The sequence below is a fragment of the Canis lupus genome, chromosome 16, assembly GCF_048164855.1.
Source record: "Canis lupus baileyi chromosome 16, mCanLup2.hap1, whole genome shotgun sequence".
NCBI lineage: Eukaryota > Metazoa > Chordata > Mammalia > Carnivora > Canidae > Canis > Canis lupus.
The window spans coordinates 47,857,520-48,145,877 of record NC_132853.1 but is presented as its reverse complement, the minus strand read 5'-3'; the positions used below and the strand labels follow the sequence as shown (position 1 = coordinate 48,145,877).

Sequence of the window (288,358 nt, the reverse complement as noted above, 5' to 3'; positions counted from 1 at the left end):
CCAATACAGTAAGATCATAAAAATGATGAACAGGGGATGCCTTGGTGGCTCAGCGGTTGAGCATCTGCCTTTGGCTCAGAGTGTGATCCTGGGTCTGGGGATCGAGTCCCATATCAGGCTCTCTGCATGGAGCCTGCTCCTCCCTCTGCCTGTGTCTCTGCCTCTGTGTATGTGTGTGTGTGTGTGTGTGTGTGTGTCTCATGAATAAATAAATAAAATATTTTTTTTAAATGATGAACAGTAGGAGTATAAAATGGCACAGTCATTCTAGAAAACAATTTGGCAGTTTCTTTTACACTTAGCCATACACTTACTACAAGACCTAGCAATCTCACTCCTCGGTATTGATCCCAGAAAAATGAAAAACTTGCAGTTATACAAAATCCTGTACAACAATATTTACTGCTTTATTTATGATAGTCATATATTAGTCATTAGTCTCCAGAAAAACAGAACCAATAGGATATATATAGATATGTATTGATTATAAAGAATTGACTCACATGATTATGGAGGCTGACAAGTCCCCAAATCTATAGTCCATAGGCTGGAGACTAAAGAGAACCAAAATTGTAATTCCAGTCTGAGTCCAAAATCCTGAAATCCAGAAAAAGGCAATGTTTCAGTTTCAATCTAAAGGAAGGAAAAGGGATCCCTGGGTGGCGCAGCAGCTTGGCGCCTGCCTTTGGCCCAGGGCGCGATCCCGGAGACCCGGGATCGAATCCCACATCAGGCTCCCGGTGCATGGAGCCTGGTTCTCCCTCCGCCTGTGTCTCTGCCTCTCTCTCTCTCTCTGTGACTATCATAAATAAATAAAAATTAAACAAAAAAATAACGGAAGGAAAAGACTAACATCCCACCTCAAGGCAATCAAGAGAAACGTGCCCTGTACAGGAATCGTCTCCTGATAAACCTGGGTGACTACCCTGCCTGCGGGGACCATTTCACATGATAGTCAAGGCCAAGAAAAGTTAAGTAACTTTAAAGTCAGTTATAGTAAAATCGGGACTTAACCACAGACCTCTTGTGTGTCATCCAGAGGCTCCCCTACCCAACCAGCTGCACCTGATTCCTACCTGAAAAGGGCACATCCCAAATGGCAGTGGGGCCCCAGCCCAGCCATAGTGAGCGCCAGCCACCCTGAGCCACAGTAGCTTGGACAAAGGTGCCCAGCTCCCGGTAGGACACATGCTGGGCCTGCAGCTTTGTCCGCACCAGCTCCAAGGGGCTGATCACAGTCATGGTGCCCAAGCGGGCTAGGGCACCAGCCACCATGGGTGAGTAGAGGTCAGAAGTCAGGGCTCAACCACAAAGGAAGGTCCTGTGTTGGTCATATGCGGTGAAGTAGATAGCAGTGGCCGGCACAGTCATCACCAGGGTGTCTGGGAGGCCACTCCACAGGGTCCTGGTGCCCTCGTGCCTCACGATCTTCACAAAATCGTCCATGGTGCCAGTGAAGTGGGTAGGGTCCTGAAACCAAGTGGCACAGCGGGCACCCTTTGGACACAAGTACAGGGGTTCCAGAACACCACTGCAGTACAGGAGGCACTTCCCTGTGGATGGGAGGATGGAGGGCAGTTTGGTGTAGGAGAGGCTCCAGAGTCTGGAGGGAGGCATCAGGCCACTGGCCACCGAGGGGCCCTGAGACTGCAGGCCCACTTTCACCATCCAGGGGTGTCATGAAGAGGCATGCAGATTTCACAGGGTACACATGTATCAAATCATCAGGGCTGTAGGCCTTAATATTTACAACCTTTTTTTTTCTTTTTTTAAGATTTTATTTATTTATTTGAGAGACAGAGAACACAAAGAGGGGGAAGGGCAGAGGGAGAGAGAAAAGCAGACTTCCTGCTGAGCAGGGAGCCCAACACAGGGCTGGAACCCAGGTCCCCGAGATCACAACCTGAGCTGCAGGCAGACACTTAACCGACCGAGTCACCCAGGTGCCCCTACAATTTTTATTTGTTTTTGTTTTAAAGATCTTATTTATTTATTCATGAGAGACACAGAGAGACAGAGACACAGGCCCAGGGAGAAGCAAGCTCCGTCTGGGCAGCCTGATGTGGGACTCGATCTCAGGGCCCCAGGATCACGACCCCAGCCAAAGACAGATGCTCAACCACTGAGCCACTCCAGTGCCCCCACAATTTTTTTTTAAGATTTTATTTATTTATTCATGACAGACACAGAGAGAGAGAGGCAGAGACACAGGCAGAGGGACAAGCAGGCTCCATGCAGGGAGCCCAATGGGGGACTCGATCCTGGTACTCCAGGATCACACCCTGGGCTGAAGGCGGTGCCAAACCACTGGACCATCAGGGCTGCACCCCCACAATTTTTATATGTTAATCATACTTCTATAGAGCTGGGGGTGGAAAAAAAGAAAAAATATTAGACCCTACCTCTAAAGCTGGTTTTGCTCCTTTTTGCTTGGTTGGTATAGGTACACATTTTTAAAATAGCTCTGTTTTTCTTTCAAGATACTACTAATAATATATGTTGATTGCAAAAGAAAAACTGTTACATGCTATTTGACTTTTGGAATGACTGAATTATAGTGTCGGACAATAGATCAGTGGTTGCCAGGGGTTAGGGTTGGGAGAGGGTGTGGCCATGAATGGGTAACACAAAGGAGTTTCTCAGTAGTGATGGAGCAGTTCTGTGTCGGATTGTGGTGATAATCACTTGAATCTGCACGCATCATAAAATTTCATAGAACTATACACCAAAAAAACAACCAAAAAAAAAAGTGTTAAAAAAATTTAAAAAAACAACGGTATCTGTTGGCTAAGTAACATGTTCCAAACCAAAGTCTTGGAATTTTATGTACGTTGCACAAGATATTGACAGCAACCTTGTGAATAAAAACTATTGCTCTCAGGATCCCTGGGTGGCTCAGCAGTTAAGCGTCTGCCTTTGGCCCAGGGCGTGATCCTAGGGTCCCGGGATCAAGTCCCACATCGGGCTCCCTGCATGGAGCCTGCTTCTCCCTCTGCCTGTGTCTCTGCCTCTCTCTGTGTGTGTGTTTATTCTCATGAATAAATAAATAAAATCTTTAAAAAAAATAAATAAAAACTATTGCCCTCATTTGAAAAAGGAGCCAACAGACACTCGGACAGACACTCAGAGAGTATAATCAACTAGACACAATCAGGTACCGGGTAAGTGGCAAAACCAGGACTTAACCACATCTGACTCCAAGGCTTGTGCCCCATCCCTGCCTCACGAAACCTCTTGAAACCTAAATAAACTCCAAAGCACTGAGCCTCGGTCACTCACAGCATAGGCCATCCTGGCCATGATGTCATCTTACGCCACAGCTGGGTGTCTTGCACTTGTCCCTCTCACACTCTCTGGACCTCTTTACAGCTGCACGAGGTCCTGAATAAACACAGAAAAGGAGAAGTTGCTGGAGAAAGGCTGTAAAAATTAGCAGAGAGATGAAGCCATTCATAGGCAACTACAGGAAAAATCCAGACAGGCAGATGGCTCAGCCTGGGGTCAGGGGTCTCAGAGTAAAGGAAGCTATAAACCTTGCTTGAATTTGGTCAGTGACTGGCTTTTCAGGGATGTGTGTCTCCTGCAGGATGCCTCCCCCTGACTCTCTCCAGGCTGAGCTAGGGGACCCCCCCCTTCGATGCACCCACATCAACAGGATTTATCTTATCAGGGGCTTTCCATTCAGTTCTAGAATCCCCAGTGTCTATGCTGTTGATCTTGGAGCCCTGCACAGAACCTGGCCTGGGTAGGGGCTCCATAAATGTAGAGTGAATGAATGAACTGCAAGAATCTAACACAGGATCGTGGACTCAAACGTCTTGCGAGGCCGGGCAGACCATACACATGGATGGGGTCGGGGATGGAAATGTAGGGAATAGCAAGGAAGAGAGTGAATGGGAGCATGTGTACCACATCTGAAAGGAGCAGCCACTACCCAGTCCTGGTCATTTGCTGCCAGGTGGGAACGTGGACCATCTATTGCCACATCTGATTTTTCAAAAGAGGCCAAAATCCAGGCTTTTATGATGAGCTCCTGAATTTTTCATGTTGTGAACTAATTTTAAACTTTTTTAATTGAGTGAGAGCCAAACAAAACACATACGCTGGTTGACCACTGCCCAGAGGACATGTTTGGAACGTCCACTCTAAAACTTCAGGATGTTTCAGAGTTTCTGATGCAGTGATTTTGTTGATGAGTGCTAGGCAAAGAGCTCAAGAGCAGGCAAAGGAAAGCCAGCGTCACTAACATACAGAAGACATTCCCTTTGACGGCCTCTTCTATAAGCAAACTACCAGGAGAGACCCAAAGACCAGGCAGGAACTCCTTAGGGGGGGTTGAGGGGGCAGATGACCACATGACTGCTAGCTGGTTTGGTTATAGGATTCTTGTATAACTTGAACCCCCATGAAAAATGCATCTTTTTTGAATTATCAGACTATTTTCATCCCAGCGCTAGAGGCACAATGACCAGACAATCTCCTCTAATGGACAAAAGATGGTCTTGCCAGATCTATGTAAAGAGGGGCCCTCATTGCCACTTGCACAAGACAGAGGGAATTTAAGACAAGACTGGACAGGGTCCTGGGGGAGAGGCCATGGGTGGTGAATTAGCCCTGGCCCGAGGACCTAATATGGATGTGAAGTCTCCCCTCCTCCCATCCTTCACTGGAACGCCAAGGGCCTCTTGTCATCCTCTTCACTGGCCAGTCCTTACTCTCAAACTCAGGAAATCGGCACAATGCTCAGAGACTGGCCTAGCTTCTGACCTTCCTTGACCGTCTGCTGGTTGTGTGACTTCAGGCAAGTGACAGCTTTGGAAACCTGGTTTCTCCGCCTTTAGAATGTAACCGACACACATTGGCATCATGCACCCCTTCATACGATATAATGGTTTCCCTTTGGTATTCCTCCCCGAAATCTATATCCCCAGTCTAAACACGAGAAAACACCAGACAAGCTCAAATTGGGGAGCATTATACAAAATACCTGAATGTATTCTTCAAAGGTATCAAGACAAAGAAACACAAGGATAGACTCAGAAACTGTCACAGGTTGGAGGAGATTGGCCAACTGAATTGTAGCATGGTATCCTGGATTGGTTCCCGGGATGGAAAAAGGCCAGTGGTACCAACAACTGGTGAGAACCGAGTAAAATCTGTGTAATTTAGTTTTAAAAATCATGGGACTGGGCACTGGGGTGGCTCAGTCGGTTGAAAGTTCAACTCTTGATTTCGGTTCTGGTCTTGATCTCAAGGTCATGAGAATGAGTCCCGCGTTGGGCTCCACACTGGGTAGGGAGCCTGCCTGGGATTCTCTCTCCTCCCTCTGCCCCTCCTGTCTGCATGTGCTCTTCCTCTCTCTCTCAGATAAATGAATCTTTAAAATCATGACACTGATAGCTCTTCTTCATATCCTTTTCCCCTTCTTTTCCTTTCTAGAATAATTCAATCCTAAAAGTTAGGTGAGACAGAGCAAGATAGATGTCCACAGTGGGAGGGGGTGGGGAGCCATGGTGACACAGAGTGTGGGTGGCCCGACATAAGGATTCAGAGCCTGAGAAGGGTAGGAAGGCTGTCCATGCAGGAGACGGCCTGGGGTGGGGAGTCAGAGCCCACATGGGGAGGGGAAAGCATCTCTGCTAGAGAACAGAGTTATAAATATGCAAAGGGAGAAGGTTGGGACAAAGTCCGTGGCGTTGGACAGGAATCAGACACATTGGTGTGAACTCATACTGGTGTGAACTCTTTCAGTATATTGAGATACAAAAATAATTATAGAGATGAGTATTTAATAGATAGAGTTTTGGTTTTGCAAGATGAGTTCTGTGAATGGATGGTGGTGAGGGCTGTACAAGTGAGTGTTCTTCATGTCAGTGAAATGTACACCTGAAAATATTTAAGATGGTAAATGTTATGTTCTGGGCATCTTACCACAATTTTTTAAAATAATAAGTAGACGTAGATGTAACTGGTTGTGTCTGTATGTATGTCATCCTGTGGGTGTTCTGCTGTGGATGTGTATACACACACACCTACATTCCCTTGTTTTCTCCCCTGAGAGCGACGGGGAAGCCTCACCCTGGTAGCAATGAGCACACCCAGCACCAAGATCTTGACTTCTAAACACCATTTGCACTAAAATGAACCAGGATCCTTGGAGAAATGACTGATTTCGCAGGGCTGGGACAGGGAAAGTGTGAGATGAGCCTAGAACATCTTGTGCTAGAGAGCTCAAAGAATGACAGGCTTGGCACAGGACATAGCAATTAGCCACTGGGCTCCCACTGGCCAAACTCGGACTAATTATCAAAATAACTAATGAGAGTAACAGATTACAACCCACCGAATCCGTGAGTGCATGCAGACATTACATTTCTTGCCAAGATCAAGGGAAGGGAAGGTAGCACCGGGGAAAGAAGGACGCTCACTCTTATTTTCCTTTTTCCTATTTTTTTACAAAAATGCTGAGTGGAAAGGACATGACACATAGAGCAAACTAGAAGCCCAGAAAATTCCTAGAGAGACTGTCCAAGACATATGGACTTTTGAGATCTGTCCAGTGTCATTTCCTGTTGGTGGGGAGGGAAGATGCAGGGGGTGCCGTGAGGAATGGAGTGTGGGGGTGAGGGGAGCAGGAGAGAGGAAAGGAGGCTAGGCCACCGACTGCTGCTTCCAGGGAGCCCCCCCCATGCTGTGGGAGTGGGGGTGGCAAGGGGCCCCCAAGAGCAGCCTCTGCCCTGCAGAGTGGAGGTGCCCCACATCTGGTTCACATTGAAGGGTAAAAGCAAATGGGTTTCTGCACTGGAAGGAACCCAGAAGCCTCGGCCAAGCCATGCTGCTTGGACACCAGGGCACAGCATCACCTCTTCCACAGGTCACCGGGCCTGGCCAGCTCCCAAGGGCCTGCAGAGAGGACGTGGTTGGAAGGAGGCCATCTTCTCTGCTTAGAACCACATTATCCGGGCCCAGCTCTGCCTAATGGATAAAACAGCCATAGGTCCAGAGGGGCTGGTTCTGTGACGTGCAGATGACTCATGTCAGGCCTGGAATGAGGCTGGAGCTGCACATACACCAAATGTAACCACCTCCACCCACACGAGTTGTTTGTTCTTCTCACGATACCTCCCTCGCTAGGAAGGGACAACTGCTTGCTGGGGAATCTTCAGCAACTTTCTTAACTTCTCTGAGACCCAGCCTCCCCAACTGTAAAATGGGAACAGTGACTCCTTCCTCAGAGGGCCATCGTTAGCCAGTTAGAGTCACTGAAATGAAACGGAGAGTCAGCCTCAGAAAGTTCTCGATCAATGTCTGCCATTCCCATTGGTCATTTGGATATCATTCTTATCTCTTCTATTGGATAGTAAAAATCTAGGAGGAAAGGACTTTTTCTTGCAGGCTTTTACCCCAGCAATCAGTACTGTCCCTGGCAGTACCAGGCAAGGGACCAACAGATGAAAGTCCACTCTCCAGTTTGGCTATCTCGTGGCTTGTGTGACCCTAGGCAGCTTCCTAAACCTCTCTGAGACTCTATTTCCCTCTTTATAGAGGTGGAATCCTTGCCCTCACCATCAGGGCACTTGTAGGAACTGAGAGAGGTCATGCTTGTCAGGGGATGGTTTGTGGTATATACTATTTTCCTTCCCACACTCGCTTAAGAGTTTCAAAAAACAGTGTTGGGTCGAAGGGAAGCATCTTTAAAACCGTCCAGCTCTGGCCCTTTCTCTGCCCAGCATTAGATCTTTCCTCTTCGAATATCACCAGCAGCTGGGAGCGTGCGGATTCATCGTGGGGTGAGCTCTGACCCAGCGTCCCGGGTGGTACCCCCCAGCTTCCCATCCTGGCCGCCCTGTTGTCGCCCTCAGATTTAAGAAAACACACTGATTCTTCACCAGATGCAACCAGCTTGCTCTTCCCTGGCGCGCTCCTGGCTGCTCACTGGGAGCCGCACAGCGTCGGTGGCCGTCCTTGTCCATCGAGGAGCCCAGACCAGGAGCCGGGTCTGCAGAGCCAAAGAGCCTGGCCTCTGGGACACCACCTCCCTTGGTTCTTTGGAGGAGATGAAGCCAGAGAAGCTGGCCGCACCTTGGCAAAGCACTTGACCTCCTGTGCCTTCGTTTTCTCATCTGTAGAAATGGACACTACCCACCTCAGAGAGTGTGATGAGGCTTTCCCGAGAAGTTCAAGTACCTGAGGGGTGTACTTAGTGCAGTACCTGGCACGGAAGAACTGCTTAGCGAATGTTCACTATTGCAAATCCTACCTCTCATTTGGAATCTCTCCAGCCCTAAATAATTCCTCCTAAGCAGCTCAGAAGTTGGCAGGATTCAAACTCAACTCTGATCTACCCAGGCTACTGGGGGAGAGAGATAATCTCTCCCTTGGTTTCTCTCGCTTCCTTTCACAAGTGAGGGATCTGGTGGTCCTGCAACATCTAATCCACTCCTATAACCCAGCCACCCTGTCCATGGAACCATGATCCAATCGGATAATCAAGTCTTAATTCCTCTCATCTGGTCACCCAGATACCAACACACCTAATTAACTCTCACCTTCTCCCCAAATCAGTCACCCACTTGATTACCAGCCACCATCTAACTCCCATGCCTGCCCCCGCCCCCACTTGGGCACTGCTTAATGTAATCAGCAAGCAAAATGAAACCTTTTACTTTAAGCTTTTTTTCTGAAAGCTTGAACAAAAAAAAGAGTAGAAAAAGTAGCCTTCTCCACCTCTGTGAAATCCTAAGTAAAAAAAAATGTGATTTGTAATTATAATGTGTTATGTAGTATATAATACAATAACTGTATTATATATAACAAGATAATCATATAAATTATTTCTGTGTGTGTGTGTGTGTGTGTGTGTGTACATGCAACCAGGGCTATGAGAATGCTTATTATCACACTCAAGAGTGAAATGGAACTGGAACTGGAAGATATTATGCTAAGTGAAATAGGTCAATCAGAGAAAGCTAATTATCATACGATCTCACTCATGTGGAGTTTAAGAAACAAAACAGGATCATAGGGGAAGGGAAGGAAAAACAAAACAAGACAAAATCAGAGGGAGACAAACCATCAGGCACTCTTTCTTTTTTTTTTTTTTAATTCATTCTTGAGAGACAGAGACAGGAGCAGGATCCATGTAGGGAGCCAACGTGGGACTTGATCCTAGGTCTCCAGGATCATGTCCTGGGCCGAAGGCAGGCGCTGAACCACTGAGCCACCCAGGCTGCCCCCATCAGATACTCTTAATCGTAGGAAACAAGCAGTCGCTGGAGGGGAGGCAGGTGGGAGGATGGGGTAAGCTGGTGATGGGCGTTAAGGAGGCACGTAGTGTGAGGAGCACTGGGTGTTACACAAGACTGTTGAGTCACTGAGCTCTACCTCTGAAACCAATAATACATTATATGTTAATTGAGCTTAAAATTTTTAAAAAGAGTGAAATGGGACAAATTATACATCCTTTGCATGACAAGAAAGCTAGAAGAATAACTGTGGAAGGTCATGACTTTTCTGAAGTAGCTCTTGAAAAGTGCTTCAGGACCAGGAAGGGATGTATGTGATTGGAGGTGAGGACTGGAGACAGGCTCTTTGAGTAGCTATTCAGAGATTTGAAGGTTGAAGCACCTTGCACGGTCTTAAAAATATTGCAAAAACAATACAAAAACAAAACAAAACAAGCAAAAAAAAAAAAAAAAACCAAAAACCCTCTATATATCCATCTATCTATCTGAATTTTTTTTGCCCCTGCCTTAAACTCCCGCTTTTTAAACTGAGAGCTTACTTGTTGAGCTGTTTAGCTCATTCACCCTTAAAAAACATCCTTAGGAGTTGGATAGTAGGTTCATCCCTTTCTGCTGAGTTAGAAAGTGAGGCACAGAGCAGTTAAGTAACTTTCGGGAGGTCACAGAGCTATTAAGTACTGGAATCAGATTTCAAACTCAAATCCATTGGATTTCGGAGCCCACACTTTTAACCACTAAACTCTACTGCCTCCCTGTGGTGGTTTTTCCAGTTGGGAGGAAGCCAACAGCTTTACACAAACACCTCCCCTCCCGGTAACACACAGAACTCAGTATCTCCCGTGCTGTTTTACATAGCAAACCCCACACCCTGTATTCACATTTTTAAACATGCAAAATATGAACCCACCATAAGAAGAAAAATACATTTTTTTCAACCAAGAACTTGTACTTTCTCTTATTTTAGATCATTATCAGGAAAGCATTTTTCAAAAAAAAAAAAAAAAGGAAAGCATTTTTCTCCTCACTTCCTAGGTAAAACCAAAGGAATTCATTTTCAACTCATAGTGCATTTTGGAGGCCATTTAGAAGGCCCTGGGGGGGTTGAGTCCACGTAGAGGAATGTGGTGATACGTGGCCCAGTGAGGGGATCTGGAACCCTGGGGTAGGTGACACGTCCAGAGCTTCAGAAACATCTTTGTTCTTCGAATTGGGGTTTAGATACCTCAAGGGGCCAGGAGGTGGGTTTATTTTTTCCTGTTAAAACTTTCAGAGCTCAGAGCTCAAAGTTTTGGCCTCAGTGGCTAGTTTCGGTGTGTGGCAGGTGAGGGGTGGGGTGGCAGGTCTTGGGGGGTGCAGGGGGAGGTTCAAGCCCTCTGCCCAGAGGAGGAACAAATGTGGCTTTATTAATTCTAGAATGAGGGGATCCCTGGGTGGCTCAACGGTTTAGTGCCTGCCTTCAGCCCAGGGTGTGATACTGGAGACCTGGGATCGAGTCCCATGTTGGGCTCCCTGCATGGAGCCTGCTTCTCCCTCTGCCTGTGTCTCTGCCTCTCTGTGTGTGTGTGTCTCTCATGAATAAATAAATAAAATCTTTAAAAAAAGAAAATTCTTTTTCTTTTTTCTGAGCCCATGGGGTCAGCCTGAGCCAGATGGATTGAATTGAGGCCTGATTGGTTCCTCACTATTTACCAAGTGGTGTGGGGGGTGGATGGTGGCAGAAAGAAGGCCAAGAAGAGGATAAAGGAGAGGGTGGTGAAGACAACCACTGCCAGGACCCAGAGTAAAGGTTAGAACAAGGGCTGGTGGCCTTGCAAATAAGGAAAATAAAATGTTTAAAAGGACAGAAACACCTGTTTACTTTGTCTTTTGCAAACATGTCTGCCTCAGAATCCAGGCTTTCGGGTGTGAGCTTTGCTGAGAACGTGTGTGGGGCCCACAGGCAAAGACAGCCCCCCAAGCCTGTGACAACGGCCTAGCCTGAGGGCGCGCTCGTTGGGCACCCCGACGGCTCCCATCCTCTCACCCAGAGGAATAAGTCATCTGACCCTCACAGCAGCCCCGGAGGTGGGGACCTGCTGGCTGTGCTAACAGGTGAGCACTGTGAATTCCAAAGAGGGTGAGTAACCTACCCGAGATCATGGCAAGTAGGTGGCCCAGCAGGGCCCCAGGCTGTCACTTCCAGCCTCTACACCAGAGGCCAGGCACCCTCCCGGCTGCCAGTGCTGGGAATTTGTCCCTTGCAGGATGGATTCCAAGACAAATGTGTGCCTTCTCTTCATTACTCCCAAAATGATTGACAAAAATGGCTCTGAGTTTTCATTGGCAGCATCATGTGTGTATGTACGTATCTATGTGTGTGTTTAGTATGTGAAGGATTGTTCTGTGTACATCATGTGCCTGGTGACACTGTTGTAGGTACTGGGGTGAGTGCAAAGTAAAACGCTGTGCATGCATATATCTGTGTCCTCTTCTTCTTCCTTGGACACACCACTCAACTACACTTTCCAGGCTCCTGGGAAGTGAGATGAGACCATGTCATGGAGTTCTGGCCAGTGAAATGTGGGCCAAAGTGATGAATGGTCCATAAAAGCCTATCGGTGGTCACTCATGCTCTTTCTCTTCCTTGTTTGCTTCATCAATGCAGAAATCTCTAGAAAATGGTGGCGCTAATGAATGGAAGAAGCCTAATTCCCTCAACGAGAATGTGGAATAGAACTCCCCTACAAACACACACACACACACACACACACACACACACACACTCCAAAGTGCATCAGAATGTGATATGAACAAGAACTAATCTTTTTTGAGGTAGGCCACTAAGATTTTTAAGTTTGGCCTATAAACAAAGCTTTTCCAATAAGAGAAGGAGTAAACAGTATTGCAAAATGAAACAAAATAAAGGAATAGAGATGAGGGAAATGGGTGATGTCATGGAAGACCTTTGGAGGAGGTAATATTTGAGGCAAGACCTAATGATGAGAAGAAACAAGCCATATGAAGATATGGGCAGAGACTCCTTGCAGGAATAGGAAAAAGCACGAGCAGAGGCCCCATGGCAGCAACAAGGTTGAATAGTTTGAGGACTAGAAGCAAGGCCAGTATAGCTGGAGCTCAGTGAGCTTGGGACAGTGTGGGAGAAGAGGTCTTAGACACGGGTGCCCAATAGGAGCCACTTCATGGACGGTCTTACAGGCTGTAGTGAGTTTTATTCTAAGTGTGACAGGAAGCCATCAGAAAGTATTAAGCAGAGGATATGGTGTGATTTGTGCTTTAAAAAGAGCCCTCTGGGGCAGCCCAGGTGGCTCAGCGGTTTAGCAACGCCTTCAGCCCAGGGCGTGATCCTGGAGACCCAGGATCCAGTCCCATGTCGGGCTCCCTGCATGGGCCCTGCTTCTCCCTCTGCCTGTGTCTCTGCCTCTCTCTCTCTCTGTCTCTGTGTCTCTCATGAATAAATAAATAAAATCTTTTTTTTAAAAAAAAAAAAAGAGCCCTCTGGGGGCACCGGGGTGGCTTAAGAGGTGGTAGATTAAGAGTCTGACTCTTGATTTCAGCTCTGGTCATGAACTCGGTGTCATGAGATCCAGTCCCACATCTGGGCTCAGCGTGGAGCCCTCTTAGGATTCTCTCTCTCTCCCTCTGCCCTTCCCCCCTCAGCTCATGCTCTATCTCTCACTCTCATAAATAGATAAATAAAATCTTAAAAATTGAAAGCTCCCTCTGTGTTTGAAGTCAGATTAGTGGTTATGAACCACCTAGGAGTAGGGGTGGTTGATAGGGGAAGAGGGAGGAGGGGTGGGAAAAAGATGAGCCTGGAGAGGAGCCTGAAGGAACCATCTGGGGTCTGGAAATGTCCGTATCTTGATCTGGATGGCAGTTATGTGAGGGTGTCTGTCTATAGGTAGAAACGTGTTGAGCTGCACACTTCAGATTGGAGCCCTTTACACACATTATTGTATGTATTATATTTCAAATAAAATAGACCTCAAAATAAAATACGAAGACAAATGAAAAGGAGGAATCTAGGAGATGTTAAAGGTGCACAAAGTTAGCCAAAAACAAGCCCCTCTGGCTGTCGTGTGGACAGGAGGTAGGGGCCGAGAGCAGAAGCAGGAAGGCCCAAGTTGGAAGCTATTGCTGTGCTGTCCAGATTGTATCCTCTATCGGGCAGAGAGGGAGGAGAAAGAGGACGTGCCCTCCTCATTGGCACTAGCTTCACTTTACCTTTTGAAGGTAAATTGGTTTTACATTCTTCTTTCTCGAGATCCATCTAGAGAGACCGCCTCTACTTCCTGCATCCCAGTCCATGTCTGCCCCATCCCCGACGCTGCTGCCCTGCCTCCATGCTGCATCCTGGCCAGGCCGGGACAGGGGAACAGAGGGACCCAGATCAACCTCAGACTGGCGCCCCTGCCCAGACTTTGCCAGGAAGGCTAAGTCCCAGAGGCATCTCTGCAGGTCAGGGTGGGTGGGATGGGGAGGGGTGCGCGAGGGGCCACACCGGCTTTTGTAGCTTTTGGAGGTCTTTCCCTTGGATAAACCATGTGTGACACTTGGCTCGTCCCAAAGCTACTTTGCAAATATATGCTCTTGCATTCACCAGTGTGTCCACCCACCAAAAGTGGCCCCCGATGATTTCCCAGACCCTCTTAGCTCAGATTGCAGAGCGAATGAAGCCCCCAGGGGCTACCCCGAGAACCACCATCTCTGAGAATGACCCAAGGATTTAAGGCATTCAGCTAATCTCCCCACTGCCCTTAGGAAACCCCAAAGGCCAGTGCAGGTCACTGTCACCTAGAGATGAGCACAGGAACACCCACCCTGAGAATGCCTGTAATGCCCCAGCATGGGAAGCTGGTCCTGACTGGTCTGGAGCCCAGGCTGTGGGTGGCAACCATTCTCCCAAGGCACACCCCTGGGCCTTCCTGCAAGCCTGCACTGGGCAGAGCACCTGTCTGTGCTCTGGGCACAGACATTGGGCATTCCATCAATGCCTTACAACAAAATTGGAAAACTAGGGAACCAAGAAGTCTTCATTTTTCAGAAGCTAAAGTATGAGCTTCCTGGTTGAGAATTAATAATATTCTCCTCCTAAAATTCTACCTGCAGAGAGCAAGGAATAAACTGGAAAGAAGAAAGGACCTACCTGCTATAAAGAATGTCAACCACACAAGTATTGGTTTGGGTTTTGATGTTTTTTTTTTTTCAATTTTTTGTTTTGTTTTGTTTTTTTAATTCAATTAATTAACATATAATGCATTATTAATTTCAGATTTTTTTCAATTTTTAATCTTGCATTAATTCTAAACTTAGAATAATACAAAGACTTTTGCCACATTGGTGCGAGTTCTCCATATATGTGCATATAATTTTATATACTATATATAACATATATAGTATATATGCACTATATATGAATATATAATTTATCATGTGGAGAACAAAGGCAAAAGAAATATAGAAAAAATTAAATTTGTTTTGCAGCCCATTGACAAGTCCTTGAACAGTGAACTTCCTCAAAGAGCTCAGCTGCCTCAGTGTGAATACTTTGTTGGCCCCACAATGTCCTGGAAACCTTGCTTCCACATTCCTTAGAGACTTACGCCCTCCCCACTCTCCTGCCAACTTGAAAATCCCTAATGGGCCACTCCTCATGACCCCAATGCAGCTCTTTCTGCCCACAGGTCCTGTTCCCGTGCTTTAATAAAAATCACCCTTTTTGCATAGGAGATGTCTCAAGAATTCTTTCTTGACTGTTTACTCCCAAACCCCAACATTTCACATCAATTTATATATTTATGCCGATAATTTTTCAAAGATTAAAAAATTTTGTTTGGGGCACTTGGGTGGCTCAGTCGGTTGGGTGTCTGCCTTTGGCTCAGGCCATGGTCCCAGGGTCCTGGGATTGGGTCCTGCCTCGGGCCCTTTGCTCAGTGGAGAGCCTGCTTCTCCCCTCTCTACTGCTCCCCCTGCTTGTGTGCTCTCTCTCTCCCTCTCTGACAAGTAAATGAATAGAATCTTTTAAAAAATTAAAAAATTAAATAAAAATTTTTTAAAAATTTGTTTAAGTAATGTCTACACCCAATATGAGGCTGGAACTCACAACCCCGAGATCAAGAGCCGAGGTTCAGCTACTGACTGAGCTGGCCAGGCACCCCTATACATATTTATAATTTTAACACTTTATCTCTGAATTATTTTAGGGTGTGAGATGCAGACTCCTTTATGCCTAAACACTTCCATGTTGTCTCCTAAGGGCAAGAAGACTTTTCTATACAACCACAGTATAATTTCCAAACAAGAGATTTAATGCTGATATAATGATATTATCTAACATAGAGTTTGTATTCAAATTTTGCTAATTGTCTCAATAATCTCTTTAATGCCATTTTTTTTTTCTCAGTCAAGGATCCAATTCCAGATCATGGACTGCATTTAGCTGTTGCTATAGGGTTGAATTGTTCCTCTTCCAAAAGTCATGTTGAAGTCCTAACCCCTAGGACCCTCTGCATGTGACTTCATTTGGAGATGAGGTCTTGCGGAAGTAATCAAGTTAAAATTGATTGATAGAGTGGGCACTAATCCAATATGACCGATGTCCTTAGAAAGGGACAACTGGGGCAGCCTGGGTGGCTCAGAGGTTTAGCGCTAACTTCAGTCTAGGGTGTGATCCTGGAGACCCGGGATCGAGTCCCACGTCGGGCTCCCTGCTTAGAGCCTACTTCTTTCTCCCTCTGCCTGTGTCTCTGCCTCTCTCTATGTCTCTCTTTCTGTGTCTCTCATGAATAAATAAATAAAATCTTAAAAAAAAAAAAGGACAACTGGGCACAGAGAATGCACAAGAGGGCAGACAACAACGTGAAGAGACACAGGTAGAGGGCGGCTGTCTAGAAGCCAGAGGGAGAGGCTTGGGACAGATCCTCCCCTGCCAGCCTCAGAAGGAACCCGCCTACCCCTTGATCTCAGATCTGGAGCCTCCAGACCTGAGACCATAAATGACTGTTGCTGCAGCCATTGGTCTGTGGCACTTCATTACGGCAGCCCCAGGAAAAGAATACACCTGCCAGGTCATGATTAGGAGCCCTTTTGACTTGATTAATAAATAGCAGGTGACCCACCAGGACAGCCGCCCGGGGAAAGAGCTCCTTCTTCAGGGAACCACAGGCTGCCTGACTTTTGGAGCAAGTTTTCAGGGATCCACAGCCCTGATTAGATGAGATCTGGGTGGACTTTCTTGTTTTAAATGTCTACCAGGGGTGCAGGGTGGGCCAGTGCCTGGGGCTGGACCCCAGGTTCACCCAGGGGCCACGAAGACTCGGAGGACCCAAGGCGGAGGAGGGTGGCAGAGGGGAAGGAGAGGCTGCAGGGGGGTGTCTGGGGGGGCTTCCTGGGTGAGAGGAAAGTTTCCTAGGGTTTTGTTTTTTGTTTTCTCTCTCTCTCTCTCTCTTTTTTCCCAGAAAAGACAGTTTTTAAGTTTGCAGAAGGAAAGGTTGAAATGAAGTTCCCTGGTATCTTTCTATTGGCTGAATCCCGCTGTGGCTGCCTGCTGCTGATGGCTGGACAAACGGCCGTGGCCTGGGGTCTCCCTGGCAGTCGGGCCTCGAGGAGAGAGGAAATGAACAGCTGCTCACCGAGTCAGCCCTGCCGGAGACAAGGAACACCTCACTCTTCACGGAAGGGAAAATGGGACCTCAGAGCTCTGGGGCCCAACTGGGAACTATGCGAACAGTGGTTCCTCTTTCGGGGGATGCATGACGCATCCGATGCCCAGGGAGCTATGGGGTGGTGACAGGCGTCTCTCCCACACCCCAGGCTTAGGAGAATGTCATCACCTGCAGGCGCATCCACAGCGGGGCTGGGCCAGGAACCCGCAGTGCTCCCAGGAACTTGGATCCTAATTTGAATGGACTAAAAGGTCACCAACATAAGATTCAGGGCCGAGAGAGAGAACACAAACCAACAGGGAACCACTTTGATACTTTAGACCAGAGGTTTTCAATCTCAGCACTATTGACATTTTGCACCAGGTAATCCTTTATGGTGGGGGTCTATTCTGTCCATTACAGGACGTTTAGCAGTATTCCTGCTCCCTACCCACTTAGATGCTGGTAGCAGCCTCTCCCCAAGATGTGACAACCAGGAACGTCTCCACTGTCAATGTCCCCTTGAGGGCCAAAACTGCTCTTGACTGAGAACTATTACTTTAGATTTAAAAAAAAAAAATTATATATGTATATATATGTGTGTGTGTATCTAAGATTTATATTTATTTGAGAAAGAGAGCATGAGCAGAGGCAGGGGCAGAGAGAGAGAGATTGAATCCTCAAGCAGACTCCCTACTGAGTGCAGAGCTCAATGTGGGGCTCGATCTCACCACCCTGAGATCATGACCTGAGGCGAAACCAAGAGTCAGATGCTTAACCGACTGCACTACCTAGGCACCCCTAGATAAGGATTAATCTTAGACTTGCTTTTTTTTTTTTTTGCTATTACCTGAAATTTTGCTCAAAAGTCTAAATGACCCAGGGCACCCGCGTGGCTCAGCAGTTGAGCATCTGCCTTTGGCTCAGGTCATGATCTCAGGGTCCTGGGGTCGAGTCCCACATCGGGCTCCCCACGGGGAGCCTGCTTCTCCCTCTGCTTGTGTCTCTACCTCTTTCTCTGTGTCTCTCATGATATTAAAAAAAAAAATCTTAATAAATAAAAGCCTAGATAACTCAATTGAAATGCCAGGATCTGAACCCCACTGGAAGTGGCAAAAAGGCAAATGAAAGGGGGGTTCATTACGTGGTGTCTAAGTTGCTTTCTCCTTGCAGTTTCAGTTACGCGAGGCGCTCGCTGCCCGGCTCTCCTGCCTGCGCTGCGGCTGGGCTTGCTGGGCCGGGCAGAGACGGGGCTGGTCCACCTCAGAGCTGGCTGCGTTTCAGTGCCGGCTGGGAGCGCTCTCCAGGGGCTTTCCAAGCTTCATTAGCTCTTCTTTGTGAAGTTCCTTATGAAGCTCAGGCCAGGATGCTATGGGAAGTCCGAGTTATTAGGATTCTCGCCACGCTCTTAAAAAGAACCTTCCCGCATGAAAGGGCTGCGTGAGCCAGAACAGAGCTTATAGGAAGGAGCGTGTGTGCGAGTAGTGAACGGGGCCTTGTGAAGTGCATTTGAGACCATAAAGAAAGAGAGTAATACTTTCCAACTTTCTGGGCCTCCTCCTATTCTCTAGAGCAGGAAATTATGTAAAGTGTTTCCTGAACAGCTGAAGTATGTTAGAAACCTGCTAGCGTTCTCTACTTTATCTCCAGGAAATAGACGCTGAAGAATTTCTTTGCAACAAGAAACTGTTTGAGCTCTGCTGCCCGTTTTCACCTGGATGGGATGGATACTCGCTCTGGGAAGGAAAGACTATAACCTTCTTAGCTTATTTGGATGTCATATCCAGCGACCTAAAGAACATACCCTGGAAGAGAACTCTTCTGGTGTGTGTGTGTGTGTGTGTGTGTGTGTGTGTGTGTGTGTGTGTGTGGAGAGAGAGAGACAGAGAGAATATGAAGAACTTCCTTTGCCAGGTAATTTAGCAATGTCAGGAATAGCTTGCTAGTTATCTACTTATCCTCACTCAATCCTCGGGTGGGGTAAAGATGAGGTCAACCTCTTCTGTTTTAGGCATCATTCTAGAACTCACAACGAAAGGAAACTGATCAGCCCCATCCCACCTCTAGAGACTTGCCCTCTCCAAGGCCGGGGCCCATAAATCTCCCAGGGTGGGGGTCCACGGGCCTCCCGGCCCAGCAGGCCAAGTTTAAGCCTCCCCAGCACATCCACTTTGGGATGCTGGTGGGGTCACGGTACAAGAGCCATCTGGGAGCCAGCTGTGACTTTGGCGAGCAAATTCCCCTGGTCTCCTATGAGAAGGGCAGACGTGATTACCACAGCAGAAATACCAGCAGAAAATGACAGTTGTTACCTCCAGAGCAAGGAACAAGGCCTAGAAAGGAAGCCAACTCCTGAAGAGAATGACAGATCTGATTATGCTGTGAAAGGCCAGGCAAGTTCCCTGCTTCCTAATAGCAGTTAGGAACCATTCCCCCCAGCGGCAGCGCAGCCTGGGATCCAACTTGGGAAGTGTGTGATTTGCCTTTCAGAGACCTGGCTGTCAGCAGGAGGATGAGGAGCCAAACACGTCCTGTTGACACCGCCCACCCTCTGGGGCCTGCAGGGAAGCTGGACGTGAGGCCAAAGGGAGAAATCCAAAGCCCTGCCTGCCATCTTCTCTCTCCGGGAACAGAGGCACCACATTCTTAGTGCCCTTCATCATGCTTTTGGAATGAACGTCAACCAAATGCCATCTTTTCAGGACAGCACTTACCACTCCCGTTCCACCAGAGTCCTGTAGTCAAATCACAGCTAACATCGTTGGTCTGAAGTCTTAAAACTACTGTATGGATCGGGGCACCCGGCTGCCTCAGTCCTTAGAGCACTCTTGATCTCAAGGTCAGGAGTTTGAGCCCCACTTTGGATGTAAATATTAAGGGAAAAAAAAAACAAGAATAAAAACTATGGCATGAAGCGAACTCAGATGGTGACATTAAAAAGTGGGGAGGGGGCTCCTGGGTGGCTCAGTATTAAGCGTCTGCCTTCGATTCAGGTCATGTCCCAGGGTCCTGGGATCAGGCCTCACATCCGGCTCCCTGTTCAGTGGGGAGTCTGCTTCTCCCTCTCTGTGCTCTCTCAAGTAAATAAATCAAATCTTAAAAAAAAAAAAAATCACAGTGTGTAGAAAGTAAATTGGAAAAATCTATACCTCAAGTCTGTAGTATTTTGAAGGTGGTTGCACCTCTTAGAACCTAATTTTCATCAGACTGTGAGCTCCTTTTCCCCAAAAAGCTCACGAGCATGTATTACATACAATTTTTGGGGTTCATGGGTCCCATTAAGGCCTATCCTGCATCTCAGGTTGATTCCTATCTATGAAAAAATGTACAAATAAATGGTGAGATTTTAGGCTATTATTTTAATCTTTCTGGTATTCTGTAGTTCTAAATTTTCTAAAATTAGTTCTTACTTTTGTAACCAGGAAACATTATTTTACAAAGTTACCAAAAAGAAAGAAAAGGAAAAACGCTTCATATTCACTAAATTAATGTTTCCCCTAAGTGACAGAGACAGTTGGTTGAGAGGATGGGCAGCAAGGATGCCGGGACAGTCACTAGTCACCTAAAACTTCGGTCTAAATCAAAGTTTAATTCTACATGTTTTCTGGTTGTTATGTTTTGTTTTACGATTTTATTTGTTTATTCATGAGAGACACAGAGAGAGGCAGAGACACAGTCAGAGGGAGAAGCAGGCTCCCTAGGGGGAGCCCGATGAGGGTCTCAATCCCAGGACTCTGGGATCACACCCTGAGCCAAAGGCAAACGCTCAACCGCTGAGCCACCCAGGTGGCCCTGTTTTCTAGTTTCTACGTTTTCCCACAGTTCTCCCATATTCCAACAGTTGTGCACCCAAAATGGTATGTGGGGTTTTTGTAGCTACAATCAGGAACTACCATCTACATATCAGACCTTGACTTACTCATTTTGAGTTAATTCAGTTTTCTTATTCATCCAGTCCTTCCTCGTCTTCCCTTGTTTTTATGGGTAAGCTTCCAATATTTCTGCCTGAACCTGTTCATTCTAAACATCAAGACTTGTTCAGAGAAGAAAATACAGTTTTGTTTTGCTGCCTTAGTACATTCAAGGAGCTTCACATCACCAGGAAAGAAGGCCCATCTGTTGTTTGCAGTGACAAGCTGCCAAGCAAACCATCGCCAAGTTGGACTCGGGTGGCTCAGGTGGCTGTTCTCACGGCCAGCGAGAAGTTAAATGAGGAGGTGCTCCAAACACTCTGTCCACCAGAATTAAGAGAAAGGGAAAGAGTGGGTGCAGAGAGAACACAGAGCTCTCCCTGAGGAGGCTACAAGGGCTCCCCTTGGGTGAGAAGCACCGTTCACAAAGCTAAGGCCAGGCTTTGAAAGGCCGAAAGGCTCCTGAAACATCCAATTTTTGTATTGAATCCTATCATTGAGTACAGACAATCCAACAGGGGGCTCCTGTTATCGTACAGTTGTGAATGATTTGAAGAACAAAAGAAAAAGGCACTCCATGGGCTCGGTCTGTAGAGCATGTAATCTTGATCTCGGGGTTTTAAGTTTGAGCCCCAGGCTGGATATAGAGATTACTTAAAAATAAAATATTAAAAAAAATAGTAAACTTAGCCTGAAAGGTAAAATCTGTTCTGTGGCTAGAATACTACCTGAGATAGCAATATTAATATAGTATTTATTACCTTTAGAGAACTTATTTTATACCAGGGATTGTGCTATTTTGATGGTCCAAGGGTCAACTAACATATGGAAGAGGCAGCATTTGAACTCAGGCAGGTCTGACTCCTTATTACTTGTCCTTTCCACTGCACTACCCAGAACTAGGATGGGGAAGGACATTCTTGGTGAAGAGCCTGGGAGGAATGCATGAACTGATCAATAGGAGAAAGTTTGGCACATCCAACTCCTACACAGCGTTAGGAGATGGTCCCAAATATTTAGGAGGAACTGGGCGTTTGCAAGACACCAGAATAATGCTTTCAAATTATGCCAGCAGCATGCCATTTAACATACAAATGCTCAAAATTAAATTGCTCTTCTGCCCTCAAAAAAAACCCCTACTTGATAGCTTGAGTGTTTTTTATCATCTTTATTAGCTGGGGTTATGAGACTTAACTCAGTGATGTTGCTAAACACTTTTCACTACATGTTCCCCTGGGGGAGAGGGGCGCTGCAGGATTTGGCCAGGTTTTGTTAATCACAAATTAGGTCAACAGCCTGATCTCAAAAGAAAGCACCATTAATGACATGTTTCAAGGGCTTTCCAAAATCAGTCAGCTGGGTTTTGGCAAGCGTCAGCAGGGTGGAGGGGAGGCAAGGAGTAGCCAGCTTCGCTTTCCTTAATGGCTTTCTGAATTTGGGGTATTGTTATCTCATAAGGGTTCTGACGGCCCAACAAGTTGAAGATTTTGCTCCTAGAATTATTGGTAGGATAAAAAGGAACATACCATGATGAATACCATTTTGGTTTTAATTGACCTGGTTCTTGGAAGCTCAAAAAAAAAAGGCAATTTGAGGCCAAATACGGAAGCAAACTTTAACACTGAAGATCTACTATATAACAAATTATCCAGTTTAAAAAAAAATATTTTATTTATTTATTAATGAGAGACACACATACACAGAGAGGCAGAGGGAGAAGCAGGCTCCATGCAGGGAGCCCGATGCGGTACTCGATCCCGAGTCTCCAGGATCAGGCCCTGGGCGGAAGGCAGGCACTAAACTGCGGAGCCACCCAGGGATCCCAATTATCCAGTTTTTATCTTTCCGGTGATGATGCAGCCACAGAAAGCTTAAGGGTGAGGGAATAATAAACAACCTTAAGAAATGGAATATTTCGGGGATCCCTGGGTGGCTCAGCGGTTCAGCGCCTGCCTTTGGCCCAGGGCGCGGTCCTGGAGTCCCGGAATCGAGTCCCGCGTCGGGCTCCCTGCATGGAGCCTGCTTCTCCCTCTGCCTGTGTCTCTGCCTCTCTCTCTCATGAATAAATAAATCTTAAAAAAAAAAAAAAAAGAAATGGAATATTTCCTACTTTTCCAAAAATAGTAGCTTGATAAGGATTTAAAGCAATGCTTGGTGTAATGTTTAACAGTGATGTTCAACCTCTAACCACAGTGTAACCCTAAGGATTTTTACAAGGAGCACAGTGTTAGTTTTTCCCTTGATATTTGCCTTGTGAAAATTAAGTGTTACTTCCTACCTCTACTTACCTTACTGCAAATTTACACAAACTGAAAATCATGGGCAAAGAGAATTTATTAAAGTCTTGAATGGGATTTAAAAATCAAAGGAGGGCAGCCCCGGTGGCGCAGCGGTTTAGCGCCGCCTGCAGCCTAGGGCGTGATCCTGGAGACCGGGGAACGAGTCCCACGTCAGGCTCCCTGCATGGAGTCTGCTTCTCCCTCTGCCTGTGTCTCTGCCTCTCTCTCTCTGTGTGTGTCTCTATGAATAAATAAATAAATAATCTTAAAAAGAAATAAAAGTCAAAGGAGGGCAGCCCCAGTGGCTCAGCGGTTTAGCGCTGCCTTCAGCCCGGGGCCTGATCCCATAGAGCCAGGATGGAGTCCCATATCAGGCTCCCTGCATGGAGCCTGCTTCTCCGTCTGCCTGTGTCTCTGCCTCTCTCTCTGGGTCTTCAAGGAATAAATAAATAAAATCTTAAAAAAAAAAAAAAAAAGAGCATAGGCATTACTTTAAAAAAAAGTCAAAGGAGCTACAAACTTTAGTAGTGCATTAAAAGAAGCTAGACAACACTGTGAAAAAGGAAAATGTTGGTAGCTATATAAAATTTTATCACTTTCAAAAATCAAGCTGAATATGAAAACTCCTTCTTAGAAAATCTTATCAAGTTCAAAAAAACATAGAAATGGATTTGAACTCTAAGGAAACCAGCATGCTTGCTAAAAATGTTATCTATGGATTTTAACTCTAAGGAGCTAGCGTGCTAAAAATGCTATCTAAAATATGAAAATGTATTTCTGGCAATCAGCTGTCTCCTGTCCATTACTTCACTATTGGGTCATGTTTTCCCTCTAAAAACAACAGACCTTATGCTTCTTACCAGTGTGTATTCCACTGGTCCCTCTGAGCCCACTCAGCCTCAGCTCTCTTAAAACAAAAACCTATGGTGTCCAGCTTTACTTCCAAGATTTTTCTCACATTCAAGACTTTTGAGTCCAGGATCTTAGGGACTTACCTTTTGAGCAAGGGTAGGAAAAAAAGGGCAGTGGAGCAAGTAGGTGGGAGCAGGAAGGCAGTCTGTGTAGTTTCGTGACTTCTCTTCTGCCTCTCCTCTATGGAAGCCTTTGCATATAAAAAGCCGAGAAAATGACCAGGGCTCCCAACAGGACGCCCTAAGCTCAGGAGGACGGGATGTAACATGCCTCGGTGTTCCAAATCAAAAACTTGGCTGCAGGAGGTACTTTAAAGAAGTATTAGCTGAAGTATTTGCTATTTCTATACGTAAATAAGCATTAAATATTATTTCATAGCAGGAACTTTAAGCCTATTCTCTGCAAAAGGCAAAACGTTACGTATGTATAGGTTAATGAACTGAAGGGTTAAGAATATCATGTTCAGGGATCCCTGGGTGGCGCAGCGGTTTGGCGCCTGCCTTTGGCCCAGGGCGCAATCCTGGAGACCCGGGATTGAATCCCATGTCAGGCTCCTGGGGCATGGAGCCTGCTTCTCCCTCTGCCTGTGTCTCTGCCTCTCTCTCTCTCTCTCTCTGTGTGACTATCATAAATAAATAAAAATTAAAAAAAAAAAAAAAAAGAATATCATGTTCATTCATATCCACTGAGAAAGTAAATGGAAATCTGTTGCATTATACGGATTTGCAAAACTAGCATATTTTAAAAACTGAATATAGTAGCCCTTTGTGGTCCTATCACACTTTGAGTCTTCAACCCAAATGCCCACCCCCATCACGTCAGCTCTAGATCGTCTATGGCAAAACAACCAGGCAAAGCTGTCCAATATCAGCAGTGGAGGCTTGGCTCATTACTTTTCCATGAATCAAAGGAAAAAGACAGTAGTGCTTTTAAGGTGCATTTCATTTGTCCTTAGGACTAGTGGGGCTCCTTATTAACCCTCCCTTCTCCTTCCCCCAAGCCCATTTCCTATGCTGCTAATAGTAACTATTCCTTAGATTAGTGCCTTCCAACCTGGACTGTACAGGAAGAATGTATGGGGATTAAAATTAAAATATCAGATACTGGGACCCCACCCCTTACCAATTAAACAGAATTTGTGGGTAAACTTTCCAGGTGATGCCAACAGCTTTGAAACCATGTTCAGCCTTGAAGTTTGGGAGGAATGAATTCTACTTGTAGCTTGAGACTTCTAATTTTATATATATAAATAAATAAATATATATATACACATGTGTATATATATTAAATTTTATGTACATGTATATATTACACACGCGTATATATAAACATCCTAATTATGATTAATATGCATACATATACACACATACATATATGTGTATAATATGTGTATGTATATATGTATATATATATATATTTTTTTATTTTATTTATTCATGAGAGACACAGGCAGAGGGAGAAGCAGGCTCCATGCAAGGAGCCTCACTCCCTGGCCTCACTCTCACTCCCTGGCCAGTGAGATTTAAAGGAGATATTGGCTGAAGCCTTCTGGGAAATTCTGTTCATTTTCTTATGCAAACTTCTGAAAAATTCTATTCTGGCTGGAGTATAGTGGATATGAAGCTGCAAGTGCCAACAGCCATTACTGACAAAGAATCGAAGCAGCCTAGAGCAAACCCAGAGCTCAGAAGTGGGTAGAAGAGTTATGACTCCTGTATCTTTGAGGACATCACAAACCTGATATCAAATGTCATCTGCCACCAGAATTACACCTCTGGTTGGTCACATTGGTTTGGTTCTGTCACCCTTCATCTGCAATCTTAAGAACTCCAAATTAGAAAGTAATGCATAGGAACGGTGAGGTAGAGAAAAGGGTGGAATTTAATCTTTATTTACAGGACACTGTAAGATAGAAGATTCCACATAGAAATAAGCAACCCACTGAGAGGAGGAGCTTCATACAGTTTGTACAGTTCAGAACTGGTCAAGTATAGTTTCGTTGTAAAAAGTGCTACAATAACAAAACACATTTAAAAAAGAGTTCTTAGTAGAGAAACAGTAAGACAAACTTCTACCAAACAGTACACAACAAACAACTTTCTGTCTCAGCTGTACAATCTAAAAGTTAAAGGTCCCAGGAGTGCCATCCTGAACTTGGAATGTATAGCCTTCAGAGGTAGTTTCGGGCACAACATTCTGATCTTCCTCTTCCTGGAAGTATTAAAAAACAAAACCAAACAATATAATTTCACACACATAGCACATTTCTAGGAAGTAGCCTGCCTAGAAGTCTCTATTTACTCTTAAGGTCTTCATCTGCATATTATACTAATCAATGCCATACCATATTTCAGTATTTGAAATAGTGGAGGGAAAGCTGCTGAAAACTTGCCAATTCAGGAGCGCCTGGGAGATGGAAGATTCCGAATGGACTAAGGAATGCTACCACAGCAGACTTTCTTCCCCACCTGTCACTTTTCCATAGGAAATGGGAAGATGGGGATCCCTGGGTGGCGCAGCGGTTTGGCGCCTGCCTTTAGCCCAGGGCGCGATCCTGGAGACCCGGGATCGAATCCCACGTCAGGCTCCCGGTGCATGGAGCCTGCTTCTCCCTCTGCCTGTGTCTCTGCCTCATTCTCTCTCTCTCTCTGTGACTATCACAAATAAATTAAAAAAAAATTAAAAAAAAAAAAAAAAAAGGAAATGGGAAGATGGCCTATTAGCCCCAGAAGATGGCAGTGGGGTTGGCCCACTTTTCCATCATCTCCTATACAAACTTACTCTCAAGATACTCTAAAGTCCTTAAGACTGTTCATTCTAAAGAAAGAGGGGTAATTTTTAAAAAAATTTTTTTAATTTCTAAAGATTATATGATCATCAAGCCAAATATTTAAGAAGCAAAATATATATATACATTATGTCCTACTCACACTGATATTTTGCCATATTTAACAAGGTCACAGGGCTCATTTAAAAAGTATAAGGAAGAAAAAAATCTTATGGGCTTGACTTTGTGTATTTTCCAAATTCTTGTTAACTTTACCATGTTACTCACCTCTACAGAGAAATACTTCTCAATCAAGTTTAATGAAGCTTTGTACACAGACTCGTTTTCATGGTTTTGTAGAGCTTCAATTTTGTCCAAACCCCCACATTCTTCAATCATTATACTAAGTTTCTCAGTTTCACCTAGTTTCTCAGCAGCCTAAAAAAAATATCCAAGTTTAGTGGAATTTACTGAATGTTCTATTTTAATGAAAACCGTGAAAAAAAAAAAAAAAAAAAGGAAAACCGTGTTTATGTTTGGGTATTGATGGATCTCAGACAACCACTTTAAAGTTCCTTCAACAACCCTATGAGATGGTTTTATTTCCAGTTTACATTTTCAAAAAATTCAAGGTGATCAGATCTATACTTGTTCTTAACAACTACTTCTGTAGCTCTCAGCTAGATCTTACAGTAGGTCTCAAATCATTTCTATGAATCAAAATCACCTGGGCAACTTTAAAAATGTTATCATAACCAGGCAGCCCCGGTGGTGCAGCGGTTTAGCGCCGCCTGCAGCCTGGGGTGTGATCCTGGAAATCCGGGATAGAGACCCACATCAGGTTCCCTGCATGGAGCCTGCTTCTCCCTCTGCCTGTGTCCCAGCCATTCTCTCTCTCTCTCTCAATAAATAAATAAATTAAATTAATAAAAAATTAAAAAAAAAGAAAGTTTAAAAAAAAACAAAAATAAAAAAAAATAAAAATGTTACCATAACCAAGTTTGGTCTTTGATGGGAACAGAATATTACTGTTTTATAAAAGCACCTCAGGGGTGCCTGGGTAGCTCAAGCCAGTTAAGCATCTGACTCTTGGTTTCAGCTCAGGTCATGGTCTCAGGGGTTGTGGGACTGAGCTCCATTTTGGGCTCCACTCTCAGCATGGAGTCTGCTGAGATTCTCTCTCCCTCCCCCTTTGCCCCTGCCACACATGCTCAGGTTCATAAATGAATGAATAAATGAATGAATGAATGAATGAATGAATGAATGAATGAAAGAAAAAATCTTTTTTAAAAAGCACCTCTGATAACATCAAAGTGTAGTCAAGGTAGAGAACCATCGTCTAAGGACAAAGATGGCCTAAGGTGTATAAAAATAAACATCCCTGATTGGATTACTTACTGATAATCAAGAATTTATTAGGTATAAAAATGACATTGTGGTTTTAAAGTCTTCAAATTTTAGGATACATAAATCTTTACAGATTAAATAATTTATTTGCTTCAAAATAATTTAGAGGGTTTAGGTAAGAAGGAGTAGAAAAATAGGCCAAATGTTGACAATTTATTTATGCTGGGTGACAGATACACCAAGCATCATTATTCTAGACTCTTCTAGGTAGAATTTCCATAATCAGAAGTTTAAAGTCATTAGGTAGGACCTACCTATCCCCAACCACTGTGACAAAGTGTCATATGCTAGCATGCTCGGGTCAATTAGGAAGGGAATCAGAAAAAAAATAAAATGGATAACTAAGTCATCAAAATTTAATTTCACCATAATTCAGTAGGACATTGAAGAATTAAAGATTTCTGACAAAATAGATAGGAATGAATTGTGTCCACATATGGACTTGATTTAAATTCAGGTCATCCCCTTGTCATCTCCTTTAAATCTCTTATAATCCCTTGTCACGTCTTACCAAGAGTGTGGCCCACATAAGCAGCCTTTCTAATTCTGTGGCCTACTGAGCAAACTTAGCTGCCCTCCCGTGGGTTAAAATACCATCCATTACCATCAAGCCCAAGTTCAAATGCTACCTTATAACTTACCTGAAAGATGTTTGAAATGGCATCTAGAATAACCAGAATAATTTTGGTATCTTTTGCAGTTAAGAGGTTCATCAATGGTTCTATTATGCCACAATGAACGAGGTATACAATCTGTTCAACTGTTCCACCACTTGTATAGTTGGTCACAGCCCATACAGCTTCCTTTTGTGTCTTAAAGTCTGCCTAATAAGCATAAGGAAACAAGTTTAATTCAGAACAATTGTAAAAATAGGATCCCAAAAGTATGGTTATAGAAAAACAACTCTAACTACCAACAGATTCCATCTAATCTTAAGTGAAGGAGGTTACTGGCCACTATTTAGCAAAAGGACTCTAGGTAGAATCCAATATTGGCACATTAAGAATCTTATCAAGCACAGCTCTACCAAATGTCCATCCATAAATACTAACATTCTTTGACTAAATACTAAGACTTCATTACCTTAGAGAGAACACCAACGAGGAATGGGACTAATCCATGATTCACAACTTGCTGTATCTGGTCCTGGCGACCAGCTGTGATGTTTGACATCGTCCATGTAGCTTCCTTCTGAATATTAGTTTTGGGGTTCGTTAGCAGGCTAGGAAAGACAGCAAGTGCTCCTGCATCTATTACAACCTGAGTCTGTTCATCTGTCCCAGTGACAATATTTCCTATGGCTCTTAGTGCAGGAGTCTGAAAAGAAAAAGAAAAGAAAAAAAAGTTGATGCCAGTGGTTATCTTTTATTTTTTCCAGCACTGCTCAAAAACTCTATAAAGGTTCTGACAAATCAGAGGCCCATCATGGCCTAAAATAGGCAATGTCAATTGTTAGTATCAACTGACCATGCTTAAGGTTTAATATTTTTAGCTAAAAGTTAAAAACTTACCACAATGGGTAATTCAGTAGCTCCTAAAAGCTTCACAAGTTGGGGCACAACTCCTGTTTTCACAACCATTTCAATCCGTTCATTTGGACCATCAGTAAGGTAGGAAATGGCCCAGCAGGTATCTGCTAATACTTCTGGATCATCATGATGCAGGAGACGAACTAAGGTAGGAAGAATCTGCTCAACAGCATCTAACGGGGGTGCTGGATTCTTGTTGCGACAAAGGTTTGAGAGTGTCCAAGTAAGGTTACGTAAGTAACCACACTGAGGGGAAAGAAAAATGCAGTGAGAACTCCTGTGTATTTTCAGGGGGTGGGAAAAAATAAGAATCAAGAAGTAAACTAACTTATTAGTAACTTACTGCTAAAGATGACATATCAGGAACTGCAAGGAGAGCCAACAGTGGGTCAACTGCACCATACTTGATAACCAAGTCTCGAAAAACTGAACCATCACCTAAAAAAAGGCAAGGTTAATTATAACCTACTTGTCTAGCACCATCAATATTCAATGACTGAGTTCACCAGTGTCCTAACGCAAACACAATACTCTCGGAAATTCCCTAACTTACTTATATGCCATTAGCAGCCCTGATAAGCACTGGAAGCAAACAAGTTTAAATCTTAACACACAGGTCACTCTTACTTATGGACAAGGCACTTCTCCCAACCTCAGTATGATCAGAGATAGTCCAAAGAATTTTATTTATTTTTTTAAAAAGACTTTACTTATTTATTCATGAGAGACAGAAAGAGAGAGAGGCAGAGACATAGGCAGATGGAGAAGCAGGCTCAAGGCAGGGAGCCTAATGTGGGAATCGATCCTGGGAATCCAGGATCACTCCCTGGGCCAAAGGCAGGTGCTAAACCACTCAGCCACCCAGGGATCCCAGTCCAAAGAATTTTAAATCCAAGTACCTGCAATGTTTCCTAGAGCCCATACAGCTTGTTCACTGATGTGGGCATGGGAAGATGCCAACAGAGAAATGAATGCTGGGATAGCACCTCCATCGACCACAGCCTTGGTCTGTTCTGATGTCCCAGAAGCAATGTTAGTGAGGGCCCAAGCAGATTCAAACTGAATAGGACTACAATCAGTTCTGCCCAAGAAGGACACAAATTTTGGAATCAAACCAGCCCGGATTATGTTGTCTATGGGGGGCTGTTTTTCCCTAGAAAGCAGTTTCCTAAGGGTAAACAAAAAAAGAAACAAAGTTGAAAATGATTAACAAAAGTAGTTTGTGTAAAAATCAATTTAAAATGCAACTTAAGAGTTTAGAGCTAATGCACTATATGTTGACATATCCCGGAACTTAAGGGAGATGAACAGACTGGTTGCATAGTATGACCACATATGGTGTCTTTAACTACCTTTTTTCCCCCAAAATAAAATATTACCAATAATGGAAATTTGCTATTCCCCCAGAAAACTACTTTAGATCTTTTTACTTTAAAACTGACAGAATTACACTGCCATTCTTAATTTGTGTTTCCTTATCTACTAGTGAGGTTAAACATCTTTTCCTTCGTTATTTGTCACTTGGATTGTTTTTTAGTACACTGTCAAAATACAGAAATTACTCATTCTTTCTGTTAATGGATGTCACAAATATTTGTATTTGATAAAAGTTAAGAGTAAGCACACCCATGTGTTTGGGCCCATGGATGTGCCAATCCCATTTACTAAGTAATTCCTCCTTTCTCTATACCAACCTTGGTTGGTGCCACCTTGACAAAAACTGTTAATTTACTCAAAAAGTACACCAAAAGGTTAATAGCAATTATCACTGCGGGGGTGAGTAGGACTTCAGGCAATTATAGAAAAATCATACTTTCTTTCACCTAAGGGAAGATTCTAATGCAAACAGCCTTATGACCAACTTAACCTTCATTTTACTGTGCCATCTGTCTCTTTCCCATCAAAAAATCCTAAAGGGCTGATATCTTAGGTTACCCATGCTATAGCAGAAAAGACTTACCTAGCAGCTTGAGTAGCCTGGAGCTGGCTTTCCAAATTGTTGCTATTTATGCCTTTGACAATGTCATCAACAGACCAATTTACAGTGCCCTGCAAGGAGAGTGTGACTAATTTCAAATGATCTCTTTTAAGATTAAATATAAGCAATAAAATCCTTACTTGCCATTGTGAAGACATTTTTAGATTTATAATCAGGTACTAAAAGTTTAGCCTTACATTTAATTTTGGCTATCAATCAATTATTCATGGTTTTGTATGCAGAATAGTGCCAAAACTTGGTATATGACTCACTGGAATCTCCAGTTGTGGAGTATCATCCCAGCATCTCATCAGTAAAAGGAGACTGCAAACAATTTAATAAATGAAATTCAAGCAGTCTGAAGACTGGTCCTACAGTCTCAATCACTTGCATTTAGATATGCTGTTAGGGAGAAAGGGATGGAGTTATATAGGCAGTGTGCTGGAGATTTTCATATGTAAGCTTATAATCTATGCATTTCCATAGTACAGGGCTACAAAAATGTTTCATGTTGTGATCATAGTAGAATGGTTTGAGAACCAGTGCTATAGTTAGCTCAAAAAGACAACACCCCTGTTCCCACAGGTGCTTACAGCTTAAGAAGGAAAATGTGAAAAACAGACAACCATAAAACAAATGGTGAATATTTATGTTGTGTTAGCATTTACTCTCCATTTTTAGTGCACATCTGGGATGCTATGGGAATTCTGAAAAGGAGACATTTTTCCTGCTAGGCTGACCAAGGAGTGCTGTAAGAAGATGGGATTTGAATATAGTACTCTAGAAATAACACATAGGTATTAACTATTCAGTGAAAAACAATTTTTTGAACTACTAAAGGTTCTCAGTATCTTTGAAAGATACAAAAAGATAAATCTGAAAACCTAAGATTGATCTAATTAAAAAAAAAAAAACTTCAAAGAATATGGATTTAAAACTACCAAAATTTTTAACAGAGAAAGAACAGGTCTAAAGCAGTATTTTTAAGACTATGTTTAGGTAAATAGTATGTGGCACAGAATGAAGGGAAAGATAAATTAGAAGACCATCTAAAATAGTTCAGGAGGGAAAAGATCTGAACAAAGCTGGTGACAAATACAAAAAATAGGGAACATCCAAAGAAGCCAGAAAGTGACTGGTTCTAGACACACGAACTTTCTGTTAACACAGGAATGGCCAGTCAAGGTCCTGAACTGGTGGCTAGAAATGCAGGGAAATTTGAAGGGAGTTCAGAGCTAAAGGAGACTTCAGAATCTGTTTCAGTACATTACGGAGACCAGGAAAGAAGACAACCCAACAGAATTACTGACTGGGAGAAAAAAAAAAAAAAAAAGATCATTAACAGAGTTGACAATTAAAACCATTAGGCTAGGAACATTATTTAAGTTTCTTCCTTTCTTTCTTTAAGTAGGCTCCGTGCCCAGTGTGGAGCCCAATGTGGGGCTCAATCTCACAATGCTGAGATCAAGACCTGAGGTGAAATATGAAATAAAGAGTCAGATGCCTAAGCGACTGAGCCACCCAGGGACTCCTTGCTTAAATTTCTAAGAAAAGCACCATATTGATTTTGTGGGTTTGCCAGAATTCACAATCTAAAATATATATTTACCTGGTTGTTGCGGTTTTCCTGCAGTGGAGAGGTAGCGTCATCAGGAAATGAGCTTACATTTCTCCTTTTCAGCATCTGGTCATCCTTCTTCGCTTTCCTCAGCTCCACATTAACTTCTATTCGGCGCCGCCTCATTTCCTTGGAAGAAGATAAACCACTTCACCCACTATATCAATTTTTGTGGCTAAGTGAGAATATTTATTTCAAATTTCCTCAAAGTTCTGATCACTTCCCAAATATCTTTCCATTTAAAAAATAGCATAGGAAAGCAACAGAAGATACTCACCGTACTGTCTTTCCCCTTGTTCTTGAATCTGTTAAGGCGGGCAGCTGGTGAATTAGCATTCTCGTTGGTGGACATGGTTATGAGACAAAGGAAGAAAGCTGTAAGATGGAGGAAGAGAAAGAAATTTCCCATTTATCATTTTGCTTTGTCAATAAGAAGAGCATTAATAGAATTACCAAGCATATACTGGACCCACACTTGTATAGTAGAGGACTAACTTCCTTTTTCAGCACTATGAAATACTGAACTGGCCCAACAGTATTAGTCCCCTCCTCTCCGAAAGGCTGAGACTTCCTGGAACAGTGCTGTCCATCAGAAAGAGAAAGCAAGCTGCATAAATTGAAAATTCCTGGTAACTACATTTTTTCAAAAACGCAAAAAGAAACGGGAGAAATGAATTTCAAATCTATTCCCTCCGGCCCAACACGTCCGCTATACTCTCCTTTCCACATGTTCTCCTATTTCGAGCTAGATAGATTTTACACTTTTCATACTAATACTCGGAGATCATGTGCGTACTTGGGGCTTACAGCACAGCTCAATCCGGGCTAGCCACATCGGTTTGAGGACTCACACACCACACTGGACAGTGCAGCTGGGACCAACTGAACACAGGGTGGGGCAAACTGAGCTCACAGTTAAAACCGACGTCCTAACGGGCCACAAATCCATATTCCGGAGGCTCTCCCAATGGCCAAAACAGGTCCATTCTCCACACTTGAAAATTAAAGGAGTATGTGGCACATCATCGCGTTACGGAGGCTTCCATAACCCTGCGTGTCAACACCGAGACCTCGAGACCCAATTCTGCATCCTCAGCACCCGGCAAACATTTTCATTCCCAAGAAACGCTCTCAGTTAGGCGGCTACTAACCCCGCTTCCTTCAAACAGAGCTCTTTCAGAGCGATCGCCAAGGGAGGACAAAAGTACAAGTCCTCCTGGCAATGTGCGGTCTTCCATTCCGTGATGTTCCCTGCCGACGCTGTGTCACAGCCGGGCCTGGGCCTACGTGTTAAGAGACGGTTCTTCCAACTGCCACCGCCCCCCCGCCCCGTCTCCAAGCCCTTCCCCTGCCCCCCACCCGGGAAGATGCAGCGGGGAACGGGCGGAGGCGGGGCCAGAGGGGACAGCGCCGCCCGGGCCTCGGCGATCTTCTGGGCCGCGACGCGCCGCAGCTCCCGCCGCGGTCCGCAGAGCCTCAGCGGCCCCCAAACCCAAGCAATCGCACCGCGACACGGCCGCCTCCTCAACGAACGACGCCCCCAGGCCTCGTCAACGACGGAGGCCACAGCCAGGTCGGGCGTGGAATCCGGGCCTCCCCTCCCGCCACCACAAGCGGGGCGCGGCCTGCCAGCCTGCCGCTGCCGCTCGGGCCGGGCCCTGGCCTCAGTCGTACCTCCACGGCCGGCTCAGGCTTCCACGGGAGGCGGTGCGGGGCGCGCAGGCCGCGGGTCAGCTGCCCTCAAAACGTCCACCGCGGATCAGCCCAGAGACGGTGTGGCTCGTGCTGCCGGCCGGCGCGATTTAAATTTCCCGGTGTCCCCGCATTCCGATTGGCTGGTTCGAGCCTACGCTGCGCTCCCATTGGCGGATTTGAAAAACACGTTGATTTGGGGGGGTCATGGGGCTAAGAAGGAGAGAAGAGAGCATCGCGAGATATGGGAGAGGCCAGGCAATCCCAGAGCGCTTTGCAGGTGGATGAAGAAAGACTCCAGATCCCGGCGTGCAGCGGGCCAGTGCGCTGGACTTTGGCCTCAATCTAGGGGCTCTGCGGGGGGTTCATGCTAGTGAGGTTGCTCCCAGGTCGTTTGCCTGGGCAGCTGCTTTAACCCAAACACCACAACTGATTTCCAAAATAATGCTCTTTAAAATTCTTGAAAGAGAGGAGGTGGGTAAAAAAAGAAAAAAAATTTGATATAGAAACATATTGCTATGAGGTTTTTCCTTGATGGGACACAGTAGGAACTTGGCAGGGGTTTCTGGCCACTATGGAAGGAAAGGATAAGGCAGGTTTGGGCTGCATTTTTTAGTTTTTATTTTTTTAACGTGAGTTAGAAAAGACTGCATAGAAGCCACAAACATGGAAACAGAAGGTTTCTTAAGCCTATTTCTCCAGTCTTTTACTTTTAAATAATTTAAAATACAATAAATAAATAAATAAATAAATAAATAAATAAATTCAAATACAGAAGAATTGCAAATCCATACCCAGATTGGCCAAATATTAACATTTTGCCACATTTGCTATTTCTCTATGTACACATGCACACACACACATATGTGAGTAAAAGTAATATGTAAAAGCCACGTATACATTTCTGAGCCAATTGTAAGCATTTCAGAAATTATGTCCCTTAACCACTAAATACTTCATTTTGTATCTTCTAGTAACATTCTTTTATATGACTACACCACAGTTATCAAATTCAGGACAAATGAACTTTTTTTGGTTTTGTTTTAGGATTTTTTTTTTTAAGTAATCTCTACACCCATCATGAGGCTCAAACTCATGACCCAAGATCAAGAGTGGCATGCTCTACCAACTGAGCCAGTGAGGGATCCCAACACAACTGAATTTTGATGCTATCATGTATTATGTAGTATGTTCAAGTTCTGACAATTGTTCCAATATGTTCTATGCTGTATTTTACACTTCTCTGAATAAAATATTTGCATTTTCTTGCATCACAAATGGTTACAGAGCATCAGAATTAAAGACCTTTTTGTTTGTGCAATTTTTCTGCATTCTAAAAAGGGCATTTTTAGAAATGTTGTATTGGCTTATTTGTTTTACTATAAAGAAATTCAAACATTGAACTTTATCCATTCTTGCAGGCATTTTTGCCAGCCTCATTCATTGTGTAGCAGCCATGCGCTTCATTAGCAGTTGATTCTACGCCTCCCAATTCAATCAGTATGATCCCATCCCCCTAAGTGCAAAATGTGGAAGGAATTCACCCCTAAACCAGTCACTGCAAGGGATTCTCTTGGCTACTGTGAATGGTTCAGACGCAGGCATATGACCTAAATTCATTCAGTCGGGAAGCCTATGCCTTTTGTTTAATGACTGGTGATAGGAAAGCAGGCTCTGTTCTTCTGAACTGGGGGATGTGAGTCCTAGAAATTTGAATAGGACAATTGTAGAGAAACCATGAAAGCTCTGATCAACAGCTTGCCCTACCTCAGAAGGTTGCAATTACATAACTTTGCAATTATGTCACCTGACACACTTCCTTTGTTGTTTAAGCCAGTTATATTGGGTTTTCTTTTGCTTGAAAATATGGAGTACTATGTGCCCAGAAGTGTTCTAAGTGTTTTACATATATTAATACATCTAATCTTCACAACTCTGCGTTGTAGTATGATTATTATTACCTTGACCATTTCACAGAAGACTGAATTAAGAGTGGTTAAGTAGCTTGTCCAGGTTCACAAAGCTGGTAAATGGCCAACAGATTCAGACCCAGATGGCCTTGCTCTCAACCACTGTTCTGTACCCTCACCTGAAAACAGTCTGAATCAGAAATATGATGTCAAAAGTTGCCTTTGAAAGGTATAAAGTTGCCCTGGGGGTACCATACACCCTCTACTCTTAGCTATTATAGTTTGGATGGAGGTTCAGGAGAGGGCCTTGTCTGGCCTAGGCCAACCAGTACATTCCATCCCCAGACAGGGGATTGGTTTGATGATGAAGATAACACAATGCAATAAAATGTTTATTGAGGCCTTTGGGCATAAGACAGCCTCTCTCTTTCACAGGACTGGGTGTGCTAGTGTGAGCCTGAAACTCTGCTGCTTTCAGAGAAGCAAATCCAATTGTACCTAAGGCTAAATAATTGTAGTTTGTCTGTCAGTCATTGTTTCAAGTAAAAACCATTTTCCACTGAAAAAAGCAGTTAGTTTAGCTTGCAACTGAAACATCAAACATTTTTTTTTCCCTCAAAAGACAACCACTGAGGGGTGACTCGCTGGCTCAGTCCCCTGAACTTGCGACTCTTGATCTCAGGGTTCTGAGTTCCATCCCCACGTTTGGGGTAGAGATTACCTAAAAATGAAATGTTTTTAAAAAGTGGGGAAAAAAAAAAAGACAACCATTGTATTTTGGTATGTGCTAGAAGTGGTTGTCTTTTTTTGTACCGTGAATAAGTGAATTATCATTTACTAATAATGTCCTAGTTTTCATCAAAAGCATTTCCTTAATGACTCAGGGTCCACAGGGAATAAAACAGTGACATATGACACACAGACACGTAAGATTTCAAAGATACACACCGAGGTGTTAATCGTGGTAAGCTCCACATGGTAGAATTTTGGTCAATTTCCATTTTCATTGTTTGGTTCACCCATACTTCATACAATTCTACAATGAACAGGCGTTAGGTGTCTAAGGAGACAAACGAAATTATCTATTTTTAAAAACCACGAAAGCGGCATCTTCACGTGCAACAAGCATAGACATACTGCGCGTGGCACCAAAAAGTCTCTGAATCTTATCCAAGACCTAGGATAGGATAAAAAATAATAATAATAATAAATAAAAAAGCAAATCCATATTATATTAATGGACCTTGTTATATCCATTTCTCCTTTAATTCGGAAGGAAAGCAGAGAAAGGGGAGAAAAATGGATTTAATCGAGGAAGAAAATGCATATTTGTAAAAAAAAAAAAAAAACTTTTTTTAAACTTTTAAAAAGGCTGTTCCTGCTGTAATCCCCCAAGAGTCCCCAGGACATCCCAGTTTATGATACAGCTACAGGCTGACCGCGGGCAAGAGAAAAGGAGGGGCAGGACGGGACGCGAAGGTTGCGGGGCGTGCAGGTGCGGGCCGGGGCGTGCAGGTGCGGGCCGGGGCGTGCAGGTGCGGGCCGGGCGCCAGCTCCGCGGGAGGCGGCACCGGCGCGGGCCCAGGAACTTTGTAAAATGCAGACGCGCGGGCTCATCCAGCTACACACAATTAGCACGGAGGGAGGACAGGCACTGGAACTTCGTCTAAGTTTCCCCCAGCGCGCGTGACGCGCCGCCAGGACGGAGAACCTTCCGAGGAGCCCCGCCTGCGGGCAGCCGCTCTCAGCCGCCCGCGTGCCGGCCACGCAGCCGCCGGGCCCCGGGAGCCGGGAGGGCTACGCGCAGGCGCACGGGGGCGGGAGGAGGGCGCAGGGGGCGCAGGCGCGCGCTGTCGCTGCTGGGGGCGGCGCCCGGCGCGGGGCCGCGGAGCGCGGGGCGGGGCGCGATGATGGCATCGCGTAAGGAGACGGTGTGAGAACCCGGATCCTGTGGTGACCCAGTGGCCTAATGGATAAGGCATCAGCCTCCGGAGCTGGGGATTGTGGGTTCGAGTCCCATCTGGGTCGCACGGAGATTAGTTTTGGTGGAGAGGGAGGCGGTCGTGGGGGCTGACGGCGGGGAAGTAGATTTTGATCTGTGATCCTTCCGCGTCTCTGACGGCGGCCTAGAGAACAGCTGTACCTACAGATTAGGCACTGCGCGTCCGCGCGTTAAAGACCCTGCCGCTGAGACTGCAGCTGAAGGCTGAGACTTGGCACAGAACGGGGGCACTTGCATTGAGTTGTTTTTTTTTTTTTAAGAAAAAAATCCTTAGGGAGCACGACCTGCCGACTAGACAGATGGCATCACCCCCCTTTGGTCCACCTTCTCTAGCATAGCTTCACGGTGGGCAGCCACACGTGCAGAGCTCCCCCCGCCCCCCCACCGTCAGGGGTGTGGGAGCCCTCCCGGCGCGCTGGCTCCGAACAGATTCCCTTGCAGCACTAAGGACGGTTTATAGGGAAGCCACGGTGCTGTTGCAACGGACATGTTGATAGTAAACGCATTTTGTGGTTTCTATTCTCAAGCATTATGAACAACCGACTGTAGTCAGAATGGATGGATGTGTGGTTTGGGGGTATGTGTCGGTGTATGTTTCATTTGCAAATTCATGTAATGAAAGAAATACAGACTTTCAGCTTTTCAGACCAGTTCAGTTGGCCGTCTTGAAAAGTTTAAACTTCTTGCAACACTCGTACAAGAGGAGTACCAGCGGGTTACTTCTACTCTTTAGAAACAACTAAATACAAAATGCAATATGCTACCCTGGATTTGAACCTCAAACAGAAAAAGGACGTTAGGGAGAAAGGGAGAAACAGTCTGGAGCTTAGTTAGATATGCCAACACGCAGTGCTTCTTACGTCAAATGTACATGGTGACGTTAACATCAGTGCAAACTGGCTGACGGGTGTAGGAGCCCTCTGTTCTGTCTTTGCAACTTCTCTGTAAATCTGACATTATTCCAAAATTAAAACTTTAATTTATTTTTTTAATTAAGAAAAACGTATTTATTTATTTGAGAGAGAGAGGGAGAGAGAGAGAGAGAGAGAGAAAGCATGGGAGTACAAGCAGGAGGGGCAGAGAGAGAGGGAGAGAGAATCTCAAGCAGACTCGCTGCCCAGCGTGGAGCCCGATTAAGGGCTCCATTTCATGACCCTGGGATCATGACTTGAGCTGAAACCAAGAGTTGAGTGCTTAACGGACTGTGCCAGCCAGGTGCTCCCCAAATTAAAATTTTATTAAAAACCAAAGAACCAGTGGAGAAACAGGACTGATATCCTTACCCACTTTTTTAAGATTAGGAATGTAGTGCTGTATTTTTTTTAAATATTTAATTTATTAATGATAGAGAGAGAGAGAGAGAGGCAGAGACACAGGCAGAGGGAGAAGCAGGCTCCATGCAGGGAGCCCAAAGAGGGACTTGGTCCCAGGTCTCCAGGATCAGGCCCTGGGCTGAAGGCCATGCTAAACTGCTGAGCCACCGGGCTGCCTTGTATTTTTTTTTTTTAATAGATTTGATTTATTCATTTGAGAGACAGGACAAGCAGAGGGAGGGACATAGGGAGAGTGAGAAGAGAAGCAAACTCCCCACTGGACCTGATCCTACGACCCCAGAATCATGTCCCCACTGAAGTCATAGGCTTAACCTGACTGAGCCACCCAGGTACCTCTCGAATGGCAAATTTAAGACACACCTTTCCAGTCCTTATCTTGCTTAACATTACTCTGAAGATTGAAGCTCCTGACCAGTCCTTCCTTTAATTTTTTTATTTTTTAAAAATTTTATAATTTATTTGAGAGAGAGAGCATAAGAGAACACAAGCAGGGGGAAGGGGTAGAGGCAGAGGGAGAAGCGGACTCCCCCACCACGCAGAGAGCCCCAGCTGTGACTCAATCCCAGGACATATCCCAGGATCATGATCTGAGGCAAAGGCAGATGCTTAACTGACTCAACTACCCAGGTGCCCCACCTCAACCTTTTTGAGAATACGAGTTTTTTTTTTTTTAAAGTAAGCTATTTGCATAATGTGGGGCTTGAACTCACGGCCTTGGCATGCTCTACTGACTGAGACGGCCAGGTGCCCCACCAGGCCTTCCTTCTTGAAAGACTCTTTTCCCAGGCTTCCGGAAAAGCCCATTTCCTCAGTTCTCCAAACAACTTCTTTTCAATCTCCTTTGCTAGTTCTCTCTAGGTGCCAACAATGGAAACAAACCAGCTCAACCTAAGCAAAGCAAATAATAATTCGTTGGAAAGACATGGGGGAAGGGGAGCACTCATTAAATAGCAGGGCAATCAGGCTCAGGAACCGGCAAGAAATCAAGGACAACCAATGCCCCCCCCCCCCCCCCCAAAATCAAGAAGCTGAAAGCACAGTGACTCTCATAGCCAGAAATGCCTGGTTGGGAGGCCGCCACTGCTGTCATCACTGGCACTCGTCACGCAGCTAGAGCTGCAGTAAGTGCTTCTGACAGTTCTCTTCATCCTCGGGCCACTTGCTCTGGAATCAAGTTTTCAACGAAATGCTTAGAATTGCCCAGCTTGGATCAAGGACCTTTCTCCTGTTAATCCATGGGGCCAAAGAGCAATTACCCTCCCACCAATTCTTCCCTTGAGGTGGAGAGGTAATTCCTTTAAAGTAAAAAGAGGCATGCATGCTAGCTAGCCATTGACACACAAACACCTTTCCTCAGCACGAATTTGGTACATTTTGTTCTAAATAATCCATATTCATTGGTCTACTGCTACTGTTGATTTCAGGGGATGTAGACCAGGATTTTTTTTTTTTCTCATTGAACCGTTTAAATGAGTCTCAAAATTTTGTGGCAGATTTTTGGTCAAGATATTTCCATTAAGAATTATTGACTTTCTTGCTGCCTGAGTGGCTCAGCGGGTGAAGCATTTGACTCTGGATTTCAGCTCAGATCATGATCTCAGGGTCACAAGATTGAGCCCTGCATTGGTAAAAAAAAAAAAAAAATTACAGATTTTAAAAACTAATAACTTGGGATCCCTGGGTGGCGCAGCGGTTTAGCGCCTGCCTTTGGCCCAGGGCGCGATCCTGGAGACCCGGAATCGAATCCCACGTCGGGCTCCCGGTGCATGGAGCCTGCTTCTCCCTCTGCCTGTGTCTCTGCCTCTCTCTCTCTGTGACTATCATAAATTTAAAAAAAAACAAACAAAACTAATAACTTAAAACTAATACAAATTGTCCTTTCCTTCTGAAGGTTTTATGATGCTTAACTATCATTAACTAGTTATTATTAACTAGTCTTTTAATTTTAAACTGAAATGGGCAATTGAGACATTGAGTTCTGAGACCATTCTTCCGCCACTGATTAAGACTAGGGTGGTAGGTGTTGGGGATAATATCCATTTAGCCTTCTGGGCCCCTAGGCAGACTTGTGACCTTCCCAGGTCCAGCCTTCCTGTCTACTGCTTTGATGACACAGCAACCACCTGTCTTATGTTATGAACAGCAAAACGGCCTGGGCAAGTATAGTCAGAGAGGTTCTTTTTTTTTTTTTAATATTTCATTTATTTATTCATGAGAGACACACACAGAGAGAGACAGAGACATAGGTAGATGGAGAGGCAGGGTCCCCACGGGGAGCCTGATGTGGAACTCAATCTCAGGACCGTGGCATCATGACCTGAGCCAAAGGCAGATGCTCAACCACTGAGCTACCCAGGGCCCCCTGGTCAGAGAAGTTCTTAATACACATGGCCTTGCCAGGGACTGTATCAGTGATGGCAGCATCACCTCATTTCAAGAATTTGGGGCCACCTTCCAGTTTTCCGAAGAAAGACAACCTCCTTCAGCTCTGCAAGCATGTGAACAATGCGAGCCATATGGCTACCCAGCACTAATTAGGCCTGGATGGTTCAGGAGAATCACCTGAGCCATGAAACCAGCTGCTTCCATTGGTGGGTCATTTTTGCTGTCACCAGCCACATTGCCACAATGAACATCTTTAACAGATACCTTCTTTTTTTTTTTAGAAAGAGATGGAGAGAATGCAAGCAGGTGAGCGGGGTGGAGGGGAGGGGCAGAGGAGAGGGAGAGAGAATCAGAAGCAGGCTCCATGCTCAGCACAGAGACTAACACCGGGCTTGATCTCATGACCTTGAGATCATGATGTGAGCTGAAATCAAAAATTGGATGCTCAACTGACTGCGCCACCCAGGTGCTCCTGACAGACACTTTCTTGACTTTGAAGCCCACGTTGTCCCCAGAAAGAGATCCACCCAAAACATAAAGTTGCATCTCAACTGTTTCATTTCACTTATACTCACATCTCTTGTAGCATTGACTGGAGCAAAGGAGGAACATGCCAGGTCTGAAAACACCAATATCCATATAGCCCACAGGGACAGTACCAATACCACCAATTTGTAGATGTCCTGAGGGCTTGTCATTTGGACAAGTTGATGACAGGATGCAATCTGGAGCTTCAAGCAGCATGGTTCCACAGGCATTGCCTTATTTATGGGTGACTTTCCATCCCTTGAACCAAAGCATGTTGGCACTTGGCTCCAGCAGGCTGTCACTATTCCAACTAGAACTTGGCACAAATGCCACTGTGTTAGGGTTAGAACCAATTTTCTTAATGTAGGTGCAGATTTCCTTAATGTTTTCCTCATACTTCTTCTGGCTGTAGGGAGGCTCCAAGAGAATTCAGTTTTTAACACCAGCAATTAGTTGTTTTGTACCCCATGTGTAATCCAGAAGAGCATGTGCATGGGTCTGCTCATTCTTGGAAATACCTGGTTCAAATTCACCAACCCCAGCAGCAGCAATCAGGGCAGCAGAGTCAGCCCATGAGATAATGGGCTGTGGTGGTGTTTTAATTAAGTCTCTGTGTCCTGGGGCATTAGCGATGGTAATGCCTGCTGTTCTCGAATTTCCACAGGCAGATACCTCAAAGGCGATACCACACTCACATCAGCTTCCAGTTTATCGACAACCCAGGCACAACTGAAGGACTCCATTCCCATCTCAGCAGTCTTTGTCTCAAATTTTTTCAGTGGCTCTTTTGTGTATCCTACTGCATTTGAAGATCAGATAGCCGGTAGTAGTACACCTGCCCAAATCTCCATGTCCAATGATGGTGATGGTGATGTCTTTTCCTTTCTCATTGTGGCCTAGATTTAGCGGTGGATTTCAGGACCTCCATTTCCTGGCAGCAGACCTGTTGCAAAAAAAAAACCCCAAAACAAAAACTAGATTGTGAGTTTTTAAGGGTCACAGACTCTCACATTTCAGTACATAAAATGTGTGTCCTTGACATTATACAAAAAATAATCTGGCCCCAAATGTCAATATTGCCCAAATCTAAGAACTCCCTTAGAGACTTGACATAGAGATGGTCTGAATATATTATTGATGAGCCTCAAGAAAAACATTTCAGGGCCTTATCAATTGTCCCTGTTTCTATCATTTTTCCTTTGTCCCCCAAGCAGCCTCAGGGACACACTGAGGAGTAGGTCAAAGGGTACCACCAAATGGACACTTAGGGGGTGCCCGCGTGGCTCAGTTGGTTAAGTGTCTAACTGATCTCAGCTCAGGTCTTGATCGCATGGTCCTGAGTTCAAGCCCTGCATTCTACGCTGGGAACCTACTTAAAACAAACAAACAACAACAACAAAAACCACCACAAATATACATCATCTAGGGATGCTCACGGTAAGCTGGGTGTAAAGCTGCCCTCACTGAGGCCTTTGCTGAGTCAAGTGCCTGATTCTGGAGACCTAAGCTCACCACAAGAGCCAGGCTGACATGTGAGGAGACAATGGCAAGAACCCCCGACGCTGGAATTCGTAGTACAGTGTATAAGCTGGGGTATTTGTTCCCACTAGCATTGTATTACCATGGACCTAGTTATTTGGAGAAAACCATTTTCCCCACAGGAAAGATATATTATACCTATGATCAAAGATAGCATCCTAGGGGAGGCGGGTGGGGGGAAGGGGAAGCTGGGTGATGGGCATTAAGGAGGGCATACGATGAGATGAGCCCTGGGTGTTATACTATATGTTGGCAAATTGAATTAAACTTTTAAAAAGTATAGCATCCTTAATAAATGGAAGGATATGACAAAATTCAGATATTTGAACTTTTTGCATAAAATTCTCCCTTTCCGGGATCCCTGGGTGGCGCAGCGGTTTGGCGCCTGCCTTTGGCCCGGGGTGCGATCCTGGAGACCCGGGATCGAGTCCCACGTCAGACCATCCGGTGCATGGAGCCTGCTTCTCCTTCTGCCTGTGTCTCTGCCTCTCTCTCTCTCTCTCTCTGTGTGTGTGTGTGTGTGTGTGACTATCATCGATAAATAAAAATTAAAAAAAAAATTCTCCCTTTCCTTTTAATTGAGCTATATAAATATCAGGCTTTTTCCACGATCATGATTTTTTTTTTCGATCATGATTTTTTAAAAGTAATTTCTACACTCAGTGTGGGGCTTAAACCCACAACCCCAAGATCAAGAGCCATATGGTCCACCAACTGAGCCAGCCAGGCACCCCTGATTGATTTTTAATTGTAGGCTATTCTACTTTGGGGTTAAAAAATAATTATTATTGGGATCCCTGGGTGGCTCAGGAGTTTAGTGCCTGCCTTCGGCCCAGGGCGTGATCCTGGGGTCCCGGGATCGAGTCCCACATCAGGCTCCCTGCATGGAACCTGCTTCTCCCTCTGCCTGTGTCTCTGCCTCTCTCTCTCTCTCTCTCTCTCTGTCTCTCATGAATAAATAAATAAAATCTTAAAAAAATAATTATTATAAACATGTAACATACATACAGAAAAATCAGGTATCATAAGCATACAGTTCAATTATGTTCACAAACTGAAGAGACTTGTTTAACCAGCACACAGATCAAGAAAGGGGATCTTACTCACTGCAGAAGTCCCCTCCTCTGACCGTCGTTCCCTTCCAATCACTACCTCCACCCGGGTGATCAGTACCCTTCTTTCTTTTTTTATTTTTTAAAGAATTAATTAATTAATTAATTTGACAGAAAGAGAGTGCACAAGAAGGGGAGTGGAAAAGGGAGAAGTAGGCTCCACACCAAGCAGGGAACTTGAGGCAGGGCTCAATCCCAGGCCCCAAGGACCCAGGAACCCAGGGACCCAGGGACCACAACCTGACCTAAAGGCAGATGCTCAACCAACTGAGCCACTCAGGCACCCCAATACCCTTATTTCTAACAGTGTTGGTTAGCTGTGCCTCTTTTTATACTGGATCACTTTGGAATTTTGATTTTCAAAGGTTTGACTAAATACAGATGTTTATTAGTATTATATCAGTCCAAATTTTCAAAATCCATTTAAGAATGTCAGAATAAGTGCCAGAATTAATATTAACATGCAATCCAAAAATATTAACATTCAGAATTATCATACTTTGCAATTTGCCAGATTCCAGGATTAAACCTACAGTAAAGTTGACATTTTTCTCTACTCCTCTTGGAAGCCCTACAAAAGCAACAAGAAGAATGAGAAGCAGAACCACAAACAACATCATCAATGACACTAGGAGGAGACATCTGAAACTCTTCAAATGAAAAGAGGAAGGGCTACCGAACGCAGAGAAACCAACCCGCAGGGGATCCGAGGATGCTCAGGCCGCAGATATTAGGAAGGACCAGCAGAGGGCGCGTCTCCAAGGGAAGGGTCCAAACTCCAGAGGCAAAACAATAATCCCTTGTTCACAATGACAAGACTGGGGTGTGTGGACAGCGCCTTGTCCTCACAGGGACAGATCCGTGTTCTGGGTATGGAGTTGCCTTCCTCGCCTGCAGGGCTTCCACGAGCACCACCGTTTCTGGACGTAGACATTGCCAGGAGTCACTGGTCCAGAAACCAAGGAGAGATGGGAGTGGTCCCTCCCACTATGACCCCTAAAAACTCACTGGAAGAATTTTTTGCTCTCCTTGCTAGTGATCTGGGACTCAGTGGGTCCAAAGGCCTTGTGCCCAAGGGAGAAATGTCTAGACCGGGAAACAGCATCATGGGTCCATTCATTTGAAAGCTGAGACTGCCCCTTGGCCATTTGGGATTCCTCCTGCTGCTGAAAACAAAGGAGTCACTGTTATAGGCTGAATGTTTCTGTCACCCCAAAATCTATATAGTGATGTCCTGACCCACAATGTTATGGCTTTAGGAGGGGGGCCTTTGGGAAGCAATTAGGTTTAGATGGGGTCATGAGGGTGGAGTCTCTCTCTTCCTCTCTCTCTCTCTGTCTCACGGATACAGCAGGAGGGTTCTGCAAACCAGGAAGAAAGCTTTCATCAGAACCCCAACCATTCTGGCACCCTGATCTCAGACATTCAGCCTCAGAACTGCAGAACCATGAAAAATAAATGTCTCGTGTTTCAGCCATCTCTGCTAGACAATGTCTAGAACCCAAGGATTTAGCAGGGGCAAATCTTAATATGCCCTTCTCCCAAAAACCTGGTTAATGGAAAGTACAGCAACCTGATAAAGACAAGACTGCCAAGAACTCAGGTCCTACAGGAAGAAAGTTTTGGGTCCCCCAAGGGTGCCTGGGTGGCTCAGTTGGTTAAGTGTCTGCCTTCAGCTCAGGTCATGATCCCAGGGCTCTGGGATCAAGTCCCATAACAGGGACTCAGTGGAGAGCCTTCTCCTCACTCTCCTTTGCCCCTTCCGTGGCTGGTGCTCTCTTTCACACTCTCTCAAATAACTAAATAAAATCTTTTAAAAAAAACAGTTACTTAAAAAAGAAAAAAGTTTTGGGTCCCCCTACCAGGCATAGGGCTCTGCTCAATTGTGAGTAAGGGGTATATGAATAAGTAATAGAAGAAGGCAACTATTATGGCCACTTGTAGAGGAGACTTCAGACAGTATGCTTTATGTTCATTTGCTCTTTTTCCTTCTTTTTTCTTTCTGCCTTATATAAAGAGCACCAGTAGTAGCTAATGATTTTGGTATCACTTGATTACTAGCTGTATAACCTTGAGCAAGCTGCTTAGCCTTTACATGCCTTAGTTATTCATCTGTAAAACTAGGGTAATAAAAGTAAGAGCTCCTAGGTTGGTGTAAAGATGTAATGCTTAGACCAGTGCTCAACAGGTGCCAGCTATTATTGTAATCATCATTATTATTAACAACAGATATTCTTTTTCGTTTCATTGTAACATTAGACAAGGAAGTTCCCAAATTAAGAATGGAAAAATTTCCCAATTTTATTATTATTAATTTAAAAGATTATTTATTGGGGTACCTGGGTGGCTCAGTGGTTGAGTGTCTGCCTTTGGCTTAAGTCATGATCCTGGGGTCCTGGGATCAAATCCTGCATCAGGCTCCCCAGAGGGAGCCTGCTTCTCCCTCTGCCTATGGCTCTGCCTCTATCTGTGTCTCTTATGAATAAATAAATCTTTAAAAAAAGTAAAAGATTATTTATTGAATTACAAGTACATATTTATATCGGATGTTCCAAAACTTGGAATTAGAATTTTTTTAAACCTTCCAAATTAATTCATAAGCTTTTTTTTGACAATAATAGTTGCTATAGTCATAATATGAGAAAACATCCAAGAGAATGGTAGAAACTCCAAGTTCAGCATAATGATTATTTCTAGGAAGGAAAGGAAATTGTACCTGGGAGGGCATAAGGGGCTTCAACTGGGTAGTAGTTGTCCGTTGCTGCAAAACAAATTACCCCTAAATTTAGCAGCTTAACATAATGAGCTTTACTTTTTAAAAAAAGATTTTATTTATTTATTCATGAAAGACACAGAGAGAGAGGCAGAGACATAGGCAGAGAGAGAAGGAGCCTCCATGCCTGGAGCCTGATGGGACTCGATCCCGGGACTCCAGGATCACGCCCTGAGCCAAAGGCATATGCCTAACTGCTGAGCCACCCAAGTGTCCCCATAATAAGCATTATTAATCACACTTTTTGTGGCCCAGAAATCTGGCAGTGGTTTAGCTGGGTGATTCTGCTTGGGTCTCTTAAAAGTTTCAGTCAAATTGGGGTTGGAGCTGCAGTCTCATTTGAAGACTCAAGTGGGAAGGGTCTGCTTTCAAGCTCACTTCTTTGGCTCTTGGCAAGCCGCAGTTTCTTACTGGCTATTGGTGAAGCCAATATTGGAACTGGCTATCAGTTCCTTGTCACATGAGCCTCTCATAGCTTGCCTGAGTGTCCTCCCAACTTAGCAGCTGGCTTTCCCCAGAGTAAATGATCTAGAAGAAAGAGAGAATGCATACTTGAGATAAGAGTTCAGACGTTTTGTAACCTACTCTTGAAAGTGCGTATTATCACTTCTTCCACATGCTATGGGTGACTCAGACCAGTCCTGCTACAATGTGAGAGGGGACCACACAGGGTGTGAATACCAGGAAGTGGGGATCATTAGGGGCCAGCCATTGTGGACACCAACTATATTTATAATTATTTAAAAATTAAATGTTAAAAAAATTAAATGTTTAAGGGCATCTGAGTGGCTCAATTTGTTAAACACCTGCCTTTAGCTCAGGTTATGATATCAAGGTCCTGGGATTGAGCCCCACATCAGGCTTCTTGCTCAGCTGGGAGTCTCTCCTCCCTCTGCCCCTCACCCAGCTCATGCTCTCTCTCTTTCAAATAAATAAATTTTTAGAAATCTAAAAAAAAAAGGCTGAGGAAGAGGACACCTCAAATAATGATGACAGAGACTTCTGAAGACAATTTCAAGAAACAGGTAGGCATTCTCAGAAAAATACAAGAAGCCATGATCCTTATAATCAGGAAATTATAAAAAGAGTAGACTGAGATGAAAGAACAATAGGATGAACCAAAAAAGCTAACTAATAAGAATTCCTTAGCTTTAAAATCCTGTTGGAAGGAGCCAAGAGCAGAGTACATAGTACTGAACATGAAATCAGTGACATGATGTGCAGAGTCAAGAAAGCCTCCTAGAATGAAAAGGAAAAAGGGACACTTGGCTGGGTCAGTCAGAGGAGTGTGTGACTCTAGGTTTCAGCCCACATTGGGTATAGAGATTACTTTAGAAAAAAACCTAATAAACTAAAAATAATTTGTTTTTTAAAAAAGGAAAGAGAGATTGAAATGATGATGAAGGGGCATCTGGGTGGCTAGTTATTAAACATCTGCTTTTGCTCAGGTCATGATCCCAGGTCCTGGGATCGAGCCCCACATCAACCTCCCATACTCAGTGGAGAGACTGCTTCTCCTTCTCCTCCTTCTCCCTCTGCCCCTCCCCCTGCTTGTGCTTTCTCTCTCTGAAATAAATAAAATCTTAAAAAAGAAAAAGTATGGGATGCCTGGGTGGCTCAGTGGTTGAGCGCCTGCCTTGGGCCAAGGGCGTGATCTTGGAGTCCCAGAATTGAGTCTCACATCGGGCTCCCTGTATGGAGTCTGCTTCTATCTGTGTGTGTGTGTGTGTGTGTGTGTGTGTGTGTGTGTGTGTGTCTCATGAATAAATAAATAAAATCTTTAAAAAAAGTAAAATGATGATGGAGAAGATAAAATATATAGAAGACATAATCAGAAGATCATGATTAAGGGGTGCCTGCCTGGCTGGCTCAGTGGCAAAGCATATGACTCTTGATCTTAATGTTGTGAGTTCCAGCCCCACCTTGGGTGTAGCTCTTACAAAGAAGACCAATATTAAGGAAGACACAAAAGAATAGGAGTATCTGAAAGATTCTTAAGGTGAAAATGGTGTAGGTGCACAGATAAAAACAGCTGAATGCGCTTGAAGCAAAATCGAGTGTTTAGCCTCTTAAAAGTGAAACATTTGGCCTGCCTGGGTGGCTCAGTCGGTTGAGCAACAGCTTTCAGCTCAGGTTGTGATCCTAGCACTCTGGGATTAAGCCGTGCTTCTCCCTCCCCTTGCTCTTGTGCTCTCTCTCTCAAATAAATAAATAAAATCTTTAAAAAAGAAAGTTAAATATTTGAGGTATTCTCTATACATGAGGAAATATCAACAAAACAAACGTGATGACTGTGATTATTCAACAAAGTTTGGAAGGTTCTCATCAATGCAATAAAAAAGTTAAAGATTTGAGAAGAGGAGGCAAAATATTTTTTTAGATTACATGGTTTCCATTGGGAAAACCCAAGGAAATCAATTGAAAATAGTCTGAGGATTGCCTGGCGGGCTCAGTTGGAAGAGCATGTGGCTCTTATTCTCAGGGCATGAGTTCAAGCACCATGGTGGGTGTAGAGATTACTTAAAATAAGTGAATAAATAAAATAAAAGAAAGAAAGAAAGAAAGAAAGAAAGAAAGAAAGAAAGAAAATAGTTTGGAATATCTTTGGATCTATGCAAATTGGGGTATACAAAATGTACAGATATACAAATTAGTAGCTTTTCTTTACGTCTACCAAAAGCAGAAAATATATAAAAGACAAAAAGATCTTTTCCGCATTACATCAAAAATACAAAATATCCAGGAAGTAAATTTAACATAAAGATGTGTTTAGAGCTTAGATGATGAAAATGATAATGGGGGAAAGAAGACTCAAAGAAATATAGAGATATGCCATTTTCATGGGCAGAAAGACAATATTGGACAACTGTCAATTCCTTTACAAATGAATCTATCCACTTAATGCAAATTCAAAAAGTCCAACAGAATTTTTAAAATTTAGCAGAGTACACTTGGGAAAACAAAACACTGTGTTAGACAATTTTTGAAAAGAAAAATGTGTTATAGGGGGCACCTGGGTGGCTCAGTGGTTGAGTGTCTGCCTTTGGCTCAGGTCATGATCCCAGGGTCCTGGGATCAAGGGCCGCATCGGGGTCTCCACAAGGAGCCTGCTTTTCCCTCTGTCTATGTCTCTGCCTCTTTCTGTGTGTCTCTCATGAATAAATAAATTAAATCTTTAAAAAATATGTTATAATATCACTATAATTATAACAATGTCCCAATATGGGCATATAAGCATGGGAGTAGACAGCGGGAGTAACGGAAAATCTAGAAATAGACCTAAATTTATTAGAAGTTAATATTCTCTATGTTAAAGGTGACATCTCAAATTTAGAAAAGGATGGATTTATTTGTCAATTGGGTTAGACAACTTTCTAGTTATTTTAGAAAAAAATAAAATTAGATTCTTACCTCATACTACATATCCAAATAAATTCCAGATGGAATCAAAATTTAACTACAAGCACTAGAAAAACAAAGGCTGATATATGTGTAATTTTGAGTTGGAGAATGTCTAAGCATGACACAAAAGACACCAGGGACATTGTTAAACAAAAGACTGATAGATTTTTCTGTACAAAATTTAAAAATTTGATTACCAATAAATCACTAACAGGTTAAAAAATCAACAAAATTTTGTGGGGAAATATTCTCAATATATATAGTGGACAAAGAGTTAAAATTCTTTGGCTAGAAATAGCTCTCAAAATCATAAAAGAAAATGAAGATTCTAATAATTAGACAAAGAACAGGTGCTTAGCCAAAGAAGAAATCTAAATGGCCAATAAATCCATGAGAAAATCTACAATATTACCAGCAAACAAACAAACAAAACCAAATTAAAACAAAGAGAAATCTTTTTCTTTATTTTTTAAAGATTTTATTTTTCAAGTAATCTTGACGCCCAGTGCGGGTGGGGCTCGAACACAACCCAGATATCAAGCATGGTATACTTTGACTGAGCCAGCCAGGCATTCCAGAAACCCTCTATTTATTTATTTATTTGACAGAGAAAGAGAGAGAGTGAGAGAGAGAGAGCACACAAGCAGGGGGAGCAACAGGCAAAAGGAGAGGGAGCAGCAGGCTCCCTACTGAGCAGGGAAAACCCTGGGATCATGACCTGAGTTGGCTTAACTGATTGAGCCACCCAGGTGCCCCTTATTAACATTTTAAAAGTCATGCTATAAAGTATCTACATGCCATGATTCCACTTTTATGTGAAGAAATTATATAACATTTACATGCACATATATGTGTAGAAAAAAGTCTGGAAATCGATAAATCAAAATACCTATAGTAATTATTTCTAGGAAATAAGATTGTCATTGATTTTTTCTTTTGTATTATATATTCTGCAAAGAATATGTATTACTTATATACATTTTAAAGGCTTTTATGAAGGGATGGAGGATATCACAAAAAGACAGCTAACAGATTTGACTATATAAACTAGTAACATGTCTTATGTAATATCAAAAATTATTAGGTCCATCAATAGATTCAACACCTCAGAAACAACCACCCCATCCCTGTCGTTGTCTTTCCAGAACCTGCTCCCAAGAATACCCTGACTTTTTGAACCTTGTATTAGTTTTGTCTATTTATGAACCTTACAGAAATGAAATTACATAGTATATAGTGCTTTGTGTCAGACTGATTTTCCTTGAGATTATGTTTATTTACGAGATTGATCTATATTTTGCTTTTGTGATTGTGGCTCATTTATTTTCATTGTTTTTTTTTTTAAAGATTTTATTTATTTATTTGACAGAGAGAGAGTATAAGCAGGGGCAACAGTAGAGGGTGAGGGAGAAGCAGGCTCCTTACCAAGAAGGGAGCCAGATGTGGGGCTTGATTCCAGGACCCTGGGATCATGACCTGAGCTGAAGGCAGCTGCTTAACCCACGGAGCCACTCAGGCGCCCCTGTTTTCATTGGTTTATAGCAACAAATGTGGTTCACAATGTTGTCCCCAGGAGCCATTTGGCATTGTCTGGAGACAGTTTAGATTGTCATAACTGGAGGTGGGGGGCACTACTGGTATCCAGGGGATCAGGCCAGGGAGACTGGTCAAAATCCTGCAGTGCAGTGTAAAGAATTATCTTGGCCTAAATGTTAATCATGCTGAGGTTAAGAAACCCTGCTCTAGGGGCGTCTGGCTGGCTCAGTTGGTCTCAGTTATATAAAAAATTTAAAAACAACAAAAACCACAACCCTGCTCTATCGTATTCCAGTATGTCACAAGATATCCATTCCTCTAATGGTGGGGACACAGAAAGTTTTACAGTAGTAAAAATTGTAAACAGCCTGAAATATTTTTTTAACATTTTGTTTTTTTAAATATATATATATATATTTTTTTAAGACTTTATTTATTTATTCATAGAGATGCAGAGAGAGAGAGAGAGAGGCAGAGGCACAGGCAGAGGGAGAAGCAGGCTCCATGCAGGGAGCCTGACGTGGGACTCAATCCCACGACTCCAGGATCATGCCCTGAGCTGCAGGCGGTGCTAAATGGTTGCGCCACCGGGGCTGCCCAACAGCCTGAAATATTCACAAATTATGGTTGGTCCAAATGAGAACATATTATGTAGGTATGAGATTTCACAAACGTGAAATAAATAAATAAAGAGTTTATGGGGACACCCAGGTGACTCAGCGGTTGAGCTTCTGCCTTCGACCCAGTGCGTGATCCTGGGGTTCCAGGATCGAGTCCCACATCAGGCTCCCTGCATGGAGCCTGCTTCGCCCTCTGCCTGTGTCTCTGCCTCTGTCTCTCTCTGTCTCTCTCTCTGGGTCTCTCATGAATAAATAAATGAAATCTTTAAAAATAAATAAATAAATCCAACTTAAAAAAAATAGTTCGTAATAGTATTTTGAACAATTTTAATTGGATAAAAGCTGGATTCTAAATTGTACCCACAAAACAGGGAAGCATTTCTGTCATGGTGTCATGAGAACAACACAGAATCCAAAATAGTGTAGACACTCTGCCCACCCCTGTGTAAAAGTGATATCCAAGGCGTGCCTGGGTGGCTTAGTGGGTTAGGCGTCTGCCTTTGGCTCAGGTCATGATCCCAGGGTCCTGGGATGGAGTCCAGAGTCCCTCCCTGCCCGGCGGGGAAGCTGCTTCTTTCTCTCCCTCTTCCTTTCCCCCTGTTTGTGCTCTCTCACTCTCTCAAATAAATAAATAAATAAATAAATAAATAAATAAATAAAATCTTAAAAAAAAAAAAAAAAAAAGATGATATCCAAGAAGGAGGCTGGAAAGAAACACCTGGAGATGTTGCAAGGATTGTGGGGTGTAGTGGTAGTGAAGCGAGGCCTACATTTTGCAGTTCTTTTGGCTACTCGGTTTTTATTTTCCAAATTTTCTTTTTTAATAATGTAGAGGGATAGGAAAATACAACAGAGTTTAAAAAAAAAAAACCCAGCTACTCCCAGCTTCTCCCACCAGCGTCCGTGGGAGAGTTTGTCCGCGGGGTATTGAGGTCTCCAGCACCTTCTCCCATTGAGGGTCGTCCCCTGGTGCACCCCCATGCTCCCGGGCCGGGGGGGGGGGGGCGGTAAACCCGTCATTTTTCTTTTTTTTTTTTCACCCCAGTCATTTTTCAAACCAGAGTTTACGTGGCATCTCCAGCCACCTTTACTTGGCCTCCACATTCTGTTAACCATTCTTTTCTCTCTAACAGGTACAGCTTTTCAGTATGGCACTTGACGCTCAAGTGGAATAGGTTATTTTTCACAGTGGTCTGTGAGCCAGGTGAGGGGAGGATTTAGGTCTGAATATCCCAGGATCTTTCTGGACACCTGTGGGAATAAAGCTAGGGGTTGTCCTTGAAAGTCTGAAGAATTTGGGGGAGACCCTGGACTGAAATCAAAGAACTAGAACGTGACCATAATTTACCTGATGGAAACCAAAGCAAATATTATACTCTTTTTTTTTTTTTTGTGCTCTTTTTGAAGAATAATTATGACTGATATTTCTGGTTTTCTACAACAGTGCCTGGAACATAGTATTTTGATACTGAGGAGTGGCCTATAATTCAATGCTGGCTGCACTGATCACCCAGAGTTAGTGCAGACCCCACTGTCTAAAGGGCATGGTCCACAGGCACCTGGGTGGCTCAGTGGTGGAGCATCTGCCTTTGGCTCAGGTCATGATCCCAGGGTCCTGGGATCCAGCCCTATGTTGGGCTCCCTGCTCAGTGGGGGGAGCCTGCTTCTCCCTCTGCCTCCTGCTCTCCCTGCTTGTGCTCTCTGGCTCTATCTATCTCTCTGTCAAATAAATAAAATATTCCTTTAAAAACAGAAAATAAAGGGCATGGTCCACAACAACACTGCTCCTATTTCAGACCAACTGGCTGGATCTGGGGCTTCTCACGATCCCCCTCAGGTGTGATAACTTTCTGTTACAACTCGCAGAACTCAGGAAAGCACTATACTTCTGATTGCGATTTTATTCTACAGGATACAAATCAGGACCAGCTACACAAATAGACACATAGGGTGAGATCTGGAAGGGCCCCAAATGCATAGCTTCGGTTCTCTTTCCACGGATTAGGGAGCACCACTCTCCTAGCACAGCACCAACCAGGAAGCTCCCCTGAGTTTTCTTTTTAGAGATTTTACCCACTTTTTTGAGAGGAGGGGGGCACGCACAAACCCTCTGCCACAGGGGAGGGGCAGGCAGAGGGAGCAGGAGAAGCAGGCTCCCCACTGAGCAAGAGCCCAACTTGGTTGAGGGGGGCTCGATCCTGGGAGCCCGGGGATCATGACCTGAGCCAAAGGCAGCCACTCAACTGACTGAGCCACCGAGGTGCCCCTCCACTGAGTTTTCTATGGGGTTTCATTACATAGGCCGATGGATTAAATCCTTGGCCATCCAACTGAACCCAATCTGCAGCCTCTCTCCGCTCCCGGGAAGTCAGGCAGGCTCAAGGTTCTGACCCTCTAATCCTATTGTTGGTCTTCCTGGTGACCAGCTCCCATCCTGAAGCTATCGGGGAGCCCTCCAAGAGTCACCTCATTAGCACAATCTCAGGTGGGATCCAGGAAGCTCACGAATAATTACGACACTTCTATCACCAGGGAAATTCCAAGGGTTTTAGAAGCCCCATGCCAGGAACCTGGCACAAATTCTTTATTATACAACACATAGTAGACACTCAATAAATATTTGCTAAGCGGAAAGATACACTAAAAATACCAGAAATTGGCAGGGGAGAGAAAGGCACTTAGGCTCTTAGATTTTTCCACCTGACAAGTGTATATACTTATTATGAAGACAGACACATTAGGCTACAAAAAACCAATACCGTTAAACATTCCAATCCTATGACAAGCTCCCCCTTGCTCTGGTTTATATTACCAAGCACCCTGATGATAATTTGACTTCCCATGTGACTTGTTTATAGAAAGACAACGCTAGCCAGGCTGACATGAGCATGCACGTCTGCCTGAGTCAACTTCTCGTTGTAAATTAGTTAAGTGGCATTCTGGCTTACATGGAGCAGTCTCTTTGAGCTCTTTCTGCCTTCCACACTCCACTAGGGTAGTTTCCGAACCACGTGCAGCCCAAGACGCAACCCTGGACTCTGGCAAGTCCTTCCAGGCTGTTGCCACCCCGGAAGCCTCTAAGAGCCCGTGGGAGCCATCCAGCCGGCTCTCTGCCTCTACATTTCAGGGTGTGGGCTTCAGGGCATTCACAACATTCCTGCAACAGAAGAGTTTCGGGAACACCCCAAATTGGATCTGGGTGACTTGAATATAATCTCAAGCAAGCAGGTATGTCTGAGATGTGGTTGTAAAGGAGAAAGCTTAAGCCTAATTAATTTTATTCCACTTGACTTAAAGAAAGAGCATGTGAAAGAAGGGGATCTGAGGACATCTGTGACCTGGGCCTCAAGAACACAAGCCTTGGGGATCCCTGGGTGGCGCAGCGGTTTAGCGCCTGCCTTTGGCCCAGGGCGCGATCCTGGAGACCCGGGATCGAATCCCACGTCGGGCTCCCGGTGCATGGAGCCTGCTTCTCCCTCTGCCTGTGTCTCTGCCCCTCTCTCTCTCTCTGTGTGTGACTATCATAAATAAACTTAAAAAGTTAAAAAAAAAAAAGAGAACACAAGCCTCCAGAGCTGGAGACACTGACTCTGGTGCACACAGGCCTTGCAGTGACTGGAGAGATTTACTCTTTTGGAGGAGAGAGAGAAGTCAGTCTTCTAAAACCGGAATGAGGAAGATGAACCCACCACGAGCTACAATTCAATCTGGTACTCAACAAGCAAACTTCTGGTTAATAATTAGATTGGTGAATCATCTTCACTATATCCTCTCCATTAAAAATTAATAAATGATGTTCTGGTTTATACATCTTCCTCTTATAAGTTTGTTTACTTTGAGTCAGTCCCACAAAGCTGATGCATTGAGTTTCAAACTAAGGGAAGTTGAGGATCAGACTACAGAAGATAAGAAGATAGCAACCCCTTCCAACATATTGTCAGCCTGTGGCCAGCCAGCCAGCTCCTCTCTAGATGAACATATATACTTCAATGTATCCCTCAAATCACAGCACATCTAATTTGGGAAGCTGTTCTACAGTACCTTTTTTTTTTTTTTTTTTTTTTTTTTAGTTTATTTATTTTTAGTAATCTCTACACTCAAGATGGGGCTCAAATTCATACCCGGAGGTCAAAAGTTGCGTGCTCTTCTGAGTGAGTCAACCAGGTGCTCCCACTCTGGAGTATCCTTGAATGGTATTCTCTTTGGATACCCCCTATGGCTCCACTGTCATAACCCTTCAAAGCAGTCTGCTTTCTTGGAGATCTTAGTTGTTAGAATATCTTTTCTTAAATTGGAAATTGAATATGTCACCTTATAACTTCTACCTACTGGTTCTTTGACAAAATAATACAAATGTTTTTAGGTGCCTAGGCTGCATAGCCTCAGTTCCTGTGAAGGAACTTGCTGATGGAACCAAGTCTTCTTATTCCCCTATTGTTCTCCTAGTTTCCCAGTGTCTTTCTTTAAAACATGATTCCCCACTCCACCCCACCCCCGCCGAATCTAGTCAGTCCACTAGCATTATTATTTTTGAGACATAAGATATTGGTGCAGCAAAAGTTTGTTATTTCTTTTAGCAGCTGCATCTCACTGTTGGCTCATATGCTTCAGATAAAATGCCTTCACCTCAGTGCATTTCCCCTTCCCTTCGGATTTGAAGCTGTTGAAATGAGATACACATTAGTAAGGCTGTGGGTTTACTGTGGTGAGCTTGACCACCCCCCCCCCCCTTGGTGAATGCTATTTCTGTTCAATCTGAGGAAGAGGGCCCTTAGCTCAGGACTCATATACAGAATTCAGACCTAAGCAGTGAATGAGTTTTTCTTAGAAAGAAAGAGAGAAAGAGAAAAAGAAGATCTACCTTTCTGTAGGAGAGAAGCCATCACTAGAGAGCTGGGAAGGTGTTTTTCTCATTTTTATCTCCTAGCACCTGGCTGGGTAAAAGGCACTCAGCATGGGCTTGATGAATCTAGTGAAGGAGATACTAATTTCAATTGGGAGAGAAGAAAGCAAAAGAAAGAAAGAGAAAGAAAAAGAAAGAAAGAAAAAAAAGAAAAGAAAGAGAGAGAGAAAGAAGAAAGAAAGAAAGAAAGAAAGAAAGAAAGAAAGAAAGAAAGAAAGAAAGAAAGAAAGAAAGAAAAGAAAGGAAGGAAGGAAGAAAGAAAGAGGAAGGAAGGAAAGAAGGAAGGGAGGGAGAAGACAGAGCCTATTTGCTCAAGGCTGTTTTCCTTCTGGTTCTAGAACATAAAAATGGCACATACAGTAAAATAGTTTACCCAAACCTAGGCTTGGCTTCTCTCAGAACCCCTGACACACTCCCCGGCGGATTTTTCCTGTCATCTTGAATCCCTTCCACAAGCCCAAGTCGTCTTGAGCACTAATCTGCCTGTTGTTGACTTAATCTGGAAAACACTTCCTATCACTCCTTGGCCCCCACCCTGTCCCTCAGCCCCTCAACACCCTTCTTCTGCCACTCGCCCCACCCTCCCCTCCCCTCCCCTCCCCTCCCCCTCCCCGGGTCCGGAAACCCACATGGGGGTTCAGGTTTGGGGATCTGATGCTGTCACTGCCCACCGACGCTCGCAGGGACAACTTTGAGAGGCCATGTGCTTGTCCCCCTGAGGAAGTGGGAGAAATCCCTGCAGCTCGGTTTTGTTCCAATGGTCTGCTCAGTGAGTGATTCCCGTTTCCCCAAAGGCTGCCCCTCATTAGCATGAACGGGGGTGGGGGTGTGGAGAAGGGGTGGGGGGAGAGAAAGAGCAAAAGCCCAGGCTCAGTTTTAGAGCCTGGGAACCGTGTCTACGAAAATGACAGCTAGAGCTTTCTGGCTCCTCTGTTTGATCGTTGGATCATCTCCCGAAGCCCCAGTGGCGGACAGAAAAGGTAAGATGGGTGAAATGCGGAGTCCCCGCGGAGGAGCAGGGGTGGGGTGGGCGGGGGGGGGTCGTGGTGGTGGTGCTGGGGGTGGGGGGCAGAGGGCCGGGGAGAGGGCGCGCTGAAGGGCGGGACGAGGAGGGGGTCGGAGTTTGCAGGAGAGGGGACTCCGGGTCCGTGGTCGTGTTCGAAAGGAGCAAACCGTGTCCCCAAGATTTTGTGTGTCCTGGCAGCCTTTTCGGAAAGAAGCCAGTTCAGCTGCTGAAATGATCTCGAGCGAGCCGGGCAGGCTGGAGAAAACTTTGCATGTTAAGTAGTTGCTCCATCACGGCGGAGGGAAAGTGTCACAAGGGGTCGCGGCCGTGCCTTTCGGGCGCCGCGCGGGCCGGGCTCGCAGGACGCGGCGGGCGGCGGGCGCCCGGGGGAGCGCGGGGTGCGCCCTGCGCCCCGGGCCCGGGTCCCGCGGGCGATCCGAGGCGCTGGGGGCGCCCCGCGCGGCTGAGGGCCACGGGGAGCCCCAGCGGACACCGGCCCCGGGGCGGGGGCGGGGGTGGGGGCGGGTGGCGCTGGCGGGGGCGGAGGAGGATACCTGCGTCTCTAACACACACAATTTCATGCATGAGCTGAAAAGAAGTTACTGGGGGGAAATGAAATAAGGGATTCTCAGCGGGGAGACGTTTTTGTTTTGCTTTTATTTGGATGTTCTGTTCGATTCACTATCTCTGGGAAAAACGGCTTCCGCACCTCGCAGGGCAATTGACTTTGGGTTATTTTTCCACATGGAAATTGAATGACTTCAGTGGCATTTAACCCAAATATCAGACAATCTTTCCCATGACAACAGATGGTGATATCAATGGGGAAGCAGTTGTGAGGTCAACAGTCGACAGTCAGGAATTGGATATCCACCAGGACTTTATTCAGCTGTGTATGGGACGACGTTGGACATAATGAGTCAGAATCAACCTCTCTGCAAAAACATGAACCATAACCGGCTATTAGGGCTGGGTGAACGCTGATTTTTAAAGGAGATTGTCGATTGGGCGAGATAAGGCACTTTTAATGCAGTGTTGCGAGAGCTGCGAAGGGGGCACACCAGGCTCTTCGAGGCAAGAGGAGAGAAATGCGGAAAACGAGCCCTTGAGACAACAGAAAAAGAAAAATAAAGACAGATTCTTGTGCCGCTTTGGAGGGCACTGGGACCCAGGCAAACGGGGAGGTGATATTGTGTAACTGGGCATGGAAAGTTGCCCAGCTTCCAAGCTGGCTGAAGTTTGCTCACTAACCTGTCTGCAGAGCTGGGGGGGGGGGGGGCGGAGGGGATCATTCATAATTTAAAAAAAAAATTGTTTTCACGCCATATCATTTAAGAGATTTTTCTCCTCCAGGGAAAGGGGGAATGCAAGTGGGCTGTGTGTGTGCTTTTATACTCAACCAAGGGGCCTCGGCCTCCCAGCCGTGCTTTAAAGATCTTTCTTAGCTGTGGTTTACTGGTAAGTGGTGTCCAAGAAGCCGGATAAAAATCCACTCAGAGACCAAGATGACAGTGTAAACACGGATGGGAAAACCAAATAGTTCTGTTGTCAGGGGCGCTTAAACAATTAGGAGAACCTGTAATATGAGACCTTTCCCCCTGGGGTTTGCTCTTGGTACTTTCTCAACAAACTGTACATAGCAAAAAGGCGGATGTTTATACATATATTAAAGAAACGGCAGGAAAAAAAAGGGGGGGGTTGTTATTTAAACCACAGTTGACAGTTGTGTTTAGTCCTAGAACAAATAGGTTGTTGCAATTTTTGAATGCTATAGGTTTGAGAAGGTTCCTTAAGGAAATGAAACGTTCCCATGCGGGGAGAACATTTTTCCTGGTTGGCCTGGTTCTCCCGGGCAAGACCCTCCCGTCGGTCTCCCCCGGGGCGCCCTCCTCTGCCCTCGCGCTCCCTAACCTGCACCTCCAGCGCCCCCACGCCCGCTCCTCTCGCAGGTGCCTGCCGAGTTTGCATCGCCCCCGGCGCGTCTGCCCTCCCGCGCGCCCCCGCCGGCCCCTCCGACCTCCGCTCCTCCCCTGCCCTCTCCACGGGGGCGCCCTCCTGACGGCCTCCCCGGCCTCTCCTCTTCTTTCCCCTACAGCCTCGCCGCCCCACGGCAGGAAGCCCGACCCCGGCGGCGGCCCGAGCGCGGAGGAGACGCCGGGGCCCCGAGCGCAGCCGGTCCCCGAGGCCCCGCGGCGGCCACGCGCGGCCGAGGCCGCCCCCCGCGCCTGGCCCGACCCGCGACGCCGGAAGCCCCCGCCGCCCGCCGAGAACCGGGCCGGCTTCCGGGAGGCCGCGCGCGCGCCCGCCGGCCCGCCGAGCCCGCGCCTCGCGCAGGCGGAGAACCGCGCCTCGCCCCGCCGCGCGCCCGCGCTGGAGGACGCCCCGCGGCGAGCCCGCGCCCGGGCCCTGCGCTTCCCGGCCGTGCGGCCGCCCGCGCGCGCCGCCGAGGCCCCCGCCGGCCCCGCCCACCCCAACCGGCCGCGCGCCGCCGCGCCGCCCCCGGAGCCCGCGCCCGCGCCCGCGCCCGCGCCCCCGCCGCCGCCGCGCCCCGGCCCGCCGCAGAGGGACGCGGAGCCCGGCGCCCAGCCCTGCGCGCGCGCCTGCAGGGTGGACCTGGACGAGCGCGAGTCCTACTGCGCGAGCGAGTTCGGTGAGCCCCGCCCAGGCGAGCCTGCCCGAGCCTGCCCGAGCCTCCCCGAGGGCGCGCCCGGGGGGACCCACCCGCTGCACCCTGCGGCCCCCTCGCCCGTGCGGACCGGTCCGTGATGTGCAGACTCAAGTGGGGAGAGAGGGGACGTGAGCGCTGTGCGTTTCTCCAAACTCTTTGTTTTTTTGAAGAGCAGCAGTGAACGGGATCGTCCACGACGTGGACGTGCTCGGCACCGGGATCCGGCTGGTGACCCTGCTGGTGGACCGGGACGGCTTGTACAAGATGAGCCGCCTGTACATCACTCCGGACGGGTTTTTCTTCCGAGTCCACATACTGGCCCTGGACGACTCCAGCTGCAATAAGCCGTGTCCAGAATTTAAACCTGGTATTGACACTGACCCCACCACTTAATACACGGACTTTATGCCACCGCTTGTAACTCGGATGCCACGGCCAGGGATTTTTTTTTTTTTTTTTTTTGCGGGGGGGAGTATTCTAAAAATGAATAGAATTTAGACGACAGGTATTATTTCTGTCACTCTGATTTACGCGCCATCAGCCTCCCCGCGCCTCTGGTGAAAGGTGGGGAAAGCATGGGCTGGCACAAAGCAGGCCCTCAGATACGTGTTGACATACGGAGTGACGAAGCAGCGTAGCCAGAGAGCCACAGAACAGGCTTTTAGAAAAAAGTTTAGAGCGGTCATTTTTTGGAGGGGGGAGGGGGGAACCCACTCCCACATCTTTCTAGAGGTGTGCTCTGGAAAATCCTCCTGATACCTCGTGATTAGGACCTTTGTAACGTTGGCTGGTTACACAGGCTGATTATGTGGTTGTCTTCTAAAGGTCACTAGACTGTTTCCACCGCTTGTTGGAGGGTGAAATGTCTGAGTTTCAACATGTGCAGCAGTAGTTGCAAGCTGACGCATTCCTTGACGGCTTCGCAATCTCTTACTGCTTCTTGGCATTTAAAAGACACTATGAATGTACTTTCTGGTTACTTTTTTTTTTTTTTTCCCTCCCCAGGCAGCAGGTATATCGTGATGGGCCACATCTACCATAAGAGACGCCAGCTCCCTACGGCTCTGCTCCAGGTCCTGAGAGGACGGCTCCGACCCGGAGATGGACTGCTCAGGAGCAGCAGCAGCTATGTGAAGAGATTTAATCGAAAAAGGGACGGGCAAGTGCAAGATGCAGTTCACACCCAGTGCATCTGAATCGTCCTATCCTTGGGCTTTTGGGAGAGACTTGGCATTCAGCAACAAGATGGGGAAGGGCCTGTCTCCACGTAATGGGGTCTTCCTGTGGAGTAGGGCCCATAGCTCCTTCTGGAACTGACTGTGTCATTCCAACTCTAATCTTCAAGTTGCCACTTATTTACAAGATGCCTCTTCGATGGTACGCTTCAGAGCTCCCTGGCAAAGCTATTCAGCTCTCGTGGCAGTTATTCACGCGGCTCAGATAACTGACCTGTCCAGTTAACACATCACCGCTTCATGTTGTTTATTTTTAATTATTTTAATTTAAATACATTCTTCAGTAGAAATAGTTCACAAAAAACATTTCCTTGATTTTAAATATACAACTTTGAATAGGTTCTATCACGTATCAAACCCAAGTTTCATACTAAAACCATCACATTTTAAATTCTGTACAGACAGTGCACTAGTCAAAAGACATGTATTGAAATGTCATTTAGATCAAACACTAGGGTCAGAACTCAAGACAAGTATTAAAGTTTTACACTTAGAGTACTAACAGGCTTAATTCAAGCAAAATATTCAAACAAGTGTTCCTGATGTACCAAAATGTGATAAATGGTTTATTTTCATGCCTCCCTGCTCCTAAAAACGCATGTTTTGTGCCAGACTGGCAACTATCCCAATGCTAAACATATTCTGGGTGTATCTGATGTCATTTTTCTATTAAGACCAAGTATCGTGTTTGTGTTTGTAAAGTAGTAAATCTTGCCTTGAAATCAGATCTTGGATGCACCTGGTTTTTTTAGCCTCACTGAGCTCTAAAGGTTTGGGAAAAAAGCCTTCCTCAAACATACTCCAAAAACTCTGGAACCAATATGCAATGACAGCTAACAAGTATGGGAATTTTAAACATTTTCCAGTTGGTTTGGAAAAGGTTTAATCACTAGCTGAATTTAATATTGATTTTATACTTGAGTCCCCAAAGACATTAACAGGTTTTTTTTTTTTTTTTTTTCCCAGAAGACTTAAGCTGTAGATCAGTTAAGCTGAAACACGTGAATAGAGACACGGATAATCCATGATTGGAAATCACTGCCTATGGAAAGATAAACAGGAACTGCACCAAAGAAGAAAAAAACCCAGCCTATTCTGGTCTCAGAGATGTGCTCAGGGAGCTCAAGATGTGTTCTTTAGAACATTAGTCTTTAATGGCCACACAGAAGTACTGTATACCTAAGGGATGTTTAGGACAGGACCATAGAGCATCCACAAGGAAGCAGTAGCCTAAGACAGAACATCCAAGTGTGATGGGAGATACTGTCACCTTATTTGTCCCAAATGGGGCAAAAACATTAAAAAAAAAAATTTGACAGTTTTTTTTTTTTTTTTTAACATTTGAGAGATTCTGATTATTCTGTGGTAAAGGATTACTGAGGGAGTTTTAGAGAATTTTCCAAAAATGAGTGTTGCCCACACTTAATAAAAGTCATGCTACAATTGTTTCTCAGCAATGAATCGACTGCATTAATTATAATGTGAACTATCTGGCAGGAGATAAGCAGAGATTGAAGAGCTTCTGGCTTAGCTTTCTTTAGGATAAACATGAACTAAGACATACGTAGCACCAGTCACAAAAACCAAAGCCAAATCTTTAAATGTGAAAAGACTAAGTGGTGATCTTGAATAACACGGTGAGGAAAACTGCAAAATGGCCAAATAGACAAATTATTGGTTGGATGGTTGCAAGTTAAAACATTAAGAGTTATATAAATAGCTTTGGTTGAAAAAGGAGGGGGCAAAATCACTTTTACTCAAAGCCCGAGGGTTATGGTTTGTTTAGACCAACCTGACAATACTGCTTCTGAGTTTTGGAAGTACAAAATTGTGTGATCTGTGTGATAGCTGGAGGTCAAACAGCGTGTACACACCGGCAGGCCAGCTTTTTAGAAACTGCCCCATCAGAGTTATGGCCATCGTTCAAGAATCAGATTGCGGTGAGAGGCGAGGCTCCAATGAGGTAGAAGAGTGGTGGGTGAGGGGCACATGTGCATAGGGAGTAGGGGGCAAACTGATATTCCCAGGTTAGGCAGAAAAGGTTAAGAATCTCATTTTCAATATTCAGCCAGTACCTTGGATGCAATCTGTATTTTATGGAAATTTTTAAGTAGCAAATTCATTGTAGTTCCTAATCCTTTTCTCCTACTGATAGATTTTTTTCTTAGCCTGTGGATTTGTGCTCCAAAGACTAATCTGTGCACATGTAATAGCCCCTCATCTGTAAAATACTCCATTGCCTTCCAGAACTCAAGTAGCACCCCTCCTTTGAATTAAGCTGTTAGAACTCAAGAAAATAAGAGTACCTGTCTTGCTTTTAGGTCCATAAAAATATATATACCTTTATTTGGTACTAACTTTATCCCTTGGCACTGTTTGTTTATATTTCCCTTCAATCATTTTTAAGGTTGATCAAACACACATATATGCAAACACCTCAAACCGGACCCAGCAACTGTGACCTAATTTCAGGTTCAGAACTTTTCATTTAAAGCTTTTCTTTAGTTGAATTTGGTCCAAATTGGATCAAATGGGGTGTGATCTTATAAGAAATGTCTTTTTCAGTAGCTTGAAGTACCCAGGAGTACCCCCAGGATATTTCAGGTGATTAAAAATACCTCTCAGCTGGCTCTTTCCCCTCAAACACGAGACGCTCTGCCCATGAGATAGCACCATTCTCTCTTTCAGGACGAGAAACTGGAGGCTTCCAGGGAACAGCCTCAATCACCTTGCAGAGCGGGAGCTGCAATAACCCTGGAGCTCTATCTAGCTCAGCCCGACTGTGCACGTTTAAAAGGTCACCACCAGGCTGACTCTTTAATATCAAAAAAAAAAAAAAAATACAGATGAATACAAATAGGGAAAGAACCTCAATTTACAGATTCTGGGAAGGTAGATTAGAAACAGCAAATGTCAGGGTCTCTAAATAACACTCCAGGCCATTTGAAATATAAAGACAGTTGTTTTACTTTAGAAAAGATCTCTGAAAGTTCACAATTTTTTTTTTTTAACCTATTGCGGGACATTAACTAAAATACAAATCCTCCAGACTCTGGAGACTGGGAGAAAAAAGCCTTCCCAGTATTATGAAAATAGTTATTATGAAAAGTTTTCAAGGATTGTGAACTTGGCAGATGGAACATAACAAGCACCGATAATACTTTTAGTCAAGGAAATCTACTGATGCAAATTACATGTATTTACAAGCCCAAAGTCTGGGTAGAAAAATCCTAACTGCATATCACAAATGTGCATTCTACTACTTGGATTATTCAAAGGAAAATTGCTGTCAATATGTATATCTTAGTGAATAGCAGGAGGTTGTCAAAGAATACTCCTAGAAAAGCAGCTTTGAAACTCATTATGTGTTATAAGAATGTATGTTTTTCAAAAATTACTTCTGAAAGATTAAATCTCTGTAGTTGATAAAACTATAAAATGTCTATTTGGTGTTAGAAATTGCAAAAGGCTTTATACTATTAAATATACATATGAAATTAATATTTTCCTAGTCTGAGGATTCCCATAAAATTTACCTTTTTGGTACAATTCGGCAATGCCAACGGCTACAGAAAATATATTAACCAACCAAAACACTGTTTCATTAGAAACTGCACCAGATCCAATGTCAAAAACATTACTTTATTTTTCTAGGATGAAATGTCCTATTACGTACAAAAAGAATTGCTGTTTAGAATTTGCCACAATCTTTTAAAAACATAGCAATCTATTGCCTACAGGTAGGAAAGTTCTTGCCGCAACAAGTTGTAAATGATTAAGCCCATATATATCTATATCTCTCTCTATATATATGAATAAATAGTACAGAAATACTGTGATGTGACGAGATGCAGAATGATTTTAAATTCATTAAAATGTAGGATTCTTGCATCAGCACAGTGCATACAATAGGTAACATTTTTTAAAAGTAAAAGGACAAAATAACCTGCATTTGACTACTTCCATGTTAGTATTTTAAGCAAAAACTTTGTCTTCATGTTCTCATATTGAGCAGTTAGTCTCTTTAAGTTTGTAAGCAGAGGTTTATAAGTGACATTTTATGTACAAAAAGTAATGGGCTTCATGAGATAAAATTAACCCAGAATAACCTGCACACCTGAGTCTGTGATAAGGAAGAACTGGGAATTGGAGCAACATCTTTCTTTCAAGAAACTAAGGTCTGGGGAAGGTTTTGCATAGCAGGGTGATACTAAACAGAAGGAAACTTTAAAAAAAAACCATGATTTGACAAACTCCAGAAATTGGTAGGACAAAGCTAATATGAATTAGTGCAAAATCTAGTAAAACTTTTGCAAAGCTGCATAAACCAACTATGGCAGATCTTACAGAAGCTATTATTACAATGCAGTCATACAATGTGTAAGGTTAGAACACCTAAAGGAAAAACATGCAAAATACACCTGCCTCTGTTGTTTCCATTTTTCTCCTACTGCTCACGCCATTTTTTCTCATGTGGGGGGAAAAAAAAACCCAAATAATTTAACCAACCAACAAAAAAATACAAAATGGATGAAGTAACTTAAAAAATGCCCTTCATGAAATATAAGTAGCTGTCTGTAACTGATAATTTGCCTGGTATAATGGACAGATGAAGGCAATGTGTATTTTGCCACATTACTGTTTTTATTAGTACGATCAATTGATGCAACAGGATTAGCACCCCTGAAGAGTCTTCTCTGATGTGATGACAGTGGGCTGGGAATTGTAAAGTGAAGGGCCCTTACTGTCCTGGAGAAACCCAGGTGAAACCCAGGTATGGTTAGATTCTTCAGCCTTTTCTTTACCTTACAGCCCTCCCCTGTCCCCTCAGAGGCTTACAGATATCATTAGCGCACATTCAAAGACACCATCTGTGGGAGAAAAATGATCTCCATTTATTTTGTTTCATATACATCCATAGTTGAATTTTAATACAAAAAGAAAAAAATTAGAATCTGACAAATGTTTACAAACAAGATACCTTCAAATAGATTTTTACTCAGTTTAGCCTGGTGCAGAGTAAATGACAAATTGTACTGTTATATTCAAGGCAACAGAGTCTGTAGTCCGGGACCACTTAGCCCAACCTTTATGCAAGCTTAATTTTTATCTACCATGAACAATAAACTCATTGTTGATTCCCAGTTGTGTGTGTGTATGTGTGTGTGTGCACATGTGTACATAGCAGCTCCTTTCATAGAAAGAAAAGACATCTAGAGGTCGTCTTGTACTTTTACCTACAGGAATCATGATAAGATACAGAATGGATTACGTGTAACCGGGGCTGGATTTTATAAGAAAAAATAATTAGCTGACAAATGAGGGCAGCAATAAAAAAGCGTCTTTTTTGCAACAATAAATAAATACAGTCAAAAGTTTTCTGTGAGACTCTAAACCAGCTTCTTCACTGAAGAGCAGACGTGGCATTTCCATGGAGTTACACTTGACCCCATATTATCTTTTTTTCTTGCTTTCTTTTTTCTTTTTTTTTTCAATAAACAAAGTTTTCCCGCTTCTGCCACAATAGTAAAACCATTTGATCTTGACAAGATAATGGTGTCGTTGACTTTGCTTTTCCCTTGTCCGTTGGACAAAATTGGCCAAGAATATAATTGGACTGTTATGACCAATAAAAACGAAGTTTAGGTCAAGTCTTGTCAGGATAACCTGACTAAAAACATCTGGCTCCTTAATTTAAAATAGTTCAGACAACCAGATTCTTGCCGTGTTTTATGTTAGGTTAACACGCTGAACTTTAAGAAGCTGTAGACTGCAGTTTGTTGTTATGAGACCTACAGAATACAGAAAAAAGGGAACAATTAAGCACCCTTCATTTTTGAAAACAATGATGCTTTATGCGGATGCCAAGGTCGGTCTGTCTGGGGGAAGCAGCCATGTTCTTTCATTCACCCTTGGCAAGCAAATATATGAGAGCAAGTAAGAAAATTTTAAACTAAAATAGAAATTTTCACTGTACACTGAAACATGATAGTTCACTGGAAAAGGCCATTATTAAAATATATATATATATATATATTTTTTTCATCTAATAAAGATTACACACTTTTAGCCAGAGGGACAGATAGAAACATTTACAGAAGCATTACCATTGTGGTAAAGGTGTGTGCGCACGCGTGTGTGTGTATGTGTGTGTGCATGCTTACATTGATTTGGGGAATATGAAGAAAAAATTATATTAAAAAAAGAAATAGCAGTATTAAAATCACATTTTTCTATTAAAGTCCAGAAAGTCTCCTTTCTAGTTTCACAGTTTTATTCACAACTTTCGTTAGTAAAACCAAATTACTGTACAGTTACCAGAACTATGTCAAAGTATGGTCTATTGCAATAGTGTATATAAATACAGTATTCCAAGAGTTTACAATTCTTAAATACATTGTTCAACATGGCTGCTAGAATAAACGGTTTACTACTATACATATATTTTCAACATTAAAAAAATTATATTACTACTATGAACTTTTGGGGGGCAATTTTGAATTAGGTAATCACGTGGTGCAATAAAAGAAAGAGTGACCCCAACATCCAGTTCTGATTCCAGTTAAAAATTCAGACTAAAGATATCAGAATCTGTAAGAAAAGAAAGAACATGGATGGTATAAATGATGAATTATAACAAAGTACAGTAATGAAAATAATGTGTAAACAATGCTGGAGACCATAAATTAAAAATGGGGAAAATATGGCAATGGAAATATTGGAAACCCATAAATCAATCAAATTTCAATGAATGGCTGCTTAAGGTTTCATCCTGCCTTAAACCTGGAAATCAACAAAACTTCCCTAAAATCTCCTCACATTTTATTTCATATCATAGAATTGAGCAAACTTTTCAATTTGCTCACATGTTTCTTAATGAAAATTATGTAAATTAAAAAAAAAATAAAAAACTACAAAAACTAACTAGGTGACAGGCTCTCCTCAGCGGCCCCTGTACTGTGCAGACCCTGCCCCTGGGCCTCCTCTCCTCTCCTTGGGCAGCTGCTCTCATCCCCACTGTGGGTTCTGCCTGCAAGCCTGGTAGCAGGGTGGGATTCAAGCCCCCCCGCCTTCCACCAAAGACTAAAGCCTTTCCAATTTAAAAAACCCATTTCAGAAATTTAATTGGAGGAAGAATTGCCTGAGGTATAAACAGAAAACAGGGAGAGATTTAAAGTAAGTTGTGGTCCTCTGTCTGAAAACTTTACTAACCTGAAGTCCAGGCTCCCTAGGATCAATTACTTTGAACTTCAGTTCTTGGGTAGGTAGATTTCTTATACTATTTCTTGTTTTATCAACTTTATATTGCTTAAATCTTGTTACGGCAAATGAGAACAAAGCTCACATAACCATTTTCCTGCTTCTCTTCTTGAATCTAAGTTTTACTTCTAATTTTAAATTAAATCTTTTTGTGCTTTGTCTATAGGTTGATTCTAAAAGTTGAAAATCAATGTATTGTTTACATTATGAGGACTGTGTAAATATCTTTTCCCCTTGTGGCACCTGCTCCTTTGCTGAGAGGGCATTCTTAGCATTCCTATACAATTTTATGTTTTTGATGGAATCTTGAATTGCCTTTCATTTTTTCCTCACTAACATCCTTTTTTATTTTTATTTTTATTTTTTTCTAACATTCTTAAGCTAATTATCTAATGTAAGAATCATTTCTCCCCTCAGACACCTTCCTACTGGGAGTGTTCCATTCTCCTGCTCCTGTTTGGACTGCTTGCTGCACTGGCCTGCTTTGCAATTGTCATCCTGGGTCACAGTAATTCATACTGTTTTCTTGAACCTCTTGTTTCTTGGACCCAAGATCTTTTGTTTTCTTATTTGCTTCTTTATTTTGCTAGTGCACATCTTAAAATAACTTGCTATGAAAGGCTGCATGGGAAGGAGCCCCTTTATGAGTCCTTCCATGACTGAAGATGTATTTTTCTACTCCTGCATTTGATTGTTTGGTTGGACACAGAATTTTAGGCTGAAATTCTTGCCTCAAACTTTTATTTAAAGATTTTGGGATCCCTGGGTGGCGCAGCGGTTTGGCGCCTGCCTTTGGCCCGGGGCGCGATCCTGGAGACCCGGGATCGAATCCCATATCAGGCTCCTGGTGCATGGAGCCTGCTTCTCCCTCTGCCTGTGTCTCTGCCTCTCTCTCTCTGTGACTATCATAAGTAAATAAATAAAAATTAAAAAAAAAAAGATTTTATTGATTTATTCATGAGAGACACAGAGAGGCAGAGACACAGGCAGAGGGAGAAGCAGGCTCCATGTAGGGAGCCCGATGCAGGACTTGATCCTGGGACTACAGGATCATGCCCTGGACTGAAGGCAGACACTTAACCGCTGAGCCACCCAAGGATCCCACCTCAACCTTTTAGATTCATTCTTCCAAAGCCCTTCAGCATTCCATATTGTTAGAGAAAAGTCTGATACCAGTCTAATTCTTGTTACTTTAAAAGTTGTTGCACATTTCTTTAGAAATTCTGAGAAGAACTTCTTTTATCCTTGGCATCTGGGGTTTTTACAGTGATGTATATGCAGAATGGACTTTTTTTTTCCATTTGTCCAGCTGACTTATTATGTTTATAAACTGTCCTCATCATTTCATACCCCACTCCATCTCCTTATTCCATAAGAATGTAAGCTCCACAAGGATTCAATATATAAGACATACAGCAGGGTCTCAATTTGCTGAATGAATGAATTTGTTTTCCCTGGATTTCAAGTCTTCTGCCTCTCACCAGCTCAGGGAGATTTTCTCACATTAGTCTTTTGATAATTTCCTCTCCTCAGTTTTCTCTATTCTTCCTTTCTGGAATTTCCATTAAGTGAATACTGGATATGCTGTAGTACATTTTTTCCTCTCATATTTTTTTATCTACTTGTCTTCTTGTCCTTTACACTGAGAAAGTCCTCGATTTTAACTTTCACTGCTTATAGTAAGTTTAGATTTTTTTTTCTAGCCACTCTTCCTGGTTTTGTTGTTGTTGTTGAAAGATTTTATTTACTTAGGAGAGAGTGAGCACAAGTGGGCAGACGGGGAAAGGAGAAACAGACTCTCTGCTCAGCAGGGAGCCTGATGTGGGGCTTGTGAGCTAAAAGCAGACGCTTAACCACCTGAGTGAGCCACCCAGGCGCCCCTTCCTGATCATGATCATTCTTTTCCAGTTCACCATTTTGTAGATTCAAGATTTTTTTTAAGTAAACTCTACCCTCAATGTGGGCCTCAACCCCAAGACCAAGAATTGCACGCTCTACCAATGGAGCCAGCCAGGCACCCCTAGATTCAATTATCTTCTAAAATTTCTCTTGAGACATGATTTAGATGCAGTTTTTTGGAAAACCTTTTTTTCCCTTCTTGCCCTGGGGTCTCAGCAGCATGGGAGGCATACAGGCCCTTTATGGGGAAAAAAAATAACCCCCATCAACTTGGCACAAGCAGGGCCCTAAAGAGAGAGATGGCCAGGAGAGGGAGCCCTGTGGCCTCTGGTAGGATGCCACCCACATCCGAGGCTTGCTTTGCTTTTTTTCAAGTTCTCTTTTGTTTTCTCTGGAATTTATTCTTCTGCTATACCTTGACTTTTCTCTTTTACACTGCAAGCTTTTCTTTTCTTTTTTTTTTTTTTTTTAAAGATTTTATTTATTTATTCATAGAGACACAGAGAGAGAGGCAGAGACACAGGCAGAGGGAGAAGCAGGCTCCATGCAGAGAGCCTGATGTGGGACTCGATCCAGGGTCTCCAGGATCACGCCCTGGGCTGCAGGTGGCGCTAAACCGCTGCGCCACTGGGGCTGCCCACACTGCAAGCTTTTCTTACACATCTGGCTATCCCTGGTTGTCTGTTCAAACTTAAGAAGAGTTAAGTTAAAGGACTTGACAGGTGCCCCGCAGAGACCAATGTATGTGTGTAGGGCTGACTGGCCAGTGTTGCCTTAGATCAGGGTTCCTCAATCTCAATACTATTGACATTTTGGGGCCGGATAATTCTTTGTTGATGGGGGGGGGGGGGCGCGGAGGCTGTCTTGTGCATTGAGGATGTTTAGCAGCATCTCTGACTCTAACTCTTAGATGCCAGCACTACTTGCTACACCTCTTAAAGTATGACAGCCAAGTGTCTCCAGGCATTGCTAAATAGCCCGTGGCAGGGTGTATGTGCAAATTATCCCCATGGAGAGCCACAACTTAAAGGTGACAGGGCTGTGGATGCAACCAACTCTTAGAAACCAGGGGTCTTTATTCTGGGTCCAATTCTCTTTTGTCTACTCTAGTTCTCTATAGACAGTTTATTCCATTTCTTAAGGGAAGAACCTCCTAGACCAGACCTCTCAGTTCTATGGGCTTTCGCACAGGTCTGTACTCGGGTTAGGAAGGGTTACTAGCCCATATACAGATCTTCAGTTAACTCCTCTCTCGCCTTCTATTATATGTTGGAGGCTCTCAGTGGTTCTACTGCTCAGCAACCTGTTACCTCTTCTAAAGGGCACTGTAGGAGGTGTCTGGGCAGTGGTGTCCCTGCTCTGTCAGCCAATCTTCTTTTATCTGAATTCTATATTCTAGAATCTATAAAATTTCATCAGCTAACTTTCACCGTATTCTTTTCATATTCTGAGTTTATTTCTTTTTATCCCTTTATTATTATTTTACTAAGAACTTCATCATACTGAGTAAATCTTTTTTCATTTTAGGTTTTACAGCTAATGGGTTAACAGAAAGGAGATGATACAAATGGGACAGTTTCAGAGATTCTGTAAACTCTCTCATTCTTGGTCTAGAGCTTGCCTACCCACCTGGTTTCCTTTCTTCCTTGCCTATACTTTTTGATTCCTGGGCTTGACCCTCACCATTAGTTTATGTAAAGTGATTCTAAAACGTAGTTCTTGATCTACCTTGTTGCAGGACAAGGAGAGAGACAACACCCCATGGACTGTCCTCAGAGGAAAATAAACAGAGCACTGATTCTTACGTTTTAATAAGCAGAGTTCACTAGATAATAGAGGTGCCCAGATCCTGAACCAGCCAAGACCAACCCAATCTGAATATCTAGAGAGGATCAAGCATGCAAGTTGGTGAATGGGGGGGATGGTGAGTAGTGAATCTCAGAGGTACAAAGTGGTGGCAGTTGGAAAGGAGAACAGGCTTCTGTTGGAAGGAAGAAAGTCATGGGCTTGAGAAGTGGGGACTGAAGTACAGACACAAAGGCAGAAGGTGCTACATCGGAATATCATGGCAAGTTGCTCAATGCTTCTATGTTACTGGAGGTTCAACAGAAAGGTCTGTGGATTTAAAGCCTAGTTCTGCCCACAGGAAAAATATGCAGAAAAATAAAACATTTTATGATTTCAAAGATATAGCAAACAAATTAAGGAAAGGTACTTAAATCTCTCCTCCTGGTCTTCCTCTAACTCTACCCTATCAAACAGTCATTTTTTTTCTTGCTTTTGTAAACTCAACAGGCAAGAGTTCGGTCTTACTACTACTTTTGTATGTGTCCCATGGCACATACATTTAAAAAATATATATATATATATTTTATATACATATATACATATTTCATATTACTTATATATACATTTTAAAGAAAAAAATATGTATATATAATAATATATATTTATAAAATAAAAAATATAAATAATATAAAAATATGTATTTATGTATTATATATGTGTGTGTGTGTGTGTATATATATATATATATATATATATATTTTTTTTTTTTTTTTTTTTTTTTAAGATTAAGTAAACTCTATTCCCAACGTGGGGCTGAAACTCATGACCCTGAGATCAAGAGTCGACTGAGCCAGCCAGGCACCCTGGCCATGGCATTTAAGATAGCATCTTACCTTCTGTAAGCATCTGGTAAGTGCTTTCTTATTTTAAAAAATAACTTTAATTTTAAGCAGACCACAAACTCAATTTTTCATTACTGAGTCTGTCTTCTTGCCCTTGGTGGAATATCATAATGCTAGAGTCTTGATTTTTTTTTTTTAAAGATTCTTGATTCCAAGGATCAAACTGGCCATAAACAGCACTGGTTGATTCCCTAGATAAAACAGTATAAAGAGTTTGAGGAGCTAGATTAATTTAGAACACTGAACACATTTTTGCTCACCTGCTAGCCTTGAATCCTTTCAATTTCTGTACAAAGAAGGACTCAAGAACTTCTGCACACTGGTAAAAAGGCGAGTCACTCGGATTGTAGTAACGACAGTTATCAAAAATTTTGGTCATATCTGCCACAAATTCCGTCAGCTTTTCATAATATCGTCTTTGTACTCTTTCTTCCATGGTGGCAAGGTCTTAAAAACACAAAATGTAAAACATTTTCAAAGTTTTAAGGCAGCTCCAATGTGAATATTGATCACAGTCCTGATTAACAAGAAAATATATTTCCTGCTCAAACAGTCCTTAAACCAAGCTGATTGACCACTGGAAACTATTTATAAAGCAATTCATGAAGAAAATGGGAGCACTTCTCCAATTCTGGTTTTGATTGGAGGAGTCTAAAATATAAATCTTGGCTAGTGTTATGAAGGCACTTTTATTTTCAGTTAACTACAGAGAATAGCTCTTTATTCAGCTGGGTTGAAATAAAAGAAGCTACATCAACACCATCAATATACATCTAAGTACAATACATTTTTACATGCAAACAATTATGGATTTATATTACATGTACAAAGAAGAAGAGAGAATCCAAAATTATGAACAAAAAAATCTTTGCGGTTTTGTGATACCTGTATTAGACTTTAATAACATCATTTTGTTTCCTTTATTAATTTTTATTGTTACCTTATATTGGACACAAGTAATACTGACTTAAAACTTATGGTGGCAAGGACATAAAGTGTCTACTTAAAGGGACAATATTGGCTGATACGAATAAAAATATTGGTATGTTAATAGTACAGGCAGTATGCAGAAATGACCAATAATTCAGGTGGTAAATAGGTAAGTGCTTTGGAATACACTGAGCTAAATCGACCTGAAATAACAGTAAGTCCTCGGAGTAAGCTGCGTTTAAAGGAAAATTCATATACAATTTCACATAAAAACCTGGGAGAGTAAAAAGCTGGTGATGTAGGATTGACAGACTGATAGCACAATTCCAAACAAAATCTCAATGGTTATTTTAGAATTTGAGAAAATTATTTTTTAAAAAGATTTATTTACTTATTTTAGAGAGAGAGAGAGAGAGAGTATTCAAGTGGGGGGAGAGGCAGAAGGAGAGAGAATCCTCAAGCAGACGCCCCACTGAGAGTGGAGCTCGACACAGGGCTTGATCCCAGGACCTTGATATCATGACCTGAGCCGAATCAAGAGTTGGCCACTTTAACTGACTGAGCCACCCAGGCACCCTGAGAAAATAACTTTCAAGTCCAAGAATATCTTAAGCAGCATTTATATTTTTTTCCTTATTTTATCTATTTATTTGGTAGAAAGAGAGCTCAAGTAGGGGGAGCAGGAGGCAGAGGAAGAGGGAGAAGCAGGAAGAGCAACGTGGGGCTTGATCCCAGGACCCTGGGATCATGACCTGAGCCAAAGGCAGATGCTTCACCAACTGAGCCACCCAGGGGCCCCTCTAAGAAACAATTAAAAATAGAAATAATAGGAGAGAGTTTAATCTATCAGACATTAAATATTATAAAGCTGTGATAATGGAAAAGTATGGCACTGTGCAGGATGACACAAACCGTAACAGAACTATACTCAAAATAGGAACAGACTTAACTGTGTTCAGTATAAGAATTTTATATAAGTTGAAGATGTCTTTTCTAATAAGCAGAAGAAAAAGTTCATTAATAAATTGGGTTGAAGCAATTGCCCACATATCTGAAGAAAAAAATTCTACCTCACACTAATGCCAAACAAATTCTGGGTAAATTAAAACTTAAGGACAGCAATGAAAACCATAAAAAGTACTAAAAGATATAACATTGTGAGTGTAATTAAACACTGAATCATGGATATTAAATAATATATATATATATTTATATTAAAGATTTACTTATTTATTTGAGAGAAGGAAAAAAGAGTGAGAGAGTGCCAGCAGGGGGAGGAGCAAGAAGCAGGAGGAATAAGCAGAGAAATGCTGAGCATGGAGCCTGACATGGGGCTCCATCTTACAACTCTGAGATCATGACCTGAGCTGAAATCAAGAATCAGATGATAAACCAACTGAGCCACCCAGGCACCCATGTTATATATATCTTGACACAAGTACACATGCATTTTTGATGGTTCCAGTTTATGTAAATAACGGGAAAAACTTTAGCCAACATGCTTGATGAAACTTCAAGCAAGACTTGGGCACATCTGCTGTGTGTAGTAGGTCCAGTGAGCTATACAGGAAAGAGTAAACACTTAACACAGCACATCGTTTTTGCACTTAAGTTCTGGGTACTTACTGCCTAGATAATTTTAATAATGTACACGAACATTTTGTGATTCCTTTTTTTTTTTTTTTTAAAGATTTTATTTACTCATGAGAGGCACAGTGAGAGAGAGAGAGAGAGAGAGAGAGAGAGAGAGAGGCAGAGACGCAGGCAGAGGGAGAAGCAAGCTCCACGCAGGGAGCCTGACGTGGGACTCGGTCCCGGGACTCCAGGATCACGCCCTGGGCAGCGGGTAGGCACTAAACCGCTGAGCTACCCAGGGATCCCATATTTTGTGATTCCAACTTAATTAGATATCCCTTAGAAAGAAAGTACTAGGGAGGCACCTGAATGGCACAGTTGTGATCTCAGGATTGCAGGGCAGAGCCCCACATCAGGCTCAGCACTCAGGGTGGAGTCTGCTTGAGATGCCCTCTCCCTCTCCCTGTATCTCCTGCTTGTGTACTTGTTCTCTTTCTTTTTCAAATAAACAATTTTCTTTAAACCCCTAGGAGAACGTATAAGTGAATATTTATAAATCTGGGGAAGGACAAAGGACTGAAATATGATTCCACAAGCAGAATTCATAATGATGAACAGATTTAAATCCAAAAACATTTAAAAAGATCTTATGCCAGGGAGCCTGGATGGTTCAGTAGGTTGTGTCTGACTCTCGATTTCAGCTCAGGTCATGATTTCAGGGTTGTGGAATTGAACCCTGCATTAGGCTCTGCACTCAGCAGAGTCTGCTTGTCCCCTTCCCTCTGCTCATCCCCCTGCTTGCACACTCTTTCTCCCTCTCTAAAATTAAAAACAAAAAATCATATGCCCCCCCCCCCCCAAATCAGTATAAAACTTTGTTTTATTTTTAAGTAGGCTCCATGCCCAGTGTGGAGCCCAATTCAAGGCCTAAATTTATGACCCTGAGATTAAGACCTGAGCTGAAATAGAGTCAGATGTCCAACCCACTGAGTCACCCAGGTACTTGGTATATAAAGAGACCTTAAGGAACACTGACAACAATATGAATATCACAAGAGAAAAATGGGTAAAATACATAAATAGGAAACTCACATAAAATTCAAACAATAAGCATATATCACTAGTTACTGAAGTCATGCAAAGCCAAAGAACCACTTTCTTCATACAAATTAGCAAAAATTAAAAATAACACATCAGCCTATTTTCAGTGATTACCTCTAAGACAGAGTATGAGTGGTAGTACATTTTATACTCACACTCTACACCTCTGTAAAATCTGTACACCATAATATTTTGAAATAAAAAGTATGATAACAGTGTTTTCAAGAGTAGAGAGGGAAGGATACATATATATACACTATTATTGGAAACTGGTTCAATGTGCAGAAGTGCAATTTGGAAATATTTATCAAAAGGCTAAAAAGAAAAAAAAAAACCCAAAAGGCTAAAAAGTATATATCCTTTGACCCAGAAATTTTTTTTTTTTAAAGATTTTATTTATTTATTTATGAAAAAGAGAGAGAGAGAGAGAGACAGGCAGAGGGAGAAGCAGGCTCCATGCAGGGAGCCCGACATGGGACTCGATCCTGGGTCTCCAGGATCATGCCCTGGGCCAAAGGCAGGTGCTAAACCGCTGAGCCATCCAAGGATCCCTGACCCAGAAATTCTAATTCTAGGAATTTCTCCTCAGAAAACAAACAAGTGCAGGCAGATTCATAAACAAAGATGTTCACAGAAGTGTTGCTTATAGCAGCAAAAACTCCACAGTGAAAAACCCATTAATTGGGGTGATTATCTTAATGGCATATGCTTACAATGATGTAGCTCTATACCATGTATTTTCACATGGTATGAAAAAGGTACTGACAGGTTTATAAAGTATACTATAAAACATGGTTTATTCATAACCCCATTTCTGCTTAAGAAAATTTATAAAGCTGCTCATCTTGTTGGCTCCTTCATTCCCTGAAGAGAAACTACTATTTTCAATTTAGTCTGTATCTTTGTAGAACTCTTTTATGCATTTCTAAATATATTTATGTTCCCTTAGAAAATACAGAACTGTGTGCTTGCTTCAGCAGTACATATACTAAGAAAATACAGAACTGTTTGCTGTTTGAAACCTAGGTATTTTTCTGTAACTTTGATTCTTCTTTCAACAGTATGTCTTGGAAATCTGTATTATCTTCCTGTACATACCGACTACATAAGAGGATGTTTACCTTGGTGGTATAAAAAAAAGAAGAAAAGAAAAAGACCAGAAAGAATTTCGGTTAAATAAGTAAGGTATATTCAATTCACAGACTATAAAAAGCCCTTAAAGTCATGTTATTGAAGGTTAATGACACAGGAACATGTTTGTCAAACAGATGATTATATAAAAATATTTTTAAATTTACTTATTTTGGTAGTTTCTATACCCAACATGGGGCTTGAACTCCCAACCCCAAGATCAAGAGTCACATGCTCCCCTGACTGACCCAGCCAGGCACCCCTCAAACAGATTATCATATGATCTCAATTTTAACACAGACAGACAGACACACACACACACACATACACACTGCACACCAAAATGGGATTTCTTTTATTTCCTAGATTTTCTACAATTCCATTATGTTTAGAAGTAGAATTATCTATTTAAATAAATATCCCCACATAGTGTCTCAAAATAATTATACCAATCTAAAATATGTAGGAGGATTAGCTTCTACTTTCAACATCAGAACAGAGGTAATGGCTACTTGGTTATTTTTCAGATAGCTTTAAGTAGCCCTCACTTATCTCCCCTTCATGTTTTTCCCCCCTCTTTGAAGTTGCCATCAAACAAACCATTCTCATTTTTAAAAACTGAGATATTGGGGATCCCTGGGTGGCTCAGTGGTTTCGTGCCTGCCTTTGGCCCAGGGTGCGATCCTGGAGTCCCGGGATAGAGTCCCGCGTCCGGCTCCTGGCATGGAGCCTGCTTCTCCCCTCTGCCTGTGTCTCTGCCTCTCTCTCTATGTCTATCATAAATAAATAAAAAGAAATCTTAAAAAAAAAAACACTGAGATATAACTGACATACAACATTGTATCAGTTTTAGGTGTACCACATAATTATTTGACATTCATATATACTGCAAAGTGATTACCCAACAAGTTTAATTAACATCTATCACCAACCATATATAGTAAAAAAATTTTTTCCTTGTGATGAGAATTTTTCAGGTAGCTCTCTTAGCAACTTCTAAATACACTGTAAAATCCTCTTCATTTAGGAGCACCTGGGTGGCTCAGTGGTTGAGCATCTGCCTTTGGCTCAGGTTGTGATTTTGGGGTCCTGGGATCGAATCCTACACCGGGCTCCCCACAGGGAGCCTGCTTCTCCCTCTACCTATGTCTCTGCCTCTCTGTGTGTGTCTCCCATGAATAAACAAATAAAAATCTTAAAAAAAAATCTTTCTCATTTAAAAAATGCTTAGCTTTTGAAATACTTTTTTTTTTTTTTTTTAAGATTTTTATTTATTTGAGAGAGAGGGAGAACACAGAGTGAGAGGAAGAAGCAGACTCCCTGCTGAGCAGAGAACCTGACACAGGACTTGATCCCAGTGCACCAAGGGAATGCAGAGTTAAATGTTAATACACACTCTCAATTTATCCTACAAGTTACCACACTAATTTATTCTTCCACCAGCCTCGCTCAACACATCCTTACAACAGATCAGTCTCATGGATGGCAAATATCTGTTGAGATCTAAAGATACTCCATACTCAACTCAAGTACCTACCCATAGGTTCCTTAATAACACCGTAATAATCTGGTGCATCATTAGGATCCACTGGTTCAAGGAAAGGCCAGGCCATCTTATGGGCCTATAATGGGGGCAGAAAACAACATTATTGTCAGGTAGAAATACAAATTTCATTTATGTTTCCCAACTGAGTTATTGTATCAATCAACCCTTAACTCCAGAAGTCAGTTTTAAACCTGAGAGATGAAATTATTTTATACTTAGAGGAGTTTTGCTCTAGACATAAATCATCTTAGGTGAGCATACTTTGCATTAATGATTCTCAAAGAGTGGTCTGAGGACCTCCGCTGGGGCAGTGAAGCATTACTTAGAAGTCCGAAATCTGTATTCTTATCCCTAACATGACAACCTGCTACCTATAAAAGTGGAGTGGAATAAGTTCAAAGTGTGGAATGGTTACCACTACTGACTAATGATAATGAGGTGGCAGAGACATGCAATTAAGTAACTTGACCCACATATGGAGACCGCTGTTCAAAAAAAATTTTTTTTTTCTCTTCAAGATTTTATTTTTAAGTAATCTCTATACCCAATGCAGGTTCGGACTCAATTCCAAGATCAGGAGTTGCCTGCTCTTCTTACTGAGCCAGCTGGGCTTCCCCTCACTAAAGTTTAATCAAACTGTTCAATTTATAGTGGTGAGGTAAACTTTTCTTTAAAAATTAAATCTAGGTTTAAAAAGTGAGTAATTTTAAATACAAGTGTTAGCTTAGGAACAAGTGAGCTCCTGTGTGAATACGGTTAACCTCATAATATTGTCATGTGAAGGACAAGAGTCTCGAGACTTCACTAGCCTCGTCGGGAGTCAGGAAATAATCACAGACTCTGAGACTGGAAGGTTCAAACCCTAGAAATGAATCCAAAGTCACGCTGCTTGACTTCCTCTTCAAACACGACACACAGAGAGTTTTCTCACCTGTAAAGAACGAAGCACCCTTTTTAAACCCTCATAGTCTTTCTCCGTTAGCGGTGTGAGCACTGTCATGGCATCCTCTGTTGACTGGCACTGTGGACAGACATACTCGTCAATGAGCTCTGCCTCACTTTGCAAGATGCCAACGCAGCGCCCATGGTACCAATTCTGACACCGATCACAGCCAATATAAAATCTGCAAGATCCGAAATGGAAATGTGAGTTCAAAACAGATGGGATCACATTGCTTATAATTTACTTTAAAAAGTGATAAAACATGCACCTGAAAAGATTCTAACTCTGGGTATAAAATAGTTTAGTATTACAATCGTTTTAATACTTTTGCAGATTGACATTCAAATGTGTTAATTTAGTGTTTCTGATGTTAAGAACAAGCATTAAAAGTTTATTAAGAACACTGTGGAATATTGGAGAACTAATCTGAAGAAAAATGCAAAATATTTAATTGTCTTTAGAGCTCAAAACGAAATAAAGCCAAAAATCTTTCAACTAGTACTGTATCAAATGGGAAGCTCGTATTGGCCACCCAACCAGGTGTTCAAAATCCTACAAGCTAATAACAGAGTCTCAGAACTTATACTGAATTAGTGATTTTTTCCCCTAACCTACAATAAAGCACCATTTCAAACACTGATAAAGTCCAAACAAGTCAGGCTATTTTAATCTCATTAATTTCTATGTTACATATTGAAGAATCAAGTCTACCATTAAACCATATTTTTTTTCCCAATGCATCTCAAACATTCACTATGAAGCAACATAAATTTTGAAGGGGAGGTAAAGAGGGAAAAAAGAGAAAAAAAATTGGAAAGGAATTTGGAATGTAAGTGTATAATATATGCAGAAAAATATCTTGCTTTTTATTTTAAAATAAATAACCAGTCAGAGCAATTTGGCTTCCTAAATTATTAAATATGATGCTCTTATCAGAACTCACTGTGACTCATCATAAGGTGTTCTGCAGATACAGTACAATTCCTCACTGCTGCCCTCTTGTGCCCGTTTACAATCATTACAGATGTACACATCCATTTTCTTAGCCTCCTTTTCTGTGATGCCAACACATTCTCCATGATACCAGTTAGTACAAAGATCACAGCCAATATAGAACCTAAAAGTATTCACAATGAAAATGACAATGTAATTGTCATTTTGAGCTGCATGATACTTAAATCTGTCTTCCCTGTCCTGATTCGCTTTCTTACAGGATAACTTTCTGCAACGAGTCAGCTAAACATCCTGCATCCAACCTTTCTATCCTTGGCAAACTACAGCATCTGACACTGTATCAAGTGTGGAAACATAAAATCACTCACATCAATTTCAACAAATACACTGTTTAGTGAAATATGGATCTTTAAAAACATACTGAAATTTGAAAAAATAAACAACACACTGATGGTAATGTCTCCCTCTTAATGAATGTGTGTAAAACTGGAACAGGCACAAAAACCAAAGCCAAAGAATCAAAGACTTACATCTGTCAAACCTATGCCACAGAAGCCATTTCAAATTCAGGGCTATTTCTTAGATAGGTTTGAAAATGTATCTCACAGTTTAAATTGAAAACAAAGCAAAGCGCAAACACCAAGTAAAAGTTACACTACAAGGAACATGCAGGTCAGCCAGATGTAGAAGATAAATGGTCAAAATATGATATGAAGAAGAAATCTAAGAAAGGCAGATGTAGTAATTCAATTTCTAAGTTTTCTAAATTAACATGGGAATTTAATTTAATTTTAACAGATTATGACATGGGCCAGTTTTTCAATGTAATGTATGTGACAATGTGGAGCGTGACCAGATTAATGAATTGGTAAGGAACTGCTTCAATTCAAAATGGGGGATACACAGCGTGGAGTGTGATATAAGAATTGGTAGCAAAAACAGCAAGACATTCCTCTGTAATTGGCGAGGTAGGGCTGTACAAGTGCAGTAATTACTGAGGGTAATCACATCTAGTTAACACTCATGGCTTTTGTAATATAAGATCCCAAATGACAGAACAGATGAAAGATGTCTCTATGACAAACAGAGTGTATATAAAAGTGCTGACAGGAGCTATGTAGGAATGTCATGTAAAAATCATAGCAAGAATTAGTGTGAATCACAAAGGATCAGACTGGCCTTCCTGACACGGTTCTATCAAAGTGTTTCTTGGTAGATTGACCTAGAGAAATGGAAGTAGTCCTCAAACTAACCTGTCATATGAATGTAGGAAATAATATATGATTGTATACTTCATCCTATTCCCATTAATTTTTTTCTTTTGAATTTGGATTCCTGCATGTTTTTCACTGCCACAGGTGGGGTTGGGCCCTCAAGGTGTTTCCGTATGTTGCCTTCAACAGATGGCGGGCTATGTGTTCTGGACATAAGCTCAGGGCTCGAATTTCAAGTTGTAGTCATTCTCACTAGATTCCCAAACCAGCCTAGTTTGGTACAAGAGATCACAAAATACTCCTAAAATACACTAATTCATCCTAACTAGACAGGGAGTGAATGAACCTGGTATACTGAAATTTCAGTAACAACATGAAAAATATGAAATACCCACAGGAAAATGAGGCAGTTGCAGTAAAATGCAGTAAAAGTTGCAACATATGTTCACGTGTACCTCATTTTATGCGGCTTTAAGTATGACAAAAATATTGTGTGTGAAATAAATTTCTGTGATCTGAATATTTTAAATAAGCCAAAGAAGTCTAAGTCTAAGTTTTTAAAGTCCATAAACAGATATTTTTGTAAAGCAAGTAAATCACATTCTGTTCTGTTCTGTAAATTAAATATTCTTTTGCTTAAAGGGAGGCATGTGTATTAGACTAAGGGGAAAATCATTTAGCAGGGCCCCACTCTGCACATTATCTATCATTTCCAATAAAGACAACGAAAAGGGAAGATGCTAAAACTGAAGTGTTTAATTCAACACACAGCTAAATCTAGCAACAAAGAATGTTGATCGAGCACCTGGTTATAATTTTAAATAACACTGCCAAAGCAGCTTCAATGTTGCAACTTAAAATGTCATTGAAGAGATCACAATTTTATTTTATAAACTTTTTAGGCATCCAGTGAAGGCAGATATTAAGCATGGCTAACTCTAATCATCCGTGTTTAGCACAATCAAACTTTTTGGTACTGCAAAAAACACTGTAGCGAACCTTGGCTTTAAAAAGCTGGCCTACGGGATCCCTGGGTGGCGCAGCGGTTTGGCGCCTGCCTTTGGCCCGGGGCGCGATCCGGGAGACCCTGGATCGAATCCCACGTCGGGCTCCCGGTGCATGGAGCCTGTTTCTCCCTCTGCCTGTGTCTCTGCCTCTCTCTCTCTCTCTGTGTGTGACTATCATAAATAAATAAAAAAAAAAAAAAAAAAAAAAAAAAAAAAGCTGGCCTACATTTAAATGCTCAAAATGAAAGCTTAATACTTTGTTGAATGATAATGATAAAAAAATGAAACTGCATTAATGGATTAGTGTTTCTCAAATCTTGTATATATCACCAAATACAAGTCACAACAGTCAAAAACAGCCTCCAGCTGCCATGCTTTATTATCACACATTTCAGTGCCATTCTTGAAGACTGAGTGAAAAGAGCACTCTGGCTTTTGTCCCCAAAAAGAAAGTGGGAACTCTGACAAAAATAGTATTAAATTTCAGTATCCCAATACAAAAAACACAGAACTGCTTAAAATTAAACAATAAAAAACAAAACCACTCAAATTTGAAACCTTGTGCACCATTCATAGTCAGACAGTCTCTAAGTTTTGATGTAATCATAAGGTTGTGAACAGATTCCAGAAAAGATGCTTTCAACTTTGGGCAGCAATAATATACCTCCTTCTCTAGACAGGATTACGGATTGATTTGGAATTAATCCAGAGAGAAGAGGAAAAAGCAAAAGAGCAACAGAAAGCTTGTTTTTGACAGAAAAGAATATGATGAACAAACATGAATCATGAACACATAAAATACAAAATTTTGACTTCTCTAGGGTCGAGTTTAAGAACATCAGATACAAGACCACAAAGGAACATCATTACCCTTACTTTCAACTACTTTCATTGACATTGCTACCAATACACTCATTTTCTTCACAACTGGAAATTTAACAGCTAAACATTTAAGAAAATAAACTAGAGCCCAAAAAGATCTACTCACTTAGATTCATCGTAAGGCGTTTTACAGATACAGTAAAGCTTTGTGTCCTTCTTAGTTTCCTTTGAGGTAGTAGAGATCATTTTCTTCTTCTTGGACTTGGAGCTTGAGTCTCTTTCTTCTTCTCGCTTCCTCTTCTGGGAAGCCACAGGCAGTGTGGCCGTGGCTGTGGCTGTGGCCGTGGACAGGGGACCTGTGTGCTGCGGGGGAGGCGGAGGCGGGGGTGAAGGCGGAGGGGCTGGAGGCGCAGGTGGTGCTGCAGGCGATGTAGCCGCTACTGCTGTGGCCTGCACCATGTCTTTTTCTTTCTTAATTTTCAAGTCTCTCTTGAGCTCTTCCTGTTGTCAATTAAAGACAAGACAAGACTGTCATTCAACTTCTGTAAATGCATGACTTGGCCAAAGGACTTTACATGACCTTCCTTCTGACCTTACCACCCTTGTCTGAGCAGCTGCACAGTCCAGCCTAGTGTGAGGGAGGTTAGTAATCGTAGCATCCTAACTATACTTTAAACCCAATCAAAACAACTAGGAATATAAGGTGAAGATTATATAATAAATAAAAGCCACTAGCTATCTTCAAAGAAGATCTGACAGAAAGATGACCAAGTTTCAGAAAACAGTGCCCTCACTTGGCTTGCCCATGCTGTGTCCTGGTTATTTCAGTTGTTGCTCAGAATGGGGTTTCAAGTGTCCTCACCCACTGGCTGCTTTCTTTTGGCTGCTCTCTGTCTGTGTCCTTAGAGTGAGACCCAACATGAACTGAACATGATACTCAAGATGTGTTCTGATCAGCCAAAAGCTCAATGAGGGCAGTCTGGGTAGCTCAGCGGTTTAGCGCCGCCTTCAGCCCAGGGCATGACCCTGGTGACCCAGGATCGAGTCCCACGTTGGGCACCCTGCATGGAGCATGCTTCTCCCTCTGGCTGTGTATCTGCCTCTCTTTCTCTCTCTCTCTCTGGGTCTCTCATGAATAAATAAAATCTTAAAAAAAAAAAAAAAAGCTGAATGAGAGACAGTTATGTCTAGAATTTAGAATGCAGGAAAAGCTATTTTATCAATATACATTTTGACATAAATTAAAATCCTTACATCTCTTCATGTGAAATACTTTATAGACACACCTTTGTTATCTAGTGCCACAACTTATTCTTTGAAATGATGATTATTTCCCTAGAGGAAATAAAGCCATTGTCATTGGCATCCATGTCCAAACTTGGTATAAATAAATCACTGAGCTTTTTTTTTTTAATTCTTTTTTTAAATTTATTTATTTATGATAGACAGAGAGAGAGAGAGAGAGAGGCAGAGACACAGGAGGAGGGAAAAGCAGGCTCCATGCCGGGAACCTGACGTGGAACTCGATCCCGGGACTCCAGGATCGCGCCCTGGGCCAAAGGCAGGCACTAAACCGCTGAGCCACCCAGGCATCCCCAATCACTGAGCTTTTAAAATTACACACCAAAAAAATTTTTAAGCAATCTCTATGTCCAACGTGGGGCTCGAACTTGACCCCGAGATCGAGTCGCATACTCTAACTGAGCCAGTCAGGAATCCTGTCAACATCACAAAAATTCTAATAAACCTGAATGGTCTAGCGGTTTAACGAGTCTACCATCTACCATCTAGATAGTCTTGTAAGTGAGAAAGTAAGCTGTACAACTATTCAGCAACCCTTCTCTAAAAAGAAAGTCTAAACTTCTTCTGAGGGAAGAAAGTAAACCTTGGGTGTCATTTTCCTAGTTAATATGATGTGTTTATAACATAATGAAACAGATTTTAGAAAAATCAAGATGATATAGTAGGGTGGGGGTTCTGGCTGGCTCAGTTGGTAGAGCATGCAGCTCTCGATCTCAGGGTTATGAGTTTGACACACTAATTCAAGATGGTAACAGAGGAGACTGGGGTGTTGGGATGGGGGAGAGGAACAGTATACAAGAACTCTTCCTGCATAATTTTTCTGTAAATGTAAAACTGCTCTAAAAAATAACCCATTTAACCAAGAAGAGAGATAAGTAGAAATCATACAAGAACATAAAGGATCAATCACATATCTTAAAAAGAAAATTATAATTAAAAATTATTTTATTTTTAAAGATTTTATTTATTTATTCATGAGAGACACAGAGAGAGAAGCAGAGACACAGGCAGAGGGAGAATCAGGCTCCTTGAGGGGAGCCTGATGTGGGACTCAATCCCAGATCCTGGGATCACGCTGTGAGCCAAAGGCAGACAGCTCAACCACTGAGCCACCCAGGCATCCCAAAAATTATTTTAAAAATATGCTAGTACACAAAGATTTGAATATTGCTCTTCAAAGCAAAGTATTTTAGCCATAAATTCTACTAGTTAAAATAGTGCTGGACATCATCTTTCTTACAAAGTATAAATACATTTTCTTTCTTATTAGATTATAGAATATACTATCAAGAAGACCACCTGTAAGATGTTTACAGCAGAAATATTTTTAGGGGCACCTGGGTGGCTCAGTCAGGTAAGCCTCTGCTTTTGGCTTGGGCCATAATTCCAGGGTCCTGGGATACAGCCCTGCATCGGGATCCCTGCTCAGAGGAGAGTCTGTTTTTCCTTCTCCTTCGGCTTGACAGCTCCCTGTGCCTATGCCCTTTCCCTCTCACTCTCTCAAATAAATAATAAAATGAAATCTTAAATTTTTTTAAATGACTGCATAGAATGCAGAAAAACGTTCAGTATATGTTGTCTCTCCAGTGTGATTTCACTTCTGTATAAATTATGTTTATACAGATGAATACATATATTAAAATAATATATATAAGATATATTCTAAAATTATTTTAAAATGGTAATCTTTGGGAGTCACATTGACTTACATATTATATTTATTTGTTGGCCAAGGTAATTACTTGGAAAGACAACTGAATGCATATGTCCAAATTATTTATATGTTCAGAATATAGACTATTAAATTTCTTCCACTGTGTGCAGAATATGGAGTGAGAATAGCATATGACACATGCTGGATATTAAATAAATACCTGGTGAGTGAACTGAATGGATAAGTCACATTATATATACTGTTCTGCAACATGAATTTTTCATGCAAGCATTTATCATTGAGAATTTCTCCGAAGAGGTAAAAACAAAAAGGACCAATCCTACACACATGATTTTGTTAAAATGGCAGTCCATTGTGTGGACATGCCCAAATGTATTTAATCCAGTGATTCCAGCGGAGGGTGGTGCTAATACCCTGAGTATTTGAGAACATAGGTGGAGAGGACTAAGTCATTTTTTGGGTTGAAAGTAATGATACTAGCATTTAGTACCCAATGCTATACTTCCTACAGTGTGTAAATACCTGGCCTGTTTAAAGGGCCCAAAGTGCTTCTGTTGAGAGACACTGATTACCAATCTCTGCAGATGTCAGGCGGGTTCCAAATTTTTGTTATTATAAACATTCATTATGTCCTTGCTCATATATCCTGTTTCTTACATGAGTTTCTAGAAGTGAAATTATGGATCAGAATGTCCACATTTTAGAGTCTTCTGATAGACACTGATACAATGTTCTCTAGAAATATAGGATATTTTATCTAGAAAAAAACAGTATTTTCATTTCACTCCTTAGTATTTAGGTTGACTATCTTTTTATGTTTATGGGCGTTTGGCATTTTTAAACTTGAAAACTGCTTGTTTGTATGTCTTACACATTCTTGTACTAGTTTTTTTTTTTTTAAATTTCATCATAACTGAGGGATCACTGACAAAACTGCAAGGTATTTAAAGTATACATTGTAGAGACTTGATATATGTATATATTGTGATAGGATTTCCATTATCTAATTAACTATTTATTCTTTTTCTTATTTTAATGTTCACCTTTTCCTTACTGACTTAAGAGCTCTTTAAATTTTACGATTACTAATTCTGTCATTAATGTCAGAACATTTTTTCCTGTTTGATACCGGTTTTTCAATATTTTTTTATTTAATTAATTAATTAATTATTTTTTATGATAGTCACACAGTGAGAGAGAGAGAGGCAGAGACACAGGCAGAGGGAGAAGCAGGCTCCATGCACTGGGAGCCCGATGTGGGATTCCATCCTGGGTCTCCAGGATCGCGCCCTGGGCCAAAGGCAGGCGCCAAACCGCTGCACCACCCAGGGATCCCCGGGTTTTTCAATATTGCTTATGGTATTTTCTTTCTTCCTAGATACATTTTCTTCTCATAAAATCTCTTTCCTTCTTGACATTTGAAATTTGTAATGTGCAGGAGTGGTTTTCCCCACTCTAAGATTACAAAAATGACCATCTTGTTTTCTTCTATATTTTTGTGGTTTCCTTTTTCACATTATAATTTTTTATATTGGGCAGCCTGGGTGCTCAGTGGTTTAGCGCCGCCTTCAGCCCAGGGCGTGATCCTGGAGACCTGGGATCGAGTCCGAAGTCGGGCTCCCTGCATGGAGCCTGCTTCTCCCTCTGCCTGTGTCTACCTCTCTCTCTCTCTGTGTCTCCCATGAATAAATTAAAAAATCTTACAAAAAAAGAATTTTTTTATCTGAAGTGGATCTTAAGGTGAGAGGGAATATTTGCTACTGTGAATTGACTCTTTGTTTATAACACTTTCACAATGCTTATAATAAGTCTCAACATGTATCTAGTGTGTGACCACCTCCCTGAAATTTCTCATAAATAAAATTTTTCTTTTTGGGTTTTGACATAATAATATCATACAATAAGAATTTTATCCTTTTTTAAAAGAATTTTATTTATTTGAGAGAGAGCAAGAATGAGAGAGATCACAGAGGGAGAGGGAGAAGCGGGCTCCTCACGAGCAGAGAGCTGACACAGGGCTCAATCCCAGGACCCCAGGATCATGACCTGAGCCCAAGTCAGACACTTAACCGAATGAGCCACCCAGGCACTCCAGAATTTTATCTTATTTAAGACAGTAGCTAGAAATTTTCAGAAGTGATAAATAATTTTCAGAGTTTTTGGCATTGTCATCTAGTTTCTGACTTTAGTGAGAAGATCCCTCATGTTTCAGAGTTGTATAATGTCAGTTGTTGGGCTGATCAATTTTTAAAATTCTCATCTTAAAATATACAAAGTACTTCCAGGAATGATTCAGATAACCTACTTTTCTCTTAAGAAGCTGTTCAAATATGTGTGAATAGATGTCCTCTTTCATTTTTCAATGAACTCCCCAAGCAAGCGAAGAATTAGCAATGCCTATAGGATAGTTACAACTCAAGGAGTGAAAAAAAAAAAAAAAAAAAAAAACTCAAGGAGGAATGTGTCTTATTTAATGGGTAACTCTTTATTTCCTATCCTTCGACACTGTTTTGCAGCTCGTGGTCTACCTTTGTCATGAAACTTAGCAAGACTATGTAATAGACGATAAAAACTATTCCCGAGAGGGTTCTCAAAATGTTTTTATTTAAATCAATAGACTGATCTCTTAGTGTGGCTATGTTAGAGATTACAATATACTTCCAGATATAAAGCCTCTGTCCTATTTCAAAAGACATGTGTCCCACTGTTCTTAGTCTATGTACAAAAATAAGTTCTAAAAAAAAAAAAAAAAAAAATAAGTTCTATAAACAAGATGATATTTACAGCTTAGCCGAAGTTGCAAAGGAAAAAAAAAAAAAGAATAAAGTGCTAAACACTGGACACAGAAGGAAGGGAAATACCTTCTTACCTGCACTTCAATCTGTAGGTCTTTGTCCAGGAGTGCTCTCTTTTTTAGTATTTCAGCTTTGAGTTGTTCCTTGTGTTTGAAGAGCAGCGCAGAGAGCTTGGTGGCATTCTGCTTGCTACGTTTCTGTTCCACACTCTCTTCACGCTTCCGTTTCTTTGCTGCCTGCTTTTCTTCTTTATCTATCTTATCCAAAATATACTTCATCACCTGGTTACAGACAATCATTCTAGAGAGAAATACACAATCCATGTAATCCTGAAAGGCTTAAGAAATATTTTTTCTATGTCTTTACAGTTGATACACACACTTTCTATGACTAGAAAGCTTCAAAGAGTGATTCAAACCAGTTATGAGCAGCTAGTAGTGCCAAGTGTCTCATTTAATGAACTTCAGCCAAAATTCAAAAACAAAAAAAAAAAGGAAACCCCAATGTCCTGTGTGTGTGGACACTAAAGAGGAAAGGCTGGTATACAACGAGTCCCTGTGTTCCTGGGTTACAAATATTTCTCCCTACCTTTGATTCTCTTCTCTTTCAGCTGGAGTCATGGTCTTTTTCTGCTTTAAATGTTCTATTACAGCATTATGCTTCATCACCACCTTCAGGACAGAACAAAATCCCAAAGTGCATATTTTATAATGACTACAAGTTGGTATACAAATAACAACAGTAGAAATCTGAGCACATGTATGTTTTCGAAAGAAACTAAAAATTTTATATCATAATACAAATAAAATTAGAGCTACAAAAATATGGCTTGGGAGCTTACCGTGTACTGGGCACTGTACTAAGTAAACACTTAACAATACCTCAATTATTCCTCATAACAACGCTGAAAGGGCTAATTTTATAAAAGAGATTCTCAGACATATAAAACTTAACTCACTTACTTGAGATTAAATGAGTACTATAAGCTGTAACTTTAACTCAGCTATCATTCTCCAATAGCCATTTTTTTTTTAGCATTACACTCTCTTCCTAGACATTCATTTCAAATATTTCCCCTCCTTCCCATCCCACTTTGCATGGAGATTAGGATAAAGACAGACATTGTAATAATTCTCAATTTACACAGTACTAAACGCTGGGTAATGATGCATTTGAACATATACATGACATCGATTTATAAGAGTATTACCATACACCTTTAAAATCTCTTTGCTGTTTAAAAAAAAGTGCTTCTAGCAATGTTGCATTAGAACCCTCAAATGTGCTAAGAGACACTATCTTAATTATTTCTACCTAAAAAGAAATGCTCATATGATGTGATAGAAGTACTATTGCTACAAGAGCCATCATGTTCCAAATTTCAATGAATCAAATCAACATGTGGTACACCTTAAATTTATACAACACTATATGTTGAACATATCCCAATAAAAAATAAAAAGTGCTTCTACATACATGACCTCTTTCAATCATTACAATAATCTTGTATGGCTGGAAAGAGAGGGAGTATTAATGAAGATATGGAGCTCAGGGTAGAGAGATGAGTTTCAGAGACTGTGAAGGGGAGACCTTGGAACTGGATGCAGGTCTCGTGACTTGGGAACACTTGAAATCCACACACAAACTCCTGACTAATGCTGAATGGTGTATGTTGTCGATGCAAAGACAGTTTTCTCCAGTGATGCTACAGGATCTTATATGTGTGACTTCATTTTAAGTAGAATAATTCTAATTCCTCTAAATTGCCTTACTTCACTAAGATGCTACTACAGGATACCACTTTTTATTTAAACTCTGGAGTAGAATTTCAACCTTTTACAAAGGTATGGCTAGAAATGCAAATAGGTTTCAACTGTTTATAATTTGCTTAGTCTCCGAGCAAACTAAGGAATGACCATTGCAAATAACTTCAAAGAAAGTACTATGGCGCCTGAAGTGGCTTTCAACTTAAACCTTCCAGTTTTGCATTAATGGCACTTAAACTCCTAACTCCATTCTTTCCATCTTTGTTCTCCCAAAATACAGGTAGTTTTTGTAATAAGCACTGATTGTTTTCATCTAATACAGAGTTCCAAGCCTTGGTAGTCATTTGTTATTTTTTGTCAATCCAGTGCTGCTTCTAAATTGAAGCATCAGTGACTTTTGTCTCACGTAGGAAACCTAACACAACCAACACTAAGTCTACTGCACAGCACAATAATTCAAGCTACTGAACATGCTGCTTTTTTACTTAATAACTTTACCTGTTTCTGAATGATTTCACTTTGATTAGAAGCTTGGAGAGTGTGTTCCCGCTTAATTTCTATCTGTTGCTGCTTCTTCTTTTGCTGCTGCTCCCTGAGTTGCTGAACCCTTTGCAACTGCTCTTGCACACTGGCTGCCTGCACTGTAACCACATTCTGAATCTGGTGAGTCTGCACAGGACTGCTTTGCTGAATTTGAATAGGTAACTGGAGTTTGATTTGCTGGGGCACACCACCTTGCTGAGCCTGTATCTGAGCCACAACCTGCGACTGGATCTGAGAGAGAACCTGGACTTGTTGTTGCAGCTGAGGCACAGCAATGACTTGGGGCTGTGGCTGCTGTATCTGTAGCTGAGGACGGGATGGGGATGAAACAGTAACTTGACTTAACGTCTGTCCTGATGAAAGAGTTTGAGTTGGAGACTGTACCTGGGGTTGTGATTGTGGCTGGCCCTGGGAAGGTATCTGAAGAGATGTATGTGGTTGAATTGGAATCGGTTGTGAGGTTGTAGTCTGAACCTGGGATTGCTGTCCAGGAGACACTTGGGATGGAGTCGATGGACGTATTCGAGTCTGTGGTGGACTTTGGACGCGAGCAGGAGACTGTCCTTGGACATTACTTTGAGGCTGACACTGTACTGCGACTTGGGGTTTGGATGACTGTGCCTGGGTGGGTTGTGCTTCAGAAGGGACATGGGATGCAACAGTTGTTTGGGTCTGAACTTCAGGCTGAGTCTGAACTTCAGGCTGAGCTGGGGATTGGGGCTGGGTTTGGGACTGGGGCTGAGCTGAAGGCTGAGCAGTCTGTGGCTGGGCTTCTGGAGGACTCACACTTGATGACTGAGCTGCTGGCAAGGTTTTGGCTTGTTGCACCTGTGTTGGGGGTGATAATTTACTCTGTCTTTGTTCACTTGTACCTGTGGGGGAAAAAAAAGACTAAATATTTCTATTACACTAGAACATAGGACCATGGTAAAAGAAGAATTTGAAGGGAGTTTTCTAAAGGCGAGAATTCTCAATTTCAGTAACACTGATACCTTAGAAATGTTCCATAGACACACTTGAGTTAGGACTCTCCTAACTGGGGATCCAGGTTCTGTTTCATGGCTGCCCTCTGCACATGCTGCTAAGCCTCCTGAGCACTGGCTCCTAAAGCAAGGCACAGTCTCTGGAAATTAGCCATGACTTCTGGTACAGGCTAATGCTAAACCCTCATTTTTCTCCTACGGCATGGTGAGGGTAGCTTGTAGTAAGAGGCTAACAAAGTGGTTCTGGACCTGCAGCTCTCAAATGTAGGCTATGAGCTGGATAGATCCACCTTCCCTGAGATTATCTGTATGGCTCAATCAGTGCTTGCAAGGCAGGGCAAGAAGCAAGTCTAGGCACAGTTACCATGACAGCCATTATTTTTTGCTCCCCATCCCAATTCTATTTTTTTTTTTGGCGGGGGGGGATTGGAGATGACAAGGAGTCTGTAGGAACAAGAGATACTGTGAGGTTGACCAGTCATCTTAAGCTCACTGGCTTGAGGCATATCCTTCCAAGGGGAAGCAGTGGGCCTCCTATCCCTCTATTAGCCCAGCAACTCAAGTAATAATGTGCATTTCTGATAACCCCAAGTTCTACCTGCTGCTGTAGTGGAAACAGTAGTGGTGGTGGTGCTGGCTGCTGTGGCTGTTGTTGCCAGAGGCGTAAAGAGGAACCGCTGAACGGTACCATTCGGCATGGCAGCTTGCATCAGCTGCTGTCCTGGACCCGGAAGTATAGTCACCCCTTGAGGTATCAACTGCAACTGTCCAGTAGTCTGACCTTGTCCTTGAATTACTACTGTCAAACCTTGATTGCCACCCTATGGAAAACAACAGACAACATGTAAACAGCGTTCACAGCATCAATCTATAAGTATTACACTTTTACTTGGGAAGATCCTTTAATGTAGTGAAAATATATACTTGAATGTTTACAGAATAGTATCAGAAGGAATTCACATAAGCTAAAATAAGACTATTTATTTGGAAAGACAAAAATGTTGTAGAATGAAAAAAATGTGAACTAATAACCCAGAGTTCCAGTGCAGGCTCTCCAAATAGACAGTCAGGGATCTGTCTACAAGTAGCATTACCCCTCCATGGCTAAGTTTCCCTAATCTATAAAACAAGAAGATTGACGTGAATGACTAATGCCACCACAAGATTCTGATTTTTTTTTTTTAAATCTTTTTTATTTATTTATTTTTTTAAAGATTTTATTTATTTATTCATGATAGTCACAGAGAGAGAGAGAGAGAGAGAGAGAGGCAGAGCGAGAAGCAGGCTCCATGCACCGGGAGCCCGACGTGGGATTCGATCCCGGGTCTCCAGGATCACGCCCTGGGCCAAAGGCAGGCGCCAAACCGCTGCGCCACCCAGGGATCCCACAAGATTCTGATTTTAAGCCATCTTATACTCAGGTTATTTTAGAATTTTCATTTTTAAAAAAGATTTTATTTACTTATTCATGAGACACACACACACGAGAGAGAGAGAGAGAGAGAGAGAGAGAGAGAGAGAGAGAGGCAGAGACACAGAGGGAGAAGCAGACTCCATGCGGGGAGCCCGATGTGGGACTCGATCCCAGGACTCCAGGATCATGTCCTGGGCCAAAGGCAGGGGCTTAACTGCTGAGCCACCCAGGGATCCCCTTTTTTATAATATTCAAAGCATCTTTATACATACTGTCTTGTTTGATCCTCACAATGGACTTGTGACTTCATGGAATAAGGAGAAAAAATATTACTATTATCTTATCACTAATTAGAAATCAATATTAGAAAGTTCAAGTCACTTGCCCAATGTTAGAGACCAAGTTAAAGGTGAGATAAAATGAGGAGCCAGGTCTCTTGGTCTCAGTTTTTCAACATGCACCAGATTACCTATGGTGCATGCTCAAGTGTAAAAAACGCAGGGTTTAGACAGGGAATACAAACATTTAGTCAACAAGGTTGCTAATGCCCACACAGTTATAAAAATGGGGACGAGGAAGTAAAAGCTCTGTATGTACTGTCTCTTCTGTTCAGGACTTATTAATCCAGTGACCTTAACTACCAGGGACATGGTGGATAGTTAGAAGCAAAGTAAAAACAACCCACCCCAAATTCCCAACAGCCAAAACTGACACACAAAATTCATGGATAGTTTAGGAAATAATTATAAAGTGGGATCCCTGGGTGGCGCAGCGGTTTGGCGCCTGCCTTTGGCCCAGGGCGCGATCCTGGAGACCCGGGATCGAATCCCACGTCGGGCTCCCGGTGCATGGAGCCTGCTTCTCCCTCTGCCTGTGTCTCTGCCTCATTCTCTCTCTCTCTCTGTGACTATCACAAATAAATAAAAATTAAAAAAAAATTAAAAAAAAAAGGAAATAATTATAAAGTAAACATCTATAAACAAACAAACAAACAAACATCTATAAAATCAGCATTCAGGTCACCATTACCATTATGCAAGAAGCCCCCACTGTGATCTACTCTGATCTCCATTCCCTTCTTTTCTCCTGGAGGTAATCACTATGCTCACTGTTACCATAAGACAGCACATCTTCATAGTGCTTCTGCTTAGGTATTGATCTATTTCTTTTGGTATTATTTATTTATTTATTTATTTATCTTTAGAGAGTTTGGGGAGGAGGAAGACAGGGAGAGAGAGAATCTGGAGCAAACTCTCTGCTAAGCATGAAGCCCATTATGGGGCTCGATCTCACGACCTGAGCCAAAACCAAGAGTTGGGACGCTCTACTGACAACCACCCAAGCACTCCACAATTTTTGATTTGTGTTTCTAAGTTTATTTATCTTAGGGAAGAAAGAGAAAGAGAGAGAGAGAGAGAGCGCCTACACATGTATGGCGGGGGTGGGGAAGGGGCAGAGGAAGTGAAAGAATCTCAAGTCGATTCCTCACAGAGTGCAGAGCTCAATCTCATGATCCCAAGATTATGATCGGAGCCAAAATCAAGAGTCGGACACTTAACTGACTGAGCACCCAGGCCCCTGTTATGGATTTTTATAGGGCTACAGATTCACAACTTCAAGAGCATCATCCATGGAGAACATGATGGGAATGATGCCCCTCTGGGTAGGCAATGTAATAGCCCTGTATCCCTGTACAATACAGCTAGTTTTGTCCACTTCTGAATTTTATGCATATAGAATCATAATAGAAGTTTGTTACTTGCTCTTTTAGCTCAACAATCTGGTTCTGTGTGGCTGCAGTTTTTCATTTTTGTTGCTATAAGTAATGTACCTCAATTTACCTAATTGATAGTAGGTAGACATTTGGGTTGTTACCAGTTTTTTACTCCTGTGAACCATGCTATGAACACTCATGTCCATTATCCTGATGATGCTCACATGAACAAGAACTTCCATTGAGGAATACACCTAGAACTCCCAGACATATGTACATATCCTTGACATTGAAATGTCTAGGAGTTTTCCAAATGACTAAACCACAATTTATACTACCACCAGTTGTGCGTAAAAGTTCATTTTGTTTCATGTCTTTGCCAATTCATGATCCTGACATTTTAATTTATACCGAGCTCTTATGTACATGTTTTTTTTTTTTTTTTAAAGATTTTATTCATTTATTCATGAGACACAGAGAGAGAGAAAGAGAAAGAAAGAGGCAGAGGGAGAAGCAGGCTCCATGCAGGGAGCCTGACGTGGGATTCCATCACGGGTCTCCAGGATCAGGCCCTGGGCTGAAGGTGGCACTAAACCACTGAGCCACTGGGGCTGCCCTATATATGGTTTTAATATGCATTTCCCATATTACTAAGAGAGTTCAGTACTTTTTTTATTTTAGACAATTAGATTTCCTTTTTCCCCCTTCGAGTTAGTTTGCCTTTTTTTTTTTTTTAATTGAGCTTTGCCTTTTTGCCTTCTTGTCTTCTTGATTTTTAGTTAATTCTTTATGTATTTTGGATAAAAGTCCTTCTTTGACTGTATTTACATATCTTTTCATTTTCATTTTGTTTGCCAAATTTAAGTTCTTATTTTTGATGTAGTTGAATTTATAAATCTTTTCCTCATGTATGTTTTTTCTTAACTAAGAAAGCCTTCCTTTTCCTACCTTAAGGTTATGAAACTTTTCTTCTAGCTTACTTTCTGAAAGTTTACAGCTTTACTTTTCATAGGTGGGACTTTTATCCTCTTGGAATTGAGTTTATGAGTGAAGTAGCGGCCTACTTTCATAGCTTCCCATATAAACTCAATTGTCTCAACACCATTTACTAAACAGTCTGTTCTTTTCTCAGTGACCTGCAATGACATCTCTACCATGAAACAAGTGTCCACATATGCATGGGTCACTTTCTGCATTATTAATAAGTAAGGCATTGTAAGAAGTTTTGGTTATCAGGTTATCACATAGGGCACAGCCTCCTGTTCTTCAAAGGTGTTATAGCTTTTCTTTCTGCTTTGCACTTCCACATAAACTTATAAAATCAGCCTGTCAAGTTCTATAAAAAAACCTCCTGGTGTTTTTATAGAACTGTGTTTAATCTATAGATTACTACTAGAAGAGCTAATAGCAATAATGAGTCTTTCAGGGAAGCAACTTTCATTTTTCCCATGGAAATTGATCATCTAGTAATGTTTTGGTAATTAAAAAGATTATCTGACTGTTTTAGCTCACAATCTAAGGACTCTAGATAACTGAAATTTATTACATCTCTTCTTCAACTCTAGGAAGCAGCTATTTCTTTAAAAAGTGCATTATAGGGGATTCCCACGTGGCTCAGCAGTTTGGCTGCTGCCTTCGGCCCAAGGCGTGATCCTAGAGTCCTAGGATCAAGTCCCACTTTGGGCTCCCTGCATGGAGCCTGCTTCTCCCTGTGCCTCTCTCTCTCTCTTTCTCACATGAATAAATAAATAATATCTTTTTTTTTTTTTAAGTGCATTATAAAACTTTTGAGAATAAGTACATGATTTTGGTTTTATTTTGCTTTTTAAATATATTTGAGAGAGAGAAAGTAGGAGGAGGAGTAGAGGGAGGGAAATCTGAAGTTGACTCCCTGGTGAGCGTGAAGCCTGATGCAGGATCGATCTCATCACTCAGATCGTGACCTAAGCCAAAACTAAGAGTTGGACATCCTAAGTACATGCTTTTAAACTTATTGCAAGAATAAATAAATGATCACCTGTAAAGTTAAGAATGTTACCTAAGTGGAATTAAAAAACTTTAAAAAAAAGTTAAAATGTTAAAATGAAGTTGCATTACTTACGTGGCCCTGTGTTAACTGAGTGAGCTGAGCCATGGTAAGCTTCACCTGTCCCTGTTGTGGGCGAGGGGATTGTGAGGTTGAAGACTGCAGATTTGTACTGGATGTTCCCGAAGTTAATCCTTTCTGTGCAGGTGTCGAGGAAACTGCACTAGGGGCAGAGATTGCAGTGGAGACAGGCTGCCCTCTAATGATCTGAGTCACCACTTGTTGAGGAGCACCTACACACACAGCAAAATGCTATGAATGTTTATATGTCCTTAAGCAGTATTCTGAGTTGAAATATTGTTCAACACATCAGATGAATGTATTCTTTTCGATTTTCAAAAAGCTCTATTGATGCTATGAGCCCAAGGATGCACTCAGACATATATACACACCGAGTCCCACCTGGTTGTCAGTGTACCTGTTTTTGCTTTGTCACTGACGACCACTCCCCAGTTCTTGCTATTTGCAGTTGAAAACACAATCAATATTCTTCCTGTGAGTCTAATGCTAAAATGACAATTAGGGAAGACTGAAGAAAAATATACTATAAAGAGCCATTTTATAAAGCTGCCTTTCTTTAGGAATATAGAGTAAGATAATCTAATATATAATGAATCGGGACACCTGGGTGGATCAGCGGTTAAGCGTCTGCCTTCGGCTCAGGGCATGTTCCTGGAGTCCCGGGATTGAGTCCCACATCGGGCTTCCTGCATGGAGCCTGCTTCTCTCCCTCTGCCTGTGTCTCTCATGAATTAACTAAAATCTTAATATATATATATATATATATATATATATATACACACACACACACACACACACACACACACATATATATAATGAATTCATATGAATTTTAAACATAACAAATAAGAGTATAGGGCTATTCTGAACCAATTATTTTTATAAATGAGCTTTTCTTAAGGCTCTTCAAAGATAGTTTGGGACAACCATGAGGTCTAGGATCACTTTATCCTCAGTACCAGGGCAAAATGCTCAAAGAATGCTTCCATAGTTCACTGAACAAATGAATGAATTTAAGTTGGAATGGCTCTAGTCTTCTAAAAACTTTCATTTCTCATTTAACTTGCTGAAACTAGAATAAATTTCTCCCATGTGGAGCAGTTGCTAAGAGTAATTATTTGATAGCTAATTTTACATTTACAATGTCCTAATTCATTATTAGTGAATACCATCACACTTCTGAAGTTTTATATTCATTTCCGGTCTTTTTTCCATTGCTGAATATATTTCTGAACATACACATTTATGTATAACATTGCACATGTATTACATTGAAAATCTTTTGACATTCAGAATTACTGTCTCCTTTATCTTTTTAAAATAGTGCTATGGTGAAATCCCTGTTTATAAATTTTTATGTGCTTCTACTTATTTCCTTAAAATATCCCCCCCGCCAATATTACTGGGTTTCTAGTAGAAGCACAATACTAAATAGCATTTTATTTTATTTTATTTTATTTTATTTTTTTAAAGATTTTATTTATTCATAGAAACAGAGAGAGAATGAGAGGCAGAGACACAGGCAGAGGGAGAAGCAGGCTCCATGCAGAGCCTGACGTGGGACTTGATCCAGGATCTCCAGGATCATGCCCTGGGCTGCAGGCGGCGCTAAACCGCTGCGCCACCGGGACTGCCCCTAAATAGAATTTTAGATACCAACTCACACTCCGTCACCGAGTTCCTATCTCACTAAACTTTTGCCAACCGTAGGTACCATCACTAAATATAATATTCCAGCAATCAGAAATGGTATGAGAGCATCATGGTCTCTGAATTAATTCAATTACTATAATCAGCATTTAAATCCCTGTCAAGGGATCCCTGGGTGGCGCAGCGGTTTGGCGCCTGCCTTTGGCCCAGGGCGCGATCCTGGAGACCCGGGATCGAATCCCACGTCGGGCTCCCGGTGCATGGAGCCTGCTTCTCCCTCTGCCTATGTCTCTGCCTCTCTCTCTCTGTGACTATCATAAATAAATAAAAAAAACTTAAAAAAAAAATAAATCCCTGTCAAGTCATTATGCTTCATCTGTGAGCTCTCTCCACACTTGTCCCATTTCTTTTTTTTTCCTACTTATTTATAGTTGCTTTTTATAGGTTAAAGATACAAATTACAACTATGGATTCTACCTACTTTGCATTCTGCCTTTTCTTATTTTTTATTTTTAAAGGTTTTATTTTTTTATTCTTGAAAGACACAGAGAGAGAGGCAGAGACATAGGCAAAAGATGAAGCAAGCTCCCTTCGGGGAGCCCAATGTGGGACTTGATCCCAGAACCCCATGATCATGCCCTGAGCCAAAGGCAGCTGCTCAACCACTGAGCCACGCAGGTGTCTTTTTTATTTTTATTTTATTATTTTTTAAACATTTATTTATGATAGTCACACAGAGAGAGAGAGAGAGAGAGAGGGGCAGAGATACAGGCAGAGGGAGAAGCAGGCTCCATGCACCGGAAGCCCGATGTGGGATTCGATCCCGGGTCTCCAGGATCACGCCCTGGGCCAAAGGCAGGCGCCAAACCGCTGCGCCACCCAGGGATCCCTTTATTTTTATTTTTAAAACTCAAAGTGTTCTCTTTTCTTTCAGTATGTGTGTGTTTTCTTATTCTGGCTTTAATTATTTCTTTTAAAGTTTTCCTGCATTCTCTAATCAGATATACCTTCCCAAGGATGTTCTTAGTCATGGTATATGTTGGCAGAGGTCTACCCCCCACTGAAACTCTAAACTGATTATTCCAGTATCATTTGTCTAGTCTTTCGTCCTGATTCAAAATGACACCTCTGTCACACTGCAAATTCTCACATATAATGCCTCTTTAATGGTCTTCTTTGGTCTGGTTTCCTTTGGTATCTTGGTGCTAATTCTGGTGGTGTATAATATGCTCTAACAACTAGCAGTGCATGTTTTCATCATTACTCTGTCTTCTAAACTTTTCTTGATTAATATCTCCCATTTATTCTTAAGGTGAACCAAAAATACATCATATGAAATCAAGTGCTTTAATTTGAGAACTGGACCCCACATTATGTCCTTATACTGCAATCTGAGGAATAACGCATGAAAAACTACTTTAGCTGACCCCCGGTACTGATATGATGCTATCACAAACACAGATGGATAAAGGGCTGGTGCTGGTCATTCAGATGATCCCCAATATGTACCTGTTAGTTTACTTTGTGATTATCACCAAAATGTAAATTCAAAAATTAAAAAAAATCTTTATTATATATAGGGAGTCTGTGGGTTCCATTTTCGGAAAGGCTAGTATGGTGGTAGGAAGAGGATAATCTAATCTACACATAGAGACACACTAAGCATATCCACCTCCTCCACCTAGGATACTTCCTCACTCTCATTGGCCGGACGGACCACTGGCCACCTTGTTTTTCCTTGACACAGGAGAAACACTAATATGTGTAACTATGGACTCACGTGTGCAAGTCAAACACATAACTCAAGCTACAAAAGGCAACAACAAGGAACTGAGGCTCTATATATCTTGTAATCACCAAATTTTTCCAGTTTTGTAGGTATATTACCTTTTGTCATCTGTAATTTTTTTCTGCTTTACTTTTATTGTTTCCTTTAGTTCTCTGACAGCTTTTTTTAAACAGTAATAGATACTAAATTTTATCAACTGTCCCTGCAGCTTTGAGTGAATTAATGAATCATACTTTCTTTCCTGGGGTAAATCATGTTTAAGCTTTAGAAGATTGCATTTAAATAAAAGCAAAAACAAAAACAAAAACAAAAAAAAACAACAATGCTTTATTTCATATTAGAACTGTGTAAAATTGTAAAATGAATGGAAAAGATTTAATCTTTTCTTTGCCTTATGCCCTAGAACTTTTTTTCTAAGAAGGAAATTGCTTTCTAATCATTTCAAAGGATTTTACCCATAAAACCATGAGGTCTGGAATTTTTTGTAGGAAATACTATGGCAAATTTCCAAACTTCTTTCCTTGATATGAGTCATTGAGACTTGAAATTTATAAGCATAGTATATACTTATACCTCATTATTCAAATAAATTTAATTCCTGAGTATGGGAAGTGAGAATTCTCCAAGGTCTTACTATAAGAATTCCTATATATGATTTTCTTTTGATTAAAAAAAAATTCATTTTAGAGATGACTAGGTCGCTCTCAGGTGGTTTAGCATTTGACTTTGGCTCAGGTCATAATCTCAGGGTCATGGATCTAGCCCTGAGTCAGGCTCCCCACACAGTGGGGAGTATGCTTGTCCCTCTCCCTCTATCACTCCCTCTGCTCATGTTCTCTCTCTCTCAAAAATAAATAAAATCTTAAAAAAAAGTTCATTATTTTTATAGCACTTTTTTATTACTAATGCTGTAAACAAGCATTTTGTTCCCATTTCTCAAAGATCAGACTTCTAAAAGAATGGATTAATAATTTTTCCTTTTCTGGGACGCCTGGGTTGCTCAGCGGTTGGGTGCCTGCCTTTGGCTCAGGTCGTGATCCCCGGATCCGGGATCAAGTTCCGCATCGGGCTCCCTGCGAGGAGCCTGCTCTTCTCCCTCTGCCTATGTCTCTGCCTCTCCTCTCAATCTGTGTCTCTCATGAATAAATAAATAAATCTTTAAAAAAAATTTTTTTCCTTTTCTCTTTCTCTTTTTTTTAAAGATTTTACTTATTTATTTTATTTTACTTTATTTATTCATGGAAGACACACAGAGAGAGGCAGAGACACAGGTACAGTGAGAAGCAGGCTCCCTGTGGGAACATGATGTGGGACTCAATCTCAGGACCCCGGGATCATGCCCTGAGCCAAAAGGCAGAGACACTCAACCACTGAGCCATCCAGGTGCTCCCAAGATTTTATTTTTAAGTAATCTCTAAACTGAACATGTGGCTTGAACTCTCAATCCCCAGATCAAGAATAGCATGCTCTCCTGACCAATCCAGCCAGATGCCTGCCTTTTTCTCTTTTCTAATTATTACTTGTATTTTTATTTTACATTCTCCTGTTTTCTTTAAGGTTTATTTTATATATTTTTCTAACTATTGATTAAGACTTCATGTGTGTTTTTGGTCAATTTTCTCCTCCAGTGTATTTCAACTGCCTAAGGTAGGTGCTCAAATATTTACTGAATAAATTTGCCTCTGAGTCCAGCTTCGACAGCACGACTTAGTCGCTACTTGATAATCTGCTTGAATCTTTGCGTTTGATGTTCCCTTAACTCAAAAGTTACTTATGAGAATATACATTTTAAAATTTCAAGCAGGGACACCTGGGTGGCTCAGTGATTGAATGTCTGCCTTCGGCTCAGGTCGTGATCCTAGAGTCCTAGGATCGAGTCCCATATCGGGCTCCCTGTATGGAGCCTGCTTCTCCCTCTGCCTGTGTCTCTGATAAATAAATAAATAAAATCTTAAAAAAATAATAAATAAAATAAAAAATTTCAAGCAAGTATAAACTAGTAGTATAGCTTAATCTTAACTTCTAACTTTACTACATAGAATGTGGACTATACACATTCTACTTTTTGGAAGGAATTCATCAGGTTTTACCTATGATTCATTATATGACTTTTTTTTTTTTTTTTTTTTTAAACAAACAGCCCATATATATTTAAAACCAATGTGTATCCCTGAAGGTTAATCAGTTGACACAGTCTGCTCTGGTCTATTATGCTTCTGTTAATCTCTCGTTGATATCAAATAGTTTTTGCTTTAAATACTCCAATAAAATCTTATTGGTTCTTTTTAAATATATATATATATTTTAGTTTTAAGTAATCTCTACATACAGTGTGGGGCTTGAACCTACAACCCCAAGACCAGGAGTCGTGTGCTCTACCAATTGAGCCAGGCAGGTGCCCTTATTTGGTTCCTAAAGATCTTAAACTGCATCTTCATTGCAAGTTTTCATCTTTAAAACAATGAATAAATCATGGACTTGTACTGTGTTCAATATTAGTAGGATAATCCTTGTCTTCCCCACCCACACTCCATCTCCCTTCTTTCTTACTTTCTTTTTTTGGCCTTTCTTTCATGTATCTTTGCTTATCTATTATTTACTTTTGTGGTAATTCAATTTTAGATATGTTTCTCATTAATATAGAGTTGGATTTTTTTGTTCTATCTTTATACTATTCAACTTTTATTTTTCTATTTTTTTTAAATTTTTATTTATTTATGATAGTCACAGAGAGAGAGAGAGAGAGAGAGGCAGAGACATAGGCAGAGGGAGAAGCAGGATCCATGCACCAGGAGTCCGACGTGGGATTCGATCCCGGGTCTCCAGGATCGCGCCCTGGGCCAAAGGCAGGCACTAAACTGCTGTGCCACCCAGGGATCCCCTATTTTTCTATTTTTAAAGATTTTATTTATTTATTCATGAGACAGAGAGAGAGAGAGAGAGAGAGAGAGAGGCACAGACATAGGCAGAGGCAGAGGCAGAGGCAGGCTCCCGGTGGGGAGCCCTGATGCAAGACTGGGATTCGATCTCCTCCTCCCCTCCCCACGCCACCATCATGCCCTTAGCCAAAGGCAGATGCTCAACCACTGAATCACAGGAACATCCGTACACTATTCAATTTTTAATATGGGAACTTTAACCTATTCACATTAATGAATGGCTGATAATGCCTTTGTAATCTTTTTTTATGCCTTCTTTTTAAATGCTTCGTTTCCTTGATTTTATGTCTTTGCCACAGACTACTGTCTTTGTTCATTCTCTTTATTCCAATGATTTGAACTAATATATACTCCATTTAGTAGAGACATTTAAAACATTTTTATCAAGCATATTGGGATCTATTTTTTTTTCTATTCGTAACACCAAAAATGAAATAATACCCATGGATATATCCCACAATGGATTAGAAATTTAGTATGCTCTGAGGTACTCATTCAAATTGGTGGTTTTTAGTATGTAGAGTGCCAAATAAAGAATATTACAGACTTCCTAGACAGATTGTTTAGATGTAAAATGAAAATGCTGGAGGGATGAATACCTGGCTGTACCATCACAGGAGTTCGAATAATTGCCTTTCCTAGTGTTGACTGTTGGAGTGGTGTTCTAATCACCGTCATACCAGGGCGGATCTGAGGCCCTGTAATTACCTATAAATGACACAAAGGACAATGAATTAAAATGTTTTTAAAAGACTAAAAGCATGATGATGGACTTAAAACAAAGATCTTTAAACATTTCCTAGTGATAAACAGGTCTACAGAAATGACAAAGGTTCTGGATATTACATTTTAAATTACATTAAGCATCAGAATAAAGATGGTATTTTGAGGAGGGAAAACTTAATTCAAATGAGATCATATGAAATTCCTTGTCACTGATACTAAGTACAGCTTTACGAACTAGAACAAGACCCACTGAAACTGTGTTCTATAACCACCATGACTGCTCACAGGAAAATACTGAGTCCCGTTTTTCCCTGATGTCTAATACATATCTGTCACCCACAGACTATAATAGTAAGATTGGAAACCAAATGTTCTTTCATAGTTTTAGAAGACAGACTACAGAGCATATTATTTTCAGTTTTATAGTTTGGTTCAGAACACTTTCAAGTCTTTTCCATGATACCAGAGGCAAAGAAATGATGTATCAAATAGGTGTGCCTATCAGCTGATAATAAACTAGTTAGAATGCCATGGATTCTATTTTCATTCTATTTCTTGGTTGCACAGCAAGTTTCCCTGGGGGCTCTGATGCTGCCCCTTGTTTCATATGAAGGAATTTTCTTTACAAAACCCTAGAAAGCATTTTTATTATGATTCATAACGTATACTAGTATGCTATGCTATTAACTGTTAAAAATTAACATTTCATATATGATTTATGCTTAGAAATAGTTTTTTTAAATCAGTACTTTATCACAGATTAAAAGGCAAAAGAAAATTAGAAGCTGGATTAATCCTGGAAGAGACCATTCTAAAAACGTCAACCTGCTGTGGTTAACATTTAAAAACAAAGTAAACATGTAAAGAACTCTTACTTGTGAACTGCTTGTGGTTCCTCCAGAGCCTGATGTATTGGGTCTAATTGTGACTGTTGCTGTCCTGGGCTGGAATGAAGTAAAGGTCTGCTGACTTGTACCTGTACTTGATGGAATGATACCCAGGACTTTCTGCTGTACTTGAACAACGCCTTAAAAAAAGATGAAGATGTCATTGACAACTGCCCCTTTAATAAAAAGTATCAGGTGTTGCTGGGTTTCTGAGGAGAAACTACGTGTGGTAGGGTTTTATAGTGGGCTACATAGAATGTGAGATCCGAGGACTGAAATCAGTGAAAAGGAAATGAAAAATAATGGCGACAGTATGATCTGGCAAATGTGAATTAAAACTCTTCACATTTCCCTTACCTCCTTGTGTTGCTGGCACATTTACAGCGACAATCTTGCTGTTTGCAGGAAGTGGCAGTTTGGTAATTACTTTTCCTGCCATAGTGACTGGATTGCCTGTAATTTGGAACGTCTGACCTGTGCTGGCAATGGTTGTAGCAGATGTGGCAGCTGTGCTGGTGGCTAATGGGGTATAAGACATTTAATAAGCTTTAGATTTAAAATAACCAGCAACGTAGTGACTTCTAGGAAGGGCACCAATGCATGAAATGTGGCTCATTTTGTATTTTTAAGACAAACATTCCTCTCCACTCAAAGTGAACTATGTAATGTTGAAAGTGAAAAAATGTGAGAGGAGTTTTGCTAATGTAATAATTATGATTATTATTTGTAACAAACCAACTGTTGCAGTTCGTTTGCTCAATTAGTTGCAGAAGAAAAACAATTTTCTAAAGAAATGTTTCATTTCAGTAGGTTAAAGGAATGAAATTTCTTTTCCTCGAATGAAAGTAATCTTTTCTTTAATAACAGTTGTATACCTGAATTTGACTGGCCTTGCTTAACCCACGTAGCAAAGGTCTGATGGAAGTTCTTATTTTGCTGGAATGTTACTGTAGCTGGAGATCCAACTTTAGTGGTGAGTACCATTTTCGTTCCAGTTGTAACTGAGCCACTTATGGGGGCCACCATAACTTTCTGTGCTGGAGAAATGGTACTAGTTGTACTATTTGTTGGGGAAGTGGTAGAAGCTGCAATTACTGAAGGCTTCTGCTGTTCCAATCGTTTCTAGAAAAGTTAGGGAGAGAAAACATGAACCAAAATAGTTCTAAATAAAAACAGTACCATTCTGCAACTAGTCCAGCCACAATTTCTCCAAATCTAAAGAACTGCACCAAATTGCTAAAATATTTTATTCCCGAAAATATGTCCTTATAAATTTGCCTTTAAATTTAACTTCCTGGAGAAGGCAATATTTTTATGGCTCTAAATCACATATATTTTATTCAAAGTAATAAGTCTTTCATTAAAAACCAAGAACAACCAAATTTTTCCAGCCTGTACAAATGTGCAAGGTTTCAGAGTGCAAATAAAAGAGACATGGGTGATCTTACTGGAGACAGGAATGCTTTGCTACTCAGTGGTGGAATTTAGAGCATAGAGCAAATGATGGGAACTGTAAAAGGTTTTTGTTTACTACAAGATTAATTTATCCAAATATAAAAAAACCAAAAAAAAAAAAATATAAAAAAACCATGTCAATACTTAAATAATCACTATTCAAGTTGACAAACAGGTAAGCAAGCAAGCTGAAAATTATTAATGAAATATCTTTTCCAAACTTCTTATACTACTCAGTTCAAACATTTTTACAGAAAAAATATTTTAGACTATTTTATGAAGACAGGTATAATCTGATCAGACTATAGGGTTTTTAAAGACACTTTGTATATCTTTTATTATAAATTGCCAACATTTCTGGACCTTACCAACATGACGATATAAGCTTCCACGTGTAAGAACAAGAGGCGGCACTGATTTTAAATCTGGTGGTGAATACTTTATCATCATCTTATTTACTGCTCAGACCAACCCAATACAGTTGCTAGTATTGTAACTTACAGATGACAAAACTGAGACTCAGAGAGATTGTGTACCTGGCCTGGGCAGAGCTAGTTATTCGTGGGTTTGAGAGGTGTACTAAGATAAAACTGTAATGGTGAACTGTCTCTTGCCACTGGAAACTGCTCACCAGTGACATCACGGTCAATCCATATATAATTGCTTTTGTACACATCCTACACACCTGAATATAATGTGAGATACTTCACATAGCCTCTCATTCCTCAGAAGAAAAGTTTAGTTTTGGATACTTAGAGATGTTATCTGACTGAATCAGTTAAAAAAAAAAAAAAAGGAATGGAACATATATTTAGTAGCTATTTCCTGAGGGTATGCATTCAAAATTGGAAAGGTTGACTGTATTTGTAAATAACCATTTAAAATAAATTTTATTTTATTTATTTATTTTTTAAAGATTTTATTTATTCATGAGAGACACAGAGAGAGAGGCAGAGACACAGGCAAAGGGAGAAGCAGGCTCCACGCAGGGAGCCCGATGTGGGACTCGATCCTAGGACTTCAGGATCACGCCCTGGGCAGAAGGCGGGCGCTCAAACCGCTGAGCCACCCAGGCATCCCTAAAATAAATTTTAAAAAGTAAAACATTAGGTTTCACTAGAGAGATGACAAAACACATCCATAAAACGAAAAAACCATTAAGCTAGTTTTTCTATGAATGGACAGATAGACATGAAAAAAATCCAAAAGTTATCGCAAACTTTGATATAAGGGAAGACATTAACCTATAGTAATCTGATGTAAAAGATGTATAAAAATTTATTTATTTATTAAAGATGTATAAAAATTTATTTTTAAAAAAATTTTTTTTTTGATGTATAAAAATTTAAAAGAATGTTTTATAAAGGACAGGCCAGGTGGCTCAGCGGTTTAGCGCCACCTTCAGCCCAGGGTGTGATCCTGGAGCCTGGGGATCTAGTCCCATGTCGGGCTCCCTGCATGGAGCCTGCTTCTCCTTCTGCCTGTGTCTCTGCTTCTCTTTCTCTCTGTGTGTGTCTCTCATGAATAAATAAATAAAATCTTTAAAAAAATGTTTTATAAAATGTGAAAGGAAAAAAGTAGTTTGAAATGAATACTTTGGTTGATATAATAAGTAATTTATATTTGGTTGATATGTAGTTTTTAAATACTATGGGTAACTAAGTTAATGATATTGTAAATAGACCTTTATCAATTTCACCTACACCCTAAAAGTTTACATATTAAGGTGGCTAAAAAGTTTTATGGTATTTTCTCAAGAGAAAATAGGGGTAATCATCCTTTATGTGGGCCCCTAATATTCAGGCACATAGAGTACATTATGTATAGCGTGGAAATGCAAAGAAACCATCAGTAGCTTTATGATCCTCAATTATAACAACTCATAGAGTTTTAGTACAACTTGCTTTTTCATAGCCAAACAGAGATGGTACAGACTGGAATTTGCAAATTACTCACCAACACCTCAAGCTAATGTAACATTGTGTGTCAACTATACTTCAGTAACAACAAAAACTTACCCATTGAATTCTAGAGATAATAAATAAAACCACATGAATATACCATTGTGCATGCACAATAATATACCACTATTGTGCTTTTGGTGTGCATGAATTTGACTAACAATGTCAATTCACTGCCAGGTGGGACTAGTACCAACTCCCCCACCTGCTGGACAGCCAAGCGCTGCTGTCTGAGGTGAGCCTCCATTTGGGCCTTGAAGTCCTCTGCCTTCTTCTGTTCACTAACCTTAGCCTGTTGCTCAACTGCTTGTGCCTTTTCTTTCTCCACTCTGCAGAAGGAAAAACAAAAGAAGAACTTTATCAGACACTACACTATTAGGCATCTGGTACAAATTATTTTTTTTGGTATGAAATATTAAGCAAAATCTGGTTGACTTAAATATTATGAAATCAGTTCAATTTAAAATAAACGTTAAATTTAAGGTAATTAGAAACTGACAAATGGATAGAACACATTGAAATTAGAAAAAGGACTTTTAACAAATGATCTGTAGCTTGCACTTAAAAATCAAAAGTTGAAGCAAAATTAACTTGGATATCCTGAATAAATTAATGTGGTAATTCTGTAATTCTGAAATGGTAAAAGCTCCAAATATCTGATTACATGTTAACCATTTTCTTACCTTTCAGCAAACGCCCTGATCTCCCACAATTCCAACTCTTCTTCTGCTACCCAAGTCTCGATAATAACAGGGCCAGTTTGCTTGGGCGTTTCTGGTCTCTTTGGCCGCAATGCACTTGATCGAAGGCCTTTCCTCTGAGGTGTAGGTGTTTCTTTAGAAAAGAAATCAGAATATTTTAAGCAATATAGCTTCTAAAATTACAGTACTTCTAGAATCTCTTCTTACATCATGAAAAACAGGAGTTGCCAAACTTTCTCTTAAAGAGCCAGATGGTAAATACCTTACACTACGCGGGCCAGATGGGCTCTGTTACAACTATTCAACTGCACCTTTGTATCATGAAAAAAGCCAGAAACAATACATAGGTGAGTATGTATGGCTGTGTTCCCATCAAACTTTATTAACAAAAGCAAATGGTGGGTCAAAGCTCATGGGCCAGGTTTTTTGGCCCCTGATATAAAAGGCCTAGGGGTCTTTACACACAGTTTGTTCCATCTGCCTGTAACACTATTTCTAGCCTCCATCCCCTTCACTTGACTACCACCTATATATACTTCAGACCCTGACATGGATACACATCCTTCAAGAAGCATACTATGTTCCTACCACAAGTCAGGCTGGGTGACCCTGGCATATACAACTCTGGCAATGTGTATTTTCCATCGCAATGAGAACGGAGGACTTTAAAATTGCTCACGTAAAAAACGGATCTGAACAAGTACAGTAAAATCTAATGGTAAGATTTAAAAATAAAAAGTAGGGAAAGGCAAGCACTGAACTGTCCCATTCATTCAGGGAACAATGAAGCAGCCAAAGAAAACAGAAACAGCAAGTAGGACCTGGGTTATCCAAAGTATTAGGAGGCAAAGAAAAGTGACCCAAGAAAACTGGTTGTTTGAAAGCTCTGGGGTCAATAATGAAGACTGGTCAGAAACCACCTGTTCATCTGTTTCTCTGCTCATCAACTGAGATGTCTCAGTTCCACAACACTGTTTTAAATTATGCTAATTTTCACCATCTGCTAGGATGGCTACACTTTATTAAAGTTCTTTTTAAAAAAGCTACTCTCATTTATTCTCCAAGATGAACTTTTGAATTTTTTTTTTTTAAGATTTATTTATTCATGAGAGACACACAGATAAAGGCAGAGACATAGGCAGAGGAAGAAGCAGGCTCTCTTTGGGGAGCCCAATGCGGGGCTGGATCCTGGGACTGTAGAATCATGCCCTGAGCCAAAGGCAAATGCTCAACCACTGAGCCACCCAAGGTGTCCTGAACTTTTTAATTAATTCAATCAAATATCAAAATTTAAATTTATACATTGGGGGACAATTATTTTTATTATTAAATAGTATATTTCTAAGGAGAGTAATCTCTTTACCCATTTTGTAACAGGTTTTTATCTTAAATGTTTTTATTGCATATGTGAAATTAAATTATTGATTTTAATCTATTTATGTCTCTTGAATCTGGTCACCTCACTGAACTCCTTTTAGCATTAACAGTTTTGAGATTCTCATGTTATAGAATTATAATATTATAACCTCTTCTTTGGTTGAATCTCATTCTTCCATGTACTTGCTGTCCCATGCTTATCATTTGGTTGCTCTATAAACGTTTCCTGAATCACTCTTTATGCCTCTTAGATTATTTCTACCCTGAGAACTGAAGTATTTCACAACAGTTTTAACCCTTGAATCAACAAATGTTCAGGGACCACTTATGTGTCAGATTTCAGCAGCAGGTGTTAGGACTACAACAAACTAGACAGACTTGGTAGTTGCCCTCTTGGAGCTGATGGTCTGGTGTCAATCACTGCTCTACATCTTAATTATAAGAGGTATTATTATTTAAGACTTATGTATTTATTTTGAGAGAGAGAGTATGCACAAGAGCATGAGCAGGTGGAGGGGCAGAAGGAGAGAATCTTTCAAGAAAGAAGACTTCCCTCTGAGTGAGGAGCCTGACATGGGGCTCAATTCCACAACCCATGAAATCATGACGAGCTGAAACCAAGTCGGAGGCTCAACCGACCAGGCCCCCTAGAACCCTTGTAAGAGGTATGATTATAGTTCTCTGTACCCTCCCTATGCTTGGCAAAATGCCTATAGGTATCAATTTGTGTCTAATGAAATCTTGTTATGTTTATTGCTTAAATATCATTTTTAAAAATATAATAGATTGTATTGAAAAGACATCTTTTTCAAAAGTGGAATAAAGAATTAGGAAATGAGGGCAGCCCAGGTAGCTCAGCGGTTTAGCGCCACCTTCGGCCCAGGGTGTGATCCGGGAGCCTGGGGATCAAGTCTCACGGCGGGCTCCCTGCATGGAGCCTGTTTTTTCCTCTGCCTACGTGTCTCTGCCTCTCTCTCTCTCTCTCTCTCTCTCTCTCTCTCTCTCGGTTTCTCATGAATAAATAAATAAAATAATTAAAAAAAAAGAATTAGGAAATGATTATAATCAAATTTTAATTTTTTAAAAAGATTTTATTTATTTATTCATGAAAGACACAGAGCGAGAGAGAGGCAGAGACACAGGCAGAGGGAGAAGCAGGATCCATGCAGGGAGCCTGATGCGGGACTCGATCCTGGGTCTCCAGGATCACACTCCAGGCTGCAGGCGGCGCTAAACTGCTGCGCCACCGGGGCAGCCCTCAAATTTTAATTTTTTAAAAATATTTTATTTATTTATTCGTGAGAGACAGAGAGAGAGAGAGAGAGAGAGAGAGAGAGAGAGAGAAACAGGCTCCATGCAGGGAACCTGATGCGGAACTCGATCCCGGGACTCCAGGATCACGCTCTGGGCCGAAGGCAGGAGCTAAATAAACCACTGAGCCACCCAGGCATCCCCTCAAATTTTAATCAGTAAAAGACATGGCTAACAGGTCAATAACAAAAAAATAGAATTCTTTCTATTTCTTACCTTTTGGTGCTTCTGGAACTCCAATGGGGCAAATGATTTTCCGGATACAATATTCAGATCGAATGCCATAAGGACCAACATCTCGCCTCTTAATTATCTCTGTTGTTGTGATTTCAGTTTCAGATGTTTCTATGGTGATTTAATCCACACAGTATTAATAAGTACCTAAAATATTCAGAGACTAAAAAGGTACAACATCTGGTGCTTTAAAAAGGAGACATATGTGGAATAAACTTTTAAAAACATTTGATTAATTAATAATTTCAGGACCATTGCTGGAGTGCAAGAATACTGAGTTTCTTCCTCACTTAAAATTTCTAAACTGAGCAAAACACTGTTTGGGGGCAGCTTAATTTCTGGTGGCAAAACAGTCAAAATAATAAAAGAAGAGAGATGCAGCAAGCATAGGGTTCAGTTTAACTGATCTATACCATACAATAATAAAGATTTTATTTATTTATTCACAAAAGACACGGAGAGAGGCTCTCGAGACACAGGTAGAGGGAGAAGTAGACTCCCTGCAGGGAGCCTGATGTGGGATTCAATCTCAGGACCCTGGGATCACTACCTGAGCCAAAGGCAGATGCTCAACCACTGAACTACCCAGGTTACCCTCCCCTTTTTTGGTAAAGATTCATTTATTTTGGGTGGGGGGTTGGGGGAGGCAAAAGTGAGAGACAGAAAGAGAAAGAGAGAGAATGAAAATGCATGTGCAAGGGAGTGAGCGTGCAGGGGTGTGGGGAGAGAATCTCAAGTAGACTCTGCACTGAGCACGGAGCCCTGATGTGGGGCTCAATTGCGTGACCCTGAGATCATGCCCTTTTGACCAGTAAGTCAAAATCAAGTCAGACACTCAACCAACTGAGCCACTCAGGTGCTCCAATGAAGATCTTTTAAAAATTCAGACTCGAAAAAAAAAAAAAAATTCAGACTTGTTCACATATAAGTGACTCACCTTATAATTTGAGCCCCCCTCAACCCCCAGGATTTTATAACATGTGCTGCCTAACTTTAGCAAAGCTGTATTAGCAAAGCTATATTTTTAAAACACAAGCATTATATTTTAATAAATAACAGAAATATTTAGTGAACTATTCTTTTCAACTTAAACTAGCAAATAAAAAACCCTTACCTGTCCGTGTAGTCCCTCCTCCTGGAGGAGCCTTGGCTGCCATGTCATCCCATCTCAGGCTTGCCCACAGTAACCGTAACATAAGGCTCACTCCAGCTAAGGACTTTACAGTCTGAAGTCTATACCTGAATGAAAAACCCAAGAAAAACTACATATGTATTGTGTACATATGTGTGTACACACACACACACACACACACACACACGCATTCTATTATTAGACTGAAGACCTATTTCTTGCTTCCATTATTATTTTAATAATTATAATACGATTCTGTAAGCACTTTGACTATTATACATCCCTTAATAACTTAACTTTTTCCCCTAGGCATAACATGCATTTAACAACTTAAAAAAGGGTTTGTAGTCACTTCAAATGCCACATAAATTTATAAAATGAGCATGTTTCATTTTAATACTGACGTGGCAAGAATTAATGTTAATTTTATACATTTAGCCTAATTCCAAGATATATGTTAGAGAAATTATGAAAGATAATAGAGATATAATTGTGTTACTAAAGATGATAAAAGAATTTTGAGAAAAAGGATAAAATCTTAACTGACTGACTTAGCTAAAACAAATTGTTTAAATTTTCTCAAAATGCAAAACAAAAAAAGACCCCCCTGCAAATCCAACAAGACCTTTCCAAATGGACAGAAATTTTGCATCCAAATGGTGGCTCTGTAAAACATGAACTATTGGATGATGAATACCTGCTATTATTAATGAACACTTTTAACCACATTAATATAGTTTTAGAATTTTACAATACAATGAGTAACAAAAAGGACAATACTCTATCAGTTACTGATCAGGAGACAAAGGAATCTCTTTGTTCAGTTTTTTCCTAAGCATTAGGTGTAAAATTATTGAACATTTTAGATATTCTTTTAAAAATAATATTAAAGATACATCTCAAATTTACAACTTAATGAATATTATGTCCCAAGACAGAACCAACTATAAAACAATGTAAAGAAACCCTAGGGTAAAAAAAAAAAAAAAAAAAGAAACCCTAGGGTATCAATTCTCTATTAGTGTCATCTTTGTATAATTAAACACTGTTGACATTTCCACGTACTTAAATAAACACACTTGTTTACATATACAGAAAATCTATAAAACTAAAATAATTTCCTCCCCTAACAGAGGTAGAAGGTAAACCTTAAGACAATTTGTATTTGAGAGGCAATGCTTTCTATTCTGAACATTAAGCTGGGAAAATAAACAATGTGAGAAAGGGAATGCTCCAGCCAGAAAATTGCAGCTGCTTTTCAAATCCCCATCTCCACCTGTGACACCAAGATTTCCTTTGTCGTGCTGTCGCCCTGTGAATCCTCTGACCTGGAGTACAGTTCTTAAATGGGAGGGTCAATGTTATCTAGTGCAGGGATGTCCCAGGAAGGGGGAAAGTATGTGTCATGTTCAGACCACACCCCATAGAAATGCCTAGGGAACTCTGAATGCCAAATGGATATGTATTTTGGAAGAGAAATGTTTCTCATTCTCTCCCTTCCTCAGATCACTCACTACAGCCGAACAGCAACTTCAATGCATCTTTGTTTTGCAATGGAAACACCACCAAGTGGGGAATACACCAAAAGCCTATTTGTTCATGTATTCATTCAAAAAATACTTGAGTGCCTTCTATATGTGTCAGACTAACTGAAAGGAGCTGGAGGCAGGGAAATGAATTATAATCTGCTCTTATATCCTCAGGAGCTGTCAGAGAAGCATGAGGAGCACATGACTTGGCTCTGGGATGGGGATCAGAGCTTTGCTAGAGTCTCAGAGGACAAAGATTGTGGGAATAGCCAGGGGCACACACATGTTCAGAAGGAAAGTGTACAACAGTACACACCTCTTCCCAGAAACCACATCTGGTATGCTCTGACTGCAGGGCAGGGATGTGGAAGCGCAGCAAGAGACGAAGCTGCCATGAGAGAGGAGGGCAGAGGCAGAGTGTGCAGCACCAAATGGAAGGATAAAAGAAGAGCGTTAAAGGCAATCTGCATTTAGGCCTCTGAGACTTATCCAGAATAGGATGAGTTATAAAGGGAAATACTTCTCAGAGACATGGTGCACAGGTGACAGACGCTCTCCTCCTCCCAGGCCTGCAGTTGTAGTTCACACTTTGAAGGCTTGCTCTGCTCCGTCAGAACATTCACAGGATAGATTTGGCTTTTAGGAGGATTATGTGGCCAGCACTGTGAGACAACTACTGGTTCAAAGTGATAATGAAACACAGAATCAGGGCCCAGGAAAAAGGAAGTAAGGGAATGGACAGTGTGGAGGAAAAGAGAGGCCTAATGGATTGACAAGACAAGTTTCACTTTTCACTACTGCTCAGCCTTAACATTAAATTAATAAATATCAAACATGCACCTCCTGGCATTCTTAGCTTCTACTCTAAGCATCAGACAGATTTTTTTATTTTCAAGTGTGAATATAAAAATGCATTTCACATGCATGGTTTTTATAGCAATACACTTTTAAAAAATGCATTCTAAATCAAGAATACTTTACATTATTTACCCATGCCCCTGTTAGATACAAGGGATTATGTTTCCCTCAACTTCAGCAGATTAAGACGTTAGCACGTATTTGACAGCAATATCTGTTTAAAATGTACAGGAAGGTATCTCCTTCCATTAAAAAATGAGAAATTAACTAAACAGATACCAACTGTGCCCACAGTGCATATTAAAACATAACAATTCAAGGCTCCTGAAACCCAGCCGTGCAGAAAAGGGCCCTGGGCAACACTTGATCGGAACTGGTTCAGAGAAAAGTGCTTCCCAGTTGAGCCTACCTTCCACTTCAGAAAAGGAAAGCGCAGAAAGGTTGGCCTCCACCACTGCCAGGTCATTTTAGTTAAAGTATTTGTACATAGTAACTTTTCCAGTGGGAAAGAAGTTACCTGCAGGACAGTCAAGGATACACTTTGGGACCGCTCTCAATGAAGAAAGCAGAAAAGTGCAGAGTAATCCTATAAATCCATGAACTGTAATGAAGAGTTCCTTGATTCCCTGCAGGATTCTGCAAATCCTTCATTGCAGGCCCTGCAGAGAAATTGTACTTTTCAGCTGTCTCTATTGAATGTGTAATGGAGTGATATTTTAATTCAAATCAAAAAATGAGTTATAAAAACCTTGGTCAAACCAATTGTGACTGGTCATATTAATAAGTTAACTCCTTTAGAGAGAGTACTCATTTACACTTTGTTTTGTTTTGTTTTATAATACTGGCTAATTATAATATAAAAGAAATAAAAAAAAGGCATGGTTTTAACTTAAAAAAAAAAAAAAAACTGGAACCATAGTAAAGACACACAGAAACGAAGCTTAAAGTGAAATGGAATCTGTTCAGTCACTTGAAGTAACTGCAGCTTCCTATCAAAATCTAGCAGCCATCAAGACTGTTCCTGACTCACAAGCATGCCCCACAGAACTCTTATGTTTTCAGTGTTTATGTTCCTCCATCCTTTCGAGTTGTGAGGGTGAAAAGATAAAAAGACAAGGACATGAAAAAGGACAAAGCAAGGACAGATATGTGAAATGTGATATAGCAGAATACAGTACTGGACTGGGGATTTAGGAAAACTGGGCACTATTCCTAACTCTGTCCCTCTGTGGCCAGAGGTAACTTATTACACATCTATAAAAGATAAGAATTTCTAAGATCCTTTCCCAAAATGAAACTACATGATCTTACAACTGCCAACACTATGTACTTATGACTCATCCCCAAAGCTTAATGCCCAGAAAATTTTAAATTAAGACTATTTCTGGGTTTTAAAAAATCTCTAAGGAATCTCAGAGACCTCTCCTCACATAAATAACAGAGAACTCCAAAACAAATGTTTATCATGCAAATAAATTATTTTAGGAAGATTTCCACATTATGATGAACTCGGTGTGATTCACAGGCATGTTTCCTATGTCTTATGTTTCTATGAATTACCTAATAGAAATAAAATACAAACATTCCAGAAAGTGGACTATCCAAGTCTCTTATTCTCATTCCCAAGGCAAACACATGGCAATAACTCAGAAAGTTAAACCACAAAACCAACTATATTTGACATGTTTCTTCTGTCTTGAGGAAAGTAAAACTCAATTTCATTTTAAAGATTTAGATCTTTTCAAGTCTCTTAACATTTTCCCCTAAAGTTTTACCCTAAGTAAACTTGAGTACCTCCCAGCCAGCCAAATTCAAGATTCTCTGTTATCTTATTTCCATTACTAACCTGGCTTATTAAATTTCTGCTTCCCTGTCTCTTATTATCTCATTTTTTTTCTGTAAAAAATGAGATATGCTTACTCAAAAATGCTTTTAAGACTTTCTCCCTTCCCCAAATACATTTTAAAGTACATACCTCCAAGTGATACCAAAGGTTGGTCTAGGAGAAGGATAAGGCCATATGTCCAAGGCAGGTTTTGCATTGTAATTAAAATAAGGGACTTCTCGGATTCCTCCTTTCCTGGCCAACTTTTTTAAGTCATCATTAGGTAAAACAAATATGCTCTTCTTGCTGCTCTTGGTGACAAACTTTCTATACGATGGCAGAGCTGTACCTGAACGAGTCTTCTTGGGTCTTGAAAATTTCATGAGTTTCACTTTATCTCTTGTGGAATACTCTTTGCTCACGGTCATAGATGTCACTAGAGTGCCCCCTGCAGTGGTCAGCGAATCTGTCACTGTTGTGGTGACCACAGTTTTGCTCTGCTCCTTCACAGAGATGATGTCCACACTGCTGCCTGTGGAGGGTGTGGATAGCTTTGTGACTGTTGTAGTGGTGGTTGTGACAGTGGACTTGGCACAATTTTCTGTGGAAGAGACCACAGTCTGCTTATCCCCTTTTGCTACTTTGATTACAGTTTTTGATTCTGTGGCCACCGTGGATGTCATGGTGGTGACTTCTGTGATAACTGTTTTTCTCTTAGACTCTCCGTTGATATTTTCATCTCTGTTGGTGGGCAGACCATTTTCATCAACGAAATCATTACTGAGGTTAGATTCCTCTCCAGAAGTAATAGGTGAGGGAGTAACTTTCTTAACTTCTGAGGTTTCAATTTCCATATCTTCTACCTGATTTGTTGAACTGTTTTCTGGACAAGACAGTGGAGGCATGGTCTCAGACTCTTTGGTTGATGGCAGGGTGTCTAGGCCATCTTGGTAGTCGCATGCAGCATCTGAAGATCTCAGTAAACGTGATTTTGTTTCCAAGTTGTTTTTTTCATTAAAATCTTCCATGATGACATCGCCATTCATGAATGGCTTTACAGCAGATTCTTTAACAGTCAATGACTTAATATCATTTTCAGGAATTATTTTATTTATATTATTAAGCTTTGATTCAAGATCACCACTTGCTACTTTACTCGCAGAGATTTCTTTCAAGGATTCCCCTTTTAAATATGTTTTGGGTTTATTATCTTTTCCATTTATTTGATAAGTACTTGCTTTCTGTCCTTTCTTTTCAGACTCTCTATTTTCATTATTCTTTCTGTCAGTGCTACTTTTTAGATTGATTTGATCAATACATTTATTAACTGATCTCTCCTCTAATTTCTGTTCTTGACTTGGCTTCCTACCATTTGCTTCAGTTACCTTACCCTGTGGTCTCTTATAGTTGCTAGTGGACTTATCTGGAACAAACTCACGTTTCAATGGTTCCAAGCCTTCAATACCTTGTTCTTGAGTTACAAATTGCTCAGAAAGACTTTCATTGCTATTCTGAACAATCATATCTTCTTCACTGCTGTCCTGAATAGACATAGTATCAGAACTATTTTCCAAAGTGCTGTTATATTCAGAGATACATCCTAGTTTTCCTTCAAAGTCTACTGCTTTTGACAGAGATGGGAGATCTCTATCATCAGTACTTTTAGGTACTGATGGAAGTGAAGGGCTCTGGGAAGGAGAAACAATGGTGTCATTATCCTCCTGTATGAGTGTTTTTTTGTTCTTATAGATCAAAGTACCAATTCCATCTGCACTGGCTAGTTTGGAGTCATCAATGAGAAAGTCACTTCCTCTTGTTTTAACCTTATTAAGTTCCTGGCCTTGACTGGTAGGTTGAGAGAGACTCTCATTTATGTCATTTCCAACAGAATTCTGTTTCTGACAGTTTGTCTCTGGGCTCTGAATGGAGATGTCATCTAACATTTGCTCTTTTGGATAAAGTCTGTTTGTTGTATGATCAGGATCATTGATTCTAAGAATTGAGGAATCGCTTTGTGAACATCCTCGAATCACATCTTCAGTTTTACCATTACTTGTGTTAGGGCTTTGTTCTTGTCTAAGCGAGTCACTTTGACACCCTTCTTTTGCTTTTGTTATTACTGATGATTCAGAAAGGCTTTTCAAAGAACTTGTACACGTCTTCCCTATACCCTTAATTCCACCCTCCAACTTCATTTTCTCAAGGCGCTGTTTTTCTTCCAGTGTAAACTGTTTAACTCTCCTTTCAAGAAGTCCATCTAGTTTGGATGATTTAATTTTCTTTTTATAACTAGTCCTTAGATGGAAGCCCTCACTGACATTGACCACATCTACTTGAGAACCTTCCTGACAGTTTATATGCGGCTCTGTTTTCACATCATCATCTATCTCCATTGGTTCTTCCTTAAAGGGTTTCTCATTGTCAGAATCTAAAATTTCTTGTACATCTGTGAAACAAACACATTTATGTAAGTGCTAACTTTTAGTCTCAAATGTGGAATTCACAATATTTTTATTTTAAAAACCACCAATGTTTATTTTCATTTCACTCACGGGGCTTCAGTGTAAATATACATATTTGAAAGCTCCTGATACATGATTAAGATAGGTCAATGGACAGGGCTAAACTTTATAAAAGGTTAAAAAACAGACATTTTGTAAATATTTAAATACTCTGATTCTTAGTATCTGAAGTTGGAATGTTAAATGAAAAATTACTTAGCATGTGACAGTTACCCCATACTCCAGTACCTTCATGGAAAATTTTATGTAAGATATTTCATAGTCATAAAATATCTTAAGGCTTATACATTATCTAGCTTACCTAGTTTTTAAAGAATGACTTTTCACAAAAGACAGTATAAGTTCCTCAGAAGGCTGGACACAGAGTTATTAGCTCATGACCTAGGATTCCACTACTAGGTCTTTACCCAAGAGGGATGAAAACGTATGTCTACATAAGAACCTGTACAAGGATGTCCTTATCAGTATTCATAATAGCCAAAAAGTAGAAACAACCCAAAAGTCCATCAATTGATGAATGGATAAACAAAATGTGGCACGTCCATACAATGGACTATTATTCAGAACTAAAAAGGAATGATAAAATGCTGACATATGCTATAACATGGGTGAATCTTGAAAACATTACACCAAGTCACAAAAGACCATGTATTATGTGATTCCATTCATACAGAATATCCAAAATAGGGCCAATCCATAGAGACAGTAAGTAGACTAGTAGGCTGGGGGGATTTAGGGAGGATTAGAAACTGGGTACTAAGGAGTATGAAGTTTATTTTTGGGGTGGTGAAAATGTTCTAAAATGGACTGTGGTGACAGCTGAACAGCTCTGTGAAGTACTAAAAACCACTGTACATTCTAAATGGGTTAGTTATATAGTAAATGAGCTGTGATTCAATAAAGCTGCTATTAAAGAAACATAAAGGCAGTACCTCTCCTGCTGTGCGAACCAGATCCATTACAATCTTATCACCCCCAGGCTGCCCTCCACACCGGACTCTCCTTACCTTGGTCCTTCTTCTCAGTAATCTTGGAAACGTCCATTTCACTTTGGTCTGCCCCTTTTGCAGCATCTGAATCTTTTACCTCGCCTTTCTCAGAATCAGGCTCTGTTTTTATTTTTTTTGGACTCCGTGGACTTTTTCGTCTATCTGATTCATCCATATTTTCATCCACATTATTTTTGGCTAAAAAGAATTGAGTGTGTGTATATATATATAATTATAGGTATTCTGAACATTAGCAATCTGCTTTAACAAATCTAGTTCAGTGGAAATTATATTTCTAGCAATCTATACTGTTTTCTATTAAAAAAATATAAAACCTGAAGATAGTATATACTTTCCTAACATGCTCAACTGACCTAAAGCATAAGAGGAATGAGCACATTTTAGATGTACTTCAGGATCTTTCATATATGACACTATTTCAGCTGCTCAATGACTCCACAAAGTCTACATCAGTGTTTCTAATATACTTTATATTAAAGAACCATATTAGGAAAATAAATACTTAAGTATTTTTCACCCAGAGTCCATGGATAGACTTCAAGGCTATCTAAGAGCCAGTGAAATTAATTACAAAGGTTTGTTTGTATACTTTTTTTTTTCTGGGTAGGGAATCACTGTATTTATCATAGATTAAAAGAGACTTCAGAGAAATAACCAAATGCAATGTTTGGCCTTGTCTGGACCTGATTTACTACCAACATTAAAAGGGCATCTCTGGCACAACTGGGGTAACTAGAATAGTAACTGAGAATCTCAAGATGGACATGTTAAATATTGTTAGTGCGTTGAATGGTAATGGCATAATTTATGGAATAACCACTCCAATCAGAGATATATGCTGAACTGGTAGATAACATAATTTCTGGAATTTGCTCTAAATACATAGGGGGGGAAAAAAACTCCAGAAAAAAAGTAGATTATTACAACTAATAGGAGAATGACAGAAAGATGGTGCTTTTTTACTTTCGTGTAGTTTCAAATTTTCCGTAAGGTAAAAAAAAAAAAAAAATCAAGCCCATGATACAGAACTATTGTCCAGGTGAATTTTCTTGGGCCTTACAGGCATTTTCTACCTTTTATTATTCTCTTCACTTGATCCCAAATATTCCAAGGACTTAGCAATGTGTACCTACTTATTTAAACAAATGACTCCTTCCAGAAAGATCTAGCTGAGGGAAGGGAAAAGAGTGCAAAAAACTTGGTATCTGTCAAGACAGTAGGATACTGGGGAGAGAAGAAACGAATCATAGAAAACAGTGATAGGATGTGTCTGGACCCCACAAGTAACAAAAGGACAAAAAGTAAACTGATACTCTCCTTATTCAATGCTTCTTTAGTTATTTCAGAACAACTGGGCAATATTTTTTCAATGATTTCAAGTTTCTCAAAAAGAGCTTTATATAATAGTAGTTCCACCTAAAAGTTTTAAGAACCCAGATGCTTAAAATAGACAATTATAAAATACTTGGGATGTCTTCTCCATTAAAGATCTTCTAGACATAAAGACAATTAATATCCTTTGTTAATCTTGCACATCAGTACCTTTATTGACACTTGTAAACTAATAAGCTAAGGCATTCAGTCTGAGTTAGAATGGAGGTTAGAAATAAGTGACGCAGTCAAACAAGCTGAACACTCTAGTCTTCTGATGCTAAGTCAAGGTTCCCTGAAACGCATTTGTTTTCTCCAGCACATCTGTGCCTCTGTCATATGATCAGATTAGGTTAACCATTATTATAGGGACCAATAGTTCTGAGATTATAAACTGGTGGTTACTAATACTAATGCCTTCACTGTAATTCTTATTCTATACTAACACATGCATTGCTACCACTGGAGAGGAAAAGGGCTCAAAAGATGTTGTAAGACCAACTTGGTACCTGACTGGATAAAGGCCCAGAATTTGGACAATAGAAACAGTATGCTAAGGAAAGTGGATATGAGATAAATCTGCAAAAACCTAAATATTTTGCTTATTGATAATCTGGATTTTATTACACAAGACAAAATAAGTCAGATATAATTAAACAAAAGCTCTCTATAATTCTATGTGCTATGTGGGTAGCTGGAGCAACAAAATGGCAATAAAAAATGTTAATCTTTTAGAATTTATTATAGTGGACATTTGGCTTGAATATAATCAGATCACAATAATAAAATTTAATATTGAATAGTTCTAGTTGGCAAATAGAACAATTCACTGAGCATCTATTATGTGCAAGACATTCCTAGTCCCTATAAATTCCAGTGACAGTTATGAAATAATAAGTATTTTTCCATTAAAAAGGTAATCCAAAATGATAACTTTATCACATCAATAATTTCAAATATCTCAACCAGTCCAGGATTCAGCAGAACCATTCACGAAGAAGCCAAATTAGTTAGCTAGGTATGTACACAGTACTCACTATAGCGTAGACTTCATAGGAAAGAACACATCACACCATACGTTAGCAAATTACACTGCACAGTGAGCAGAACTGCTTTTGAAAATAACCAGGTAACAAAAAAGTGATGGCAATGTAGAGTGCAAAAAAGGACAGTGGGAGCGAGGAGACAGATTCCAGAGTTCTATCTGTGTGAACTGTACATAACTTCACATCTTCATGAAATAATCTACTCATGGAATGTGAGTTTCAAAACAGATGGTGTCTTAATAGGGCAGTTCCCCTCTAGAATTCTGTGACTCTAAATATATTAGTTGTTAGCGAGTAGCACAAATGGAGTTAATATCTCCCTCATTTATGTGGAAGTGTTTACAGAAGTCTCTATCACCTCCTTTCTGGTTTTGTAATGTGCTACAACATCAAGATTACCAGATAGGTGGTTCCTTAGGAAGTCAAGTAATACTGAATTTAAGATTTTAGAAAAACAATTAGGTGCTGAGGCCTTTTTTCTTTTTCTTTTTTTTAGGAAGTTCTATTCTATCATCTTTCTTTAATTGAAATCCTAGTTATAAATATCCTGAAAAAAAAAGTAATTTAAAGTATTTGAGCTTCTTATTAATAAATAAGCTACATTGGTAGTTTTGCATGTTCTATTAAAAATTCCAGAAAAATACTTTTATCCAAAAATATGGTCAATGCACTACAAATTTATAAGAAATAGTACAAAATCAGAAATTATGATATAGAAAAAATAACTTCAATTACTTACTTCCTTCTAATGATTTTCTGTAATTCACATTAGTATTGCCTGGCAACTTAGGAACAAACCTATAAACATGAGTTTTACTAATCCAGCTCCAACCACCATATCCTGTTACTCTGTATTCCTCTCCTTTTTGTTTCCAAACCTGGTATAAATGAAAACATTCTGATTAAACAAGAATGAGAATGCTTATAAAGCACATGTGGTTTTATACATTTTTACCAAACAAGAAAAATAGGCAAATAAGTTTACCAGTCAATTTTATTTTCAAGAGGAATCAAAGATTTATGAAAAACTGAACACAGCTGACCCTTGAACATGGGGGTTTGTTGACTCCTCCCCACGTAGTCAAAAATCCATGTGTAACTTTTAATTCCCTCCAAATTTAACTCCCAATAGCCTACTGTTGGCCAAAGTCTTACCAATAACATAAACAGTCGATTAACACAGATTTTGTATGCTATACATATTTATATATTGCATTCTTTACAATAGAGGAGGCTAGCGAGAAGAAAATGTTATTAAGAAAATCATAAGGAAGCAGGTGCTTGGGTGGTACAGTCAGTTAAGCATCTGACTCTTAGTTCCTGTTCAGGTCATGATCTCAGGGTCATGAGATTGAGCCCCACTGTTGGGCTCCATGCTGAGAGAAGAGTCTGCTTAAGACTCTCTCAGCCCCTCCACCCCCATCCTTCTCTAAAATAAATAAATCTTTAAACAAAAGAAAAAGAAAATCATAAGGAAGGAAAATACAGTACTGTCCTATATTGGAAAAAATCTATGTGTAAGTAGACCCATGCAGTTCAAACCCGTGTTTTTCCAAGGTGAACTATCCCCTTTTCTAATACAAAAAATGTAACACAATTTTACAGTTTTCTAATAATTTCAACAAATTAGTCTAACAGCTCACCTATATTCTAGTAAGATAAACCTATGCTTACAAAATTGCCAGAAAGATTTACTTTGTTCTAACTACATTAAAGAAAAAATTATGTCAAAGTAAAACAAAATTTAAGTATTCAAAGTTGGAGAACACAAGTCTCAGAAATGGTTAACACTATTTTAAAAGACTAATAAGAATTACCTGATGTTTAACTGGAAATGTATATTTTACCCATGTAGCTTGTTGCATTGTTTCTTCCTCTTCTTGTTTTTTCTCTTTTTTCTTGACTTTCTCCTTCTCTTCTCTTTCAATTGATGTCATCCTGTGTAACCTAAAAATATATGAATGGAAAGACAGAACTGCATTTAACTTTGAAAAATAAAGAAGATAATAATACAGTACTGAAAATCAGGAGGACAGAATCAAAGGCTGGTTAGCTATAATCCCACGACCCAGACAACCCCAATCAAAAAATAACTAGATGTACAATTCTATAACAGGAAAAATCAAACAGTAGAAAAAAGCAAAAACATGCCATCCTTCCTCTATGTGTCCTTTTAAGAAATACATTCCCTTATGGCTTATTCCTAAAACTATCTATACACCAACATCCTATTTACACAAAACAGATACTACATTACAATCACAACTACATAGCATGTATTCAATGAATTACTACACTAGAAGATCTTTCCATACCGGAAGATACAGATCTTTTTTAAATAGTTAATGTACCCCACTGCACGGACATACTATAATTTACTTAACCAGTTCCCTATTAAACAGTACATTATTTCCTTCTCGCCAAAAAGACCAAGAAATCCAAAATCTTTTATTTTAACCATATTTCTAATTCTATCTAGCATTGGGGGTTTTAAAGTCATTACAGGGTCCACTAAATGTAGAATTCAGGCTTTCTACATCCATAGAGAAAAGGACCCATGAGGCTCCCACTCCTGGGTGAGGGGAAGGGCTACGAAAGAAGGACCCACACTGATTAGCACCAGTTATTAAACACAGGGCACAGGCTACACTCTTTTTCAGGATGTAAAATGTATCATTGCACCCAGCAGTAAGGAGACAGGCAGGCCTGTGGTGGGGCTCTACATTAAGATGATTAGACTGAAAAATTAAAAATTAAAAATTAAAAAAAAAAAGATGATTAGACTGGATTTTTGTGAATGGGAGTATTTGCCATAAACAAGGACACTGATCAAAACCTATGAAGAGAGGAGTCTAAGAGCTGTAGTGTTAAAAAATTGCTCTATCACACCCTACCCAGATGTAGCCAATCTTGCATGTAAAGCCATGTGGAAAAAAAAAAAAAAAAAAAAAAGAGAGATCTTTTGTCAACTTAGGGGAGGAGGTGGTTCTGGAAAGATGTGAAAAGGGATTTAATTCTTTTTATCTCTATCCTCCCACTAAAAACTCCCTATTTATCTCCACTTTGAAGAAAGCTTTGTGTCCTATGATATAGACCCTAGAATCCAGTCTTGCCCAGGCTGAGAGCTCAATGCCTATTAGCTGCACAACCACTACTATAGAAAACATTCTTCATTCTCTCACAATTGACGGGAGGAGGGGAAAAGGAGCAGATTCTCACCGAGGATGAACTTATTCAAGTATCATCAACTGGCTACTACTCTTGGGACCAAGGGAGTGGGGCATGCTCTGTAGGCACAGCGTGGTGGATAACCTGATACCTTCAACCCACTACACTGAGCCAGGATCAAGTAGTATTTTTCAACAGAGCTTTTGTGGGCTAAGTTTTAAAAGTATCCAAAAGTTCAGGTCTGACACAGCAACTGAGCAATCTTTGCTGACAATGGCCAGGAACGGAGCCCTGTGCAGGGAGGCCACCGGGGCAGAACACAACTGGGCTGAGAGCTCAGTCTGTGCTCTTGGTGTTCACATGGGAAACAAACATTGTCACCACCAAGTACAAGGGCTTCACTTTGCTGAGGATATCAGGCCAGTGAGGTAGTACTATAGTTAATCTATGATGTTAGCTACTCCAGAGAAAGTTCTATTGTTTTCACTGCCACCAAGACAATCTTTATGTTTTGAAAGCAAAAAAGGTGAGTTCTGAAGGAATGCAATTCCATTTGGATAGGCAGAAACCTTGGCTACTGCTGGCAGCCTAGATGCCCCAGGAAGGAAACCCCATGGTGCTGGTATTGTGCAGCTTCCAGCTGCCACTCCATACTGGCAGGCACATTGGGTGGCAGGTATTTCTTCCACACCTCCATGGTTCAACGGAGAATGTGACCAGGAGTAGGCACCAAGCCTCAGCTCCACTCCCAATCTCCATGGTGCCCAGGGTCTTGTACTTGTTTTGCTGTTACAAAGCTATAAGAAAAAATGCTTTGTGTCTTTCTTAGTAAACTTGTAGAGTACCCCCAGTACTCCCAGGGGTGGGGTAGCTAAGTCCAGAAGTTCTTGCACTGACAAGTAAAATGCTGACAAGTAAAGCCATAAAGCTCTTCAGAATTGTACTTCATGCCGCCATCAATTATAAAGCCACCCTTTCCCACACCTTCACTCAAGTTAGTACCAAACTTCTCAATTATTAGCCCAACTGAGAGATAAAAAATTATATCCTAGAGTTTTGATCGACATTTCTTTAATTACAAGAAAAGTAAACATTTTTATGTCCACTGGCCTTTCATATTTATTTTTCTGCAAAATGCCTGTTCAAATCCTTTGTCTTGTTTGTACTGGACTATTAGTCCTTTTCATTTATAAAAGATCTTTGTCAATTAAGGTAACTTCCCATTTGTGTTGCAAATATTTTTCCTCAGTCTGTCATCTGTCTTTTGAGTTTGATTATAATATTATTTTTCTACTCAGAATTTTAAATGCATATATCCACTTTTTTCCTCTATGGCATCTGGGTTTTACATCTGTTTAAAAAGAAAGTATCACAACAAAAACATAAATTAATCCATAGTTTCTTATTGAAGTTTTTTAGTTTTTGTTTTTTAAAAAAATCTTCATTGATCTGAATGTTTTTGCTGAGGCAGGGATCTAGATGGTATTTTCTCCAGACATGTCCTCTTTCTTTCTCTTACATACAAAGCTGTCATTGGTAGATGCTCATATGTGCTTAGGTCTATTTCTGGATTCTTTGTTCTATCCCACTACCTTAAATCTTATTTTCTATTGTAGCTTCAAAAATGTTCTAATATTGTTTCCCTTTTTTCTCATACCTACTTCCCATTTCTTGCAATTAATTTTTCTAGCTGAAATATTAATATCATTTTGATCAAGCCTGTCTGCCCCACAAGGAGGGAAAATTCTATTAATAATGCAAATAAGTATTAATTTTGATAGATTAAATTAATATAATTAACATAATGCACGGTTTTAGAAAATGTAGTATACATATTTAAACTATCTTTATTTCTTCATTTTCTGAGTATCCTTTCTATCTTTAGTAAAGCTTTAATGATTTCTTTACATGATCCTAAATGTTTCCTTGGTAAATTTATTCCTAGTTGTTTGAGAGTTTTTTGTTGTTATTGGGATCTTTTCTTTCACTACAATTTTTAAAAATATGTAAGATGTAACTGGGTTAGGAAAGAGAACTTTGTGGCAATAACCAAATACATCGGAATCTAGTGTGTCCCATTCCCAGTCATCATCCTGACTTTGGGGTTATTGTCCCCTTACTTTTCTTTATAGTTCTATCACTCATGTATATCCCAAACAGTATAAAGTCTGGCTTTTTTTTTTTTTTTTTTTTTAAGATTGTATTTATTTGAGAGAGAGGACAGCAGGGGGAGTGGTAGAGAAAGAAGCAGGCTCCCCACTGAGCAGGGAGCCGATGTGGGACTTAATCCCAAAACGCTGGGATCATGACCTGGGCTGAAGGCAGATGCTTTCCCAGCTGAGCCACCCAAGTGCCCCAAAGTCTGGCTTTTGAAAACTCGGTAGCAAGACTAAAACTAGCTGCATGAACAAAGACCAACACTGTTACTATTAAAAAAAGGTTCCCAGGAAAAAATAAACTTGTCCCTGGGTCTGAAATGTGAGGGTGAGGGTCTGAGTGAGGCCTGGAAGACACTGGGCTCACCATACTCAAGGTTATCTGGCAGGATGTGTGAAAGGTACAGGTACACTGCACAGATATGATCAAAAGTGGACTGCTATGGACTTCCTACTTCTGTGCCTTTTGATGATTCTGTGGTGTGACTCATGAAAATTCTGTTTCCCCCACTGACTCGGGATATGGCCCTCTTAGGCAGGTTACCATTTGTCCACCTGTATTATTGCTTCCATGGCCTTACTGGTGCTGTATTCTCTGTTTGTTTCCCTTTTCTCTGTGGGTTTATGCTTTAAAAAATCCCCTTGCCATAGTTTTCATGGAGTTAAGCAGGGAACAAATAAATGTATTTATACAATTTGTTATTTTAACCCAGAACTCCCACAGTATTTTCTATGTAGTTACTGTTACACAAAATGTATTGTTCAGGGGACACCTGGGTGGCTCAGTTAGTTAAAGCATCTGATTGCGCCTCAGCAGGGAATCTGCTTGTTCCTCTCTTTCTGCCCCTCTCCTCACTCAGGCACGCACAGTGTTCTCTCCCTCATTTATTTATTGACTTATTTAGTCAATAAAATCTTTATTAAGTTTTCAGATGGTTTCTGATGGTTTTTCAATTTTCTTGGGGTTTCTAAATATCTAATCAGATCAACTGCATATAATAATTATGCCTTTATCTGCCAACATGTACATACATACACAAGCACACACACACATATGTATGTAGATTTTATTTCTCTTGACAAACTGCATTAGCTAATACTTTTAAGAAAAGTTAAAAGATAGCAGTGATAGGGGGCATTTTCATTTTCTTCAAACCTAAATGTTAATGGGAATGCATCAAGAAAGCATGACAGTTTGGTTTGGAATACATCTTTTTGGGGGGAGGTGGACAGCAGGGGTGGACAAAAAATGACTATTCTCTATTCCTATTTAAGCTTTTTTTAAACCAAGAATTAATGACCTTATATCTTCTTAGTGTCTAATTAGATGATCAAAGTTTTCTCTTTGACTTCAAATGGCATGATATTAATAATCTAAGAGTGGACAAGTCTTCCATTCCTAGGGGAAGCCAATTATCCATGGTTTATAATTTTTAAAATTTACTCCTGAATATATTTACTAATGTATTATTTTTTTTTACTAATGTTTTAAAAGTACCTGAATGCACATCTATTTGCCATTTAATTATTAACCAATGATAAATATTAATAAAAAGAAATAGGGCCATAATTTTCTAGTTATCTACTGTCCATTTCTATATATCAGGTTTTATTGCAGTGTTCTACTAACAAATAATAATCTGCAAGCTTTCTTTCTTTTTCTATTTTATAGAAGAATTTGAATAGACTTATCTATTACCTGAAATGTGAAGAACTTCCTTATGAAGTCATCTGGTCCTGCCCACCTCTTTATTGACAGGTGCAGTGATACCCTTTAAAATGAACCAAAATCCTTTTCCTGCCTGAGAAAAGTGTGTGGCCTATTCCCTACTGTCCAATAATGGAGATGGGGGTAGGAGACCCTACTCCTCAGCCCTTCTATACAAAACTAGAAGCCCAGTGGGCCCTTCATCTATGGATGGAGGAAGCCTGAATACTATGTTAGTGGACCCTCTGAAGGTTTAAAAATCCCTAGTGCCAGTGAGAGTGAATCAAAAATACTGATTGGTAAGGCTCCTTTTCTATTTTTGATGTTGGTGATTTGTGTTTTCCCCTTTATTTTTTCTTTCCTGATAAGCTCATCAGTGGTTTGTAAATTATAATGGGATCTAAGGTTTTCTATTTCATCAAATATTTAATATTCAATTGTTCTTGGTATTTCCTGTCTTCAGAAGGACTTCTTGAGACATATGCCTAGCTAATTAATTTGTAGTTCTTCTTTCCTGTGTAAGCATTGAAGACTACCAATTTCCCCCCTGGGTACTCTATAGGGGCAGACTACAAATTTCAATATATGTAGTTTTCTCATGAACACTCAATTCAAAGTGTTTTCTAGTTTCCATTACATTTTTTTTTTACCATTTGTAATTTATTTAGAGGTGTATTTCTTAGATTTCAAGCATATAAGTTCTTGAATATCTTTAAACTTTTACCACAAATGTTTGTATTCACAAACAATATTTTAACATATTATCCTACATGCTTTTAAATTTTACATAAATAGAATCATACTACATTTATTTTTAAGTAGAGAAATGTTTTTACTCTGTTGTACATATATGAGATTCAATCTTGACACTTGCCCTAGGTTCACAGCTGTGTTAATATTAATAGCCCATTATAGAACCACAACATAACTTTTTCTTTTTCTAAGATTTTATTTATTCATGAGAAATACACACAGAGAGGCAGAGACATAGGTAGAGAGAGAAGCAAGCTCCATGCAGGGAGTCTGATGTGGGATTTGATCCCAGGACTCCAGGATCATGCCTGGGCCTGAGGCAGGCAGGCCTCAACCACTGAGCCACCCAGGCATCCCCACACCATAACTTAAATGTGCCTAATTATGGACACTTAGGAACTGTTACCAAATTTCACCACTACAAAGTATTGTAAGAAACATTCTGGCATGCCTGGGTGGCTCAGTCGGTTAAGCATTTGACTCTTGATCTCACCCTCAGGGTTGTGAGTTGAAGCTCTGCACTGGGCTTCATGATGGGCATGGATCCTTTTCTTTTCTTTTTTTTTTTTAAGATTTTATTTATGAGAGAGAGAGAGAGAAAGAGAGAGAAAGAGAGGCAGAGATACAGGCAGAGGGACAAGCAGGCTCTATGCAGGGATCTATCCTGGATCTCCAGGATCAGGTCCTGGGCTGAAGGCGGCACTAAACCACTGAGCCACCTGGGCTGCTCCCATGGGACCAACTTTTTTAAAAAACTTCTTCATGCTTTCTCATGTACACATGTAAGATTTCTCTAGGGTACTGAGTGAGGAATACAATTGCATTTTCAACTTTGTTTTTACCAAATGATTCTTTAACATGGTTGCAGCAACCATTTCGCTAGTTACTCTTGTATCAGCAGTGTTCCAGAATTCTCTATTAATATCACCTATTTACCAATATATTTAAAATTTTTAACAATACCATGGGCATGAAATAATATTCTCTAGTTTTAATGTGCATTTACCTCACCTTACCAGGGAAATTTTCATGGTTTTGGCTATTTGTGTCTCCTTTGAATTATGTTTGTATCTTTGGTCTTATTACTAAATGGTTGCATTTTTTTTTCTTATTGAGCTGTAGAAGTTCTTGAATATATTGTGAATACTAACCCTTTTTTGATTATAGAATGATAAAAAAATTAAAAATACCTTTACCAGTCTATGACTTAGTTTTTTAGGATGACACATTACTATGAAACTCAAACAACAGAAAACAATCCACCATTCACTGATCTATACTTATGTGATAAAACTAGAGTCAAAGAAAGGGTAGATTAAAACACAAACTTAAAAATTATGGTTATCTCTCAGAGGAGGCAAGGTAATGTGAACGGAAAGCAGATGCAATAGGGATAATGTTCTTATTTTTAAACTGGTTGATGAATTCACAGGTGTTATTTTATTATGACTCATTATTGCTTATACATTACCTTTTTTTTTTTTTACATTACCATCTTATATATGTATCATGATATTTAACACAAATAAGGAAAGTCACCTGTAGTCACAGCACTCAGACACATATATGCACAGTCGACCTTATCTGATAGATAACAGCTTATTAACGGAAGAAATAATGTCACACTTTTGTACGATTCAGAACATAATAAATCAGGAAGGAAAGAAAATCAAGAATAAGAGAAAGGATGCCTGTGTGACTCAGTGGGTGAGTGTCTTGCCTTTGGCTCAGGTCATGACCCTGGGGTCCTGGGATCTCGGTTTCTCTCATAAACAAATAAATAAAATTTTTTTAAAAAGTAAAAGAAAAGGAACAAAGTATGGGAGGGAGTGGAGGGCAAAGGAAAGAATATGGATGACACAGAAAGGCAAGGGGAAAGGGGAAATAGAAGAAGAGAATGAAGTGGAGGAAACAGGAAGGGTAGAAAGGAAGGAATTTTATTCATTCCAAAATCATAATCTCTTATATTTTCTTCTTGGAAGTTTTTCTTTTCGCATTTAGGATTTACTCTACCTGGAACTGACTACTGTGTGTGATATAAAGAATGGGATCCAATATTCCACTGTACAGATAACTCAAATAGCCTCATCACACCTTCTACTTAAGAGTTCGTCTTATTTGTTTATTTATTTATTTACTTACTTATTTATTAGTTCGTCCTTTTTAAAATGATTCTCTATCATCTATTACATCAGTATAGACAGGCTGGTCTCTTTCTGGATGGTTTATTCTGTACCACTGGTCTATTTATCTTTGCATCTATACCACAGTATTATTATAACTACCAAATAAAATTTGTTACCTGGTAGGACAAGTCTTTCGACCCATCCTTTAAATGTAAACCCTATTATTTCCCTTTTCCATAAAAAACTTTTAATTTTTAATTACCCATGCTATTGAAATTAACTTACATAACAACATGAAGGAAATTCACACTGTTTTGGGGGGTTTTTTTTAAGGTTTTTTTTTTTTTTTAAGATTTTATTTATTTATTCGTGAGAGACAGAGAGAGAGAAAGAAAGAGAGGCAAAAACATAGGCAGAGGGAGAAGTAGGTTCTATGCAGGGAGCCCAATACAGGACTCGATCTTGGGACTCCATGTTCACGCCCTGAACCGAAGGCAGATGCTCCACCACTGAGCCAACAGTCGTCTCCCCCAACCCCCGCCCTTTTTAACACTGTTAAGACACATCCTTAAAAAAAAAAAAAAAAAAAAAAAATTGTTAAGACACTGAGTATTCCTATACATGAACATGAGCTAAATTTTTTTAAGATTTTATTTATTCATGAGAGACACAGAGAGGTAGAGACATAGGCAGAGAGAGAAGTAGGCTCCACACAGGGAACCTGATGTGGGACTCAATCCCAGGACCCCAGGATCACGCCCTGAGCCAAAGGCAGACGCTCAACTGCTGAGCCACCCAGGCATCCCCATGAGCTGAATTTCTGTTTAGGTATTCCTTTATACCTCATGTTGCTTTTCAACAGAATTCATAATTTTCTCCAAAAAATTCTTATTTACTATTTTTTAAATGTTTTGCAACTGTTCAACCATCTTATGAATAAAATAACTGGTTGAATTTGTAAATAGTTCCTTAGGATCAAGTCTTAGAAACTGGTCACCTGGAAGTTTTTGATCCGTACTGAGAGATGTTAGAATCCTATTATTAATCTCTAATTTTTCTGAGTCATAGTCTCTAATTTTTTAAAAATTCAGAGCATTCTACTTTATCTCATCTCACAATATTAAAAAGAGTTCTTTCATATATATTACCAGGTGTGTCATACTAATACAAATGCAATTCATGATATAATTTAATAACTTTAAGGAACATAGTTAGAAGGCCAGTTATAATGATAAGCCAGGAAGAAAAAAAAAAAAAAAAAACCTCAATTAAAAAAAAAAAAAAGATGAATTCCATATTCCATTTTACATTGGAATGTTTAAAATTGAGAAACGAATTTATATAATTTGAGTATTGGAGTTTATTGGCTGACACTTAGCTAAGCTTCAGTTCTCAATGTATTTATCTATGTCATCAGAGACATGGCTGCTTGGTCCACCAACATTAACTTTAGGATGATAACTAAACAGAAGAATGTTGGGACAGAATAGTTTTGCGTATGTCTGGAGGTAAATTCAAGAAGGAACAACAGAAACTCAAGACTACTACTTCACAATTGCCTCTGACTCTCTCCTTGGTCTACCTTGACAAAAGAGATCAGTAAGAAGTAGAATAAAGATATGCCAGCCATTCAGCTATCCTCTCCTAGTGTGCAGTCTGTAGCACTGGAACTTAACCCTTTTTTTACCCTAGGAAGAATTAAGTCCATTCCACTTGTGGAAGCCTCTATTGGTAGAAACAATAACATTCAAAATAGGAGGGAGAAAAGGGGAAGACAAAGTATCTGTAAGACTGATGTAAGGAAAACACAAAAAGAGACGTCTGCGTGGCTCAGTGGTTGAGCGTCTGCCTTCAGCTCAGGGCGTGATCCTGGTCCCAGGATCGAGTCCCAACATCAGGTTCCCTGCATAGAGCCTGCTTCTCCCTCTACCTATGTCTCTGCCTCTCTCTGTGTGTCTCTCATGAATAAATAAATAAAATAAAATCTTAAGGGGGGGGGGACACAAATAAAAACCCTGAGAGCAATCTTTAGCAGATGAAAATTTAGCAGATGTAAACTACTTTTCTTAAAAAAAACTTTTCATGGGGAACCTGGGTGGCTCAGTGGTTGAGTGTCTGCCTTTGAGTCCTGAGAGCAAGTCTTGCATCAGGCTTGCTGTGGCGAGCATGCTTCTCCTCTGCCTATGTCTCTGTCTCTCTGTGTGTCTCTCTCATAAATAAATAAATAAAATCTTAAACTAAACAAAAAAAACTTTTCATTATAAAATAAAACAAAGATGTGGGAAGCAACACAAAATTTATTTATAGTAACAAAATAGCAGTGTTATAACTTCAGAATGGGCTCCATAGAGGAGCAGGGAAGTAAAATGATTCTTTTCACTTGAATAGTAATTTAAATTTTTTACCATAAACTTATATTAATTTTTATAGTAATAATTTTAAAGACTAACTATAGTTAAACAAATACATTTAAGTTAAAAAGTAGATTTAAGTCACAACATTTATCAATTTTTTTAACCATCTGAAGTCACACAACTCTGGGTCTACTTAGCAGCTAAATGATGTTTGAACATTCAATGCTAAGTAAATCAGATACCTAACACAGTAACTGAAACATTCTAGAACATTCAAAATATGTGATTGCTCTTTCTATTCAATAAAAATGCTTTTTACTTGAAAAAATAAGAAATAATATTTATTCACGTTCCAGCTTATAGAGGAGAAAAATGAGGCCAGGAAGAGTTAAGTTTATTATGTAATATAGTCTTTTAAATACAGTAACTTTCATTACCAATAGACTAATATTCCAAAAGGGAGTGCGGTATACCATTTACAAGGCTCAGAAGTCACTTACCTGGTATGTCCTAAAGATTCTCGCCATATCGGCAGCATCACAACAGGTTTAACTGCACACTCCAAAATAGCTAAAGCCAATGCAAATTCTCTGGGTTTGCTACACATCTGAACTGCCTTGATCCAATTTGCCCTATATTTCAGAAGAAGGGGGGAAAAAGTTATTTCACTTGATGGTCTTAAAAGTACAAAAGCTGTAATTTCAGACTCCATCTCATAGGACGCATGTTTCTAGGCTAATAAGGTTTAAATATACTGCTACTGGAAGTTCCTACCTCACAGAATCACAGATTTTGAATACCTCAAGGAATCCCAGAGGTTGATTAGTCTTCCAACTCCTTAAACCCTCTATAATGTTCTGGAACTTTAAAGACTCTGCTTTCCAGAAATTTTTCAAAAGCTAATGTTGGTCCAGTAACTTAGAAGTATATACACATCCCTAATGTCCTCAGTGTTTGCTAACTAAAATGACTTCATTCAATTCCTTGGTAACAAGTTGAAAGTGAGCAACTGGAATAAACATTTCACAAATATTTAGTATATTCACGCAACAAATGAACTTTAGTTTCCTTTACCTGTGTGATGCCCAATTTGGATGAAGAAAGGATGAAGGGATATTGTTTTCTAGTTGGGTGATAGTTAGTCTCAGAGTAGATATGGTAAGAACTTTGGACCCGTGGACAGAACCATTCCATTTGAACTCTCCTGCTGGAGTCAGACAGAATTTATGTGCAAGATGTCTTCTCTTATCATGATCTTCTCTGTGCTGGTGCTTATTCAAAGCAAATGAATTGGTGGAGTACTGATTGTGGTAGACACGATACTTCCCTTCTTGACCCAACTTAAAATAATTGTTGATATTTCCTTTCATGACCACTTCCTTTTTGGTACTCAACCGTGAAATTTCTCCTTGAGAGTTAACTACCAGTACCTGACCAAGAAAATAAAAAGCCTAATTATTCATATCAAATAAGTAAACATGATCAACTGTCTTTCAATAATCTGTAATTTATCATTCCAGGGTCATCTGGGTGGCTCAGTGTTTGAGCGTCTGCCTTTGGCTCAGGTTGTGATCCCCGCAGGGAGCCTGCTTTTCCTTCTCCCTCTGCCTGTGTCTTTACCTCTCTCTCTGTCTCTCTCATGAATAAATTTTTTTTTAAATCTGTAATTTATCATTCCATATAAAGTTCAGGTATATCTTATGACTGAACTTTTGAAATTTCTAAGTGAAGTTAAAAGCTAAACCTAATTGTTTATAATTAAACAACCAAGATCTTCCCATAAAAAGAACCTCTACTAAGTGCCTATTATATGTCAGACATTATGAAGTATTTTCATGCATCTCAAATATATACACAAAACTACATGTGCACATCATTCACCAATCATTACTTCAAGATTATAATATAAAGGGTAGGGAAGGGCAGCCCCAGTGGCGCAGCGGTTTAGCACTGCCTGCAGCCCAGGGCGTGATCCTGGAGACCCTGGATCGAGTCCCACATCAGGCTCTCTGTATGATGCATGCTTCTCCCTCTGCCTGTGTCTCTGCCTCTCTCTCTGTCTCTATGAATAAATAAATAAAATCTTTAAAAAATAAAAAAATAAAAAAATAAAGGGTAGGGAAAAAGAAAGGCATCACATGTTTCATTCCCCAAAAAATATATTCCCAAAAATATTTTTTTCTTTTGCTCCTTTTATCATTCCAGCATTAGTATAAGAGTCCATGGATACTTTATGTTTCCAAACAGTTTATCTCAATCTTTTAGTGAACTGTGAGATCAATAGTGGATCTTATTCAACTTTTAAAAAAACAAAATATAACACAATCAACTAGACTAGAAAAGAAAATACCAGAGTGCTTCCCACATAACAAGGTAAAATACCATTTCAGGAAACATCTGAATGTGTGTACTGGGTTGCTATAATAAATGTCATACTGAGGGTCAGAGTGAAAAACCAGCCTGAAAGCTACTGCTTTAAAGAAATTCCTGTGATGTTTAGAAAAGAACACTGTATATTCTTGTGTATCTACCTTGCAAATAATTCTTAAATATGGGAGACACAGCTGTGGCATTATTCTGCTACACTGGATAGCTGGGGAACAGAAACAGTAAGTCCTAGCTAGGGAGCTTGGCTGGCTCAGTCAGTAAAGTGCATGACTCTTGATCTTTGAGCCCCATGTTGTGTGTAGAGATTACGTCTTAAGAAATAAAAAATAAAAATAGAAGTACTAGAAGCACCTGGGTGGCTCAGTCAGTTAAGTGTCCTACTCTTCATTTCAGCTCAGGTCATAATCTCAGGGTTCTGAGATTGAGCCTTTCATTGGGCTTCCTGCTTAGCAGGGAGTCTGCTTGAGATTCTTTCTCTCCTTCTCCTTCTGCCCTCCTCCATGTTGATATATACTCCCCCTCTCTCTAAAATAATAAATAAATCTTTTTAAAAGGGGGAAGACTGCCTGGGTGACTCTTAAGCGTCTGGCTTCAGCTTGGGTCATGTTCTCAGGGTCCTAGGATGGAACCTGCATGGGGCTTCCCTGCTTCTCCCCCTCCCTCTGCAGCCTCTCTTGCTCGTGCTCTAATAAATAAATAAAATCTTTAAAAATCTATAACTCTATATTAAAGCCCATAAATAGTGTATTCTTTACCATATGTGGAGGAAAAAAAGCCTCTCTTTAGAATTATATACAATAAAACTAGCCATATAGTAAGAAAGTATACCATCCAATTACAGATTTCCCCACAAGAACTGAAATTTGGGTACACAACTATACCTATTGTACAAAATATGTATTACATGTATTATAAACCTAACCACTTTTAATCTTGCTATCCACTACACTCTTGGAAACAGAAAAATACAATTCAAAAGTAGGTCTACAGGGATGGCTGGGTGGTTCAGTGGTTGAGTATCTGCCTTTGGCTCAGGGAGTAATCCGGGGTCTAGAGATGGAGCATCGGGCTCCCTGCGAGGAGCCTGCTTCTCCCTCTATGTCTCTGCCTCCCTCTCTTTGTGTCTCTCTCATAAATAAATAAAATAAAAATCTTTTAAATAAATAAATAAATAAAGGGTCTACAAACTACCCACCCCCACTTTTCAGGTATGATAAATAAAATTATTTCACATTCCAAAGATTTTTGTTTTAAATGGAAACAACATACCTCTTTGCCCTCCTTAAATAATTTATTTGCTTCATGGGCTGCAGCTGCCACCTGTTGGCTCTTCAGCTGGCTAAGTTTACTGTCTGGATTCCGTAATCTGGTGATAATTCGAGTTGACCCAGATGCCCCTCTTCCAGCTCCAGGAGACTCACTTATTTCCCCATTAGACTTCTCTGATTTGAAATCACCTGTTATCAGATGAAAAGCCAAAAGTAATTGCTAATAGTAAGTTATTTATAACAACATCTTATTTATACAAAACTCTTATTTGATGCACATTTAAGATCCAGAAAGTAAACAAAAAGTCTTTGAATAGCCATTGCAAATATATGAATTCTTAAGGGTTTTGCTTAAGACAACTTTAATGTGAGTCACTTATGTAAAGAAAATTCAAACATGCCAGGTTATCTGTTTCAAAGCTCATCTTCTAGAAAACATGAAGGGCTACTACAAATATATAAGTAACAAACATCATAACTCAAAATGCACACAAATAAAACACTGCCTTATATATTCATTATGGATCCTGTATAAAAAGTAAGGGTATAATTAATTTTAGAAAAATTTCCTTTGAAATTGTTTAAATACCTAATGGTTTAAAGCTTTTAAATACAAATGCCAAAGTGAATTTTCACCTAAGGAACCTAGAATTATCCATGTATGGAAATAATTATACATGCAAAATCATGTAAAACTATACTTAGTTTTTTAATATAATAGAGGCCTCTCAAATTTTCATAACAATTTTTTAAAGTGACAGACTGCACTGCCAAGGAGCAATTACTGCTTTTCCATGAACCTCACTTTGACTAAAAATTTCTCTACATTCTTAAAACTATCATATCACTATCCAATTTCCATTGGCCAACAAGATTTCTCTGTCACTGTCAAATGAAAGGCCAAACATAAAATTTACTATATTTTATTTATTATATTATAAAATATACTCTATCATATATAAAGATGGTATTTTGAGTAGAGAAAAGAATTAGACTGGGAAAATTGGCAATTTTGAAAAATATGAAAGACAATTCAGGAAACATTTCTTAATTTTATCTGACCAACACCCCTTCTTTCCTTTAGGAAGATGCTTTTCTTCCACTTCAAACATCATTCAGCAAGGGCTACAAATCAAGATACCCTACCATACTGGGTGAACAATGTCACCCAGCTTATTAGCCAGACAGAGCACATCACCACCTGGCCACGGTAACTGTCCCAGATCTGGCTATGTGGCCCAAGCCATTTGTATACTACTCTAATTTTTAAAATCTGGAGATGGATAAAGGATCTTGCTTTTTTTTTTTCTTAATTAAGTTGTCTATTTAAGTAATCTCTACACCTAACATGGGGCTTAAACTCACAACCCCGAGACCAAGGGTCACATGCTCTTCCAACTGAGCCAGCCAGGCACCCCAGTCTTGCTTTTGTGTTAGTGAACAGAAAGAGTAAAAATTAGAGGCTGTCTACTTTTTATCCCACAACATGGAAAAAACTTAATAATATGAGACAATAAGCTCATCATGGAGGGGGAGGAGTGAGGATAGAGGAAGATTCATGATAACTTCATTTTGCTCTCAGGGTCCAATAATGCACCTGAGACTCACTACCTCTAGACTTCCCAATTGTACTCAATTAAATTCTCTTATTTTAAGGAAGTCTGGTGGATTTCTGTCACTTACAACCAATAAATTATAAATAATCCAGAGTATTTTAAGATTTTTTTTTACACCAAAATATAGCACTGACTAAATCAAGATGGATAAGGGGTATCAGATATTTTTCCATCCCAGGCTTCAAAGGTAGAAACCTTCAATGTGTGACAGCAAAGCAGTTATTCAGACCATTAACAATTTTCTCTAGGGTCTCAGACCTTGAGTCTACCCATGCTGAAGCTTTATGCCAAGATACTGAACGATGGTGGCTACTTTCTGCAACCACCTATATGGTCCTATAATAAAGACTTTTAAAATAGCATCTGATCTTGGCTGGACTTCCTAAAAGCAAGAAGGGAAGGCACAGTGCTTCTTAAAGGAAGCTCTACAATTTAGAGCTGAGAGTCAATCCTTTGAACATTTGCAAAGGTGGTTTTGTTTTGTTTTTTTTTTAAGTTTATTTATTTACGTAATCTCTACCTTCAAAGTGGGGCTTGAACTCACCACCTAGAGATCAAGAGTCCCATGCTCTTCCAACAGAGCCAGTTAGGCACCCTGACATTGCAAATAAGGAAATATGGGAAAGGAGACAGAAAATTCATCCCAGGGGTAAGACTTAAAAGAGTAGAGAACGGGAACAAGGCTTCTCTAACACCTCCTGCCCAAAGGCCACATTCCTCCTATTATAAAGGAGTGAATCAGTGCTAGCCCAGAGGAAGAGGACAGAGCTGCTTTCCCCCAGCCTCTGGAGATCTAAGGACGGCAGGAGGCAGAATTCTGCAGGACTTTATTCCTTTGAAGGCTAGAGAACTGGGTGTACGAAGCAGACTAACTGAGCAAGTAAGGGGCTCTACCTTCAGAGGCCCTGAGCAGAGTTTCAGGGTATTAGGTACTAGGCTGGGTACCCAGGCAATCTGTGAGGGAGTGCTACTGCCAGAAAAAAAGCCCAAACCTGCCAAGCTGGGACAGATGATCATTCAAACCTACAGCAATCCCCAGCAACCCATTCCTGACAACTGCAGAGAGTAGGTCTGCAAGGACTAGGCTGCTAAAGAGAATGGCCTCCAGAGGAGGTCTTCTCATATATTTCTCACGACTCATCCACAGCCATCCTCCCAAAAAACCAAGGGCAGCCAGATGTATCATAGAACATCCTCCACTATCGGGATAACAAGTGTGACAGGCAGTTAAATTCATAATCTGACTCATGGACTGTGAGACTGACAGAAGCTACATCCAGACCTAATCAAAGATAATACATAACACACAGAAGTTCTAAATACAGTTACAACTACCAGAGGTAATTTTGGGAAGTTTTTGAAAAAAAATCTTCAGTTGTGAATGAGATCTTTGCATTATGTTAGGCAGAAGCATTTTTCAATGAGTAAATATGTTTGTATTGAGCTATCAAAAGGTACAACTGTGGATATTTGTTTCCTATCTTTGCAGCATTCCTCTTTCTTTGAAAACCATTCCTACCCCACTCCAATCATACACTTTTGCTGGAGCCATCAATTATAATACCTTGCCTGCCCTGGCCACAGGGGTGGGAACAATATGTCCAAGATAGGCCACTCAAATTCCTTCCTCAAGGGCTTTTGATTTGGAGCAGGAGTAGGGGCCTTGCCTTTGGGCCACAGACCTTGGAAAGATATGAATACAAACCGCTGATGCCATCTTCCCTGCCACTTGGAAAAAGCCTGTCTGTATTAGGAGAGAATGAAATTAACACACAAACATATGCACATCAAAAGGTGGAGAGAAAGAGAGGAAGACAGAAAAGCTTTGATACCTGGGGGTCCAGTTATGCCTGATGATGGTTTGGACTTCCCAATTACATGAGCTAGTTAATCTGCCTTTTCACTTAAGCTACTGTAAGTTGGTTTGGTAGCTTGCAACTGAAAACAAGTTCTAATTAAAACAGATCTCCATCTCATACCATACACAAAATTATACAGTAGGATTAAAAACAAAGTTACAGAAGTATTATGTGAAATTACTGTAAAACATATGTATATGCTTGGAATAGGATCTTCCTTAGTAAGACACAAAATCCAGACAAACCCTAAAGAAAAAGATTAATAAATTTAACTATATAAAAATATTAAAATTTCTGTGTAACAAGATAACAACAAGAGTTAAAACATGCAATTACTATATAAGTATATACATGAAATCAAAAGTAACAGCCATAATACAAAAGCATTCCTAAAACTCATTAAGAAAAACTATCAAAACTCAATAGGAAAAAATGAGCAAAAGATACGAATAAGCAATTCACTGAAAGTTCAACAAACACATAAAGGGAAACTCAACTACATTAGTAAGCAGATATATGCAAATTTTTAAATGAAATACTTTTCATCATTAGCAAAACTCCAAGAGACTGATGTTGAATTTAGGTGAGAGTATGAAAAACTACATATGTATGTAAATTATTGGTATAAATCCCTTTTACTCTACAACTAAGCAGCAGTCATCACTATTTTAAAAATGTACCTACCATTTGACCCAGCAATTTCACTTACTGTTCCTATACTGCCAGAAATACTTGCATAAGTACACAGAGATATATGCTAAAGGTGTTCAAAAAAAATAGCACCACTATTTGTAATAAAAAAAAAAAAACTGTTAACAGCTTATATGTCCACTAACAAAGAAATAGTAAATAAATTACTGTTCATCCATACTGTGGAGTACCATGCAGCAGTTAACAAAAACAAAAACAAAAAAACAAAAAACAAAAACGAATGAATTCAATTCATATCATGAAAAGATCCCCTACATGTATTACTAAGTGGAAAAAAAGCAAGATGCAGAACAATGCATGCAGAATAATTCCATTTATGTAAAAAAAGTAATTAAAAAAAAAACCTTTTGGTAAACATACATATATTAATGTAACCACATGGAGAAAGACAGAAAATATTACATACCAAACTGTTGATGGTGGTTACCTTTGGGGAAGGGGCACTAAAAAGATTTATTTTTCCCTGTGTGCTTTTGCATTTTTTAAAATAAAAACAATGACAAGTGCTATTTATAGTCAAAAAAAAAAAAAGAAAAAGAAAAAAAGAAAATATAATTCTTCCCACCCCATCAAACTTTTATTTAAAAAATTAAAAATTAAAAAAATTAAAAAGCTCGCTTTAATGGATGAAGTGTATTCTTACCTATCTCTTCTTGAATAGAGACAGGTGTATGAGACTCTCTCTCTCCATTTTCAGGCTCATCAGCTGCCTTAGCAGATTCACTCTGGGAAGAATTTAGTTCACTGCTGCTGTTACTGTTTTCCAGATTAGGCTGGATGGAGGTAGTGGTAGCACTAGTGTTACTGCTGTCACATGTCTTGTTAGGTTCTTCTAGAAAAATAGAATATCTGATTTTTAGATTAAAAAAATCACATGAAAAGTAACTACTTTGTCAGAAAAGACATTTAATGGAGGACTGCATTACAAAGCTAGAGTTTAAAAAGAGAAGCTGCTCATCTATGAAGAATGCAATGTCTGAGATTAATAAGCAACATTCTAGAGTTATTTTTGAAGCCTCTCAAAAGTCTAACTCATTCTAATTCAGACTCTTATCATCTTAATTTCTAGTATAAGGCAGACAATCTTTCAGATACCCCACAGCTGAAGAAGAAAATTAAAGTGATATAACTAGCCCACAAAACTTAGAAATGGTTTTGAAATAATCCTTCAAAATCTGAAATTTATATTTTCTTTTTAAAAAAGTAGTCAAAAAAACAACAAAAACAAAACAAAAAAATAAATAAAAAAGTAGTCAAACATATTAGAAACTGCATTAAACAGGATTATTTATCTCTAAGTTTTTCTGCTTGAATTCAATGCTCCCAAATTAACTAGAAGGTAATGCTAAAGTCATTATAAATTTAAAGAATAATTTAATAGGTGTCGGGGGGGGAGAATAATTTATTAGTTATCACTAAGTATACTATTCCTAAAAGTGTATCAAAATGCACACTACCATGAACTGAAAGCCTAGATCTTTCCATGATAGTTCAGAAATTAAGAGCCCCCTTCCCTCTAGATTTCATTTTGTCACTAAGATATTCTTTAAATCACCTAAATTAGGGCAGCCCCGGTGGCTTAGCGGTTTAGCGCCACCTTTAGCCTGAGGGTGTGATCCTGGAGGCCTGGGATCAAGTCCCAAGTCAGGCTCCCTGCATGGAGCCTGCTTCTCCCTCTGCCTATGTCTCTGCCTCTCTCTCTCTCTCTGTCTTAAATCAATCACCTAAATTAAAAAGTGGTTGGTGGTATATCACAAAGGCAATCTCAAAGGTATAAAGAGCTCCTACATTTTTTTAAGAAAAAAATCCTAACAACCTGATAGAAAAATGAAAAGACCTATAAGCAATCACAGAAGAAATGAAAATGGCCTTTAAACATATTGGGCTGGCAAAAATCCAAGACTCACAATACACTCAGGTAAAGAGGCAACTGTTAATAGGCACCGCCCCACACAATACAGCAGGAGTGAAATGGGCCGAAGTGTATATAAAGGAACTGACAATATAAACACATGCGCTCTTAACCTACCAATCCCACGTCCAGAAATCTATCCCAAAACACATTGGCAAAAATACTAAATCACTTTTTTATATAGCTATTCATTGCAGTGTTATTTATAATGGCAAAAGACCACAGACAAAATGTCCATCAATGGGGCACTGGTTGAATAAAAGGTGATATACACAATGAAATATCATGTACCATAAAAAGGATTGGAGAAATCATCAGATCCACACATAAATGATTAAATGTAAAAAGAGCAGAATAGTAGTTATAGTATGCTAACTTTTGTGTGAGAAGGGGAGAGAAATATAAATTTATATGCAGATTTTCCCTTTATTTATGAAAATTTTTCAAACACTGGAAAAATAACCAAAATTAACAAATGTGGCTACCTATGAGGGAAGGAAGGGAAAGGATTACCTAGAGAGGGAAAGGATGTGAAAACTCTCTGTATACACTTACACAGTTGATTTTGGAATCATGTAAATGTACATTTTTCTAAAGCTTAAAGTTAGAAATGCAATCCCTAAAAATTGAAAACTGAGACAAATTAACCTAGTTGTATATCAAGTTGTTTGCATAACCACACAGAGAAAAAAATTATTTTAAGCAACTTTGGAACACAGCATTTTGACTGTATGGCCTTCCAGGAAATACAGCATAAGGATAAAGAACTATAAAAAAATCTTAAATACTATTCAGTGGTCTTACTGTCAGCTATTGATATTACAAAATTACTATGATATATAATCATTTCTTATTCATGTACATCAAAATGTTAATACATACATTAATAATATGTTATTATTAATGGACATCTGTATCAGGACAATGTAAATATGTAATTAAGTTACCACTTTTAGGAACTAAGGCTTTTAATGTATGGGAGAGATACAAGTTTAAAACCAACCAACAAACAAACAAACAAAAAAACCTAAGTATGCAATCCTCAATCTGATGAAATGTCAACATGAACTGGTATTTTTCTTTTCAAAAATACGTATTTTCTAATACCAAAAAAGCCAACAGGCAATGACAGCCAGACTGTGGTCTCTAAATATCATTCCCCACTAAAAGGAACCAGGAGTTCTTGGAGGAATGACTGATTCCAGGTCTGGTGTGGTAAATACATAAGCAAAAGCAGGGAAAGCTATCGAAGACTACCAGGGTAAAAGGACTCAAAAGTCAACATGAACAGGCTGGTACTTGGTCAATATAAGCAAAATGAATAACTACAACTGACTGAAACAAATTGAACACATAGAGATGCATAAGTTCAAAAGGATACATAAAATGAGAAAGCCATGCCCCTGTGTAAAAGTCCATAACTCAGGAACCACTGAAAATAAGTGGATACCAACTCCTGACTCTGAAAAATAATGAAGCATTTATTCCTGCTCTAACTACATTCCAAGGTATTCAAACAGCATCAGTTAATAAGGTAAAATTCTTCACAGGAGAATTTCAGTTAAACAAATATAGAAAAAAAGAATTAAAAACCACTATATTATAATCACACAAACAACTGATTCTGAAATGATCATCAATGAAATGAAAGGTTAACAGGAAACTTCACAATGTCACTACCTGAACTCTGATCAATTTCAGCATTTATAAAGGCAGACTAAACAGAAATCATGAGCCTTTTGATGCTACGCCATATGAAGTACCCAGGACACAGCTTATGGAATAGTCTCACCAAAAACAGTTAAAAATGTACTGAATCAAGCTTTTAGAAGAAATTAAAGAACACTAAAAGGAAGGAAACAGACAAATCCTCAATGTGGGATGTCCTATAGCAGGATACACTACAATTCTTCAACAAGTCATCAGTGTACAGAGGAAAAAAGTCGGGGAAAAGACTACTCTAGACCAACAGACTCAAGAGACATAAAATCAAATTTCACATCATATGGGAATCTTATTTGGAGTTAATACAAATACAACACAATGTAAAAAAAGAAAAATTTAAGTGAGGAAATTCAAACTGCCTGAACAGTAGATGATATTAAGGAACTGACATCAATTTTATTAAAATGACAACTGCACTGTCATTATGTAAGAAAATGTTCATATTTCTTAGATGTGAGTAGGACTGATATAACATGATGTCTGGGATATACTGTAAAATAATGTGGTAGGAAACAACCCAAAATCATATTAGCAAGAAAGGGGATAAAAACAACAACTGGGTTGTACACCGAAGAATATTACAATGCAATTAATGCAATTAATATGAAAGAATTCCAGCAATACGTAACATTATATTAATAATGTAATATAAAGTGAAAAAACCAAATTCCATAAATACAATATACTTAATAATATATATTTAACATAACACATTTACAATAAAGTTTAAAACAACTAAAAAAGAAATATATAGTTTTTAGCAAATCATGTGTGTCAACTCCATGAAGCAAGAGCATGTGAGTTAAATCACTTTGACCTCCAGTATCAACAATCTTGATTATACTGTGTATCCCTTATAAAACAAAAGAAGATGTTAGTGAACCACAGGAGTCAGAGTGACAACTACTTCAGGTAGGGGACAGGGAAGCAGAGGATCAGACTGGGGAGTTGATTATAGATGTAGGTTAGTTTCAAAGCAGGACTTAGCTTTTTGTTTGGAGTGACAGGTTCCTAGGTGTTTATTTTCATTATTAAGTAACTTAAAACCTGAATGAGGGCAGCCCAGAGTGTGATGCTGGAGACCGGGGATCAAGTCCCACATCAGGCTCCCTGCATGGAGCCTGCTTCTCCCTCTGCCTGTGTCTCTGCCTCTCTCTCTCTCTCATGAATAAATAAAGTCTTATAAAAAAACTGAATGAATAAATTAAGGGGGGGGATCCCTGGGTGGCGCAGCGGTTTAGCGCCTGCCTTTGGCCCAGGGCAAGGTCCTGGAGACTCAGGATCAAATCCCACGTCGGGCTCCCGGTGCATGGAGCCTGCTTCTCCCTCTGCCTGTGTCTCTGCCTCTCTCTCTCTCTCTGTGTGACTATCATAAAAAAAAAAAAAAAAAAAAAAAAAAAAATTAAGGGGGACTATCCAATGACCAGTGATGAATATAGTCAACTAAGGATGGTGATTTATCTAACAATGTACATCTAGGGTCAAAGATTAAAACATTTTTTTGAGCAAAAAAAAAAAAAGAAAAAGAAAAAGAAAAAAGTAACCAGTTAAAAAAAATCATGGGTGAAGCAAGTATGACAAAATCTTGATAATTTTTTTATATAAGTGATAGACATATAGCAATGTCGGTATTGTCATAATATTATTCTCTTAATTTTTATGTATGTTTCAAAATGTTTATAGTAAAAAAAATTTATATGAAGGATTTCAAAATGCCAAATTTAACATCTGCTAGCTACAAGCCAGTATACAATCAACTAACTCAGAAAAATTTGGAACAAGAGAAGTCTCTCAAAATAATACCAAATTCTTCACTAACCATTCTTTTCACAGCTGTAAGATCTAGATTTGTAAAGTGTAGTAGTCCTAATTTATAATGGCCTAAATATCATCTTCTCAAATAATGAAGCAATATATAAATATATTCCCTCCTTTATGAGCTCAGAGTGCATTTTCTCACAGAATAAAAAAAGTGATTAAACTAGCTCAGCCCACAAAAACATTTTTGCACATAATATACTCCAAGTATGGTTTTAACCAAGAAAATAATTCGGGGGGGGGGGGATCTCCTGTGTCTGCCTTTGGCTCTGGTCATGATCCCAGGATCCTAGGACAGAAGTCAGATTTCCTGCTCAGCAGGCAGGTTTCCTGCTCAGCAGGAAGTCTGCTTCTATCACTTGCCCTCTCCCTCCCCCCTCCCTCTGCCCCTCCCCACTGCTAATTCTCTCTCGCTAATCAATAAATAAAATCTTAAGAAAAAAAGAAAAAATAATCTGGGATAAGAACTTAAGAGATAAAAAAAAAAAAGAACTTAAGAGATTGACTATACACATCTTAAAATACTTTAGAGAAGTTCTTTTCTGCTATTAGGGATATAATGGTACTTCACACAAGAATAGGCAATCAATCCCTTACCAGGTATTCTCATACAAAAAAGCCAATAACCCACTGAAAGCAAACTTAGCTCAGATTCCATCCATTTAAACTTTCAAGGTGATAAGCTTAGGACCATCACAAACTCATAAAATATAGCTTTTTTGTTTGTCCAAAGTTAATCTGTCTTAAGTAGAAAAGTGTTTTTCCTCCATTTCATTTCAATTTAGAATGCTGATTTGGGTTGTTTTTTGTTTTTTTTTTTTTTAAGTAGGCTCAACGCCCAGCATAGAGCCCAACGCAGAGCTTGAAATCATGACCCTAAGACCAAGACCTGAGCTGAGATCCAGAGTTCAATGTTTAATTGCCTGAGCCACTCAGTGCTCCAGTTTTTTTGTTATTAATAATTGTTCTAGGGTTGCCTGGCTAGCTCAGTCAGAAGAGCATCTGACTCTTGATCTTGGGGTTGTGGGTCTGAGCCCCATATTGGGTGTAAAGATTACTATAAGAAATAAACAAGCAAAGAAACTTTAAATAACTTTTCTAGGGATGCCTGGGTGGCTCAGTAGTTGAGCATCTGCCTTTGGCTCAGGTCGTGATCCCGGGGTCCTGGGATTGAGTCCCACATCGGCTTCCCTGGGAGGAGACTGCTTCCCCCTCGCCCGTGTCTCTGCCTCTGTGTGTGTGTCTCGAATGAATGAATAAGTAACTGTTCTAGAACTCTTCACTTCTTTATTTCATTTGGCTATAGATTAAGGAAATCTGAAGCATCTGCTTTATTTTTTTTTATTTTTATTTTTATTTTTTTTAGCATCTGCTTTAAAACACCAAGGGGGGCACCTGGGTGGCTTAGTGGTTGAGTGTCTGCTTTTGGCTCAGGTCTTGATCTCAGGGTCCTGAGATAGAGTCTCACATCAGGCTGCCCTCAGGGAGTCTGCTTCTCCCTCTACCCATGTCTCTGCCTCTCATATGAATAAATAAAATCTTAAAAACAAAAAACAAAACACCACCAAGAAGGTATCACCTATCAACATGTACATTTTATTGCTCAAAGTCCAAATGTTCTAGCCCTAAGGCAAATATTATAAGTTTTGGTATTTACAATACTATTTTTCATTAGACACGAAAAACACTGTAAACGAGTAAAAATAGGATAGGTTTTATAGTCATCTCTCAAACCAAAATTACATATAGATCTTGATCTTCAATTGCTTTTTGTTTCAAGATATTATTTATTTATTTGACATAGAGAGAGAGAGTGCACAAGCAGGGGGAGAAACAGGCTCCCTGCTGATAAGGGAGCCAGATTTGGGGCTCAATCCCAGGATCCTGAGATCATGATGTGATGAGCTGAAGGCATGACACTTAACTGACTGGGCCACCCAGGCACCACCACTGGATTTTCCTTATAATTAAATTCAAAACTAAAGTGCCTATCTTTTAAGATGTCATTATCCCAAAAAGTTTAGAAACAGGTTAAATCAGTATGTTCTTTTAGTTCAACTTTATAGCTGTTAAGAGGTTTCAGTATGTCCATGGAAACATTTTCAAAGCAATTATAGTTATAGAAATAAAGCCAGTTCATGACAGACACAGAGAGAGAAAGAGAGAGAGAGGCAGAGACATAGGCAGAGTGAGAAGCAGGCTACATTCAGGGAGCCCAGCATGGGACTGAATCCCGGGTCTCCAGGAAAAAAAAAGAGAGAGAAAAGAGAAAAGAGAAAAGAGAAGAGAGAAGAGAGAAGAGAGAAGAGAAGAGAAGAGAAAAAAGAAAGAAAAGAAAAGAAAAGAAAAAAGAAAAGAAAAGAAAAGAAAAGAAAAGAAAAGAAAAGAAAAGAAAAGAAAAGAAAAGAAAAGAAAAGAAAAGAAAAGAAAAAAGCCAGTTTTATCTATTACTGATTCCAGGCATTAAATCTGCAGGCATTAACTTAAAACAATGCTGTCTGCATTATGTTGGAATACAAATTCTCAATAATGGGTTTGACTTTAAGATGCTAGAAAGTCATGTGTCCTCTCCACTTCTAAATTTACAACTCGACATTCTGGTACAAAAAGTTTCTAATCTAAAATCCAGAACAAAAGTGTAATTCTGAAATTGAGAGACTTTTGTTAACTACAAAGAAGTCATACTAAACAGCACACTTGCCACATGGGGTTGTTTTTGGAAACATAACCATTTCTATGAACCAAAGTGAAATGTCTGGAACACATATGCAAGAAAAAAATCTAAGGACTAGGTATATTAAAAGATTAATTTTTTTAAAATGATGGCTACTAACCTTGCCTAAAATATGGGCCAACTTTTCAGCTTAATCTTCAATATTTGCCACTCAGAATCTTTCTGATTACTGATTATATCCAACATGAAATCATGAAATCTGCCCATTTTTCTCATGTTCTCACTCCCATAGATTTTTAGAACATAAGTTTGTAATTTTTCTTTTGCATAATATCATTTATTATATTACATAAAAATGACGGTGCTCTCTGACAAGACTTTATGTCAAGATATAGCTTGAAATAATATACATTTATTCTTTTCTTTTGAAGATTGTTTTAATTTTTTTTAAGATTTTATTTATTTATTCATGAGAGACGCAGAGGGAGAAGCAGAGAGAGAAGCAGGCTCCATGCAGGGAGCCCGACATGGGACTCGATCCTGGGTCTCCAGGTCTCCAGGATCATGCCCTGGATCCAAGGCAGGCGCTAAACCGTTGAACCACCTGGGCTGTCCTAATTTTTTTTTTTTTTTTTTAAGATTTATTTATTCATGAGAGGCAGAGACACAGGCAGAGACACAGGCAGAGGGAGAAGCAGGCTCCATGCAGAGAGCCCAATGTGGGACGTGATCCCAGGTCTCCAGGATTCACACCCTGGGCCAAAGGCATGCACTAAACCACTGAGCCACCCAGGGATCCCAATTGTTTTAATTTTTAAATAATCTCTACACCCAACACAGGGCTTGAACTCACAATCCCAAGATCAAGAGTTACACTCTCCACTGACTGAGCCAGCCAGGTGCCCCAATACACATTTACCTCTAAAGAAATCTGAAAGTAAATTTATTTCTTTTTTCTTAAGATTTTATTTATCTGAGAGAGCACATGGGTGAGGGGAGGTGCAGATGGAGAAGGAGAAGCAGATTCCCCGCTGAGCAGGGAGCCCAATGTCGGGCTTCAATCCAGGACCCCAAGATCACAAACTGAGTTGAAGGCAGACGCTCAACTAAATGAGCCACCATGGTGCCCTGAAAGTAGATTTATTTCTAAAAATATTCTGGATGAAGAAATTCTAAATTCTTCTAATTCTAAATAAAAAAAATACAACCTTCCTATTCTAGAAAAGATACACAAAACAAACAGTAATCAAAAGCAAGCTATTGTGGCTTACAAATGTTATTAAAAATAAAGAACATCTTAACGGGGTGATGAGGTGGCTCAGTGAGTTGAGCATCCAACTCTTGATTTCGGCTCAGTTCATGATCTCAGGGTTGTGAGATTGAGCCCTGCATCAGGCTCCACTCTTAGCAAGGAATATGCTCCCTCTGCCCCTCCTCCCATTTATGTGCATGTTCTCATTTATTAAATGAGTCTTTTTTTTTTTTAAGATTTTATTTATTTATTCAGAGAGACAGAGAGAGAGAGAGGGGCAGAGACACAGACAGAGGGAGAAGCAGGCATCATACAGAGAGCCTGACATGGGACTTGCCACGGGGGCTTGCCCTATTAAATGAGTCTTAAAAAAAATTTAAAAGGATATTTTATAATGATAAAGTTAATTCAATAAGAAATATAAATATTATGTCCACCTAATTACACAGTCTCAAACTATTTAATGCAAAAAATTAAAAAAAAAAAGAGAGAGAGAAAGGCAACTCCACAGTAAATAGTTAAAAATAATTTTAAAGGGCAGCCTGGGTGGCTCAGTGGTTTAGCGCCGCCTTCCGCCCAGGGTGTGATCCTGGGGAACCGGGATTGAGTCCCACATCGGGTCCCTGTGTGGAACCTGCTTCTCCCTCTGCCTGTGTCTCTGTGCCTCTCTCTGTGTGTCTCTCATGAATAAATAAATAAAATCTTAATAATAATAATAATAATAATTTTAAAATAGCTACAGAGAAGAAGAAAAAAAAAACATAGCAAGGATACAGATTTGAAAGCTTTAAAATTGGGCAGTCCGGGTGGCTCAGCGGTTTAGCGCCGCCTTCAGCCCAGGGTGTGATCCTGGAGACCAGGGATCGAGTCCCACGTCGGGCTCCCTGCATGGAGCCTGCTTCTCCCTCTGCCTGTGTCTGTGCTTCTCTCTCTGTCTCTCTCATGAATAAATAAATAATTTTTTTTTAAAAAGAAAGCTTTAAAATTAATTGTCCAATATTACACCAAACAACTAAAAATACATATATTCTTCAAGTGTACATAAGACATTTATCAATATTAACCATACACTGAACCATAAAACTTCAACAATTACTCTGATCAGAGTGGGTTAAGCTAAAAGTCAATAACAAAAAAGATAAATAGAATGGGTTAAAAAGAAAACTATATCATAATGAAAATCAGAAGATATTTTAAACTGAATGACAAAGACAATATATAAAAGTTTGTGGGATGCAGCTATAGCAGTACATAAAGGGAAAATTATATCCTTGACAGCAGAATAGAAAAAAATAACTAAAAACTAAAAATCATCAAAGCACCCATCTTAAGGAGTTAGGGGAGAAATAAAATTTTCATCTAAATGTAGAAGAATAGTTAGTGTCAACTAGGATGCTCTTTTGAGGAGCTCTATTTTTTTTTTTAAATGCAACCAATGACAATGATAAAAATGAAAAATTTTAAAACCAGGGGAAAAAAAGCTGAGTGATGAATATATTTATACCATAGATTGTGGTGACAGTTTCATGAGTGCATATTTATCTCCAAACTTATCTGGTGGCATACTTTTAATATGTACATCCTCTTATGTGTTAATTAAACTTCATTAAAGTTTAAAAAAAAAAAAACAGGAACAGGAAAGAAATCCAAAGATGCAAAGAAAAGAAGAAAAAACAAAGCCATGAACATAAACTAGAAGAAAAATACAATAAAAAAGGAACAACAAAGCAAAAAGTTATTTTTTAAAAAGATAAAACTTGTTAACAGCTTTGTAAGAAGATGAAGAGAGAACAGATAACCAATTTCTGGATTTAAAAAGAAAGCGTCACTACAGATCCTGCAGATACCAAAAGATATGATGCCATTACACCAATAAAATTTAAGTGAAATAGGTAATTAGAAAAATGCAACTTACTAAACCTGACACAAGAAAACAGAAAATATGAATAGCCATCAAAGAAATGCACCTGATCTTAGCCAAAAGGCCAAGAAGGGGTCCATCTATCAAAGAAATGAAATCTAAAATTAATCTTTCCCACAATGAAAATTCCAAGACCAAGTGACTTTGGGAAGGGTGGGGAGGCCTTTATATAAGGAATAAATAACACACAGAATAACTCACAGAAACTTCTGCAGAAAACAGGAAAAGTGGGAACTTGTCCCAACTTGTTTTATGAGGCTCGCATAATCTAAACACCAAAGCCTGACATGGACATTATTAGAAAAAGAAAATTACAAGCCAATCTCACGCATTAATCCAACCTCCTAAACAAAACATTAATAAACTGGATGCAACAGTATATAAGAATGAAAATAGGGCAGCCCGGGTGGCTCAGCAGTTTAGCGCCGCCTTCAGCCCAGGGTGTGATCCCGGAGACCCGGGACCGAGTCCCACATCGGGCTCCCTGCATGGAGCCTGCTTCTCCCTCTGCCTGTGTCTCTGCCTCTCTCTCTCTCTCTGAATGAATGAATGAATGAATGAATGAATAAATAAATATTAAAAAAAAATAATAATAACAAACCACATCTCTTACCACATAAGAGAACACAAAGGAACTGACAGGTAATTTACAAAAAAAGGTAACTAAGTTTCCTATATATTCATATATTTAACAAATATATGCACAGACACACATACACACGAAAAAGTGCTTAGCATCCTTAGTAACCATAGAACTACAAGTTCAAACCACAATAAGATATCCCTACAATGCCATCAGAATGGCTAAAAGAAAAAGAAAAAACTGAATGACGATGATACCAAGTGTTATTAGCAAGAATGCAGAGGAGCTAGAACTCTTACAGACTACTGATGAAATATAAACTTGTACAACCATTCTAGAAAACTACACATATCTGCTAAGATGGGCATACACAAATTGAATGACCCAGGAAGTCCACAACTAGATTTATATCCCTAGAAATGTACCTACAGGAGCATTAAAAAAACATGTAAAAGAACATTCATAGTAGCATCATTCGCAATAGTCCCAAACTGGAAACCATTCAAATGCCAATCAACATAGAAAATGACTAATTAATAATTAATCTATTATATACATATATAATAAAATATCATACTGCAATAAAACAAAATGCATTACCATCACAAGCAACATTTAGATGGCTCTCATATATTGCTCAGGTAAGAAAAATTGGACATCAAAAAGCACATACTGTATGGTACTATTTATTATCTTTTTTAAAGGCAATCCTAATTGATGGTTATAGAAGTCAAGATAGTAAATGCCTTTTGTTGGGGTAGGAGCAATGGTGGCTAAGAGGGGGCATGATGTGGTTATACAGGTGTGCTCTACCAAGCTTTTACTTAATAACTATGACTTTACCTTATGTTATACTTTAATGAAAAAGTTTATTAAAAAACATCTGTTCATACCAAATGCTTCCCAATCTGTCTTCTACTGATAAGCTTGAGTCATTAAATTAGGTGTCTAAATATATTCTGAAGGTTTAGAAAAGAAAACCAGTGAGTAGCCTTCTATCACAGTTATTGTTTTTCATCTACCTAGAATAATACCCCTTCTCCAGTTCCTCTAATACCATATCTCATCTAGTGACCACAGAATGACACGAGTGATAACAGAGAGTGGTTCAGGGATACCACAAAGTACCCAGCACATTGCCAGGCACCATTTTAAATACTCAATAAATATTTGTTGAATAAATGAATGCAGAGAGAAAGAGACAGAAACAGAAGGAAGCAGAGACATATTACAGTCTTCTCTGAGGGTCAGGGCTCTACTGTTAGGCCTGGCTACCGCCCAATAGAAAATAAAGTTCTCAAGGACCTTGATTTTGTCTATTTCGGTCACTGATATATTCCCACTAGTGTTCTAAGTTTTACAATGAGGGATCTATTTCAAGTGTACCAAACTCCTCTTTAAAAACTGGTATGATATGTTTAATATGTGTCTTTAAAAATGCTATTCATATTGTTTTGGAAACAAGTATGAGACTATCAGGTTTCTAGGTTTGATTTCATTTTGTAGTCAACAAGAGAATTATGATTTATTAAATGGTCAGGTTCTGAGTTTATAGCATCTTCAGCTATTTGGCATTCTGATCCTGCTAATGAACCCCATCCACTCTGATACAGCTACTAATAATTGCTATTTCCTCCCATCCTAGCTTTCTTAACACTTCTTGTTCAGGTTCTCATCTAAATCAATTTTTCGTGACTTACACATTTAAAAAACCAGTTGAAAAAAAAATTTTAAAAACTACCAGTTGAATACAAAGCTTAAATACAAAAGATCTCACTTCCAAGTATTATGTTAATTACTACTGAATCAGTAAATGTATAATACAACTCACCTACTTTATTATTTTTTATTTGCTAGACTTTCTCTCACTCTTTCAAAGACTGGACTGAATACAGCAAGAACAATACTATCCAACATTTACTAAGGAGTCAACATGTCAGGTCCACCCTAAGTCTTTTATACATATTATTTCATTTGGGATCCTTTAAAAGTGTATGTCAGATACAAAGGTAAGAGTTTCTCCCTTAAACTATTCTAATAACAAAAGAACAAACATCTCAGAGATATTAATAAACCGGTAATAAATAACCTAAAAAGTAAATGTCTGCTAAAATCTGTGCATAGTTGTTATTCTACTGTGTTTGGTTTAAAAACCAAACAACCAACCACTATATAAACCCACTAGTAAGACTGAGGTTTACATTAAACATCAATCAATCTAAAAGCACAAAAAACATTTTAAGAAGTACGTACTAAGGATGTAATCATAACTCCAATAAAAATGGAATTTTGTTCACCTTTTTTTGGGGGTCTAGTACTCTACTTTCAAATTCTGGCTCATGAAGATGTTAAAATCATAATAATGCAATATCTTAATTGGACAGGACCCAGAGATCTAACCATAGAATTATACTGAATTATAGATCTCTGAATCTCCAGTCTACTCAATAAAGGACTCTTGCTGAAATTATCTCTGATAGGTCAGATAGATATCAACATTACTACTTTTAAGGAAGTAGTTAATATTCACTCATAAGACTCTATACTATGATTTCTACTTATTTGACATAATATCCTACATTTCAAAGAGAAGTCGAGTACCCTGGCCAACCTCTCAGAGGACCATTAGATTATTTCCAACCTAGCTTCCTCTTGATACCAAGTCTATTCTTTTCTAGGATCAAAAATTTATCTTTATTTATTTCACCAGATAACACTGCTTCCAGACTTTTCTTCATCTTAATAGCCAATTTCTCATAAGTACAATATATGGTGAACTTATTGTGATTTTTTTTGGACCCTATACATATATCTCTGCATGTAATCTAATGTCATACTGGTGTTTTCAGCAATAGTTCACTGTTTATAAGCGCTCAGTTGAAAGTAGTCACATGAGAACTGTTGGTCATGAAAATCCTTCAAGTTATAAAACAGGAAGATTAAATATGACTTAAACCTAATGGCAGAAGCAGATCTAGAATCAAGTGTTCCAACTACTAACTAATGCTGTCTTCTTCCCAACATCCTAGAATCAAATCCCCAGTATACAACGTAACAATGACAGTACCACAAGTTGGAAAATATGTGATATTCTTCTAATATAGAGAAAAAAACTGTTAAAAATTTCCATCAAAGTATTGGCTACAATTCTTGATTTGTGGTGGGATTACCAGTGTTTATTTTGTTTTGCTCATCTAAATTTCTAGTTTGCTCCAATAAAAAAAAATTCTTTTTCATTTAAAAGAGAAAAAGCAAAAGGCATAATGACATTTTTTGTGTGATATAACTTACTTCAAGTATAATTTTAATTTTAAAAAACTTAAAATATGAATTATTGTTTAACTTACATTTTTATGTCAAAATGTATCTTGCAAAAAAAAGTTTTGTAACAATGGTTTTCTATCATAACATTATGGTTTGAAATGTTTAAAAAAACTACACGAGCACATGCAAACATAAATTAATTTGTTAGTACATACAGAATTGGAATGGTCAAATCATTCAACACTGAGCTATTAGTATGTAAGTACTTAAAACCAAAACATTTGCCACTATGATCTGATGATAAACTATACAAATAAGTCTATTAGTCAACACCAGCTAAATGAACTTTAAAAAGCATGAAGAGATTATGATGAGTTTCAAGCACTAACTGCAAGAACATGTGTCAAACTCCAAATGTTAGGTGACAATTTAGCAATCAGGGATGGCACTTATGTAAGCAAGCAGCATGAATGAACACATACTTTAAAATTTTAGGTGACATTCAGCTTTTACTACAAAAGGGAAGGACTCCCCCCATTACAGAGGCATTGATACACTGCCCTCTGTACCTGGCACATCCTGGGGGAGCTCAGATGCCACCTTCTTCTCTGCCATGTTGCTGCTATCGTGGGTTTCTGAGAGACACCCCACGGGACTCCTCCCTTCAGAGGGACTAGTTTCTTCTGAAGAAGCATTTGTTGTGTTGTCGCCAAGATTTGCTGACACAGAGTTACCTTTATCCCCAACTTCTGTTGGCTCTACAGTAAAATGCACAACAAAACTTTAAAGATATCCTTTTAAATTGCTTTAGGACAAATGGCCATATTCAATCAACTACTAAAAAAATGATCACCAAGAAAACCTGCTTTTATTTGATGGCCATTTTGAAGCAATTAGAACCTGGGATATTTTTGCAGTAAGTAATCCAAAGAGTATTTAAGAATATTTAAAATATTAAGAATGGTTAAGTAATTAATATAAAAATGAACATATCACATACAAAAGTGTATATTCTGGTATAAAAATAGTGATATTTCACCAGCAAATCTCACAGGGAATTGGCACCTTATTAGGAAGTATAAATAGAGATATGGGCATATTATAGCAAATCCAGCAATACATAAAAATCCTTACAATGATTATATACATTACAAGGGGAAAAGATACCCTGTTTTCTTTAGAAATATAAAATTAAATAGATATTAGTAATAAAGAGATTCATTTTCATTTTGAAAGTAAAACTGAAGTTCTCATAAATAACACTAATTAAATATTACTTTCTAGCCAAGTAATTTTTTTACCCTCAGATTTTCCTTGCTCAGGATCATCATCTGGTGTTTTGTCGTCACTGTCTTTTTCAAGGGATTGGTCTTCAAACTCCTCTCTGCTTTTCTCAACATCTTTGGAGTTATTATTCTCTGTCTCATTCTTGTCCTTTTCTATTTCTTCTGGGCTTTTAACAATATCAATGTCTCCTTTTTTGGCTCTTATGGATTCCAAAATTTCTTCTATAATAAAAACAAAAAATTTTGTTTCCATATGTACCCAAAATATAAGTACTACAAACCCACTTAAGAGTTTCAATACAAGTTATTAAATATGTTAAAACAGTAGAACTATGAAATAAGGATTAAGATTACCAATACAATGTTAATGCTTACAGAACTCAACCAATTTGTTTATCTTCACTTCTAGAAGATACATGGTAATTATGACTACTTTCTTTTTAAAAAAAAAGAAAATTAAAAAAATAAAAAAAGAATATTAGTCTAACTTTTGAAATTGATATTTGATAGAGATTACTGTCATCTCTTCTATCATACAAGGAAAACTATAAGCTGCATAGACCCACAGTCTAGGCAGTTTGGTACAGTGGTCAAAACCGAGGTATCCATGACCCAATGCACATCTGACTTGATTTAGCTGTTTATTAGGCTTACCAGAGGCAAGCTATTACCATACAATTCCACTGTAAGATGAGAAAACAAAGTCCCATTTAGAAAAAACATTTCTCTCTGAAGTCCCATAACTATTTTGACAGTCAATAAATCCCTAAGGGCTCTAATCCTCTTTCAATTTGGGTAGAGTGATACTATAGCATGATGTAGAACACAAGGCATATCAATACAGACTCTTAGATATTAATGGCATTCTTTGGGTTTTGATCCAATACTATCATTTTTTATTTTGCTGCTCCAATTTGTGCCAGCTTTGGCCACTAGGGGGTTCTTCAAATGAAGCCTGTATTCTTTGAACACACTTCGGTCATTCATTTGTTCATTCCTTCATTCATTTAGCATTTCCTTACTTTCTAGCACTACGAGATGCCCCAGGCTCACCTCATATTTTCCCTGACCCAATCCTAGAATCTACCATCTCTGTAAGGAGTCTCCATTCTTTTTTTTTTTTGGAGAATGATACTTAGAAGACATGATTTGGACTCTAGGTATACTTGTCACTATTAGGATTTCACTATTTCTATACCCTCTCAGCCAACAGCTAGAAAACGTTATGTATATGTATACTAACATCTGTGTATATATACATCAATATTATTTCTCTATCTATCTATGTATGTGTGGTGGTTGGTGTGGTTCATTCAAGCATTGCCCCTTTGCTTCTTCATAACTTCTAACAAGAGAAATCTGGTTCTCATTATCTATATCTATTTATTTGGTCAACCTTAGTATACATAGTAATTTCAGAATTGCTAAACTGCACCCCATGAGAAATAAATTTACCAACTAGAGTACAATGTTTGTAAACAAGAAGAAACAATTTTTAATGCCACGTATCATGGTATTTTTTTATTTTTGAATTTCCTTATTTACATTTCCTTTGTTTAAATTTTCTATACCTGCATTTCTTAAATTGTAGATCTCTAGAATGTTTCCTAGGATTATAAAAACCTTGTGAAGTCATCATTGGAAAACACTGATCTTTCTGTTAAAATAATTACATTTGAGCCGGCTGGAGTTAATTCCTTACACTCACTCACCTTCTCTACTCCTTTTTTCTTTTCTTTTTATTTATTTATGACAGAGAGAAAGAGAGAGAGAGAGAGAGAGAAGCAGGCTCCGTGCTGGGAACCCAATGTGGGACTCGATCCCGGGTCTCCAGGATCATGCTCTGGGCTGAAGGCGGCACTAAATCACTGGGCCACCGGGGCTGCCCAGCTTCTCTATTCCTAATTGCTAGAAGAATTCAGAGCCAATGATTATATGAACTTCTAAGATAGCAACAAGACAATCTCATATGGAAGAAATTCCAGGGCAGCCCCGGTGGCCCAGCGGTTTAGCACCGCCTTCAGCCTCGGGTGTGATCCTGGAGACCCGGAATCGAGTCCCATGTCAGGCTCCCTGAATAAAGCCTGCTTCCCCCCTCTGCCTGTGTCTCTGCCTCTGTGTGTGTGTGTGTGTGTCTGTCATGAATAAATAAATAAAATCTTTAAAAAAAAAAAAAAAGGAAGAAATTCCAAATAGCTTGCTTTCTGTCTTTTTTTTTTTTTTTTTTTTTTTAAGATTTTATTTATCCATGAGAGTCAGAGAGAGAGGCAGAAGACACAGGCAGAGGGAGAAGGAGGGTCCTCGCAGGGAGTCCCACGCAGGACTCGATCCTCAGACCCAGGATCACACCCTGAGCCAAAGGGAGACACTCAACCACTGAGCCACCCAGGCGTGCCAGCTTTCTGTCCTCCTTATCATCCAACTCATCCCAGGATTCTTTTGTACATATTTCCTATATCTTTGTACCTATGGCTTTTATTTCAATTACCTTACCTATGGTTACCCTTGCTAAGTACACTATACTTATCAATGGAAGTATCTCACTTTTTTTTTTTTTAAAGAACTTTTTATTTAGAAAATCTAGTTTCCAATCACTTACTGATTGGAGCCATATTATTTCTTATAGCCATATTATTTCTCACTTTCATAGCTCCACTATGTTTGATTTTCAACTGCCAACACTTCTTTTAGCTTTCTTTTTTTTCCCCATGTAGTCTTTATGCCCAATGTGGGGCTTGAACGCACAACCCCCAAGGATCAAGAGTTATCTGCTCTAATGACTGAACCAGCTAGGCACCCCAAGTGCTAGCATTCCTTAACCTCACTAGTGCATGTTCCTCCCAATTTTCCTAGTGCCATTCAATGAAAATAAAAATTAAAAACAAAACAAAACAAAACAAAAACTACTACTACCAGGCACTTGGTGACTCAGTTGGTTGAGTATCCAAATCTTGATTTCAGCTCAGGTCATGATTTCAGGATGGTGAGACTGAGCCCCATGTTGGGCTCTGTTCTGGGCATGGAACCTGCATAAAATTCTCCCTCCCTCTGCATTCTCTTTCTCTCTTTCTAAAATAAAATAAAATAAAATAAAATCCATCTGTAAGGGCACTAGGGTGGCTCAGTCGGTTAAGCGTCTGCCTTCAGCTCAGGTCATGATCCCAGGGTCCTGGGATCAAATCCCACATTGGGCTCCCTGCTCAGCGGGGAGTCTGCCTCTCTCTCTCTCCTTCTGTCCCCCCTCCCCCCAGGCTCATGTTCCCTCTCTCTCTCTAATAAATAAATAAAATCTTAAAAACAAAAAAAAAAAAAACCCAGAGGAATAAATTTGCAAGGATTATGCTATTTTTGAGGTTAGGTATATCAAGTCATTAGAACGGGCTGCAATGCTGAAATCCCTGTCACAAAAATGCAAAATACTCCTGGCTATCTCAGAACCCAGTAGTAGTTTCTGCTGTTTTCATCTCATAAAATCCCAAGTTAAAGGACACAATTAGATATCATTCTAGGATTCACTTGGGCTGGATGCTCCTAAACTGACTATCACAGCTCAGATTCTGGTTCCCAGAGAGGACAAATACACTGTCAAAGTCATCAAAAATATGAAAAGTCTGAGAAATTGTGACAGTCAGAAATTGTGACAGAGGAACCTAAAGAGACACAACAAATATAATGTGGTATCCTCGATGGAATCATGAGACAGAAAAAGGTTATCAGTAAAATAAGGAAATCTGAATAAAGTATAGACTTAAGGTATCATAATATATCAATACTGGTTCACTACTCATGACAAATGTACCACACTAATGCAAGATACTAGAAACCTGGTGCAGGGTATATGGAACCCTCCGTACTATCTTAGCAACTTCTAACTATAAAACTATTCTAAAATTAAAAGCTTCATTTAAAAAAAAAAAAGAGCATCTTTTAAAAGAATACTGTTTCTCATAATTAAAAGTAGGACTACCAATAATAAGATATTTGAATTAAAGAAAAAAACTGGAATATTAGTAATGCCCTAGACAATAGACAAAATGCTAAAATGCATAGAATCCCCTAATTTAGGCTGGGATGAACAAGATTCCTTGGGAAAACAAAAATACAGAGAATTAAAATATATATAACTTGATATTTTAATATTTTCTTTTGTAGTGGTTTCATACCAGGAGTTTGTCTCAAATTTAATAACAGTAAATTGAGAAAATTTCCCTCTCACCATTAGCTGCCGCCAGAAAGGATTTGTTACTGCCCCGAGCCTTATTGGTCAAGTCTTCAGTTATGTCCATGTGCCGGTGGATTTCTTCACGCATTTCTTCCAGGATTTTGCAGAGTTCTGCTTCCCAGTAATCTTTATCTAGACAGTCAATTAATTCTGCAAGTTGGACCTTTGTGCTGTAGTACCAAATTTTCTTCTCATTTTCATTTTCTGTATCTTCTTCTCTGTTTAAAAGAAGTACAAAAACACTCTCTATGTTAGACATAACAGCACTGATATGACGATTTCCATCTATCCAGTGAGAGTTAAAATATGTTTAAAAAAAAAGGGATCCCTGGGTGGCGCAGCAGTTTGGCGCCTGCCTTTGGCCCGGGGCGTGATCCTGGAGACCTGGGATCAAATCCCACGTCAGGCTCCCGGTGCATGGAGCCTGCTTCTCCCTCTGCCTGTGTCTCTGCCTCTCTGTCTCTCTCTGTGTGACTATCATGAATAAATAAATAAATAAATAAATAGCCTACCCATTAAAGCTCAGTATATTTGCTCACAAGAAATCCCCTCATGTCTCACTCAAACTCAAGTCACTTACATTTTAGTTAAGCAATCTCTAATTATTTTGGCTTCCTAGCCCACAGCAGCTTATGATAAAATAATGTGTGAGTTAATAGTGGGAACAGAGGAGGGGGCACCTGGGCGGCTCAATCAGTTGAGTATCTAATTCTTAATTTCAGCTCAGGTCATGATCTCAGGGTTGTGAGATCCAGCCCCCGTGTCTGGCTCTGTGCTCAGGAGGGAGTCTCTCCATCTCCCCTGCCTCTCCCCCCACTAGCACACACACTCTCTCTCAAATAAATTAGTCTTAAAAAAAAAGAAAGATATCTACAAATATGACACACAGAAACAGGACCTCAAAATTCAGAGGGTGTTAGTACTTGGTGGAGGACAGTCTTGGTTATACTTTAGTCAACTTTCAGATCATCGCTATAACCATATGAACGGAATTTTAACCAGAAATATTAAACTATGTTCAGTATATGGCAGGTACAGAGCAGGTTAACACTACAATTCAGTTTAGAACATCTCCATCAACATGATATAAATGCTCTGCTAAATTCTGGTCCTGGAACAAGCCATCTCAATGAGTGACAATGTCTCCTCTCTCTCCCTGTCTTATGGACAACATTCACACTGGAGAGAAGAGTCCCACGTTGGGCTCCCTGCATGGAGCCTGTTTCTCCCTTTGCCCATGTCTCTGCCTCTGTCTGTCTCTCATGAATAAATAAATAAAATCTTAAAAAAAAAAAAAGAAATATGTATGACAATATTTCTTCTCTCGTTCAAAACTAATTCAACTAATTCAGGAACATGTGTGAGGTACCTGATGAGAGTCTAACTTTGCTGTCTACTCAAAAGCAAACTCATAGAGTTGAAAGAATTGGACTTTAAGAAAGATCTGGCTTTAAAATGGGCTCTAGTATTTATGAGATATACAAACGTGGACAAGACACAACCCCTCTGAGTCTCTGAGCTATTTTATTAACCTTGCTGATAAAGTGGGGATAATGGTACCTCTTTCAGGGTGACTGTAACAATTAAAGGCAATATAATAAGGCACAGATTATAAAAAAATAAAAAATAATGATAAAAAAAATAAAGCATAGGGGCGTCTGGGTGGCTCAGTCAGTTAAGCAACTGCTTTTGGCTCAGGTCATGATCTTGGAGTCCCGGGATGGAGCCCCACTTCGGTTCCCTGCTCAGTGGGGAGTCTGCTTCTCCCTCTACCCTCACCCCACTCGTGCTCACTCTCTAATAGATAAATAAAATCTTTAAAATAAACAAAGCATAGATTATAGCACCTAGACACATTGTTAGTAATGAATAAATATAAAATATTATTGTTACTAAATATGGTAGTAAATAAAAACTGAGCAGAAATGCAGGAATGAGTCTTTCAGTAATTCTGAAGAAAGGAGGGACATGTTAAATCATGGTTAAGCTTATCAAAATTATCAAAAAGGAAAAAACTAATAACAAATGTTGGAGCACCAGGGTGGCTCAGTTGGTTAAACATCTGCCTTTGGCTCAGGTCATGATCCCAGAGTCCTGGAGCCCCACATAAGACTCTCTGCTCTGCAGGGGAGCCTACTTCTCCCTCTCCCTCTGCTCCTGCTCATGTGTTCTCTCTCTCACTCACTCTCTAAAATAAATAAAGACTTAAAAAAAAAAAAGATGAATTAATGTTATCTCTCTTTGCTCTTTTTTTCAAAGTTTTATTTATTTAAGTAATCTCTATCTCCAATGTGGGGCTCAAACTCACAACCCTGAGATCAAGAGTTGCATGTACTTCCCACTGAGCCTGCCAGACACTCCTCATTTTCCAATTTCAAATCAGCATCTGGTGATATATGAAATTATTATATTGCTGTGTTAAAAGCTTTTTACAAAAATTACTGAAAATCTTTTTTAATCTGCTTTCTGTTTCACTCTGTAATGGGTATTTCTACTGACTTATGACTGAGTGATGACAGTAGTCTTATTCCAATTTACACCATTAAAGATGTCAGAGTCCTCTAATCAAAAAGACTAATAAAATGCTTTTAAAAGGCAATGCTATATCAAAAATCTAATTAAGTGACAATATCAAATCAGAAAGTACTTAGTGAGCTTTGACTGAATGAGCTAAGAGTTACAGAACAGCCTGGTTCTTTTTTTTTTTTTTTTTTGAATTTTGAATTTTCTTTTTAAGATTTTTTATTTATTTATTCATGAGAGACACAGAGAGAGCAGCAGAGACATAGCCAGAGGGAAAAGCAGGCTCCTGTGGGACTCAATCCCATCCTGAGCCACAACTCAGCCACCCATAACCTGAGCCAAAGGCAAACCGCTCAACCACTAAGCCACCCAGGTGCCCCAGTCTGGTTCTCTACTTTCTAAAAAATCTATCTTAAGGATTCACTTGTTAAAAGATGCTGAATTCTTTAACTATTTGCTCTTTCCTCTTTCCTCAGAATTATCTACAAATTTCAGTGAAACAAGAAAAATATTCTACATAAAAACATTTTTAGGGTAGAAAACATAATTTACAAGCATATGATTTCAACATGAAAATGAGATGGTATGGGAACAAAATTAAACAGTCTCTCCACTTTTTTCAAGTAACTCAGATATTACTGAAAGGGTTCCTAATAGCTGACTTAATCTATACTGTCACTTACATAATTTCTATCTAAACAGAAAATACTTAATTTCAATTTTAATCTTAAAAAAAAAAAACCAAACTCATGACTTCACATATTAGATTGGAATTGCTCTTTTAGAAAGTTCTTCCTTAAAAAAAAAAAAAAAAAAAAAAAAAAAAGTTCTTGTGAGATTTGAACTCACGACCCTGAGACCAAGATCTAAGGTGAGATCAAAAGTCAGACCCTTAAGCAACTGAGCTATCCCGTTGCCCAGAAAGTTCTTCCTTTTAATGAGATGACACAAACCTAGTGTTTCCACCAATTAGTCCTGGTTCTGCCTCCTGGAGTTATGTGAAATAAACCTAATACCTCCTCCACACATAGTCCTTCAAATCTTTTACATCTACAATTCTATTCAGTTTTTTTCTTTTCAGGCCAGCATGATCACTACTTTAATCATTTCTTATAGCACATTTTTCAGTTGTAACAACCCTAATATTCTTCCCCTCAACGTCCCTCTACAAATGTGGCACCTGAAAACTATTTTTTATTCTGCTCATCAATGGTAATACACAACACTGACAATTTCCTCCTTCTTCAAGCTGTAGAAGAATAAATTCATTAAAAGCATAAGTAACAAAACAGAGTGAACAACTGCTAATGTTTTCAAAGAAGAGCTGTTTTATTACTGTTTTTTCAGTAATATGTATGCCCAACTTGGAGCTCAAATGCATGACCCTGAGACCAAGAGTCACATGCTCTACTGACTAAGCCAGCCAGGTACCCCCATGAAAAACTGTCCTAATACTTGTGGACTTAGGTACATTTTACATAGTTTATAATAATCAAAATTATTTACTCTAATCATAAAAGCGACCAGAGCTTTCCTACATAAATAAACATTGATTTGTGTGTGTGTATATATATATATATTTATATATATATATATTTGGTTTGGAGTTAGAATGGGGTTTCTAGGCACGCCTGGGTGGGTCAGTGGTTGAGTACCTGCCTTGGACTCAGGTCATGATCCCCAGGTCCTGGGATCAAGTCCTGCATCGGGCTCCCCATGGGGAGCCTGCTTCTCCCTCTGCCTGTGTCTCTGCCTCTCTCTGTATGTCTCTCATGAATAAATAAAATCTTGTTTTTTTTTAAAGATTTTATTTATTTATTCATGAAAGACACAGAGAGAGAGGCAGAGACACAGGCAGAGGGGGAAGCAGGCTCCATGCAGGAAGCCGGATGTGGGACTCGATCCCGGGGGATCATACCCAAGGCTGAAGGCAGCGCTAAACTGCTGAGCCACCTGGGCTGCCCCACACACTCTCTAAAATCAATAAACAAATCTTTTTAAAAAGAAAATTAGGGGCAGCTCGGGTGGCTCAGCGGTTTAGCGCTGCCTTCAGCCCTGGGTATGATCCTGGAGACCCGGGATCGAGTCCCACATCGGGCTTCCTGCATGGAGCCTGCTTCCCCCTCTGCCTGTGTCTCTCTCTGTGTTTCTCTCATGAATAAATAAATAAAATCTTAAAAAAAAAAAAAGAAAGAAAATTAAAAAAAGAAATCAGGTATCCTTGTAAGTGGAAGAGAGGACACACAGACACATAGGGAAGGTGATGTGAAGGTGCAGGCAGAGATTCATGTGATCCATCTCTCTATAAGCCAAGGAACGTCAATGATAGCCAGCAACCACAAGAGCTTTGGAACAGTCTCCCTGAGAGACTCCAGAAAGAATCAATCCTGCTGACACTGAGGTTTCAGACTTGTGGCCTTCAAAACTGTGAGAGAACAAATTCCTGTTGTTTTAAGGGACTCTGTTTATGATAGTTTGTTACAGCAGCCCTAGGAAACTCAGATTTGGGTGCTGGGGAAATGGAGTGTTACTCTAACAAATACCTAAGAATGTGAATGTGGCTTTGGAACTGAGTGATGGGAAAAGACTGGAAGAATCTGGAGGTACTGGATTAAAAAGGCTTAGATTGCCTTAAAGAGATGGGCAGAGATTGGAATTATCCTGCTAACAAGCCAAGGAACACTAGGGCCACTAGAAGCTAGAAAAGGCAAAAACCGATTCTTTCTTAGAGCCTCCAAAAGGAGAGTGGCCCCACTGATGCCCTGAATTCAGACTTCTGACCTCCACAACTATGAGAGAATAAATACCACCTAGTTCGTGATACTCTGTTACTGCAGCCCCAAGAAGCTAATACAGCCATGGATTTAGCAATTAAAGCAACAGAGAGGTCAGGCAGTCCAAGTGGGTTACTATTACACATTCTAGAGGCAGAATACCAGAGACTGAATCCTGATTCTGCTACTTACTACTAATTGTGTGATACTGAATAAATTATTGTCTCTATGCTTCAACTTCTCCATCTGAAAAATGGGGTTGATACAATACTTGTATCAAAATGCTGTTGTGAGGATTAAGGTAAATTCAAATAGGTAAAGCACTTAAAAGACTGCCAGCACCTACTGGGTGCAATATGAAGAGTTGCTATTATTTTCCTCATCTTATGAAGTATGTAATATCTACCTTAAAACAAACACAGGGGCACCTAGGTGGCTGTCAGTTAAACGTCTGCCTTTGGCTCGTCTGCCTTTGGCTCGGGTCATGATACCAGGATCCTGGGATTAAGCCCCACATCAGGCTCCCTGCTCAGTGGGGAGTCTGCTTCTCCCTCTCCCTCGAGCTTGTACTCTTTTCTCTCACTCATTCTCTCAAACAAAGAAAACCTTTAAAAATAAATAAATAGGGATCCCTGGGTGGCGCAGCGGTTTGGCGCCTGCCTTTGGCCCAGGACGCGATCCTGGAGACCCGGGATCGAATCCCACGTCGGGCTCCCGGTGCATGGAGCCAGCTTCTCCCTCTGCCTGTGTCTCTGCCTCTCTCTCTCTCTCTCTCTCTCTGTGACTATCATAAAAAATAAAAATAAATAAATAAATAAATAAATAAAAATAAAAAATAAATAAATAAATACAAGTGCAACAGATGCGTTAAAAAGAAAATTCTTTCAAGGGTGCAAGAGGGAGAGTGGTTTAGGGAAAGAAAGCCCTAGGAAAGGGCATACGTAGGCCAAGACTTGAATGATAAATTAGCCAAAAAAAGGTTTTGGATGTTTGCATTTGGTTTTTATTTTTGGTGGTGGGAAGCAAGAGAATTAAATGTACAAAATTAGGGAACTGTGAACTTTCTGTTAAGAGCATATGGAAGTGGGGCATCTGGGTGGCTCGGTGTTTGAGCATCTGTCTTTGGCTCAGGTCATGATCCTGGGATCCTGGGATTGAATCCCGTATCAGGCTCCCTGCAGGGAGCCTGGTTGCTTCTCCTCTGCCTATGTCTCTGCCTCTCTCTCTGTGTCTTTCATGAATAAATAAAATATTTTTAAATAAAATCTTAAAAAAAAAGAACATATGGAAGTAATTCGAAGGTTTTGCTACTTGAGGGAAAAAGACCTAATCAAAACTGCTGTTTTAAAAAACATCCAGCTATGGAACAGAGACTAGAACTGGGGAATGGTGAATTACATACAAATCAGTTTGGAGGCTACTGAAGTAGTCTCATCAAGATGATGTTGGCTTGTATTATCGTAAAGATAGTGACAATGGAAAAAATCAGATTCAATATTTAAGAGATAATGAAAAGGTACAACAAAACACAGGACAAAAGCCTATTCCCAAGTTTTTTCTTGAGCAGCTTTTACTATGATAGGATCAATGGATGAAAGGCAGGTAAGGGGGGAGAGGGTGAGGAGTTCAGTTTTAGACAAGCTGTATTTGAGGTGCCTGTTATGTGACTATGTCCAGGAGACTATGGGATATACAGAATTTATTTAAGTAATCTCTACCCCCAAGGTGAGGCTCAAACTCATGACCCTGAGATCAACAAGAGTCTGACTGTGCCAGGTGCCCTGAAAAAAAAAAAAAGTTTTAAATGCTGTGTTCAAGGTAATTTTATTCAGAATGAAGAGTGACAAGAAAAAGTGCTAATCTAATTTGGCAGTTCCTCTTTTACTAACAGTCCCAATTTTAGAGCAAAGAACTGATAGGATGAATGCAAAATTAAGAAAGATTGGCTTTCTCATATATTGGATTAGAACTGATCACTAGGGGATCCCTGGGTGGCTCAGTGGTTTAGCGCCTGCCTTTGGCCCAGGCGCGATCCTGGAGTCCCGAGATCGAGTCCCGCGTCGGGCTCCTGGCATGGAGCCTGCTTCTCCTCTCCCTTCTCCTGTGTCTCTGCCTCTCTCTCTCTCTCTCTCTCTATCATGAATATATAAATAAATAAATCTTTTTTTAAAAAAAGGAAAAAAAACTGATCACTAAGTTGATTGCTCAGCGTTCTGGTTTCTCATGTAGATTCATGTAAGAACCTTTCATTTTATTAAATGCTTCACTAACCTATATAAATAACATATTTTTAAATGAGTAGTAAACATGGATAGCCTGGGTGGCTCAGCAGTTTAGCGCTGCCTTCAGCCCATGGTGTGATCCTGGAGACCTGGGATCAAGTCCCATGTTGGGCTCCCTGCATGGAGCCTACTTCTCCCTCTGCCTGTGTCTCTGCCTCTCTTTCTCTCTCTCATGAATAAATAAAGATCTTTTTTAAAAATAAAATAAATAAATGAGTAGTAAACAAATAAAAGGGGATGAAGGGGGTGCCTAGGTGGCTCAGTCAGTTAAGCCTCTGCCTTCAGCTCAGGTCATAAACCCAGAGTCCTGGGATAAAGCCCCGCATCAGGCTCCCTGCTCCACAGGAAGCCTGCTTCTCTCTCTCTCTCCCTCCACCTGCTGCTCCCCCTGCTTGTGCATGCTCTCTCTCTCTCTGTCAAATAAATAAAATCTTTATAATAAAAAAACAAAGCAAGCAATAACAGAAAAACTTTGTTTCTATAAACTACTAGCATTGCAATTAAAAATTGTTCACTACAGGGATCCCTGGGTGGCGCAGCGGTTTAGCGCCTGCCTTTGGCCCAGGACGCGATCCTGGAGACCTGGGATCGAATCCCACGTCAGGCTCCTGGTGCATGGAGCCTGCTTCTCCCTCTGCCTAGGTCTCTGCCTCTCTCTCTCTCTCTCTGTGACTATCATAAATAAATTTAAAAAAAATTTTTTTTTTAAGTTGTTCACTACAGAAGCACCTGGGTGCCACAGCCGGTTAAACGTTAGACTCTTGGTTTCAGCTCAGGTTATGATCTCAGGGTGGTAAGACCAACCCCTGCACTGGGCTCCGTGTTCAGTGCAGAGGCTGCACGAGTTTCTCTCTCCCTCTTCCTCTGCCCCTTCTCCCAAGCGCACACATGCACACTATCTCTCTCTCTCTCTCACACACACACACACATAAATAAATAAATCTTTTTAAAAATTTGTTCACTACCCCACACTTTGTTTTAGGTATGCCTCCCTTGGGCAGTAGGTTCACTGACTCATCATTTTAAGCCTCCAGGGAAAGCATATATCAAATCTCTACATACTGTCAACCAAACAATTTACGGAACTTCAAGAGTTTCACCAGGAGTCCACATGTAATCTACCACAAGAGGGCAACAAACTGAAACTGTTAGTAATTTAACTTTTAAAAAGATTTAAATCTTTCTGATCTATCAAATTATCGACAAGGAACACTTAATTACCACTAACAATGATATTTAAAGTTTTGTATTTGACTTTGTAAGAAAAATAGTCAAAAATCACAACCTGAAAAAAGGCATCCTTATTTGTCTCAGATCTTTACTAAACTTGGTGTACTTTATTATGCATCAAGAATGGCAATTTCAGGGGCAACTGACTGGCTCAATAGGTACAGCATGCAACTCTTCATCCTAGGGTCATGAGTTCAAGCCCCACATTGGGCACAGAGCTTACCTAATTTAAAAGATATGTATTTTTTTTAAAGGCAATTTCAGGGACTATGGATAAAGCTTTCAAAGAAACTAAATTAAATGAATAGTTGTATTGCCAAATACAGAACTTTAGGAATTTTACTGTTCAATTTATAAAATATTTCATCAATGATGTATCAAAAATCCATCCACAGGGCTTCAAAGGTAACTTCTTAAGTTCTTTGACTCATATAATTACAAAGGTTCACACACACTTATCTACGTTTAAAGAGTTTTCTCTCCTACTTGCCTAAGCATTGTTTTAAATATGAATACTGATTTATCACGGTATAGAACTTTTTTTGGAATGCCACTAATATTTTCAAAAAATGCCTTTGTCTGAAATTTCTAAAGATCTCAGAAATACCCAGTCCAGGCACAGCAAAAGTCATTATACTATCTCCACACACCCCGAACCCCAGTCACAAACATTGATTTTAACAACTAAAACAATGCAAGTTGCAGACATCTCCAGATGATGCCCTGGAAACTAGACTACAGTATAAAATTAGTTACTGAAAATATTCTTCTAAACAGCTTCTGAGAAAAAACTCTAGGTCCCACTTACTAATAGCCAGTGTCTTGGGCAAGTTATTTAACCTGTCTGAGCTTTAGTCTCTCTTCATTTAAAAAATGAACACAAAAATAATACCTACGAAAAAATAATAATACTTACATTATTGGGTTGTTGCGAGAATTAATGAAAAAAACATAAAATGCTTAGAACACTATGAGGCATATATTAAGTGCTCAGTAAATTTTGCTGGCTATTCATCACCTACTAGTAATAAATCTTACAGATGTCAAGGCCTACAATATTTGGACAAAGCACCTTTGGTATCCTTCTGGCCCAAAAGGGCAGGACAGAAAAAGAAGTGAGAAGCAGGGAGAATGAACATCTAAAAGGATGAGGGGGAAAAAATAAATAAATAAATAAAAGGATGAGGAAGGGTGGGATAGGGAAGGGAAGTACAGGAAGGAAAAATTGGAACACAGAATAAATTTAACTTACTTCCTAATTTGTTCACAGCCATCCCAAGGACTCTGAGCCCTTTCAAGAGGGCATTTGAGACCAAGTATGAATATGGCCTGTTGACTGCTGAATGTCTGAGAAATACAAGCATCAGGCTCCCTGATGGATAGTGTCACTGACTTTTCACTTAAAATGAAACACAGCATTATCCTTCAAACCAATACATGGTTACAGTTATCTCACCAGTTCTAATGACCTTGCCAACAAAAGCTTCCATGCTACCATCTCCTTAGCAAGAGGTCAAAAAGACGGCACAATAAACACCATGACCAGGTATTTGGGAAGTGGGAGGGCAATAAAAAAAGTGACAAAATTTTAAAAAAGAACTGATCCAAATCAAAAGATGCAAAATATACATTTTAAAACTTCATATACTCTTTCTCTTATCAGTTTTTGAATTAAGATAACAGACTAAATCCAAACATCTCATTTTGGTCCCTCCTGAAAGCCTCTTAAATCTGCTAAAGAAGGGCAGCTCGGGTGGCTCAGTGGTTTAGTGCCACCTTGAGCCCAGGGCCTGATCCTGGAGACCCAGGATCGGGTCCCATGGCAGGCTCCCTGCATGGAGCCTGCTTTTCCCTCTGCCTGTGTGTCTGCCTTTCTCTCTCAGTCTCTCATGAATAAATAAATAAAATCTTTAGAAAAAAATCTGCTAAAGAAATATTTTTTAAAACATTAAACTCACAAGGATAGAGAAATTAGCAGAAACAACAAACACAATTTGGAAGCAGGAAAGCAAATGGACAAGTGACAACTGCTGTTAACAGAGCCAAGAAAGCCCAATCCCAAACCAAAATGGTGATCCTAAGAACCAATAATCACAATCCCCAAAAGATACTGAAAATGGAAAAGGGAGTAGCTACAGCAGAGAACTGCTGGACAGCTGTGGAAAGAGCAGATCCCTAGATCACCTCTACCTGTCCCCTTCAGCCACTAACAAGTTTAGTCTCTAAAGGAGGTAACACTGAAGTTCTTGGGACTAGAGGACATCAGTTCTGTACTCAGGTGTGAACCGAGATACTACTATACAGAAAATCAAACGCTGAGTGGCTATACCAGTCAGAGCTTTATGTTTCAAGCAGAATACCAACAAAGGCCTCTGGGCTATCTGACCAGCTCAAGAAGAAGGGCTAAAAATAATGACATCAGTGATGCCCAACAAAATAAGTTACGAAAATCACCCAGTGGTTAAGCTCAAAATTGATAAGGCCTACCCACTTGCTCAGAGCTTCCAATCAGCTGTATAATCCAATAATGTTAATTGGGATCAGAAAATTATGAACAATCTGAGGATGTAACAGACCAAAATAAATCCTAGGAAGAAGCAACTTAGAAGAAATTATGCACAGAGGGGGGAAAAAACCACACTCACACACACACACACAAGTATCATTAATATGCTCAGAAAAAGAGAAAAAATTATTACATCCATGAAACAAAAACAGGATTTTACTACTTTTTTAAGGAGAAAGATTCTAAGAACAAAAGAGTTCTTAGAAAATAAAAATATGATAGCAGAAAAGTTAAATAGTAAGGCTGGAAAACTAAGATAAGGAAATCTTCTAGAAAAATCCAGGAACACCGCATATACTCACATCTCTCTCTCTCTCTCTCTCTCTCTCTCTCTCTCACACACACACACACACACACACACACTTATATCCCAAAGAAGAACAAAGACAAAGAGGAAAACTGGAGAAAAAAGATAAGAAAATCTGAAGACCAAAATAGGAAGTCTAGTGTTCAATAAAATAATAGCACAAGGTAAATATAGCAGGGAAAAGGAGAAGAGGAAGTCTTCAAGAGTTCTCAACTGACAGATTGAAAGTGCCCACCACATACCCAGTGGATAAAAAGACTCACAAAAGGCCATACCACTTTAAAACTGCAAAACACTACAAGCAAAAAGAAGATTCTGTAAGCTTCCAGATAAGTCCAAACTGGTCACATACCGGTCACATACAATCAATGAACGGATTCAGATTTCTCAACAGCAACACTGCAAGAAGGCAACTGCACAAAACTCTGAGGATCTCTGTTGTACCATTTTTATAATCAAAAGGTGAGCCCAGTGGCAGCCCAGGTGGCTCAGCGGTTTAGCACCTGCCTTTAGCCCAGGGCATGATCCTGGAGTCCCAGGACTGAGTCCCACATCGGGCTCCCTGGGTGGAGCCTGCTTCTCCCTCTGCCTGTGTTGTGTCTCTGCCTCTCTCTCTCTGTCTCTCTCATGAATAAATAAAGTCTTAAGGAAAAAAAAAAGGTGAGCCTGAGTAAGATTCTTCTCTCTCCCTAGCATGGCTTGCCCAGGTACTGATGAAGTTCCTGGTCTCTTCTCCATGCCTTGCTCTGATGTTTCATTTCATCCCACCACAGATTTTCTGATTTGACCTAATTCCGAGAGCTGAAAGAAGGCTCTGAAGACTTCAGAAGCTAAAAATACAAAGAAGCCCACTCCCTCTGATCATATTTCTACAAGATGTCAAAACCAAGTCCACACTACAACCCTCCCCAACATCTGACTGAGGTAAATACTCTGCTTTTCCAGATTGCCTCCTGACCTTCCCACTGACCTGCCTGGAAGAGCCTCTTGAAAACCCTCAGAAAAGCAGAAGCCAGACTATGACTGAGTCTGCTGAGCTCATCTTCTCCTGCAAGACTACAACAAATAATGACAAAACTGACCTTTCATAAGATAGCTGGTTTATTCTTGCCAGTCCATTTTACGTATAGACATAACAAAACTAAAAAGAGAAACAAGAAAATCCTAACACCAAAACTGGGGTGAAGATTACCTCAGGGTAGGCTGTAGGGAACATAACCAGGGAAGGGCCCACAGTGGCATATGCCTTGTAACATTCTAATTCCTACCCCAGGCAAGTAATACACTGTGTGCAATCTGCGTTTTTCTATACATTTTTCTTTCTTTGTAATTTAAGAAACCGTTAATATACATATTCCTTCAAGTTGGAAATAACTTTATAACTCATTAAATCACAAAAGTTTATTATTACAGCAGTAGCACAGCTGTTATATCAGTCATGATGGAAACTGGCTTAATATTAAATACACACAAAAATTAAGACCGATTTACTTACATAATGAGTCTTCGGTTTAAGAACCAGTATTTCCTCCGACTCCTGTCATATCCAATAGGTTCATGTCGAATATATGGTTTGTTTTTTTGGATTTCAGCAACACAGTCAGTTACACCAGGCACCTTATGTGCTACACAGACCTCACACTGCCATTCATCCTCCGGAACCTCCTCAAGAGGTGGTTTCACACATTCCAAATGGTATACTGCTGAACATGTCTCACAGCAAAGCAAATCCCCAAGTTTGTGACAAACCCGACAATGGTCATCATATTGGATCACCCCTTCAGACATCAATTCCTCACGAGCAATATTTGTGGTAAGAAACTGGTCAACTAAGAACTGCAGAACTTTGATTTTGTTCTCTACTGGTCCATAGGGATAGTCCTCTGCTTCTTGGTAAGGAAGAACGTGATGGTACTCCTTATCACTCTCACAGTACACCCGCAGCACCTCTGGCCACGTCATCCCATCTATGAAATACAGCGTGGAATTAACGCTATCTTTCAGATCAGCAGGTCCAAAGGTAGTATTGGAAGTGTCTTCTTCACGCAAAACTGCTTTCAAAAGCACAACGTGCATCTCTGCCATAAGTGTGCACTGCTCTTGACTCACCAGAGCTGCACAGAAGTCCTCAAAGCGAAAAGGAGATAGCCTTAAAACAGTGCCAAAGTTCCGCAGTACCTCATAAATGGCAATAACATTCATTATATGCTCATTAGGCACCATTAAATCCTCAGAGGACTTGGGAAATTCAAGGGGTGGGATGTCTTTTTCTTCCAATATCGGAGAACGAGGCCGATGTACCCTTGGTTTTCGCCTACCTATAAAGGAAGAAATGACATAATTACAAATCAGTACATCATCTTTTTTTAAATTTTTTATTTTTATTTTATTTATGATAGGCACACAGTGAGAGAGAGAGGCAGAGACATAGGCAGAGGGAGAAGCAGGCTCCATGCACCGGGAGCCCGACATGGGATTCGATCCCAGGTCTCCAGGATCGCGCCCTGGGCCAAAGGCAGGCGCTAAACCGCTGCGCCACCCAGGGATCTCACATCTTTTTTTTTAAAAAAAATATTTATTTAGTTAAGCAATCTCTACACCCAATGTGGGGCTCAAACTCTCGACTCCCAAGATCAAGAGTCACATGCTCCTCCAACTGAGCTAGCCAGGCACCCCACAAATCAGTACATCATTTCCAAAACTGAGGGTTTTCTAGCTTTTCCTATTGGGACACATACCTCAAAAACCAGATAAGCATACTTCTATTTTTCTAATAACTGTCAAGTTAAAATAATACCAATAAGTAATGATTTAGCTTTAATTTTTAAGTCAATAAAGAAAATCTAAATTCAAAGTTTCTCCATTATACTAAAAACTACAAGTAAAAAATTTTCAATTATAATTAGCTCTGAATTATCTAGAGGGGATAAATGGTGTAGAGGCAACCATGATAAAAACAAAACAAAACAAAACAAAAAAACCTGCATTAATTAAACCTCTAAAAAGGGACGCGTGGGTGGCTCAGCAGTTGAGTCGGCCTTCAGCTCAGAGCATGATCCAGGAGTTTCGGGATCAAGTCCCACATCGGACTCCCTGGGAGAAGCCTGCTTCTCCCTCTGCCTATGTCTCTGCCTTCTCTCTCTCATGAATAAATAAGTAAAATCTTAAAAAAAAAAAAAAAAAAGAGAGCTCTGAGAAGAACATAAATGTGAAAAAAAATCCCCATGTAAGAAAAAAGACACAAAAGAGCCCATCCTGTGTCTGCTGCGATACAGAAATGCCTCTCAACACTGGACAGGAAGTTCTCTGGTGAAGCACCCATTTTCCTCTGCTAGAAATGCTTCCTGAGAGGGCATCCCCGGTGGCCCAACGGTTTAGCGCCTCCTGTAGCCCGGGGGCGTGATCCTGGAGTCCCAGGATCAAGTCCTATGTCGGGCTCCCTGCATGGAGCCTGCTTCTCCCTCTGCCTGTGTCTCTGCATCTGTGTGTGTGTGTGTGTCTCATGAATAAATAAAATCTTAAAAAAAAAGAAAGAAAAAAAAAAAGAAATGCTTCCTGAGAGCCACATGGGGGGGGGGGGGGGGGGAGTTCCACAGTGAAGCACAAAGTTAGGGCTGAGACAGAAAGGAAAGGGGAAATAAGAGAGGAGGAGAGTCCCAGTGCTGGGAGAAGGAAAAAGGGAGGCTCAGGGAGGAAACAGACAAGACTGTGTGTGTGTTTTTAGTGGTCAGTTGAACCACTGCAAGTACCTGTTCCCCAATTTATAAGATGTGATGTCCAAGAATGTATATGTATGCATATAAATGTATCAATATATATAGCACACTTGAGACCCTGGTCTGTACCAAGCATAAAGATCTTACTTAATTCTGTGAGTTGGGATGCCTGGGTGGCTCAGTGGTTGAGTGGCTGTCTGCCTTTGGCCTCAGGTCGTGATCCCAGGGTTGTGGGAGTCCTGCATCGGGCTCTCCACAGGGAGCCTGCTTCTCCCTCTGCCTATATCTCCGTGTCTCTCATGAATAAATAGAATCTTTAAAAATAATAATTCTTGGGCAGCCCCTGTGGCGCAGTGGTTTAGCACCGCCTGCAGCTCAGGGTGTGATCCTGGAGACCTGGGATCGAGTCCCATGTCAGGCTCCCTGCATGGAGCCTGCTTCTGCCTCTGCCTGTGTCTCTGCCTCTCTCTCTCTGTGTCTTTCATGAATAAATAAATAAAATCTTAAAAAAAAAAAAAACTTTAAAAAAACAATTCTTAATCTATGAGGTAGTATTTTAATAAGCCCTGCTATATAAATAAGAAAACTTGTCAAAAGAAACACGTTTCTCCTAAACTGTTATGCCTGTATTACTATTATTATTCTCATACTTTCCAATGATATTTACAGAATAGGAAATGTATGTTTTTTAAATATAGGAAATAATTCTAACAAGATCAATTAACACTAAATTCACTTTTGTATAATTAACTTTTATCAACTATGATTCTGGGTTACTGGTAAACTCTTAACTGCCTGTTCCCTCCCCCATTCCTGAGCCCTCCTCACTTCTAGCTAAGTCTCATTATCTGCAAACTAAAAGGGTGTATATGGTATCAGGAGAAAAAAAGTATGCTTAAAAATATAAAAGGGCTGGGATGCCTGGGTGGCTCAGAGGTTGAACATCTGCCTTTGGCTCAGGGTGTGAACCCGGAGTCCAGGGATCGAGTCCGGTATCGGAATTCCTGAAGGGAGCCTGCTTCTCCCCCTCTGTCGGTGTCTCTGCCTCTCTGTCTCTCAAGAATAAATAAAATCTTAAAAAAAACAAAATTATATATATATATATATATATATAGGCAAGGTATTTTAACTTACACAATACACACCCAAATCTTCATTCACCAAAAAGATTTTCCAACTAAAAATATATCCATTACTTTCTGCAGAAAAAAGTCCAAGGGATCACCTGGGCCAGTCACTGCTGGTGAATCTATATCTTGAGAAAGGAGCCTACAACTCACAAAAGTGACACCATCTGCACAAATCCAGTTTTCACAGATTCAATTAAATCATAGAATCATCATGATAGTAAGCATCATGATGGGTACTCCAGTCTATATTATGGTCTCCTGGAAATTACTTGGGACTCATCTGTATAAATATAAACGAGAAAGTAGTAAAAGGGAAGATCTAACTTCAACTTCCCTTGAATAACAGAAGAAACACAAGTCAGCTGAGGAGACCAACCCGCTTATAGAAACAGTTCTTGCATTCTTCTCAGATGTTTATGCAAAAAGCTGTCAAAGAGCATTTAAATAAAGAATCACAGAAGGAAAGGCTGGGTGGGAAAGCGGTTTGAGGACCCGAAGAATGTAGACGACCTTAAATGTTAGGTTTAGGAGTCTGTACAGTACTTTATACTGGCAGTAATGAGGGTTGCTACAGGTTTTCTAAGCAGGGCACAGACAAGAGAATAATGTTCCAGAGAGACTTCTCTGGCTTCACTATATAGAATAAAAAGGACAGGGGGAACAGAGCAGAGGCAGGGCATCTTCTGGAATTAACCACAGATGAAGACATGGATCCAGAGTCTGGCTGTGAGAACACCACCAAGATAGACACAAGGGACCTCATGAAGAAAGAAATCAACAGGTGTAGAACAGACCACCATCACAATGAGATTTAACTCTGTCTGTTACCATTTCCTTCAAAAGCTGATTCTAACCTCCTCAGGCTCCTCTGAATTCCTGTAGCCTTCTTCAAACTATGTTTGTTCATATTATAATTATCTTTTCATGGTATCTACTCCATCTCCCCAGGAGAACACCCAACTCTTATGCTAAAGAGAATTTGACATATTTATTTTATTAGTATTTACCCAGCATCATTTCTTATAGAGAATTTCCTTTCCCTATAAGGAATCCTTATATCCCTATTAGGGAGGGATATAAGTGATTCTGATACGGCCCCCAATCACACTATGTGTATCTTCTCATCAATAGCATGAAGATATGACCCAAGGCAGGCCAGTAAGACTCTTTGCCTGGGACTTTATATTCAGATGTTGAGAGTTCTCTCAAGCCCTTTCTTCCCATGCAGGAGGCCAGAGCTGTCCAGAACTAAACATCTCTGCTTCCCTCGTGGAAGAAGGGAATAAGGATGATGAATAGAAGCAGAAGTAAGATATAAGTACTGATAATTTGGGCAGCCCCGGTGGCTCAGGGGTTTAGCACTGCCTTCCTTCAGCCCAGGGTGTGATCCTGGAGACCTGGAATCGAGTCCCACATCGGGCTCCCTGCATGGAGCCTGCTTCTCTCTCTGCCTGTGTCTCTCTGCCTCTCTCTCTCTCTCTGTGTCTCTAATAAATAAATAAAATCTTAAAAAAAAAAAAAAGTACTGATAATTATTGAGGCCTTGGGGGAGCATATCCTTCAGTTTTCCAGCTACAGAAAACAAAACTATTCCCCATGTGCTTAAGCCAACACACTGGTTTCCTATCACTGGCAAATAAGGGAGTACTCATTAAAAAGTATTCGACTCTGTATCCAGTAGGCTTTTTAAAATGAGAAACACAATAACTGTTTATACTGTGTATATAACTGTGTATATAAACACTGCTAATAGTAATCTATTTGTAAACCAGTAACAAATACTGTCTAAATTCATTTAATGTCTAATTTTTTATTTTTTTAGACAGGGGGGGAGAGTGGCAGAGAGAGAAGTAGAGAATCTTTTTTTCTTTTTTTTTAAATATTTTATTTATGGGCAGCCCCAGTGGCATAGCAGTTTGGCACCGCCTGCAGCCCAGAGTGTGATCCTGGAGACCCAGGATCGAGTCCCACATCGGGCTCCTTGCATGGAGCCCACTTCTCCCTCTGCCTGTGTCTCTGCCTCTCTCTCTCTCTGCCTCTATGAATGAATAAATAAAATCTTTAAAAAAATAATAAAATAAAATAAAGATTTTATTTATTCATGAGACACACAGAGAGGCAGAGACACAGGCAGAGGGAGAAGCAGGGTCCATGCAGGGAGCCCAATGTGTAACTCAATCCTGGAACTCCAGGATCACACCCTGGGCCAAAGGCAGGCGCTAAACCACTGAGCCACCCAGGGATTCCCAAGAGAGAATCTTAAGCAGGCTCCACATCCAGCACGGATCCCAACACAGAGCTCCATCTCACAACTCTGAGATCATGACCTGAGGTGAATAGTCAGACACTTAACCCACTGAGCCATCCATGGACCCCTCATGTCTAATTTTGAAGCATCAGCTTTCATACATTCTGAAAGATTTTGGATAACCATTGTACAGATCTGATTTCTAACAGCTCATTTTAACTTCGTATTAATAAACTAAAGTCTGTTCATTTTCTGCAAGTATTAGAGGTAAAAGGAAAAAGAGGCAAAAAAAAAAAAAGGCCCATAAGTTCTACATTCTATACATCTAGTTGGAAACCACAAAACAGTTTCTATTCAGAATATGACTATAATCACATACATATTGAAAATGTGAGCATTTTTGAAAGCTAATATTAAATATAGGTCAGTTCCCTCTGAAGCATTATTGGGAAAGTATAAATTGTCTCAATTTTTTAAAAGGCAATTTGGCAAAATCTATCTGAATGCATAACTCTTTGACCCAGAGATTGTACCTCCCAGAATTTATCCTACAGATATGCACATACACATTCAAGTACATACAAAAAAATTTAATGCAACAGTTTATAAAAGTCAAAATTTTGTGTTTTCTTTTTAAACTAAATATACATCAATATTTAAATGAATTGTGAATTATGACAACTACACAATGGAATCTAACATTTGAAAAGAACAATGTAAAATTCATATATGCTGAAATGAAAAATCCAGGTAGGGAATTTTCTCTGTGTTTTTTGTTGCTATGAATAGTGGCTGGCACCTAGTAAGGTACATGAAATTATTTATTGAAAAAAATGGTTTTTAAGTGCTAGCTCACACAATCACATAAGAACATTATGTCTCTACATTATTTGCAAATGTTAGAAATGTGCTTTTACTCCTCACTATGTAAGTAAATAGAGAACTACAATGAGAACTTCTCAAACAGTGGTCCTCAAACTCTGTAGAGCAGAATCACCTGGAGAGCTGATTCTGATTAAAATAGTTTGATTTAAAAGGTCCAGAATAGGGACGCGTGGGTGGCTCAGTGGTTTAGCTCCTGCCTTTGGCCCAGGGCATGACCCTGGAGTCCCAGGATCAAGTCTTGTATCAGGCTCCCTGCATGGTGCCTGCCTATTCACCTTTCTCTGTCTCTCATGAATAAATAAATAAAATCTTAAAAAATAATAATAATAAAAGGTCTAGAATAGAGTCTCAGAATGTGCATTTCTAACAATTCCCAGATGCTGCTCACTGTGCTGTGTGAAGCTACACTTCAAGAACCACTGCCCTAGAACTTAGGCTACACCCTCTGAGAGCCAGACAAGCAATAATTAATACACACCAAATGAAATTCACTAATCCCTAAAAGCACCTTCAAACCTTACTACTCAAAATGTGATTGGCATCATCTATGATGCTTGCGAGAAATTCAGAAGCTCAGGCCACAGGTCTACCACATAAGGATTTGCAGTTTCTCAAAATCAGGTGATTCATATGATCATTCAAGTTTGAGAAGCTGCCTGAAACAGTCCGACATAAAACTGGAGATGCAGAAGTCACATGATAAGTTGTTAAAAGTAGAGGGCCAATAAGCAACCAAAATTTACAGAACTCCAGGTTAAACTCCATAATCTCTGTTTTTATCTTTCTCCCCAGGTAATTCCCTTGTACAATGAAGTTTGAAAACTACTCCTTTAGAGAAATTGGATATTTGAAAACTACTGCTTTAGAGAAACTGGATATTTCCCCTATTAAACAGAAAGTAAATAAAGCTTTCGTAGAAACTCAGGCAAGAAAACTAAGGGGTTGTCTCAGGAGGCATGACTAAAATAGGACTGATGTGAAAGAAAGCTGATACCTAATCAAAGACATTAAAAAGCCTACCAAAAAAGAAAATGCTAAGGATGGAAAGCAGTTTGCATGAATTCGGGGCCAGGAGGGGAACCAAGAACAAGAATTTGTCAATGAATTTCCAGCACTGTCAAGGGAGAGAATTTCTTGACTGGATAACACAGATTCTGGCCCATCAGATATGTTACTACATGAATAGAAAAACTGTTACTATGTATAGATACTTAAAAAAAAAAAATGAAGTGGCACTTGCAAAATTTTCCACTCTTTTGTATTTCATAATAGAAGTCTAACCTTATTGAGTCTGAGGGATGTTCTCTTCTTCGAATGCTTTGGAAGAACTGGTCAACAGTACTCAGTGTTAATTATTGCTTAGGGCCCTTTTCTACATATCTGGGTTTTTAAAATACACACTGTGGGCACAACCTGCATTTGTTTGGTTAATTTCTCTTTTTAAAAAGATTTTATTCTTAAGTAATTTCCACACCCAACATGGGGCTTGAACTTACAACCCCAAGATCAAGAGTCATATGCTCTCCCGACTGAGCCAAACAGGTGCCTCTAATTTTTTTTTTTTTAAGATTTCATTTATTTATTCACAAGAGACACAGAGAGAGAGACAGAGACAGGCAGACGGAGAAGCAGGCTCCATGCAGGGAGCCGGATGTGGGACTCAATCCCAGGACTCCAGGATCACGCCCTGGGCCAAAGGCAGGCGCCAAACCGCTGAGCCACCCTGATTTCTTTTTTAACTAAAAACAAAAACAGGGCAGGCAGGGGGAGGGGGAGGCTGAGCAATTTAGTGTCCCCTTCAGCCCAAGGTCTAATCCTGGAGACCTGGGATCAAGTCCCATGTTGGGCTCCCTGCATGGAGCCTGCTTCTCCCTCTGCCTGTCTCTGCCTCTCTCTCTCTCTCTCTCTCTCTCTCTCTCTGTCTGTCTCTCATGAATAAATTGATAAAATCTTTAAATAAAAAAGATAAAATAAAATCTTTACAAAATAAATAAAATAAAAACAAAAACAAAAACAAAAACAAAGGATGCCTGGGTGGCTCAGCAATTGAGCACCTCCCCTTTGGCCCAGGGCATGATCCTGGAGTCCTGGGATGAGTCCCACATCAGCCTCCCTGCATGGAGCCTGCTTCTCCCTCTGCCTGTGTGTCTCTGTGTGTCTCATGAATAAATAAAATTTTTTTAAAAAATTAAATAAATAAAAACATAACCCCACACACACCTTCTCTATAAATTTTAAACAGAAAATGCCTTAATTTGCTGAAGTTGTGAAAAATCCCTGACCTTTTATAAGGCCTTGATCAAATGTCACCTCTTCTCTCCTGTGCCACCTAGAACTGTGTTTCTCTGGCACTTTGTATAGCTCTTCATTATAGTTGCAGTATACTTATAGGCAATCATTTATGTGCCCCCAGCTCATTTGTTAACTTCCTTAGAGCACAAACCATGTCTTAAGTTATTGTGGTAACTAAAAAGTAATTGTTCAACTAATGACACCCAGCAGAACACTACTTGCAGAAGATGGAAGTCCAGAGGTAAAGTCATGCCAAAAACCCTAATGACACTGTAAATTTTTCAAAATTTGGCTTATAAATTTTTATATTAATTCTAAGAAAAAATTGAGTGTTTTCAGACTTTTAAACCCCGTAACACTCTGTACAATCCGTGTTTCTAGAGAAAAAAAAATGTATTATTGTCTCAGTATATCTGAGAGAAAGATGGACACTCAGTATTGGTAAAAAGAGATCGTTTTCTTTTTTTTTTTTTTAATTTTTATTTATTTATGATAGTCACAGAGAGAGAGAGAGAGAGAGGCAGAGACACAGGCAGAGGGAGAAGCAGGCTCCATGCACCGGGAGCCCGACGTGGGACTCGATCCTGGGTCTCCAGGATCGCGCCCTGGGCCAAAGGCAGGCGCTAAACCGCTGCGCCACCCAGGGATCCCCAAGAGATCATTTTCATAGTCATCTTTTTAAAATTATGAAACTCATCTGTCAAGCAACAAGGACTCCCCCTCTCATCTGGAATAGTGTCCTATTCTTGCTCAGTTGGTAGAGCATGTGACTTTCCATCTCGAGGTTCTGAGTTCAAATCCCATGTTGGGTGTAGACCTTACTTCAAAAAATGGGGGTCGGGGGGTAGCTGGCTAGCATCAGTTGGTATAGTGTCCCAACCAAGTTTCAAGGTTATTATTCACAAGGTTGTGCTCTTCCAATTAGTACATTCCATTTGTCTCCAGTCTCTATCCTTTCATGACAGTAATAATATGAAAAACAGCAGTTAGCTTTCACAAAGGGCTTCCAATATGCCAGGAATTGTGCTAAGCACATTTAAATGCTTTATTTCATTTTATCTTCAGATCAACTCCATAAAATAGGTACTACATTTATCCTTTTAAAGATGAATATGGAGGGGCTCCTGGCTGACTCAGTTGGTGAAGCATGTGACTCCTGGTCTCAGGGCTGGGAGTTTGAACTCCATGCTGGGTGTAGAGATTACTTTAATTATTTAAAAATTTTAATAAAAATAAAAATAATTAAAAAATAAAGATGTACATAGGCTAAATCACTAGTCTAAAGTAACACAGCTAATACCACTAAGATATAAAACTAAAACATAAATCCACCTTAGGGGCACCTGGTAGCTCAGTCGGTTAAACACCTGACTTGATTTCAGCTCAGGTCATGATCTCAGGGTCACAGGATTAAGCCCAACATTGGGCTTCACACTCAGCAGAGTCTGCTTCTCCCTCTCTTTCTGCTCCTTCCCTACCCTACTCACACTCTCTCAAGTAAATAAAATCTTAAAAAAAAAAAAAAAGCCTACAAATCCACCTGGTCTCCTAAGCTTGTGCTCTTTACATTAGACTTCCCCCTTATTAAAAACCACCTGAGTTGGGATCCCTGGAAGGCTCAGGGGTTTAACGCCTGCCTTTGGCCCAGGGTGTGATCCTGGAGACCGGGGATCGAGTCCCACATCGGCTCCCTGCATGGAGCCTGCTTCTCTCTCTGCCTGTGTCTCTGCCTCTCTCTCTCTCTCTCTCTCTCTCTCTCTCTCTCTGTGTGTCTCTCTCATGAATAAATAAATAAAAATCTTAAAAAAAAAAAAAAAAACCCACCTGAGTCAACCTCTCAGCAAAAGGGCATTTGAAAAATAACAACGGGCAGCCCAGGTGGCTCAGTGGTTTAGCGCCACCTTCAACCCAGAGCCTGATCCTGGAGACCAGGGATCCAGTCCCACATCATCGGGCTCCCTGCATGGAGCCTGCTTCTCCCTCTGCCTGTGTCTCTGCCTCTCTCTCTGTGTGTCTCGAATGAATGAATGAATGAATGAATGAATGAATGAATAAATAAATAAATATCTTTAAAAAAAACAGGCAAATACTTTATTTTAAAAAATAAATAAACAATAAATGCTCTTTGTGTAGGTGGGAGAAACAGCAGATAAAGGACATCAATGACAAGATTAGAAAGTATAAGCCCTGGAAGCAAAAGTTTTAACAAGAGCCAACATTTCAAGTGCTTAATAGCCACAAGTGACTAGTTGCTACTACACTGGACAGTACAAATAAGGAACATTTCCATCATCTCAGAAAGTTCTACTGGACAGCCTTGGTCTAGAAATACATTTAGGGACTACTGTATAATGACTGGAGTTCAAATAACAACTGTACCACGTTATTAACACAAGGTTAAAATGTATGTAGTACCCTCTCTCTTTAAAATATTTGTAAAGTACTAAAAACATTTTCTATGGATTTCCAACAAAATAAGAAAACTGAAATAAAAATGTAAGCATCAGGGGCACCTGGGTGGCTCAGTCAGTTAAGCATCTGCCTTCAGCTCAGCTCATGATCCCAGGATCCTGGGATCAAGCCCCACATCAGGCTCCCTGCTCAGTGGGGAGTCTGCTTCTCCCTCTCCCTCTGCTGCTCCCCCTGCTTGTGCTGTCTGGCTCTCTCTTTCTCTGTCAAATAAATAAATTAAATCTTAAAAAAAATGTAAGCATCTAATAAAGAAATCCATATATTTACACATAAATGTATGAATTGATAGAGCATGAGGTATGTGCTCTAAAGAAGCCCCCCTCAAAACTGGAAATAACCTAAATATTCATCAGTATTGAATGGAAATACATAATGAAATATCATACATTATTTAAAAACGAATGAACAGGGGACACTGGCTGGCTCAGTCAGTAGAGCATTCAACTCTTGATCTTGGGGTTTTGAGTTCAAACCCCATGTTGGGCACAGAGATTACTTAATAAAAAAAAAAAAAAAAAAAAACACTTGGGGGTGCCTGGATGGCTCAGTCATCTGCCTTCAGCTCAGGTCATTATCCTGGGATCAAGCCCTGCAGCATCAGGCACCCTGCTCAGCAGAAGTCTGCTTCTCCCTCTTCCCTGGCTGCTCCCCCTGCTTGTCCCCTCTCTCTGTCAAATAAATAAATAAAATATTTGTAAAGTACTAAAATCTTAAAAAAAAAAAACTTAAAAACTGTTCTAAAGTTTATTTTTAATTATTTCAATTACCTGTTTTAATTTTCTCAGTATATATAGATAACAGCCTGAATACATAACAAGATTAAATAAAACATACTAGAGGCACCTGGCTGACTTAGTTGGTTAAGCGTCCAATTCTCGATCTCAACTCAGGTCTTGATCTCAGGGTCATGAATTTAAGCCCTGTGCTGGGCTCCAAATTGGGCTACTTAAAAAAAAAAAAAAAAAAAAAAAACTCTATTAACTGTAAAAACTGACAAAACTTGAAAACATCAATTGATACTTGAGATATAAATTACCATAATAATTCACCTAACCTTGCTGAAAACATCTGACACCTCTGGGACACAACATCCTTCAACTTCCTACTGCCACCTAGGCCTCAATTTTCTTGACCAGGAGTTCCTCTGTCATATACTGCTCTTACATGTGGTCATTCCCCAAAGTTTAGTCCTCACCAGATTGTCTCACTTCCCCTAAATTATCAGTGGACTCAATTACAACCAAAATATTAATGACTTCTTTTTTTTAAGTTATTTATTTATTCATGAGAGACACAGAGAGAGAGAGAGGCAGAGATACAAGCAGAGAGAGAAGCAGGCTCCATGCAAGGAGCCTGATGCAGAACTCGATCCCGGATCCCAGGATCACGCCCTGAGCCAAAGGCGGATGCTCAACCGCTGAGCCACCCAGGTATCCCACCCTCATAGAATTTTACACATTTACAATATTTATATTTTTACTCAATTAACATATGCTTCTGCTAGACTGCAGCTTCAAGCCCAATGGACAGAATAATTTACATTTTGCTTATCAGATCCTAGTACTTATTTCCATGTCTGGCACAAGGCAGATTACTGAATAAATAGTTGCTGCATGGGGCATCTGGCTGGTTCAGTCAGTAGAGCATGCCACTCTTGACCTCAAGGTTGTAAATTCAAGCCCCACACTGGATGTAGAGTACTTAAAAATAAAACCTTAAATAAGGGGTACCTGGGGATGCCTGGGTGGCTCAGTGGTTGAGTGTCTGCCTTCGGCCCAGAGCGTGATCCTGGAGTCCTGGGATCGAGTCCCAAATCGGGCTCCCTGCATGGAGCCTGCTTCTCCCTCTGCCTGTGTCTCTGCCTCTCTCTGTCTCTCATGAATAAATAAATAAATAAATAAAATCTTTAAAAAGGCCCGGGGGGGGGGGGGGGGCTGGATGCCTCCATCAGTTAAGCATCTCCCTTTGGCTCAGGTCATGATCTCAGCATCCTAGGATCAAGTCCCACATCTGGCTCCCAGTTCCATGAGGAGCCTACTTCTCCTTCTCCCCATGCCTGCCACTCTTCCTGCTTGTGTGCTCTCTCTCCCTCTGTCTCTGTCAAACAAATAATTTTTAAAATCTTTATAAAAAAGTTGCTTTATGAATTCATAAACCAAATAAATTGCCATCAAACTATATAAAGCAAAACTGTAAGAAATCCAAGAAGAAATGGACAGAAAAAAATTATAGCAGGAGACTTAAGACATTTCATTATGTCCTTAACAGATCTAGCAGACTGAGTAAACAGTTACATGGAATGCAGGTTGCAAATTCAAAAGTGTACTAAGAGGAAGTACAAGAAGAGTGAGTAGAGAACAGAAGTAATCTATACGGTCTACTTAAACTAGAACTAACCTGATCAAGAAAAAAGTAGGATATTATTCAGCCATAAAAAGGAATGAAATTTTGCCATTTGCAACAATACAGATGGATTTAGAGATTATAATGTTAAGTGAAATAAGTCAGATAAAGACAAATACCATATGATTTCACACATATGTAGAATTTAAGAAACAAAAGAGGGGTGCCTAGGTGGCTCAGTCCATTTAGTGTCTGATTTCTGATTTCAGTTCAGGTCATGATCTCAGGGTTGTGAAATCAAGTACCGAGTCAGCTCCAAGCCCACCAGGGTGGAGTCTGCTTAAGATTCTTTTTCTCTCAAAAAAAAAAAAAAAAAATTCTTTCTTTCTTTCTCTCCCTTCTCCCTCTGCCTCTCCTCTTTCTCTATAAAAAAAAAAAAAAAAAAAAAAATTATTAACTATTGAGAACTGATGATTACATGAGGCAAGGTAAGTGAGGGGATAAATGAAATGGGTGATGGAAATTAGGGAGTATACTTATGATGAGCACTGGGTGATGTATGCAAGTGTTGAATCACTATATGTACACCAGAAACCACTACAACACTGTATGTTAACTATACTGGGATCAAAATTAAAAAGAATAAAAAAAGAAAGAAGTAGGACAGAGCACAATAGATTAAACTGGTGATGACAAAGGAGAATTTGCCAGGGGTACAAATGTTATTAAAAGGGGATCCCTGGGTGGCGCAGCGGTTTGGAGCCTGCCTTTGGCCCAGGGCGCGATCCTGGAGACCCAGGATCAAATCCCACGTTGGGCTCCCGGTGCATGGAGCCTGCTTCTCCCTCTGCCTGTGTCTCTGCCTCTCTCTCTCTCTCTCTCTCTGTGTGACTATCATAAATAATAAATAAAAATTAAAAAAAAAAAAACAAAGGTTATTAAAAGGATGCTAATAAAGTGTATATTCTGGGTGAAGGAATGTTTGTTAGGAAATTACTTAATCACCAAAACTAAATTAAAAAATAGAAAATGAACAAATAGTGATGAGAAATTCCATGATTATTTCAAAAGAAGCTAGGAAGACATTTGAGAAAATACAATAGCTACATCTAATTAAAAAAATAATCTCAGGGGATCCCTGGATGGCTCAGCGGTTAAGCATCTGCCTTCGGCCCAGGGTGTAGTCCTGGAGTACCAGGATCGAGTCCCACATCAGGCTCCCTGCATGGAGCCTGCTCCTCTCTCTGCCTGTGTCTCAGCCTCTCTCTCTGTGTGTCTCTCATGAATAAATAAATAAAATCTTTTAAAAATATAATAATAATAATCTCAGAGAGAAAGCAAAGTGAAACAGGTGAATATACTCAACACAATTAAAGGTTTCAATCCACTAGCCAGCATAATAATTAAAAGTATTAGCATCCATCCATTAAATTTGGAAAGCACAAAGATGCCCAGCATTATAACATTGTTTTGGAGGTAGTAGACAATGCAATTTGAAAAAAGGAAAAAAAGGATATATAAACATTAAGATAAGATTTGTGCATATGACTCATGTTTGCAGATGATACTATTTCACTTCTAGAAAATTCAACTCAATCAACAAATAAGTTATTAGATACAAAAAAGAATAGATAGGTAAGTACAAAACTAACTTTTAAAATCCACGGGCAGGCAGGCAGCCCCGGTGGCGCAGCGGTTTGGTGCTGCCTGCAGCCCAGGGTGTGATCCTGGAGACCCGGGATCGAGTCCCGCATCAGGCTCCTTGCATGGAGCCTGCTTCTCCCTCTGCTTGTGTCTCTGCCTCTCTCTCTCTCTCTCTCTCTCTCTGTGTCTCTCATGAATAAATAAATAAAGTCTTAAATTAAAAAATAAAATAAAATCCACGGGCACTCTAGAAGTTCCATGAGAGTAGATATTTTTGTAGACAATTTTATTTAGATATAGTAAGAGTCTACTGTATAAAAGATTTACAAAACCAATTACAGATATAACAATATATGTTTCTACACATTTATCCATATATACACAAACATATAAAGATGGCTACCAAAAAAAAAAAAAAAAAGATGGTTACCAAAGGAGAGCGACCAAAATATTCATGCAATTTTCTGAATTTAAAATTTTCTCTATTTCTTTCCTAATATATATGGGAAAAGCAAAAATAAAGTTCTTCCTAGACTTTCAGAAGTGTTATGTTAAAGTTCAAAGCTTTCTTCCTATCCTAATTATCCAAATCTCAGATTAATGAATGCCAACAGGTCAAATGGCAGTTGACAAACCATGACCAGCCACACCTTGTTTTTGTAAATAGTTTTATTCAAACACATCCATGCTCATTTGTTTACTTACTGTGTATGGCTGCTTTTGCACTACAATAGCAGAGTTGAGTAGCTGCAACAGAGTTTGACTCACAAAATGTAAAATATTTACTGACAATTTAAAAGAAAGTTTACCAATCCCCTGCCCATTAGATCATCTAGTGCAGCCAACAGTTTACAGATGAGAAAACTGAGGCCCACAGAAGAATGACTTTTCTAAGATCAAACTCAAACTAAGAAGCAGTAAAGAGGATGCCTGGGTGGCTCAGTGGGTTAAGTGTCCCACTCGATTTTGGTTCTGGTCATGATCTCAGGGCATGATCTCCACACTGGGTGGAGGAGATCTCTTTTAAAAAAAAGAAACATTAATGAACTCCATTCTAACCTAGTCAGAAAATTCTCAAAACAAAAATCAGCCCATGGCACCTCAGTCTGGAAGCTCAAATCACAAGATATTTACCAGTAAGATGATGAGAAGAGGATGTGGGGGCCTAATCCATATCTAACACCACCTACTAAAAGTCTGAGTAAACTTTGGTAGATTCTAGGAAAAAATTAATTTAAAAATCACATAAGCCTGGGAATATAATGTACAATATGGTGACTCTATTTAAACAGCAAATGCAGTTATATTTTAATTAAAAAAAAAAAAAACGCTATTTCAAGTCTTCAGCTTACATACTTGAACCCTGTAGGCATTTGAGGTGGTGACCCCTGCCATAAACAATCTCCACTGTTAGAGTTCTTTTTTTTTTTTCTAAAGATTTTATTTATTTATTCATGAGAGACATAGAGAGAGAGAGAGAGAGAGAGGCAGAGACACAAGCAGAGTGAGAAGCAGACTCCATGCAAGGACTCAAACAAGGATAATACATCTGGAAGGAAATAATTTTCTATGTTTACAGAAAATCAGAAATCAAAGGCATTAAACCTGGATATTTTTGGCCCAAAAAGTTCATATACTTACCTGAAATTATAGTAAAACTACCTTTTAAATTTTTTATTATTTGCATAACACCTTGAAAGCAGAATATGTTCATGAGTCAGAGAAGGGGGTAATTTACTAAATAAGGCTTCAAGGAGTATGTGAAATTATTTCAATGTCTAGAAGAACAGTTAAAATTGCACTAATGGAAAGTGCTAAAATTTTACTATTTTAAATGTTGGACTATTTCCTCAGACAAATCTTGATATCGCTGTGCAAAAGCATTACAAAGAATAAGGACAAGAAGAGAAATTCCATACAGATTAATATGTGCATTTCTGAAATACTTTTTAAGTTCCATAAATAGAATATACTATAAACAGATCCCAAAAGGAGGCAATGTTAACATACTGAAATCAAGCAGGAAGCCATGACAGGAAAATATAGAAACTGAACCTACTGAACTCAGCCATTTGATATGAATCACTTGGCCATGCAGTCTCCCAAGTGTGTGAATTCTAAAAAATATCCATGAGTAGAGAAGTCTTAAGCACTCACTTTCTTAGCAAATCTCAGGAGGTCCCATAGTTGCAATTTAACATTAGTTAAGTAACAAAAGAATTCTACTCAAAAAAAATACATATACATACATATATATGTGTGTGTAAAATATGTGTGCATGTGTGTGTGGTTTCCTTGAAAACTATTAGCTAAATAATTTGATCAGAGATTCCTGAAAAGAGGTTTTATGAAGGAGAACAGACACACTTGAACACACCGGTATCCTTTTTTTTTTTCCCCCCACACTGGTATCTCTTAAGTTATCCCATAGACAACTGTTAAGCTTTTATAATACTGGAATATTCTTAAATTACCTAATTAAATTTCCCAACCAAAAGGCTCTGAATTGTAACCCCTCTTTCCCTTCTGTCCCACATCTATAACTCTTAGCTTAATTTTATCAGAGATCTTCTAAAACTAAATATTAACTGACTGCCTCTAACAATAGGCACCCCCATGTGTGGTTCTTGGAGGCACTTATGGCTGGCCCAATCTGTAGAGCATGCAACTCTTAATCTCAGGGTTGTAAATTCAAGCCCCATGCTGGGTGAAGAAATTACTGAAAAATAAAATCTTAAAAAAAATTTGTTTAATCAATCAATCAATAAATAGCCACATGTGGCTAGTGGCTGCCATAATGGACAGCACAGAAGTTAAGAGTGGAAAGAATTCAGAGACTTATCTCTGACTCATATACTCATGTACCTGTGCTACCTACTGCATACTGGAGATTGAGCCAGGCACGAAGGAAGGAGATGAATGAGACTATGCCCTAATGTAGGTTCTCATGAAGAAAACAACCAGATAATCAACAGTCCATTTCAGTACAATATCTTAACAAATGAAATAATGATAAAGGAATCAAATAATCTAGATAAAATAATCCCTCCTGAATGTTTATGCACCTAATAACACAGCCTTAAAATATATGAAGATTATAGAACTCCAAGGAGAAATAGGCAATTCCATAACAACAATTGTAGATTTCAACACTCTCCTCTTAGTAATCAATACAAGTAGATGAAAAATCAGCAAGGATACAGATCTTAACAGTACTGCAACCAATTTAACCTAACTGGTATTTGTAGAACATTCCACTCAGCAATAGAATACACCTTCTTTTCAAGTACACTTGGAACATTCACCTAGACAACAATATTTTGGGGCACAAAATAAGTCTCTAAAATGTTTTACAATATTAAAGTCATACAAAGTATATTATCTGACCATAATGGAATTAAATTATTTTTTTTTATATATTTTGTTTTTAAGATTTTATTTATTTATTCATGAGAGACAGAAAGAGAGAGAGAGAGAGAGGCAGGCAGAGACACAGGCAGAGGGAGAAGCAGGCTCCATGCAGGGAGCCTGACATGGGACTTGATCCCGGGTCTCCAGGATCACGACCTGGGCTGAAGGCAGCGCTAAACCACTGAGCCACCCGGGCTGCCCAATGGAATTAAATTAAAAATCAGTAACAGAAAGATATCTAGAGGGCTGCCTGGGTGGCTCAGTCCATTAAGCATTCAACTCTTGATTTTGGCTCGAGTCATGATCTCAGGATGTTGAGACTGCACCCCACATGGAGCTTCCCACTCGGTAGGGAGTCAGCTTGGGATTCTCTCTCTCCCTCTCCATCTGCCCCTACCCTAGCTCCCCAAATCTGAAATAAATAAATAAACAAACAAACAAATAAATAAGATCTAAAAAAAAAAAAAAAAAAAGATACCTAGAAAATCCCCAAACATTTGGAAACTAAACAACATGTAAGTGTACAAGGTTCTGCAGGGTGAAGGAAGAAATAAAAGAACTTAGCCCTACTTGGGGAAAAGTAAACAGTGATCAGAGAAGGTAAAAGCTGGACAAGGTGATGGCTGGGTGACTAAGAGTTAATCATCGCAGCAGTGAAGAACTAACTATAAGGTATATGAGGAAACTACAAAGAGTTCAGTACTACTTGATCAAATTTAAGATGAAGATAAATAAGTTATGAATAAAGAGAAGAGAAATAAGGGAAATTTAGAAGTCAATTCATCCCTGACCTCTTTCTGTCCTTCACTACATCCCACCTAACCAATCTCACTAAGATTGGTCATTCTAAGTCCTAAATTATTATTATTTAATTATTTCTCTTCACTCCCACTGACACCGACCTAGTACAAGATGTGTCAAGTGGTTTACTTCATTAGTGGAATTTCCTTCATCCATTCATATCCCACTCTAATCCATTCTCCACTCTATAGCCAAAGATACCTCTTTAACAGCAGTCTGAAAAAAAATAAATAACAGCAGTCTGATCATATTACTTGTTATAAAATCCTTGATGGTGTTCCCACCAGTCCATTGCACGTGATGTTCCTAAGGCCTACAATCCTCTTTCCTCTCTTTAATTTTGAGCTTAATTGTCAGCTCTTCAGGGAACCTTTCTTTGACCCTCACAAACTAGATCAAATTTACATGCCCTCTTTCAAAATACTTCTCTTACTGATACACTTGCTGCCTTCCCTGCTACATCAGGGCAGGGGGTTATCGGATTTATTCCCGGCTCCATTCCAGATAGTGCCTGGAACACAGCAGGTACTCAATAGGTTTTGTTTTGTTTTTTTTAAAAAAATGAACAAATCAATGAAGCAACAGAGGATAAGGCTGGACATAAATGAAAGGAGGCCAGACAAGCTGATTCCTTCAAGAGTCCAAGTGAGGGATGAAGAGGGACTGATTTAGGGAACCATTAGCATGAAAGAACAAAAAAGTTAAAAGATATGTAAACTGAATAGGATCTGGTAACACTCCTGCATATGCAGGGTGAGGCACAGGGAGGAGTTTGTTACTTCCTCACTTCGGACTTGGGCAATTCAGTGGGTGTCATTCACTACGCAAGGAAATGGGAGGTTGGGAGTGGTCACTAAAGTATGAATTCTATTTGGAACATGTTTGATGTGATGTGCCTAGAGAACATCTAAGTGGAAGGCTTCAAGAAGTATTCATCCATTAATGACTTAAACACAGGAAAGAAATCATGACTACAAACAGATTTGGAAATCAGAGGCCATGAAAGTTTTATATTTTATTAGCAAAGAAATACAAATTCAAACAAGAGAGCTTTTAACCCACTGAATCCAAAGATGCTTTATAAATAACAGTGCTGGCAAAATGACAGCTGGTGAAATATATATTTGTATACTGCTGGTGAAAATACGTTTACTGTATTTATAATATACTGATACATCATGTTAGATAAAATATGCATATTATATAAATTATATATTATGTATGTTACATGTAATGTATACATGCATATTAGTGATACACAGTAAAGCCTTAAAAAAAAAATCAGGGATGTGAACCACGGTTTTAACTAAAAGAACAGCCATTAAAGGTAATCATAGCAAACAATAGAGTACAGCTTAACTATTTTGGTAAACCCTTAGAATGGAACCTTATATAGCTATTAAAAGTCATATTCTAGGGGCGCTAGGGTGGCTCAGTTAAGCATCGACTCTAGATCTTAGTTCAGGTCTTGATCTCAGGGTTGTGAGTTCAAGCTCTGCATTGAGTTCCAGGCTGGGTGTAGAGTCTACTTAAAAAAAAAAAAAAAAAAAAAGGTCCTATTAGCCTTCTCCTACTACAATAAATCCTATACACCAAACCCAGATTATTACTTTTCTGTCATCAGCTTTATCATGACACGTTCCAGTTTTAAAACATTCAATGAGGGCAGCCCGAGTGGCTCAGCGGTTTAGCACCACCTTCAGCCCAGGGCGTGACCCTGGAGACCCAGGATTGAATCCCATGTCAGGCTCCCTGCATGAAGCCTGCTTCTCCCTCTGCCTGTGTCTGCCTGTGTGTGTGTGTGTGTCTCTCATTAATAAATAAAATCTTAAAAAAAATAAAAAAATAAAAAATAAATAAAACATTCAATGAAGGGATCCCTGGGTGGCTCAGCGGTTTAGCACCTGCCTTTGGCCCAGGGCGCAATCCTGGAGACCCAGGATCGAGTCCCGTGTCAGGCTCCCGGCATGGAGCCTGTTTCTCCCTCTGCCTATGTCTCTGCCTCTCTCTCTCCCCCTATGTCTATCATGAATAAATAAATAAATCTTTAAAAAAAAACAAAAATAAAAAAATAAAACATACAGTAACTGTCAACTAAGTACGAATTTCTCAGACTGGCATTTATTCAAATTGCACCAAAATACAATCTCCCTTTCTCTACAGTCTTATCTCAACACTCACACCACAAACATGTAGCCCCTCAACATGCATCATTCTATCCATCTGTCAGAATTCACATCCTCCTTTCTCTTCCTAGCCAACCTCCACTTGGAGAAACCTAACTAACTTATAAAACATCTAAAACTCCATCTTTTCCAGACTCTGCTTCTGATCTCCGAATAATAGAAAACGACTTCTTTCCCTAATTTATCTTTTTCCATACAGCACTTCCCATAGTCTACCCTATGCTAGAGCTACTGATGCACTGTGCTATTATTCCTTCTTCGAAAGAATAAAGACCTTGAAAACAAGAACCTTTTTTTTTTAAGATTTATTTACTTATTTGAGAGAGAGCATGTGTGTGCATAAGAACAGGGTGGCAGTGGGGCAGGGGAGGAGGCAGAGGTAAAGGGAGAATTCCAAGCAGACGCCCAGCAGAGCCCAGAGCCCAACCCTGAGATCCCAACCTGAGCTGAAACCAAGAGTCAAAAGCCTGTGTCACCCAGGCACCCTAAAAAGGACCATTTCTTATCCATCTCTGTATCTCTTTGAAGCTTTTTTTTTTTTAAGATTTATTTATCTTAGAGAAAGAGAATGAGAATGTACAAGCGGGAGGGACAGAGGAAGAGGGAGAGAGATTCTAGAGCAGACTCCACACTCAACGCGGAGCTCAACTCAAAGCTTGATCTCACGACCCCAAGATCATCACCCAGGGTCCTGGAATCAAGTCCTGAACTGGGTTCCCTGCTCCATGGGGAGTCTGCTTCTCCCTCTCCTTCTGCCTGCCACTCCCCCCAGCTTGCCCCCCCCCCTTTCTGTCAAACACATAAATAATCTTAAAAAAAGAACCAAAATAGTAGATCACAGAGGCCCTTGGGTGGCTCAGTCAGTTAAGCATCTGCCTTCAGCTCAGGTCATGATCCCAGAGTCCCGGGATAGAGCCCCGTGTGTTGGGCACCATGCTCAACAGAGTCTACTTACTTCCCCTTCTCTCTCAGCCCCTCCTCCCACTTATACACACTCTTTTTAATAAATAAAAATCTTAAAGAGTAGATCTTAAAAGTTCTCATCACAAGAAAAAATGTTTTAACTATATTAAATGATGAATATTAACTTATTAGAGAAACCATTTTGCTATATCATATCATTATGTTGTACACAACTAATATAATGTTATATGTCAATTATATCTCAATAAAAGTGGTAGAAAGGAGAAAAAGTCCAAAAAAGAGAGAGAGAGAGAGAGAGGAGAGGAGACATAGCAATTTTCAGTAAATTTGTGGAATGTGGAAACTGGCAGAAGAGGTATCTGACTTTGCAGAAGTCTCCATTCTAAGAACATTCAGAGGCAGAGGGGAGGAACAATATAGGTAATGATCTGGAGGCACCAGGACTCCTGGACCATTGGGCTTAGAAGGCTCAGGGTTCCTAAATGGGAAATTTAGTAACATGTACTCTAAGGTCAGAGCCCTAGCTACCTTCCTTCACTTACCTTCCCAAAGTACTGGGCATACATTCTTTCTCAGACCCCTAAGTTCCAGCCACAGGAAAGAGATTTAAGACATCTTTCTTTAAGACAACAAACATACTTACAGGAGAAAAATAAAAGTGTAAAAAACAAAAACACACAAAAATAACAAATACTGGGGTTCCACCAAAGAAAAGGTTAGCTCACTGCCTAATCACCTCACAATGAAACCTACCAGTTGGGAAACCCCAGCCACCCACTATCCAGCATCTCACTCCACATCTAAAACTAAGAACAGCTAAGGATCATGAGATATTCAAAAAAACGCCTCCATTATTAGAACTAAAAAGAATGGAATCTGGAGCCCATGGCTAGCTCAGTCAGTAGAGCATGTGACTCTTGATCTAAGGGTTGTGAGTTCAAGCCCCACTCTGGGTATAGAGCCTACTTAACAAACAAAACAAAAATAAAAACAAAAGAATGGAATCTAAGGTAACAAAAGAAATAAAGTTTTTAAAAAGGTAATAAATGCCCTCAGAGAAATTAAAGAGGGTATCATGTCCAAGAAGAGGATGGTCTGAAAAAGGAACAGAGGAAAGAGCTCTGGGAAATTATATAACATAAATAATTATTGTTAGCTAACTTTCTAAATTCAAGAACAAGAAAACAAACACACCCAATTAAAAATTTGGCAGAATATTTCAACAGACACTTCATCAAAGATCTGCTTCACAGACAAGCAAATAAGCACATGAAAAGATGTTCAGCATCAGTAATCATTAGGGAAACGCAAATTAAAACCATAATGAAACATACCACTATATACATATTATTATGGCTAAATCCTCATCCATTGTTTCTGGGGATGAAAAATGGTAAAACTACTTTGGAAAACAGTTTGGCAGTTTCTTTTTATTTTTTTTTTAAGATTTTACTTATTTATTAATGAGAGACAGAGACGGGAGGGGGCGGGGGCAGAGACACAGACAGAGGGAGAAGCAGGCTCCATGCAGGGAGCCTGATGTGCAACTCAATCCAGGGGCTCCAGGATCAGGCCCTGGGCTGAAGGCAGCACTAAACCGCTAAGCTACCACCTGGGCCGCTCTCTCTCTTTTTTTTTTTTTTTTTTAAATTTTATTTATTTATTTGAGAGAGAGAAAAAGAGAACAAGCAGGGGGGGCAGGGAGCAGAGGAGGAAAGAGAAGCAGACTCCTCACTGAGCAGGGAGCCCAAGGTGGGAATCAATCCCAGGAGCCCAGGATCATGACCTGAACCAAAGGTAGATACTTAGTCAACAGCTACCCTAGTGCCTCTGGCAGTTTCATATATGATTAAAATATACATAGCATATAACCTAGCAATTCCACTCCTAGGTATTTACCCCAAAAAAATAAAAACTAGTATTTACACAAAAACCTGTAGGTGAATGTTTACAGCAACTTTATTTAAAACCTCTAAAACCTGAAAACAACTCAAATGTTCTTGAACTGGTGAGCCAAGTGTGGTACATCCACATAATGGACAACCAACTGCGATAAAAAGGAATGAATTATTTATAAAAGCAGTATCTTGGATGAATCTCAAATTCATTATGCTAGGTAAAAGAAGCCAGACTCAAATGGCTAAGTAGCATATAATTCTATTTATATAATATTCAGTAAAAGGGAAAAACTACAGAACAGAAAATATATCAGTGGTGGCCCAGGGTGAAAAGAAGGGGAAAGAGTTGGCTAAAGGAACACAAGGGAATTGGGGTCAGATAATGTTCCATACTCGTGGTGGTGGTGGTTACGTGCCTGTATGTGTTTGCCAAAATTTAAGAGTCAAAACTGTCCACTAAAAGAGTGAATTTTACTGTATAGGTACAGTGTACTTCAATAATTTTTAAAATTAGAATAAGAAATAAAAGAAGATATATCATTAAACAGGATGCTATGAAAAAGAAACAAAGAAAGCAGCTTTTAGAAATTATCTAATAGCCGAAATAAAAACTTAACAGAAGGCTTGGAAGAGAAAGAAATCTCCCAGAAAGCAGACCAAAAGAAAAGACAAGAATTTTAAATGACAAAAAATTTAGTAAGATCAGTCTACAAGATCCAACATCTAACTAACTAGAAATTCAAGAAGCGAAATGAGCAAATTTGGGGAAAAATGAGCAAATAATAGAAAAAAATTTCTCAGAACTAAAGAACACAAATCTCCATATTAAAAGGACCCACCAAGAGGCAACTGGCTGGTCTAGTCAATGCAGTGTGAGAGTCCTGACCTCAGGGTCATGAGTCCAAGACCCACATGCAGCAGTGAGTTTACTTAAAATTTAAAAAAAATTTTTAATTTAAAAAGTGGGAGCCCCCAAGGAATATTGTGCTGTTCCTTCAGCACAATGAAAGGAAAAAAAAGCCACATCAAGGGATATGATCACTGCAAAACTTCATCATACTGGAGACCATAAAAAGAGCCTAAATGCTTCAGAAAGGAAAAAAACAGGTCACACATAAAAGAAGTAATCAGAAAGACCCTCGACTTCTCAACTGCAACACTAGATGCTGGAATACAATAAAGCAAATCTTTCAAGTAAAACGGATTTTTAAATTTAGGATCCTGGGCAGCCCCGGTGGCTCAGTGGTTTAGCACCACCTTCAGCCCATGGTGTGATCCTGGAGACCCGGGATCGAGTCCCAAGGCTCCCTGCATGGAGCCCGCTTATCCCTCTTGCCTGTGTCTCTGCCCCCGCCCCTCTCTCTCTCATGAATAAATAAATAAAATCTTTTACTTAATTAATTAAGGATCCTAGGGGTGCCTGAGTGGCTCTGTTGGTTGGGTTTCTGCCTTCACCTCGGGTCATGAGCCCAGGGTCCTGGGATCAAGCCCTTCATCAGGGTTTCTTGGCAGTGAGTTTCCTTCTCCCTCTCTCTCAAATAAATAAAATCTTTAAAATTAAATTAATTAATTAATTTAGGATCCTATACCCAGCCAAACTGTCTATCAAGTATTAGGGTCACAAAGGGCATTTTCAAACATACAGTGATTTTTCTTTTTAAGTTTATTTCTGATGCACCCATTCTTAGGAAGCAACTAGAGGTTGTACTGAAAAAAAGAAGTAAATTAGGAAAAACCTAGGACTCAAGAAACAGAATCTACATGGGGAAGCAGCAAAAAGAAGTTCCACTGTAATGTTCAACAGATCTACAGAGCAATCAGTTCAGGTGAAAAGAGAAATGGGGAAGGGTGCAGAAGGGAGACCAACAAGGAAAAAAAATGGAATTGTTACACGTGAGAGTTTGGAAAATAGTTAAGTGATAAGATATTTTACAGACTTGATAGTGCACTGGGCTCAATATGCAGAACATTAAGGAAGTGAAAAACTAAGGCAATAACTCCAGGAAAAGTGTTAGTTATTATAATCATTATCACAGCATGTTATTTGGTTCCATTGTCAATATTTACATAGCCCTTGGTAGGGAAACCAATCCCTCTACATTTATCCAAGAATCATGCTATAACTATAATGAAAGGATAAGGAAAAAGTAAAAGTAATTATAATAGGGCTAACTTCTTCATCTACCATTAACAAATCAAAAGAGAAATGTCTAAAACTGATAAACCAAATATAATCATAATACTGTGGTAAATACCAAGTGGGGGGAAAAAGAGCTACAAGAATTGAAAGCTACTGCCTCTGGAGAGGTCTTGGGTAGAACAAGGTACAGTAGGGAATTGCTTTTGTTCTCTGTGAGCCTTTAACACAATTTTAATTTATATCATCTATGTTCATATACTACACTTCGATAAAAACAATGATACACGAAAATCTTCCTAAATATCAAGTAAAAACACTGTTTGTTTAATATAACCTAAGTTGTATCTTTAAAAAAATATTTGAGAGAGAGAGAAAGAGCTTATACACGTGCATACACATTTAAGTGGGGAGGAGGATAGAGAAAACCCCCAGACTCCCCGATGAGCACAGAGCTGGACATGGGGCTCAATCTCAGGATCCTGAGCCAAAACCAAGAGCCAGACGCTCAACCAAATGAGCCACTCAGGCATCCCTAGTTGTACCTTTTTAAAAATATATAGGTAAAAACACTACAGGAAATGGTATAAAAACATTCCCAGGATTTATCTTTGGTTGATGAGATTACAGATTTTCATTTTCATCTTTGTATTATATGTATTTTCCCAAAAGAGTAAATCTGTGCTATTTTTATAATTTTTCATTGCAATTTTTAAAAACTTGAAAACAGATAAGCTCTCTGGAGAAGGAAGGAGACAGTGAGAGGGCAGATTTGAAAACCTGGAAAACTGGTGTTGAAGGAACAGGCAGAGAAAGGCAACACAAACTAACTACCAAGACTTAGAAGCATCAAGAGTGCTTTTTTCTACTCTGATGACAGTGAATAACTGAAGTAAATACATTATTTACCGTAATTCTGGAGTAAGTCAGATAGTAGGTAAATCAAACTTTTTAAATGGGTAAATTAGTATTTCTTTTTATTTTTTTTACAGGATTTTTTTTTTTTTTTTTTTTTTTTTTATTTATGATAGTCACACAGAGAGAAAGAGAGAGAGGCAGAGACACAGGCAGAGGGAGAAGCAGGCTCCATGCACTGGTAGCCCGATATGGGATTCGATCCCGGGTCTCCAGGATCACGCCCTGGGCCAAAGGCAGGCGCCAAACCGCTGCGCCACCCAGGGATCCCAATATTTCTTTTTATTTATTTATTTATTTTTTTTTGTGATAGTCACACAGAGAGAGAGAGAGAGGCAAAGAGACAGGCAGAGGGAGAAGCAGGCTCCATGCACCGGGAGCCCGACGTGGGACTCGATCCCGGGTCTCCAGGATCGCGCCCTGGGCCAAAGGCAGGCGCCAAACCTCTGCGCCACCCAGCGATCCCTCAATATTTCTTTTTAAAGGGGGAAAATAAAGCTCTGTTGTAATGCATTTTTTTTTCTTACATGTGGTTCTCAAAATATGTTTATACTTTCTGAGTCAGATGACCTCCTTTTATTTTTTTTTTAAAGGCCTTTTTTGTGGCTTGAACTCATGACTCTGAGATTAAGACCTGAGCTGAGGGATCCCTGGGTGGCGCAGTGGTTTAGCGCCTGCCTTTGGCCCAGGGCGCGATCCTGGAGACCTGGGATCGAATCCCACGTCAGGCTCCCGGTGCATGGAGCCTGCTTCTCCCTCTGCCTGTGTCTCTGCCTCTCTCTCTCTCTCTCTGTGACTATCATAAATAAATAAAAATTAAAAAAAAAAAAAAAAAAGACCTGAGCTGAGATTAAGAGTAGAATGCTTAACAGACTGAGCCACCCAGGTGCCCTAGATGACATCTTCTCACTATACTGGAAGTGAGGTCCCTATATCTTCAAAGACTCTCCATCTTCAGATCAGGAACAAACCAAAAGATAATAATAGCTAATACCTGTTGAATCTTTACCACATGCAAGCACTGTTTTGGCATTTCGCAATATTAACCATTTAACCCTCATAACACCCTGAATTCAGTACTATGATATCTCCATTTTACAAATGAGGAAAGTGAGACACTGAAAATTAAGCAAAGAGCCCACCATCACAGAGGCCAGATTTAAACTCGTGAAGTCCAATCCAGATTCTCAACTTTAAATTTCCATGCTGGGGACGCCTGGGTGGCTCAGCAATTGAGCACTTGCCTTCCTCCCAGGGCATGATCCTGGAGTCCCAGGATCAAGTCCCACATTGGGCTCCCTGCATGGAGCCTGCTTCTCTCTCTGCCTGTGTCTCTGCCTCTCTCCCTCTCTGTGTCTCTCATGAATAAATAAAATCTTTAAAAAAAAATTTTTTTAAACAGATATCTTTATTTTCTTTAATTTTTTTAAAAGATTTTATTTATTTATTCATGAGACACAGAGAGAGATGCAGAGACACAGGCAGAGGGAGAAGCAGGCTCCATGCAGGGAGCCCGATTTGGGACTTGATCCCGGGTCTCCAGGATCACGCCCTGAGCCAAAGGCGGCGCTAAACCGCTGAGCCACGCGGGCTGCCCCATTAAAAAAAAAAAAAAAAAAAAAAAAAAGGGATCCCTGGGTGGCGCAGCGGTTTGGCGCCTGCCTTTGGCCCAGGGCACGATCCTGGAGACCTGGGATCGAATCCCACGTCGGGCTCCCGGTGCATGGAGCCTGCTTCTCCCTCTGCCTATGTCTCTGCCTCTCTCTCTCTCTCACTGTGTGCCTATCATAAATAAATAAAATAAAATAAAAATTAAAAAAAAATCTATGCTGTATGCTACCCCTCTAGATCCTTTTTTTTATACTATATGCACTTTATTTTTTTTAAGATTTTATTTATTTATTCATAGAGTCAGAGAGAGAGAGAGAGAGAGAGAGAGAGGGAAAGAGCCAGAGACACAGGCAGAAGGAGAAGCAGGCACCATGCAGAGAGCCTGATGTGGGACTCAATCCAAGGTATCCAGGATCACACCCTGGGCTGCAGGCGGTGCTAAACTGCTGTGCCACCGGGGCTGCCCACCCCTCTAGATCCTTGACACACACAAAAGATTTATCTAGACTCCTCAGATTTTCATATATCATGATAGCCTAAAATTTTGTGGTGGGCTTAACATATGCAGATGCCTCCAATGCCTGCCAGTAGTCCCCTCTCCTCCCTGCTCATGGTATCTCTGTTGCTATCTGTCTCTCTCAAATAAATAAATAAAATCTTAAAAAACAAAACAGTTCTCTTAGAATGAATGAAAGCTGGTTTGTAAATCTTCCAAATTATCTCTGACTTCTGGATTGCCTTAGGTCAGTTTGGAGAATTTATTCCAGAAGGATTTGTCAGAGAAGGACTAGTATAAGTGAAGTCATACTGTTGATTTCCCAGGTGCCCCAAGAACTGTTTTGAAAACTATTGTGGGCAACCCGGTGGCTCAGCGGTTTAGCACCACCTTCGGCCCAGGGCATGATCCTGGAGTTCCAGGATAGAGTTCCATATTGGGCTCCCTGCATGGAGCCTGCTTCTCCCTCTGCCTATGTCTCTGCCTCTCTCTCTCTCTCTCTCTCTCTCTCTCATGAATAAATAAATAAAATATTAAAATAAAAAAAACAACTATTGTAACATGAGGCTCCTGGGGTGGCTCAGTTGGTTAGGCATCTACCTATGGCTCAGGTCATGATCCCGGAGTCCTGGAATCAAGTGTCTGGATCCCTGCTCAGCAGAGGAATCCGCTTCTCCCTCTCCCTCTGCCCTTCCTCATGTGCACTCTCCTCTCAAATAAATAAATAAAATCTTTTAAAAGAAAAAACTATTGTAACCAAATTCTAAATAAAATTATTTTTAAAAACTGTATTGGGGGGAAACCTGTATTTGCAGGGTGCCTGGCTGGCTCAGTCAGAAGACATGTGACTCTTAATCTCAGTGTTGAGTTCAAGCCCCATATTGGGTGTAAAGGTCATTTAAATAACTTTAAAAATAATAATAATAAAATAAAACTGTACTTGTATTGATCCAGCAAGTCCACTCCTAGAATATACCTGTGAGAAATGAAAACATTGCCAGCCAAAAACCTATACACAAATGTTGACAAGAGCAATATTCCCAATAGCCGAACAGTAAAAACAGTTCAAATGTCCATCAACTGATGAATGTGTAAGCAAAATGCAGTATATCCATATAGTGGAATATTATTCAAATAGAGTACTAATATATGCTACAACATGCATGAGCCTTGAAAACATTATGCTTAAATAAATAAAATCTTTAAAAAAAAAAAAAAAAAAAAGGGCAGCCCTGGTGGTGCAGTGGTTTAGCACCACCTTCAGCCCAGGGCCTGATCCTGGAGACCTGCGATTGAGTCCCACATCAGGCTCCTCGCGTGGTGCCTGCTTCTCCCTCTGCCTGTCTCTGCCTCTCTCTCTCTCTGTCTCTATGAATAAATAAATAAAATCTTAAAAAAAAAAAAAAACATGATAAATGAAAGAAGCCACATATTGTATGACTCCATTTATATGAAATATCCAGAAGAGGCAAACCAATAGATAATGAATGAAAGCAGTGGTTGCCAAGGAATGGCAAAGGGGGAAGGAGAGAACAATAAGTGATTGCTGTAAGTATGAGTTCCTGGACGGGGAGCGGTGATTTAAAAATGGTCTGAAATTCAGGAGTGGTGATGGTTGCACAATTCTGTGAATTTATTAAAAACCACTGAACTGGGCAGTCCCAGTGGCCCAGAGGTTTAGCGCCGCCTTCAGTCTGGGGCCTGATCCTGGAGACCCAGGATCAAGTCCCACATCCGGCTCCCTGCATGGAGCCTACTTCTCCCTCTGCCTGTGTCTCTGCCTCTCTCTTTTCTTTCTCTCTCTCTCTCTCTGCCTCTCATGAATAAATAAAATCTTTAAAAAAATAAAAACCACTGAATTATACACTTTAGAAAGGGGTGAATTTTATTTATAGTATGTGTATCTCAATAAAGCCTTTTTTAAATTTATTTATTTGAGAAAGAGAGCAAGTGAATGTGCACAGGTAAGGGAGAGGCAGAGGGAAGGGAGAAGCAGACTCTCCACTGAGCAGGGAGCCTGATATGGGGCTCAATCCCAGGACCCTGAGATCATGACCCAAGCCAAAGTGAGATTGCTTAACTGACTGAGCCACTCAGGGACCCCTCAATAAAGCTATTTTTAAGATGGAATTATTAGGGCAGCCCGGGTGGCTCAGCGGTTTAGCGCCCCCTTCGGTCCAGGGCCTGATCCTGGAGATCTGGGATCCAGTCCCACGTCAGGCTTCCTGCATGGAGCCTGCTTCTCCCTCAGCCTGTGTCTCTGTCCCTCTCTCTCTTTCTCTCATGAATAAATAAATAAAATCTTTAAAAGAAAAAAGGAATTTATAAAAATATAAAATGGAATTATTAAATACTGCTGGAGAATTATTTAACTATTTAGCTTTGGTTTTTTTGTTTTGTTTTGTTTTTTAATAGCTCCATGCCCAATGTGCAACTCAACTCAGACCCTGAACTCACAAACCTAAAATCAAGACCTGAGCTGAGGGATGCCTCTGTGACTCAGTGGTTGGGCTGAGCGGCTGCTTTGCTCTGGTCATGATCCCAGGATCCAAGATTGAGTCCCACATCTGGCTCCTGCAAAGAGCCTGCTTCTCCCTCTCTCTCTCTCTCTCTCTGTCTCTCATGAATAAACAAATCTTTTTAAAAAATAAAATAAATAAATTTTAAAAAAATTTATCTGAGCTGAAATCAAGAGTTAAGACACTGGGGATCCCTGGGTGGCTCAGAGGTTTAGCGCCTGCCTTTGGCAGGGGGCGTGATCCTGGAGTCCCGGGATCAAGTCCCGCATCGGGCTCCCTGCATGGAGCCTGGTTCTCCCCCTCTGCTTGTGTCTCTGCCTCTCTCTCTCTCTCTATGTCTATCATGAATAAATAAAAAATTAAAAAAAAAAAAAAGAGTCAGACACTTTACTGACTCAGCCACCCAAATGCTACTCAGCAATTCTGATGTCTAAAAATGTTAGCTATTACTGTTACTACTTTTAAAAATTATTCAGCAGTCAAGGTACAATATTTGAGTAATATAACTTAGTATCTAGAAAAACATGAAATAATTTGATATATATCAATAAACAAAATGTAATTGCATTTAGTTATATGCATTTTCATTCTTTTGTATGATCTGACTTTCCATCTTTTTTTTTTTTTTAAAGTACAGGGCTTGAACTCACGATCCTGAGATCAAGACCTGAGCTGAAATCAAGAGCAAGACCCTTAACAAACTGAGCTACCCAGGCATCCCATTTTATTTCCCAACTATTAAAGTGCACTTTGCAGGGATGCCTGGCTGGCTCAGTCGGTGGAGTGTGCAACTTTTGATCTCAAGGTTGTGAGTTCAAGTTCCACGCTGGGTACAGAGATTACTTAAAAAAATAAAATCTTAGGGATGCCTGGGTAGCTCAGCTGGTTAAGTGTCTGCCTTTGGCCCGGTTCATGACTCTAGCATCCTGGATCGAGCACTGAGTTGGGTTTCCTGCTCTGTGGACAGCCTGTTTTTCCCCCTCCCTCTGCTGCTCCCCCTGCTTCTATGTGAGCACTCTCTCTCTTTCAAATAAATAAAATCTTTAAAATAAAATAAAATCTTAAAGTGCATTTTACAAGTTTAATAAGTTTGTTTTAAAAAAGATCTCCTGCCTCCTGAGGCTTCTCATTTTAAAGAACTGAAAGCATGAAAAAATTAGAATGAGGGTCAGTACTAAACTAGTGCTCAATTATGAAAGTTAGGCTATAGCAACTATAAGCAAGGATTCAACGAGAGAAAAAATAAAAAAAACAAGGAAAGCAACAGTACTCTGGAAATACTTCTGGGAAGATGACTCCTGGGAAGTGGAAATCCTAAGGAGCAAGAAGGGAGGAATCTATTCAAATTTGTATTTATTTATGATAGGCACACAGTGAGAGAGAGAGAGAGGCAGAGACACAGGCAGAGGGAGAAGCAGGCTCCATGCACCGGGAACCCGACGTGGGATTCGATCCTGGGTCTCCAGGATCGCACCCTGGGCCAAAGGCAGGCGCTAAAACCGCTACGCCACCCAGGGATCCCCGGGAGGAATCTATTCAATGCAAAGACAGCATCTACTAGGATTGGCTCCTGTCCGTGTCACCCAAATTATCAGTCCCCCACCACAACCACCACCTTCTCATTCCCTACACACCTCCTGCAGTCAAAGAACACAGGAAAGGAGAATCTAACAGAAAAGATCAGAGTTCTTAGCTTCAACTTCCTCAGTGGTGCTGTGCATACACATTTCAATATAGCTCCAAATATATGCCAGAGGAGATGAACATGAACTGTACACAAGACTATTCATTACTGCATACCTCAGGCATACCTCAAATTTATCTCTTTACCCCTCACAGATCATGAGGCACAACTTTTTTTTTTTTTAAGATTTTATTTATTGGGGCACCTGGGTGGCTTAGTGGTTGAGCATCTCCCTTCAGCTCAGGGCATGATCCTGGGATCCAGGATCGAGTCCCGTATCAGGCTCCCTGTATGGAGCCTGCTTCTCCCTCTGCCTATGTCTCTGCCTCTCTCTCTCTCACATGAATAAATAAATAAATCTTTAAAAATAAATAAATAAATATTTTATTTACTTACTTTAGACAGAGAGAGATTGTGAGAAAGAGCACCAGCAGGGGAGAGGGAGAAACAGACTGCCCACTGAGCAGGAAGCCTCAATCCCAGGACCCTGGGATCATAACCTGAGCTACTTAACCAACTGAGCCCACCCAGGTGCCCCATGTTCCCCAACATTTTAATAACTCTTCAGGGCCCTCATTTTCTTTCTTCCAATTCTCATGTTTAACCTCTTCAGATACATATACCTAAGCATTCATCTCTCTATCTACACTTCTGATGTTGTCAAGGTCTCAGGTACCTGAAATACCTGCGGAAGTTGATCTTGCATTCAGTGCTTCAAAACCCATCCAGGTGCCCACTAGCTATCTCATCTTCTTCCAATCCATAATGCAGTACAGAAGCTATGCTAAACTTGTTAACATCACACTGAAATCATATTCCACTTATTTCTGGATCTTCTGATTGATCACCAATACTCACAAATGATATAGGTTTGAAATAGATGGGGGAGGGAGGGCTTCAGAAAACACCTCCTCCAGTCATCCTCTCAATTTGGGGGAAATGGCAAGCTGGCTGCACTGGTGGCTTAACAGCATCTCCATGATTTGATTTGGTTTTGTTCCATTCTCCAGCATGCTGCCGATGGGAATACAGCATATCCCTTGGGTGTCCCAGGAGTGAAAAAGGAGGATCACTGATTGAGCCCAATATTTACCCTACAGATGAGAAGCGGAAAGTAATAGCCTGATTCTCTAGATACTGCCCAACTACAGACTTTTATAGCTTATTTCTTAGTCCCATATTCAGGCTCTTGCTAAGCCAGGAAACTTAAGATTGCCCACACTTTAAAACTCCACACTAAGTGTAGATATAACTTAAAAAAAAAAATCAGGGGCACCTGGGTGGCTCAGTGGTTGAGTGTCTGCCTTTGGCTCAGGTAGTGATCCTCTTTTTTTTTTTTTTTAAATCAAAATCAATTTATTTTTAATATTTTAAGGAATTTAATCATCTTGATCTCCTCTGAACACCTGTAGAGTCCTATTCCTCCCATAATATAGTTTTGCTGTATTTTATAATTGCCCATGTACATGTCCAGGGCTTCGAGGGACAATTAGCTCTGTAAGGTCAGAGGCAATAGTTATCTTACTAGCTCCTATGTCCAGCTCCAGGAAGTATGCAATGAATATATGCTGAATGAACGAATGCATTGGGCTCCTCACAGGGAGCCTGCTCCTCCCTCTGCCTATGTCTCTGTCTCTCTCTGTGTCTCTCTCATGAATAAACAAAATATTTTTTTTCAAAATATTTTTTATAATAAATAAATATCAGTGCCTCAGTTCATACTGCTCCCCTTGATCTATCCATCCTCACCTTGCACATGGCCATCAAAGAAGGATATACCCACACCAACTCCCCCTCTACTCCCCCATTACCCATCTCTAACTCTACTGCACTTTGTTCTTCACTTGGAGCAATCAGACATCACACAAATACCAAAAAGACATTTGGTTGACATTGGAGGGAATAAATACTACCAAATCAGTAACAAATTCAGGGGTGCCTGGGTGGCTCGGTGGTTGAGCGTCCACCTTTGGCTCAGCTTGTGAGCCCAGGGTCCTGAGATCAAGTCCCACATCAGACTTCCCGAAGGAAGCCTACTTCTCCCTCTGCCTCTCTTTCTCGGTCTCTCATGAATAAATGAATAAAATCTTTAGAAAAAAATTCTGCTTCAGATAAATCGAGAGTTCATTCATGGCATCTATGCCACTGTTCTCCTCTGTCAGAATCCTTACAGGACATAAATCACTAACTCTCCCCGGAAAACATCAGGACTTTAGCTTTCTGAAGTCATCGGAGGTTCCAAATTTCAAAATTTCAGCTAAGTTAAAAAAAATTCAGCTAAGTATAATACCTCAGAAGTCCCACACAAGTTAAATGCAAAAACTATTCAGTTTGAAATATGATTTAATTTTTTTTAATTTAGCAAGTGAGTGCTTGATTTCAATGTGCTGTCACAACACCAAATGCTTATTCGAAACAGATTTTCTATGTGATCTTTCACAATGTATTGACAACATGTATCATAAAAACAGGGCCTCTGGGTGGCTTAATCAGTTAAGTGTGGACCCTTGGTTTTAGCTCAGGTCATGATCTCAGGGTCTTGAGATCCAGTCCTGTGTCAGGCTCCATCCACACTTAGTGTGGAATCTGCTTGAGATTGTCTCCCTCTGCCTCTGACCCTCCCCCTACTCATGCCCACACCCACTCTCTCAAATAAGTAAAACCTAAAAAATATGTCATATGACCTATATGCTGAAGTAACTCTAAGTTAAACAATAAAAATAAATAAAAGCCTTTTTCAGCCAAATGCCACTAGCTGAAGCAAAACTAGATGATTTCAATTTTGTATTAACTGTCATTTCTATTGTCCTGTGACTACCTTATGAACCCATTTAAATTTTTTCTCCATAAAAGGAAAACATTTAATCTCCAATGAAAATACTTTTTAAAATCTATGATTTTAGGGGTACCCAGCTGGCTCAGTAGGAGCATGTGACTCGTGATCCCAGGGTTATGAGTTTGAGCCCCATGATGCATATAAAGATTACTAAAAACATAAACTTTAGGTGGCTCAGCAGTTGAGCATCTGCCTTTTCAGTTCAGGGCATGATCCTGGAGCCCCAGGATCGAATCCCTGCACAGAGCCTGCTTCTCTCTGCGTGTCTCTCATGAATAAATAAACAAAATCTTTAAAATAAATAAACTTTTAAAAAATCTATGATTTTAGAGAAGTAAGCTCATGATATTAAGCAACATCTCTGCATCACGAAGTCCTATTACCTACGAACCACTCAAGAGATGAACAGACTAACGAATAATTTCTTTTTTCGAATAATTTCTTATGGTAGGAATTTAATATATCAGTACTTAAACCAATGTTCTAGTCTACAAAAATTAATCGAATTGTTCTAAATTGCCAATAAAGTAAAATCCTTTTTTAGCCCTGACAGTACAGGATTCAAATCTACCAATCACATTTCTTTCTGTGCTCCCGGGTTATCAGTCCCAGAACGGTTTTTCTTCCCAAACATACAGACATATACACATTTACCTGATAGCCATCTCCCCAGCCTTTATTATCTGTAAGTACAGACAATAAAACCAATGAAACTGGTACTTGGCCTCAACAGCTCACTGTCATGCATTGTTGTTACTCATCCTAGCAAGTGGACATATTCTCAAAGTTTAGAACACAAAAATGCATGATCCCTTTTACCATGATCTTGAGGAATAATGTGTTTCATAAAATAAAACACCCAACAAGTTAACACCACATCCAATAAAGAGGGGAAAATGCCTGGCAAGTCATATGAAAGAACAGCTCAAAACACACTAACTCTGCTACTGAAAACACTCACTTGTCAAACCAGCAAAATCTAATTAGGATCAATTTTTAGTTTCCCAAATCCAAAATATTTAGGAGCTATGGCACTCACTGGGGAATTATCAAAACTTCATCTATTACAAGCTCTCACCTAACAATCATCTATCTGACCAATCTTTGATGAGCAGCTGCTAGGTGCAAGACACTGTACTAGGAAGTGCAGGGGATGTAAGATTAACACAAGGATATATAATCCTTAAATTCAAGTATACACAAAGTAGTCTACAAGTACCACTAATAACAAAACGTCATGAAAGTACGTAAATATACAAGCGTGTTGTAAAAAACCTAAACACAAATTGTAATTTAACTCAGCATATGCACAGTATTATTTATTCACTCAAAGAGGTTAAAGTTAGCTGAACTGACCTGCCAAACTGCCTCCGCTCTGTCTAGCCCCCAAAATTTCACTATCCTCAGATAGTGTAATGCAGTCTCTAAGGGTCTTTCAATTCTGGGTAGCAAGAACCACGTGTGATTTCTTAAGGTAAAAACTATCACTATAAAAGTCGGCAAGAAATGAAAAGTGGCGTGCAGTTCCTTCCACACACAAGACATAAATACTTGACACTTGATTCATTCCCTTCGCTCTCCTGCCAGCCTCCCTTCCTCCCCACCACCGGGCAATGGCAGGCAGATATCCTGTCAGGCAAAAAAGAAAATTACTTTTTGCATTTGCTGTTAGGACAACGTAAGTGAGACTTCGGCCGGCTTAACACACTTCTCCATAAACAGTTAAGCATTTATAAAAAATGGAAACATTTAAATTCAACCTTTTCTACTACCCTAGTCTCTATTAAAAACAAGTGACACACCTTAATTACTTTTTCAAGATCCTATTTCCTCATAAACTTCACTTTATAAATGCTCTTAAAACTGGAATCTAATTTAGTTAATCCAGATTAACAAAAATATAAAGGAAAAATCTTGTAGGTTATTGCTACAAGTTACTCTTTTTCCCACAATTTAGTAATCCGCAACTACTTTTTAATACAAAGCAGCAATTGTGTATTTTAAAAAAAAAGAAAAATATTGCATCGCGGCACCAGCCTAGAGAAACTTTCTGTGAGAAAACAGGAGAGAAGTCACCCTGGAGAAATTCATTACAGATCCAGAGAAGACTTTTATGCTTAGAAACAGAATGAAGAAAAAATTAAAAAAAAAAAAAAAGTCATTCTGTAATAAATCCCTGTGTATTTCTGCCGTGTGACTAAGAAATTGGTCCAAAAGTTCACTTTCAGCAATTATGTCTGCACGATCAACTATACATCTACTGCAACAGGTGACACGAAACTGTATTTCTCAGGCGAAGCCAAAGGGCCGAATTAGTTAAGACGCATGTTGCTGCGGTTTCTTACTTTTTTTTTTTTTTTTGTATTTTACCCAAATGATTTGGAATCCAATGAATTGCCAAATTTGTTTTGTTTTGGTTTCCTACTTTGCTTTTTTTTTTTTTTTTAATCAGCCATTTACCAGCAACTGTTGCACGAGCCCATTAGCCCTCAAGAATAAAAACAAACACGCAGGGACCAGATAAAGCTCCCCTCCTAACCCAACTGATCCATTTCCTTAACACAATTTTAAAAACCACACTGCGAGGGGTGTGAAGAGCAGGATGTTTTTGCGTGTGTCTGTATGCCACAATCTGTCTAAAATCCTCAATTCCCTCTTAAGGAACAGATATATAATAAAAAAAAAAAATCTAAAAGAAACCGCATTAGAAATGCAAAGAGGTCTGCAAAACAAGAGGCTTCTTTCATTCCAAAAACCAAACCAAAACAAGGGGAGAAAAATGAATGCAATGGATATGTGTGTGCCAAAGTTTCAATCCTGCCCGGTGGAGACACTGCACTGGCACAAATTTTGAAGAGGAAAAAGAGGGGGTTGTGGGGCGTGGGGGGGGGGGGAGAGAGAAAGAGAGAGCGAGTGTGTGGCCTGCAAACTGCAACAATGCAATCTCCATTTTGAACAATGCGCCTCTTTCCTCTTGTAAATCTAGTTTTTTGCCACTTGATGTGCCGTCGCGTTTCCCCTCGGTTTGGGGGGCGGGGGTGGGGGGGAGGTGGGGGTGGAGGGGGGAGACCAGAGAGGGAGCGAGCCAGGGGGGAGGGCGCAGGAGGTGGGGAAGGAGTCTGCAGCAACGGGGCTGGGTGGGTACCTGGAGTGCTGCTGTAGGTGCTATGGCTCCTGAAGCTGCTTTCCGTGCAGTAGCTGGCGTCGTCGTCGTCGTCTTCCATCTCCTCCGGATAATCGGAATCATCGTCGTCCTCCTCCATCTCATCCTCCTCGTCGTCCTCGGAATCTTGGGTCTCCTCGGCGTCGCCGTCCTCCTCCTCCTCCTCCTCCTCCTCCTCGGAGACCATGTCCTCCTCCTCCTCCTCCTCCTCCTCGCTCTCGTGGTCATCGTACACCACTTTGTTGACGGCCCTCCGGGCCGGGGTGGTCCGGGCCAGGTGGCCGCCGCCGCCCCCGCCCCCCGTCCTGCCGCCCCCGCCTCCTCGCCCCCCCCGGCCCGGGGCGCTGGTGCTGGGGGGGGCCGGCGGCGGCGGCGGCGGCGGCGGCGGCTTCCTCCGGCTGCTGCTGCCCCCCCTGGGCGAGCTCAGCCGCGTCTTGGGCGCCACCTCAGCCTGGGCGGCGGCCCACCTGCCCCGGCTGCTGCCGCGGTGCCGCGAGCGGAGCCCCCCGATGGGTCCGGACGTGGGCGGAGGCGGCGGCGGCGGCGGCGGCGGCGGCGGCGGGGCCGGGGTGCAGCGCTCGGCAGCGGGCGCCGCGGGCTGCTTGGGCGGCCTGCCCCGCCGGCCCCTCATGTCGGAGCCGAGGCGGGGGGGAGAAGGGAAAGCGGAGGGGGAGGGGCGGGCGGCGGGGTGGCGGTGGGGGGCGCCGGGGCCGGGTGGGGAGGCCCGCGGGGCCGGACGGGAGGGGCCCGGCCGGCGGAAGCGGGTGGAGGGAGAAGGCTCAATCCGAATTGCTGGGGCCCCACTCCGGATCGCCTTCAGCCGCCATCTTGTTTCTTCCCTCTCGCTCGGTGACTGGGGGAACCGACAGCGGCCGCAGGCCCGGAGCGCGGTCACGTGAGCTGCGCCGCCGACGAGCCTGGGACGGAGCGAGGCCGCGCGGCGGCCGCTAGGGGGAGCGCGGGAGCGCCGGGTCGGGGGCGGGGAGCGCCGGGCGCCGCGGCGAGGCTCGGCTGCACGGCGCACGGAGGCGGCGCGGGGGAGAGGGGCGCTCGGCTCGGGCAGGGCCCCTGGGACACAGGTGGGGGGATGGGAAACAGCTGCCCCCGCAGAGCCCCCCCCCCCGCCCCGCTGGAGCCAGGACGAGGCCGACCCTCCCTCCCTCCCTCCCTGCCGCGCGGCTCCTCGTGCCCGGCTCCGGGAGGAGGGCAGGACCGGCCCCCTCCCCGGCCCCCTCCCCGGCCCCCTCCCGCCCGCTGGGGGCAAAACTGATGCTGCGGGAGCCCGAGGACGTCGCGGAGGGAAGTCAGCTCGGGCCGCGGAGGCGAGCCCCCGGCCACGGGAAGCCCCGAGGGCTCGGTGCTCCAGAGTCCCAAAGCTGACCCCAATGACAACTGCTCGGAAGCTGTGCCAGGAACCACGCCCTGAGCCGCCAGACCCCAAGGGAAAGTCACTCTGAGACTCCTTGGATAAGAGCCCCACCCGGAAAGCCTCAGACACCCTCCAGGACGCACCCGCACCTGCATCCCAGGCTTCCTCACCTTTCCCAGGGCCCCTCTCCACCCCGTTCCGCAAAAACTTTCCCGATTTCCCATAAGCAGTAGAAAGGATAACTTTCTACCGCCTTAAAAAAAAAAAAAAAAAAAAATCTACTTAGAAATGTTGTTTGTCTCTCGGTCGCCCCATTGGTAAATAATTTTCATGTCTTTACCTGGCGAAGTCGCCAGGTCTCGGTCCAGCCCAGGGAACGAACCAATCGTGATGATGAAAGGTCAGGCGCGGCCGGACCAAATCCGGTATTCGACTCACAGGTTTTATGAACTTACTAATACGCATCGAATGTATGACGACTAATAAAGCGATTTGGAAAAAAGACAGTCAGCAGGATTCTGTCCACCAAGTGGCTCGTTACAATCTAGTTCGAAGGATAGAACACAAGTGAGACGGAAAAAAATGAAAATACAAGTATTAATTGCCAAGTAAACGCAGTGTAATTCGATTGCATCAAGAGTGGCAAATTTACAAGCCTTTGAGGACCATGTAAGTAAGGAAAGTAAATAAAGTGGTCAAGGTGAAGGGCCTGTGTTTTGCTTAGGAAGGGCAGCCATGGGAACACGGGTGTAAAATCACCGTGTCTTCAAATCCTTCAAGAGAAGGTGGGAATGTGCATTTCATGTGAAATCTCTTGGTTTTTATATAGCGACCGTGTCGGTTTAAAAACAAAACAAAACTTCAGATTGGCCAAAATAAATGCAGTTCCCATACAGCTCAGAGTCTACAAGTTTGCAACCTGTGTCCTGCACTGTCTATAGCCCAGCATTCCAGGGGCCTAGCTGGCCTGTGACTCCTGGTCTCTGAGTTGTGAGTTCAAGCCCCATGTTGGGTGTAGAGAGTGCTTAAAAACAAAAAATTTTTTTAATTTTTTTTTTTAGATTTTATTTATTTATCCATGAGAGACACAGAGAGAGAGAGAGAGAGAGAGAGAGAAGCAGAGACACAGGCAGAGGGAGAAGCAGGCTCCATGCAGGGAGCCGGATGTGGGACTTGATCCTGGGACTCCAGGATAACGCCCTAGGCCAAACCAAGGCAGGCGCTAAACTGCTGAGCCACTCAGGGATCCCCAAAACAAAATCTTTTTTAAAAAAACTTTTGGGCAGCCCTGGTGGCTCAGCGGTTTAGCGCTGCCTTCAGCCCAGGGCCTGATGCTGGAGACCCTGGATCAAGTCCCCTGTCGAGTTCCCAGCATGGAGCCTGCTTCTCCCTCTGTCTGTGTCTCTGCCTCTCTCTCTCTCTCTCTCTCTCTCTGTGTGTGTCTCTCATGAATAAATAAATAAAATCTTTAATAAATAAATAAAAAGTTTTAAAAAATAAAAGCACAGAGTTCTATATATCATAGGGAATACAAAGATACTAGTGACAGCCTTTGGAGTTTGCAAGCTAGTAGTGGAGGAAGACATTTTACAAAAAAACAAAAAGAAAAGAAATTACAATGGATGGCACAAAGAGAGATTTTTGTTTGTATGTATGTAAACTCTTATCAACTGAGCCAGCCGGGCACCCAAGAGTGATAATTTTGTATTACTTGGGGTTTTTTAGTTGCAAGCAACAGAAACTAACTGGCTCATTTAAACAGGAAAGAAACTCATGAGAAAGATACAGACGCCTCCAGAATTGCTGGGTCCGAGTATAAATAAAATACAAGCTCTCAAACTGTTGTCTTCCAGCTGGCTCAGTAGCTGTTGTTATATAAGCATTCCTGCTCTCAGTTATTGGGGTCCACAGTAGGGCTAGCGAATCTGGACAGCCAGTTCCTCTACTCCTTTCACTGTAAAGTTAGTTCCTTATTCAGATGCTGTCATGGACCTAATGTTTGCATACCCGCAAAATTCATGTTTTTTTTCTTAAGATTTTATTTGTTGGAAAGATAGAGGGACGCCCTGGTGGCTCAGCGGTGTGGCACCTGCCTTTGGCCCAGGGCATGATCCTGGAGTCCTGGGATCGAGTCCCACATCGGGCTCCCTGCATGGAGCCTGCTTCTCCCTCTGCCTGTGTCTCTGCCTCTCTCTCTCTGTGTCTCTCATGAATAAATAAATAAAACCTTTAAAAAAAAAAAGGAAAGGTAGAGCCAGAGACCACAAGCAGAGGGGAATGGCAGAATCAGACAGAGAAGCAGGCACCTGCTGAGTAGCGAACCAAACACAGGGCTCGATCCTAGGACCCTGGGATCATAACCTGAGCTGAAGGCAGAAGTTCAACCAGCTGAGCCACCCAGGCACCCCTAAAATTCATATGCTGAAACCCTACCTCCCAATGTGATCTTAGGAGATGGAGCTTTTGGGAGGTAATTAGGATTAGATGGGGTCATGAGGGTGAAGCTCTCAGGAATAGGATTAGTGCCCCTATAAAATCATGAGAGAACTTGCTTCCCCTTTGTGCTCCCACCATGTGAGGATATAATGAGAAGTCAAAAGTTTCGAATCCAGGGGCAGCCCGGGTGGCTCAGTGGTTTAGTGCCACCTTCAGCCCAGGGCCTGATCCTGGAGTCCTGGGATCAAGTCCCACATCGGGCTCCCTGCATAGAGCCTGCTTCTCCCTCTGCCTGTGTGTCTGCCTCTCTCTGTGTGTCTCTAATGAATAAATAAATAAAACCTTTAAAAAAAAAAAAAGGATACTGTGGTGGCTGGAGCACTTGGGTGTCTCAGATGGTTGGGCATCTGCCTTCGGCTCAGGTCATGATCCAGGAGTCCAGGGGGTTAAAAGCTCCCTGCTCAGTGGGGAGTCTGCATCTCCCTCTGCCTCTGCCCCTTCCCCTGCTCATCTTCTCTCTCTTTCAAATGAATAGATAAAATCTTAAAAAAAAAAATACTGTGATGGCAAATAAGGTCTTCATTAAATCCATGTAAGAGGATGGTGATGGTAAAAGCATCACTGGTGAGAAAAGCAAATCTTTTTGTAAATAAATTACAAATTTATTTTGGATTCTGATATCCAAACTCAATATTAAAAAAGTATTTTTAAAAAACCTCAATATTAACCTATACCAAAAGAGATCGACTCACTGCACCCGCCATGATAGAAAGAATCCATTATAATTCTTTGAAAAATCGGCACTCAGCAATAGCAATAGCCATGTCAACCTCTCCAAGGAGAAGCGCATCCTGAGCTTATGATCCCAATAAACAGACCTACATCCACATAGTAAGTCTTCTCGTTCAGTAATTTAAAGCTTCTTTAGCAGTGGGGGCATTTTAATAAGTAGTCATAGAGGATACAAATACTCTTACTTTCTCAATCTGCTCCGAGAGGTTCATCTATGTCCTCTCTCCCAAACCTTGTCACCAAATAAAGTCCCTGACAACTTGGCCCATGAATTGGCATGGAGTCTTTCTCAAGGCAAAGAGAACCATAAGAATACAACTCAAAACTCTACCCACTGGAAAATTTCCTCTTGCCATTGTCCTTTCAAGACCATTTTCTTCCCTCCTTCCTTCCTTCCTTCTTTTCTTCCTTCCTTTCTTTCTTTCTTTCTTTCTTTCTTTCTTTCTTTCTTTCTTTCTTTCTTTCTTCTTTCTTTCTTTCTTTCAGATTTGGGAGAAGAAAACCACAAGCTGAAGGAAAAAGCAGAAAGAGGAGAAGAAGAGCAGGCTGTAGGAGCAGGCTGCCTACAGAGCAGGGAGTCCAATGCGGGGCTCCATCCCAGGACCCTGAGATCATGACTTAACCTACTAGGTTAATCTACTAGGCCACCCAGTCACCCTGTTTTAAGGCCATTGCATTTAAGCGCAACTATAACAGCCACTCCCAGCCAGTACCATTTGTAAACCAAGGTCAAATGTCCTCCTTAGCCACCTGGGTCATGGGAGATTTCCGTAAGGCCATGGTCATGAATTGAGGGAAAGATGGTAGTAAAATTCGAGTAAACATACTGGGAGCTGCATGATTGTGTCTTCTCCAAGAAATGCTCAAGCCTGCTTTTATATATTCCACGTCCTCTTGAGGAACAGCACATTACTAGGCACCTTATGGCCAAGTGGGACAGATACTCAGTTATGATAAGCCACAGAGGTTACCTGGTACTCCAAGGCCAGGCTGTCAATCTTGCCAGGACTGAGGAGAAATTAAAGAACAGTTTCTGAAAAGGAGAATAGTTGTTAGCCAAAGAGAGCAAAGCTTTGCTCCAAAACCACAAGCACAACATAGTGATGCTCTTTTGGGGGCTTGCCACAAACTCTGTAGAGCATCCCAGCATGTGGCTGTACACAGAGCACCAGGGGATCCGCTGGGTCATGAGGACCACTTAGCAGAAATCCTTACACTATAGCCTGAACCTGCTAAAGAACCTTCTCTTGCTCTGTGCTGTTACTCAACGTTAGCAAGCTTTCGGGTCATTTGGAAAACGCGTTAAAGCAGCATATATACAAGTGTGGTATATATTTGCATATATGTAGTCTTGTAAATCTAAGAGAGCTGCCAAGTATCCAGCACTGTTGGAAGAAAGCACCACACCCCACAGTCAAATTTCTCACACCCATTACATGTTCTATGGCTACAGCCATTCACTCGTCTGAAGACTTGCCTTTGATTCCAGGTGACACGTATTTTGTTTAATTATTTTGCCACTAGTTGCTGTGGGGTGTTTAAATCTCAAACCTTAACATTAGATGCATTTTCTCCACCATCCACCTCCAAAGCCTATATGGTCACTGACTACCCCCACCCCATTTTCCTGAGAGTCTATGGCCTACAACTAGCCTGGTTCAGATTTATCAAGTTGGGTTCTTGGTTGTAAGCAACAGAAACCAACACTGCCTGCTTTAAGCTCATAGAGTCTTTGGGAGTGCCCAAGAACCAGCCTCTGATTCTGCAGCCAGGAAGTGCTACAAAATCAGGCTACTAAACCAGTGAAGACAGCACGGCTGTTGCTGCCTGGCACACGGCCCGGCTTGTCCTGGTAACACACCAACACTAGGCACTGGGCACTGCTCCATAGCACTGCTAGCTTCCAGCTCCAAGGCTGAGGTATATGTGCCTGAGTGCAGTCTCACCGCAGGGAAAGGCCAGGATGGGAGGACCTGGGTTTCACTCCACAATGTGGAGGAGTTCAACCTGGGAGAGGAGATAAATTGAGATATGACACACAGAAAGAGAAGTCAACAGGAGTTGACTTGGACTTGAGTGACTCAGAAAGTGATGGATCACAGACAGGCCTGCAGTCAAGACTCAGAAAGTTGGCATAGGAGCTGGTTTAGGAAGGACGTGATCAGTGACTTTAGCTCACTCAACCCTGAGGGAACCCCAGTTTCCCTACAAATAAATGAAGGGGCTGGGTTAGGTCTGTACTTTCCAACACTTTCAAATTATAGCATCTACTGGAAACTAAAGGGTAGAGGCACTGGATGGCTCACTCGCTTAAATGTCCAACTCTTCATGTTGGCTCAGGTCATGATGTCAAGGTCATGAGATCCAGCCACATTGGGATCCTTGCTGACTGTGGAACTTGCTTAGGATTCTCTCTCTCCCTCTGCCCCTCCTCCCACCACTCACCTGTGCATGCATGCTTGCTCTCTGTCTCTCCGTCTCTGTCTCTCTCTCTAAAAAAAAAAAAAAAAAAAAAAAAAAAAGACCCTCCTGACTCTAAGATTGAAAAAAAAATTAGCATGTTTAAGAAACAAAGAGGGGAGTCTGAGGGGTAAACTGAATGTGGTAAAATATATTCTCTTCACAAAGATAATTATAATAAAAATTAAAATAAAACATATGGCATTAGAGAAGATATTAAATAGTGAATTTGCAACACTTCCCCCAAAGCCCTATTTTATTAAATGAGAAACTTCAACTTGAATCTTAGTACCTAACTTTATATTCTCAGCCTTGTGTTTTAAATAGCTCATGCAATTCCTGATCCAGACTCTTTAACAGTGATCTCTTTAACTGACAAGAAACTGTTTGCAGCAGCAGGTGATAAAAAAAAATTGAAAGGACTTTTATAACCACTGGAACATTTACAACAGTAGAAATTATATTTAAGTTTTATTTAAAGCTCTTCCTTTTCTTTCATTGACAAATGTGCTTATAAAATTTCTTGTGGATTTTAGATCCAATCAAACTTTTTCATAGCTAGTATTTCAAAATAACAATGAGGCTCTAATTTGCAGAACACACAGGCATTTTTAGAATGGTCACCTCACAGCTTGGACATTATTTGTGGCACACCAGTCACAGACAAAATTATCTGATATAAAAGTATGCAAAGGGACAGTTTCTGAACTGCCTGCACCAGAACCTCCACCCCCTACATCCTCACCACGCCCCCCAACACACACACACTCACTCATACTTCCCTCTCCACTTGATTGCTCCTCTGGATCCTTGGGCACCTGAGATACAAACACCTCCACCGTCTCTATGCAGGCAGTGATGTGCTCTGCATCTGACTGCCAATGGTGGCCTTTTATTCACTATCAGACCCCACTCCCTTAGGGCCATCAGAAGATGAGGCCATAGTGGACAGAGGTAAAAGATCCAGAGGCTCCTGCCACTCTGAGGGCTGGGAGGTTGTCTATCTCCACTTGGCCAGATCTCATTCACTGTGCACTAGTGTGTGCCATAGCTCCTTGGTTTGGCAGGTTGGATTAGGTCACCTCTGTGGTTTCTTCTAATGCTAATGTCTGTGATTATGATCCTGCCATGTTTCATCTTAGGCAGGCTGAATTTGGCTTGTGGGTGGGGAAATGAAGTGAAAATGTCCAGGAGATCATTTGAAATGTGGACTGAAGCTCAGGAGAAATTGATACTAGAGGAATAATTTGAGAACCAGCTTCTTTGAGATGAAAATGGTGGCCATGTGGATAAATTAAAGTGTCATGGAAAGGGGGCATCTGGGTGGCACAGTTGGTTAAGCAGTAGGCTCTCGGTTTGGGCTCAGGTAATGATCTCAGGGTCCTGGGATCGAGCCCCACATCAGACTTCACACTCAGCTCAAAGTCGGCTTCAGGATTCTCTCTCCCCCTCTGTCCCTACCCCAGCTCGCTTGTAGGCTCCCACTCTCTCTCTCTAAAATAAAGAAGTCTAAAAAAAAAGTCACTGAAGAGAGCATAGAGAGAAAAGAGTACCTCACACAGAACTTGGAGAATCACTTACATTTCAGGAACTGAAAGAGAGGAAAAGAAGTGTAGAATGATCTGACGGTACTAACCCTGGCTCTGGGGTAAGACACTGCCAAATGGAAACCAAGGAGTGACTGAGGAAACTGTGCCCCAAAGCTGCGAACCTCAAACCCTACTTTTCTTCCTATCTCTTTAGCCACTCCCCTCATTTCTTTTGTGGACTTGTGTCCCTCCATCTATTGGCTCAAATCACATTATTTTCAAGCTTTATCCTACTTAGAGATCTCCTGGATCCCCTAGTCACTACCATGACTTCAGTTGCCTCCATGAGTTCACGTTCTCAGACCAGCATCTCTTGTCCAGACCTGTGGTCGGATCACTTGCTTCTCAACCAAACTTTTGTTTTGTTTTGTAGGTTTTATTTATTTTTTTGAAGATTGATTTATTTATTTATTTATTTATTTATTTATTTATTTATTTATGAGAGAGAGTGAGAGAGCACCACAAGCAGGGGGAGTGGCAGAGAGAGAAGCAGACTTCCCTCTGAGCACAGAGCCTGATGTGATGCGATGCAGGACTTAATCCCAGGACCCTGGGATCATTACCTGAGTTGAAGGCAAACACTTAACCAACTGGGCCACCAAGGCATTCCATCAAGTAACCTTTTGATTAGTTGTCTTACTTCCCTGAGACCAGGGATAAAAGTCCCCTGAATTCAAACCTCAATATTCTGCTCACCCAGTTTTCTGTGCAATCCATCAGTCTTTATTTTGGGAGGGAATACAGCCTCACTCCAGCTGAGAAAATAAATCCTATTTGGGAACCTAAAGACTTTGCAACTTTGGAAATCTCCTCTACAGTGAAGTAGAGTGGCTAATTTATCTCAATTTGCTAAGGATTTTCCCAGTTTGGGTACTAAAAGTCTGGCATCCTAGGAAATGTCTCAGGTCCAGGCAAACCAGGTGGTTGGTCATCCTATAGGGAGGTGTCCTTTGTGAGGTTGGCAAAGGCAAAGGCCTGGAAAAGAGCAGCTATGTCTATCAAGTACCTACATTTTGAATAGTGAGGTGGTGGGACAAGTAGCAAATATGTTCTAGCTACTTCCTGAGGCCCCTAGGGTCTTTGCAGAGGTTTGCAGGAGCAGGTGGGGGCATTGGGGCAGAGAAATTTGAGTACAAGGTGAACATAGCCTCATTTAAACCCACAGGCTAGAGAGGCCCAGGGACTTTGGGGATGTATTTACATAGCCAAGACAACACCATATGCACCATTTTGCCCAGTGCATTTGTATCTATGATTTTACAATACATTCTCACAATTTAATGGCTTGCAGAATGTTCCATCAAGAGGGTTTTGCTTGTTTCAAAATTTTTCCTATTATAAACAGCACTTCACAAACAACTTTGTGCTAAAAGCTTTTTTTTTTCTTTTTCTTTTTTTTTCTTTCTGTGTTTAAAATGTTTATTAGGGTAGCTGGCTGGCCGGCTCAGTCAATGGAGCATGCAACTCCTGATCTCGGGGTCATGAGTTTGAGCCCCATATTGGGGGTAGAGTTTACTTAAAAAACAAATTAAAATTTTTATCAACGGTAATTTAAACGTATCATTGATTAAGTATATACATTAGGAAATGTTATCTCATTTAATCCTCACAGCACTGCTGTGGACTAGGTATTATTTTCCCTAGGTAGAAATGAGATCTCAGGGGTTATATAATTTGCCAAGGTCACATAGCTAGTGCATGGAGCCAGAATTTGAAACCAGCAACACCATATGTTTTAAAATATGTTGATGGTTAATTTTGATTTGTTCAGAGCCCCATTGTCTCTTTCCTGCATTTGCTCTACTGAGCTCCCTTGAACCTTACATATACATCTCTTTATTTTATCTATTTATTTTTTTGGGAGAGAAAGTGTGGATGGGAGGGGAGGGCAGAGGGAGAGGGAGAGAGAAAATCTTAAGCAGGCTCCATGCTCATCACGGAGCCTGATGCAGGGCTCGATCCTATGACCCTGAGATTATCACCTGAGGTGAAATCAGGAGTTAGAGGCTTAACCGACTGAGCCACCCAGACACCCTGCATCTCTTCATTTTTGATGATGTGTTGTGCAAGTGATCATGTGTGTCTCTCTTTTGCACTTTCCCCACTGTGTTGTATTTGCTTGTTCACACATCTGGTCACCCTGCAAGTGGAGAAAGGCCCTTGAGAGTAGAGCTGCATTCTCCTTCATCCCCTTCCAGCATATCTAGCATGACGGAGGAGAGACACAAGACAGACTCATTACTGAATGTACAAAAAGAGACATCAGTTGGTAGCTTGAGAGGGAAAGGAAGGACTATTTCAGGGTTGAAGGGACTGGAACAGCTCAGTGTGTGAGGGCTGTCTTGTATGTGCTCAGAGAAGGTGGTATCACTGGGGCAAAGGCCTCGAACCAGGCAGACAAGCTATCCTGGCCCATGGGAATGGGGGAAGCAAATCTAGGGGGCTGGGAATATCCTTGGGGCACCTTCACTTACTCAGTAAATATTTATTATGCACCTACTTTACACATATAGTACATACAGTGCTACTTTTTAAAAAAAATTTTTTTAAATTTATTTATGATAGTCACACAGAGAGAGAGAGAGAGAGAGAGAGAGAGAGAGAGGCAGAGACATAGGCAGAGGCAGAGGGAGAAGCAGGCTCCATGCACCGGGAGCCTGACGTGGGATTCGATCCCGGGTCTCCAGGATCGTGCCCTGGGCCAAAGGCAGGCGCCAAACCGCTGTGCCACCCAGGGATCCCTACAGTGCTACTTTGAACAGGGTGGGTAGGGAAGGCTTCTGTGAAAAGATGACATTCTAACTCAAATCTGAACGTTATTGAAACCATCTATGTCAAGATCTGGAGAAGAACATTCTGAACATAGTGGACTCAACAGATTTGGGAAGCAAGCGGAAGACTGAGTATATTGGGGCAACTTTGTGATCCTGGGCAGGTTTCTTAATCCCTGTTTCATCATATGTGAAACGGGAATGATTATAGTACCCACTTCACTGGGTTGTAATGAGTATTAAATAAAAGAAGGCACAGAAAATAAAAATAAGAACAAAAATAAAAATAAAATGCCTAAAATGGGGGGGAGGTGGCATAGTCAGTTAGACATCCAACTCCTGATTTTGGTTCGGATCGTGATCTCAGTGTCATGAGATTGAGCCCTGAGTCTGGCTCCATACTCAGTGGGGGAGTCTGCTTGAGGTTCTCCCCCTCCCTCTACCCCTCCCCTCCATGCTCTCTCTAAAATAAATAAATAAATCTTTAAAAATAAATAAAATGCCTAAAATGGTATATGGCTTTTATGTTTTGTATATTTTTCCACAATTAAAAAATGTATGCTTAGTGAAAGAAGTCAATCACAAGGGCAGCCCAGATGGCTCAGCGGTTTAGCATCTGCCTTCCGTCCAGGGCCTAATCCTGAAGACCCGGAATCAAGTCCCACGTCAGGTCCCTGCATGGAGCCTGCTTCTCCCTCTGCCTGTGTTTCTGCCTCTCTCTCTCTCTCTCTGTCTCTCTGTCTCTCATGAATAAATAAATAAAATCTTTAAAAAAAGTCAATCACAAAAAGCCACATATTATATGATTATATTTGTATGAAATGTCCAGAATAGGCACATTCATAAAAACAGGAAGTGGGCTAGTGGTTGCCCAGAAATAGGAGAGGGAGAATGGAGAGTGATTGCCAGTGGTCACAACCCTTCTTTTAGGGGTGCTGAAAAATGTTCTGGGACGAGATAGCAGTGATGCCTGTGAATACACCAAAACCCACTAAATTGTACACTTATTCAAAAGGGGGAATTTTAAGGGCACCTGGGTGGCTCAGTCAGTAAAGCCTGCCTTTGGTTCAGGTCATGATCCCAGGGTCCTGGGATTGAGTCCTGCATCAGGACTAAGCAGGGAGCCTGCTTCTCACTCTCCCTCTGCCTGCCGGTCCCCCTGCTTGTGCTCTCTCTCTTTTGGTCAAACAAATAAATAAAATCTTTTTTTTTTTTTAAAGGTGAATTTTTTTCAAGCTCTTTGATTTTTATTACTCAAAAAAAATCCTCATTTTTTTTTATTTAGCTTTCTGACTCTGTGCTTGAGCCTTCAACACTTTCACAACGATTTTCTGCTCCTCAATAAGGAAAGCACGCTTGATCCTGTCACGAACACACTTAGCACACATGGAACCACCGTAGGCCCTGCTGACGTGTTTTTTCGTTTGAGACAATCTCATAAGGACTTTAGGTCTCACAGCACGAACTCCTCGAAGTCGGCCAGGGCACATGCCACATGCAGACTTTGGCGCTTTCCCAACATTCTTGGTATAAAGGTAAACGATTCTATTGCCAGGGGTTCGGGACAGCCTAGTTTTGTTAGAGGCTGTATTGTAGGGCAGCTTATGATGGTATGTCAAACGCCTACGGACACCGTCCCTGAAAGAGGAAAAAAAGCTAAAGGTGAATTTTAAAAAAGGTGATGGCATGTGAAATTACATCTCAATAAAAATTAGTAAGAAATATATAAGTAGGGACACCTGGGTGGCTCAGTGGTTGAGCATCTGCCTTCAGCCCAGGGTGTGATCCCAGAATCGCAAGATCAAGTCCCCCATTGGGATCCCTGCATGGAGCCTGCTTCTCCCTCTGCCTATGTCTCTGCCTCTCTCTCTCTCTCTCTCTCTCTCTCTGCCTTTCATGGATAAATAAATAAAAATATTTTAAAAAAGAAATATGTGAGTAGTACAAGGAATGGGGAAATAATTATAAATATATCTTAAGAATTTTTATTTATTTATTTATTTATTTATTTATTTATTTATTTATTTATTTTTTGAGTGACCTCTATATCCAGAGTAGGGCTCAAACATACAACCCTGTGACCAAGGGTTGCATGCTCTATGGACCAAGCCAGCCAGCAGTCCCCATGCCTCCAGCCTGCTTTAACTAGTTCTTCTCAGCCTTTCAGCAATAAAGTTATTCTCAGCTGATATATATATATATAGATATATATATAAATATAAATATTTATTTATTTATCTATTTATTTATTTAATTTTTATTTAATTTAATTTAATTTAATTTTATTTTATTTTATTTTATTTTATTTTATTTTAAGTAAACTCAATTCCCAGTGTGGGGCTTGAACTTACCTCCCGGAGATTGAGAGTCACATCCTTTATGGACTAAGACAGCCAGGCAACCCTGATACTATTATTATACATTAGTAAGGTTTCTAGTTTCATTTCTAACATTTAGAGAGAGAGACAGACACAGAGAGACAGAGTAAACATGCAAGGTGATTTGTGGATTTTCTTTGTGATTTTTATACTTTTAGAATTTTTTTTTACTGTGCCTATGATTCCATGCCTTCCTTTCCTGCCCCCCCTCCCCCCCAACCCATGGGCTTTCTTTCTGTCTCATTCGGAATCTGCTTAAATTGACCTAGTTTTGTCTTTAATCAAATCTTCAGGAACCAATTCATTACTGTTAGAAATGGTCTAACAGGTTTTATTTTGATGATTGTTAAAATTCTCTTTTATTTTTGGATAACACAGTCACAAAGAATGCTACCATTTATTTGACCAGTAAAAGACAACGCTTATGAATAAAATTTGAGGAAAATAAAAAACAAAAACATATGCCAGCAGGTTTACCTTGATGATAGAAATGATCACGGCTGAGAGCTGTGCCGGCCAGACAATGGTTTCAGATTTGCAGTGTGCCCTGAAAGCTGTGAAAAATGTATTGCCCAGCACCCTGATAAGGAAATCACTCATTCTGAGTGAAGGGAATGAAAAGATTAGAAAAAATAATAATAACCCAAAGGGCAAGAATAAAACAAGCTGGGAAGAGACACACATTTCGAGCTCATATGGCTTGCTTGAAAAGAGTCTTTAGGCTTTCAACTACTCACAGTGATTTCTATTCCTTCCTTCCTAGCCCTCCGAGGCCACTGGGAACACCATCCTAGAGGAGCCTGCCTGCAGCCAGCCTGCAGCCACACCTGATGCCATTCTTCGAAGTGTTAGGACGGTGACAGTGTCGTCTCTGATCCTCCCCTCCATGGGCACACCATTCAAGGATTCGCAGCCCTTGCTGGCCTGGCAGCAGAAGACAAATTTAGTTTCCAGGGGGCAGTTACCCACAAGCTTTTTTTTTTTTTTTTTTTTTAATGATTTTATTTATTTGTGAGAGACACAGAGAGAAAAAGAGGCAGAGACACAGGCAGAGGGAGAAGCAAGCTCCGTGCAGGGAGCCCAACGTGGGACTCGATCCTGGGTCTCCAGGATGGATCATGCCCTGGGCCGAAGGCGGCGCCAAACCACTAAGCCACCAGGGCTGCCCACCCACAAGCTTTTTTTCTGAATAGGGTTTCTTTCCATCACACTCTTTTGGGCCTCACTGCTCCCTGGAAGCCTGGGCAAATACGAAGTGGAGCAAGTATGGGTACGTCAAAGCCCCAGTGAGTCTTCCTGCCGGATCATTTTCACCGAGCAATACGAGAATGGAATATTTTGATTTTCCTGACATCGAAAGCTACCCCGAGTTATTTAGCATTTTCGTTATCTCCTCACTCTTATGAATGCCGCTTTCTCAGCCAGGAAGCTACAAAGCCAACTTCTTAGGAGATTCCAGATTTTATTAAACATTTATCTGCTTTCCTCAACAGTGAATGTACATTAGCTTGATTATAAAATGAGTGACCTTTTTTTAGGGGAAGGGAAGGTGGTAAATGGAACATAGGACTCATCACCAGCTGATGCTGAAGGGATAAATAAAAGGCCTGGGCGGGGGGTGGTTGGGGGACTCCTCACACCTCAGCTGGGATGGTGTATCCGCGGATGGAGACTGGAAGGAAAGGCTCTGCTTGGCTCTGCCCTGGGAACACACATGCACACACACACATACACACATGCACATGCACACCAGGGACTGCCCTTGAGGGCAGTCATTAACCAGGCTGGACCTCATGTCATAGGCTCTGCCCTCAACCAGGGCTACTGTAGTCTCAAAGTAGCCACTACTTGGGACTGTGCCTTGCTTTGCTGATTCTCCACATTCAGACACTAGAAGCAGATCACAGAGGTAAGGAATGGAAGGCAGTCTTGCAGACATGCCTCAGCCTGTTTGCAGAGCTCAGATCCCTTGGCCAGAACAGTGGCCCAGAGATGAAGAAACTGAATCCCATTCCGTAAAGAAGGGGCCTCAGAGTTCCTGTAGCTCTGCCTCCTTCCTGACCCCTCCACTAGAGGACCCTGGATTCAACATAACGAGGAAGGGGCTGGCCAGGGGATTACTGGCTCCTCTAGCCCTGCTTGCAAACCTTTCCTTGAGAATGTCACATGTATCTTTGCTCTTTAAACACCCAGACTGCATTTTGGTCAGAAGAATTTTTTTTCTTTAAGTTATATTTATTTAAATAATCTCTACACCGGATGTGGGACTCCAACTCACAACCACACAATTAGGAGTCACATGTTCTTCCAACTAAGTCAGCCAGTCACCCCTTGATCAGGAGAATGTTTAAGGTGTGTCATGGAAGGATTTGTGGTAAGGCTATATTTGAAATGTTTTGCAAAGAAATCGGGTTGTAGTATTTAAAGCCCAGATCACTCTGGATCTGAGGGGATGGATTTAAAAACAGATTTCAAGATAAGTCTTGAGCAGTTGGAAGATATGCCAGTGGTCTTAGGCTTGGGCAATGTCCCTGTTCTTTTCCAGGAGCTGATGAAAAGGACTAGCCTTGGGGTGCCTGGGAGGTTCAATCAGTTAAGCATGGGACTCTTGATTTCGGCTCAGATCATGATCTCAGGGTCATGAGATCGAGTTCTGCTTCTGTGGACTGCTTGGGATTCTCCGCTTCCCTCTCCCTCTGCCTACCTCTCCGCCCCCACCCCCCCGCTCTTTTGAAAGAAAGAAAGAAAGAAAGAAAGAAAGAAAGAAAGAAAGAAAGAAGGAAGGAAGGAAACAGCCTGACCCTCTGGGCATCTTCCACTGGGTAACATCCTCATCCATTTGCCAGACCCGCCTAGGTCTCTGTCCAGTGGTTCCAGACCAACAGCAGGGGCGCCACCTCCAGGCCAATCCTGAGAAGTGTAGTTTTGTGAGCCAGACTGATATTCCTGGACATGTTCATTCTAGGCAGCGTGTATCTGCAAGATAAAGGGCAAAGGGTCTGGACTCCTGGGTTAGGAATACCTTACCCCAGGTAGTTCTAGAATCTGGGGTTTCTTAGTGATCAAGAATCTGAGCAGCCCGTGCCCTACTTTCCCACTCTGATTGCCCCAAGTGACCTCAGAAAAGAGATGGGATTCCTCCTGTATCAGCCTCACTGTATGTTTTTTTTCAGGGATTCCTCTTTATTTCTTACTTGTCCTTGGCCTTCCTCCAGACCAGCATAACTTTACATCCTCAAAGCCATCCCATCCAGCCTGCCTCAAGAAGTCCCCAGACTAAGTGACTTCTTTGTGACACTGTGTGAAGAAATCCTGTGATGGCTAATGTACGTGACTTTCTGGGGAGACATTGCCACTGAGCCAGGTTATTTTTAGGGAGGGGAGTTCCCATCACCTGGCAGCCAGCAGTGCCTGGAACTCACTTAGTTCAGTTCCTACCTTATCAGTCTTCAAAGAGTTGGATATTCACATTTGCTAGCTGAGCAGCCTAAACTATCTAGCAGATATCCTGTCATATTAGCTGAGGATGGCAGGAAAGCCCCATTTCCAAAGCCCCATGACCTGAGAACTTTGAAGTCATGCCAGCTTTGTTGCTGCTTGTCTAAGCAATTCTGCAGGACCATCACCGAGTTGGCTGAAATTCAAGTCCACCCAAAGGTAAGGAATGAACAGGATCCTCTTCCTCCTGAACAGCCATCAATGCCCTGGCAGCAAGATACTGCACATCAGGGTTGAGATCAGACATGGCATCACTCAGCGTGTCATTAAGGATCATTCAAAATCCTGAACATGACCATTCAAGGGGACTTTTGGTGACCTTGTGGTCTGAAAACTGCCACTTAAGTCCATCAGCTCTTGACTCACAGGTACTCTGGCTGAGAATAAACAGCAGTGCTGCTGAAGATCAATGGTCGCCTTGATGCCCATGGCTATCACATCATCATGGGGGGAAGCAGGTACCCTAACTAACTTACCTCTGGATTCCTGGTGGAATACATCAATCAAGCTCTAGAGAACTCTCTCTGCTGCTCCCTGCTCACCAAGAAACACAGCCGTACCACCCACTTTAACTCTGCTATGGACTGAGTAAAAATATTCTCAAAATATGTATCTGACAAAGAAAATGTATCCAGGATATAAAAAACATTCTTGGGGCACCTGGGTGGCTCAGTCGTTGAGCATCTGCCTTTGGCTCCGGTTGTGATCCTGGGATCCTGGGATCCTGGGATCCAGTCCCGCATCAGGCTCCCCACAGGGAGCCTCCTTCTCCCTCTACCTACCTCTCTGCCTCTCTCTCTCTCATGAATACATAAATAAAATCTTTTAAAAAGTCCTTAAAACTCAATAATGAAAACAATCCAGTGTTTAAAATAGGCAAAGGATTTGAAAAGACACTTCACAAAGACAGATGGATAGCCAATATGCACACAAAAAGTGGTCTCCATCACTTGGTCATCAGGGAAATGCAAGCTGAAATCACAATGAGCTACTTCTACACTGTCAACAAAATGACTAAAACTCAAGACTGAAGACACCAAATGTTGAAGAGGATATAGAGTAACTAAAGCTCTACATTTTTGTCGAAAGTTTAAAATGGCACAACACTCCTGGCTGGCTCAGTTGGAAGAGCACGTGACTCTTGATCTTGGAGTCATGAGTTTGATCCCCACGTTCGGTGCAGAGATTATTTTAAATAAATAAATAAATAAATAAATAGATAAACCAATAAATAAATAAAGGTGCCTGCGTGGTGCTGTCAGTAAAGCAGGGAGCCTGCTTCTTCCTCTCCCTCTGCCTACCGCTTGCCCTGCTTGTGCTCTCTTTCTCTCTGTCAAATAAATAAATAAAATCTTTTTAAAAATAAAAATTAATTAATTAGCTAATTCATTAATTTTTTTAAATTGCACAACTTTGGGAAAATGTGTAACAGTTTCATAAGATTAAACATACAGGGGATCCCTGGGTGGCTCAGCGGTTCAGCGCCTGCCTTTGGCCCAGGGCGAGATCCTGGAGACCCGGAATCGAGTCCCACGTCGGGCTCCCTGCGTGGAGCCTGCTTCTCCCTCAGCCTGTGTCTCTGCCTCTCTCTCTTTCTGTGTCTCTCATGAATAAATAAAATCTTTAAAAAAATAAAAATAAAAAAATAAACATACAACTTACTTATGACCCAGTACATCTATTCCTGTGTATTTACCCAAGAGAAATGAAAATGGGACCACACACATACACAAAATTGCACAGAAATGTTTAGGGAAGCTTTGTTTGTTTGTTTTCCTTTAAGTAGGCTTTACACCCAACATGGGGCTGCCCTGAACTCAGGACCCCAGGATCCAGAGTTGCATTTTCTACCAACTGACGTAGCCAGGTGCCCCTAGAAAGACATTTCTTGAGACTCCTGCTTTAAACCAACAGCTTCAGCAAACTGCCGGCCTTGACTCAGGGCCAATGTAATTTACTTTGAAATGCATGAAAAAACGAGGTGGGTTGATGGGTGGATAAATGGGTGGAGAAATGAACAGTTGCATGATAAAGAGTCCAATGTAAATTATAGAATCCTATGGTAGGTATATCGGGAATTACTACACAATTTTTTCCATTTTTTTTTTTTTTTAAAGATCACCACACTTTATTTTATTTTTATTTTTTTTATTTATGACAGTCACAGAGAGAGAGAGAGAGAGGCAGAGACACAGGCAGAGGGAGAAGCAGGCTCCATGCACCGGGAGCCTGACGTGGGATTCGATCCCGGGCCTCCAGGATCGCGCCCTGGGCCAAAGGCAGGCGCCAAACCGCTGCGCCACCCAGGGATCCCAATTTTTTCCATTTTTTAAAGAATTTTTTTCCATTTTTTTGAGGCCATAGGAAAACTAAATTGGCAATCTTTTGTTTCTCCAGTGACAAACATATGTGGATGTTTGTTATACATCTGTCAATTCTGTTATTGAAATATTCCATAATAAATACATTAACTAACAGATAAATAGGGCTGCCCCAGTGGCCCAGTGGTTTAGTACCGCCTTCAGCCCACGGAGACCCAGGAGTCCCACGTTGGGCTCCCTGCATGGAGCCTGCTTCTCCCTCTGCCTGTGTCTCTGCCTCTCTCTCTCTCTCTGTGTGTCTCTCGTGAATAAATAAAATCTTAAAAAAAAAAAAAACAGATGAATAAATAAATGTCCTCTGGTGATTCTGACAAGCACCCCGTTGGGCTTCAACAGCTCAGGAGTCTCCATGAACAGCATGCAGCGGAGCCACACAGCACTTACCTTAGAGGCTGGAGAGGAGTTTCCTATGACTGCTGGAACCAAACATCACAAGCATAATGGTTTAAAATCACACAAACTTACTATCTCACAGTTCTGGAGGCCCAAAGTCAGAATGGGTGTCACTGAACTAAATTCAAGGTGTTGGAAGGCTGCTTCCTTCCGGAGACTCTAGACTTCCTTGTCCCTTCCGGCTTCGAGAGGCTGCCAGCATTTTCTGGACTCATGGCCACTTCCTCCACCTTCAAAGCCAGCAGCATAGCATCTTCAAATCTCTCACTGACTCTGACTTTCCTGCCCACCCTCTTTCACATTTAAAGTCCCCTTGTGATTCCACAGAGCCCACCCAGATAATCCAGGATCATTTTGTTCTTTGTTTTTAAGATTTTATTTATTTATTCATGAGAGACACCGAGAGAGAGGCAGAGACATAGGCAGAGGGAGAAGCAGGCTCCCCGTGGAGAGCACGATGCGGGACTCGATTCCAGAACCCCGAGATCACAACCTGAACCAAAGGTGGATGCTCACCACCGAGCCACTCAGGTGCCCTGATCATTTTCTTGTTTTAAGGTCATCTGATTAGCACCCTTACTTCTATTTGCAGCGTTAATCCTACCTGGCTCTATAACATAACATAATCACAGGATGCGGACATCTTTGGGGGGCCATTATTCTGCCTACCACAGTGCTCTGCCCACTTGTAAGGGGCTCCCCGAGTAAGCTGGAAGAACTGCGATTCCTGACATATGTGCTACGCAGCCGTGATGAAAATGGAAATGCCAGTTCTTGCAAAGCCATGGCACTGCTCCCCATTCCTGTGGATCTACCTCATCCTCAACTGCTCCCTACTACCTCCAGACCACCCTCCACACCCCCACAACCAGCCTGGACAAATCAGAAGGGGCAAGTGTGACATGCAGTACAGAAAACATGGAATCCCCACTGGCCTTGGGACCAACATTTGGTACTAACAATAGACTATGTTGGCAATAGATGACTGGCCTCCATCTCTCTGTCAAGAACTCCTCTGAAGAAGTTCAGACATTCCACCGGGTAAGTGAAGAGACACTGTGCCCTGTCTAGGGGACTTGGAAGGGTCTGGTGCCCACCCCAGTTTTGGCCCTTCACATGGCCAGCCCAGCCGACCCCAAAGCCAGCCCTGAACATCCTCGGACACTCGCTGGGTATCTGCCTCCACTTCTGCAGCTTGATCCTCATCTGCTCAAACTTTTCTCTCCTCCTTCTAGTTTGGAACCTTGATCTCATGCTCTTTCCTAGGTGTCTTCTTGCAGGTGGGAACCCCAGGCCTCCAGTGGAATTTTTGGATCCTCCTCCTCTCCAGCTTCAGTGAGAACTTCTTGATTCGGGCTCCCAGTTCTGGGGACTCCACCCGTCCATCAGGAATCAGAAAAGGTCCAAGCCCCAGCACCCCTATAAGGAGTAAGGAGAGAATGAAATCCTTTTGTGCTTGACATTTCTCATTTCATTTTTCAAGACTTATTTTTAAGTAATCTCTATACCCAATATGGGGCTTGAATGCACAACCCCAAGATCGAGAGTCACATGCCCTACCAGCTGAGTCAGCCAGGGGCCCTGATATTTGTCATTTCACATTATTTCCTATGTCAGTGGGGTCCATTATACTGATTGACCATATTTTGCTTTGTCGCATCTATGCTTTAAGCTTTTGGGACATTGCCAGTCTATTGCTATTATAAATATCTCTGCAATGAACATCCTTATTCAAATGACTTCAGTTTCCTTTTGGGTTATTTCCTTGGGACTAATTTACAACCAAAAGATAATTAGATTGAGGTATTCATCTGTTCCTTTTTTGTCTGATGCACATCCCTTTCCACTGGGAACATCCCCTTCCACTTTATGGTTCGGATGTGCTTTCAAGCAAATGTCCCCACCTGTCCTGTCCCAAGGGTAGGTGTGTGAGCCAATTTGCTCATGGTAGATTGGTAACAACAAACCACAAGTCTCATGGTTTAACACAGTTAAGAATTTATTTCTTGGGAGATCCCTAGGTGGCTCAGCGGTTTAGTGCCTGCCTTTGGCCCAGGGTGTGGTCCTGGAGTCCCGGGATCGAGTCCTGCATCGGGTTCCCTGTGTGGAGCCTGCTTCTCCCTCTGCTTGTGTCTCTGCCTCTGTGTGTGTGTGTGTCTTTATAAATAAGTGAATAAAATCTTTAAAAAAAAAAGAATTTATTTCTTGGTTATATCCTTGCTTGATAAAGGTTTTTGGGAAGTAGAGGAGGCAGGACATGGGGAGGTCCTTCTATTTCTTTTTTTAAATACTTTATTTATTTATTTATTTATTTATTTATTTATGAGAGACACACACAGAGAGAGAGAGAGAGAGAGAGAGAGGCAGAGACACAGGCAGAGGGAGAAGCAGGTGCCATGTAGGCAGCCCAATGTGGGACTCGATCCCGGGACTCCAGGATCATACCCTGGGCTGAAGAAGGCGCTAAACTGTTGAGCCACCTTGGCTGCCCAGGAAGGTCCTTCTATAAGCTGAAATTTAGATAGAAGTTCCTTCCTTCTAGTGTCTTCAGTGTTCTTTACAGCTTCTTTGGGGCCCTTCCATGAGACCTGTACATGCATCAACCATTAAGGAGCAGAGAGTAGGAGGACTGGGGGAGGGAGTACAGCAGCTCTGAAGTTGTACATCTCACTGCCATATTTGGTTGGCCAGAATTAGTCACACACTTCCACTAGATATGAGGCCACCTCGGAAATGGAGTCTTCTGTGCCCAGGAAGAAATGAAACAGTGGTCAACACACAGCATTGTCTTTGCCAGTTAGAAAACCCCGTACTTGAACATGAGATTGCTCAAGAATGGGCATATAACCTTGGTAGATTTATTCTGGAGCATTGCTATGGATCCTGGGAGTCTTCCTAAGGACAAGAGCCATGCAGCGCTTGCTAACATGGAGGTGGCAGGGCTTCTTCCCCAGCAGAGCAAGGGAAGAAGGCTGCTGGAAAACAGAGCCAGGGGCAGGGAGAGCCAAGGAGCTCAGATCCCTGGGGAAGTGCTTTGAGCTCCTGGATCCAGGATCAACTCTTCTGGATAAATTCCCTTTGCCTGAGCTAGTCTGTGTTGGATTTCTGTCACCTACAGCCAAAGGAGTCCTGACTAATAATATTTAGGTCCAGGGAGAAAAAGATTTATTTTATTTTACTTTTTAAAAGATTTTATTTGGGCAGCCCCGGTGGCGCAGAGGTTTAGTGCTGCCTGCAGCCCGGGGTGTGATCCTGGAGACCGGGGATCGAGTCCCATGTCGGGCTTCCTGCATGGAGCCTGCTTCTCCCTCTGTCTGTGTCTCTGCCGCTCTCTCTGAATAAATAAATCTTTAAAAAAATAAAATATTTTATTTATTTAATTAATTAATTAATTTATTTATTTATTTATTCATGAGAGACACATAGAGGCAGAGACACAGGCAGAGGGAGAAGTAGGGTCCTTTTAGGGAGCCCAATACAGGACTTGATCCCAGGATTCCAGGATCTTGACTGGAGTCCAAGGCAGATGCTCAACCACTGAGCCACCCAGGTGCCCCAGGATAAAAAGATTTTAAAATGCTTGAAATAGATTGTGAAAATGCTCTCTAAAACAACCTAGCCATTGCGTAAGGCAGCTTGTTTCTCCAAATTTTGTTTTTATAACTTACGTTTTTTAAAGCATACCTTAATGTTGTTGTATTCAAACATTTTTTGCTGGAAAAGCTGAGTCTTTTCTCACAGTTTATGTGCTGTGTTTTCCTGGGTTTATCTCTCTTAACCATATGTTAAAAATAATGACTTTATAAGTCTGGATAAAAGCCATTTTATGAAAAAAAAATTTTTAAAAAGCCATTTTATGAGTCTTCCCTTATATATTTTGGAGGGCAAACTGTTACTGGTTACATCCATCATATAGAAATGTGCAGAAAGACTTATGTGGATGGTTGTAGCAGGAATGTCTTTATTCTCCCAACAGAAATTTACTTCTTATTATGAGAGTTAGTATAGTGCAAAGATTGAGAGCAGAGGCCCTGAGGCCAGAATTCTTGGGTACAAAACCTGGTCTATGTACTTACTAGCTATGTTAACTTAACAATCATTAACCTCCTCATCTCAGAAACAAAGGTAACACCTACCTTGCAAGTTTGGTTGCAAAGCTCCTACGAGGTTTTTTTATGAGGATTGGATGAGGTAATGTATATAGAATGATCAGAACAGTGACTAGCTTCAGGAAACACATTATTATTATTATTATTTTAAAGATTTTATTTATTTATTCATGAAAGACACAGAGGAGAGAGAGGCAGAGACACACGCAGAGGAAGAAGTAGGCTCCCTGCAGGAAGCCCGACGTGGGACTCGATTCCAGGACTCCAGGATCATGCCCTGGGCCAAAGGCAGGCGCTAAACCGCTGAGCCATCCAGGGATTCCCAGGAAACACTTATTAAAATGCTGTTCTGGGGGACGCCTGGGAGGCTCAGCGGTTGAGCGCCTGCCTTCGGCCCAGGGCATGATCCTGGAGTCCTGGAATCGAGTCCCACATCGGGCTCCCTGCATGGAGCCTGCTTCTCCCTCTGCCTGTGTCTCTGCCTCTCTCTCTCTCTCTCTCTCTGTGTCTCTCATGAATAAATAAATAAAATCTTTTAAAAAATAAAATAAAATGCTGCTTTGGGGGGTGCCTGGGTGGCTCAGGTGTTTAGGCCTCTGCCTTTGGGTCAGGTCATGATCCTGGGGTCCCGGGATTGAGCCCCACATCAGGTTCCCTGCTCAGTGGGGAGCTGGCTTCGCCTTCTCCCGCTGCAGCTCCCCCTGCTTGTCCTCTCACTCTCTGCCAAATAAATAAAGTCTTTAAAAAAAAAAAAAAAAAAAGGGCAGCCCCGGTGGTGGTGCTGCGGCTTGGCGCCGCCTGCAGCCCAGGGTGTGATCCTGGAGACCCTGGATCGAGTCCCATGTCGGGCTCCTCTCCCTGCCTGTGTCTCTGCCTCTCTCTCTCTCTGTATCTCTATGAATAAATAAATAAGATCTTTAAAAAAAGAAAAAATATATATATACTGTTTTTGTTATTATTATTACTGATCACCTACAGAATGCTAAACCTTTCCCTGGGCACTTGGGATATAGCAGCAAAGAAACCAGATAAAACTCCTGATTGCCCATATGGAACCTCTATTCTTTTTTTCCTTTTTAAAAAAATTTTAAAGTAAGCTCCACACCCACATCAGGGCTTGAATTAACAACCCTGAGATTAAGAGCTGCATGCTCTACCAGCTGAGCCTGCCAAGGAACCCCTGGAGCTTACATTCTAAACAGACTAATTAAGGAAAATAGAGAGTATGCCAGATGGTGATTGATGCAGTGGAGGGAAATAAAGCAGGGAACGGAGAGAGAGAGAGTAATGGGGAGAGATGAAATTTTAAAGATGTTCTGATAAAGGCATCACCAAGAAGGTGATGTTCAAGTACAGGCCTGAGAAAGGGAAGAAATGAACCTCATGAGTTATCTGCGAGAAAGGCGTTCCAGGCAAAGGGAGAAGCAAATGCAGAGGGACCAAGGTAGGATCAGACCTGGACAGGCTGACCTCTGTGTGTGGAACTGCCTGAGTGGTGGGAGAAGTCAAGGCAAGGGGAAGGGACGGGACTGGATCATGGGGGGCCTTGATGGTCTTTGTAAGTCTTTGGATTTTGCTCAGAATAAGATGGGAGCCACTGGAGGGTTTTGAGCCAGGGAGTGGCCTGAGGTGACATATTTTAAGGGTGCCATGCTGGCAGAAGCAGAGAGACTATCAAGGAGGCCACTCAATAATCCGGCTGAAAATGGTGATAATTTGGAGCCAGCTGCCCACGGTGAAACCAGCAGAGTAGAGTCAGAGTTTAGATATATATTATAGATACAGATTAGGATTTGCAAGTGGACATGACATAAGAAGAAAGAGAAAGAGAGCTTTCAAGGATAACTCTGAGAGGTGCCTGGGTGGCTTAGCTGGTTAAAAGTGTCTGACTCTTGATTTCACAGTTGTGAGTTCAAGCCCTGTGTTGGGCTTCACACTGGTCATGGAGCCTACTTAAAAAAAAACAAAGCAAACAAAAAAACCCCCCACAATTTCTTAAAAAAAAAGAAATACTGGGGCATCTGGGTGGCTCAGTGGGTTAAGCATATGTCTGTGGCTCAGGTCATGATCCTGGGGTCCTAGGACTGAACCCCACATCAGGTTCCCTGCTCAGTGGGAAGTCTGCTTTTCCCTCTGCCTGCTGTGCCATCTGTTTATGCTCTCCCTTAAGATCTGTCAAATAAATAAATAAATAAAATCTTAAAACAAAAAGGAAAGAAAAGAAAAGAAACACAAATGGATGGATCCAAAGTTTTAGCCTGAACAACTAGAAGGAGAGCTGCCATGAGCTGATGTGGGGAAGACTAGGGGAGGAACAAGTTAGGGAAGAAGATCAGAGTTTAATTTCACAGTTGTTTGAGGTACCTATTAGGTACCAGTGTTTATGGTTTGTTATATTTGTGCCAACTCTCATATAGCATGAGTGATAACTATGATTAGTCATATTTGTTATAAATAAAACCTTAATCTCATTATTTTTTCTGTTTAACTGGTTTTGTTGATTTTTCAGTAGACATAGACTGGGAACCTTCACAATACTGTGCTAGCTCCCAATGATTTCTTTGAGGGCTTCAAAGTCCTCTCTATCTTCTGCACCCTTTTCCTGTTATCCACTAAGAGAATTTTTTTAAAGTAATCTCTACACCCAACAGGGTGCTCGAACTCACAACCCAGAGATCAAGAGTCACATGTTCTACTGACTGAGCCAGCCAGGCACCACAGAGAATCTTTTATCCCTGCAAACAGGGTAGGTTTTGCTTGTAGATTTGCCACTCCTAAGCAATGTGTATTATAAGATGCATGAGAGAGGGCACCTGCCTGGCTCAGTTGGTGGAGCATATCTCAGGTCATGAGTTCAAGCCTCATGCTGGTGTAAAGATTACTTAAAAGATAAATAAGTAAGTAAATAAAGCAAGATGTACCAGAGGATGATGGAAAAGAGCACGTTACAATTGGAAATAAACCTCTAGAAGCTGTTGGCTTTGATTTCACTATAAAATTGCAAAGGTAAATGGTATTGATGGTAGATCTGACCTTTTCAGTTTATTTATTTATTTGTTTTTATTTTTTAAAAGGTTTTATTTATTTATTCATGAGAGACACAGAGAGAGGCAAAGACATAGGTAGAGGGAGAAGCAGGCCCTCCACAAGGAGCCCAATGCAGGACTCCATCCCAGACCCTGGGATCACACCCTGAGCCGAAGACCACTGAGCCACCCAGGCATCCCAGATCTTTTCAGTTTAATCTCAGTGTAGTGTTCTTTTGTTTGTTTGTTTGTTTTAAGATTTTATCTATTCAAGAGAGAGAGAGCATGAGCCAGGAGAGGGGCAGACAAAGAAGAAGCAGACTCCCTCCTGAGGAGGAAGTCTGACTTGGGGCTCAATCCCAGGATCCCAGAATCATGACCTAAGTTGAAGGCAGACACCCAACTGATTGAGCCACTCAGGTGCCCCTAATCTCAGTGTAGTTTTAAAGTCGCATGAGCAAGAGGTCAAATGTCAGATAATATTTATTACTGGCGGGATCCCTAGGTGACGCAGCGGTTTGGCGCCTCCTTTGGCCCAGGGCGCGATCCTGGAGACCCAGGATCGAATCCCACGTCGGGCTCCCGGTGCATGGAGCCTGCTTCTCCCTCTGCCTGTGTCTCTGCCTCTCTCTCTCTCTCTTTCTGTGACTATCATAAATAAATAAAAATTATAAAAAAAAAATATTTATTACTGGCTTTTAACCAGTGTTCCATGGAGATGTTTTAAGGGAAAGGCACTGAAAGGATGGGACTCTAAGGTCACTCTGTGTGTCCAAGGGCAGCTCACTCTTTTTTTTTTTTTTAAGATTCATTTATTTATTCATTCATTCATTAATTCATTCATTTATTCATGAGCAACACAACACACACAGAGGCAGAGACATAGGCAGAGGGAGAAGCAGGCCCTACGCAGGGAGCCCCATGTGGGACTTGATCCCAGGACTCCGGGATCACGCCCCAAGCTGAAGGCAGACGCTTAATCGCTGAGGCACCCAGGTGTCCCCCCCTTTTTTTAAAAAAATATTTTAAAATTTATTTATTCATGAGAGACAGAGAGAGAGAGACAGAGAGGCAGAGACATAGGCAGAGGGAGAGGCAGGCTCCCTACAAGGGCAGCCCACTCTTATATATTACATAGACACTATCCCATATATAAAGCTTCTGAATATGAAGAACTTCATATGAAATAAGTTTCTGGGGGATCCCTGGGTGGCTCAGCGGTTTAGCGCCTGCCTTCGGCCCAGAGCGCCATCCTGGAGTTCCGGGATCGAGTCCCATGTCGGACTCCAGGCATGGAGCCTGCTTCTCCCTCCTCCTGTGTCTCTGCTTCTCTCTCTCTCTCTCTCTCTCTATCATAAATAAGTAAATGAATAAATCTTAAAAAAAAATAAGTTTCTGCCATTTTAAAAAAAAACTGTGAAAATACTGTGGCTCCATATTATTTCAAGAATTAGAGTCACAGTGGGGCACCTGGATGGCTCGTTCCATTGAGCATCTGACTCTTGATTTCAGCTCATGATCTTGGGGTCATGGGATTCAGCCCTGTGTCAGGCTCCATGCTCAGCTTGGAGTCTGCTTATCCCTCTCCCTCTGTTCACACTCTGTCTCTCAAATAAGTAAATAAATAAAATATTTAAAATTTATTTATTTTTTTAAATTTTTATTTATTTATGATAGTCACAGAGAGAGAGAGAGGCAGAGACACAGGCAGAGGGAGAAGCAGGCTCCATGCACCGGGAGCCCGATGTGGGATTCGATCCCCGGTCTCCAGGATCGCGCCCTGGGCCAAAGGCAGGCGCCAAACCGCTGCGCCACCCAGGGATCCCCAATATTTAAAATTTAAAAAACAATTAGAGGGATCCCTGGGTGGCTCAGCGGTTTGGCGCCCACCTTCAGTCAAGAGTGTGATCCTGGAGACCCGGGATCAAGTCCCGCGTTAGGCTCCCAGCATGGAGCCTGCTTCTCCCTCTGCCTGTGTCTCTGCCTCTCTCTCTCTCTCTGTCTCTCATAAGTAAATAAATAAAAATAAAATCTTAAAAAAAAAGAATTAGGGTCATTGTCACATGCCCTATCTCCCCAACTAGTTAGTGTTGGTTTATAATGGCTAAATTTGAGAAATATGCATTTTCTTTGAGTGGCTTTTGTATGTCCAAAGTGAAGGTAATTCCTAGATGTTTACTGGTTGGTTTGCATTTATTATTGTCTATGGGATCTTTTCCTTCCCACTAAATTTTCCAGCTGTTTTTCCAGCTGTATTCTTACAATCTAAAATCTTGCTGAAGCCACTGCCAAACTCCAGTAGTGTTTAGGATGATTTTCCTAAATATAAACATCTTGACTGCCCAAAGTGATACATGTGCTCCTTTCTTCTCAATTCTTTTTTTTTTTTAAGATTTTATTTATTTGAGAGAGAGATATTGAGAGAGAGGGAGAGAGAGAAAGAGAGACAGAGAGAGAGAAAAGAGAGAGCAGGAGCAATGGGGAGAGGGGGAGAGTAAGAAGCCGACTCTCCACTTTGCAGGGAGTCTGACTTGGGGCCAGATCCCAGGACCCTGGAATCATGGCCTGAGCTGACAGCAGATGCACAACCCACTGAGCCATGCAGGTGCCTCTTTCTTCTCAATTCTTATGTACCTTACTCCTCCTCCTTAGAGAATTATGACAAGCATTCCTAATGTAGTAACTAAAACTAAATTGTGTCAGTGAAATTAATTAAACTAAATTATGTTAGGGCATCTTGGTTTTGCACTTTGAAAAATTCAATGTATATGCAGGTTTGAAAATTCAAAGTTTACAGATAACAGCTAAGTGAAAAGTAACATCTTTCTTCCTTACCACCTGTCCTTCTCCCTAAAGACAATTTCTTGAGCTTCCCTCCAGAAAAACAAGTAATTGTATATGTGAGAATGTGATGTGTGTGGGTATGCACAAATTCTTAATTATACATCCTTTCACACCTGTCTTTAAGTGTAATCATTCAAATGCTTAGCAGTTAAGTGAAGATTCCGGGTATGAACAGCACTCTTTAGTCTCTTAAACCATGAAACAGATGGGAAAGAATGCATTCACCTCATGAGAGGTGGGGCACTTGGGGGGTGGGGTGGGGAGGTGGGGAGCACAGGCACATCCTAGGAGGACCCGGCTTGAGACTCGGCCAGTAGGACATTTGAATGGATTAACATTGTTGATTTGTGAATTTGTGAATTTTGCAAGAATTCTGCTCTTTCCCTATAGCTGTGTGTTTTGGGTCCTTGTTAGCATTTGTCATGTAATTCTTTCTGGATTGTTGCATAGCCTCTCTTGTCATCATTAGTATTTCTTTTCTGATTAAAAATACTCTGGTTAATGCTTTTTTACAAGTCTTTCCTTTTTTGAGATGTTTTCATTTGGAGTTCCTTTTCAGCTTCCCTTCCCCTTTGTGGTGGGCTTCCCGGCACTCCATGGGGTACAAGCACCCCTGCGGTCTTGGAATGTGAGCAGCCTGGGCAGGCAAGCCCTGCCAGGAGTCTAGTCGCCTGTGGAGCGGGTTATCTCCTGGGGAAGAATGCATCCGAAGGGAAGTAGCTACGTTCAGGCAGACAAACCTGGCCTTAAAAATAAGCCTTGGGATGCCTGGGTGGCTCAGCGGTTGAGCGTCTGCCTTTGGCCCAGGGTGTGATCCTGGGGTCGGGGATCAAGTCCCACATCGGGCCCCTTGCAGGGAGCCTGCTTCTCCCTCTGCCTGTGTCTCTATCTCTTTCTCTGTGTCTCTCATGGATAAATAAATAAAGTCTTAGAAAAAAAAAAAAAAAGAATAAGTGTTGGGTGATGGGGTGTTTGTCCCTCTTAGCTGTCTAGTCCCCAACCCAGCCAACTGGAAGCCAGCATCGCTGGTCTGAGCTGTCTCAGTCTCTAGGCTATAAATGCAAACTAAATCTGAAAGAGCCATTTCTAGTACTAAGTCTATACAGGATTGGAAGTAATGACATTCCCTTTCATTTTGTCCATGTGACAAAGCATGTTGGTAAAGTAGGGAGAGTGGTCTTCTCCCCACTTCTACATGGACATGCCATAGAAGACAGCACCCCTGAGTTTGCCACAAAACATGAGGCAGCTTTGCCTCCTGCTCATCAATATGGGTGGCCCCCAAGCAGGATGATTAGTTCAATGCGTCAACTTGGCTAAGCTATAATATCCAGTTATTCAATCAAACGCTAATCAAAGTGTTGCAATTAATATCTACAGTCAATTGAGTTTAAGTAAAGGAGATTATCCTTGATACTCTGGGTGGGTCTCATTCAATCAGCTGAAAGACTTTAAGAACAGAACTGAGATTTGCCTAAGGAAAAAGACATTTGTCTATGGACTATAGCATCGGCTATAGAGTTTCTTTTTCTTTTCTTTGTTTTTTTTTTTCCCCACAGAAAGCTGAAAAATAATTTATTCTAGTCGATGGCATTAATAAGAAAGTCATCCTGAAAATATACTTTGGGGGATGCCTCGGTGGCTTAGCGGCTGAGCATCTGCCTTCAGCCCAGGGCGTGATCCTGCGGTCCCAGGATGGAATCCCTGCATGGAGCCTGCTTCTCCCTCTGCCTCTGTCTCTGCTTCTCTGTGCCTCTCATGAATAAATAAATAAAATCTTAAAAAACAACAACAACAACAAAAACCAATAGCTCTTCCCTTTAAAAACTATATATATATTCTTTGGTATAATTCTGTTGGGACAGATATTCCCTCTGAACATGCTCTCCTACTGATTGCCCCACCCAATCCTTACTGTCTCAAGACGATTTTTTTTTTCCGAGACGGTTTTTGAATACTTTGCTGACTCCCGTGTTGTGACCAGGCAGCAGTCATCTTCAAATTCACAGGTTCCAAGGAGAGAGCAATGTATTTCTCAGAAGAATAGCACCTTCTATCTCAGACGAGTGCATAAACATTTTATTAGAGTCAGCACAGTTTAGGTTAAGTAGGCATATAATTCATCAAAATGTAAAACAGGTGACAGGAAAAAAAACGTATTGTAGAATAAGATATTCAAACGTAGTGGAAATGCTTGAGGCAGCTGATGGCCAAAATAGGTGAGCCAAAGAAGGTGGTCTGGGTTTGGAGTTAATTTTGCATCTAGTGGAATTCTCTTCGTGACTTTGATAACTGAGCGCTGGGGAGCAGGTCTTCCTCCCCAAGGCCAGTGATACTTAAGGTACCAGATGGTCTCATTTTTCAACTGTGGTCCAAAGAGAGGGTTGAGTTGGGCCAGAATTGCAACCAGCCAAAGAGATAGCAGCAAATGTAACAGGTTACCAGCGTGGTGATGATAACTCCCCAGTTGGGACCCTTAGGGATGAACCAGGGCACGCAGACACTGACGAAGCCCCAGAACATGCTCATCACAATGGGAGGCACTGCAAGGCTGTTGTATGCCACGGTTGCCACCAGAGGTACCAGGCCCTGCTCAACCACCTCACACTGGTCCCACCCGGAAGTGTCAACACCCGGCCATAGAGTTTCTTGCTCAAGAATTTCCAGCCTGTATTTTTCACAAACTTTCCTTAATAAAAGATGAAATGTTAAAAAAAAAAATGGTTTCCAGCCTAGCCTGCCCTTCCAAGTTTCAGACTTGTCAGCCCCCACAATCACATAAGCCAATTCCTTACAACAAATCATTTTCTTTTCTTTTTTAAGTAATCTCCACACTCAACATGGGGCTCAAACTCATGACCCCAAGATCAAGAGTTGCATGCTCTTTTGAACGAGCCAGCCAATAAATCTTTTTTCTTTTTCTTTTTAAAGAATTTATTTATTTATTCATGAGAGATATGGAGAGACACAGGCAGAGACACAGGCAGAGGGAGAAGCAGGCTCCATGCAGGGAGCTTGGTCCCAGGACTCCAGGATCACGTCCTGAGCCGAAGGCAGACGCTCAACCACTGAGCCACTCAATGAATTTTTTAAAGCCATCCATTCATCCATTTATCCATCCATCCTATTGGTACTGTTTCTCTGGTAGAAACCTGATCGATATATCACGGAAGGGGCAGCACCCAATAAAGGCAGGGGTGAAGCATTTTGTATAAATGGTGGTGCCCATGTGTTATTGTCCTGACTGTGGGTTTCAGACAAAATGCCATGATGAGATCCCACACCTTCTTCACTGGTAGTGAGCATGACCGAAATAAGCCAGGGTGGAAGAAACAGTGGATGCTTCCAGGAAGAAGTCGGAGCTTATCAGTGACCATGTATATGCATACCCTCTGGGCATGTCCGAACATATCTGGTTGAGACTTGGAGGTGGCTGGAGGTCCTTCCTCATCAGCAGGTGTAAGAAGGAACCCAGATGATACAGTTAATCCCCATGTGACCCCATCTGCAGTTCCAGAATAATGTGGGGCAGAAAAACACAGGCCTTGAGTTCCAGCAGGAAACAGATGGCATACTCAAATTTATGATCATGAAAGGGAGGTTTGACAAACAGCCTATTCACTCAAGGGGAGCCATAGCATAAGGACACCACATGGGACAGTCCAGTACTCCTGGGGCTGGTAACAGCCCAACTGTCACTTCTCCTGGGCTGAAGGGACAAAAGGAGGGAAGGATTCCCAGAACTGGAAACAGAGTTGCATACAGAAGTTTGCCTCTGCCAGCACCTGTCAGTGGAGGGACAGCCAGAGCAAGGTGACCCCTTAGGAAGGAGCTGATCTTACTTATTTTCTTTCTCTGATGTCTTGCCTGGGCTCCTCTTGACCAGAAGCCAGGGACATGAGAGGCCCTTTAAGTGATCCATATAGGTTAGCCTCTAGCTAGAAAGGCAGATGAGAATGATGGAGAATCATCTGAAAGGGCAGAGAAATGCTGTCTGGCCTACACAGGTTACACTGGGATACTGAACTTAGGTAGAGCCTTCCTCTCTCTGGAAGACATTTTTTAGTGTTACACTCTTTTTTCTTTTTTTTTTTAAGATTTAATTATTTATTCACGAGAGACACAGAGACAGAGGCAGAGGGAAAAACACGGTCCCTGTGGGGAGCCCGATGAGGGAACAGATCCCAGGACCCCAGGATCACGCTCTGAGCCAAAGGCAGACCCTCAACCACTGAGCCACCCAGGCACCCTGTTACACTCTATTTATAGTTTCTCTTTGTTCTGGCAATTCTCAAGCAGGTGCATCAGTGTTCCCCTAGAGGGTAAGGGAAATGTGGGGGCTTTTCTTTGCTTGTCTCGATGACTTAGGGGCACAGTTGGCATTTTGGGAGCAGAGGCCAAGAATACTAAATGTTTTGCAAAACCAAGAAAGTGGGCAGCCCGGGTGGCTCAGCAGTTTAGCTCCACCTTCGGCCCAGGGTGTGATCCTGGAGACCCAGGATCCAATCCCATGTCGGGCTCCCTACATGGAGCCTGCTTCTCCCTCTGCCTGTGTCTCTGCCTCTCTCTCTCTCTCTCTCTGTGTGTCTCTCATGAATAAATAAATAAAATCTATTAAAAAAAACAAGGGGGATCCCTTGGTAGCTCAGCGGTTTGGTGCCTGCCTTTGGCCCAGGGCGTGGTCCTGGACTCCCAGGATCGAATGCCACATCAGGCTCCCTGCATGGAGCCTGCTTCTCCCTCTGCCTGTGTCTCTGCTTCTCTCTCTCTCTCTCTCTGTCTCACATGAATAAATAAATAAATCTTAAAAAAAAAAAAAAAAGAACAAGAAAGAATGTGAAAGAATGAAGAACTCGAAAGCCCTAGAGGGCAGGATGGGCTTGCCCAGGTGAGGGGAGCAGAGAGGCTAGGGCTAGAAGCAGGGTATCTGGATATGCCTGAGGTAAAGAGTCTTGGGTTGCTTTTGGCTTTGGAGGCAGCTGGAAGGGGCAACAATTATCAGGAGATCAGGAGCTGGGACAGACGCACACTGAACTAGCAGAGAAAAGATCCATGGGTTCAAGAAGCAAGAAAGTATAGAATCAGGTCAACAGATACGTCAAGAACATTTGTAGGCCCATCGGCCCAAAAGGGAGAAAGGTGCCATAACTCTAAGGTCAAGTCCAGGATAAGGCTCAGACTCGAGGTTCATATGACACCAGCATAGATAGACATTGTCATGGGCTGGAGGGGGACACCAGCACTTCACCTGCCCTGGACTTCCTGTGGGGTTGCCTCCCTCTAGTCCCATGAATTCAGGTGAAATGAACCGCAGCCACTGACTGCTGCAGAGCCCCAGGGGCCTCTGGAAACTGGGGCAGGGTGGAGTGAGCCAGTGGGGGCAGCAGGGGGTGCTGCTGGCCCTTCTAGAGGTGGGATGTCGGGGAACTAAAAGAAGATAGTTGGTTTTATATATATGAGTATAAGATGCCATGGGTTGTAAAGCACGTCCCGATTTCAGAGAGAACATGTGAAGAAAATGAGTATCTTAGACTCACTGAAATATAGTTCTTTTACTTAGTTCTCTCAGTAACGCCCCCAAAAATGTAGATGATATGATCTCTAGGTACCAATGGGAAAATTGACGCTCAGAGAGAGTAGATAACTTCCCAAATGTAAGTTTTGAATCCAACAGGAACTCATTTCTTCCAGAGCTTTCTCTGGAGCCAGAGATGCTCTGAAAGGTCCATTTAGTAGGGATTTGGGAACAGCAAGTGGATTGGAAGGGGGCTGGAAGCTAGCTTGTCTTGAAACCTATCTAGGAGAAGTCACAGGCTTACTGGGGGGCTGGGGGAGGACTCCTGGAGATTTCGGTGGGGATTCAGATCTCCCTAAGCCACTCCCTTGGTGCTGCCACTGCTCAGAGATGTGAATGGTGCTACCAAGGCTTGTCTTAACTGTCAGACACCACCAGTACTGGCTGGGGACTCCACCCTTGCCAGACCCTCTCAAGACACCGATACCACCCTGCAGATTGCCTCTCAGGTGACTCCAGTTTCTCTGACACCATTGTGTAGGTCAGGTTTCCTGGAACCAGGTCCCAGATACCTCAGGGCTGTCTCTAGAATGCTAAGGGTCTGTGGGGACTCCACATCGGCCACACAGCCCAGCCTGTGTCTACTCTCTGCTGGAGGTCCTCACATTCCCAGCAGGCCCCATTCTCCCTTGAGACCCTCTGTCTCCTCCAAAATCCAGTCTAAAGTGTCCAAGTAACAAAGCCAGGATCCTGAGCTCCGTCCCCAGATGCTCCATCAGCTCTTGCTCAGAAGAAAGATTATATATAGTTCCAGGCTCTTATTCTGACCTTGCATGTTATAGAGGCTTCTGCTTGGATATAGAGCATATATGAGAGAAAACGGTGGCCCAAGTGTGCCTCTCACCATGGATGCCTGTGCTTCTGAAAATGTGTGCTGGAGTATCTTCTTTATGTATAGTGAGTTGGCCCTGTGGTTTCTTCGTGGTTTTTTGTTTCCTTTTAAAGATTTTATTTATTTCTTCATGAGAGACACAGGCAGAGGGAGAAGCAGGCTCCATGCAGGGAGCCCGATGTGGGACTAGATCCCGGGACTCCAGGATCACGCCCTAGGCTGAAGGCGCCGCTAAACCTGAGCCACCCAGGGATCTCTCTTGGTTTTTGAAGCCAGTGTATGAAAGCAAATTTCGGGGCACTTGGGTGGCTCAGTTGGTTAAGTGTCTGCCTTTGGCTCAGGTCATGATCCCAGGGTCCTGGGATGGAGCCCCATGTAGGGCTCCCTGCTCAGGGGGAGTCTGCTTCTCCCTCGCCCTCTGTCTGCTGTTCCCCCTGCTTGTGCTCTCTCTCTGTCAAAGAAATACATAAAAATCTTTTTAAAAAATTACAATAATCCTGATTCCATTACACATTCTGTTTAAGAGGGCAGACTCATAACTGATTCATAAATATTATTCACATTTTCACATAACCTTCATGATTACCATTTTTTTTCATGATTATTACTTTTGAAATATAATACAGGGGCACCTGGGTGGTTCAGTGGTTGAGTGTCTCCCTTCAGCTCAGGTCATGCTCCTGGGGTCTTGGGATGGAGTCAGGCATAGGGCTCCCGCAGGGAGCCTGCTTCTCCCTCTTCCCATGTCTCTGCCTCTCTCTGTCTCTCATGAATAAAAAAACAAAATCTAAATAATAATAATAAAATCAAGTACATTATATAAATTTTAAAATCTAATTTTGAAAAATATCCAATCTTAGCACGTAACAACCCATTACCTTTCTGATATATTTCTCTATGCACCTCTATACCAAATAGTAATCCTATATGCTGCGTCTCCTAATATTGTATCATAAGTGTTTCTCCACCTTGTTACCCAGTCCTCTTGCAAAATAGCCTCTGCTTATAGAAATTTCCAGCTTACTGGCATTTTCCAGCAGCTGACTTCCTAAGCATTGCTGGAAAGGCGCCAAAAAGAGTGTCTGAGTTGGGATTTGTTCTAAGTGGTTTCTTGTGTCAGGAACTGTCTGGCTCTGTGAGAGTCAGTCCTGTCCATGTGTGAGCAAGGGTTATCCTTCATGAGCCCCTTTCAGAAAGGGAAGGCAGGGATGAGGTCAGCATAGCTTTGCAGCTTCTCCCTCCACACCCCTGGCTCACTCTCTCTCTCTCTCCACCTCTGATGCCCATTTCCTCTGGTATTGGAGTCTGACAGTCCTGGGCTCAGCCACTCAGCGGGGTAACCACATCTCTGAACCTCTCTGTTTCCTCAGCTGTGGGATGCAGCACTGTCTCCACAGGGCTGCCGTCTATACCTGAGATGATGCATGTGAAGTGTGGAGCAGAATAGTCGCCATTATTTATGCTCAGTGATCATTCTGTGCCTGGGGTTTGATCTCCACCATTGAGTCCCTCTGTCTAAACCTGACCTGCAGACTCACAACCCTGGGAGCCAACCCTGAGTATGTTTGGCTCTCCTGAACCAGGTCCTCTGGGCCTGAGATTCTACAATCCTGTTCCCCACTCCTTCTACATCCTGACCTCTACAAGACTTGTGCCTTGTTTTGACTCCCTTATTAGAACGATCTTCCTCTTACTGACTAGTGGCAATGTCCCCAAGCTCCAAATTTTAAGAGTCCCATTACATCTATGCTACCCCCTTCTCCTCTTTGCTTTGGATCCCCTAAGATAAGCTCCCATCCCTACACCAAAGCACTGTGTCCAGTCAATGCTCCCTACTTAGAATCTTGCTCCTTCTGTACCTTGAGCACTTGTCAAGTAGCTGCATAGAGCAAAGTGTCTTTAACACTCATGCTTTGCTGTGTTAAGAAAGCAGTCTGAGGGCAGCCCTGGTGGCGCAGAGGTTTAGTGCCGCCTGCAGCCCAGGGCATGACCCTGGAGACCTTGGATCGAGTCCCGCGTCGGGCTCTCTGCATGGAGCCTGCTTCTCCCTCTGCCTGTGTCTCTGCCTCTCTCTCTCTCTGCATCTCTATGAATAAATAAAACCTTAAAAAAAAAAAAAAAGAAATCAGTCTGATTGAGGTGCCTGGGTGGCTCAGTCAATTAAGGGTTCGGGTCATGATCTCGAAGTCCTGGAATAGACTCCCATATAGACTCTCTGCTCAGAGGGGAGCCTGCTTCTACCCCTCCATCTGCCTGCAGCTCCACCCCCCCCCCCATCCTCTCTCTCTCTTTCGCTGGCTCTCAAATAAATAACAACTTATTTTTTTTAAAGATTTTATTTATTTATTCCTGAGAGATACACAGAGAGAGAGGCAGAGACACAGGCAGAAGGAGAAGCAAGCTCCATGCAGGGAGCCCGATGTGGGACTCGATCCCAGGACTCCAGGATCATGCCCTGGGCCAAAGGCAGGCACTCAATCATTGAGCCAAGCAGGCACCCCATAAATAACAACTTAAAAAAAAAGAAATCCATCTGTTTAAATGAGTTACTAAGATAAATCAGTAAAAACAAAACCTTGCATGTGTATGGCAGTTAACACTACATATAAGGCACCTGCTGGCAAGTTAATCACCTTTGATAATCACAACAGTACCATGAATGAAATAAGATGGTTTCACTTACTGTGAAGATGGAAGATTAAGGCACAGAGATGTGAATTGCCCAAGTTTGTCAAATTAGTGGTGGTGCTTAAATGAGTATCCTGTGTCTTTAAATCAGTCTTCTTTCCCCCATTCCACTCTACTTCCAGAAATGACAAAGAGCCCCTTGCCTCTCTCCCTGTGGTAATGCAGTTTAGAGGAAGACGTTTATTAATGAATCCAAGAGTCTGTCTTTTCTGGCTGGCCATGAGAAAAAAGAAAGAGCTTGAAACAAAGCAAGTTCTGTAATAATGGAAGACACATTCCTGTGGCTATGCTGAAGGCTACAGAAGCTAGCTGCCTCGACCATTTCAGTTTGAAAAGGAGGAGGAATGAGAGGCAGCGACTTTGAGGGCCACAGGGAAGGAGAACTTTTGGTACCAAAGGGTAGGAGCCCCTTGGTTTGCACTTTGGCATGCTTCAGGGAAATGGCAAGTGCTCAGAGGGGAAAGGCCTACTGGCGTCCCCAGGAGTCTAGATCTTTGGCTCGGGGTAGTCACCCCCACCATGGTGAGAATTCCTGGATTCCAGACATGGCACAGAAACAGAGACCTGCAAAACTTCAAGGACCTCGGGGGTCTGGTCAAAAACCATGGTGGACTGACCATTCACCATATCTTTCGTATCGTATTAAACCTAGTAGCAATGGAAGGTGAGGGAAGCCCAATCATGATTGAGATTCAATTTCCTATAAGTCTGTTGAAATAAAGGCTTGAAGTAGGATTTAAGTTGATTTGATTTAAAGAATACAATTAGGTTGGTTCTTGGACCCCCGAGGCTGTGGATGCAATAGCCACCATTCCTCATTCATTCATTCATTCATTAAGAATTTAGCTAGGGGCATCTGGGTGGCTCAGTCAGTTAAGCATCTGCCTTCAGCTCAGGTCATGATCCTGGGATCCTGGGATTGAGCTCTGCTTCAGACTCCATGCTCAGCAGGGAATCTGCTTCTCCCTCTCCCTCTGTGTGCTCATTCACTCTCTCTCTCTCTCAAGTAAATGGATAGATAAATCTTTAAAAAAAAAAAAACAACGAAACAAAACAGAATTTAGCTAATATTTATTGAGCTCTTACTAGGTATTAGGCATTGTGTCAGGTACTAGAAATATCGTTCATACTGATATTATCCATACCCGATGAAGCAAATAAATGATGGCAAATAATTGGGGCACCTGACTGGCTCAGTTGGTAGAGCATGTGGCTCTTGATCCTGGAGTCATGAGTTCAAGCACCACGTTGGGTGTAGATTGTTTAAATAAATAAAAAATTTTTAATGGTAAATAGCAATACATAGCAAAAAAGGAATTGAAGAAGATGCTGAAGTGGTACAACATAAAGTAAGGAAAAGGCAAACCAGGGATCCCTGGGTGGCTCAGCAGTTTGGCGCCTGCCTTCAGCCCAGGGCGTGATCCTGGAGTCCCAGGATGGAGTTCCGCATCAGGCTCCCTACATGGAGCTTGCTTCTCCCTCTGCCTGTGTCTCTGCCTCTCTCTCTCTGTGTGTGGGTCTCTCATGAGTAAATAAATAAAATCTTAAAAAAAAAAAAAAGTGGTCAAGACAAACTTCTCAGTGAAGCTGAGGCCTGAGAAATAAGGAGCCAGTCAGTTCAGGCAGAGGGAATTGCTTTGTGCAAAGGCCCTGTGGTAGAAAAAAAGCTTGATATGTTCAAGGGGCTGAAAGACCTGTATGCTTGGAGCACTGGGGGATTGTGAGAGAAAGAAATGCCGGAAAGCTGGAAGTAGATTATTCTGTTTTGTAGGCCACCAATCCTATTCTTAATGCAGTCTGATTTGACATTTATTTATTTATTTATTTATTTATTTATTTATTTATTTATTGACTCTACCTATTTATTTGAGAGAGAGACAGATAGACAGCAACAGAGAGCATAAGCAGGGAGGAGAGGGAGAAGCAGGCTCCCCGCTGATTGAGGAGCTCGATGTGGGGCATAATCCCAGGACCCTGGGATTATGACCTGAGCTAAAGCAGATGCCTAACTGACTGAGCCACCCAGGCACCCCATAATTTGATTTTTAAAAAGATGGTGGTAAATGCGTTGGTGGAAGGAAGTATGGCCCCAGAGAGGCAGGAAGGAGATTCTAGAGATTAGCTTACTCAACCACTTCTCCTTTGTCTTCCCTTGCTATTCAGACTGTAAAGCCAAACTTCACTTTCCCAGGCTCCTTTGCAGCTTGGTGTGGCCATGTCATGTGACACATGTTTGGGAAAGGTTTCCCTCCAGAATAAAGAACAAAGCTCAAGTGAGAAGGCTTGTATCCTAGACCTTCTCTTTTTTTCCTTTGGAGCACAGATGTGGCTCTGGGAGCTGACACACTGCAGACTATAAAACAGGAAGATAATCTTGGACTGTCTTTCTCCTTAGTTATTGTCACATTAGTAAAATATCCGTTCCTTATTTAATCTTCTGTAATAGAGTTTGTTTGTTTTTAAAGATTTTAAGTAATCTCTACACCCAACGTGGGGGTCAAACTCACAATCCTGAGATCAAGAATGGCATGCTCTATCGACTGAGCCTGCCAGGTGCCCCCATGTTAGGGTTCTTTGATACTTATAGGTGGTTCTGATAGAGATGTGTTTGCAGTTGTCCAGGAGAGAGGTCGTGGTGGCTTGGACTATGGTGCTGATGGATATGATAATATTGTGGAGGAGGGCCACCAGGCCTTGCTGGGGAACCAGACTTGGGGAACAAGGGAAGGGGTAAGTTGTTCTCCAAATATGAAGCTAGCAAGTGGCAGAGATGAAAGTCAAATCCAGCTCTCCCTTGTCTCTTTGTACATAAATCATTCGATAAATGTTTGCTGTTGACAGCGACCTCCCAGGGCTCCAAGTCTTTTCTTCAATGCCAAACTCGTGCCTATTGGGCTTCTTCTAACAGAGGGTTGCCTTTGGGTGCTGCCATGGGTTTAGGAAGCTGAACTGTCAATGTGGCCAGTCCTTCCACCAGTGTTGACTAAACACTGACTAACAATGTAGAGGCAGGGGAGCCTCAGCAAGCTGACTTGGGGAGGAAGTGTGATATTCCCAAGACTCTGATTTCTGTAGTCTCGCTCAGATGTCCCCTTCTCCATTCTAGAACCCAGAGTTTATTAAGCCCATGAGTCTACCTGGATGCTGGTTCTGATCTCTCAGCCAATCTTTGTGACGATGAGGTCTAAACTCTGTGGCTGAGTTGTCAGCAACATGAAGATTGCAGATTCAAGAGATTTTCTTCTAGTTCATAGAACAAGTGATTCACAATTGTACATACTAATGGGAAAATTGGATGATGGAAGAGGATTTTATTCTTCTTCAGTATATGGTTATATTGGTTTCCCGGGGTTGCCACATCAAAGAACTATGAACTGGCTGTTAAAACAACAGAAACTTATTATCTCACAATTCTAGGGGCCAGAAGTCTGAAATCAAGGTGTTGACAGGCCTCTCTGAATGCTCCAGAGGAGGATCCTTCCTTGCCTCTTCCAGCCCCCAGCAATCCTTGGCTTGTAGACTCATCACTCCATTTTTTTTTTTCTTTTTCGTTTATCCTTTTTTTTTAAATTCCTTTTTAATTTTTTTCTTCTTTCTTTTTTTTTGTTTCAAACCTTTGTGTTGAGGGCAGCCCAGGTGGTTCAGCGGTTTACCACCTCCTTCAGCCCAGGGTGTGATCCTGGAGTCCCAGGATTGAGTCCTGCGTCAGGCTCCCTGCATGGAGCCTGTTTCTCCCTCTGCCTGTGTCTGTGCCTCTCTCTCTCTCTCTGTGTCTCTCATGAATAAATAAATAACTAATCTTTAAAAACAAACAAACAAACAAACAAACAAAAAACAACCCTTTTGTCGAGGGCTGACATTCAATAAATTGCAGAGAAGGAGCTGCTAGACCCATCACTCCAAATCTGCCTCCATCTTCACTTGACTTCTCAGTGATTTCTGTACCTACATCTCTTCTTATAAGGACACCTGTGACTGGATTTAGGACCTACTCTAACCCAGAATGACCTCACCTGAACCTGATTACACTTGCCTTTATTCCAAATAAGATCACAATCACAGGTACTAGAGGCTAAGGCTTCAACAATCTTTTTTGGGGACACAATTCAATCCGAAACAATGTCACCATATCTAAATGATGGCAAGAAACTGACAAATTGTCCAGAGAACATTTTCTCAATTTCCTTTGCTTCCCACATGAATGGAATACTTTTCCTTGTTGGAAATTGCATTCCTTCCCTTCACTTTTTCCTTTTTTATAGAGAATAGTTGTTTATTTTTAAGAATTTATTTTTAAGTAATCTCTACATCCAACATGGGGCTTGACCTCACAACCCTGAGATCAAGAATCACATGCCTCACCAACTAAGCCAGCCATGGGCCCTGAAAATAGTTGTTTTCTTAATTACAATAGGAAACAGAGCATGGGATCCCTGGGTGGCACAGCGGTTTGGCGCCTGCCTTTGGCCCAGGGCGCGATCCTGGAGACCCGGGATCGAATCCCACATCGGGCTCCCAGTGCATGGAGCCTGCTTCTCCCTCTGCCTGTGTCTCTGCCTCTCTCTGTGACTATCATGAATAAATAAATAAAATCTAAAAAAAAAAAAATTACAATAGGAAACAACTGCCCACTGTATAACATTTGGAAAACAGAAAAGCACAAAGAAAATCACCATAATCCTACCTATCAAAGATAATTATTATTTAGAGTAATTTTCCATGCATATACAGTTTTTCTTTGTATAAACAGTATCACACTCCATAAACTGTTTGAAGCCTATTTATTTTTACTCAATATCACATGTATATTTTTCTATGCTAAGAAATGTTCTTATATGGGGGCGCTCAATGTCACCTTCCTGAGATCACAACCTGAGCCGAAACCAAGAGTGGATGCTTAACCGACTTCACCACCCAGGCATCTCATTATGTCTCATTTTAAGTTTTGGGTTTTTTTTTAAAGATTTTATTTATTTATTTATTCATGAGAAACAGAGAGACAGAGAGGTAGAGACACAGGCAGAGGGAGAAGCAGGCTCCATGCAGAGAGCCTGACGCCCGACTCGGTCCTGGGACTCCAGGACTACGTCCTGGGCTAAAGGCAGGCACCAAACCACTGAGCCACCAAGGGATCCCTCATTTTTTTTTTTTTTTTTTGTGAGGGATCCCTCATTTTAAGGTTTCTGATGCATATTGATAAACTGTCCTCCAGAAAGACTATACAACAACAGCATATGAAAATGCCAACACCTGGGATGCCTGGGTGGCTCAGTTAGTTGAGCATCTGCCTTTGGCTCAGGTTGTGATCCTGGGGTCCCGAGATCGAGTCCCACATCAGGCTCCCTGCATGGAGCCTGCTTCTCCCTCTGCCTGTGTCTCTGCCTCTCTCTCTCTGTGACTCTCCTGAGTAAATAAATAAAATCTTAAAAACAAAACAAAACAAAGGGCAGCCCCAGTGGCACAGCGGTTTAGTGCCGCCTGTAGCCTAGGGCATGATCCTGGAGACCCTGGATCGAATCCCACGTCGGGCTCTCTGCGTGGTGCCTGCTTCTCCCTCTGCCTGTGTCTCTGCCTCTCTCTCTCTCTGTGTGTCTCTATGAATAAATAAATAAGTAAATAAATAAATCTTTAAAAAAAAAGAAAGAAAATGCCAACAACAGAGAAAGGGCTGAGTTGGCATGAGGTAGGGTGACAAAGAACAAAACAAAACAAAATGCTAACAGTAAATCACATAGGCCTCCCTGAAGAAATCTGTCCATTTTATTCTGGTAGTATTGTTAAAAATGCACTTTTTTTTTTTTTTTAAATAAGTAAACTCCATACCCAATGTGGAGCTTGAATTCATGATCCGGAGATTGAGAATCTCATACTCTACGGACTCAGTTAGCTAGGCACCCCTAAAAATGCAGATTCCGAGCTTGTTGGTCAGGAGTGAGGACAGCAACTCTCCATTTGCAACCTGCAAGGGTGCTGCCACCACTGATCTGCTGACCCTGCTTTAGACAATAAAGCTTTAGAGGACTTCCAAGTCAAACAAGCCAATAAATCATGAAAAGCATTATCTTAATATCAGGAGGTCCTAATCACCAAACACTTTAATGATTACTCCATCTGAACAGAAGACAGTAATAAGTTGCCAGGTGGAATGGTTGCTAGGTGTAGATGGTAAAAAAAATCCTGGATCCTAGTCCTTTAATATTTTTTATTTATTTTTATTTATTTATTTTTTTAAATATTTTTATTTATTTATTCATAGAGATGCAGAGAGAGAGGCAGAGACACAGGCAGAGGGAGAAGCAGGCTCCATGCCGGGAGCCTGACGTGGGACTTGTTCCAGGGTCTCCAGGATCATGCCCTGAGGGGCTGCAGGTGGCGCTAAACTGCTGCGCCACTGGGGCTGCCCTGTTTTTGTTTTTATTTTTATTTTTTAAAATTTTATTTATTCACTCATGACAGACAGACAGAGAGAGAGAGAGAGAGGCAGAGACACAGGCAGAGGGAGAAGCAGGCTCCATGCAAGGAGCCTGACATGGGACTCAATCCGGGGTCTCCAAGACCACACCCCAGGCTGAACGTAGTGCTAAACTGCTGGGCCACTGGGGCTGCCCCTTTATTATTTTTTAAATAAAGCACAGAGCCTATCATGGGGGTCAATCCCATGATTCATGAGATCATGACCTGAGCAGAAACAGAGTCAAACATTTAACCAAATGAGCCACCCAGGTGGCCCCATTAGTTATTTTTATTTTTTAAAAAGATTGTATTTATTTATTCATGAGAGACACACAGAGAGAGAGAGGCAGAGACACAGGCAGAGGGAGAAGCAGGCTCAAGGCAGGGAGCCCTACGTGGGACTCAATCTGGTACCCAGGGGATCACTCCCGGAGTTAAAGGCAGACGTTCAACTGCTTAACCATCCCCCTATTAGTCCTTTAGAGGCACCTCACCTTCCAAGGTTCCTTCTTTCTTGAATCTGACTCCATCTTGGTCCTGACTTCTTTAATTTTTTTAAAAGAATTTATTTATTAATGAGAGATAGAGAGAGAGGCAGAGACAATGGCAGAGAGAGAAGCAGGCTCCATACAGGGAGCCTGACATGGGACTTGATCCCAGGTCTCCAGGCTCACGCCCTGGGCCAAAGGCAGGCGCCAAACCGCTGAGCCACCCAGGCGTCCCATTGGTCCTGACTTCTACATCTAGGCCGATTCCCTGGTTTTCAACCACAGTTCCATGAACACAAAATTGTGTCTTCTTTAAAGAGCTACAGTGGTCTTGACCTCATTCTTGTCCAGTCCTTGGCCTCGCTCCTTCACAGAGTGTCCTCTGAGCATCTGCCTGGACCTGCCTTAATTCCTTACCTATGTCAGTAATACCTGTAGGTCCTCTCTTCTGGCCCAAACTCCAGCTTCTCCTAGCTCAGTGAGAGTGAGAAGGAAAACCTGTTGGCAATGAGAAGGAAGTAGGTTTCTAAGAGGAAAGTAACTCCAGCAAAAATAATCATTCCTTTCAGAGATTCTTTATCACGAGTTCTATGATTCCTTCTAGTCTAGGGGTCTAGAGGGTGAAGGCCCACTGGGGGCGTTCTCTATGAAAAACACTTTAGGACTATTTGTTCCTTAGTCCCACCAGCAGCTCACTAAGGTTGTCTGTGCGACTAGGAAAGAAAACCCATGTGGAGTATCTCTGGGAGCTCCAGGACCAGCTGGGGGTACCTAGGGAGCAGAATTTAGAGGGCCGTGTGATGAAGGTGGGCTCCCCAACACATATGACACCTTTGTAACATACTTTCTTTTTTAAGATTTTTATTTATTTATTCATGAGAGACACACAGAGAGAGAGAGAGAGAGGGGCAGAGACACAGAGGCAGAGGGAGAAGCAGGCTCCATGCAGGGAGCCTGATGTGGGACTTGATCCCGGATCCTGGGATCACATCCTTAGCTGAAGGCAGATGCTCAACCGCTGAGCCACCCAGGTGTCCCATGTGACAGACTTGATATTCATTGATGACATTGCCAATCACCCTCAGGGTCTCCCCAATGACAGGAATGATACACAGAATAATTCCAAGGACATTCCAAGGACAATTGTTCAAGGGATCACTGCTTTCTCTAAGTCACTGTGAGATGTGACTACCTTGGATTTTACCTTTGACCCACCCACTATCCACATGAGGGTGAGCCTGTTTTCAAGATGGAGGATTCTTTCCCAAACCAAGCTCCTTCAACTGCTCACCTAGGAGTATCTATCAATTTCCCTAATGTACCTCATCCAACTTCCTTTGCCCTCATTCTGATACCCTCTACTTGTCCTAAGTCCTCCATGGAGCTCCCGGCCATATCACCCTCACAGGAGCCAAGAGACAGCCCCAGCAGTACAAGAAGAGGTGAGACGTGCTCGTGTCATTGAAGTAGGAATGGGGTCTGCATTTTCTCTCTCAACTATGAAGACAAGGGAGAACTGAGGTAATAGTTCTATACTGTCGATACTCTATTTCAGTCCTCTTGTGATACGCAAGCTTCTGTGGGCTGACCTCTAGTCTGTAAGCTGAGTGTGAGCCAGGGGCCACGCCTATTTTGTTCACTGGTTGTATCCCCCGAACTCAGAACTATGCTTGGCACAAGCAAGGATTCACTTCATATGTGCTCAATGAGAAACAGGCTGGGATCAGGGTCTAAGGGTTGCCCGGGGGGCTCAGTGGTTGAGCATCTGCCTTCGGCCCAGGGCGTGATCCTGGAGTCCCGGGATCGAGTCCCACATTGGGCTCCCTGCATGGAGACTGCTTCTCCCTCTGCCTGTGTCTCTTCCTCTTTCTCTGTCTCTCATGAATAAATAAAATCTTTAAGGAAAGGGAAAAAAAGAACTACCGTTTAAAACACTGGCTGTAGTCTAAATTCCAAACACCTAATCACATTGAGAATGACAGCTGGCACTCACATAGAGCTTACAGTGCCCTGGGGGTTCATTCACTAGATGGCTTCAAAGCAACCTGCAAAGCAAGTCTTGTTATCACACTTTTTAGATGTGGAAACCGGGTCTTAGAGTTTGATTTGCCTAAAGTTCCATAGAGACTAAGAACTGGGGTTTGCAAAGAAAGGCTGGGGCATCCCATAATGCCTTTCTGTTAACACATGTTTCCTGGGATACAACTTGGGTCCTGTTCATATATATATATATATTTTTTTTTTTTTTTGACAGAGAGAAAAAGAGTGCACAAGCAGGGGGAGCCTCTGGCAGGCAAAGGAGAGGGAGAAGCCGACTCCCCAAATGAGCAGGGAGCCGGAATCAGGTCTCCATCCCAGGACCCTGGGACCACGACCTAAGCCGAAGGCAGATGCTTAAGCAACTAAGCCACCCAGGCGTGCCCAGGTACACTCTTTTACTATTTTCAGTTATTCAGTTTTCTGAGTCTCTTCTCACTGGGTTGACCCCATGAAATCAGCAGCCCAGCCCAGTGCACCCCTGGGGTTGTGTTACTTTGGACAAGTCACTCAACTCATCCTGTTTACCTCTTTATAGAGTTTTTAGTGTCTACCTTCCTCAGAGATACTGTGAATATCAGGGGAAAACAGATGACATTAAACACTATTTATAGTAAAGTTTTATACATTCATAAAAATAAGATTCAGATGTGACTGAGTAATGAGCTTAAGAATACAAAATAAAACTTGTCCTTTAAGTTTTGACAGGCTCCAATCCTCTGCTATGGACAGGGCTAACTGGCCATTTCAGCAGACTTTACAAGTACATTAGAATGAGCTAGGAACACCTAATGTTTAGAAAGTATTTGGGACGCCTGTGTGACTCAGTGGTTGAGCACATTTGCCTTCGGCTCAGGACGTGATCCTGGAGTTCCGGGATCGAGTCCCACATCAGGCTCCCTGCATGGAGCCTGCTTCTCCCTCTGCCTGTGGTCTCTACCCCTCTCTCTGTGTCTCTTTAATGAATAAATAAATAAAATCTTCAAAAAAAAAAATAGAAAGTATTCTGGAGCACCTGGGTGGCTCAGTCTGTAGAAAATGCAACTCTTGATTTCAGGGTCATGAGTTCAAGTCCCACCTTGAGCAAAGAGCCTACTTAAAAAAATGCAAATAGGAGTATTTTTCTATTGATTGAATATGTGTGTATAAAAATGTATGTATTCGATTTCTTTAAATCCTTATGGAGGAGATCCCTGGGTGGCTGAGCGGTTTGGCGCCTGCCTTTGGCCCAGGGTGTAATCCTGGAGTTCCGGGATCGAGTCCTGCATCGGGCTCCCGGCGTGGAGCCTGCTTCTCCCTCCTCCTGTGTCTCTGCCTCTCTCTTTCTCTCTCTACATCTATCATGAATAAATAAATAAATACATCTTAAAAAAAAATCATTATGGAGAGGCACCCAGGTGGCTCAGTGGTTGAGCGTCTGCCTTTGGCTCAGGTCATGATCCTGGGGTCCTCAGATCAAGGTCTGCATCAGGCTTCCTGCAGGGAGCCTGCTTCTCCTTCTGCCTATGTCTCTGCCTCTCTCTGTGTGTCTCTCATGAATGAATAAAATCTTTAAAAATAAGTAAATAAAAATAAGTCATTATGGAAAATTAATTTCAAATGTATACAAATGTTGAGACTAGTATAATGAATCCCATGAACTTATTTTCAGATTCAACAATCATCAAATTCATGGCTAAGGACATTTCATCTAATCTCTCTTTTTCCCTTTTCCCATATTTTGAAGCTACTAGAAATCACATACTTTCTTTTATATTTTAGTATATATCTCTGAAAGAGAGGGACTTCCTGTTGAAAAATATAAAACAGCTAAAATGCAATAAAAATTATTCCTCTTATCATCAAATACCTATTCAGAAATCCACCTTCTTTGTTTATACTTATATATTTTTTAGGTTTGTTCATACTGAGATCCAGTAAGGTTCCCATATTAAGATCGACTGATATCTTTTAAAAGTCTCTTTAGAGGTTACCTTTTCCCCTCTTCACTACACTCTTACAATTTATTTTGTATTAGAAAACCTAAATTTTATTTTAAAGACTCTAAATTAAAATTATCTTGAGATCATATATTGGTCTTGAAGAAACAGTATCAATTAGAAGAAAATCATCCATACTTTCTATTTCCCTCTTATAGTCAAACATGGATTCATTTGCAAGGCGGTAATCAGTAAAAAGATAGCATTGCATTGTAATATTAAGGTGCATAGGCATACCTGCTTAAGATAGTTTTTAAATGTAATAAACCAGTTTTCAAGCAATCTCAAATCTATAGAGTTACTTCTTTCGTTCGTGGTGTCTAAAAGGAAGAATAAAGTCACGGAGCACATCTTATGTGTAAGAACACAATATATAGTTAACGGCAAGGGCAAATACCGGGGCACAGGGCAGAGAGTGTTCTGCATGGATAAGAGCATGAAAGTCCACAAAGATTAGCTGCTCTTTATTAAGGGGCTCAAGGCTTCCAGAAACACGAAAGTTTAAAGAAACCTGGTTGCCATGGCTGCACAAAGAGACAGAGACAATCCTAGTTCACCTACAACGTAGAGAGGAGTTTAAGGGACTGCTTTTATCTCCGTAATTGCTCTAATTTCCCATTAGCCATTGTGGGAGTAGAATGAGCTGAGCTTCTGCCCCCAAATGGCCTTAGTTGAAGCACTGTGGGCCCAGAGATGAGCCTCTGTGGGCGGGGAAGACGGGGAGGGAGAGGGCCTTCTTTCCCTCATCTCTTCTCTGGCCCTTTCACCCCTTGCCCTTTGAGTCTTGCCAATGTACACCCTGCCCCAAGGGTGGTTCTGGGAGAGCAACAGAGCAGCTGGGCTGGGTGGTTGGTCAGAAGTGACTGGGTGTGGACTCTGGCCTGGATGACAGGAGGGATGCCTGGCCCTGGGAATGGAGCCAGGCTGAATTATTTTTCTGGCTATTGTGGGCCTCAATATACATTCCTTTCTCCCTGTCCAAGCTGGAAATTCCATTGCGCTGAGGATCTGTGTGTGTGAGCACGTGTGTGGTATGAAGAGCATGTAGGGAGAGGCTGGAAGGACCCAGGCTTGTGGCTTTCCTGGCCCTGAGATCCCAGCCCACAGCTCCAGGGCTCAAGTCTCTGGCCTTTCAGGAAACTTGCAGGGAGAGCAGAGAAGAGGCCCTCAGTACCCTCCAAGCCACCTTGGCAGGGCAGTGTCAGCTTGACATTACATGGAAAAATTACGATAGCACACCTTGATTAAAGGCTTATAAGATTGTAGCCAGGCATTTTCATGCATTATTGATTCTTGCTGCATATCCCCAGTAGATGGGAAAGGACTGGAGGGACACAGGAAAGGGAGCTTGGTGAGACCAAGTAACTTGCTCAAAGTGAAACAAGATGAACACATTTGGCTCTAGTGCTGCAGCCGAGCTAGGCAAGTCATTTGGTCTCTCTGAGCCTTGGTTTCCATAGTTGCAAAGTATAAATAACAGAAATACCCACCTGGAGAAGTTCATTCAAAGCCAAGATGAGCTAATACATGGAAGGTTGGTGATGAACTAAAGAACTATCCAAAGATAAGGTCGGAAGGTTGCAAAGAAGCTGGCTCAGCACAGACCCAGGTGCTTTCCTAGTAACAAGGCAGTATCTTTGATGAAATACTTCTAGTCAGTCAACTAGGCTATCTCATGGTAAGAACACCATGTCTTTTCAACAGCATTCAAAAGATTTCTTTTATTACTTTTTTTTTTTTTTTTTAAGGAAATTCTATACCCAACCTGGGGCCTGAACTCACCATCCCGGGATCAAGAGTCACATGTTCCTCAGACTGAGCCAGCCGGGAGCCCCTCATTCTGTACATTTTGAGGCCCTCTGCACTAGCAGGTGCTATCTAGATTCTGTGATTACATGACAGACTTAGTCTTGCCCTCATAGTTTAATGGGGCCAACAGAAAACCCAAGCAAACAAGTAAGGAAATAATGTTGCGCTCAGTGCTAGGAAGGAACTGAAGAGCCGATGCAGAGATAGAATGGTCAGGAAAGGCCTCTCCAAGGTGGAAACTAAAAGAGTAACAAGAAGCCAACCATGTGGTAGGGGTGGAGACAGAACAACAGGTATAGGGGACAGCCTGAACACAGATGATTGGAGGTGGGCTGGCCAGGTTGTGGAGAGTGGGCCTGCAGGTAAGGCTCAGAGTACAGGAGAGATAGACAGGGGCCAGAGCACGCAGGGCTTGATGGACTATAGTAGTAAGGACTATACTAAGTATTGTTTTACTTATTTATTATTAATTTTTTAAAGATTTTATTTATTTATTCATGAGAGACACAGAGGCAGAGGGAGAAGCAGGCTCCATGCAGGGAGCCCTATGAGGGACTTGATCCTGGGACTCCAGGATCATGCCCTGAGCCAAAGGCAGACACTTAACCACCGAGCCACCCAGGTGTCCCATAAGCATTGTTTGAAATGCAAGCTCTACGCCCAATGTAAGGCTCAGACTCATGACCTCGAGATCAAGAATCACGTGCTCTTCTGAGTCAGCCACGCACCCCTACAGTAAGCTTTTTAATTTTCCTTAATCTTTTTTTAAAAAATATTTTATTTATTCATGATAGACATAGCGAGAGAGAGAGAGAGGCAGAGACACAGGCAGAGGGAGAAGCAGGCCCCATGCCGGGAGCCCGACTTGGGGCTTGATCCCGGGTCTCCAGGATCACGCACTGGGCCAAAGGCTCAACCACTGCGCACCAGGGATCCCAATTTTCTTTAATCTTACTTCTTTTTAGCAAGCTCTATGCCCAATATGGGGCTTGAACTCATGACCCGAATACATGACTCTACTGACTGAGCTAGGCAGGCACCCCTATAGTAGGTTTTTTTAAAAAGACTGTGGTAAAATTCACATAACATAAAGTTCACCCCTGTAACATTTATTCCTATTCCTCTCTCAACCCGTCCTGCCCCCTGGGCTTTGGAAACTACTGATCTGCTCTCTGTCATGGGTTTACCTGTCTTGGACGTTTCATATAAATGGAATCATATGGGACGCCTGGGTGGCTCAGCAGTTTAGTGCCTGCCTTCGGCCCAGGGCGTGATCCTGGAGTCCCAGGATCGAGTCCCACGTCGGGATCCCTGCATGGAGCCTGCTTCTCCCTCTGCCTATATCTCTGCCTCAATCTCTCTCTCTCTCTCTCTCTCTCTCATGAATAAATAAATAAAATCTTAAAAAAAAATAGAATCATACTATATGGCCTTTTGTGATTGGCTTCTTTCACTCAGCACAATGTTTTCGAGGTTCCTTTGCATTGTGGTGTGTTTAATATACCAGAAAGGCTTCTTATTTTTCTTGTTTTAAAGCAATCTCTATATCCAACATGGGGCTGAAGCTCAAAACTCTGTGATCAAGAGTCACACAGTCTACTGACTGAGCTAACCAAACACAGGTGTTTTGTTTTAGGTTTTTTTTTTAATTTATTTCCTTGAGAGATCACTCAGGGAGAGAATCTCAAGCAGACTCCCTGCTGAGGAGCTTGATGCAGGGCTTGATCCCAGGATCCTGAGATCATGACCTGAGCCCAAACCAAGAATCAGAAGCTCAACTTACTGAGCCACCCAGGTGCCCCCCCTTCAGTACAGGTTTATTAAAGGGCATGTGTAGTCCAGTCTGATTTATGTTTCAGGATCATGTTTATTGCTATGGAGAGGACAGGAGAGAAGCCAGGGTGAAAGTGGGCAGGTGGCTAGGGGCTGTTCCAACAGGAGGGTGAGAGATGGAGGAGGTGTGGAAAGGTGGCTGCAGTGGAAATGGAGAGGAGGCGGCACTTTGGAAATATTTTCTAGGTCAGATGGACAGGACTTGCTGATGGATGTGGGAGGGCAAGGGAAGTGGGGGAGCCAAGTCCCCAGGAAGTCCAGGATAGGGGTTACAAATGTGTTCCATTTGGGGTGTTTTAAAGTTGAGAGCTAATTGGAGATGTTAATTTGACAGCAGAAATTAAAATCTGGGAATTTGTGGGAGTATCAGAGCTAGAGATAAAAATTTGAGAGTTATCAGCCAGAAGACTGAATCTAAATGCAAGGGGTTAAAAAAAAGAAGAAAAAAAAATAAATAAATGCAAGGGGATATGTGTTAAATTACATGCATTGTAACAAAGTGATTTCGACCCAGAAGGTAACCAAGAGTCCAGTACTTCTCAGCTCCAAGCTAATAGCAAAATATCCTGCATTTGAGTGAGTGTCAGCATTTATAAAGACAGAAACTAGTATCCTAAAGGTCTATATGCAGAGGTGCCAGCCTCACCTAACAGATCTCTTTGCATTTCTATTGCCACTCTGGTCCAGTCAGGCGGGTGGTTAGCCCCAACCACCAGTAACTGTTAAGTGCATGGATTCTAGCCTTCTTTCTCTTTCTTTTTTTAGTGTTTTATTTATTCATTTATGAGAGACACTGAGAAAGAGGCAGAGACACAGGTAGAGGGAAAAGCAGACTCCTCGCAGGGAGCCCCGTGTGGGACTCGATCCCTGGCGGGGGATCAGGCCCTGAGCGGAAGGCAGACACCCAACTGCTGAGCCACCCAGGGATCCCTGGATTCTAGCCTTTCTTTTTTTTTTTTTATTTTTTTTTTTTAATTTTTATTTATTTTATGATAGTCACAGAGAGAGAGAGAGAGGCAGAGACACAGGCAGAGGGAGAAGCAGGCTCCATGCACCGGGAGCCTGACGTGGGATTCGATCCCGGGTCTCCAGGATCGCGCCCTGGGCCAAAGGCAGGCGCTAAACCACTGCGCCACCCAGGGATCCCGGATTCTAGCCTTTCAATAAGAAAACCAAGTGGGATCAGTGTCTTGGCTTGAGTAGAAAACAAATGCTTTGTTCATCAAGGTCACTTACATTGAAGAAATCAAACTTTTTTCTTAAACTTCTAACAGAAGGGAAATGTATCACAGTTGACTCCTATACAACAGAACTGCGCAGGTCCACTTATATGTGGGTTTTTTTTCTTTTTTCTTTTAAAAGATTTTATTTATTTATTCATGAGAGACACACAGAGAGAGGCAGGGACACAGGCAGAGGGAGAAGCAGGCTCCATGCAGGGAGCCCGACGTGGGACTCGATCCCAGGTCTCCAGGATAATGCCCTGGGCTGAAGGCAGGTGCTAAACCGCCAAGCCACCTGGCCTGCCCGGCTTTTTTCGATGAATACAGTAGAGTACTGTATTTTCTCTTCCTTACGCTTTTGAAAATATATATTTTATTTATTTATTCATAAGAGACATAGAGAGTCAGAGACATGGGTAGAGGGAGAAGCAGGATCCCTGCGGGAAACCTGAAGTGGGAATTGATCCCAGGACTCAAGGATCAAGACCTGAGCCAAAGGCAGATCCTCAACCACTGAGCCACCCAAGCATCCCTCCTTATGCTTTTTAAAAAAGGTTTTATTTTTATTTTTAAAAGCTCTATGCCCAACATGAGGTTCAAACTTACCTACCCAGCAACCAAGAGTCACATGCTCCAACTCTTGATCTCAGGATCATAAGTTTGAGTCCCATGTTAGCTGCAAGCTCTACCAACTAAGCCAGCCAGGTGCCTTCATATGCTTTTTTCAAATAACATTTTCTTGGGCACCTGGAGGCTCAGTAGTTGAACGTCTGCCTTCGGCTCAGATCGTGATCCCGGTATTCTGAGATCAAGTCCCACATCGGGCTCCCTATGGTGATCCTGCTTCTCCCTCTGCCTATGTCTCTGCCTCCCTTTCTGGGTCTCTCATGAATAAATAAATAAAATCTTAAAAATAAATAAATAAATAAAGGGGCAGCCCGGGTGGCTCAGCAGTTTAGTGCCACCTTCAGCCCAGGGCCTGATCCTGGAGACCCGGGATTGAGTTCTGCATCAGGCTCCCTGCATGGAGCCTGCTTCTTCCTCTGCCTGTGTCTCTCCGTCTCTCTCTCTGTGTCTTCACCTCGTGGCCCTGGCTGTTCTCCTCACTAATTCAACAAATAAATAAATACCTGCCATGTGCCAGGCGCTGACCTAGTGCTTGGAGGGAAGCAGTGAACAACACAAGGATTCTGTCCTGATGGAGCTTAAATGGAGAGACAAAAACCCTCTTAACAGATTAATAAGATTATATTGTTGGATAGTTAACAGTTTTCTGGGGGGGAAGTGAAGGAGAGAAAGATACTAGAGAGTACTATCGTGGGCACGGAAGGGGGTTAGCAGGGAGGTCAGGGAAGGCTTCACTGAGGTGACATTTGAGGACCAACCCCAAGAAACTGAAGGAAGAAAATAAGAATAATGTGTACAACTGCAAGAGGAAGACATAGCAGGCGAGCACTAGTGAGGTCGGGAAGAGTGAAGTGACAGGGACACAGGTTTGAAAAAAGACTGATGCAATTTGTCTTATTTGTTTGTAACAGGATCGCTCCATCTGCTACACGGAGAGTGGACTGCAGGGGGCAAGGACAGAAGCTGGAGCACTGTTAGACTTTTGTAGTAATCCAACCAAGAGAGCACTGTAGCAGAGGGCAACCGAGAGAGCACTGTAGCAGAGGGGTAATGGAGGAGCTGCCGCCCGGAGTCAGAACTAAAAAAGCAGATTTCAGATTAAAACCACAATGAATTACCACCTCATACTTACTAGAATGGCTACTAACAAAACCCCAAACAAAACCAAACCCAGAAAGTAACAAGTGTTGGCAAGGATGTGGAGAAACTGGCACCATTATGTCCTGCTGGTAGGAATGTAACACAGCTTGGCAGTTCCTCAAAATATTAAAAATAGAATTACCATATGATCTAGTGATTCTACTTCGGTGTAAATCAGAACTGAAAGCAGGGTCTTGAAGAAGTATTTGTGCATCCATGTTCACAGTGAAGGGGTGCAGAATATACTGTAAAATAATGCTTCTCTGGCATAAGAATTTTTTGCTGTTATTTATTATTTTTAGCAATCTCTACACCCAATGTGGGGCTTGAACCCACAACCTTGCGATCAAGAGTCATGTGCTCCAATGACTGAGCCTCCCAGGTACCCCCAAGGACAATTATTTATCATCAGAGATAACTCTAGACTCTAGACTCTAGCTCAGGAATAGTGCAGAGGACTCCACATAACAAACCCTATGGAGTGCCTGGGTGGCTCAGCTGGTTGGGCATCTGTCTGCCTTTGGCTCAGGTCATGATCCCAGGATCCTGGGATAGAGCCCTGCATCAGGATCCCAGCTCAGCGGGAGTCTGCTTCTCCCTCTATCTCTGTCCCTTCCTCTGCTTGTGCTCTCTCTAATAAATAAAATCTAAAAACAAAAAACAACAAAAACAACCTACTAAGCAGCACCTATCTTTCATTATTTTCCCCCAAATATTTACCTTCCCATAGTTTGTGGCCCTTAGAAGCACACAGTCCCAGCACCTTGTCTTGTCTCATCTCTATAAAATTTATTGTTCTTTTGTTAAGATGCAATATAAGCCTGAGTTCTAATCACCCCTTGAGTCCCTCATGACTGAGTTCTCCTGTGTGTACACACTTGCTAAGAAACCATTTTTCCCTGATTAATCTATCTTGAGTCAATTAAATTTGCAGGACCCCCGCCAGAGAACCTTAGAGGGTAGAGGAAAAAAGTTAAATTGTTCGTTCCTTCCTTACAATAGCAGCATTAGTCACAACAGCCAACCATTAAAGCAACACACGTGTGACACCAACAGAATGGGTAAACCCACTGTGGTATATACATGCAATGGAGTATTACTGGACCTTAAAAAGGGGCATTCGGACACAAGCTACAACGTGGATGAACCCCAAAGATGTCCTGCTATGGGAAAGAAGCCAGCCACCAGAAGACAAATACTGTACGATTTCACAGATGTGAATTATGTAGAGCAAACTCAGGACAGAATGTAGAATGGTGGTTGCCAGGGACCGGGGACGGGGGAAAGGGAAGTTGTTTAATGGATAGAGCTTCAATTTTGCAAGATGGAAAAGTTCTGGAGTTTTGTTCCACAACAATGTGAATATATTTATTACTGAACTGCACACTGAAAAATGGTTAAGATGGTAAGTTTTATGGTATATGTATTTCACTGCAATTTTTTTTTTTAAAGCAATGCTTTGGGGGGCACCTGGCTGGCTCAGTCAGTAGAGCAGGTGACTCAATATTTGGGTTTTGAGTTTGAGCCCCAGGTCAACAGGTTGAGTCTACGTAGAGATTACTTAAAAAAGGAAATCTTTTTTTTTTTTTTTTTTAAAGCAATGCTTTTAATCTATTATAAGACAAAGTGGTTCAGAAACCACTGACTTAAAAAATTATTTGGAATGGAAGCAGGCAGCAAACAATTCCAAAGACACAAAAGAGTATTTAAATGGTAAAAAGTGGGATGCCTGGGTGGCTTTGCGGTTGAGTGTCTGCCTTCTGCTCAGGCCCCTGGGACATCGGGCTTCTGCTGCTTCTCCCTCTGCCTGTGTCTCTGCCTCTCTGCCTCTCATGAATAAATAAAATCTTAAAAAATAAATAAATAAAAATAAATTGTAAAAAGTGAGCAGCACTCTCAACTTGGTTTCCTCCCCAGAGGCAAACACTATTTCTAATTTCTTGAGTGTCCTCCTATGAGTATTCCAAGTATAAACATATTCCTGTTATTGATACTAATCACAGCAAACCCACTGCTTTTTGTTTTCATCTATTAAATTCTGGGGATTGTTCCATATCAATACATGCTCACCTATTCCTTTTAAAATGCCTCTATATCAAACCATTGCACAAACATACCATATTTATTTATTTAGCCAGTATTCTCTTGGACATGTTATTTCTAAATGTTTCCTATTGCAAAAAGGTTGGAAATGGATATTCTTGTACATGCTTCTGTGGGCACATGTGCCAAATATCTATAGGCTAAATTCCTAGTAATAGAGGAATCAAAGGATGTCTGATTTTCAATTTTAGTAGATATTGCCAAATTGCCTTATGAGGCTATACCAAATTTATATTCACACTTAAAATGTAATGCATGCCCAACTGCCCTACCGCTTCACATTTGTTCATAAAAAGCCCAAATCAGCACAAACATTTCACCAGCCGACCTCATCCAGTCTACCATCCCTCTTCTTGCATGCCAACTATAGGTGGCTCTTGAGCCCTGTTACTCAAGGCCTGATGATTTACTTTTCTAGTTTTTTTTTTTTAAGATTTATTTATTCACGAGAGACACACACATACATAGAGGCAGAGACACAGGTAGAGGGAGAAGCAGGCTCCATGCAGGGAGCCTGACATGGGACTCGATCCCGGGTCTCCAGGATCATGCCCCAGGCTGAAGGCGGCGCTAAACCGCTGAGCCACCCGGGTTGCCCACTTTTCTAGTTTTTTTTTTTTTTAATTTTTATTTATTTATGATAGTCACACACAGAGAGAGGCAGAGACACAGGCAGAGAGAGAGAAGCAGGCTCCATGCACCGGGAGCCCGACGTGGGATTTGATCCCGGGTCTCCAGGATCGCACCCTGGGCCAAAGGCAGGCGCCAAACCGCTGCGCCACCCAGGGATCCCACTTTTCTAGTTTTGTATCCAGTGCAAAACTTCTGATTTTTATCCTTTAACCTCTTGACTTGTGAGAAGCATCCCATCCTAGGCAACTAGCAAAGAACCCTTAATATCCATCCTTCTCCACCCCTTCCTATGGGGAGCAGTGGTCTGAAGATGGAGGATTCTCCACAAAGATTCTCCCTTTACAACAGATCTTTCTGCAACATGAACTGAATTACGCTTGCCCCCTTCATTACTCATCGTGCAGTTCGAACAAACACATCACACCCTCATGGCACTTAGTCACTTGCTACAAACTCTGCAGAGATCCCTTCAACTGAGAATAAATAAGGCTCCCTGATGTTAGGTGATAAAGAAGTATTCTAACTAAAATTCGACTTTATCCTAATAATGTGACAGACAGTGTCTCTAAGTGTCCTTCCTTTTGAACTCAGGCTCCTAAATCAAGAGTTACATGCTCCACTGACTGAGCCAACCAGGCGCCCATTGATCTTGTTGGTTTTGTTTTTTTTTTTAAAGATTTTATTTATTCATGAGAGACACACACACACAGAGAGAGAGAGAGAGAGAGAGAGAGAGAGAGAGAGGCAGAGACCCAGGCAGAGGGAGAAGCAGGCTCCATGCAGGGAGCCTGAGGTGGGACTCGATCTCAGGTCTCCAGGATTACGTCCTGGGCCAAAGGTAGGCACCAAACCGCTGAGCCACCTGGGCTGCCCCTGATCTTGGTTTTGATTCTTTCTTTGGAAGTGTCCTTCCTCTCACTTCCACATTTCTAGTCTTTACCCATCTTGCAAGAGAAACTTCAAATGCCACAGCCTTCCATGAGACCCTAACTGGCAGCAAGCTTCACCATCCTCAAAACTCCCCCAGCATTTAGGACACTTGAAGGTGGGGATAGCATTTTCTTCTTTGTACTCTGCACCACCACATGTGGGTTACTGAAGTCATACGCTCTTGGATATCCTAGTATAAGTTACTAGGCATGTCCTGTTTCATGCTAAACCCATAGAAAACTACCTGTACCAGGTGTCACAATGCCCTCATCAAGCTGTTGATTCTGCTGGTCAATTTTAAACCTCTGAACAACAATAACAAAAAACCAAAACCTCTGAACAGAGTCCTGGCATTACCTGTACTGCCTATACCTGGGTGTCTCTGTAACCTTCCTGGGCCTTGCTCTCAGCCATACTTACCCAACTCATCTCACCCTTTCACATACAGCAGCATAGTCACTATACTTGAAATTACATGTAAACTCTGAAGCGCTGTACGAATCCCAGTCTAGGCACAGTGTGATTATTTCATCTTAATTTATTTTATTTTCACATCACTTTGACTAAGGAAAGTGCAGGCAGGGCAGTTACATAATTTTCAAAGTCAGGACAAACTGAAAATATAGGGCTCTTTCGTAAAAAAGCAAGTGAAAAGTGTCATTAAAGGTAATACAAATAAACCTTTTCCCTTTCTTCTAAAGTGTCTTTCTCACTTTGTCATGGTGCCTTTTGCTATTTAATGCTGTGGTCCCTTGTGGCATGGGTGGTACTTACAGGGCCTGGCCCTACAATGAGATGCAGGCACAACCAGAAAGTGTTACAGACATTAAAATTTGAACTCCATATACTTTTCATGTGTCAAGAATTATTATTGCTCAGGACGCTGGGGTGGTTCAGTTGGTTAAGCGTCTGCCTTTGGCTCAGGTCATGATCCCAGGGTCCTGGGGTGGAGCTCTACATGGGGCTCCCTGCTCAGCGGGGAGTCTGTGCTTCTCTCTCCTCCCCCACTTGTGCTCTCTCTTGCTATCTCTATCACTCTCTCTCTCTCTCTCAAATAAAATCTTTTTAAAAAGTACATGAAAAAAAAAGTACATGAAAAAAAAGAACTATGATTTTTTAAAGATTTATTTATTATTTATTTATTTATTCATTTATTTATTTATTTGTTTGCTTGTTTGTTTATGAGAGACAGACAGAGAGAGAGACAGAGAGAGAGAGAGAGAGGCAGAACAGGCGCTAAACTGCTGAGCCACCCAGGGATCCCGAAAAAAAAAAGAATTATTAATCTTTTGATTCTCTTTCCTAACCATTAAAAAAATATAAAAACTGTCCATAGTTTGTGAGCCATAAAAAACTCCAGTCAATTAGATATGGCCCTTATAGTTTCCAACCTCTGAACTAGATGACTTTATTAACTGAACATTTAAAACCTGCATAGATTGGGACGCCTGAGTGGTTCAGCAGTTGAGCATCTGCCTTTGGCTCAGGGTGTGATCCCGGAGTCCCAGGATCATGTCCCATATCGGGCTCCCTGCATGGAGCCTGCTTCTCCCTCTGCCTATGTCTCTGCCTCTCTCTCTTTGTGTCTCTCATGAATAAATAAATAAAATCTTAAAAAAAAAAAACTTGCATAGACTGACAGAAAAGCTTTTGTGCAAAATAAAAGGAAAATGTGGCTGCCTGTAGAGATGAAAAGTTTGTGGTAGTTCAAAGAGAAAAATGGTAGGAGATGTGAAACATCACATGATTTTCAGTAGATTACATTAAACTCAAAGCAGTACCAGATTCATCCTGTAAGCAGCAAATTTCAGAAAAATGTAATTCACCACAGCAAATTAAAGATGCTAATTTCAATTTTATTGACTGTAGTTCTGAATTATTTTTAGTACTTACTTTTCCCTGTACAAATCTTATCCATTCAAAGCCTAGGTCTAACCTTCTCTCTCTAACAATATTCTAGGCCTGTGGCTCCAAATAGAAGTCCAGGAGTGATGCCCTGTAACGTTAGAATATGGGTGAGGTGAACGGAGAAAAATTAGGGCAAAATAAAGACTTCTTCTTAAAGGTTAATTAGCAAAACAAAGCCTTGGTAACCTTATGTCAGATCCCAGGATCCTTTGGAAATTATACAGACCCGTGATACCAAAAGTTCGGGAAACACTGCTGCAGATTTTTCTTTATATAGCACTCCAATACTCATTTGTTTGGCATACAAAGGTGAACTTGTATCACTACTGATTTTGCTTTGTTGGCTCCTCATCTAGACAGGAATGAGCACATAAAAGGCAGGAATTCTGCTTCTGTGTCTAACCAATCCCTTGGATCCTTACTTAGTTGATGTTTATAGGAACTTTCCTCCATCTTTTTAAATTTTTTTAAAAATTTATTTATTTATGATAGTCACACAGAGAGAGAGAGAGAGGCAGAGACATAGGCAGAGGGAGAAGCAGGCTCCATGCACTGGGAGCCCAACGTGGGATTCGATCCCGGGTCTCCAGGATCACGCCCTGGGCCAAAGGCAGGCGCCAAACCGCTGCGCCACCCAGGGATCCCAATTTTCCTCCATCTTGTAGTTATTTCCTACCCAGGCTGTCTTATCCAATCATTATCATTCAGTAATTTTTATTTTATTTTATTTTATTTTATTTTATTTTATTTTATTTTATATTTTATTTTATTTTATTTTATTTTATTTTATTTTTTAAAAGATTTTATTTATTTATTCATAGGCACAGAGAGAGAGGGGCAGAGACACAGACAGAGGGAGAAGTAGGCTCCACGCAGGGAGCCCGACGTGGTACTCGATCCCGGGTCTCCAGGATCACATCCCAGGCTGCAGGCGGCGCCAAACCGCTGCGCCACCGGGGCTGCCCTCAGTAATTTTTAATGATACTTACTCCCCCTACTTCATCTGCTAACAGTTCCTAACGGAGGCTGTTCACTTGCTTCTTCCTGAACCATAGTCCCATTTGCCCTGGCACAGGGGATCAGCAAGAAAGGCTTAAGACGGGATCCCTGGGTGGCTCAGCGGTTTCGCACCTGCCTTTGGCCCAGGGCGCGATCCTGGTGTCCTGGGATCGAGTCCCGCGTCGGGCTCCCAGCATGGAGCCTGCTTCTCCCTCTGCCTGTGTCTCTGCCTCTCTCTCTCTCTCTCTGTGTGTCTATCATAAATAAATAAAAATAAATCTTAAAAAAAAAAAAAGGCTTAAGACCTTTAGCCAAATACCAGTGTTCCTAACCGATACTCTCCCAAAGGTTTTAGTATATTTGCACATAATACTTTTATTTTTTAAGAAGAAATTTTAAGTCTTTTATTCTTCTTTTTACAGTAGGCTCTATGCCCAAGGGGCTTGAACTCATGCCCAATACTTTTAAAAAATTAATTAATTAAAAGATTTTAAAAATTTATTCATTTGAGAGAGATCACAAGCAGGGGGAGCAGCAGAGGAAGCAGCAGACTCCCTGCTGAGCAGGGAGCCAGATGCAGGCTTCCATCCCAGGAACCTGAGATCATGACCTGTGCCAAAGGCAGATGCTTAACCATCTGTGCCACCCTGGCACTCCCCCCATACTTATTTTTAAAAAGAACTTGAGTTTGAGCCCAAACACTGCCACTGAGGAGCAAGCAATCTTGAGCAAATCCCTCAGCTTCGTGGGGGTACCCAGCGGACTCAGTTAAGCTTAAAACTTTTTTTTTTTTAAAGATTTGATTTATTTATTCATGAGAGACAGAGAGAGAGAAGCAGAGACACAGGCAGAGGGTTCCATGCAGGGAGCCCGATGTGGGACTCGATCCTGGCACCCCAGGATCACGCCCTGAGCTGAACCACTCAACCACTCAACCACTGAGCCACCCAGGCATCCAAAGCATAAGATTCTTGATCTCGGGGTCATCAGTTCAGACCCAATGTTAGGCATAGATCTTACTTTAAAAAGTTTAAAAATTAAGAAAAAAATCTCTCAGCTTCTCTATCTGTAGGTAAGGGATGAATTATTATTATTATTTTTTTTTTTTTGAGGGAGAAAGAGCATGTGCGTGCAAGTGGATGGGTGGGGGAGCAGAGGCAGAGGGGAAGAGACACTCTTAAGCAGGCTCCACACTCAAGAGTGAGCCAGGGCTCAATTTCATGATCCTGAGATCATGATCTGAGCCGTAATCCAGCCAGACACTTAACTGAGTGAGCCACCCAGGCACCCCAGGGATGAACTCTTAATAGCTATGGCACTTCCACTATCATATACAAATCAGTGCTACACAAACATTTGCAGCATCTCTATAATGCGACAGATTGACAGATTGCCTTTTTAGTTACATAATTTCTTATTAAAATCTCTGAAAAAAAAAATCTCTTTGATCCAGGAGAGAGGAAGCACTGAAGATTTAAAAAGTTCTCTGTGTTCTCTGTTACACTATAAAGGAAAACTATAATAGAATTAAAAAAAAAAAAAAGATCAGGGGGACACCTGGGTGGCTCAGGGTGTGATCCTGGGGTCCTGGGATCAAGTCCTGTATCGGGCGCCCTGCAAGAAGCCTGCTTTTCTCTCTGCCTATGTTTTTGCCTCTATGTGTCTCTCGTGAATAAATCAATAAAATCTTAAAAAAAAAAAAAAAAAAGGCAGAGATTTGAAGCAAAAGTAACTAAGATCTATAGTAGAGAACAGGTAAGAAAACAGACTCTTTAAACATTTCCAGAGAAATTCCACCCTAGGGGATCCCTGGGTGGCTCAGCGGTTTGGCGCCTACCTTTGGCCCAGGGCGTGATCCTGGAGTCCCGGGATTGAGTCCCACATCGGGGTCCCGGCATAGAGCCTGCTTCTCCCTCCTCCTTCGTCTCTGCGTCTCTCTCTCTCTCTCTATCATAAATAAATAAATCTAAAAAAAAAAAAAAAAAAAAAAAAAAGAAATTCTACCCTATAGAAAATGCAACCACATATTGCCAGTAGAATTATTTCAGAGAAATATTTAGCATCAAAAATACAACAGGGAACAGCGCTACTCATTAAAGATAGAAGTACAGACAAAACTTCCTTTGAGGGCAGCCCTGGTGATGCAGCGGTTTAGCGCCGCCTGCAGCCCAGGGCCTGATCCTGGAGACCTGGGATCGAGTCCCACGACGGGCTCCCTGCATGGAGCCTGCTTCTCCCTTTGCCTGTGTCTCTGCCTCTCTCTGTGTGTCTCTCATGAATAAATAAAATCTTTAAAGCAAACAAACAAAAAAACACACAAAACTTCCTCTGAAACCCTAAACACAAGTAACTTAAACACACACTTACCTATAAGAGAAGTAAAGTACTAATTTATACTTAGGGTATCCTGAAAAGTTTAAATAGCTTATTATAAAATTACAAATTGAAACCCAAAGGAACCAGAATCTCATAAAGTTTCTAGGTCCAAATACCAATTTAGAGGAAATCTGAATTAAGAGAACTTAAAAAATGATACAATAAAAACATCAGCATAACCCAGACTAGAAATCCTACAGGACAAATGCCCTAATTTCTTCAATCAATGCAATAAAGAAACAGACAAACAAGAGATGGTAAGGCGGTTTATATATTAAATATCATGTAGGGCAGCCCTGGTGGCTCAGCAGGTTGGTGCCGCCTTCAGCCCAGGGTGTGATCTTGGAGTCCCGGGATCAAGTCCCACATCAGGCTCCCTGCATGGAGCCTGCTTCTCCCTCTGCCTGTGTCTCTGCTTCTCTCTCTCTGTGTCTCTCATGAATAAATAAATAAAATCTTACAAAAAAAAAAACAAAAAAACACCATGAGACTTATCAACCATTACAATGGGTAAACTTTACTTGTCCCGATTCAAATAACTTGTAAAAATAAAAGAATAAAATATTCAGAGATGAAATTATCTGATGTCTGGGATAATATAAGAAGTGGCACTAAGAGGAGGTATCAATAAAACAGAATTGGGAAAGTACAGATCACGGCTGAAGTTGGGGAATACATATTTGGGATTCATTATACTCTTCTTTTGTTATGTTTGAAACTGCCCATAATACAAAGAAATGAAAAAAAGAAAACATCAATCTTTTCTTTTTATTTTTTTATTTATTTTTATTTTTTTAAAGATTTATTTATTTATTTATGATAGACATAGAGAGAGAGAGAGAGGCAGAGACACAGGAGGAGGGAGAAGCAGGCTCCATGCCAGGAGCCCGACGTGGGACTCGATCCTGGGACTCCAGGATCGCGCCCTGGGCCAAAGGCAGGCACTAAACCGCTGAGCCACCCAGGGATCCCAATCTTTTCTTTTTAATATTTTATTTATTTATTCATGAGAGACACAGAGAGAGAGGCAGAGACATAGGCACAGGTAGAAGCAGGCTCCCCATAGGGAGCCCAATTAGGGACTGGATCCCAGAACCACCGGATCACAACATGAGCTGAAGGCAGATGCTCAAGCACTGAGCCACCCAGGTGCCCCTCCAAGTTCACTTTAAAGTAAAATAAAACATCTATACTCTAACTATACCTTATATGGCATACAATTTAACATATGACTTTAACAATAAAATATCCAAATAAGACACTAACGCATACAAATTCATCCAGAAATGAAAAG

The 288,358-nt window shown here is 41.1% G+C and overlaps 4 protein-coding genes, 2 long non-coding RNA genes, 2 other non-coding genes and 1 pseudogene across 26 annotated transcripts; 3 read left to right on the top strand and 6 right to left on the bottom strand.

The window, feature by feature from the left end:
- Positions 1-25,853: 25,853 nt before the first annotated feature.
- On the bottom strand, positions 25,854-35,121 carry KPNA2 (karyopherin subunit alpha 2). Of its 2 annotated transcripts, none has more exons than XM_072781091.1 (11): positions 34,964-35,121; positions 33,567-33,664; positions 33,281-33,418; positions 31,654-31,742; positions 30,593-30,861; positions 30,037-30,131; positions 29,676-29,939; positions 29,248-29,481; positions 28,806-28,988; positions 27,046-27,195; positions 25,854-26,201 (listed from the first exon to the last, which is right to left on the bottom strand). In XM_072781091.1, the coding sequence occupies exons 2-11, from the start codon at positions 33,639-33,641 to the stop codon at positions 26,109-26,111; spliced, it is 1,590 nt and encodes a 529-aa protein (XP_072637192.1). In that variant the 5' UTR covers positions 33,642-33,664; positions 34,964-35,121; the 3' UTR covers positions 25,854-26,108. The 2 variants fall into 2 exon arrangements, with proteins under 2 accessions (XP_072637192.1, XP_072637193.1); XM_072781092.1 differs by lacking the exon at positions 34,964-35,121 and adding an exon at positions 34,441-34,582.
- Positions 35,122-38,846: 3,725 nt separating this feature from the next.
- TRNAR-CCG (transfer RNA arginine (anticodon CCG)) lies at positions 38,847-38,919 on the top strand. The gene has a single exon. It is a non-coding gene; the product is annotated as a tRNA-Arg (tRNA).
- A 20,735-nt stretch (positions 38,920-59,654) lies between these two features.
- On the top strand, positions 59,655-64,659 carry C16H17orf58 (chromosome 16 C17orf58 homolog). 4 transcript variants are annotated; one of them, XM_072781134.1, is made up of 5 exons: positions 59,656-59,794; positions 59,900-60,005; positions 62,127-62,681; positions 62,875-63,066; positions 63,705-64,659. In XM_072781134.1, exons 2-5 carry the CDS (start codon positions 59,930-59,932, stop codon positions 63,893-63,895), a joined length of 1,014 nt encoding a protein of 337 aa, XP_072637235.1. In that variant the 5' UTR covers positions 59,656-59,794; positions 59,900-59,929; the 3' UTR covers positions 63,896-64,659. The 4 variants fall into 4 exon arrangements, with proteins under 4 accessions (XP_072637234.1, XP_072637235.1, XP_072637236.1 ...); XM_072781133.1 differs by having other exon boundaries at positions 59,655-60,005; XM_072781135.1 differs by lacking the exon at positions 62,127-62,681 and having other exon boundaries at positions 59,678-59,794; positions 59,937-60,005.
- Positions 64,660-68,806: 4,147 nt separating this feature from the next.
- BPTF (bromodomain PHD finger transcription factor) lies at positions 68,807-222,031 on the bottom strand. 15 transcript variants are annotated; one of them, XM_072781102.1, is made up of 32 exons: positions 221,368-222,031; positions 181,570-182,392; positions 168,387-168,610; positions 164,186-164,392; positions 163,454-163,642; positions 148,379-148,567; positions 143,551-143,738; positions 140,968-141,323; positions 140,394-140,525; positions 129,446-129,575; positions 128,368-128,506; positions 125,209-125,388; positions 121,830-124,125; positions 117,450-117,574; positions 116,318-116,446; positions 113,396-113,546; positions 112,918-113,041; positions 110,172-110,418; positions 109,654-109,815; positions 109,285-109,436; positions 108,283-108,391; positions 101,300-101,517; positions 96,669-96,891; positions 95,043-95,959; positions 93,367-93,449; positions 92,853-93,078; positions 87,173-87,507; positions 83,953-84,126; positions 82,998-83,190; positions 82,058-82,142; positions 76,044-76,230; positions 68,807-70,525 (listed from the first exon to the last, which is right to left on the bottom strand). In XM_072781102.1, exons 1-32 carry the CDS (start codon positions 222,014-222,016, stop codon positions 70,519-70,521), a joined length of 9,549 nt encoding a protein of 3,182 aa, XP_072637203.1. In that variant the 5' UTR covers positions 222,017-222,031; the 3' UTR covers positions 68,807-70,518. The 15 variants fall into 15 exon arrangements, with proteins under 15 accessions (XP_072637203.1, XP_072637202.1, XP_072637214.1 ...); XM_072781101.1 differs by having other exon boundaries at positions 68,807-69,726; XM_072781113.1 differs by having other exon boundaries at positions 68,807-69,726; positions 95,472-95,959.
- Positions 222,032-234,038: 12,007 nt separating this feature from the next.
- LOC140605623 (large ribosomal subunit protein eL34-like) lies at positions 234,039-234,896 on the bottom strand. The gene is made up of 2 exons (XM_072777718.1): positions 234,874-234,896; positions 234,039-234,440 (listed from the first exon to the last, which is right to left on the bottom strand). Exons 1-2 carry the CDS (start codon positions 234,894-234,896, stop codon positions 234,080-234,082), a joined length of 384 nt encoding a protein of 127 aa, XP_072633819.1. The 3' UTR covers positions 234,039-234,079.
- Positions 234,897-238,254: 3,358 nt separating this feature from the next.
- On the top strand, positions 238,255-243,618 carry LOC140606973 (uncharacterized). Its single transcript, XR_012009168.1, has 3 exons — positions 238,255-238,837; positions 242,045-242,493; positions 242,719-243,618. It is a non-coding gene; the product is annotated as an uncharacterized lncRNA (long non-coding RNA).
- Positions 240,139-287,060, bottom strand: LOC140606972 (uncharacterized). The gene is made up of 3 exons (XR_012009167.1): positions 286,526-287,060; positions 267,885-267,965; positions 240,139-242,871 (listed from the first exon to the last, which is right to left on the bottom strand). It is a non-coding gene; the product is annotated as an uncharacterized lncRNA (long non-coding RNA).
- Positions 240,518-240,626, bottom strand: LOC140607647 (small nucleolar RNA SNORA2/SNORA34 family). The gene has a single exon (XR_012009606.1). It is a non-coding gene; the product is annotated as a small nucleolar RNA SNORA2/SNORA34 family (small nucleolar RNA).
- LOC140606971 (uncharacterized) lies at positions 253,525-258,074 on the bottom strand (annotated as a pseudogene).
- Positions 287,061-288,358: the final 1,298 nt, after the last annotated feature.

What these genes read in the sequence shown, in the direction of transcription:
- KPNA2 (XM_072781091.1), bottom strand. Translation starts at nt 33,641, where the DNA reads ATGTCCACCAACGAGAATGCTAATTCACCAGCTGCCCGCCTTAACAGA. An exon ending in ACAAGGGGAAAGACAGTACG is followed by an intron (nt 33,419 to 33,566) that starts GTGAGTATCTTC and finishes TCTTCTTCCAAG; the next exon opens with GAAATGAGGCGGCGCCGAAT. An exon ending in AGAAGTATTTCTCTGTAGAG is followed by an intron (nt 26,202 to 27,045) that starts GTGAGTAACATG and finishes TAATACTTCCAG; the next exon opens with GAAGAGGAAGATCAGAATGT.
- LOC140605623 (XM_072777718.1), bottom strand. Translation starts at nt 234,896, where the DNA reads ATGCAACCCTTGGTCACAGGGTT. An exon ending in CAACCCTTGGTCACAGGGTT is followed by an intron (nt 234,441 to 234,873) that starts GTATGTTTGAGC and finishes TTCCTCTTTCAG; the next exon opens with GGACGGTGTCCGTAGGCGTT.
- BPTF (XM_072781101.1), bottom strand. Translation starts at nt 222,016, where the DNA reads ATGAGGGGCCGGCGGGGCAGGCCGCCCAAGCAGCCCGCGGCGCCCGCT. An exon ending in CACCTACAGCAGCACTCCAG is followed by an intron (nt 182,393 to 221,367) that starts GTACCCACCCAG and finishes CTTCCTTTATAG; the next exon opens with GTAGGCGAAAACCAAGGGTA. An exon ending in GAAAGAGAAGAGAATCAAAG is followed by an intron (nt 93,079 to 93,366) that starts GTAGGGAGAAAT and finishes ATTTCTCTCTAG; the next exon opens with AATGATTGTCTGTAACCAGG.
- C16H17orf58 (XM_072781133.1), top strand. Translation starts at nt 59,930, where the DNA reads ATGACAGCTAGAGCTTTCTGGCTCCTCTGTTTGATCGTTGGATCATCT. An exon ending in CTACTGCGCGAGCGAGTTCG is followed by an intron (nt 62,682 to 62,874) that starts GTGAGCCCCGCC and finishes TTTGAAGAGCAG; the next exon opens with CAGTGAACGGGATCGTCCAC. An exon ending in GTGTCCAGAATTTAAACCTG is followed by an intron (nt 63,067 to 63,704) that starts GTATTGACACTG and finishes TTCCCTCCCCAG; the next exon opens with GCAGCAGGTATATCGTGATG.